At 37.5% G+C, this 257,957-nt stretch overlaps 5 protein-coding genes and 1 pseudogene across 7 annotated transcripts; 2 read left to right on the top strand and 4 right to left on the bottom strand.

Moving 5' to 3' along the window:
* Window positions 1-47,223: 47,223 nt before the first annotated feature.
* LOC126979970 (sodium-dependent proline transporter-like) lies at window positions 47,224-77,109 on the bottom strand. Its single transcript, XM_050829576.1, has 12 exons — window positions 76,947-77,109; window positions 76,451-76,582; window positions 72,900-73,054; window positions 72,767-72,831; window positions 72,461-72,593; window positions 62,234-62,368; window positions 60,298-60,401; window positions 59,649-59,886; window positions 55,258-55,386; window positions 50,745-50,945; window positions 50,158-50,286; window positions 47,224-47,399 (listed from the first exon to the last, which is right to left on the bottom strand). Exons 1-12 carry the CDS (start codon window positions 77,068-77,070, stop codon window positions 47,256-47,258), a joined length of 1,689 nt encoding a protein of 562 aa, XP_050685533.1. The 5' UTR covers window positions 77,071-77,109; the 3' UTR covers window positions 47,224-47,255.
* A 9,847-nt stretch (window positions 77,110-86,956) lies between these two features.
* On the bottom strand, window positions 86,957-107,588 carry LOC126979986 (uncharacterized). Its single transcript, XM_050829600.1, has 5 exons — window positions 107,545-107,588; window positions 93,851-94,016; window positions 89,198-89,415; window positions 88,023-88,220; window positions 86,957-87,158 (listed from the first exon to the last, which is right to left on the bottom strand). The coding sequence occupies exons 2-5, from the start codon at window positions 93,945-93,947 to the stop codon at window positions 87,024-87,026; spliced, it is 648 nt and encodes a 215-aa protein (XP_050685557.1). The 5' UTR covers window positions 93,948-94,016; window positions 107,545-107,588; the 3' UTR covers window positions 86,957-87,023.
* Window positions 96,949-140,380, bottom strand: LOC126979975 (uncharacterized). 3 transcript variants are annotated; one of them, XM_050829584.1, is made up of 6 exons: window positions 140,202-140,380; window positions 138,901-139,289; window positions 137,699-137,915; window positions 137,129-137,277; window positions 135,103-135,294; window positions 96,949-97,157 (listed from the first exon to the last, which is right to left on the bottom strand). In XM_050829584.1, the coding sequence occupies exons 1-6, from the start codon at window positions 140,299-140,301 to the stop codon at window positions 97,017-97,019; spliced, it is 1,188 nt and encodes a 395-aa protein (XP_050685541.1). In that variant the 5' UTR covers window positions 140,302-140,380; the 3' UTR covers window positions 96,949-97,016. The 3 variants fall into 3 exon arrangements, with proteins under 3 accessions (XP_050685541.1, XP_050685543.1, XP_050685542.1); XM_050829586.1 differs by lacking the exon at window positions 96,949-97,157 and adding an exon at window positions 115,570-115,660; XM_050829585.1 differs by lacking the exon at window positions 96,949-97,157 and adding an exon at window positions 120,982-121,072.
* LOC126979974 (uncharacterized) lies at window positions 130,558-131,898 on the top strand. Its single transcript, XM_050829583.1, has 2 exons — window positions 130,558-130,813; window positions 130,994-131,898. The coding sequence occupies exons 1-2, from the start codon at window positions 130,610-130,612 to the stop codon at window positions 131,861-131,863; spliced, it is 1,074 nt and encodes a 357-aa protein (XP_050685540.1). The 5' UTR covers window positions 130,558-130,609; the 3' UTR covers window positions 131,864-131,898.
* A 2,367-nt stretch (window positions 140,381-142,747) lies between the features above and the next one.
* LOC126979972 (sodium-coupled monocarboxylate transporter 1-like) lies at window positions 142,748-217,435 on the top strand. Its single transcript, XM_050829579.1, has 11 exons — window positions 142,748-143,307; window positions 155,859-156,063; window positions 158,661-158,820; window positions 183,565-183,630; window positions 188,423-188,474; window positions 198,307-198,374; window positions 204,516-204,670; window positions 205,818-205,958; window positions 206,400-206,624; window positions 209,795-209,976; window positions 217,374-217,435. The coding sequence occupies exons 2-11, from the start codon at window positions 155,864-155,866 to the stop codon at window positions 217,418-217,420; spliced, it is 1,296 nt and encodes a 431-aa protein (XP_050685536.1). The 5' UTR covers window positions 142,748-143,307; window positions 155,859-155,863; the 3' UTR covers window positions 217,421-217,435.
* Window positions 217,436-230,976: 13,541 nt separating this feature from the next.
* Window positions 230,977-249,185, bottom strand: LOC126980072 (uncharacterized; annotated as a pseudogene).
* Window positions 249,186-257,957: the final 8,772 nt, after the last annotated feature.

Below are 257,957 nucleotides of genomic sequence, written 5' to 3'. Positions count from 1 at the left end.
AGAAGATGGTCATGACAAGAATACGACATCACATAATACTCCACATGAGTACCCGCCAGTACGGCTTCATGCCCCAGAGGAGCATCGAGGATTCCCTCTATGACCTAATGAAATATATAAGAAAGCACTTGGAACTAAAGAAAATTATAAACATCGTATCATTGGACATAGAGGGAGCCTTCGACAGCGCATGGTGGCCGAAGATCAGAATTCGGCTGGCGGAAGAAATGTGCCCCATCAATATGAGACGTGTCATAGACAGCTATCTGAAGGACAGATACATCACAGTCAGATATGCAGACAAAGAGCACCGAAAGGCCACCCACAAGGGATGTGTTCAAGGTTCTATTGGAGGGCCACTGCTCTGGAATTTGTTGCTTGACCCGCTTCTTAAAGGCTTGGAGAGTAGAGGGGATTATGGACAAGCGTTTGCGGACGACATAGTCCTAGCTTTTCACGGGGATACAGCTGCTGAAATACAAAAACAAGCCAACGACACTTTGGAATACGTCCGGACATGGGGTATCGCAAATAAGCTGAAATTTGCACCTCAAAAAACAAATTCGATGCTCATTACGAGAAAGCTAAAATACGATACCCCATGCCTGAGCATGGGAGGGAAACCTATAAATACTGTGAGGGAAATAAAAATTCTTGGGGTGATTATTGACGAGAATTTAACTTTCAATGAACATATAAATAAAGCATGTACAAAAGCAGTGGCTACTTACAAGCAATTAAATAGAGCGGCCAAAATATCTTGGGGGCTCCACACAGATGTTTTGAAAACAATATATAAAGCCACAGTAGAACCTATTTTATTATATGCCTCTAGTGTTTGGGCACCAGCAGTGAACAAGACGTTCATAAAAAAGAAATTAAATAGTGTGCAAAGAGGTTTCGTTCAGAAAATTTGCAAGTCTTACAGAACCGTTTCCTTAAACTCTGCACTTGCATTAACCGGAATCCTACCCTTAGACATTAGAATAAAGGAATCAACCACTCTTTATGAGGCAAAAAGAGGTCTACCAGTGGAGGAAATCGGTGACAGAGAGGTGGAAACCAGAGCTGCTGCAACCAGTCACCCGCACCCAGCCACACAGACAAGCCTGGAGTTCCGCACCCTTGAAGATCATATCCAAGTAGATGAGAACAGCGATTTTGATGTAAGGATCTTCACAGACGGTAGTAAGATTGGCGGCAGGGTTGGAGCTGCCCTATCCTTATGGAATAGGGAATCTGAAATCAAAGCCGTCAAACTTAGTCTCGCACCGTACTGTACTGTGTACCAGGCGGAACTCCTTGCATTATGTGAGGCGACGAAACTAGCACTGCGAAGGACTGAAGGCAGCATTGCAATCTACAGCGACTCAATGGCAGCACTGCAAACCTTGACAAACCTAGATTCCACGCACCAACTCGCAGTCCAAGCCAGGAAGAACATGCAAACGTTATCTCAGGATAATAAAACTGTTGATTTATACTGGATAAAAGCGCATGCTGGCTTGGACGGCAATGAAAGGGCTGATCAACTCGCTAAGGAAGCAGCCCAATCAAAACGCGTCCTAACTACGATAAGTGCCCCACTTCCTACATAAAAAGGTGCATAAGAGGCAGGTCCCTAATAGAGTGGGACAATAGGTATAAACTAGAACACACTGCTCAAACAACAAAAATATTTTTTCCAGATACCTATAAAGCTCATAAAATTGCGAGAAAAATCCAACCTACTGGAGTTCTGACACAAGTCCTTACTGAGCATGGTGGATTCTCAGCCTATCTGCACCGTTTTGGGTGCAAGGAGAGTCCATCGTGCATCTGCCAACCCGATAGTGACGAGACCCTGCTGCACGTGCTCATCGACTGTCCTGTTCACGACTTAGATCGATATAATATCGAACAAGAAATAGACAGCAAAATCACTCTAGAAAATATAAGTAATATAATGTTAGGAAATCATAGAGAAAAATTTATAAAATATTGTATTAATATAGTTATGAAAGTAATAAAACGCAATAAGACAGATTAAGTAATAGTATGTTAATAAAATATTATGTATATATTTTAAGATAACATATGAACAATATTAGAATAAGTAAAAATAAATGTAATATAGTTATAATCTAATAACGTAAGATAAAGAAAACTAGAAAGTATCCCTATTGAATTTCGATGGTTTACGAATGAACAACAAATGTAAAATAGTAATGTAAATAAAGAAAGTGTACCAATTATTATCCTAAAATAAATTAAGTATATATAGGAGCATAGGCGGCAATCCCAGCCGTTACAGTAAAAGTGATTGATGTATGAAAGAGTACGTATGAAGAATGAAAGTACGAGAGGTATAAAAGCGAGAACTTGTCTGAATGAGTCAAATAGATATAAAAAGACTGGGGCCTTAATTGCCGGAGGTATAAGATAAAAAAAAAACCTAACCTAACCTAACCTAACCTAACCTAACCTAACCTAACCACTTGTGACTAAACCATTGAGTCGTCTACATATAGCTCCCAGTAAAAAAAATCTTTAAAGTGGTAAATAGTGCTTTGATTGTGATAAAAATTGGTACAGTGAATTGTTATTACATAAATCACCGGGATTATTGTTGGCAAAAGTTTTGCACAGCGCATTCCTAAATTACAGGACTAGACTTTCTGTCAGTTTCCCTGAGTTGTCGCTGTAGTGATCAAGGAACTGATTACTAATCCCGCTAGTGCTTATCAAGACCAATCCAGCAAAGGAAGAACCATCAAAATCGGACGGAGGATTACGAAGATATTGAAGGATAAAGGTGCGGCCCATAACCTCGAAGGCTTTGTATAGGAGCAGAAAGCACGCGGCGCCACGAGGTTGTTGGAAAAAATTAGACAAGCCAAGTGACAAGTGTCATCCGTCACCCTTCAACTGTCTTCGTACCACAGACCACTGATACGTCTTCAATAATAATATAATAATAATAATAATATAATAATTTATTTCTCTTAAAATCATAGTTTACAGCAGCTAGTGGCCGGAGTCACCTTTTAAGCAAATAATGCCTGTACCAGGTGTCTCCGCTCTTCCAATTCAGCAATGTGTTATATTTAACAAAAGTTTTATTGACATGGTGGTGAAATAATAATAAAGTTATGAAATGAATATAAATTTAAAAAGGTTATGAAATGAATATAAATTAACAATTTAAATATTTGGAAAGTTACTTTTGAACACCTTAACAATTACAGCGACAAAGATTTACAATTACGATTTTTAATTCTTATCGAACATGTAAGTCACTTTTTATTATTATAAACCTAAATGATAAATATGTGTAACTATGTGTGAGTGTGTGTGTGCGTGCGATACTGTGTGTTTTTGTGAGTGTTGTGTGCGTGTATATATGTTAAGTGCGTGTGGAATATTTTCTGTCTGATCTATGTAAACATTGGATAAGTTATTATACTCTGTACATTATTTAAGTTGTTTAAGTAAAATCTCCGTTGCCTCATAGTCGAGAGACTTTAACCACTTCTCTACGATTTTTTTACAATCGTTATATTGTTTTGAGTGGATATGTAGTTTTTTATTTATTTTATTGTAAATTTGAGCTGAGAGACTATTGTATTGTGCGCTAGCAAACTTTGTTTTTGTTCGAGGGACTTTAGTTACGTTAGGTTGCCTCCTACTTTGTTTATTATTTACGAGATATGGTACTTCTTTATGTTTTTTGATTAAAACATGTTTCAGAAACAGTTTCCTCACAGAGAGTAAACCGCACTCAAGGTAAAGTTGTTCTGTAGAATATCTGTAACGTTTGAAATACATGGCCTTAATCAATGCTCGTTGCGAGCGCTCAATGTCTAAAAACTTTATTTTTGCAGCACCTCCCCACACTGGAATGCAGTAGGTTAGGATGGATTCAACTAGTGCAGTATATATTCTCTTTAGCAGAGTGTTAGAGGAATCACTATCGTTCTCAGATTTGTCATTCTTTGGGACCACGTACCTCAGCGAGCGAAAAACCCATATTAATTTTCTGACTCTTTCAGCCAGTTGCTCAAGGTGAGGGTACCAGGAGAGCCTCTGATCAAGTATGACTCCTAGATATTTGAAATTATCTACTTTATTGATTTGGGGACAGTTACAGTTATTATGTTTGCTAAGTTTACAGTTATGAACTTTCAGATTAAAGTTGCCATCGGGCTGATTATTATTATAAATACTGAAGCATATATAATTTGTTTTAGAAGTATTTAATGATAGTAAATTAGACTTCAGCCAAGCAGATATTTGAGCCATTCCTTTTTCAGCGCTATTTTTTACATCTGCCCAGGTACTTCCAGAAAAGACAACGGCTGTATCATCAGCGTACGAAAAAATTTTAGCATTATCGATTGTAAGATTGCACAGTTCGTTTATATATATTAGGAATAAAGTAGGGCCTAATATGCTGCCCTGAGGTACACCATATGTTACCTCTGTAGCTTCGCTGGAATACTGTTCTAATTTTACTTTTTGTTTTCTTTGAGAAAGATAATCTTTAAAAAGAGTTAAAGGCATACCTCTGATTCCAATATTTTCCAGCTTGTTCACAAGAATAGGGACAGAAACCGTGTCAAAGGCTTTTTTTAAGTCTAGAAATACTGTTATACACTTTGAATTTTGATCAAGATGTTCGGTTACTAATGAAGATAGCGCAGTTACAGCGTCTTCTGTGCATATACCTTTTCTGAATCCAAATTGCGAGGGAGATATTATATTAAATCTGTTAAGAAAGTTAAGAAGGCGAGAATTTATTAGCTTTTCTAAAATTTTAGAAATGCAAGGCAAGATAGATATAGGTCTGTAATTATTAACGTCATTTCTGTCCCCATTCTTGTATACTGGGGTAATAATTGACTGTTTTAAGGAGGAAGGGAAGATTCCCTTACTAAAGCAAAGATTTGCAAGATGGGTTATAATTGGTACAATATCATTCTTTACATACTTTAAATACTTAGTTGGGATCCCATCCCACCCAGGAGCACTGTTCGTTTTAAGACTCTTTAACACAATATCTACTTCGTTAAGGTCTGTTTCAAGAAGTACGAAAGAGTTTAATTGAGTGACTGTATTATTAATTAGATTATTGAAAATGTGCAATGGCGTAGGATCTATATGTTCTGCAAGTTGCTTACCAATGTCTGCAAAGAACTTGTTTACGAAATTTGCTGATTCATAAGGTGAAGATTTGGTGTTTAGTAACTCTGTGCTCTTAGACTTAGTTTTACTTGAGTATGTGATGTTTTTTATATTTCTCCAGAGTAATTTATTGTTAGCGACAGATTTTGCAATGAGATCTCTTTCGTATTGCCTTTTTAGTTTTTTTATTAAGTTATTTACATAGTTTCTGTATCTACTATATGTTATTTTTAATATTTCGTTATGAGGATCATGTTTTGACTGCCTTTGTAATTTATTTCTGTTATTTATACATCTAAGAATACCGGGAGTAATCCACGGCTTAATAATTCGTTTGCTCTTTGGTATTTTTACTGTTACAATATTATTTTTTATAGAATCTGATAATTTTTGCAGTAGCTGCTCACTCAACACATTCGGATCAGTGCAGTTAAATAATTCAAGTAATCCTAAGTCTTGTAAATAATTTCGAGCCTTTTCATAGTCTATTGTACTTTTTATCTTATTGGCTCTCATAAAATGTTTAATTTTAGACAGGCATAAAAATGTAGTGTAGTGGTCCGTTGTAGTTGTATGTAATATGGCGATAAAAGCCGAGATTTTTTGTTTATTTATTTTTAACATAATATGATCCAAGCATGAATTTTCCCTAGTTCCCAGCGTGTGACCTGGAAGTATCCCATAATCTGAGAGTGTGTTGAGATAATTTACTCTATTCCTGTATTCTTGAGAGAGATCGTTTTTTGGTATAAGATTTATATTCAAGTCTCCGGTAATAACTATGTTGTTTTTTGTTTTAATTTTACTAAGCTGACAGCATAACGAATTTAAAAACGGTTCAATGTTCGATATTGATGGGGAACGATAGATACATAGTAATGAGTTATTTAAAATATCAATTTGTATACAAGACGCATGTGTCAATCTAATCTCCTTTACTTTAGCTTTTATGGATGACTTTATAAAGACGGTAACCCCATCATTTTGATTCAGTTGTTGAGTAGTGAAGTAAGAGTCGTAATTAGGAAGTTGAGGTATGGGCTTGTTAGTACTCAGTCTGCATTCTGTTAAAACAAGTATATCTGGATCAAAATTGAAGTGAGACACAGTTAATAAGAAGTCGTCAAAGTTAGAGTAGATACTTCGTATATTTTGAGAAACAATAGTCAGATCACTCTGCTTCACATTTATGTAGTTACTAAGTTTAATGGGATCACACTCAACAGACCGCGCTAGTTCTAAAGTGTCTATTTCTTTTATAGTTTTTAAGGACTCAACCATTATTAAAGGTCATATAAATAATACGTCCTAGAAGCGCGTCTCTATTTTCAAGGGTTACATGCATATAAAATGTACATGTATATAGAAAAATAATATTCATTTTAGAACCTTCCATAAATTCCATAGCAAAGTTGCAGTAGTGCGAGAAAGCTATGTGAGTGCCTCCAGACAGTACCGATTTACATTGTTGAGTAAAAATAATAAGGCATTTAACTATACAATATGCTAAATAAAAAGCCCGTGTATAAAGACTATCAGTATTTAGTGTAATATAGTATTGAGTGTTAGTTAAGTTGTGTGTAAGTATTAAGGGTGTGTATGTAATGTGGATTGAAAGTAACAAAAGTAACGTATTATAATTTAAGTAAAGTCGAAATAGGTAGCTTAAAAATATTTTAGTAAACTCTATATATAGTCATGTATTACGTAATTGTTGTACTTGAGACTCACTGTTCACTGTAATAATCTGCGAATTATCATCCCGGCGAAGGAATACTTTTCCGAAGTTTGTCCAGCAATATTTATATTTATGTGACAATTTTAAATCTCTAGCTAGAAAATACAGCCTGGCTCCTTTCGGTGTGAGGTTTTCCGATATGAAAATCGGTATATCTGTGTTTGTTTGAAGACCTAGATGTTTTGCACATAGTTTATTGCTTTTGTTTCTGTTGTTATATAATTTAGCCGATTTAATGAGTTCAGTTTTTGTGAAAGTATTAGTAAATTCAACAATCATAGTACTGTTATTTGCCTTTTTATTTTTAATATTTATAATATCCTTTATTTCGGCTTGTGTAATACTCATATCTAAATTATTAGCCAAATTTTTTACCATCTTTATGAGATGCTGTTTATTTTCAGCCCCTTTGAGAGGCACGTTTTTTATTTCAATATTATTCTTCCTTTCAGTTCTTTGACTCTCTTCAAGCTTGTTTTCTAGAAGAGTGATGTATTCCATGTCCCTTTTGACTTGAGTTTCGAGAGACGCTATCTTTTTTTGGAAGTCTGAATTTTGGTCGCTTAGGAATGTAATACTTTTTTGAATACCTTCGTTTACTTGTTGTATATCCTTCAATGCAGTTAAAATGGATTTTATTTGTTCATTATTATTTTTTTGTGAGTCGAGAAACAGCTCTTTCATTTCTTTCATCTCATTTTTAATATCCTTCCTTAGATCTAATAGCTCGACATTTAACTCTTCATTTTGATAGTTTTCTCGCTTTCTCTTACTCCAGTTACCCCTGGCACTGACATATGAGAGTGAGGTGGTATCGCTAGCTGCGGAAGCTTGATTCAATTCCGGCACAGAGCTAGACCTTTCAGGCGATCTATGTAGTGGCATGTTTAACTTTTTGTTATAATATAATTATAAGTAATTAAGCAATGAAATATGATTTTTCGAATAAGTAACATATAAATTATTATTATTTTCTTCTTAAAATTATTTAAGCACTATTTTACTCAAATTGGATACGGAATAACTAAGTGATTATTGATAATACAAATTATAATAATATAAACTAACAGAATATCTTCCCAGGAAATGAATCTTTTATCAATATTTTACGATTACGTCTATTTGCCACAGAATATTTATTAATAAGGTCGAAGTACCTGTATAGATTATGAATAATCCTAACGATGGCACATCGGTACAAAGTTATTTATAGTTTACACTTTTAAAAGTACCCTCCACTGAATACGGCTCACTTGAGTTTTTGTACACAAAACTGAGAAAGTATTTTACAGTAACGTATTATGCACTGTGACTATTGTAACAAAATAACTTCCAAGTGTGTATTTGAATGTATCTCTTTACAAAGTTCAAGTCTTCTTTAATCACACAACATACCTGTAGGCTTAATAGTGAGGTATTATTTTGATTGTGCTTTGTGCTAGATCCACTGGAAAATCTGGGTCAACATCAATGAATGTTGAAACAAGGACACCAATCAACGTTTTGAGAACTGAGGTAACATTAATTTAACAATAGTTATAATTTTAAATTTAAATTTTAGCGGAGGCTCACTTTCACATCAATAATGGCGGTAGGGAAGAGGGTGATGTTTTTTTTTCTATGAAAATCTTCATCTTCTCAATCATATCTTCAATGAAAATATAGATCCGACATATCATCGACGACGGAACAAGGAAGTCATCCAAATACATCGGCAAGACATCAGGCAAAACACCAGAGGTACATTCCACCCCTTCCCCCTCACTAACCATTAATCCTGTTCATCTCCACCCACATACCGATTACTTGACCCCCCCCCCCCTCCCCCTCTAACAAAAATAACAACCTATCCCAATAGTCTTACCGTGAAACCCCCCTCCCCCCCTCCCCCAACCATACCTCACCCCCCTTGGTCATAAATCGTGAACCGAGGCAGCTAGGGTAGCCGAGTTTGGGCTCGCCTGAACCGTAACTTTGAGTTCTTTTAATTGGCTCCAACAGAATTCCATTTTTTTTTATTTTTAACTTGATTTAATTGTATTTCCTTATTTTGTACCTTAAGATACCCGTGTTTGGGCTCAATTGAATTGTAAGAAGTAGCTCTATCTATTGGTGCTACCAAATACCGGTTATTAACCTATTGTAAATTTTCTATTTTTCTTATTTCTAAAATCTTTTATTTTTAATTTTGAATTGTTTATTAAGATGTCAACATCATCGGCTAAATCCTCACGCACATTAAAAACAGGCGATAAGGGGATGGTGGCCTCAACGATGACCACCAAACGGCCATCATCGGACCCCGGAAGAATTCGGGCAGCTGCTAGCCAAAGGGTCGACGCGGGGGAGGGCTCCTTCACCGGTAGCGAATTCGGTGCCGGCTCGGGAAGCAAACCCGGCAGTGGCACCCTGGCGCAAGCGCTCCAATGGGAGGCGGGTGCGGATTTCCACACTCCGCCATCTGGAGGACGTTCAGCAAGCGCTGGGGAGCCCGAGAGCCCAACGGCAACACTTTTAAAAGAAGCTAACCGAGTCTACCAGCGGGCTAAAGAAGAGCTAGAGAAGTCCGGAAACTTAAAAGGGTCAATAAAATCGACCGTGATAGAGGGCCTCAATTTCCTGTACGAGGCTACTCTACAGGTCATACTACTACTACTATATCATGAGCTGATGGCAGAAGCTGTCAGCCAGAAGGTAAGCCTGGCACTGCTGCAGGAACCTTATACAGGTAGTCAAGGCGCCTTGAAGCGATATCCAGGGGTGCGCGTCTATCAAATGGACCAGGGGATAAATAGGACCAACCCCGCAAAGGCCGCAATAGCGGTCTTTGACAAAGACCTCCAGGTAAAGTGTGACCCAAGCCTCCAGTCGGAGAACATTGTGGCAATCACCATTGAGTTCTCTGACTGGACACTTGGAATAGTGTCCGCTTACCTGGAAGGGGATAAACCCCTGGATCCATACCTGGAACGTCTATCCAGCGTCCGATCCAAGTTGGGAACCCTGAGTGTTGTGATCGGAGGTGACTTCAACGCGTGGAGCCCATGGTGGGGTAGCACGGACGAGGATCATCGGGGAGCTGAATTGGCTGGATCTTTGATGATCATCAGCTGCACATCCTTAATACCGGAACCGAACCTACTTTCCAAGTGGTTCGGGGAGGTCGGCTCTGCACAAGCAGAGTCGACATTACGGTGTGCAGCCAAAGTATCCTGCCAAGGATGGAATCCTGGTGGGTGGACCCCGCCATGGTAAGCTCCGATCACAACGCTCTAAGGATAGGACTTCGTGCTGGTCGTGCGAAAGCACCCGGCCCAGCACCAACCACTCGGATATATAACACAAGAAAGGCAAACTGGGTTAAGTTCCGAAAGGAACTTATCCTACAGTTCCAAAGCCGCCAAATCCGAGTGGAAAGAGTGTCGCCCATAACCGCCCCAGAGGACATCGAAAACGTTGTCCTCGAGTATCAGGAGGCGGTTCGACAAGCTTGCGAGTCCGCGATCCCAAAGCTGAAACGGACACTTAAGTATGAACCTCCATGGATGACCTCCGAACTTCGGGTCCTGCAGCGAGATGCGGTCACTAAAAAGAGACGCATACGCTGCGCGGCCCCAACAAGGAGGGAATTCGTCATTCGCCAGTACCTAGAAGCCAGGGAGAAATATGAGTCTGCCGCGCAAGCGGCTCAGACCCATAGCTGGAAGGAGTACTGTACTGCGCAAACAGGCGAAAGCCTGTGGGACGGAATCTACAGAGTCCTCCGTCAAAGCTCGAAAAAGCAAGAAGACAAACTTCTTGTGAGAGACGGAGTGACTCTTGATCCCAAGCAAAGTGCAGAACTCCTTGCAGCTACGTTCTTCCCGGACGACAGGCTGGAGGATGACACTCCCGTACATTCCGCAATAAGGAGGGGAGCGGACCGTCCACTGTGCGAGTTAGCCTGTGCAGCGGATGATCCGCCCTTCACCATTGCGGAACTCAGGGAGGCGGTTCATGACTTCAGTGCTCGTAAAGCTCCTGGATCGGACGCGTTTACGGCAGATATCAGTGCTAGAAGCATTGAGGCAGACGAGCGGCTCTTCCTAGAGATAGCCAACAGGTGCCTCGCTGTGGGGTATTTCCCGAGGCCCTGGAAGCGGGCGGCAGTGGTGACACTTCCCAAACCGGGAAAATCCGACTACCATCATCCAAAGTCTTACCGTCCGATTGGACTTCTGTCAGTCCACGGTAAGACTTTGGAAAAGATTATGGTACGCCGGATAAAGTGGCACGTACTGCCGACGATTAACCCGGGCCAATTCGGCTTTATGCCACAGCGAAGCACTGAAGATGCCCTCTTTGCCTTGATCGAGCACATCAGAGCTGAGGTCAGGGCAAAGAGGGTAGTTTTGATGGTGTCTCTAGACATAGAGGGGGCATTCGATAGCGCCTGGTGGCCAGCTATTAAACACCAGCTGGCCGCCAGGAAGTGCCCCGGGAATCTGTACTCCACCGTGTGCAGCTACCTCAATGACCGTGAGGTCGTTATTCGTTACGCGGGCGCCGAGTGCGTGAGGCCCACGACCAAGGGGTGCGTTCAGGGATCAATTGGGGGGCCCATATTCTGGAACCTCCTGATAGATCCGTTGCTGGGCGCCCTCGAGGAAGAGGGCTTACGCGTGCAAGCCTTCGCCGACGACGTAGTGCTCGTCTTCTCGGGCTCCTCTCCGGAGACTATCGCGCGGACCGCTAACTCCGTCCTTCGGCGGGTCTACGACTGGGGCTTGGACAACAAGTTGCGATTTGCTCCACACAAGACCAACGCCATGGTGATTAGCAAGAAACTGAAAGTAACACCTATTCAGATCACCATGGGCGGCGAAAGTATAAAGATGGTCACAGAAACCAAGATCCTGGGTCTGATTATTGACCACAGGTTGTCTTTTAAGCCGCACGTCACTGAAGTTTGCCGAAAGGCAACGGCCATTTATGGCCAATTGTCAAGGGCGGCTAAGACAACCTGGGGTCTGAACCCAGAGGTGGTGAGGACCATCTACATCGCCGCTGTGGAGCCAATCGTACTTTACGCTTGAAGCGTCTGGGTCCCAGCCGTAGATCAAGTCGGTGTGCGGAAGTTTCTGGATGCAGTTCAGCGAGGGTTCGCGCGGAAGATCAGCCGGGCCTACAAAACTGCCAGTTTGAGTGCGGCGCCGATCCTGTCACGTATCTTGCCACTCGACCTGAGGATCCGAGAGGCGGCAGAATTGTACCGATATAAAAGGGGTGAGGACATTGATGGTATGGCAGACAGGAAGGCTGAACAGCGGGTTAGCTTCCTGGATGCTCCCCATCCAGCCCTCGCTCCTGAGGTAGAGTTCTGTTGTCTCGAGGAGACACAGGCCGAAACCGACGCGGTAGAGGTGCAGGATGATCTAGGAGAGGGAGAGGGTTACCTGCAGGTCTACACCGACGGAAGCAAGATACAGGGCAGGGTTGGAGCCGGAATATCAAACAGGCGGCGAGGCATGGAGGTCAGAGCAAGGAAACTCAAATTAGAGGATTTTTGCTCTGTCTTCCAAGCTGAAATGTGCGCAATTTCGAAGGCTATCGAGGACATCTTGAGGATGCCCGACATGAGGGTCGAGATCCTTAGTGACTCCAGGTCGTCGCTGGAGCTGCTAAGGGATCGATCTTCATTTAACCCGATAGCCTTCGAAATTAAAAACCTGATCCGGCGGGCGCGAAACATGGGTAAAACCATTCGGTTCCGCTGGGTCAGAGCGCACGTAGGTATTGAGGGAAACGAGAGGGCTGACCACTTGGCGAAGGATGCGGCGCTCCGTTCGAAATTGAGGGCTGCATACGATGGAGTGCCGATTTCAACTCTCCGCCGCAAAATTAGAGCCAGGACCCTCGACGTCTGGCAGGAGCGATACACCGCGGGTCAAACCGCAAGTGTCACAAAAGCGTTCCTGCCGGACGTCGCGGCGGCCTACAAGCTGGTTAGGGAGGAGCCTTTCTCCGCGTTGATGGCCCAGATCATCACGGGCCATGGCGGGTTCTCGGCATATCTCCACCGGTTCGGACTAAAGGATAGCCCAGCGTGCATTTGCGACGGTCTAACTGACGAAAGCGCAATGCACCTGGTGCTCGAATGCCCTAGGTTCGGCCGGTGGAGATGCGACCTTGAGATTGAAAGTGGGGTGGCCGTCGTGGAGGCCAACCTACCAGCCTTGGTTTCAAAGCCGTTACGGATGAAGTTTGAAATTTTTTGTCATAGGATTTTAGCCGATGTGCTGCCGAGGAACGGCAGCAACATAAAAGTAAAAATTAAATAATCTAGGAATTGTAAATAATACGTGTCTTTTGTTTTCTTTTTAATCTTAAGTATTAATAAGTAAATTTGTAAATAATGTATAGAAAGGTTCCCTATAATATTAAGTATAGGGACCTTATACAACACAGTGACTCCCTTTAAAAATGTATAGAGACATAATTAAGATATTATTTAAAAAAAAAAAAAAAGAATTCAATTGTATGTTCACTAAAATCGTGTATTTAGTCATAAGTGTAAGAAAATGTAAATATAAAATATTATTAATAAATGATTACCCACCCCCAATCCCTGCAGCTCAATGGCAGGGAGGAAGTAGCGTAACTAGCTCCCTGGGACGCAAGTTGCCAGGGATGGTAGGCCACTAGTTAGTATTAAAAAAAAAAAAAAAAAAACCTAACCTAACCTAACCTAACCCAGTCTCTGTCGCACCTCTAAAGAGTAAGCAGCGAAATCGTATTGCTCCGCAGAAGGAAAATCCAATAAATAGTTTTTTTGTTACAAATTCATAAGTGTTACATATCAAACGAAGCGTTTTGCGCCGGCCAATCCAATAGTGTAAATTACGTTTGGATCCGTCTTAAAAAAGTGTGTAAAAAAGTGTAAAAACCGTGTTTTTCATAGAAAGTGAATATAAAAGTGCGAACGCTGCCTAAACGAGATCTATTCCACATTGTTTTCTGGATTGCGCTGGGTGCGCCTTAGCAAGGTGCACACTTAAAGCCTACTTCTGGATTTTTCCGACTACGGGTTCGTGAGAAAACCGGAAAATACTGAAATAGGGCGTTGCCCTCGCTACCATTAAACGAAGCCGCCCCACAACGTGCTATACACCAATAGATGCGGCGTTAAAAGATCCATTAAACGACACATTGCACCTTAAAATCTTATGTGGGGAAAAAAAGTTATTTAGGGGAAACCACCTAAACCTTAAAAAGGCAGCGTTCAAACGAATTTTACCGCAAAAGTAAAGCGGTGACACACACTTTTAAGTGCTTCAAACGTTAGGTCTCACCGAGATCTATCTAGTGATACCCTAACTGGATTTTTCCCATCACCTGCGGCGAAGTTATTCCCGAAAAACACCAAACCGTGTGGCACGAGGTCGGGTATCCAGCTGGAATAGCGTGCGATACGTCGGTGGATAGGCCTCAAGACGCCAAACAAGCTGCCGTTTCGAGCATTCAAATCGGACGCCGCCACGTGAAGCTAGGCCGTCGGGAATATCTGCTGCGGCCAGTCTTGTAAAAGACTATCTTGGTAAAGACCGGTATTCCAGGGCCCCTGCAGCTGCACAAGTGAGAAGGCGGAAAAAGGAACATACCATATCACCCTACATAGAGAAATTTTTTGAAAATTTTCTTATAGCTATTATAAACTTTGTATCAGTTACCAAGTTAACCTTTACCGTTAGTAACAGCAAAATTAAGTTGGTAACTTCTTCCAACCCCTAATTCTGCCTGTTTTTAAAAAAATTAAAATAAGTCTGGACAATACTCTTATTATATATAATCGCTTTTTAAAATTTCAAAATCCTTAGTCAATTGCTCAAAATTTAACTTCTCAATTCAAAATTTTATAAATTAGGAAGGGTTAACTTGGTACACCCTCGGGCCCGAACCCCAATAAATTATTAAACTATTATTACAAAAAAACAATATTTAAGCTTTAACCTTTTATAAGACACTAATTTCATAATTTTAAGTTAACCGCAAGTAGTATAAATAAGGCTCCAAACATAAGTAAAATGTTTTCGGAATGTTACCAATAATTTGTGAAACTTTGTGAATTTAGAAGATTCCCCTCAAAAGCGGCTAAGGGTGACACGATTAAGTAAATAAAATAATATTAAATTTTAAATAATTTTAGACATTACCTTCACACATACAGACTGACAAAAAATAGAAAAATCAGGATAACTTTGGAGTCCCTACAGTTAGACCCCCCGAGCTTGGGCTTGAACTGTTTCACTCCTCAAGGGGAACAGATCGGCATCGGCAGAATCAACCTCCAACCCCCCCCCCCCCTCCCCTATAATCCCAATAAACCCTTAAAACACTTCCATAGGCCGACTCCCGAAACCTACCCCCCCCACAAATTTTCGACCTCACCCCCTCAGGGCCTAACTTTTGTCCCCTTCGTCCTATACCCCCCGAGTTTGGGCTTAAACTGTCTGTCCTTTCAAAAGGAACAGTTTGGCCCCGACAAATTTCTCCTCAGACCTCCCCCTCCCCTAAAATCCCAAAACAATCCTTAACTTTCGTCCCCCTTATCCTAGACCCCCCGAGTTTGGGCTCAAACTGTCTGTACTCTCACGAGAAACAGTTTGGTCGCAACAGACTTCCCCTCCCACCTCCCCTCCCCCAAAAACTTCAAAAATCCCTAAAACCACCTCCAAAGGTTACCTGATTAATTAGGAATAGATACATACTAAATAATTTAATATATATTCTCATATTTTTATTGCAAATCAACTCTAATTTTGCTGCCGTTTCACCAGCACAACTATGTCGTCTATGAGCAGACCAACACGAATGCTCCGAAACACTGATCGGGAAGCTATCTCCGCGGCGACAGCGAGGCGGCCATCTTCGGAGCCCGGAAGGGTCAAAGTAGTACCTTGTCGCCGAATTGAGGCGGAGGAGGGTTCTTCCATCTCCGGGAGCGAGTCTGGGGCGGGATCGGGTTCTCGGCTAACAGAAAGTAGCACCCTGGCGCAGGCGCTCCAAAGAGAAGCAGATGCGGCTTTCCGTACTCCGCCATCCGAGGGGCGTTGTGGTAGAATCGGGGGACCTGAGAGCCCGACCGCGACCCTGTTGAAGACTGCTAACGGAGTGTACCAGCGAGCGAAGGGGGAACTGGAGAAATCTGGTAATTTGAAAGGCTCCATAAGGGCGACAGTGTTGGATGGCCTCAATTATCTGTACGAGGCCACCCTCCAAGTAAATAGCGCGCGACGTGACGTCCTACTGCAGGTCGAGCACTTACAGCGACAACACGCAGAGGACGTCGCAAGAAGGGAGTCCAAACATGCGGAGCAAATTGTGCTTCTAACGCAGCGGCTGGAGAAAGCCGATGTTGGGGGACAGACGGCGGAGTTGCGTAAGGAGTTGGAGGCACTCCGCCGGGTAGTCGAATTTGATGTTATCGCGGAAATGGGTAAGATCAAGCTCCCCCCTCCACCCGCTGCAAAAATGGGCCCCCTTCTTGAAGAACTAAAAGGCATGCACAAGGAAGCTGTCAAGATGCTAGATGAGGTGCGCAACCTAGGAGCGAAAACGTCCAAGCTCCTAGAGGAGCCCGCACGGACTCAAGCGCTGCCTTCCTACGCAGCGATGGCTGCTAAGGCACCGGTCAAGTCCGGCCATTCGATTGTGGTGACCAGTGAGTCACCAGAAGACACGAGCGATAATGTGGTCACCAAAATCAGAAAGGCCGTTGACGCAACAAAGACCGGCGCCAAAGTAGACAGCGTACGCATGGTACGGAATAGGAAGGTGGTGCTGACATGCGGCACAAAAGGTGAGGTGGAGGCCGTGAAAACGCGGCTCGGGGCTGCTTCGAGCCTCAAGTTCCAAGAGGCGAGAGGGAAAAACCCGATGATTATCATCAGGGACGTCCTCTCTTGCCTCAAGGATGAGGAGGTCATAGCGGCCCTAAGAGCTCAGAACAAGGAGCTCTTCACTGGCCTCCATAAAGACCACCAAACGGCGGAGGCATGCTTCCGTAGAAGGTGCCGCAACCCGCACCTCATGCATCTCGTCTTGCGGGTGGCCCCTCCGCTGTGACGCCGCATGGTCGACGGGGGGTCCGTCCACCTCGATCTAAAACGGTCAAGGGTGGAGGATTTTTCGCCGCTCATCCAGTGTTCGAAGTGTTTAGCCTTCGGACACGGGCGGCGCCACTGCAAAGAGTCTTCGGACCTTTGCAGCCACTGCGGGGGGCCACACGTGAGAGCAGAATGCCCCGATTATGTCACGGGAGAGCCGCCCAGCTGTGTCAACTGTCGACACGCTAAGCTGGACAAGACGGATCACGGTGCATTCAGCGACGACTGTCCGGTGAGGCGGAAATGGGATGCCATTGCCCGCCTCGGCGTGTGCTACTGCTAAGGGCACCGCGGTTGTAAATCCAGGAGGTCGCGGGCCCAGGGATACTGCTTCAAGGCACATGATACAGGTAAACCTGCAGCGGAAGCGATTGGCGACCGATGAGCTGATGGCAGAAGCTGTCAGCCAGAAGGTGAGCCTGGCACTGCTGCAGGAACCCTATACAGGTAATCAAGGTGCCTTGAAGCGATACCCAGGGGTTCGCGTCTATCAAATGGACCAGGGGATAAATAGGACCAATCCAGCAAAGGCCGCAATAGTGGTCTTTGATAAAGACCTCCAGGTAACGTGTGATCCGAGCCTTCAGTCGGAGAACATAGTGGCAATTACCATTGAGTTCTCCGACTGGACACTTGGATTAGTATCCGTTTACCTGAAAGGAGACAAACCCCTGGATCCATACCTGGAACGTCTCTCCAGCGTCCGATCAAAATTGGGAACCTTGAGTGTTGTGATCGGAGGTGACTTCAATGCGTGGAGCCCATGGTGGGGAAGCGCAGACGAGGACCACCGGGGAGCCGAATTGGCAGGATACTTCGACGACAACCAGCTGCACATCCTCAACACCGGTACCGAGCCAACATTCCAAGTGGTTCGGGGAGGTCGGCTCTGTACAAGCAGAGTCGACATCACGGTGTGCAGCCGAAGTATCTTGTCAAGGATGGAGTACTGGAGGGTAGACCCCGACATGGTCAGTTCCGATCACAACGCTCTAAGAATAGGACTCCGCGCTGGCCGTGCAAAAGCACCCAGCCCAGCACCAACCACTCGGATATATAATACACGCAAGGCAGACTGGGATAAGTTCCGAAAGGAACTAATCTTACAGCTCCAAAAGCGCCAGATCCGAGTGGAAAGAGTGTCGGCCGTTACCGCCCCCGAGGACATCGAAAACGTTGTCCTCGAGTATCAGGAGGCGGTTCGCCAAGCGTGTGAGACCGCAATCCCAAAGCTGAAGCGAGTACTGAAAAATGAACCTCCGTTGATGACCTCCGAACTTCGGGCCCTGAAGCGCGATGCGGTTACTAAGAAGAATCGCATCCGCTGCGCGGCCCCAATTAGGAGGGAATTCGTCGTCCGCCAGTATCTCGACGCCCGGGAAAAGTATGAGTCTGCCCCAGAAGCGGCACAGACCCATAGCTGGAAGGAGTAATGCACCGCGCAAACAGGCGAAAGCCTGTGGGACGGCATCTACAGAGTCCTCCGTCAAACCTCGAAAAAGCAAGAAGATAAACTTCTTGTGAGGGACGGAGTGACTCTTGATCCCAAGCAAAGTGCCGAACTCTTTGCAGCTACGTTCTTCCCGGACGATAGAGTGGAGGACGACTCTCCCGTACATTCCGCAATAAGGAGAGAGGTGGACCGCCCTCTGTGCGAGTTATCCTGTACAGAGGACGATCCGCCCTTCACCCTTGCGGAACTCAGGGAGGCGGTTCACGATTTCAGCGCTCGTAAAGCGCCTGGATCGGACGCGTTCACAGCTGACATCAGTGCCAAGAGCATTGAGGCAGATGAGCGGCTCTTCCTAGAGATAGCCAACAGGTGCCTCGCTGTGGGATACTTCCCGAAGCCGTGGAAGCGTGCGGCAGTCGTGACACTTCCCAAACCGGGAAAATCCGACTACCATCATCCAAAGTCTTACCGTCCGATTGGACTTTTGTCAGTCTACGGTAAGACTTTGGAAAAGATGATGGTACGTCGGATTAAGTGGCACGTACTGCCGACGCTAAATCCGGCCCAATTCGGATTTATGCCACAGCGAAGCACTGAAGATGCCCTCTTTGCCTTGGTCGAGCACATTAGAGCTGAAGTCAGGGCAAAGAGAGTAGTTTTGATGGTGTCTCTAGACATAGAGGGGGCATTCGACAGCGCCTGGTGGCCAGCTATTAAACACCAGCTGGCCGCCAGGAAGTGCCCGGGGAACCTATACTCCACCGTGTGCAGCTACCTCAACGACCGGGAGGTCATTATTCGATACGCGGGCGCCGAATGCGTAAGGCCCACGACCAAAGGGTGCGTTCAGGGATCGATCAGGGCCTGCGCGTGCAAGCCTTCGCCGACGACGTAGTGCTCTTCTTCTCGGGCTCCTCTCCGGAGACTATCGCGCGGACCGCTAACTCCGTCCTCCGGCGGGTCTACGACTGTGGCTTGGACAACAAGCTGCGATTTGCTCCACACAAAACCAACGCCATGGTGATCACCAAGAAACTGAAACTAACACCAATTCAGATCACCATGGGCGGCGAAAGCATAAAGATGGTCACTGAAACCAAGATCCTGGGTCTTATAATTGACCACAGGTTGTCTTTTAAGCCGTACGTCATTGACGTTTGCCGAAAGGCAACGGCCATCTATGGCCAATTGTCAAGGGCGGCTAAGACAACCTGGGGTCTGAACCCAGAGGTGGTCAGGACCATCTACATCGCCGCTGTGGAGCCAATCGTACTATACGCTTCAAGCGTCTGGGTCCCAGCCGTAGATCAAGTCGGAGTGCGGAAGTTGCTGGACGCAGTTCAGCGCGGGTTCGCGCGGAAGATCAGCCGGGCCTACAAAACCGCCAGTTTGAGTGCGACGCTGATCCTGTCAGGTATCTTGCCACTCGACCTGAGAATCCGAGAGGCAGCAGAACTGTACCGCTATAAAAGGGGCGAGGACATTGATGGTATGGCAGACAGGAAGGCTGAACAGCGGGTTAGCTTCCTGGATGCTCCCCATCCAGCCCTCGCTCCTGAGGTAGAATTCTGTTGCCTCGAGGAGACACAGGCCGAAACCGGCGTGGTAGAAGTGCAGGATGACCAAGGAGAAGGAGAGGGTTATCTGCAGGTCTACACCGACGGCAGCAAGATACAGGGCAGGGTTGGAGCCGGAATTTCATACAGGCGGCAAGGCTTGGAAGTCAGAGCAAGGAAACTCAAATTAGAGAATTATTGCTCTGTCTTCCAAGCCGAAATGTGCGCAATTTCGAAGGCTATCGAGGACGTCTTGAAGATGCCCGATAAGAGGGTCGAGATCCTTAGTGACTCCAGGTCGTCGCTGGAGCTGCTAAGGGATCGATCTTCATTCCACCCGATAGCCTACGAAATTAAAAACCTTATCCAGCGGGCTCGAAATATGGGTAAAACCATTCGATTCCGCTGGGTTCGGGCGCATGTAGGTATCGAGGGGAACGAGAGGGCTGACCACTTGGCGAAGGACGCGGCGCTCCGTTCGAAGTTGAGGTCTGCATACGATGGAGTGCCGGTTTCCACTCTTCGCCGCAACATCCGGGGCAGGACCCTTGAGGTCTGGCAGGAGCGCTACACCGCGGGTCAAACTGCAAGTGTTACAAAAGCGTTCCTGCCAGACGTCAAGGTGTCTTATAAGCTGGTACGGGAGGAGCCCTTTTCCGCTTTTATGGCCCAGGTCATCACGGGCCACGGCCGTTTCGCAGCGTATCTCCACCGGTTTGGCCTGAAGGATAGCCCAGTGTGTATATGCGACGGTCAAACGGACGAAAGCGCATTGCACCTGGTGCTCGACTGCCCTAGGTTTGGCCGGTGGAGGTTCGACTTGGAACTGCAGAGCGGAGTGGCTGTACTAGAGGCAAACATACCCCACCTTATAACGCGACCCACTAGGCAGCTGTTCGAGTCGTTCTGCTATAAAATCCTAGCGGATGTGCTGCCTAGGAACGGCAGCAATATTAATATTATGCAGCTTAAATTATAATTATATTAGTTTCGTGTTTTCCCTTATATTTATAATTAGTATGGAATTGGCTGTAAGCGATAAAATAAATAAAAACTTAATAAATTAGTAACCCACCCACAACCCCTACCGATCAATGGGAGGGAGAAAGTAGAGTCTTAGTAGTTCCTCGGCCCTGGAGCGAAAGCTGCCAGGGAGGTAGGCCTACTAGGAATAAAAAAAAAAAAAAAAAACCTAACCTAACCTAATTGTTGTTCGTTGTATATTAAAGGCAATTCCTTAAAGAAATGAAACGTTTATATAGATCACAGTTCCTGGAAGTAAAGGCAAAGTAAACCAATTTGTTAAATATACATTTAAATTTGTAATAGTAGTAAATATAGACATAAGTGATTGAATATTTAAAAGTACTGTATAAATAAATAATCAAAAATTTAAATATATTAAAACAGCGAATCGTCGTAAATAGTCTTGTAAGATACGTGGGTAAGCTCTTTTGTGTTAGATATAAGTGAACTATGCTTTCACCATATGTATATATATATATATGCATATTAGTATAGAATATTTAAATATTATTACATATAGAATGTATTATATTTGAATGCGCCGTTTGATGTGGTATATAAATAATACTATAATTACTGTTTAAATGTATCGTTTACTTTGCTTGACTCTTTGACAAAAAATATAATTATTGGTATAAGTAAACGTAGTGCCACGTTGGGGCTGGGCGACGCAATGGCTCTAATCCTTCACATCGCTCGCGTCGTAGGCACCGCGCTGTGACGTCAGATCGCTCGTTAACATCCTCCCCCCTCCTCGAACATCCAGGGTTTCGAGGAACAGCTTCTAATTAGGAACAGGTAAAGGGCAGAGGTTATGCACCGCTCTGCGAATGACGCCTCTGTTGGTATATATCTCAGCGACCCTTGCAATGCCATCCGGTCCAGGAAACAATTTAGATATACGTGCCATGCGCCATTTTAAAGGTGGGACGTTGGCCTCTTTTACAACAACTAAATCACCCTCTTTGAGTCCCTCTTGTTGAATACGCCATTGAGATTTCTGCTGCAGTTCACAGAGATACTCTTTTCTCCAACGCTGCCAAAAATGTTGGCGCATGTTTTCCAGAAGTTGGTATCTATCAAGTTTTTGAGGGTTCGCATCTAATAAATTTTCTGAAGGCAGCAAGGTAAGTGGCCTCCCAATCAGGAAGTGCCCTGGAGTTAAGGGATTAAGGTCTGAAGGATCTGAAGTGAGAGGTGTAAGTGGACGAGAGTTAAGGATAGCTTCAATTTGCGCAAATAATGTTGTTAACTCCTCAAATGTGAGATGTTTATCGCCTAATATCCTAGTTGTATGGTATTTCGCGGATTTAATCCCCCCTTCCCAAATACCACCAAAGTGGGGGGAATAAGCTGGTGAGAACTTAAACTGAATGCCTTCCTCAGCCGCAAATCCGGAAATTTCCTCATTGTTTGTTTTTAGAAACTTTGTGATCTCGTTGTTTGCACCGACAAAATTTGTGCCATTATCACAATACAATTCTAAGGGTTTGCCCCTGCGCGATATAAACCGTCTCAAACATAAAATAAATACGTCGGAAGTCAGATCACTAGCTACCTCTAAATGTAATGCCTTTGTAGCGAAACATACAAACAGACACATGTAACACTTTGTTATTTTGCAACCGCGACCTTTACGATCAGTTATATAAAATGGCCCGCCAAAATCAACACCACTGACCTGGAACGGAAGACTTGGAACAACTCTGGAAGTGGGTAAGTTGCCCATTATTGGAGTTATAGCTTTAGCTTTCATAATTCTACATAGCTTGCAATTATTGACAGTGCTTCTTGCTAGAATCCTACCTCTTAAAGGCCAAAACTTATTTCTTATATCATTAAGCAAGAGCTGAGGTCCGCAATGTAGAAGTTTTATGTGATAATAATTAAATAAGAGTTTTGTAAAATTATGATTTGTGTCTAATAAAACCGGATGTATTTTATCATAGGTAGCGTCAGAGTTTTGGATCCGTCCTCCTACACGAAGGATGCCCCTTTCATCAAGGAATGGACTGAGCGACAACATGCGAGATTTTGCTGATAAATTTTTATTTGACTTTAATAAATTGATTTCATTTATGAAACATTCCCTTTGGTGTAGGTTTATTAAGATATTTAGTGCAGAGTCTAATTCATCAGTGGATAGCGTGCTTATACATTTATTATTTTTATTCCGCAAATTAAAAATAAAGCGAATAACATATGCCATAGCTCTGTGTAGTGTTGTAAATTTTGAATATTTGTCAAACATTATTATTGAAGGTTCAATGCATGTTGTGGAAAGTAATGTAGTTGTATGTAGGTTTTTAGAGCGTGATTTCATTTCAGGTATATCGTGAATATTTTTTGTGTTTATATTTAGAGGCCAGTAACATGGGTCCTTAGTTAAAAATGACGGTCCTTCCCACCACTGCGTAACTGTTTGTAATGCCTTAGGGTTTATTCCCCGAGACGCTAGATCTGCGGGATTTTTGTCCCCTGGAACATGCCTCCAACAACCAGAAGCAGTCAGCTCTTTTATCTCACCGACACGATTGGATACGAATGTTTTTAAATCACAAGCATTAGATGACAGCCACGACAAAACCACCGTTGAATCAGTCCAGTGAAAAGAAGAAACAATTTTAAATTTAAGAGCATTCATTACCTTGGCACTTAGGCGAGCTGAAAGTAATGCTCCACATAGCTCAAGACGTGGTATTGTTATGGGTTTTAAGGGAGCGACCTTCGTTTTGCCGCAGAGTAATTTGACCTGAATATCACCTGAGCTATTAATAGATCGGAGATAAATAGCAGCAGCATATGCTACCTGCGAAGAGTCTGAGAATGAGTGTAATTCAATTACAATGGGGTGACTTATCAAAGCAAACCTAGGAATTTCAATTTTTGATAATGTATATAAATTATTAACAAAGTTTTGCCATTCTGATTTAAGATTAGAATCTACAGGATCATCCCACTCTAGCTTAGACAACCATAATCTTTGTAATATTATTTTTGGCATTATAGTACATGGGCTAAGCAAACCCAAAGGGTCAAATAACTTAGCAGAGTTAGACAAGATTGTTCGTTTTGTGATATTATCATTAAATACAATATTTTCAACTGGAAATTGACGAACATCGTTTGCGGGATTCCACCTTAATCCCAAAATATTAGACGCAGACGAAAAATTTAGGACTTCTGGTAATGAGGTGTTTGCCTCGTGCTGAAATATAGCTGGATTATTTGTGCGCCATTTCCTTAACGAAAGACATGCTGAACGTAAAATTTCATTGACAGAATGAGCTATATGGCGTAAATCTTCAGTATTATCAGCGCCTGATAAAAAATCGTCGACGAAGAAGCTTTCCCTAATCAAGTTTGACATTCTGTCATCCTTACAGTCTAATGCAAGCTGTAAAATACATCTAGTACTCAAAAACGGTGCCGATGCCGTGCCGTAAGTAACCGTATTTAACCGAAATACCTTAATCGGTTGCGATGGATCATGGCGCCATAATATTAATTGCAGCATTCGTTGTTCGGGCTTAACTAAAATCCCGCGATACATTTTCTCAACGTCTGCTGAAACTACATATTTGTGCTGTCTGTACCTTAATAAAATTGAAAACAAGTCATCCTGCACTACCGGTCCGACATGTTGGATATCATTAAATGATATTCCACTAGACGTTTTTGCCGAGGCATCAAAAACAAAACGCAATTTGGTTGTTTCACTTGTCTCTTTTAAAATAGCATGATGTGGAAGATAACAGCCAAATGCAGGTTTAGATATTTCAGTCATATGTCCCAAACGCTCATACTCATGAATAAAAGTATGATAATCTTTCTTAAGAATAGGGTTGCGATTTAATTTTCTTTCAAGTTGTATTAATCTTTTTTCAGCAATGCTATATGACTCACCCAGAACGTCTAAACTCTCTTTAAGGGGAATTTGGACGCAAAACCTACCATCATCTTCGCGATGAGTAGTCTCATTAAATAATTTCTCGCAATAGTTGTCGTTGAAGGTTTCTGTCCTAGACGGAATTTCCTCTAATTCCCAGAACTTAGCCAATTGCTTGCTCATTTCCTTTGAGAAGTGGCAATGTATTTTAGAATTAAAATTATTATAATAACCTCCCCTCATTCGGCCAGCTATCACCCACCCTAAGTGTGTTTCCTGTAAGATAGGCCCTTGAGGTCCTATGTTAAATTTATTTGGCTTAAGAAGGTCCCAAAAGATATCAGCACCTAATAATAAATCGATTTCAGAAGATTCATAAAACTTAGGGTCAGCAAGTTGGACATAGTTAGGAATGCCTAAATCCTGAATACGCACCGTAGCATGAGGCAAGTTATCCGTAATATTTGGTATGATAAGGCAATTTATACGCGTATTAAATTTGTTATATAATGAATGTATATGTATGTCACAATGTTCTTTTATATTTAGTACCATGTTGCCTAAGCCAGACACATACTGATGGCAATTTTTTGATTTGTAGATTCCAATTCTGTTTTGAGCTTTATTACTTATAAAGGACGATTGGCTGCCACAGTCTAGCAAAGCCCTCAGAATAAATGTTTGATCATTGTTTGTCACCTTGACCAATGCCGTGGAAAGAAGGGCTTGATTGGTGGAGACAGCAGACATAGCAACTGAAGTGGAGGGGCCAGATACCGTGTTGTCGACTAAAGGATTATTTGAGTTTGATTGTTTACCCATATTTAAATTATTGTTAATACTTGTTTCTATTTTTTCATTTGTATTTTGGTGTTATGTCGCTTGTGACATACCTTGCAACCACTCAGTCTGCACTGATAGGGCTGATGACCGCCGCGAAGGCAATTGCTACATAATTTGAAAGAAGAAACCTTTGCTATTCGGTCTTCTATAGGTAACGATTTAAACTTAGAACACTCATATAGTTTATGTTCTTGTTTGCAGATTAAACACCGTTTAATTGGTGAAACATCATGTGAGGACGCAACGAATGACTTATAATTAATTTTTGGAACACTATGGCGTTTATCAGTGGTTTTAAAAGATCTACCAGTGTTCATTGTTTCTAAAATTGTAGCGCGCTGGCGAAGAAAGGAATAAAACTCTTCCAATGTAGGCGAGTCTTTATTGCTCCTAAATTCTTCCCATTTCCTTGAGGTCACGGTATCTAATTTTGACGATGCCATGTAGATAATAAGAGTGTCCCACTTGTCGGTGGATTCACCCAGAGAATTCAAAGCACTTAAATTTTTTGTTAATGTATCAATAATATACCGGATACCTGTGTCTGTGTCCCTTTGTTGTGATTCAATAGAAAATAGGCATTTTAAATGTTCATTTACTAGCAATCGTTTATTATCATATCGTTCACACAATAAATTCCAAGCAATTGGGTAATTGTTTGCTGAGGGGGTCACAGAATTAAGTACACAAGAAGCTGTGCCCTCTAAGAACGACTTAAGGTAGTGAAACTTGCTAACATCATCAATGGTATCGTTGTTATGAATTAAAGATAAATATGTGTCTCTAAACGAGAGCCACTTGCTTTGTTCACCATTAAAGGGTGAAATTATTAATGGTGGCAACTTAAAATTGTTTTTGTTGCTTGATTTGCACAATGAATCAGTCTTTAATGAATTCTGAAAATATTCCAATATTGATTCAGCATGAGCAATTAATTTAAAATAATCATTTTCAGTTGACTCGCGTTCCTGCATTTGTTTATCAAGATCTTCGTCTAGTAATTCTATTTGGGACTGAATCACTTCGAAACTACAAGACCAATCACGCATTTTATTTAACCTAATGCTTAGCTCATTTATAATTAAACTGCTTGTATTCTTGCAGTCCATTAGAGGTATTAGATATTTTTCAAACAGAGTTAATCGAGCTCTCAGATTCCCCCTTTGTCTGATTAGTTCCTTTACATCAGTCATTTTGTCGACGCAACAACGAATCACTCAAAGTTAAGTTTTAAGTTACAAAATAAAGGCAAACAATGAACAAATAACTTACAGTTATTCCAGTGAGCACAATACTGGTGATTCCCGATAACGAACCGGTTTGGCGGCGACTCGACAACACGTGCTCGTATGCAAATCGGTTGATGGTGCTTCAGTTATTATTATTCTCACCAGCTTACTTCCACCGTTATACCCTGGAATTGGTCGACACTTGTGCTTAAATACTTGTATTATTAGTGTTTAATAAATAGGGAACACTAAAGACACCTGATTGAAGTTGATCTTTATATACCTAAAATTTGTAACTTAATTATTATGAACTTTTATATGAGTACTAGATACGCTATATAATTAATGATCTTTGATTGATTTATATGAAATAACACTAAGTTTATATTTGATAAGAATTTAAACACGTTAATCAATTTGAGTAATATTAAGTACGATTTAAGTTATAAGTAATGGGTAAAGTTAATTTTTTTCTAATGGAGGTTACAACAATATCGATGCAAATTAAACGCCTGTGAAGGAAAGATAAATAATAGATAGGATAAGGCACTTCCCTCGGATAAATGGCTGCAGCTGCTGGCTGGCGAAACCCTGGGCTCACGGAGGTATCTATTTTATTTGCCGGTCGATATTGTCATCAGTTCCTCATCACGTCGGGGTCACCAAATGAATGCGCCGTTTGATGTGGTATATAAATAATACTATAATTACTGTTTAAATGTATCGTTTACTTTGCTTGACTCTTTGACAAAAAATATAATTATTGGTATAAGTAAACGTAGTGCCACGTTGGGGCTGGGCGACGCAATGGCTCTAATCCTTCACATCGCTCGCGTCGTAGGCACCGCGCTGTGACGTCAGATCGCTCGTTAACATATTATAATCGTACGTATAGAATTAACGGAAATGCTATCACATTTATGTTCATAGATGGACCAAGCATACCCATGCCGATGATATTAAGTGTTATGTACATAATAGTTTTTTTAGACCTACGTAAAAAATTAAATTGTGTATTTATACGTAATCTTATGTTTTGTATTTCATTAGGGTAGCCGCAACGTATAAAAAAAAAAAAAAGTTGAAATGGCACCCTTATTTTCCATTAATCATTTAGAAATTATTGTCATTGTCAATGTTCGTTACTAGTAAATGTATTATATCTTTTGTCTAAATATTTATATAGTGACAACGTTACGTATATGTAAATATATTGTTAATATTAATCATTGTCAAATTTCAGTTTGAATGTATAAGTATCATGTAAGAAACAAAGTTTGCAAGTTAGCGACTCTATTGTATAAAATTAATTGATCAGCAAGATCTTAACAAATAAGGTATCATAAACATTAGCTATATTCTTAACGTGATCAGCACAAAAATCTAGGTAATTTCAAAAACAGGATCACAATTCCTTCCGCGTGATGGGAGGAAAGCACTGGGAGACATCATCCCTTGGTGGGTGCTTGTCTATTTAAAAAAAAAAAAAAAAAAAAAACTAACCTAACCTAACCTAACCTAACCTAACCTAACCTAAGCTAACCTAACCTAACCTAACCTAACCTAACCAGTCTCGCACAAATAGCCGCGCAGTAAACAGCAGAATCGCTTCGCTCCGCGTTCGAAAAATATTAGTTGTGGTATTTTTATCTTCAAGTTAGCAGTGTGACATATCCACGGATTCGTCTCGCGACAGAGATTCCAACGATACGGTTCTTGTGAAAATCTGATTTAAAAAAGTGACTAATAGTGACAAAAAACTGCTCCTTAAAAGTGAAAAGTGAATGCGACGCCGAAATAAGATCGACAACCCCCCTTTTTACTAGTGCTAAAACTTGCGCCCCGTTGGGCGGCACATTTTGACCCCACGCTTGGAAATTTCCAGCAAAGGGGAAAGGTACCATCCGCAAGATAGTGCAGCACGGCGTGACCTGAGGTGCTAGAAGACTCAACTGCCTCCATCTGATAGTGCTCGACAAGTTGAACCTAGACACGTATCACAAGTTTAGCTCCGAAAAACCAGGAGACCCCTGCGGCCAGTTTTGCAAAAGCGTAACTTTGCAAAGACCAGGACTCCAGGACCCCTGCAGCTGTACCAGCGACAACCCGGGAAATCGAAGCCACCAGCAAACCCTACACATAGTAATTTTTTGGAAATTTTTATACTTTAATTTAAAATTTTGTACGTGTTACCAAGTTAACCTCCCGCGTTAACAACCGCACAATTAAGTTGGTAATTTCCTCTTTCCTTAATTTCCGCTTGTTTTTCCATAAAATTTAATAAGTCCCGTCTGGACAACCATCTCCTGATCTATAATCACTTTTTAAATTTTCAAAATACCTATCTAATTTCTCCAAATCTTACTTACTAAATCCAAATTTCACAAATCACGAAGGATTAACTTGGTACACCCTCGGGCCTGAACCCCAATATACTGGTTTATTATTATAATTAAAATAGTTAGTTTAAGCTCTCACCTTTCAAGAGACACATAATTTAAATTTTTTGGACAACTTTAAGGGGTCCATATAAGTCTCCAAAGTTAACGGAAATTGTTCTAAAAATAGAACATTCCACAAAGAAGCGGCTAAGGGTGACACGTTTTAGTGAACATAATAATATTAAAATTTAATTATTTTTAAGCATAACCTACACACAGACGGACTGACAAAATTGTAAAAAATTGTATTATATAGAATAACTCAGGAGTCCCTGGACTTAGACCACCCGAGTTTGAGCTTAAGCTGCTCCTCTCTTCAAGAGGTACATATTGCAATCTGCAGATTCACCCTTTGATCCCCCCCCCTTCCCCTTAGGGTCTAACTTAAGAACCTTTGGTCTTACACCCCCCGAGTTTGGGCTCAAACTGCCTGTCTCATTGAGAGGAACAGTTTGGTTCCGACGGATTTCCCCCACGACCCCCCCCCCTGAAATACCAACAAATTATTTTTAACACTTCCATAGGCCGTCCCCCGAAACCTCCCCCCCTCCCCTCATTTTCGACCTCACCCCCCCTCTAGGGATAACTTAGGCCCCTGTGCTCCCAGACCCACCAAGTTTGGGCTCAAACGAACCCTCTCATTGAGAGGAACAGTTTGGCCCCGACGGATTTTCCCTCAGACCTCTCCCTCCCCCAAAATCCCAAAAAACCCTAAACACACTTCCATAGGCCGACTCCCGAAACCTTCCCCCCCTCCCCCCAAATTTTCGACCTCACCCCCTCAGTGGCTAACTTTGGCCCTTGTGCTCCCAGACCCCCCAAGTTTGGGCTCAAACGAACCCTCTCATCGAGAGGAACAGTTTGGCCCCGACGGATTTCCCTCAGACCTCCCCCTCCCCCAAAATCCCAAAAAACCCTAAATACACTTCCATAGGCCGACTCCCGAAACCCCCTCCCCCCAAATTTTCGACCTCACCCCCTCAGTGGCTAACTTTTGTTCCCTTTACCCCCCGAGTTTGGGCTCAAACTGTCAGTCTTCTCGAGAGGAACAGTTTGGCCCCCACAGATTTTCCTTCCGACCACCCTCCTCCCTAGAATCTCAAAATTTCCAAAAAACACCTCCAAACCGACTTCTGACTAAAAATCTTATACAATCCGAAATGGCACTTTGTAGAACCCCTACAAAAACTCCAAACTCGTTTGAGAGCGAAGAGCAAAAGTCACCGCCCAAAATGGGAACAACATATAAAAACAGACTTACCGAAGCTGCGGCGCTACAGCAGAGCGCCATTCTCCAACTAGACTCAGCGAGAAATTTGAAAGGAGAGATTAAAACTGCAGTTTTGTCTGCAGTGAAACGACTCTATACACTAGTTAAAGAGGCAGACGGGAAACAAATAAGCTGGAGGAAGTCAGAAGAGAGCTAGAGAGACAAACCATGAACAACATAGAGGCACTTGATCACAAGGGCAAGGAAATAGTGTCCAGGATAGAACAGGAGACGGGTAAGATGATAGCAACGTACGCGAGTGTTACAGCAGGCCAAAAACCAACAACACCACAAAACGTCGCGTACCGTAAGGAGCCACAAATACAAGAGCAGATGCACTCGATCATAATTAAATCTTCTAACCCAGAAACCAGCGGGGAGATAATCGAGCGCATCCGAACCACCGTAGACGCCAAAAATACAGGTATAAATATTGATCACATCCGGAAAATCAAAGACCAAAAAGTCGTGGTAGGGTGTAACACAACGGCGCAGCTAGATAGGGTAAAGGACCGATTAAAGGCTGATTCTGTGCTCACCGTCGAAACGGCAGAAGCTAAGGACCCCTTGGTCGTCCTTCGAGGTGTACTGCAGATCAACACTGATGACTAGTTGCCTCTGTAAAGAATCAGATCAAGGGCTTATTTAAAGATCTACGCCCAGAAGACATCAGAGTCTCGGTCCGATACAGAAGGAAGACACGAAACCCACATACAAATAACATTGTGCTTCAGGTCTCCCCCCAGGTGTGGAAGATACTATCTCAGATAGGAAGGGTCCACATAGATCTACAGAACTAACCAACAGGTCCTAATAAAGTGGCTATTGCAGTATTTGACGATGACATCCAAGTCGTGCAATACCCTACTCTCACTTCCGCAAATATCCTACCTGTAGGTCTGCGCACAGCAAAAGGTGTGGTGAACCTGGTTTCGGTCTATTTTGAACCCAGCCCAAGCCCGATAATACAATACATTGGAAGACTTGAACACGTCCTGAAACATCTCTCTAATAAAATCATCGTTGGAGGAGACGTCAACGCAAAGAGCCCCTGGTGGGGATGCGACGCGCCCGATGAAAGAGGTGAAGAAATTGAAGCCACACTTGATGGCATGAGCCTGGAAGTCATAAACCACGGTAGGGAGCCAACCTTCGACACAATCAGAGGTAACATCAGGTACACAAGCTATGTTGATATCACGGCCGCCACTCACGATCTCCTTGGTCTTATTGAAGACTGGAGTGTGGATTGTGATGTGACTGGTTCTGATCACAACGCCATCACCTTTACTCTTAATTCGGAACTCACAATAAATAATGGCATACACAGCACAACTAGGGTTTATAATACCCGAAACGCGGACGGATCCATCTTCGCTCGAAGATTTGCCAGTCGCTTTCCGAGCGCAACATCTCCTTAGAACAAGTAAACAACATGCACTCCACAAATGAATTGGAAAACACACTCACACACTACACACACACAGTAACAGAAATATGTAACACAATCCTACCTAAAATAAACAAACGCAAAATACTCACCTCCCCACCGTGGTGGACTGAAACGCTCAGCAAGCTTAAGAGCGACGTCGCAAGAATGAAGCGAAGGATTCGCTGCGCAGCTCCGATTCGCCGCCCAAAGGTTGTCCAGGAATACCTGCAAGTAAAATACAAAACGGAAGTTGAAAATGCAAGACGGAAGTTGAAAAAAGCAGGATCGGGAGAGCCTTTGGGATGGCATCTACAGGGTAATTAGGAGAACCTGCCAAACGAGGATTGAAGACCCGCTTATTAGGGACGGTAAAGCGTTAACAAGCGCTGAATCTGCCGAATTTCTGGCGGAGACACTCTTCCCTGAAGACACGTATACAGGTGAAAATGAAGTACACGCCGATATCAGAAGAAAAGCCCAAAATGTTAACTTAATGGACCAAGATGAACTTCATGACCCGCCTTTTACGCATACGGAGTTATTTGAATGCGTAGCAAGCTTTAACCCAAAGAAAGCTCCGGGAGGAGACGCGCTCACTGCTGACATTTGCGGAAATGCTATCGCTGCCAACCCCGATGTCTTTTTGGCCATTGTGAATCAATGTCTTGCACTGAGTTACTTCCCCGTGCAGTGGAAGAAGGCAGCCGTAATCATTCTGCGGAAACCGGGTAGGGATAATTATACGCAGCCAAAATCGTTCCGACCTATCGGACTGCTGCCTATCTTTGGTAAAATCTTAGAAAAAATGCTCGTAAGACGTCTTAACTTTTACCTCGTCCCCAGGCTCTCGGTGAATCAATATGGATTTATACCACAGCGTGGAACTGAGGACGCACTGTACAAACTCACAAACCACATAAGGGAAGGTGTTAAAAACAAAAAGATTGTCACCCTCATATCCTTGGACATAGAAGGCGCTTTTGATAACGCATGGTGGCCCGCCATCAGGATAAGGTTGGCAGAAGGCTGTCCCGTCAACTTAAGACGCCTAATCGATAGCTATCTACACCAGAGAGAAATAAGGTTGCTCTATGGAGGTGCCGCTATTACCAGGACAACGAGTAAGGGCTGCGTCCAAGGTTCTATCGGAGGACCTATACTCTGGGACCTCCTACTAGACTCACTCCTAAAGCAGTTGGACGCCATGAACATTTATTCCCAGGCCTTCGCCGACGATATAGCCCTCGTTTTTACAACCAACAGCTCTCTTGAAACGGAACTTAAAGCTAATAAAGCTCTGGAACATGTCCGAAGCTGGGGGATGCAAAACAAACTAAATTTCGCTCCAAACAAAACAAAAGCAATGATAATCACAAATCGGATAAAATATGAAACACCTAGACTAGTAATGGGAGGCTCACTCATCGAAATCACAGATAGCATGAAGATATTAGGATTAATAATTGATAACAAATTAACGTTTAATAAACACACTATCTCAGTAAGTAAAAAAGCCATAGAAATTTATAAACGCGTTGCAAAAACAGCCAGGGTGAGTTGGGGACTGGACTCAAAAATTATTAGAAGCATTTATACTGCTGTAATTGAGCCAATTATGCTATACGCTGCAAGTTCATGGTTTCCAAATGCGAATAAAATATACATTAAGCAGAGACTCGATACTGTACAGAGAGGATTCGCAGCTAAGATCAGCAGATCGTACCGCACCACCTCCCTCAACTCATTGAGAATTATCGCGGGTTTACTCCCGCTCGATCTGCGCGTTCAGGAGGAAGCACTATTATACCAGCTGAGAAAGGGTCACATAGAATGGGATGATCTGAAAGGCGCGGATGTTGAACGCTAGACTGCATTCGAAGATTATCCGCACCCAGCAAACGCACTAAAAATTTCATATCGAGTCCTGGGCAACGAAGAGCTGGAAGCAGACAGCGAAACTCCCGAAACTGTCCATATATATACAGACGGCAGTAAGACACTGGACGGTGTGGGGGCGGCGGTGACGCTCTGGAGAAATCAATGCGAGTTAGGAGCTCATAAATTACCACTTGCCCATTTCTGCAGTTTTTATCAAGCAGAGCTGGTCGCTCTAAACAAGGCAGTGCAGTTGGCAACAAAGCGAAATGGGACCGGCTTTAACATTTACAGTGACTCTAGGTCTGCGCTTGACGCGGTAGCGGGAACCCGCTCCCTCAATCCCCTCGCCACAGAGATCCGTGACATGTTGAGGTCCAATCCTCACAAGGAGATTAAGCTTTTCTGGGTCAAAGCACATGCGGGAAGGGAGGGAAATGAGCGAGCGGACGAGTTGGCAAAGAAAGCTGCCAGCAATGTTAAGTTAAGGCCGGTCTATGATCGCTGCCCACTGTCGCACCTCAAACGCATCATAAGAGCAGGAACACTGCATAAGTGGCACACCAGATACAATAACACATCTACAGGTAAAATCACAAAAATATTCCTTCCGGATGCAATTGCAGCATATAGAATCCTAAGTACCGTTGAACCTAACTACGTTCTGACGCAGGTCCTCACTGGTCATGGGGGCTTCTCAGAATATTTGTATAGGTTTAAATGCAAAAGCACTCCTACATGCTCCGACGTACCCGACCCGACCCGACCCGACCCGACCCGACCCGACCCGACTCGACCCGAACCGACCCGACCCGACCCGACCCGACCTGACCTGACCTGACGGCTTTATATTAGTTGATAGATTGACATTTTTGTAAATAGAGATAGACTTATTATTTTATAATTAAGTACGTACATACGGCTTTTGCCAGTAGTACACCCACTCTACTCTCTGAATTAACAATCTTTGGACCTATATAGCGACTTGTCTATATACGAATTTACTTTATTTTTATTTACACTTTATTTATACATTATTTACACTTAACATTTTAATTGCTTTTGATTTTAATAAATTGACACTCACCTCCGACATGTTCGGTATACGAACCCCCCCAAAAAAGACGGATAGCGTCAAGTCACCCCCCAGCGCAGGACAATCAACCTCGACCGTTAGAAGAAGCATTGGGAAGTGGGAGGCTTCTACATCGGTAGCGAGTGTAGAGAACACAACAAAACATGCCGACACCGTCAAAAAACAGCCGCTACAACAGACGGCAGCCCAAAAGGACGTACAGGGAGGCGCAGACAATCCAGGAGTATCCCCAAGTCTGCCCAAACAGGGAGACAGGATGGCACAGGCGCGGATCTGGGTCCAAAGGGCAAAAACGTGTGTAAGTCAATCGCGAAACCTTAAGTCAGACCTCAAGCAGGGTATTATAATGGCAATTGACAATCTCTACCAGTTATTAAAAGAGACGGCAGCTGTGAAAACAGGAACGGCAGAAATATCACCACAGCTGGTACCAGCGCTCGGGAACAAGAAGAACACTTCCCTCTCTCCTTTGCGCTCACAGCAAAATGATCACTGAAAGCATGGCTCAGATAGAGGACCTAAAGGGAAGACTGGCAGATCACCAAGCCGCACTCGGGAAAACAACATACGCGAGTGTAGTAACAGGAGACAGAAGAGTTTAGTAACAGGAGACAGAAGAGTTCCCAATCCCCATCGAATACCAGTGAGCATGCACTCTGTGATAGTTACATCAAAAGATGAACAAGATACAGGAGAGAGAGTAATTGAAAAAATTAGGCAAGCAGTAAAGGCAAAAACAAAGGGGATAAAATAGATAAAATAAGGAAGGCCAAAGATAGGAAAATAGTAATCGGGTGTGAGGATAAGGAAGAGTTAAAAAAGGTAAGGGAAAGTATAGGAGAGGAAGGGGGGGGGGGTTATCAGTAGAGGATATAAAAATAAGGACCCACTTCTGATACTTAAGGGTGTCCTTACTGTGAATACTAACGACGATATAATCAGGGCCCTTAGAAACCAAAATAAGGGTATATTTCATAGCCTAGGTAAAGAGGATGATCGGGTGGAGTTTAGGTACAGGAAAAGAGCGAGGAATCCACACATCAATAATGTAGTAATCAGCGTGTCACCTGTGATCTGGAGAAGGGCCACTGATATTGGTTATTTGCACATAGACCTGCAAAGGGTTAGGGTCGAAGACCAATCTCCGCTAGTGCAATGCACGCGCTGCTTGGGCTTCGGCCACGGAAAGCGCTTCTGTAGGGAGCAAGTGGACTTGTGCAGCCACTGCGGGGGCCCCCATCTCCGCACTGAATGCGCTGATCGCCTTGCGGGGCTTTCGCCTAGATGCCAAAACTGCACCAAAGACAAGCTAGAACATGCCGAGCATAACGCATTTAGTTTGGATTGCCCCCTGCGTCGCAAATGGGATAAGCTCGCCAGATCGGCCGTGGCGTACTGCTGAGGGCGCCCCAGGTGGTAAAAATTCGTACAAGGTGATACAAGTGAACCTCCAGAAAAAGAAGCTTGCGACGAATGAACTCCTAATGGAGGCTGCAAAGCGCGGTGTTGCGGTGGCACTTCTCCAAGAGCCATACGTCGGCGCTGAAAAGGCAATGAGAAGCCACAGGGGCGTGCGTGTTTACCAATGCAACGAAACGAGTGAAAACTCTGTCAAATCAGCGATAGCCGTATTTGACGATGACCTAAAGGTTACACAGTACCCTAAGTTCACCACGCACAATATAGCAGTAGTAGGTATCGAAACCAATGCCTGGAAAATCTCAATGATATCTTATTACTTCGAGCCAAATGAGCCGATACAACCATACCTGGAACAATTAAAAGCAATCATTAGAGAAGTGGGATCATCATATTAGATAGTTGGTTGAAAAGAATCATGCACCCAGTCGATGCCTTTGAGAAAGAAAAGCGAGATCCTGAGAGTGCCATGGTGGTTGGAGGAACTTGAGAACCTAAAGAAAGAGGTAACCACTATGAAGAGGAGAATCCGTTGCGCTGCACCAGTGCGCAGGCCCAAGGTTGTGCAGGAATACCTTGAACAGAAGGAAGAGTACGAACGCGAGGCAGCTAAAGCCCAAATCGAGAGTTGGAAGGAATTCTGTGGCAAACAGGACAATGAAGGGGTCTGGGAGGGCATCTACCGAGTCATAGCACGAACAACAGCTAGAAAAGAAGATCTGCCGCTAGTAAAAAACGGTGAGGTGCTGGACGCAAAAGGCTCCGCAAAACTACTAGCTGAGACGTTTTATCCGGAGTATGACCCAAACAGTGATAATACAGATCATCGGGAAACGAGGAGGCAGGCTGACCTTGTGAACCTTGGAGGACAAAATGAGTTCTGTGATCCACTGTTCACAATGCACGAGCTCATGATAGCTTGCAGGTCCTTCAATCACAAGAAGGCACCGGGAATTGACGGCTTAACAGCAGATATATGCTCAAACGCCATTACCAATGTTCCCGATATTACCCTGTCTATCCTGAACAAATGCCTGCAACTATGCTACTTCCCAGAGGCTTGGAAGGAGGCGGTTGTCATTATATTAAGGAAACCCGGGAAAAGCGACTACACGTCACCAAGAGCTTATAGACCTATAGGTCTTCTACCAATTTTTAGTAAAATATTGGAAAAGATGCTGGTCGCGCGCCTCAGATTTTACCTAATTCCCAAGATGAGTACTCGCCAGTACGGATTCATGCCACAGAGCAGCACCGAGGACTCCCTGTATACACTGATACAACATATCAAAGAAAAGTTGAAAAACAAGAAAATCGTTACGCTTGTATCACTGGATATAGAGGGAGCCTTCGATAGCGCATGGTGGCCAGCCATAAGAGTCCGACTGGCTGAGGAAAACTGTCCGTTGAATCTGAGGAAAATTTTTGACAGCTACCTACACAATAGAAGGGTCAAAGTCAGGTATGCGGGAGAAGAATACGCTAGAGCCACCAGCAAGGGCTGCGTTCAGGGATCCATAGGTGGACCAATATTATGGAACCTTTTACTAGACCCTCTCTTAAAGGACTTGGAATACCGGGGGGAATACTGTCAGGCTTTTGCGGATGACGTCGTGCTTTTCTTCGACGGTGACACAGCGTTGCAAATTGAACAAGCCGCCAATGCCGTGCTTGACCGTGTCCAGAGGTGGGGCATCAAAAACAAACTCCGATTTGCTCCGACGAAGAAAAGTGCGATGGTACTAACCCGCAAATTAAAGTATGACACTCCGCGTTTGATCATGGGTGGGATTGATATCGCGATTTTTAAAGAGATCAAAATTTTGGGCGTTATTATTGACGATAAGCTCACTTTTAATTCGCACGTATCGAGCGTATCCAGAAAGGCCTTGGGAATATATAAACACTTAACCAGGTCAGCCAAGGCTAGTTGGGGCCTCCACCCAGATGTGATTAAAACCATATATGTGGCAACAATAGAACCAATAATTCTATACGCCTCCAGTGTGTGGGTGTCAGCATCCAAAAACTTGGGATTCGGAAACAATTGGCAACAGTGCAACGCGGCATAGCCCAAAAAATGTGTAAGGCCTATCGTACCGAGTCCCTAAATTCCGCGCTCCTTTTAACCGGGATACTTCCGCTTGACCTAAGAGTGAAAGAGGCTGCCTCATTGTACGAGGCCAGAAAGGGACTGCCATACCACAAGCTCTGCGGCAGAGAAGTCGAACGATTGGTCTCAGCAAATAGAAGCCCGCATCCCGCTCTGCATATCGACCTGGAGATTAAAATTCTAGCAAATCAGGTACAAGTTGATGCCGAGAGCGAACATGACGTTCGTATCTATACAGACGGAAGCAAGATTGAGGGCAAAGTCGGGGCCTCCCTATCCTTTTGGAGCGGGAGCTCAAAAGCTAAAGCTCTCAAACTTGCTCTCCCGAACTATTCTACCGTATATCAGGCAGAGCTCCTGGCGATATGCAGGGCAACGAAAGAGATTTTAACATATGCGGGGCAATCGTTTGCAATACTGAGCGACTCGATGGCAGCCCTTCAAACTATCAAGAGTTACAGCTCTCTGCAACCCCTAGCAGTACAAGCCAGGGAAAATTTAAGATCAGCCTCCCTCCAGGGCAAAACTGATGTTTTGTGTTGGATAAAGGCCCACGCAGGCTTGATGGGGAATAAGAGAGCTGACGAACTCGCAAAAGATGCGGCTCTTAACTCGAAGCGAAGGCCTGAGTATGATCTGTGCCCAATTTCATTCGTCAGGCGTAGCCTCCGGGAGGCTACGCTTCAGGAATGGAATAGTAGATACAAAGTGGAAGAAACAGCTTCAACAACCAAGCTGTTTTTCCCGGATGCAGTGGAGGCGTATAGAATAATTAGGAAGAACACACCGACAAACATCACTACACAAATTATGACAGGACACGGCGGGTTTGCTCAGTACCTGAACCGGTTTAAGTGTAGGGAGAGCCCGTCGTGCTTATGCGATCCTGAGGAAGTGGAATCGGTGTCCCACATACTATTGGAATGTCCAATCTTTTTAAGGGAGAGGTATGACAAAGAGCAACAATTGGGTGTAAGACTGAGTAGTGATGCCATAAGCGTAATCATAAAAAGAGAGAAAAGACAAATTTTTATACAGTTTTGCGAGAAAGTATGTAGAAAAGTAATCATAAGAAATAAGTGTAATTAAATAATGCTTGTCTAATATTATGTGTAATATTATGGTCAAGCATTAAGCATATGGAATAACTATAGATATAAGTGATTAATGTAAAAGATTAAGAAAAATTATGTAAATAATACACCTCGTTGTTATGTTCATTCCCCTATGATAATAAATTTAAAAATGTAAATAGAGTAGCTTAGTTATACAGAAATGGGTGCTCCCCCCATATGTAGCATGCTTGGTGATGGATACAAGAAAGACACAGTATGTAGCATGAAAGTGCGAGAGGAATAAATGCGAGAACTAGTATGAATGACTGAGATGATAAGAATAGGCTCCGATTATGTTGGAGGTAGAACGATAAAAAATAAAAAATAAAAAAAAAAAAACTAACCTAACCTAACCTAACTAATTCTGGAACATCCTACTAGACCCACTATTAGTCAAATTAGAAGAAGAAGGTGTTTATGTACAGGCTTTCGCGGATGATATTGTGTTGGTGTTCACGGGAAGAGACACACACACAATCGAAAACCGAGCGAACGTAGCCTTCGAAAAAGTAAGGCTATGGGGTGTCATGAATAAGTTCAACTTCGCTCCACAAAAAACCAACGCAATGGTTCTGACGCGAAGGAGGAACTATGACACCCCAAGGATCAGTATGGGAGGCACTAACATCAGCCGGGTAAAAGAAATCAAATTACTCGAGTTAATTATTGACGAGGGACTCACGTTCAATAAGCATGTACATCACATTACAAAAAAGGCGGCAGAAATATACAAAAAAGTGGCAAAAATGGCGAAACTAGATTGGGGGATGAACGGTGATACAATAAACGAAATATACCGAGCAGTTATCGAGCCGATCATAACTTACGCCTCAGCAGCCTGGGCTCCGGCAGCCAAAAAGTTATGTGTCAGAAAAAAGCTCGAAGGTATACAAAGGCCGTTCGCGCAGAAAATAGCTAAGACTTATCGCACAGCATCACTAAATTCTGCGACGTTATTGGCAGGGATACTGCCCCTCGACCTAAGAATCAAAGAGACTGCAGCTCTTTACGAAGCAAGGAGGAGGGGGTCATCCCCGTTTATACGCGAAGAAGACCAGATCGAGCGAGCTGTGCCTGCTATTAAACTGCCACACCCCACGGAAAGACCGCTGATAACATACACTGTCGTCGAGGAGCCAGAAAAATTAGAAAATTCAAACTCGGTGAACATATATACCGACGGTAGTAAAACCGAACTAGGTGTAGGAGCCGCATGGTCCAAATGGCATAAAGGAAGGGAAATTAAAAACAAGAAAATAAAGTTGGCGCCTTACTGCATTGTGTATCAGGCGGAGCTTGCAGCTTTGTGCAGTGCGGTAAGAGAGGCAAAGAGTCATGGAGAGGATGTAAATATATATAGCGACTCACAATCATCCCTAGCTGCGATCGCAGTGGGGAACGAGAGAGCGGACGAATTAGCGAGGAACGCTGCGGAAGTTTCAAAGGTTAAAGCGGCCTACACAGACTTTCCCCTGTCTTATATAAAAAAGAATATAAGAGAGGAGACAGTCAGGAAATGGGGGGAAAGGTATGACGAGGGTGATACGGGGAAGGTTACGAAATTATTCATTAAAAACGTTACGGACGCACGCACTTTACTAAAACAAGGAAGGTTTAGTCCCGAGATGGCACAGATCCGCACAGGCCACGGCCCTTTCGCAGAGTACCTGTGCCGTTTCGGGCTGAAAGAAAGTCCGGCTTGCGAATGCGATCCCATCGAAATACAGGATAAAGACGAGAAAAGTAATTTTCCTGTAGCTTCAGAAATTGCAAAAAATGACTGCTACATTGATGATCTTATGACTGGATGTGAAACGATTCAAGAAGCTAAAATTATCTATGAAGAGATGAATGTACTTATGAAGTCTAGTGGATTTGAATTACAAAAGTGGACCAGTAATAGTCAAGAGCTGTTGCAGTAAATCAGAGACGACAATCATAAGAACGATAAATGCAGTACATTACCTATTAAAACAGATAATATGGTGAAGGTTTTGGGTATTCAATGGAATCGAGAATTCGACAATTTTGAGTACGTTTTCAACATTCCAGAAGTAAAATATCCTATCACAAAAAGACAAGTTTTATCAAACATTGCACGACTATATGATCCTATCAGGGTTGGAAGGCACCTGTAGTGCTCACGCGATAGCAAAATTGAACTTCATGCGTTTCAGACGCATCGAGGGCAGCTTATGCAGCAGCAGTATTTATTCGGGTCATTGATCAGGATAAATCTGTGCATGTGAATTTAGTGTCGGCTAAGACTAAGGTTGCGCCGATAGAGAAGGAAGTTTCAATTCCGCGTATGGAATTGTGTGGCGCATTTCTTGCAGCCAAATTATTAAATGAAATATCTCAAGTGATCCCTACATCAAAGGAAAATCTATATGGTTGGACTGATTCGACAATAGTATTAGCTTGGCTGAAGGGGGGATCAAGTAAATGGTCAACGTTTGTTAGTAATCGTGTGTCGGAAATTCTATCTACACTGGCCTGCAAAAGTAAGTATCACACTTTTCAAATTTTTTTTTCTTAACTATAGAAGGTAGAGATTTAAGAACATCCCAAAGGAACTCGACATTAAAGAGATCCACGCTGACCTCAAAGAGCAGGGCTACCCTGTGAATGAAGTCCATCGCATGCACAAACGAATTGATAGGTCGCCGCTGAACCTGGTGCTGGCGTTCTCGACCTCACTAAGGAGGGCAAGGCGATATTCGATCTGAAGGCCGTGTGCTCTCTACACGGCATCAAAGTGGAGGCTCCGCACAAAACTCCAGGGCAATGCCATCGCTGCCAGTTATACGGCCACTCTGCCCGCAACTGCGAGGAGAAACCTCGCTGCGTCTTTTTTTTTGAGAGGAGGAAATAAGGTTACGTATTTACGCCCCGGAACGGGGCGTAATATGTCGGACTCGAGTGTCCGCGTATGCGGACACCCCATACCGACTAAAACCTCCTCTGTGCTGTTAGCAGCCCTGGCTTTCACAGCGAAGTAGGACGTGGGCCGTGGAGGCCGCAAAGACTACGCAACAACAGTCACGGGGCGTCTCCTAAGGAGACTCGAACCTCAGACCGGCTGTGTGCTTGTGGGAAGGAGAGAGAATGAAAATGAAGATGAAATGAAGATGAAAGATGAAAAGGTGATAAGAACACACTCGCCGGCGAGTGTGGTGATGTTTTGTGTAATGTATGTAAGTGTGTATGTATGTGTTTATGATTGTATGTATGTGTGTTTGTATGTATGTACGTAGTGTAAATGTTTGTGTGCATGTATGTTTGTGTTTGTGTCTGTTTGTGGAGTGTGTTTGTGATTGTGTAAGTGGTGTATGTCAGTCCGTCAGTCAGTCCGTGTGTGAGCGAGTGTAGTGAAGCGATTACAGGACGAGGACTAACGTCTCGTCGGGTATCAAAACAATGTGTGGTGTATCTAGGGTGCGGGCCGCTGGCCATCGTCAGAGTGACGAGTGCCAGTGGTTTGCGGTGGTTGACCGCGCCTACGCCTGCGAAGGCGGTGTGTGCGTGTCTGTGTCGGTGTTTGTGTGGGTGTCGCGTTCGCGATGGTGATGTCGTCATCCGGGTCTACCGTTACGTGTCTGGGACGTCTTATTGGGTTCAGACTATGGTGAAGGGGGTGATCACTCACACACGGACTGACATACACCACTTACACAATCACAAACACACTCCACAAACAGACACAAACATACATGCACACTAACATTTACACTACTTACATACATACAATCATAAACACATACATACACACTTACATACATTACCAGAACATCACCACACTCGCCGGCGAGTGTGTTCTTCTCACCTTTTCATCTTCATTTCATCTTCATTTTCATTCTCTCTCCTTCCCACAAGCACACAGCCGGTCTGAGGTTCTAGTCTCCTTAGGAGACACCCAGCGACTGTTGTTGCGTAGTCTTTGAGGCCTCCACGGCCCACGTCCTACTTCGCTGTGAAAGCCAGAGCTGCTAACAGCACAGAGGAGGTTTTAGTCGGTATGGGGCGTACGCGGACACTCGAGTCCGACATATTACGCCTCGGAACGGGGCGTAAATACGTAACAGTATTTCCTCCTCTAAAAAAAAAAATGTGTTGTTGGTCTTTATCAAAGTGAATAATATAGTGTTTTAATGTGAGTGTCAGTGTTTTAATGAGTGAGTGATTTGTACACTATATGATTGAGTATAATAACCATAACCATTAACCACTGTATGCTCCCTGTATATCTGCATCAACAATAATTTTATTTATTGAATTTTTTACGTATGCTAATGTAATTTTATCATATTTTGGCCATACACATTATAGGGATAATTTTTCGATATATTATCGCTTGCACACTGTTGTAAAAGTGTTAATGCTTCAGATATGGCGTTATCAGTAAGATCATCACTTTCGTTCATTTTGGATCTCTTTTTAGGTCTAGTTGACTTTTGTTTAGGTCCTTCCGCTATCGTCGAGTTTGAAGTTTCATTTCTTTCTTCGTTATGACCGTCATCATTTCGAGTATTATCCAGAATTGCATTCTGTAAAGATAGAAATTATTAATTAATTTTATTTACAGATACCATCATCCGAAGAAGAGTGGCTTACCATAGCGAAAGAGTTTGAGAGCAAATGGAATTTCAATTACAGGCTGTCCAGAGCAAGAAGAGTTGTGGAGAATGCCTTTGGCATTTTAAGCTCCGTTTTTAGAGTACCGAGGAAACCGCTACTATTAGAACCAGAAAAAGCTACGAAAGTCGTATTGACTACCAAATGCTTATATAACTACTTGCGTAGAGATCAACCTTCCTCACAAAGGTTCACTCCCCCAGGATCATTCGATGCCGAAGTTGAAGGGACAGTAATACCCGGCCGACGGCGACAGGATACAGAAATGTCATCAATGCTATCTATTCAAGAAAATCTCCCAGAAAACTGAAGGCTTCATAGGCATACCAATTCGAAACAAATATTTAACCACGACCTGCAGTATAAAATAAAAAATAATAATATTACAAATTATATAAAAACCGGTGTAACTTTGGATATAATAAAATGAATGTTGCTTATCATAAACATTAAAATATAATAAAATATACCTGATCCTGTGATTCGGCTTTTTTTTCTCTCGACTTTTCCCTCCTGTAAGACCCTAGTAAAGAGTCCATTTTTTTCTTTAATTCAGCTATTGGAAGGTTCATTTCCTGGCTTATTTTTCTCCATGCATCTTCCCTTAGTCTTCTATTTGTGTAATCAGGACATTGCGCATCCCAAAGTCGTCTATATTCACCATAGTTGTATTAATTAAAGACACTGTTCTTTATCCATGACGCACAACTAACACGCAACGAATAAGCGAGGCAAACCACTACCGTCTTGAGTGAGGGCGTCAAGCGTACTGAGGCGCCTTTGAGCATCGACAAAAACGACAACGCTCGGCTCGGGCCGCGGCACGCTCGGTCGAGGCAGCGCGTGCGTTTGCCTCGGGCGTGGCACGTCTTGACCGACCGAGGATTAGGCTGCTCACTCATTAGCCGGGTCTCCACCGGGCGCACACGCTCGCGCGGCTGTCTCGACCTGCGGCTCGCGAGCTTGGCCTCGCGAGGCAGCCTCGGAAGTTTGCCTAGAAACACTTACACCCATATTAGGCTAACCTCGCGAGCCAGGCCGAGCCACAATTCCTCGAGCATCAAAAGTGGATATTTGTGTAATTTCTGCTGCGACTTTCATAGTAGCTTTTTATAAATTTTTAAATCCCTCAACATCTTGTATGCACTATATAATTGAATCAGATGAATTGATTGCTCTTGAGTGTTCATGATGATAAAACTTTTCCGTAACAAACACCAACAAGTCTGTAGAATAGCCTCGCGAGCCGAAACGACCGTCTACATCGAACGCACAGCGCACACTGAGGCACCTTTGAGCGCGACCCGTTTACCGACAACAATCGGCTCAACCCCGAGGCACGCTCGGCCGAGGAAACGTGCGCTCGAACGACCCCGAGGCACGTCCTCACAGACCGAGCATTTGGCTCGCGAGGCTGCCGCCACAGACTGATGCCGCGCGAGCGCGTGCGCCCGGTGGGGACCCGGCTAATCAGTACGCGGCTAATAACCTGTTTGTGTGTAACACCGGAAACATACAAATCATAGTAGTAAATTTACTAATACGTGAAGCCAATGCTATTACCTTAAGACATATCATAACTTATGAATTTACCGAAAGTGACGAGTAATAAGTCATGATGTTCAGAGTTGACATGATACTGAGCACAAGAGAAATTTTAATTATGATGTTTATGTACAGGAACGAGAGTGCTGCGATCCGTAGTGCAGAACAGCGTGTGATGTTATGTGATGCATTGCATAGTATTCGCATGATACAGCCAGGCTCAAGCGATGGAAGACCACTGGCGAATGTCCCTTGGCTATGCATCTTGATGATCCTTGAATATGAATGTTTATCAGTGACATAGTTGGTGAGATCTTTACATATACTAGACAGGGATGGGATGATGACATTTGGTCAGGTTCGACCGAAAGAGAACATATCGGAACATGACACGATGTTAAGCTACATAGTATTTACGGTTTGATTGTATTTGTATATTTTCAGGTTCAATGGATCCAACGGTGTACCACTGGCTCCGAGTGCTTCAAACTGGAAACTGCATTTGCTGCGTAGCGTCTATGGAAGAGGCGTGGAGTTCCAATTTACATACGTTACACTGTTGTTCCAACACTTATATCTGGAGAACCGCTGGACTGTCTCCGTTCCGAACAGCATAGTAATATAAAAACATTGAAATGTTGACGAATAAATAAAATTCTTTCTAATAATGATAATCTCTGGATCTACTGAAACGATTTTAAAAATTTTCTTACCTATTAGTAAAGCCGGATTTTTTGTGATTGTGTCTTATCTATATTATAGTAACCCGAAAAATGAAATGACTTTTTCGTGGCCGTGGCTGTCGGCTTTATAAAGTCTGAGAAAAAACGTTCGAACACTAAAAATAATTTATATGGCAAAACAACGTTTGCCGGGTCAGCTAGCATTAAATAAAAATACGGTAACCAAGTAAAGAGCATAAGTTATTTAGTTAATTTAAATAAATGCGGCGTGGTAAAAACAACACATTTGATTATGTTCTATGCAATACCACCGATAAATGTTACGAGTAAACATACATAAAATGATGCGATTTAATGGAATAAATAGGTAAAATGCGATGCGGTATGTACTATGTACAGTTAAAAATATTTAAGTGACGGTCGCGCGGCTCTCTCCCACGCGAAAGTATCGAATTCAAACCGGTCGGTCCGCGCGACCGTCTTAATTCGGCCGCTTAACACAGTAACTGTGTCGCTAACAAGTCTTCTTAATGAGGTTTTAATGAAGAACAACTTAATTATTTAAAAAATCTTTATTTAACAATCGACATTAATTCATTGCGATGTGGTCTGTTGTAGAAGAAATATCATGTAGTTCTAGAGAAGTACACCTTATCATGGTCTTCCAAAGTTCTTTGATTTCGGGATCAGCTGGACCCCACCGTTCATTCGGCTGACAATTCTTTACGAGACGCTGTGAACGAAACAAAACATTTAGTATTATTAAAGTTGTTTTCCATGCAAGCTATATTTTTCGAGAATTGAGAAATATGAAAATGTAATACCTTACAGTCATTACAAGGATCAAACTGGAATTTTTAAGGATAACAAAAACTGAAAAAACTAGCAAGTTTTATTATATCTTTTCAAAAAAAGTGTCACATAGCTGCATCCGATGAAATCACTGAGAAAAGCACTTTTTCCACTCATTCTTAGGAATTAGGAGTCTGCTCGGCCTCTTGAAACGCAACTATAACTGCCCCGGCGCCCATTAAATATTTACCTCGAAGTTTTTCTTATATTTTCAGGATTAAACAAAAACCACAAGGTGTGAGTTTGGGGCTATACAATGGGTGTCGATCGTCCACCTGGTGATGTGTGACGAGGCATTACGTGTTATTGTGATCAGGATTGATCCTACTTTGAAGTCGTTAACTTTTTCAAAGACAAGCTAACGATAACAAACTATTGTTAGTGTACCACTCTGTAGTAACAGTTTTTCGATCCTCTACCCAATACGCTTCAACATCTTTTTACTTTAGTTAGCAACTCGGGCATTTCAGTCACCTCCATTCATTATTTCGACCATTTCGCGGCACCAATAAACACAACCAATAACAACAACGAGTTTTTGGTAAATTTTAAGGTATCCGGATACAAACCTTCCTGACCTTTAAATGTTCCTGGAGGATTTTGTACAGTTGACTAACAAACGACGCTGAGTTCGTTGCGCCCATTCTTCTCAGGTCTGAGGCATTGGTTTTAGAATGGTAGTTTTCGACTTTCAATAAGTGATGTCACATCCTATTTTGAATACAAATATTTGAATTTGAAATTCGGCTGCTGCTTCGAAGACGGCAAGCGTCACAAATATATTGTTCTCAGTTAGTCATACATCTTTGTGCCGTTTGGTGTCGAGACACTTGGCCCGTGGGGCCCAGAGGCGCGGAGAATGTTCAAAATACTATCTTCGCGCCTCAATAAGGCTACTGGAAACCCAAGCGCTGCCAGCTTTCTCGGTCGATGGATCAGTCCAGCTATCCAACGCGGAAATTCGGCCAGTATTCTTGGTACGCTTCCACGTAATGATAGTTTTAATTTTATGTAGTCATAGTAAATAATAATGGCATAGTAAATATAGTTATAAGATTTGTTTTTTTCGAATAAAATAATTAAATATTTGAAATTTGACTCAAACTTGTGCCTAAATGCCTAAGCTTGTCGAATCTGCTGATAGGTCCTTTATCAGTCTCTATTATACGCCGCACAATACTGATGTATCTTCAGTCGTCGCCGTAGAAGGCCGTTCCTCACGTAGTTCATTGGTGAGATTAATGCGACCACATTTAAACTCATAAAAAACAGTTGTAAACAGTGACCGGAAGACGTCCACTGATGGGCAAAAGTCTCCCCCAAAGATCACCATGACAATAGGTACTGCGCTGCCCTCATCCAACCTATTCTGGCGATCTTGAACAGATCGTCGGTCCATCTTGGGGAGGGAGGGGGGGCAGTTTTTCATTGAAGTCTACCATCACAACGTAGAAATGGGTCTTAGGAGTGTGAATGGCTGTTGAGAAATATATTGCCTCCACCTCCTCGTCTGAGTGTGTTGAAGTCGGAGTGTAACCCTGAATGACCTTCAGCGAATACCGTTCAGTAATTATGAGTAATACCCTGGGAGAGTTGGTCACCCTCCCGGAAGTAAAGCAGGTGTCGGGATTTTTGTATAATCGAGTCTTCATCCTGTCTTTGAGCCTCAGATGACCCCACGACATCCCAAAACGCTAAAAACTTCCTTTTGGTTGTAGAAATGACGAACTCGGGGTTGCGCGGTGTCATGATCGCCACGCTTGCCAGGAAGGCTGGCAATCGCAGATGTTGGTGCTTGTTGAAAGGATGCTGCTACCCATCTTCGATTCTATGTATTCCTTAGTAGCTTCTTACGACACCCACAGTAGGAGATGGGGTGGTGCGACGCCAAACGCCTAAACTTTCATGAAAATTAAAAAAGTGGTACAATAGGTGGTTTCTCCTTTAAGGGTACTAGTCTATTATAACTTTCTTTTTTGTTGTCTTAAATGACAGCGAAAGTGAAGCGAAATAATAATGTTGCACAATAACTCATTCGGACGTGACAGACATCTTTCAATTTCATCAGACCAACGGTGATGCTGCTACGCTGTCCAGCGTAGCTATAACAATAAAAACTACATGATTCACTAATATAATCACGTACAGTCCAGCGTTGATGAATTGCTACGCATGTACAGCTACGTTTTGCTGACGAGAATCGTCGGTCGAGCTCGTCGGTACGGTCGTACGGTACGTTAGCTGACGCTCTATGGCTATATATAAGTACGGTCAGTGCAACGCCTACCGTACGCGCGTGTATCATCATACATCATAAATCAAAAATTCGTGTCCGCATCTCGTTTTAAATATATTGTACAAAGTTCTCCTTCAATTAGGCACTGTATAGTAATTTGTTAAGCATGATATCTTCTCCGTCTTTTATTCCTTAATCGTTTACGTAAGTTGTACGCACATATTAAAGAATTAATTAATTAGATTATTTTTTCTTCGCAACGTGCACGCACGTCACGGGAACGCGCTACACTCGATCAATGTCAGCGCTGACCGTTGCACTAAATCCAGCCTAAGCATCTTTTCACTTTTCATCAGGAGAGGCACATGCATTTTGGTATAATATAATAGAAAGAATTAAATACCTCTTTAAATGAGCCTTTTGATTGTAGAAGTACTCTAGCAGCGTGGATGGGAATGAAGATTGCCGAGGCAAAAGCGACAAGGCATCCTAGCGGGCCAGCTGCCTCACGTAATGAATAAACTGTAATAACCTAAAACAATCATAACAACATTCAATATAGGCTCATTTATACGTCTAGATAGACTATGACACCTCTGAAAAAGTCGAAAAAAATTGAGTTTAGAATTAACCTCTCCTTTATTAAGTATACCCTTTCCAATAAAAAAAGAATTACCAAAATCGGTTCGTGCAATATTGAGTTATTCGTGAATTTGTCGCGTACATACTTATAGCAAATTTAAGACTTTTATGGTTGTAATTGCAATGGGACCACACAGGAAGCACCAGCTTCCAAATAAAAAGAGTTATCAAAATTGGTTCACGCAGTCGAAAGTTCTGAGGTAACGAACATAAAAAAACGACGAATTGAGAACCTCCTCCTTTTTTGGAGTCTGTTAATAATATCTTTTGATGAATTGAAGATTAAGAATGATAAAGATCCTTTATCGTTAAATGATTATAAAATCAACGTTTACCGCACATACTTACCAAGAGCAAGACCGGAACTATATATCTCCATAAAATAAACCAGATATTCCACAGCGGTTCCCCGGTCATGAAGGCCACGTCTGCGGACAGCTTCTTAGGACCATACGTGTAGACAGCAGCTATTATCTCCAATGCACAGACCAGAGGAACAGTCGCAATAGCCACGTGAGCGTCCAGCAGGCTAATTACATGGAGTCCTCCCTGAATATTATAATATATGCAATCATTCGTGTACATTTCAAATTCAAATAAAACATAATATATTATGTCGTAGGCAAGAACGTCGAGCCAAGAAGCCACTACGATGATGATTCGGTATTCGTCTTAGCTCGGGTGTAATCGGCATGCGGTGCGAGTGTGGGCGAAGGCGGGTGCCCGGCGAGCGCCAATGATAAGTATAGATTTATCGCACGAGATGGACACCACGTTATAATAAGGCACATAACATAATGACAAGGGATTGAGAAGTGTAGCTGCCATTACGATTGTACCGTTTGTTTCTAATAATGATACGTGTGACGATGTGATTGAAAGACTGTGCGTGTCTAGCTGTCGTGATGAACCCCACAATAATGGACAACCACGAAGATCCTGAAATTTCTTAAAATCCGTTCTTACCTAATCTCTATTCGTCGAAAGGAATATTCCTACCAAAATTCTCTAAAGTCAAAGTCAAATCTGTAATATACAAAAGAAATTATTTTGTAAGGTCTACGGAAGTCTCTTCGCCCTATGGTTCCAGAGCTACCGTGATGAGTTATAAATATGCTTAAATATTATTATAGGTGAAGTAAAAAGAGTCGCTGGGCTTAAATCGATCCAAATAGCGAAAGACAGAAAGGCGTGGATGTGTTATGTCGAAAGACAAGCAGTTTAACTGAATTTTATTATTGAACGTTTTTAACTACCACCCACTCTTAAAATTTACCACAGGCCTGATAAGTAAGCTGCAGAAAGGCAAGCGGTGCCCTTTTTTAATAAAAAAGTTAATTAATATTTTTTTCAATAGCTTGGGGGCGATCGTTTTGTTCCCAAGGCTATTCAATTATAAACCATCAAAAGTCTTATTAACCCGACTAACCCTATTATTATGCATAATATGTAGCAGGTAAATAAATATTGGAAGAGTTTATTACTACAAATCATTTTATTAACGTATTAAAATAGTAATACTTTTCATTTATTGCGCTGTTTTACATTAATAAATGTGACAGATGTGAACACGTCGATAAAAATAGCATCGAACTGCTAGCCTCTTTTTTCAGCAAACGCATGAACACTAAAACAAAGTGACTGATGTATCGCAAGTGTGAGACGTAGCCATCGTTCACACTATAGTAATAAAACTGGCCTGTTCTCATGTGTTGCCGCAACAGCAAGAAGCTGTATCTAAACGTATAAATTATATAGCTCAGTCATGAACTTTGCAATAAATGTTAATGTATCAATCATGTCTTTGGAACTTCAACCTGCACTGATAGTAAGAGTGCATTACAGCATATAGCTCTATGCGCCTCTGGCCGCAGAGGTGTCTCGATAGCTTATGTTATACTCTCAAAGATTTTGGATTTTACTAGAAATAAAAAAGAATTTAGATTGCAATGGGTTCCATCACATATTGGTTTAAGGGACAATGAGGCTGACAGATTGGCCAAAGAAGCAACACTGGAGGGTAAGATGTATATTAAAGCGGATTTTACTGAATTCTTACAAAAATAAAAAAGGAAATATCAGGATTTATGGGGGAGTACTTTGATCTTAAATCTTTAGAAAAAGGAATTTGGTATAGAACAATGCAGTCTCAGCCTCCTCATATACTGTGGTTTTTGAATTTAAAGATTAAAATGAGGTTGATTAATAGTGCTCACAGACTGATATCTGGCCACATGCCTTTGAATAAGTTGGAATTTTTGATGAATATTACGGAGTCACCTCTATGTGATTCATGTGGAATAATTCAGAATGTTGAACACGTATTAAATAAATGTGTCCGATTTCAGTCTAGTAGAGACGAAATTGTAGGACTTATTGGTGTGAACAGATTTGATACGGACATGTTTGTAAATATTATACTTGCCCGTGCTGCATCTAACGATGCCATAAGTCTGTTTGAATCCATAAGTCTTATTTGTTGAAGACTGTACCTATAACTTGCTTTTCTTTTTATTTATTTTTTTAGTTTGTTAAGTTTAGAATTGAGTTTTTTCTTTTGTTTGGTTGTAAATGTACTTAGGCCCGTATTAATAGATCAAACTCAAACTAGAACTTGAGTGCGCCTCAGATGAGACTGACATGAGGCGTGAGCGACGCCTGTAGGCCCGTATTAATAAACGAATCTAAGCTTCGAGCGTGAGCTCAAGATCGTGCTCAAGTCTCTGTTCTTATTAATAAATTGGACTTGAGTCACTAAACTCAAACTCAATCTCAGCTGAGAGTTGTCATAAAACGTTCATATTAATAAATCAAACTCGGCGCTTAAGACGCATCTCAAGTGCGTATTTGGAGTTGCCAAAGTCAAGTGCGGTTCGACCACGACTTGAGTAGCTTCCATAGCCATCTTCAAAAATTATAATATTTATTGATGTCTTTTCATTGTTATAGAATACTTAATGATTTATATAATTAATGATTGCATTCATTTACTAATTAAAGGTTATGGTAAGACCTCTCCATAGAGTTCATCATGTTCATGGCATTAAAAAAAATTGTGAACTTACGTGTTGCAAAGTAAGGGGGCTTGCATTAAACTCCCGGGTTATGGCATCCCTTTCGACCACGCTTCATTTTTTTTCCTAAGCGTAGCCCCGCCCGTGTGTATGTTTTCCACCACTGAGTTATACTTTTTTAAAAGTTCCGTAAGTAACTTTTTCGCCGTAAGGGAAAAGACAAACTTTTACCGTTTATCCATTGCATTAAACAATATCGTTTTTATACTCTTTATATTAGCTTCACTTGTATGTTTGTATGTATGTTTGTAACTGACTCCTTAAGACGCGATTTTGACCCACTTTAAACAGCCAGATTTCATTCAAACTTTGCAAATTTATCGAGGCCAATGACTAGATTATTCCATTATTCAATTTGCAAACTAAGATTTTTGTCAATTTATATAATTTTTATCTATAGTCGATAAGGCAGGAATTGATGTTAAAGTACTTAATACTTTTTAAATTACGGTTTTATAGAAAATTTAACTAAAAAATTAAAAATAAATAATAGTTTAAAAAAACAAGAAAACACGCTATAGGTATAAAATTCAACTAAAAATAGAAGATAAATTTAAATTGAAAATAGTGTAAAAAATATATTTTATTGTACTAAAAGCGTGTTTTTACAAGAAAATATATTTTTTACACTATTTTCCATTTAAATTTATTTTCTATTTTTTACTTGAATTTTATATAGCGTGTTTTTTTGTTTTTTTAAACTAATATTTTGTATTCTCGCAACAACCACAATGACTTATTTTTTGTGGCTTTTTGAACAAACCGATGTTGTAGGACTTGACTGTCGTCCGTCTGTCCTGTCATTTACGTAAAGCGTCTGGTAGCTATTTGTTCGTTGTTGTTTGATTAATGCCTGATAACTTACCAAACGAATTAAAATAAGATACATTCTTGTATCACAAAATAGTCATCAAAATAATCAAAAAGATGAAAATAATATTAATTATTTAAAATTGAATAAAGTAAAAACATTGTCTTAAATTTATAAATATCGAAACATTGCCAACCATTCACTCTCAACTCATTAAATTTGACTCAATTTTGGTAACTAGGTCGAGAAAAAAAAAAGAACATGAGTTCGTCTCCAGCTGCTACTTGAGATTAATCTCAGCTGAGTTGAACTCAAGTAGCGTCTATTAATTAGCGACTGACTGACTTGAGGCGTCGCTCACGCCTCAAGTCAGTCTCATCTGAGATGCACTCAAGTTCTAGTTTGAGATTGATCTATTAATACGGGCCTTAAGCGCCGAGTTTGGTTTATTAATATGAACGTTTTTTGACAACTCTCAGCTGAGATTGAGTTTGAGTTTAGTGACTCAAGTCCAATTTATTAATAAGAACAGAGACTTGAGCACGATCTTGAGCTCACGCTCGAAGCTGAGATTCGTTTATTAATACGGGCCGGGACTATAATGGGGCTGACATGTACATACATAATTATGAGTCATGACACGATCATTTTGCATAAGAATGTATTTAATTTATTTATTAAAACAAAAAGAGAGAAATCGCAGGATAAATATTAAATATATTTAACATTTTGTGCCACTGGATTCCACCTTCACATATTAGAATATCATCTCCACCATCTGGATGTGTGGCGTTCTCCATAGTGTAGTTTCAAAGGAACTTTCTTCCACGTACAACAAAAATTGAGGGCGCCGGTGATCACTTAGCACCACCCGGGTAACCCGTACGCTCGTTTGTCCTTCTCTTCCATAAAAAAATAAGTAGGTTGTTATTTTTCTTAAACATATTATTTAAAAAAATATGCAATATTTACATACCTCAGTGTTGCAAGTTATGGACAAGAGAAACAACACACCGCATGTGATAACAGTTATGAGCCTTTTACTGTGTCGCAGGCCGGGGAATTCATCGATCACTCCTGATATCACGGCCTCTATGGTAACAAACTGAAAAACATCTCTAATAATAATAAATCTTAGATCATTGATACGTCTAGATATATTGTGACAGCTGTGAAAACGTCGAACAATATTGAGGTTGACTGTTAACCTATATTTTGATCAATGCACGCACACTAACACAAAGTGACAGTCAAATCACGAGTGTAAGACGTAGCTTGTCACGCACACTAAAGTAATAAAGCTAGCCTGTTTTCATGTCATGTCTAGCAGCAAGAGGCTCTATCTAGACGTATAACTTATCTAAGACTTAATCTTAACGTGGAAATATTTGATTGACCAATGACGTCAATTGACGGGTTGGCCACGCACATTCTGAGCAAACCATAGAATGGAATCCGCACAAACAAACCCAGCGACGATCGCTCGCTGAAACAAATGCTATTTATTTATTACTTATGTGATATATATATTTATTTAATAACGACAACCACATCACACATATTATAATCCATAGAAATGAGTCTTATAGTATGTATAACTATTAGTACACAACTTTGCTAAATGACTATGAAATAATAACAATAATACTAAACGATTTGAAATTTTCAAATAACTAATAACATTAAATTAAAGTTTACTTTAAAAACATAACAAATTGTTTAGGTTTGAAAGAGCGACATCTCTAGTCCCTTCCTAATATGGAAATATTGGGGTTGAGCAAGTTATCAACTGTAAAGTAGATCCTGTAGATGGAGCCACAACCTGAGAGTTAAACAAAGCATACAAAATTTATCGACGATACGTCACTCCAACGGTTTGCTCAGTTGGAAAGGGCTCTCGCACGGAACGCGAGAGGTCGCGAGTTCGAGTCCCGTATCGTCGATAAAATTTGTTTTCAAATTTTATTTGTGTAATTAATCTCAGAAGTGAGGGTTATCACCTTAAAAACATAACAATTTGTAATAACATTAATATAAAATAAACTTTGAAATGCTCCCAAATCCTTTCTTCAAACTACATAATATAATATATAATAATTATAAAGAGTCACGTTCAACTCGATCCGACCATTTATTAAATCATACTCAACAAGAATGCGCTTAGCGGGAGTTTTTAAGCCTAGATTTGATCTACAGGGTGGGGTGTAAAAATTTTGGATAATTTAGCTCTTGGACTTGTAAAGGACCGAGCAACATGACTGAGCAGGTACGTCTGTACTAACTAACAATTAAAGACTCTAAAGTCTCCCATTTCTAGAAATAAGAATCATTCGAGAATTCGAGGTATGATGAGGTTCAATGAATATATGTATGTATGTATGCATTTGTGTTTGTAATGAATAAATTAAAAAATTAACTAACCCATTATAAAATTATTTTCACCAGCATTACATTTTATACGATCAAAGTCATCCGAAAGAAATTGAGGCGATCGCGAATTGTATAAATTGTCATGGAGCAATATACCAACAACAATTATCCATTTTACTAATGAAACTCAAAGGCATAGGTATAGCAAACCCATTGCTGAACTGGTTTAAATAGGTGTAGGTGGCAATGGTATCTTGCCAATCGGTCATCAACTGTTGTTGTTAATGGTTATGCTTCTGAGCCATTTTTTGCCTATTCTGGTGTACCTCAAGGGCTCATCTAGGGCCTTTGTTGTTTAACATATTATTCATTAACAACATCAGCAATTGCCTTAGGAATTCTAAGTTTTACTTATTCGCTGACAATCTTAAGATCTTTAGACCTGTCTCTTCAAATGCAGATGCAGAGTTTTTACAGGAAGACTTAAACAATTTATTATTGTGGTGTCGTAACAATGGCATGATTTTAAATGCTAACAAGTGTCATGTTATGAAATTTTCTAGAATGAAAACATCTCTTGCAACAACATATCACATTGATGGTAGTCTTTTGTCTGAAGTTCCTCACATACGCGATTTAGGAGTTACGCTAGATAAGAAGCTCCGCTATAATATCCACATAGATAATATTGTTAGCAAGGGTTTTAGGACTCTTGGCTTCCTCTTTCGTAACTGTAAGCAATTTATTTTAATTTATTTAAGGATGCTCGCATTAAAATAGTTATTTACTCAGCTTTGGTACGTAGTATCTTGGAATACTGCAGCATTGTATGGAATCCACACTTTAATATTTACTCACAAAGAATCGAAAGGATACAAAAGAGATTTCTTTTGCATCTATCTTACGATCATAATCTAGTTAAAACTCTTAGGAGTTACGAGGATAAATTAAAGTACTTCAAGCTTCAGTCACTCTCGAATCGAAGACAGCTCCTCGATCTTACTTTCTTATATAAGTTGGTGAATCGAGTCATTGATAGCACCTATTTATTAGCTCAAATAAATATTCGTGCCCCACTAAAGACAATAAGGCCGTCGTCTTATATGCCATTCGTAGAAAAAAGCACACGCACACGTCAAAGACGCTATTCTCCAATTAATAGATTGATGTTGAGTTATAATGTTATATGTAAATTATCACATAAGAAATGTATTGGTGACATAACAACTACTGTTATTAAAGAAAAGGATAAAGAAAAAGATAAAAAAGTTGATATTGATTTTTTTTTCAGACAATATTTCGTCATTTAAACTGAATTTATTTCATTTATATTCATATTTTTTTTTGTAAATTATAGACAACAAGTACATTTTATTCAAATAATTTATAAATACTGATAAGCTTATTTCTGTTTTATATACTTGTGAAATGATGCATGTTTTAATTATTATAAAATATTATTGATTTCTTATTAATTTACGTTTAATTCAATTTGTAAATATTCCGATAATGTTTGCATTCATTTTAATTCAATATGTTTGTGTCTTTGTTTTTGAAATGTGTGTAACATCTTTAATTAAGCCAACACTTAGTATTTATTATTTATTGTAATAATATTATTATACTTTTGATAGTGTTTGTCTTGTTGATGTTAAATAAATAAATAATATAAGAAAAAACAAGGTCTGACCCCTTCAGCAATCTATAAGTATCGTATCATTTATTTATTATTATCAGCAATAATTACTTAATATACAAGCTACTGTTCACCTTGCTACTGTTGTGTTCGGCTGATGTTAGGTGACACGTCCTGCCAATGGGCAGAAAAAATCTAGTTAAAACTCTTAGGAGTAATGTTTTAATGAACATTACAGTGGCGCTCAGGATTCTTGAAAAAACTATAATTCTAAGTGGCAACAGTGCAGTTAGCTCTGCTCAACTTGAGAGGAAAGATATGAAGTTTTTATATATGAATTTTCATTTATAAACTTTAATAAGAGGGAGGCAAAAGGGCAAGTGATGGGGAGTGGTGAGGCAACCGCCCATGGACATCCACAACACCAGGGGACAAGATATGCGTTGCCGGCCTTAAGGGTGGAAGTATGCTCTGTTCTTGAAGGTCACTAAGTCATATCGGTTCGAGTAAACAGCAGCCGGTAATTGATTCCTCAAAGTGGATGTACGAGGCAAGAAATTTCGTTCACAACGCGCGATTGGAAAACCAGACGTCAACGAGATGCGGGTGGTATGAAGTAATTTGACGTAATGTTCGGTGGTGGAATTCGGCCGCTGGTATCAAGTATATATTGTAACAAATAAAATGACCGTATTTATGCTCAAAGCTCTAACGAAGCTTCTCAATTAGTCGACAGAGTGCAACGTGGGCACTATACGACTTCAGTGACGGTTTGGTGGGGTTAGCTATCAAGGAGTGACTGAGCCATACTTTTATGAAAAATATATCAAAACATCGGGCAAGTATATCAAGATGAGTATACCATTCTTGAGAAGGTAGTGAAGCCCCTTAACAACACCATGTTCAATAACCAAAAATGGTCCTTCCAGCAAGACTCGGCGCCGGGTAATAAAGCTGGGTCTACACCGTTTTATTTGGAAACGAACGTTTCGGACTTCATCAGAGGTGAAGACTGGCCGTCGTCTAGTCCTGATCTTAATCCGCTGGATTATGATTTATGGTCAGTTTTAGAGAGTACGGCTTGTTCTAAACTCCATTATTTGGAGGGCCTTAAAACATATCCGTACGATTAGCAGAGAAGAATTTTCCCATAGAAGTAGTGCGTGCTTCTATTTATAACTGGCCTCAACGTTTAAAGGACTGCATTGCAGCCAATGGAGACCACTTCGAATAAGCTTTTTATATTTTAAATTGTTTTATATTTTTGTATTAATCCACATTGTATAAGTAATAAATATTATTTGCAAAAGAAATTTTTATTTCTTTGTTTCATTATTTATGTTAAGACTGGGTATACTTACCATAGTATCAACCCCTAAGAAAAATAACATGACAAAGAAAGTGATTGCCCAGAAGTTTGGTGCCGGCATCATAGTAACTGCGGCCGGGTACGTGACGAAGGCTAACCCTGGCCCAGCCGTCGCGACCTGACCAATCGGTACTGACGCTCTCTCAGCAGCAAAGCCCAGAACAGAAAACACCACAAATCCAGCCAGGATACTTGTGCCGCTATTAACCAATGGTATTATCACTGATGGCCTGAAATTAAAAATTATAATGAGGTTCTTCCGTGTGGTAACCGCAACAGTTTGATAATAAACTTAATTAGATTTTTTGTAGATATATATAATATACAAACTTATCGAGGAATTCGCTGAGTATCAGAAATGGAAACTATCTTTCTTTTTATCCAATAAATGAATGGATACGAATCAAAAAACCTTGGGTGGATCTTCTGCTTTTTATTATTTTCATACTTAGTATTTCTTTTGAGACATTAACGTTATACGAATACACGTGTACACTGGAGATAGTTTCCGATAGACTATAGAAATCACTAAAGTTTCTATGAATAGATTTTGTTCCTTTATGGAGGTGCCCATGTTTTATCTATCTAAAAGTATTATTACAACCATATATAACGTTTCTTACCTTATATTGCTTACTAACCTTATATTATTATAATGAAAGTCATTGAAACTGGCCATGCTTATCAATCCTCCCCAGCCTGGTCCTAACGAGAAGAATATTTGAGTAGCAGCATCAGCCCATACCTGGATACCATCAGAATTATTTCATTTAAATAATATATTATGATAAAATGTAAACAATAACTTCTTATGTAAACTTTGTATTGTAAACATTTCGTCAAAGGACATAAATTGTGGATTGCTTATTTCAAATGCAGATTCTAAATCTTTTCATTGGTAGTAGTAAAAAATAATTAAAAAAGCGTGTAAACCTTCCATAAAGACCGGCAACGCTGTTGTGATTCCTCTGGTGTTGCAAGAGAATGTGAGCGGCGGTGATCACTTAACACCAGGTACGCTCGTTTGTCCTCCTTTTCCATACAAAAGAAAAGAAAGTAAAAATAACTTGATCCGTGACTCATAATTATCGGAATCATTAGCTGGGGTGACTTATTTTATTTACTAAAAGTGAGACCTATTCTCTCGTCCCTTCGTAACAATTATAATCCATTAGGTACAGCAATAAAGTTAGCAAGCTTTAACATTGTGAATGAGGGAACAAGAAAATTTTGCTTTATATTGTTTTTCCATTACCAACCACTTCCCATCCAGCTTGAAGGACGGCTTATAATTTCAGAAGAAATAAGTAGTCTTAAAACGTCGTGACGTCTTTGGACAGGAAAAGATAGGGATCGCTTCACTAGAAGCAGTACCGACGAAAAAATCGGTGTCCTTCCGCCGCGACTCGCTCTCGCCTCTCGCCTCCTCACGACTCAAGCACATCTCACCTATAACTATGTATGTAGTTACCTATCATGGATGACACCGACTCGAAAAATTACAATAATCGTAGCTAGAATTACATTAAGTAATTAGATTGTATAAAAATACGCAATTATTTCTATACTTTTTAGTGCATATTATATCTTTTGTTTTGGAATAGTGTACTTGAAGTTGGTTGTTTATTTGGTTAATTTTATGATTTTCAGTGAATTTGAAGTACACTGACTTACAATTTGTCTTAATATGTGTAGATATACAAAATTTTTAAATACAGCAACGAACGTAAGCGCTTTGCAATTAGATTACAGATAGTTAGAAATTCTGGCACAGATTATACCCTTATTGTGTCGTTAAGGAGTTCCATTGATCATTCATTCATTTCATCATGATCATCATTGATATTCGACTACAACAATTACTTGACCATAAATATGTTATGGTAGATGACTTACATATCCTAATAGCATAAAAAAGATTAGGCTGAGTATCGTTAATTTGCTCCTAAGATTTAAAGATTTCCGTTAATTTTTCATGGATTCCGTTATCATAAATTAACCAAACTCTCACCAAACTACCTTTGAACTATAATATCCTTTCCAAAAAAGAATCATCGATATTGGTTGGCGCGAAATTGAGTTATTCGTAAATTTATCATCCACAGACGTATAGCAAATTTAAGACATTTATGGTTTCCTCATGGATGCCATTGTCAGATCTGGACCAAATTATAATGTACAAACACGGGAAGCACCAGCTTTCAGATAAAAAAATCATCAAAATCGGTTCACCCAGTCGAAAGTTTTGAGGTAACAAACATAAAAAACATACCGACGTATTGAGAACCTCCTTCTTTTTTGAAGTCGGTTAAAAATTGAAACATACGAGCTTATGAAGTAATAACCATCACTAATTGTTTGAAACACTTGAGCATTAAGAAGTCTTGGTAACCTTTTAGTTAGGCTTATTTATTGATTTGAAGAGGGTCGCTATTTGACTAGTGCTGGTGAGTCCTAGTAACACCGCGACCGGAATTTAACTATTATGTTCACCACTCATACTTATAGCTTGTCGTCAAGCCCTGCCGCATTTACGAACTGCAGTTAGTTCTTGACGCAAGGGTGTAGATACCTCACCTTAGGTTTTTTGAGTTGACTCCAATCCGGCAGCAGGTAGTACATAATACCCTGCCAAGCGCCTGGTAGAGTGGTTCCTCGAATTAGCAAAGCAAATAGAACCACATACGGAAATAGTACCGTGAAGTAGACTATCTGTGGACAACAAAGTTCGTAACACATATAATACTAACACATATAACATAATATCTATGAATGGTATCCAAGACAAGGGAAAAGAAATCGTGGAGGACTATTCATGGGAAGACGACCTTCAAAAGTGACTGCACCCAACCTGGCAAAGAACAGCTTTGGATAGATCACAATGGAAAAATCTGGGGAAGACCTATTTTGGAAGAAAAATAAACGATGATAAAGATTTAAAATAATTACTCGTAGAATATAATATATAAATAAATAAATGTTGACACACTTTTACATAAATTATTAATTTATCAAAATTATAAACAATTAATACCTAGTATTTTCTTTGATTAACGCGAGTGTTACACATTTAAATAAAACACTTTTAAAGGATTAAAACGCGTGTAATTGTAACGGTTTTACATTAGATGTTTGCGTAAAAGTTACATTTTTATTTTAGTTGACCCGACGTTTCAAGACCTTTCCAGATCTCGTTTTCAGGGGGACTGCAGATGAAGTGAGTCAAAGATAGTATATGTCATAGTTGTCATTATGAAGTTTAGCGCCATTTATTTCCTTGGAGGTGGTATTTGCTGTACAAAGATGGCTTTTGGCAAAATTTACTGACAGTGTCCTCTTCTTTTTTGGTATGTGTAGTTATGGGTTTTAATTTAGGAATTATTGGATCCCAGGTGTAAGATAATTTTAGACCATCTTCTCTATTGAAATTTGGGCGTTTTTTAATTTCGATAGCTTCACGTACCAGTCTTGGGAGAAATCTATTCTGTTTTACCAACACTTTTGGTTGGTCGAACCGAATCCTTTAAAAGTGTTTTATTTAAATGAATACCTAGTCTTACCTAATTATTTGCGGTGCATTTTAGTATGATACTAGCTGACTGATTTTATTAATTTAATTTTTTTATTAGTATTATTATTATTAAGTATATAAAAAACAAGTATTTGAATGATTAATTATTGGCCATGTATTATGGTGCATGGGTTGCACTCTTCAGTGAAGCACCTTGTGATAGACGACCCTTCCGACCCGTGAACATATGGGCAAAATATGGATTTTCTATATTCAGACCACAAACTTACAAGGTTATTTGTAAATGGTCATTACGAGTGTAAAACGGATCGGAAATCGAAGTCATTTAAACTCAAACGTCATATCGGTTGTGATCATCGGGATCATCGAACATAATATGTCATTGCATCTTGCTCATATTCATGCGTATGTCGCGCACTATCTATGTACATCGCCGGCAGAATAGTTAATCGACCAATAACTGTATTTCCTTCATTACTAATTGCATCACGTAAGTGGATATACTCCTCAGAACGCAGTTAAGCTTGGTTCAACCGAATGAAAGTTAAACGCTCCGTTTCTATTTTGACGTACATGTCGACGCAATGCTACTGAAGCAATCGACGAAACCGCAGCTAATAGTTGTAAGCATTTTGACGAATCATCAATTAACGATTTGCGTAGTAATTCATCCAGCTAACATTCTTGGCATTTTCTTCACCTGATTTCTTCAGGTGAAACATTAGATTTTGTATTTTGAATACAAAACTTGGTTGAAAATAAATAATTTTAAATTGGTTGCAGTCATTTGTCCAATTTTCTCTAAACAAACAGCCCTTAATTTTTAAGTCTGTTCTATTCCTGACCATAACCAGTGTAATTGGAAACCAAAACCAAACACTGTAAAATGTATGTCATGTTGAAATCAAAACTATGATAGGTAACGACTTATCATTCAATGGATTTTTCATTTTGATATCGAAATAATATCCATGTTTCCTTGCCAAAACATTAACGGGTATTGCCACGTGTCATACGAACAATGTGTTACAGATATTTGTTTCAGTTTCCCAGTATCGCGACGTGTAAGTACAATATCGCTTGTTTCCAAGTTTTCACCAAGCATCAGGATGGCAACTTTATCTATTGTTAAAGCGTTAAATGTTCGTTCGTGAATTCCAGATGGTCGTTTTTCCGCTCTCATCACGAATTTGTAGTCATTATTAGGCATGCGCTCCAATTCACTCTTGAAAAGCCTGACGAACGCGTCATGTTCATGAAGTAGTTGTTGCAGATCTTGAAGATTTGCTATTTTCATTGCTTCATTGATCTCTTGACGTCGATCAAGTTGTTCTTCCATTTTCCCCATGAAGTCTATTTGTAAAAAATTATGCTGTGCATCTTCAAGAGGTTGCGATGATCCAATTCTATGGTGAATCTGTCCTTATACCTACCATATAAAAAGCGAAGTCAGTATTACTGATTTATAAACACTTTTTTTTAGAATTAGCACACATAATACATAAGAATAAGTATAGTATGTTATTCTTCTACTGTATTGTTTGTAAGTATAAAAATAAATAAATCAATACCTTGAATGTTCGATTATGTCGTTATGTTAAATCATCGTTAATGATAATATCGGCACAATAAGCGAAGAAACTCGAAACAAAAACATCGACCGGTCAACTTGAATAACATCACATGCGCTGTCAGTTGTGTTTCGTTACTGCTGTAGCATGAAACTAATAAACAAGTTCATTGAAATATTTCTATTCTAGAGATGTCAATCCATACAAAATGTATCAGAAAAATAATAATGTTTTTAAAAATATTTTTTCGTGATTTTTTCGATATTTTAATACCCATAATCCTATTCCGGACTAAGAGAATTCCACGAAAAAACTAATACGACTTTGTTTTATATATGTAGATTAATCTCAAAAACTTGGCGGACTGTCCAGGAGCTGTTTGATCTGATGCACGATCCACCCAGATACTATCCACCAATGTTGACATTTCTGTACATTGAGGTTTAAAGGAACTCTGATGAACGTACAAGGAGCCATGCTCGTGGTTAGAAAGGGGATGCATTTTTTTTGCATGTAGGGTATCATTAGATTAGGTGGGATATTGTTAGACAGGCCTTTTATAATAAAAATTAAGTTTATGAATGAATTCTAATTTTGACGCTGTAAATGACACCCATGAAGAAAAATTTGTAGATTTCATAGGCACCATCATGGATTTTGATTTTGACCCGATATTCGTTATTGTTGACCCCGAAAACCATGAAAATGACACCAATGAAGAGAAGTTGGTAAATTTCATAGGCGCCATCTTGGATTTCGATTTTGACCCGATATTCGTTATTGTTGACCCCGAAACCCATGAAAATGACACCCATGAAGAAAAGTTGGTAAATTTTATAGGCGCCATCTCGCCAATGACACCAATGAAGAGAAGTTAGTAAATTTCATAGGCGCCATCTTGGATTTCGATTTTGACCCGATATTCGTTATTGTTGACCCCGAAAACCATGAAAATGACACCCATGAAGAGAAGTTGGTAAATTTTATAGGCGCCATCTTGGATTTCGATTTTGACACGATATTCGTTATTGTTGACCCAAAAACTATGAAAATGACACCCATTAAGAGAAGTTGGTAAATTTTATAGGCGCCAACTTGGATTTTGATTTTGACCCGATATTTGTTATTGTTGACCCCGAAAACCATGAAAATGACACCCATGAAGAGAAGTTGGTAAATTTCATAGGCGCCATCTTGTATTTCGGTTTTGACCCAATATTCGTTATTGTTGACCCCGAAAACCATGAAAATAACACCGATGAAGAGAAGTTGTTAAAATTCATAGGCGCCATCTTGGATTTCGATTTTGACCCGATATTCGTTATTGTTGACCCCGAATTCCATGACACCCATGAAGAAAAGCTGCTAATTTTATAAGCGCCATCTTGGATTTCGATTTAATATAGACCTTATACGAGTATTTAAAGATGAGCTTATAAATTACTAATTCTTCAAAAAAATACAGAAACATAATTCTTAGAAAATCTGACTGCGTACAAAATATGTACAGTATCAAAGACAGTATTGTAGAGCTTATAAAAAATATTCTTGTTCGTACAGCGATCTTTCCGAGCACGAGCTGCTGCTAACAACCGACACAGTGTCTACCCACGACGGCCGAGCGCGGACTGACGAGTGACGTTGTTTCGATAGATCTTTCTGTGCAATGCGTACGGAGTGACAAATAAAATGACCCTTAATACCACACATTAAACCTCATGCTTATCAGAAAAATATATGAATTTTAGACGATTCATTTTTATTTTTTCTGAGATTACGTTTAAAATATTCATCAATTTATTTCCCGTGTTTTTGAAAATATTATATCTGTTTTCCTTAAGTATTTTTTAAGGGACAAAATTGTGTATGTAGTAGCAGAAAAATGATCCTGAATAAAGCCCAATTTCGTCAATTTTGTGTGAAGAGGTAACGTATAATCGTTTTTATGACATAAAATATCAAAATTTCAAAGCAAAAATTGCCCGCTAATTGGAGATAAAGAAGTAATCTATTTGCAACAATTTTTAGTTTTATTAGATTTAGTTTCATTTCATTACAAACTCTACCGAAAAATATCTTATTTTTGTCGGATTCGCAAACGCGTCCTTTATCCCAGCTTCACCGCAGCCAATTTCGCTTTCCCCTCCTTAGGCCACGGAATTGGCAATTGCTCGTGATTTTGAGAGCCAGTATTAGTAGTAGAGGCATTAACTTTCCCAAATCGGCAGTCCCTCAGGGCACTAGATCAGGGAGTTGAGATAGTTGCATGGCCCTATAGCTTGTTTCAATATCCTCATGTTACATTCACTCAAATTATCCTAATTATAAGAAACCTATTAATACACGTAAAATAATACTCATTGACAGAACACTGCACGAGCGCCAAAATCTTGCCGATCTATACCGTTCTGCGCGCCGCGCGGGGATCATAAGGACTTTCTAAAGTTGTTTTTAATGAGAAAAAGTGTCGAGATGAGCAAGTTCACCAGGTGATAAGTGATACTACCCTTCACATTGTTTTTGATTGAACTCAAAAATATGACCGAAAAAGCAAAGCGAAACCCAGGAAACAGCTAGGGTTTTCGGTTTTACCATACATAAGTTTTTCGCCCTAACAAAAGTTATATAGTCACGAATTATAGTTGAATTTATCAGTTCTCAAATAAGACAGAATATGCTCAACGGAGCAAGAAATTTTAACAAAATGAACAATAAAAACAAGCTGAACACGTCACATCACAAAATGGAAGGCTCCACTAATTCGATATTTCTGCCTGAGTACCTAACTGCAAAAGCCCAACATCTATTTTATCTTAGTAGAAAAGCTAATGAGAATAGTTACAAATTCTGTTGGATATCATACAGAAAAATGTTTTCTAAGAAAAGATCAAGGAGCTAAGCAGATATTGATTAAATATGAAGCAGATATTTTAGAGAATTTAAAGTTAAAAATGTGAGTATCTAAGTAGTCTTACACTTTTGTTATTTTTACTCATTATGTCATATACTTTTATAAAAAATAAATATTTCGCTTTTTTGCATAGTTTTATTTATTATTGTTTTAATTAAGTTAGTTGCGGACTGTTACTATCTTATTTTACACACTTTTATTTCACTCTCACTGTTCACAATCAATCACACTTATCAAACATCACAATTCTGTTAATCATGTGCCTTTAAACCCCAATTCGTTGAAACTTTTAATGTTCTGCTATTCTGTCACTGCCACATCAGCATTGCCACTAAATGTATTTCTCCGTCAAACTATAAAGAATATGGTTGATATACAGGATCTCTCAATAGACATTGACGAATATATCAATGTCGGCGATGCTATGGTAATCGACAAAGCTGAAGACTGCAAAGTTGCACTCAACCCTAGCCCAAATAGTTTTTCAGTTGTGAGTCAAAATATTAGATGTTGAAATCGTAATTATGAAGAATTTTCAGTCCTTCTCACTAGACTAGATATAACCTTTGACCTCATTATTCTTACTGAGGACTTACCGTTATCTGAAAACTCAACTAAACTACTAAAACTGTCATCCCAGAAATTAAAGATTACACATCTTAACATACAAAAACCCAATTAAATCAAAACGATGGCATCGTCTTGTATTCAAAACATGGTGTACATGCAAATGTCTATGAACCAAGTTATTGTAGAGAAGCAAACTTCCTAATTACGTCAATAAGTAATAATTTAGCAGTTATATCGATTTACAGGCCACCATCGTTTGGAAGTCTAGATCCCTTACACAATCTCTTGAAAAAATCTTGTCCAGTCTTAAACAATTTAAAAACATTATCGTAATCGGCGACATGAATATTAACATAGTATTGGAAAAACTCAACATGAAATCATCAGAATATATGGATCTATTGGCATCTTATGGCCTTCTTAATACACATACCTTTCCAACGAGAGAATCAAATTGCCTTGATCACTGTTTTGTTAAATTTTACCTTTAATACTAATAAAATGCTATTATTTATATATATTTTTTATGTGCTACCTATTGATAGGTTTTAAGTCGGTGCGAAGCCCTAAACAAAATAAAACTTAATATTATAAACAGCTTACTAACTGTAATTATTAAGGTTGTCTGGCCAGGCGTGTCTTTCCGCTTGGGTTGTTTTGTTCTAGACGAAGCTATCCCGCTCAAAGTCACGCGTGGCGAGTCTAAGTAATAACTATTACATTTGGCTTGGCACCGACTTCAAAGCTATCAATATGTAGCACATAGAAATAATAGTATTTTATTAATATTAAAGGTAAAGGTGTATTAAATTAAAACTTTAGTTATTTGATACTTTTAAGTTTTGAAGTCGGTTTTTTTTTTTACTTTTCATTGTTAGTTTATAATTATAATATAATAAGGAAATAAGATCAAAAAGGGTTTTTAAGCTTCTTCTTTTTTTCTTCTGCTTCTTAGAAAGAATAAATTTCAAACAACACAAAGACTAATATTCGAATAGAAATCGAGCAGAGTAACGTCCTAACTAGTCAACGGTTGCAGCGAAAATGTGTCGACGCTAGGGAGACGTCGCCTTTTATAGACGTGTTCACCCTGTTCACCTGTGACTGTCAACACAATTTAAATAATTAGTCACTACAAACAATCAATACGAAAACGGACAGAGTTTCGGTGAGATGTTAACAGTCCGACGACGAACGAAGTGATCGTCATCAACTGTTCTGCTACCGATTATATAGCGGTTTGTCGGCTGCAAGTGGGGAGAGGTGACGTCACGTCTTGATAATTTTCTTGTGTTCTTAAGAATATATAATCAACCTGAATGAAAAATCCTAAACAAGCCCTACACAAAAAACGATTATATCATAGAGGTAAACAAAAATTTTCATAAAAAATGTTCATAAAGGTGAAACTACTGGGCCAAACTATGTAAAACTTTTATGGGATCTATTCTGCATCAAAAATTACATAAATCGGATCATAAATCTCAGAGTAATTGGTGTATATTCATAAAAGAAATACCGATCAAATTGATAACCTCCACCTTTTTGAAGTCGGTTAAAAACTCAAAACTTGTTTGTTGTTTGTCATACAACTCTAACTGACCACTTTAGTGTTATGCTATCGTTACCTCTGAATATAACCAGTAGAACGGGAATAAACTCTAGTTTCTCAAAGACTGACGATGAGGCTGCGATCAGCGACCTTAAGTAGATTAATTGGGAAGAAATCTTCATTATAGAGGAACCAAATGCCTTGACAAACATGTTGTTGCTAAATACTATTCGAGAAATCTTATTGATCGACACACATGAATAAAAGCGACCTAGGCGACAGGTAGCTATCAAGCCTTGGATTACACCGGGACTTTGTAGATGTATGAAGAATCGGTTTGAATTATACAAAAAACTCCGAAAGGATCCTGAAAACTTAAATCTCAGTATAACATATACACGTTACCGCAATACATGTAATAATTTATTAAAAATATTTAAAAGCATTATTTTCAATCAGAATTAGCAAAAGCCAAATACAATGTCAAAAATCAGTGGGGATTAGTTAAATAAATTTGTTATTTCAATACTCATACTGAAGTTCCTTCCGAGTTATTATGCTCTAATTCAAACTCCCAAGCAGCATTGGATAACATTAATAAGTATTTTGTTAATGTTGGTAGTAATTTGGCTAACTCTATCCTGCTGAGGAAACACACAAATGAGTTGGAATTATGTAAGAAAAGCAGACAAAACACAACTAGCGGACCATTAAATTCCTTTATGATGTTGCTAACAGATAAGGTAGTAAAAAAAATATTAGTGTATTAAAATCAAAAAACTCCTTGGGATGGGATGGGATCTCAACATTTTTTATCTAAAAAGATGCTGATGCCATTGTGAACCCCTTGACACATATATTTAATGCATTTAAGAAGGCAATTACTGTCCCTATATACAAATCAGGAGATAGAAATGAAGTGTCAAATTATAGACCTATATCTCTTTTGCCAACATTCTCAAAATTACTAGTAATTAATAGTTAAAAAACACACGCTTCCAACACTATCTAGAGGTAAATGAATTTCTTTAAGGCAACCAATATGGGTTTCGACAAAATACTTCTACCAGTAACGCACTAGATAAATTGACTTCGTATGTTGTCCAAAACTTCGATAACAATATAAAATTTATTGGCATATTCCTAGACTTAGCAAATGCCTCTGATTGTGTTTCTATTCCTATCCTCCTTAACTTACCTTAACTTGAGAGATTAGGCATTCATTTTCAATTTCATTGCAACTCTTTCAGGATTACTTGACAAATCGAAAACAGCTTGTTATAATTGATAACAGTCTGAGTCAAGAAGGAAATATAACTTATGGTGTGCTTCAAGGTAGTGTTATGGGTCCCACATTATTCTTAATTTATATAAATGACCTATGTAACTTGTAATTAATAAAAGGCCAAATAATAACATTTGCTGATGATACCGTTTTACTGTTCAGTTCAAATACCTGGAAAGAATTTAGTGATGCAGCGAATGAAGGTTTTGCAGTAACTTCATGGCTAGATAATCACCTACTGACACTGAATATCGAAATACTAAGTTTCTCGCATTTTCCATAAACGTCAATACTCAACCATCTTCAAATTCCGTAATTATTAATGCACACACATGTAGTGTAATACATGTAACACTCGGTGTAATAGTAGAATAAAACCTTAACTGGAAAGAACATATCTTCAACCAAAGTAATCGCGTAAAAAATTTATTGACATATATATTTAAGACAATTAGAGATGCAAGTGATATAAAATGTCTACTAAATGACACTTCGCACTATGCCAGTCTATATTACAATACGGTCTCAATGCCTGGGGAAGTACCTCAAAGGGCACCGTGTTAATAGTTGAAAGAGCTCAGCGTATTCTAAAAGTTATGACACATAAAAAATATACATATCCAACAAGCTTGCTATACTCGGAATTGGGAGTTAAGCACTCCCACGGTACGAAAATTATTTATTAAATGGGAGATCCTGGCACAGCACAGAGTTAAACCTTACTTCACTACGAGATGTAGAACAGATGCAGTCTTATAATACTTAAATTTAGGACATCCTTTGCTCAATATCTTTGAGCAAAGGATGTCCTAAATTTATGGTTATCTTGGTCCCAACCTTTACAACAAACTTAATAAAATTTTAAAAATTAAAAATCTGAATCATTGATCATGCAAAACAACAATTGATAAATATTTAAAATCAATAGACTACAATGAGACCGAAAATCTACTGTAAATTCTTATCAGACCGGTAGGCACAAAAGCACTACTTCCCTTCGGGTACATAAAAACAGTACACACATCACCCTTCACACATACATCCCTACACATTCACCATACCCATACACACATAACAGTCATAACGTAAATATTTGAACACGTATTAGTACCTAGTTTGTATAAGTTTGTTAATGTCAAGTACGCGCACCTAAAGTATCGCTGATCTAAGGACGATGAATACTATCCTTTCGAGATACAGTATTTACTAGTACGAATCGATAGCGTTAATCAGTTTAATGACAGCCACTAAGTTACCTATAATAATGTAAGTTAATTTTCAATAATAATTAGTTATATTGTGTTTAGTTCATTTTATAGATTAAGAAGCTGTATAATGGTTGTTTTCTTATTTTAATAAAGATTATTATAGAGTAGGTCTTACCTTCCCAACGCTCTTAACTCCGTTACTAATACACAGGTAAACCAGAATCCAAGATATGACATTACAAATAAGAACAGGCCATACGATCCCACCGATTTCTTCGATGCCGGGAGACATGTGCAAGAGACGGATGCTGAAAATAAATAAAAATCTAAAGTTCTTAAACATTGAACGAGACATATTCTGACATGAGGGCTGTGTCATGCACAGACAGTATTTTTCAATGCACGATCTATATACAAACTGAAAGTAAGAGCAGATGTACTATATAAGAATACAATATTACTAACTAAACAATATTCTTACTGAAAAAACTCATCTTCTGGCGTAGTGACGGATACATTAGTAGTTAAACTTGAATTACTCGAAATCTGTAAACGAAATGATAGTTTTTAAATTAACGATAGGTCACGGTCGTATCATGAACTTGAATCATTACCTCGGAGCATCTGTCAGTATTCCACGAATTGCCGCAGAACTGCCAAGGCAGTGGGGAGCTGAACGAATGGTATATGTACAGTATTGGGTATGACATGATCGCCGAGAAGTATATCACTGCGATCACGTTTAAAATGATCACTGCATAGCCAGCCCCTGTGGAGAAATACAGAATTAGTGATCCGCGCTAAGTTGAAGCGAGATAATATAATATTATATAACGTAAATATAATTCAAAATAGTAGTTAATGTCATTGTTTTTTGCATACGATATTGAGTTTTACATGTATCTAAATTCTTGAATAATTAATTCGTAATTCATTATTAATTAATTAAATCTGATCAAATAACTATATTTGATAGATTTGCCCAAAACTCTTCCATGCGAAGTTATTCGCTTCCCCACTGACGCTTTTTGGTTTCCTGCACAGTATCCTGTGCGAAGAAGTCACTCAGTAATAAAAATTTTAACAAAAAAAAAATTTTTATTTTTTATTTTTTACGTTTTAGTGTTAGTTAATAATAATATATTATCAACCTGAATGAAAACTCAAAAAAAGTCGTACGCAGAAAACAATTATGTCATCCAGGTAGACGGAAGTTTTCATATAAATGTTCATAAAATGAAAACTACTGGGCCAAACTATGTAAAAATTTTATGGGGCTAAATGTCATCTATTTCGCATCAAACAAAAGAATTACGTAAATCATAAATCTCAGAGTTATCGGTGTACATACATAAAAAAAATACTTATCGAAATTATAACCTCCTCCTTTTTGAAGTCGGTTAAAAAAACAACCGACTGCAAAAACACTATTCCAAAACAATAGATATAATATGCACTAAACAGTATAAAAAGAATTGCGTATTCTTAGACAATCTAATTAATAAATCTAATTCTAGTTACGATTATTGTTATTTTTGGAGTCGGCGAACATACATAGTTATAGGTGAGATAATAAAAAAAAACAAATAAAATAAATAATAGTTATAAAAGCCTAAAAAAATACGCTTTTTTAGAAAATCCCACTAAAAAATAGAAAATAAATCTTAATAAATTTGAATTAAAAATAGTGTTTTGCCCTGTGCTGCCCCGGGGCGTAAAAAGAATAGGGTAGTCCCAGGTCCAAGGGTGTCGAAAGAGGCAACTACGGGCTTTTTGAAAGTGGGAGAGTCACGCTACCGTCTTATGACGTCAGCACAATCGGGCCAGACTCGTCCGGGTTACTTACCACACTCGCACAGAATACCGGCGTGAAGTAGCGGCCTAGTGCCGCTATGCTTCGCATAGGTTAGTGTCGTGGACCGGAGGCCATCCCTTCCCCTCTCCCCCTCCCCCTCCCCATCACCCCTCAACAAAAATATGAGAGCGGTCCTTAAAAATATATTACCCCAGGAGGGTACCGGCTCTACCAGAGTCGGAGAATCCCTCCCCGAGCATTCTCGCTCGGGCTGCCCCTCGTATTCTGAGGAGGGCACAGTACCGCGCATATCTAAGGACAAACAGGACAGCAACACCACGGCACCCCGCTCCACGCTTAATGTGGACTTCTGTAATAGCAGGGGAATTCACTCCAATTTAAACGCCGTCCACCACCACCACTTACGGAGACGCAGATATCTCGACCTAGCGATACGATATATTTAACGTACCCCGGGTACAAAATTGAGCATAATTTCATGCCTCATGCCGGGGTATGTGTGTACGTTAGGGAGGATATCTGCCGTCGCCGTCTCGGCAATTTTGAGGGTAGGGACCTCTCTACTCTCTGGCTCCGCGTAGATTCAGAGGACCGCGTTCGCATCTATGCGTGTGTCTACAGGTCCCATAGTGGTAACGCAGAAACGGATCACCTCATGGGCTGCGTTCAAGCGGCATTTGATGACGTGCTTTCTCAGATCCCCTCCGCTGAAATCGCAGTCTGGGGTGATTTCAACGGGCACAATGCCGAATGGCTTGGATCACGTACTTCAGACTACGCAGGGCGATCTGTGCATAATTTTGCATTGGCGTATGGTCTGTCCCAATTAGTTGAGTCGTCAACGCGGCTCCCGGATGTGGATAGCCACATGCCGTCCTTATTGGATCTTCTGCTGACTACACATCCGGATGGTTACCATGTCTTTGTCGACGCCCCTCTCGGAACGTCCGACTATTGCCTGGTCAGGAGTGTAGTGCCTATCCGACGCCAACTTCGCAGACTACCAGCGACCCGCCGCGTTTGGCACTACATGTCAGCAGATTGGGATTGGATGCGTTCTTTTTTTGTATCCTACCCTTGGAGCAGGGTTTGTTTCCCTTCGGATGATCCTAGTGCCTGCGCCGTAGCAGTAGCCGATGTGATACTGCAGGGATATTTTTATACCAAGCTCTGTAGTACCGATCGGTGGCAGATCACAGCCCTGGTTTGATGCGTCAGTTAAAGCAGCATCTGACTGCAAAAAACAGGCATATCGAACTTGAGGAAGAAGAGGAAATATAACCGTGCCTCCAGATTTTTTAAGCGGCAAATCGCCCGTGCGAAATCGAAGCACGTCGTCAAAATTGGCGAGCAGCTTTCCAGTTACCCGACCGGAACACGCAAGTTCTGGTCGTTGTCGAAAGCTGCTCTTGGTAACTTCAACCAGCCGTCTTTATCAATATTTTTTTTGATAAAACTTCAAAGAATAATCAATACTTAGTAAATAGTACATTGTTCACCAAGGGCAGAAAATTAGAGGTCCCTAACGAGTGTGTGATTACGAGACGAAACCGAAGGCTATCGAATTATACACCCGTCAACAGGAATCGTACTTTCCGACGAGTATATATTATATATGGCATGTTATGTATTGCTTGGATGCTTATTGGATATTTTATATTGCTTTAAAGGATGTAACGTTAAGTGTGATCAAGCCATTATTCCGTAACTATTACTGTTATCGATAATACGTTACATAATCAGTAAAATGATATCAATAACTATTTAAAGATCAAAAATTGCACTTACGAGCAGATCCGAAACCTTTTTGACAGCCAACTGTCATTTGCCAGTACCTATCGCAGTGTGTCAAAATACTCAACATCAAAAAATTATGAATAGAATACGCTAGAAATAGATAAATTTCATTAAAATTTTCTTCTCTCACATTTGTACATAAGATGGCCAGTTGTCACATCAACTATAACAAATCAATAAGGAGTTAAACAATTTGATATTTGTAAGTGATATCCCTCACTTCAGGGATTAAATAGAATTTACACCAAAATTTATGAACGATGCTGGACTCTCGGGTTCCGTCTCTTACCAACTTAGCCGACCGTTCGAGTGACGTATGGATCGTAAATCTTGGTATGTATTGTTCAACTATCAAGTTGTGTTTCCATCTACAGGATCTACTTGCCCTCTACAGGCCCGCATCGTTCGTAAATTTTGGTATAAAATAAATTACTATTAATAAGTATTATTCTGTAATATAAGTACGTAGAGAAGTGGATCCTAGTGATAACAGCGCATATTATTAATAATGTTTAACAAACATTTATACCTTGTTTTACATTACTCACTCACCTTTGAAAAGTGGATTCACATTGAAAACAGAAATACATCCTGCGCTTGAAAACTGACCGAGTGTTGTCTCGAGGTACACGAGCGGTATGCCACAGATAACTAGAGTTAGTAGATACGGGATCAAAAATGCTCCTGCAAACATTTTTCGATAATTTTAAATAAAATCAGGTCTTGAAGTCGTTTATATTATATTTCTTATGTATGTTAGAAAAGAGTTAGTTAAGTAATATTTATTCCGGACCATTCTACATGTGTTAAGTACTTAAATGTACTTATGACTTGTTGCTATGCCGTACTTTGGCCAACAAAGCACAAATCTTTAGGGTGAGAGAGAAAAAACAAGCACCTGAACTTTTAGAAAGGTATACACGCTTTATTTTAATGTACCCATGTCGTATCATGCCGGAAACAACGGAAACACCATTACTAAGTACCAATAGTCTCATCAGAAATAACTTGAATCAAAGGTACAATATTTAAAAAAAATACTACTTACCCCCTCCATTCCTATAGCACAAAAATGGAAACCTCCATATATTTCCAATACCGACGGCATAGCCCAGACATGACAAAAGAAACTCAGTCTGGCTGGCCCATCGTTCACGAGGAGCGCCCTCCATTTACGACTCTCTAATAAAAACACTTTAGGCCGTGACCCTATCGCCTTTTGAACCGAACATTGAATTGAGGATGTCGTTTATAGATGGAGTACCAATTTATACGCATGTGGCCCTGCTTGACTACAGTCATTCAATCTAGACTCCAAATATATATTTAGCGTTGTAGATATGAATACGATTAGCGTATTGCTAGTATTACGTACGGTTTGTATAAGTGAGCCCATGACCATCATAATTTAATTTATAATACAACTTGTCAAAAAGTTAATTCGTATTAATTTTAATATTAATTTGTTGTTCGTAAATCTGTGACCGAAAGTTGTATGCAAAATCCATTTCTAACGTGTTCTTGTTTTTTTTGTTCGTTAGGATATTTAAAATGCTGATCAAATACGATATTCGCCAGCAAAACAAAATCCCACTAAGATTTGCTAGTCAACATGCAGAATGCACCTTATATAATACTAGCTGACCCAGCAAACGTTGTTTTGCCGATATTAAAATCGCGATACAAAAATAACTGTTGATCGTAGATGGTTGAAAATTTGAAGTTGTATGTATTTTTTAATGCTGACTCATAATCAAATAAATTTAAAAGAAATGTCAGAAATAATTAAAAAAAAATCGTGTGGACTACCCTTAACATTTAGGGGTATAAAAAATAGATGTTGGCCGATTCTCAGACCATAGCATATTGATGCTCAAAAAATTTCATGAGAATCGGTCAAGCCGTTTCGGAGGAGTACGGGAACGAACATTGTGACACGAAAATTTTATACATAAGATGAAGCCCAAACGCACGTCTTAGAGTTGTTAGGGGCTATACACGTCCTCCAGCGAAGAATCGGCCCACGCTTATACCCCGACACAACGTACCACTCTGCTTCAACCATTTCCACACGTATTTTTGCCTTTACACGAGGCAGGGAAGTTGATCTCCGAACATTGGAACGAGAGTCTACTCTCTCCAGTCCAGTCCGGGGGCCTACTCCTAAAATCGATATTCGATATATCGTGTCATAAGTCGTGTCAAATCCTACTCTTAGTTACATCGTCGAAACGATGATTGAACGAACGAAAATTTTTTCGATATTATCGGTCCTATCGGTCTTGGTTGAAAATGTCAGAGACGAATATTCGAATTCGACAAACAATCAAACGTCACGTTTACGATAACCCCAACGACACCAATAAATATTATTAAAATAATTATATGTGATTTACTATTCAACAGGTATATTTACTACCAAGTAATTTAAGTCATTTTGTTGATCGTTTATGCGGAGAAACTAATGCAAATGGCCGCCTGAGAAATAGTAAGTCGACAAGAAGGGTTGAGTTACTTTTTTTACATTTTATTATCCGCAAGTTTTGTATCATTTATTCAATTTTAAATGGTCATATTATATTCATTACACAATTATTGAATATTTAAATTTTGTGTAAATGATGCAAATTGGTGGTGCAGATGCTGGCATGGTCCTAAGCGCCTTAGCTCTGTTTCTGTCTCTCTGTCTTTTGATATTTTGCAGCGACATAGCACAGATTATACATAGTTTGCGCATAATTCATTCACTCTAACATCATAAAAAAATCAAAATATTATTCTATGGTTACGATAAACGATATGGAATACAAACATTTGTTAGAGTAGGGTAGGTGCGATATATTCGGGTTATTATCGTATCGTTCGGATATATCGTTGTCTATTTTGCGAGTAGACCTTCTGGACAGTCGCTATAGCGAATATTTGCGGAGTGCGTCGAATGGCGAAGCTTCTTGCAACTAGAATAAATGTATCGAAATGTGAAAAATGAAAGCCACGAGCTGCGGCGAATGGCGAAGCGACTGGCGCAATTTACCGAGCGAACAGCGCGGGCTGCCTAGGCCATCTATTTGTTAGTCTGGCCACCCACAACACAAATAAACACGTTGTGAAAAGGTTGTGGGAAGAAATGAAAACAAAATTTCCAGATAACGAAGGAAAGTAACATTTTTTTTTATTCACAGGTACAGATAATTAGTCTTTTCGTATTATCTATATATTGTACTAGATGGAAAAGGTCGCATAAGATACGTTTTCAGTGGATAGGCTTCATCGCCAACTTAGGACCTATGGCAGTAAAATATTTAACCCAGATAACGTTCTTTGCGGTGGAATATTAAATCGATTGGTAATATGCAATTCATTAAATTTTGCAAAATGAGACGTGCCTTCGTCACATTGTCTTTCTTTGACACCAACCTCAATTACAGCTGCATCAGAAACTGCTTGTATATTGTAATGAAAATATTTTTGTGGCCTTTGTATGTGGAAATGTTTACCGTCTATGGCTCCTATGCAATTGTGAAATTGCCATCTAGACAAAAACATGTCTGAAATTTTACTTAAACCGTCACTTGTTAGTTTTGGTGGCATATATAGTGGTGATAAGCCAAAAAAATTGGTTTTAAGTTTGGCTTTTAAATGAAAATGCAAATTGGCTTTTAGTTTGGCTTTTAAATGAAAATGCAAATTGGCTTTTAAGTTTGATATATCGTTTTAGCGACTGTGATTCAGCCTAGAGTAATCTCTTAAGCCATCATAATTGACGGAAAAGATTTAAAAGTCATCCCAACGGAGAGAAATCTGAAACATAAACATTTTCTATTTATGGACCTACACTAAATGTGTACTCCAGTACTTTTATATTTATTATTTTTAAGTAACTTATATATTACTAGCGGACCCGGCAAACGTTGTTTTGTCATTTATTTATTTATTTATACTTTAATAAAACGGTGTAAGCCAATTACAATATTAAAGTAAGAGTTAATTACAAACTAGACATATTACACAAATAATAGTTAATAAATACAAAGTTTACTGTAAATAACTAACAATTAATTAACATCCAAATACCGTTCATCCATTCCTCTCACAAAAACTCAAGCACTCTGTTAAAATCGTCTGCCATCCATCCGCAAATAAATCACAAGCAGGGTTGGCTTCGAGAAGAGCGTTGAGAGCAGAGAGAGACCTCGGTATAGGTGAGTTCGTACGAGCCACAGTACGATGTGTCGGACTTGAGAACAATCTATGCTTGCGCCTCGAACAGTAATTGTCCGGTACAAAGATTCTACATAGCTCAACATGCAAACTCGGCGTATCTATATCACCTCTGAGAACTCTGCACATAACTGTGAGCTGCTGTCGTTTTCGCCTAACCTCGAGGGAGTTGTAGCCTAATGTACCCAGAAGAAATTTTGTGGGATACATATAGGGGTAGTATCCATGCGTACGTTTGTAAAGGTACCTAAGAAAAGCTTTTTGCACCTTTTCGAGAAGGAGTACATAAGTACTTTCATGCGGATTCCACACACACATAGCTGTGTCTAGCTTGCTGCGCACTAAAGCACCGAATAAAAGCTTTATGACTGGTTCAGATGTGAAATCCCCAGAATTCCTCAAAACAAAGCCTAAAATTCTATAGGATTCCTTGGCCAGAGTGGTAATATGATCATGGAAGGTTAACTTTCGATCGAATGTGACACCCAGGTCTTTGATAGTTTCTGGTCGAGATATCGAATCACCACCAATTTTATAAGCAAACTCTATTGGGCACCACTTTCGACCGAAAGTCATGGCAAAGCATTTGGACGTATTAAATGCCATACGGTTCCTCAAGCTCCACTGGAACACAGCAGTCATATAATTTATTTTTATTGTTCGACGGTTTTTTCTTCGACGTATTTTACAATGAAAAAGTATTTTAGAGGGTTAATATATAGTATATATATGACACTCACAAAAATATGAATTTCTATTGGTAACAGATTTTTCAAAATCGGCTTAGTAGATCCCGAGATAAAGGCCGGCAATGCTCTTGTGATTCCTCTGGTGTTGCAAGAGAATATGGGCGGCGGTGATCACTTAATACCAGGTGGCCCGTATTCTCTTTAGTCCTCCTTTTCCATAAAAAAGGATTACCCTGTATAATTCTATGTTACGTATAATGAATTGTGATGATTTTAAAAGTAAAGTCTTTTTTACTAAATTTTTCAATGATTTATTATTATATTGTTATTATTAATTAATTAAATAATCAATTAATTATTATATTATTCTGCAATTCGGCACGGAGGCAAATCCAACAAATTAAAAATTCAGGAAAATCAGTCCAGTCGTTCTCGAGATATAAGTGTTCGAACAACTATATTATGTAATGTAGATATGTTACTTTTTACTAAGAATTTTTATGATGATTTCACCAATAGGTATTATAAACGCTATAGTTTGTAAGCATAAATAGGTCGGATGCATGTATATGATGATTGATAGTAATGCAAAAGTTACTGGAATATATTCCTTTGTCCTCCTAAATTATGTTAAACGATTTATTTCAGTCAGCATAAACATGCAGATTTTGCGATTTAAATACGTATGAGCAAGCTACGTAGAGTTGGCCATAGGAAAAACATGGGATGACCATATGTATGCCTGATTTTTTTAGCGTTTGACCCTGCAATTTGTTGATAGTCATTGAAAATGCAACTTAACAGGAACTGCAGGCGTTTAAAATTAATAAACCCTCCACCGGCAGGCATACGGTCGCCCACAAGCCCGTCCCACCGCCTGCCACCGGACCGCACTACAATATCGCGCATTCGGTTGTTTACCGTCATCTTCATAACTATTCACATATTTGTTCAAATAATATAGTATATACAGAGCTTACCTACTTTAAATATCTGTTATGTAAGTATGAGTCCAATATGTTAGCTATATTATTGTAAAGTTTCAATAAAATCCATTTAGTAGATTTCGTGTGAAATAGCAACAAACATACATCCAGACGTCCATACATTCTCACAAACTTTCGTATTATAAATACTTCTATATATTTATTAGAAGTATCTTACTTGTTTACAAAGCCAGAAGGTAGGGCTGAGATTTTTACAGGTCCATTCATCCAAACATCCATACATTCTCACAAACATTCGTATTTGTATTCTTTATTATTCGTAATTGTCGGGTGCTCTGTGAACAGCTGGATCACATGGCGTTGCGTAGAGATATCGCTTCATTGTGTGTCTTCTACCGCATCTATCACGGGGAGTGTTCCGAAGAGCCGTTTAACCTGATTCCTACCGCCGAATTCCACCTTCGCACGACACGCCACAAGTTAAAATATCATCTCTACCATCTGGATGTGTGGCGGTTCTCCACAGTGCGGTTTTCAAGGAGCTTTCTTCCACGTACTACAAAGCTGTGGAATGAGCTTCTTTGTGCGATGTTTCCGGGAGTATACGACATGGGTACCGTCAAAATAAGCGCGTACACCTTCCTTACAGGCCGTCAACGCTCCTGTGATTTCTCTGGTGTTGCAAGAGATTGTGGGCGGCGGTGATTACTTAACACCAGGTGACCCGTACACTGCTTTTCCATAAAAAAATTATAATATTAGCAGATACTTTTTTGGAAAGCCAGAAGGTAGGGCTGAGATTTTCACAGGTTCATACATCCAGACATTCGTATCTATGAGTAGATACTTCTATGGAAAGCCACAAGGTAGGGCTGAGATTTACACAGGGTTGTAAGATTGAGTTAAGTATGTATCGATTTACCTATATATTATGTCTGACCTACATGACCTGTTATTCTCACTTTTTGCCTCAGGTGGAAATTATGTCCGTCACACACAATTGATTTAATATGAATGATGCTATGCTGGACTATGTTTTTGTAATCTTTTACTTTCTCGCGGGAACCCGTAACTTTTATGGGATTTTTAAAATTTATAATACTTACACATTGCTTTACCGGCAATATAAGGTAAGGTATCCACTTAACAAATTTTACTAAATTAGGTGCATAAGTTGTTCTGTACTAAGCTATAGTATAATAGACTACAGTATTTTATTTTTCCCACGGGAACTCGTTAGTTTTCTAGGAAGAATTCAAAATTCAAATTCAAATTCAAAAACACTTTATTCATGTAGGTCACAGAAATGACACTTATGAATGTCAAAAAAAAATATAAAAATATTGTTTCTTATTGAATTTACCGCTACTTCGTAAAGGGTTGAGCTATTGAGAAGAAGTAGCAAGAAACTCATTGCCACTCTTTGAAGTCAAGATTTACATTTTAGTTGTTTTACAAATTATTTCAATTACAATATATGCAAAGTGACGCAACAAAAATACTCAAATGTCAAAAACTTAAAGGCTTACATGAGTAAGTCAAAAAAAGAAAAAAAAAGTAAATTAATACTTATAAACACAAGAGTTATTGAGTATAGTAGATGCATCAATCCACACATACCGTAAATAAATACAGGCATTATGTGAGCATTTCATAAAATAAAATATATAATAACTTTAACTTTAAAGGAAATAATAATAATAAAAAAACATATCAAGCAGACCTCCCGGTAACAAGATCATCCAGCCCCCACTGGTATACAAGATGTTGACCGGCAATATAGCTTTCAAAATGTCAAATTTTATTAAATTATGTGCATAAGTTATTGTTTAGACATATATAGTAAAGAATTAAAGAATGTACCTAAATCCTAGGAGATTCATCTTCAAATTATGAACCAGCTGGGAAATACTTCACGCTATTAGGATTTTTGAAAGCTAAATACATGCCATTAAATGGTGAATCAAACATAGATGAAGGATACAGTAAAATAATCGACTACGGAGACGATGAAGACAACGGACATGAATCTGATGAAGTTTTAAATTAAGTAAGATAAACCACCTTCTCCTAAGATGTACATCTTCACCGATTGAACCCTCAACATCTAGGTCTCAAAATTAAAAAACAGCGAAAAAATATTCAAGATATTCGAGAAGAATATTTATAGATTGAAAGAAAAGAAATAAAATTTTAGAAAACGATATAGGTAATAATGTCTAAAAATATACCAGTTGACAATGAAAAATATTTTTTTTATTTCAATTTTTAATGAGTTCTTGCCTGAAATGAATAAGTGCCTGCTATACAAAAAATCAGCTTAATAAATAAAATTAACCAAGCTCTTTCAGACGAAATAACTGTCACGATGTATGGCGAACCATATGGACGATACGGTTACTCTTCTCAACAAAAGCAACTAAATAATTTTTATAACGAATATGGTACCGACGTAATTGACATTGACTGACTGACAAAGACTGTTTGATTATTCATATTTTAATGACTGAAGTGAACATAAAAGGCTGATTAAAAAGTTATAAATTATTTTATTTGTAAGTTGTAAATACCGTGAAACCGTTACCATCAGTTAGCTAACCTTAACACCAGTCAGTTGACTTTACTACCAGTCAGTTAACTTTATCACCAGTGTCTTTTCTCATTTCTATCATTCTCGTAGGAATGACTATCTTTCGCAGATTTCTTCATAAACAGAAATAATAATAATAATAATAATAATAATAATAATAATAATAATAATAATAATAATAATAATAATAATAATAATAATAATAATAATAATAATAATAATAATAATAATAATAATAATAATAATAATAATAATAATAATAATAATAATAATAATAATAATAATAATAATAATAATAATAATAATAATAATAATAATAATAATAATAATAATAATAATAATAATAATAATAATAATAATAATAATAATAATAATAATAATAATAATAATAATAATAATAATAATAATAATAATAATAATAATAATAATAATAATAATAATAATAATAATAATAATAATAATAATAATAATAATAATAATAATAATAATAATAATAATAATAATAATAATAATAATAATAATAATAATAATAATAATAATAATAATAATAATAATAATAATAATAATAATAATAATAATAATAATAATAATAATAATAATAATAATAATAATAATAATAATAATAATAATAATAATAATAATAATAATAATAATAATAATAATAATAATAATAATAATAATAATAATAATAATAATAATAATAATAATAATAATAATAATAATAATAATAATAATAATAATAATAATAATAATAATAATAATAATAATAATAATAATAATAATAATAATAATAATAATAATAATAATAATAATAATAATAATAATAATAATAATAATAATAATAATAATAATAATAATAATAATAATAATAATAATAATAATAATAATAATAATAATAATAATAATAATAATAATAATAATAATAATAATAATAATAATAATAATAATAATAATAATAATAATAATAATAATAATAATAATAATAATAATAATAATAATAATAATAATAATAATAATAATAATAATAATAATAATAATAATAATAATAATAATAATAATAATAATAATAATAATAATAATAATAATAATAATAATAATAATAATAATAATAATAATAATAATAATAATAATAATAATAATAATAATAATAATAATAATAATAATAATAATAATAATAATAATAATAATAATAATAATAATAATAATAATAATAATAATAATAATAATAATAATAATAATAATAATAATAATAATAATAATAATAATAATAATAATAATAATAATAATAATAATAATAATAATAATAATAATAATAATAATAATAATAATAATAATAATAATAATAATAATAATAATAATAATAATAATAATAATAATAATAATAATAATAATAATAATAATAATAATAATAATAATAATAATAATAATAATAATAATAATAATAATAATAATAATAATAATAATAATAATAATAATAATAATAATAATAATAATAATATTGACACACTCTTACACAAATTATCTTGTCCCAAACTAGGCATAGCCTGTACTATGGGTACAAAGACAACGATATATTTAATACAATATACTTACTTAAACATACATAAATACATATAAACATCCATGACTCGGAAACAAACATCCATAACAATCATGCGCAAGATGTACATTCAAATTAATAACAAAAATACCCTGTATTTTTTTATATTGCATCCTATTAGTGAACAACGTAGAAACTATTTTTTGTGTAGAACTTTTGCGCAAAACTATAAATACTATAAATTTACAACAAAACTACTATTTTCACTGAATTGCATAAATCCTAATATGATACATTTCAGTACAACTAAGATGCTACTACCAATTAGCAATCGAGTTGCAATAAGAAGTACTTACACTATCAAAAATGTACAGACAAACTGTTGTACCTGTTGTGTTGTATACAAAACGTAATATTATATATACAAAAAATAATAACAAGCAACCCGATATATAAATAGAATGTTCTTAAGACGGATTATTACGAATACATATATCGATACCTAGTCGCTCAGGCTCACCTGACTTCGCTCAGGCGTTTGATAACGCAAGAATAAAAATGTACCGCCTTGCTCATTTCTTATAGCAAAGTATTTCCAACCACTATTGGCTACGATGTGTACGTACCCTACTTATTATTTATTCATTGAAATTTTCCAATATCTCTCTCTCTCTGTGTAATCAAATCGTTTTTGAGTTAATTCATTACAAAAATACAAATGTTTTCTTTTGTTATATACGAGGAGGCAATCAGGCAAGAGGATCAAATGATGGAATGTGACACAGCTGATGGACATAGGCAACATCAGGGGTCAAGAGATGTGGTGCCGGCCTTTAAGGGACTATGCTCTAAGGCCTAAGCTTCAATGTAACTAAATCGTATCGGTTCGGAAATACTGCAGCCGGTTATTAATTCCACAAAGTGTCTGTGCGAAATTACTCAAAACACGCGCTGTTGTAGAATGACATTCAACATGGTGTGATGTGGGACGTAATGTCCGGTGGTGGAGTGGTTGCTGGCCACCTGATCAAATCTATTTATAATATTACTACAGGAGTATAGAAAAAGGCATTATATGAATAGTTTATATTGCATATGTTTAATTACATAATTTTTATTATGACGAAAACAAATAAAATTAACCACGAACAGTATCGATACCGAATCCAAAATGGCATGTCAGGTTTTCTGGAGGCGTTTGTTTTGACGAGCTAAGATCCGCATCATTCTTGCCTTTTGTAGTTTTAACTGGACCAACACTATATTGAAGAACCTGGAAGCCACTTTATTTTAAACTAAATAATTGAATTGAGTTTTGACGTCGCTACATATACGACACAGTAAAGCAAATACTACGGAATAATTACCAGTTGATGATCGATTTTGGATTCATATTGACAGCCAACGAGTTGGGCAAACATGCGAGACAAAATGAAAGAAATTCTAGAGTATAAGGAGACAAATATTTTGTTTCACGCTTATACGTGGACGTGGACTTTTACAACATTGGGAATGTTTTATCATGACCGACTCCATAGCACATTTAACATACCCCGAGAACATAATTGACTATATTTTTTAGTCTGAGACCGGGGTCTGTGTGTTCGTTAGTTCTGATGTCGTCTCGCTTTGAGGGTAGAGACCAGACTACTCTATGGTTGCGCGCGCATGTCTACAAGTGGCATAGTGGTAAAGCAGAAACGGATCGCTTCAAGCGATCTGTTCATCATTAGTGTATGGTCTCTCCCAATGGGTTCTGCGCCAACGAGGCATATGAGCTTCACGCCACGATGTTTCTAGGACGATACGAGATCGATACCTTCAAAAAATGAACATTCATCGTTCTAAAAGGCCGACTACGCTCATGATTGTTTGGATTCCTCTGATATTTGAAGAGAATGAGAGAGCGCTGATTATTTAACATCAGGTGATCTGTACGCTCGTTTGTCCTCCTCTTCCATAAACAGGGAATCGCGTGCCAGAAGTCAACCTGATGAATTTGAGTGACGTTACTATTGCATGAAGGATGAAAATATAAAGATATTTATTACAAAATGGAGGCCTTTGTCTAGCAGTGGACGTCTAGCGGCGGATTATGATGATATAATACCTATATAAGTGATTCTTATTAACTTACAGATAAGTCTCCATCTCCCCAGTGAACAGCATCATCGGTCGCCAGATTGTCATCCCAGTGGAAGTGCTGCGAGGGTTGACTCCAATCAGGGTGTTTTAGTGCACAGCGTATGGTAGCCAGGACCACCCTTTGTTCACTCGGAGGTTTGAGCATCTGGCTGCTTTTCTTATCCGATTTGGCTGGCTTAGCGGTGAATGACTGCAGAAATAAAACAGTTACTTAATATATCTCAACAAACATATCAGTTACTTACAAGCAGTGTCTAATAGTCTGTCAAATTTAAGTTCGTTGATGATAAACAACACTTATATAACTGCTCAAACGTATGAAGTTTTGTATTTTTATAGTCATACAGATAATATTAATTGTATGTCATGTCCTTCATTGATGGGTACCGCCCAATTGGTGATGTGTCACGCACAACCTCAGCCTATCAAAAGTTGATTTTGAAATAATAAAGAAATTATAAATAGAACATAAAATCAAGATCGAAAAGAGTTATATATATATGTTTAAAAAAGGACAGCTCGTATCACAGCGATAATAAGTTTACGCGTGGGAAGCTACTGTAACACAGGATGCCGGCTAGATTATGGGTACCACAACGGCGCCTATTTCTGCCGTGAAGCAGTAGTGTGTAAAAATTATTGTGTTTCGGTCTTAAGGGCGCCGTAGCTACTGATCATACAAATGAGACTTAACATCTTATGTCTCAAGGTGACGAGCGCAATTGTAGTGCCGCTCAGAGTTTTAAGTGGACACGGGGACAGGTGCTGGTGAGGGACACGACTTGCGTGGACACTCTTCCGCTGTTCATGTCAGAGTTACTTCAGTTTGTGCTGGGGCTGCTGCTCCGACAGCCGAAGATGGAACACTTTGCAAATATGTCGGTCTCAGTGAGTCATTTTTCTACATCTTTGTGCCGTTCGGTGTCGAGACACTACGAGAATGTACAAAGTACGCGCCTAAATAGGGCTACTGACACCCAAGCGCTGGCAGATATTTCGGACAATAGATCAGCCTGGCTATTCATCGCGGAAATGCTGCCAGTATTCTTGATACACTTCCTTAATGATAGTTTTAATGTAATCATAGTATTGTAAATATTGTTGTTCGCATTGTTTTGTTTGAATAAATCTCAAACAAAACATTAATAAAATAAAAACAAACAGTACCAAGGAGTAGACGAGCCTCAGTGTAATGACACTTCTGAACGTATCCCTCAGAGCGGTCAGATTTGGACAGAACATTCTAAGAGTTGGTTCTTGGAAGTTCATGATCTTATTCCATTGGATTCTGTTGCTCTCGAAGGTTGTGTAATTCTGTATGAGGCGAGAGTTCTTTGCAGTTAGACGGGTATAAATATCGGAGTCGTGCGAGGATGCCTCGGGATCTGAAAAACAACTTTGTACAAATACCTACATAACAATTTAAGTAGAGTGGTCTGTTCGTACAATAAATACTAAAAGCGTTGTTGAAATTATGCAATTGTTGGAACAATAGGAAGAACACTGAGCCTGATATTTATAGAGCTTGCTTAAACTTTACTTACGTAAAGATCCGCTGAGTTCGCATTTGACTTGATATTTATAGTCAGTTGAAAGGTGAGATTATGCTGAGCTCGAGCTAAGGCAAATATTTATATGCACGTTTCATTACAGTGACACAATAGATTCTCGATTATTCATAAACATTAAATGATAAAAGAAAGGATTCTTTATTTAAAATCTAGCCACATACATATACTTACTGACATTATTCCAAATACCTCATTTAATATATAGTAGCTATTTTCAGCATTAAAATTAAAGTACCATTAACATTGCTGAGTATTTTAGTAAGATCTTGGAAAAAATAGTTAATATCAGACTAACCAAGTTTCTTGAAAAATACAAGCTACTTGCGCGAAACCAATTTGGTTATCGGTCAAATCGATCTACTCTGGATACAGTACTTGAGGTTACTAAATATATTACTAGTACCCTAGATAGTGGCAATAAATGCATAGGCGTTTTCCTAGATCTGCAAAAAGCATTCGATACAGTCTCAATTCCTATCTTACTCAACAGACTTTCCAATTTGGGAATTAGAGGAATAGCTTTGGACTGGTTCAAAAATTATCTTAATGGAAGCAGCAGCAGTGTATTAAGATAGGCGATCTTACTAGTAATCTTATCATCATTGACTATTGAGTTCCCCAGGGAAGTGTTTTGGGCCCTACACTATTCCTAGCTTACATCAATCCTCTTTGTAAGATTTCTCCCACGTCAGGACGTATCGTTTGCTTTGCCGATGATATTGTGGTTTTATTTCACGGAAATCAGTGGGATGACGTGAAATCGTTAGCTGAAGAAGGATTGAGCCAAATCACGTCTTGGCTGGAAAATAGTTTACTAACTGTCAATATCGCTAAGACTATAAGATATGTGCTTCAATATCTCCAACAGAAATAATCCTGACGGAAAATTTACTCTCCCAATACACACGTATCCTTGTAACCGGAAAAACAATCGATCTTATTGTAAATTTTATATCCTAGCCAAAGAGGAAACCATAAAATACCTTGGTGTTACGCTAGACGAACACGTTAATTGGACGGCCCACATTTATAATACAAAAAATAAAATAAAACGTCACATTCCATTATTTAGAAACCTAAGAGACGTGGTACCAGTCCAGACAACTATGATGGTGTATCAATCTCTCTGTGTTCCAATCATGACCTATTGCATTTGTGCGTGGGGTGGAGCTGGCAAAACGTTTATGCTTCAGTTAGAACGAGCGTACAGAACTCTACTAAAACAATTTTCAATAAGCCGTTTAGGTACCCAACCAACCAATTACATGAAGAGAGTAAACTTCTTAGTGTCCGTCAGCAATATATTTATGGAATAATTTCAAGATTTCATGTAAAAAGTAATATAAATTCTAATGATAATAACAGAATAAGCACATTTCGTACCCCAATCACTCAAACAGGCGTTGCTCAGTCACAATATAAATTTAATTCGGCAAACGCTTACAACTACTTCAGTAAATATAATAAAAATATAAGTAAAATAAATAAATTCTCGTTAACAAAATCTTTAAAATCATGGCTAGTAGTATTAAAATACGAAGATACAGAAAATGTTGATACAGAAAATTTAATATTCAATTACTAACATTTATTTAATCTTGTGCACAGTTTGACATACTAACAAAGACTTAAAAAAAACACACACACACACGCACACACTTACACACACACGAACACATACACATACACGCACACACACATACCTCTTTTTAGTGAGTTTGCTAATTAGGCTTAATAATGTATAGCCTTTCGGAAGGACCTAGCCTCTGCAACTCAGGGTAGGGCACAAAAACATTTTGTACCACATATTATTAGTTGAATAAATGATTATTATTATTATTATTTATTCCAATCCCCTAGAAATTGAATCCCCAGATACAATTGGCATCACTGATTCTCAGGTATTTTAAAACTTCGAACAACAGTAATGATGACGCAAGGAATAGTTGATCTCTTTTTTGTTCATCCTCAGTGTAGGTAAGCCTAGACTGAGTTATTAGGAAGTCGTTGTTATGGTGTACTTAAGTGCGAGCTAAGCTCAAGCTTGGCGTTTTAGAACTCTGGTAACCTAATATAGTATATTGTATTCATTTGTCATTTGTTGTTATAAATCTAAAACTCTTGTTACACGTGAAAATGAACCTAACGCGAGAAAATTTTCGGTCAATGATGACTTTTGCTGTGGGCTTACTCATCAACAAAGCTATGATAGGCTACGATTAGCATTTCTTAATGAAACCCCATCTCGGGCCACTGCGTGGACGTAGCAATCTCAATGATGATCCGCGTGAGGGACGTCCTTTAACAGCGACTACTGAAGATAACATCAGTGCTGTGCGACGCATGATAGAGGAAGATAAGAGAGTGAACTATCAGCTGATACGGGGAAGACTAGGCTTAGTCAAGTTAAAAAAATATTACACGAAGGCGTCAGGAAGCTTTGTACCAGATGGATGTCGCCAAATGTTAGATAAGTTCAACGGCGGTGACTCAAATGTTGTATTTGACATCGTCACAGGTGATGAAAGCTGGATATATTGTTACGAACCCGAAACCGAAAGACAATCAGCTCAGTGGGTGTTTCCTTTCGAGGATCGGACAACTAAGGTAAAGAAAGGAAGAAGTCAAGGAAAAAAGATGATTGCCTCATTCATTAGTCGGAAAGGTCATTTCGCAACAGTTGTGCCAGAAGATGGAAGGACAGTTACTACAGACTGCTATGTCCATCGCTGTTTGCCTGTTGTCTTGGAAAAAATTCGACAGCAGCGCCCTCGAAGCAGGATCCTCCTTCACCATGACAATGCTTCAGCGCACCCCGCAAAACGGACTGTTGAATTTTCGACTATGGCAGGTGTCGAGATAATGAGTCATCATGACCTAGCGCCCTGCGACTTTTATTTATTCCAAGAATGCCAAGAACTAAAGATAAAATTCGTGGTATTCGTTTTACGAGCCCTGAAGAAGCGGTAAAAGCGTACGGAAATGCCATAGAAGAGACCCCTAATTATAATAATAATAATAATAATAATAATCATTTATTTCAGGCATAACCCATAGAAAATACAAATTAAAATCAAAATTACAATTAAATTACAACTAAATCGAATTAACTAACCATGCAAAAAAATTAAATTAAATAAATTACAAATTACTTACTTATATTAAATATCTTATTTTCTATTTTTATTAAGATGGATGTCCATCCATCTTTTGAAAATATCGTTATTATATACATTGTTAGAGACAGTCATCAGAATTCCGTTGGTGAAGCGTCTCATTCGATCCCAAAAAGAAGCAATTCTTGTGCGAATTATTGCGAAGAAGTCGGGCACTCTCGCTCTCGCAAACATACTTGCAGCACTGCAATACCTTGGAAGTTTCATAAGAGCTCGATAGGAATCATTATATTGCACTCTTAGTGAACTTATGGTCTTGTTTGAATAATTACACCACAGTTGGCAGGTGTACATATACAGGCAATAAGTTTTAAATAGTGTTGTTTTCACCTCATTGCTGCACTTTGCAAACCTTCGTGCTATCATGTTGCTAGGTACCGAGAGCGCCCTTCGTCCCTCTCAATATCGCAGTCGTCTTTAAGATCTTCCGTTAAGATATGACCTAAATATTTGAATTGATTTACAATTTTTACACTATTCTCATTCAGATATACCACAGGAATATTTTCTGGACCCTTTCCAGAATTAAATACCATCAAAACGGTTTTATTAACATTATACTTCAATCCATGACTGTTAGCATAATTTTCGCATATTGATAATAATTTACGTAACCCTTTGATCGACGGACTCAGCAGGACCATATCATCAGCCTAAGGAAGAATGGGCCCACTGCTTTTCTCAGTGGTTCCATCGAATGCGACGATGTGTACAGAGGAACGGAGATTACTTCGAAAAACATTGGCAACTTTCTACATTAAGCCGTTTTTCATTTTCTAAACATTTAAGTGTTCAAAGATGTAGTTTTATCGTCAGCGTTTCCGAGAAAAAAATCTAACAATGCTCCGAGCTCTTTAGTAATACGTGAGTGCTTAGTTGGTAACACGGCTTCATCAAATGTATATATAATTTAATACATTTATATTTCTGTTAATTATTTCTAAAGTTAATTATTATTAAGTTTTACTTCAATCGCGCGTAAAGGTTACACACACATACTTTTTTTTTGGCGGCACGTCGAGCAAATTGCATGATGTTCTTTACGACTATTTACAAAATTACTTATTTCTTACCGACATTTGTTTCTGCAGTAGACGCCAGCTTAAAACTCCATTCATCGTCTTCAGGCAGGGGCATCATCTCTGTCAAGGACTTATTCGATCGAAACATTAGAAACTGCCGTCTCTTGGAATCCAACAACGGTAACTCACATTCTACGAAGAATGCTGTAACCGTTCCCTGGTACAATAAGAAATGCTGAGCCGGTTCTAACTGAGTATTAAAATAAGAAGCTACATAATGTTTAAAAGATATTAAAGTATTATTTTCAATTTATTTTTAAAACTTGTTTCCAATTAAAGTATATTTATCAATTAAACAAAAAATCTATTTCAACAAGGCGCAGTGTACAGGGACACATTGAACTTTTCACTGAACCATTCAATTCCATATAGTATAACATATACACAGCACTAATATTACTAACATCTTTGTGCTTCAGAAGAGGGCTCTATTCGCGCTATTTATAACCTAGGTCTTAAAGAATCATTAAGAGAAAAATTTAAGGAAGTGAACATTTTGACTGTTGCTTCTCAATATATTCTTGATAATGTGTTGTATGTCCAAAAGCACATTGAGTAATTTGCTAGAAAGTGTGACAATCATAATGTGAACACGAGGAACAAACATAAACTTATTATGCCCTCTACTCGGTTAAGTCGAGTTAGTAAGTCTTTTATTGGGCGATGTATATGCTTCTACAATATGATACCAGAAAATGTACAAAACAAATGTGTTACGAAATTTAAAAGAATTGTTAAAAAACGTTTGTGTGGGAAAGGTTACTATTGCATAAACGATTTTCTTAATGATACCACAGACTAGGAATGAAGCAAACACCCTCAGGCTCTTTAATTATAAATTTTATTGTGCGATATTACATTGTAATCCATATTTTTATAAAAAAAAGCCCGCTGAGTTTCTTGCGCCCGTTCTTCTCAGGTCTGAGGCAGTCTCTTTTGAATTGGTGGTAGTTTTTGACGTTCAATAAGTGATTTTGAATCCTATTGTGAATAAAAATTTGAATTCGAATTCTAATGTTCTACAATACGTCAGCTGTATAGCTACAGAAATACTGTTATAAGCACGTTATGTTATAACAGAAAAAACTAGTGGAAGTGGCATTTGAGCGTTACCCTGTCGCCACTCTTGTGTACAAGTGGACCTCGAGTCTCAAGTGAGACCAGTCATTTGATGTCAAGTGGAGCATAATTATCTTGTAAAAAAATACAAATATGCCTTATTGTGCTATTTTTGACTGTAGAAATTAACTATCATCGGTAATCATAATTTTCCGATTTAAATAAAATTAATATTTTTTATGTATTGTGCAAAATATACAATTAAAAATGAACCATTACATTACGACGTATGGTTCTTTTACGTTTACGTTTAATCGATGTAACTTATCGAGGGTATTCTGGCAGAACCGAATAAGTGTAAAATTTTATAAAAATAAGTTACATAGGCATACTTCCTTTTCTCTGCTTTTTTATCTAGCAAAACCGTATAACCGTAGAAGCTTGTATCACGGTTTTTTTTCTGTGCAAAGCTATTATCTACGATATTTTCTTTGAAATCTAAAAGCAAAAAGTGATAGAATCACTTATTACACAACATGAATATTTAAATACAGTGATAAAAAAATAAAGGTTTTTATTCTCTTCACTCACAAAGACGACAATGAACATTTACTTTTTAACTACCGACAAATCAGTATATCGGATTTTATATCGTTCTCACTATATGTAATAACTAAATCACTCCTTTGTTTTATCAACAGGTAGAAGGGAATAAGTGACTTTACTGTGTTTTTCGTGTTAAGAGTAATGAATTTTGTTGCTTTACTTTAATATCAAAAGCATATAAGTCTCATTTAAACGGTTTTGCTTGCTAAGGTTTTTAGTCTCATTTCAACATAGTCGCGTGCGTACGTGCTTCATTTAATATAATTTTTTATTAAATATCCTATTATAGACTGTGTGCGAGTGTACCTACAACAAGATCGTATACTTATGTGATAATGTCGTCCAGAACAAAAAAGATTTTAGCTATGGTAACAACAAAATTGCGTAACACAAGTATTTATATACTTTACTACAGAGTTTCGAGTTTATAATTTTGCTTAATTCAAAACAAAAGTCATAAGTAAGTATATTAATATTTCATTTTAGTTTCCAGGACATCGCTATTCTTCTGAAAGTGATACTGAACCAATTCAGCATCGTATTGTCATCGTAGCAGATGTGCACGAAACTAAGAAAACTTCTCAAAACGTCGAACGACTGGTACGTGTTCCGCCCTTTGCCAAATATAGGTCTCTCCAATCAACCGTCATTTAAAAACCTCTTCTCTGTGATGTTGTACCTATATAATCAAGAAAAATCTAGGCATCGTGAGTGATATTTGTTACAGATCGACAACCAGTACCAAGAGCCTCGCTGTATGAATGTGTTAGTGATGAAATCGAGGCAGATGGAGAGCTTGTTTGGCGACATATCCGATTAGGAAGATCCCCTACACTACAATATTTACTTGAAGAAGATCTCTCACATCTTCTTTGATAATTCTTCTCTAGAGGCTTGAAACTAAACAGTCGTATTATTTTCAAGCCTCTGTATTAGAGGAAATTTATCAAAAATGTGGAATAAATTCAAGCCGATGCTGCTTTGGGCTATTCACAATATTGAAAAACTGCAGATAATTGAGCAAAAGTGTTTGGAATCTGGACATACATACATGGAGGTAGATTCTATGCACAGTGCTATAAATCACAAAAGTAAGAAACTTCAGCATTTTCTGCAAGGCGTCGAAAAGTACCTATTATTCAAAAAAAAAGTTGGTTGTCTGTAAAGTCGGTTTACTGACGATAGTTGAACGTGACAACGTCTTAAGAAAATACTGATGGAATGGTAGCATTTTTCAAAAGAAAATTTTTAATTTCATTTGTTTAATAGATTTGTATGTATATAGAGAAGGAGGTAATTGGAAATCCCAATGAAATTGATCAAGTTAGATTTATTTGTACGCATAAATACAATTATGTCAATTTTTTTTACAATTTAATAGTTTTTACAAGTATAAATGTGCGTTGAGCAATTGTTTTACAACTTTTAAACATGTGTAATATTTAATTTCTTACAATCTGTGTTATTCTGTTGAGAATAGGACGAGGGTAGTTCAACGCTGCCGAACGCAAAGGCCGATTGTGCTTCTTTGTCGCTCGTTCCGCGCTCTCGCTTGCACTTCAAGCCTTACATGGAACGCCTCAGAGCGAGGTAACGCCGCATGAGTCATGTTTTTTCGTGCGTGCAGCCGGCTCTATCGAATTATAAGACGTTGTCACGTCAAAAAATAAGACAGTTGAGGAGCCATATACAACACAAGAATTGAAATATCATGAATTTTACGACTTAAAAGATCTGGCTTCTAAAATAATTCATAACAAAGATAAGGACAATGTAGGAAATAGAGTGCAGTGGCTTAAAATTAATAGATTTTTTTATTTTTTTAGGGTGCAGAGAACGATTTTGGGATCATTTTTGAAATCCAAGATGGCCGCCGCACAAAATTATGATTTCAGCAATATGGATACCGTATCCGAGGTTCTCAAAGGTGTCGAGGACGAATTTTGAGCGGTGGCCATCTTGGATTCCAAAAATGATCCCAAAATCGTTCTCTGCACCCTCGAGAACCTTGGACACGATATCCAAATTGCTGAAATCATAATTATGAGCGGCGGCGATCTTTGAATTCAAAAATGATCACACAATCGTTCTCTGCACCCTCGAGAACCTCGGACACGATATCCACATTGCTGAAATCATAATTAAGTGCGGCGGCCATCTTGGATTTCCAAAATGATCACACAATCGTTCTCTGCACCCTCGAGAACCTCGGACACGATATCCATATTGCTGAAATCATAATTTTGTGCGGCGGCCATCTTGGATTTCAAAAATGATTCCAAATTCGTTCTAGGCACCCTCGAGAACCTTGGATACGATACCCATATTGATGAAATCATATTTTTACGCAGCGGCCAACTTGGATTTCAAAAATGACCCCAAATTCGTTATCTGCACCCTCGAGAACCTCGGATACGATACCCATATTGTTGAAATCTTAATTTTGCGCGACGGCCATCTTGGATTTCATAAATGATCCCAAATTCGTTCTCTGCACCTTCGAGAATCTCGGATACGATGTCCATAATGTTGAAATCATAATTTTGCGCGTAATATAACATTTCTCTCATACGTCGATAAAAAAGATTTACTTCAAAAATGCATAAAAATATTATCACAGTAATTCCGTACTCTAGCACAACTGTAAGTTTTAAAAAATATTACGCGGTCCTTCTGGGGCGCCGGTCGTTGACCCGCATCGCTCGGTTCGTTCTCAGCCATGCCCGACGCGCGTGTCCATGCGTACCTATCGAATCTAACGTTCGCGCAATTTTTACCTAGCAAGTGTTGGGAAAACCTCGCCTTAATGTTTTAAATAAATTAATGTTTTTGACAACTTTGTTCAAAGTTAAACCGCAATTCAATGTCACCTAAAATGACGTTATTCAAATTGATTTAAAATGATAAAATTTGGCTTCAAACACTTATAAGCATAAGTAAACAGGTTCTTTCCAGAAGTAACACAAAAATTGCGCACGCAGCACATATACCTAGTCTACCTTCAACTAGAAGTTCGCAATGTAACTTAACTACCGCTTTGAAAATTAAATCCAGGTTGTATGCCAAAGGTTGAACTATTCTAAATCTGCCTTTCTAATATGTAAATCATAATTTATTTTTATATTCAAACCCATATGCTCATCTTTCACATTCCAATATACAAATATCAATATGTCCTTCCGTAGAAGGATTGAAAACGAGATCACAAATACGTTCTATTGATCGGTTATAGAAATGTCCAAAGTAAATAGATTTAAATACCAATCTCACATCGCCACTTAATGATTACAATTGAATATATAAATGGGTCGTATTATCTCGCTACACGTAATAAAAATACTATTCCAATATCAGATTTAAACTTTCTATCAACGAATTTCCCCACATAAATTCGATTTGTTTTCAACTTGAATACAATATTTTCAAGACCTCGCATCGTAACAAACTTTAACCATCGAATACTGAAGTGATTGGGATTGTGAAGTTTCAACCAACAGAAGTTTTACTTCGCAATATTTTTTTTTTATTTATTTATGATTCCTTACAGCTAACAAAATGAAAAGAGCATATTAAAAATTATACAGAATAGATACGCCAATTAAAAGGAATACTATTAACAGTACAATAAGTATGTGACAAAGTAGTTTAAGACAAAAACGAAAAATACTAGAAAAACTTAAAAGAAAAAATTAAATAGAAAGAAAAGAAGAAATCGTATCCATATTGAGTAACTGAAACGGTGAGTAGGTTGTGTGGTGTGAGTAGTGTGAGTGAATGTGAGTAGTGTGAGTGAATGTGAGTGGTGAGAGTGAATGTGAGTGTTCGAATATAATGTTTAAATTACGATGTGAGACTAATAATTTATCCTGAATATACTGATGATTAACTCCTGCAATTTAAACAGTTTAATATCAGTTTTTTGAACCTCAGACGTGATAAGTTGAAAATGTCGACGGAAGAAAATTTCTTATTATATATGTCAGGAATTCGAAATAGAGGTGAATATTTAAGATACTTAGTAGAAGCAAAGGGAATGTTAAATAAATTAGTATGCCTAGTACGTAATGTTGGTACCTGGAATGATATTTTATTTAAGATATCTGGACAGTCAAATTTATTATGTAATATATCATAAAGGAGTAACATATCAATTACATCTCTTCTATCTTCCAAGGTATCGATTTTATGATAATTACAGGCTTCTTTGTAGTCTATAGGAATGAATTGAGATTTAAAATTCAATTTTTTTATAAATATCTTTTGTATTTTTTCAAGGCGGTCAATATAACATTGATATGTAGGCCTCCAGATAGGACTTGCGAATTCAAGGATACTTCGCACGTAAGCATAGTATAGCACTTTTAGGCACAAGATGTCATTGAAAGGTTCGCAAGTGCGAAGAATAAACCCTAGATTTTTATAAGACTTCTGTGTTATTATTTCGATGTGGTTATTATGCGTTAGTTTGCTATCATGGATCACACCTAAATCCCTTATTTGAGTAATTTTTGGAATAATTTCGTTATTTAAAGTATAATCAAATTTTATGTTATTATGCTTTCGTGAAAATGTAATAATTTGACATTTAGCAATATTAACTGTTATTTTATTTATTTTATAATATTGTGACAGTCTATTTAAGTCATCTTGTAACATAAAGCAATCGTCTATTTGTGAAATCTTTTTATAAATCTTTTTGTCGTCAGCATACAGCAAGAAGTTTAAACTAGCAAAACAATTACTGATGTCATATAAATATATATTGTATAACAAAGGACCTAGGTGCGATCCCTGAGGTACACCAGAAGTCACCTCAACAAAGTCTGATCTAAAACCACCGAGGACGACGGCCTGACAGCGATTTCTTATATGCGATTCTGTCCATCTAAGAAGGTTCCCTCTGATTCCAACTGCGTAAAGCTTCTTTAATAGTATACTGTGGTTGACTCTATCAAAAGCCTTTTCAAAATCTGTGTATATTACATCTATTTGTGATCTATCATTCATGTCGCACTTAACGGTATGAGTGAACTCAAGCAGGTTAGTAAGGACACTACGAGATTTAATAAAACCGTGTTGGTTGATAGGGATGCATTGTAGGCAATTTCTATAAATATGATCATATACAATTTTTTCTAACATTTTACCAAATATATTCAAAATGGAGATACCTCTATAGTTACTAATATTTGTTTTTGATTCCTTTTTATGTATTGGTACTATTCGGGCTTCCTTCCAACATCTAGGGAAGATCCCTTCATTAATGGAGCGCTTTAAGAGTGTTAGTAGTGGAGGTAATAGGCCCGATTCACATTTCTTTATAAAAATAGCTGGTATACCGTCAGTACCGGCGCCCCTCCGGATATCCAATTTACTAAACAACCTCCTAAGTATTCTTTCATCGATCTCAATTGTGTAAAGATTTTCGGAAATATTTGATTCCTCGTTCAGGGTCTCATCATTTAGGTCACAAGGCTGGAATACACTTTGAAAGTATTCATTAAATGCATTGCAGATATAATGTCCATTCGTAAGTAAACTACTTCCGTAGTACATGTTGTGAGGAATACCAGAATCAGTGCGTTTATTTTTAATAAATTTCCAGAATTCTTTAGGCGAAGTTTTGATATTACTCTGACAACGATTCATATATTTTGTATATGATTCGATTTGCAACCTCTTTACTCGGGCTCTCCGCAAGGAGAACATGGCATAGTCTGCTGGATTTTTAAACTTTTTCCACCTAGTGTGAACTTTGTACTTCTCTTTTATTGAATTAATTAGAGCTGGAGTATACCATTTCGGGTATTGATGACGTGAGGAGATTTATAACAGGTATATGAGATTCTATGAGCGAATGAATAATTCTGTAAAAATTATCCACGGCATCTTCAACGGAGCCATTTAGGATGTCGGACCAGTTTGTATTTTTTAATTTTAAATTTATCGTCTCATAGTCACCCTTAAAAAATTTCTTTATCACGCAAAAATGTGGTTGTAGGGCTTTCATAAAAAGGTCTTTAACGACGATAACCAGGGGACTATGAAAGTGGTCAATATTTACAAGTGAATCGCTACATATGTTACACTGTAAGTAAATATTTGATAAGACAAGATCAAGAATGTTACCACAGCTATTTTTGTTGAAATTATATTGTTTTAATCCCATCAGATTGTAAGTATTTAGTAAACTCAATGCCGATTCTAATAATTCTGAGTAACAGTATTTTGTAATGCTGTAACTATTATCATTACCATACCATGAAATGAAAGAAAAATTGTATTGAAATGGGGCCAACAATAAAGTAGGTTTGAGTCCACGGACCTAATTCACAAAAGGAATTTTATGTCATCTTAAGCGATAAGATTGAGATTTAACCGAAGACAAAGAATATCTAATAGTACAAGTACAGAAGTCTCACTCCGCCAAATCAGTTAAAGAAATAGAGTCTTTTGCGGTCATACAATAAGGTGTAATTTAGATCGCAAAACGCTATTAACTTACATTTTAATTTACCTAGAAGTTGCATCCCTTTCTATCGCAGGACTCTTACCTCTTCTGACGACATTAGGGTTGTCTTCTTTATCTAAAACTGTATCTACCTAGTACAAGATCTTCTTTTATAAATAGCTCAGTTTTTTCTATTCATTATCCATTAAATTCCTGCATCCCTTAGCTGGGGCAGAGGGCATCCACAGTGCATCTCCATCGCGATCGGTCCTTAGCATCTCTCTTAATTTCACTCCAGGTCTTTCCGATGTCCTTTGCTTCGTCAATGACAGTCTGCCACCAGGTTTGCATTTGATTTCAGCAATATGGATATCGTGTTCGAGGTTCTCGAGGGTGCAGAGAACGATTGTGTGATCATTTTTGAAATCCAAGATGGCCGCCGCACACAATAATGATTTCAGCAATATGGATATCGTGTCCGAGTTTCTCGAGGGTGCAGAGAACGATTGTGTGATCATATTTGAAATCCAAGATAGCAGCCATACAAAATTATGATTTCAGCAATATGGATATCGTGTCCGAGGTTTTCGAGGGTGCAGATAACGATTTTGTGATCATTTTTGAAATCCAAGATGGCCGCCGCACACAATAATGATTTCAGCAATATGGATATCGTGTCCGAGTTTCTCGAGGGTGCAGAGAACGATTGTGTGATCATATTTGAAATCCAAGATAGCAGCCACACAAAATTATGATTTCAGCAATATGGATATCGTGTCCGAGGTTCTCGAGGGTGCAGATAATGATTTGTGATCATTTTTGAAATCCAAGATGGCCGCCGCACAAAATTATGATTTCAGCATTATGGATATCGTGTCCGAGGTTCTCGAGGGTGCAGAGAACGATTGTGTGATCATATTTGAAATCCAAGATGGCCGCCGCACAAAATTATGATTTCAGCAATATGAATATCGTGTCCGAGGTTCTCGAGGGTGCAGAGAACGATTGGGTGATCATATTTGAAATCCAAGATGGCCGCTGCGTAAAAATATGATTTCAACAATATGGGTATCGTATCCAAGGTTCTCGAGGGTGCATAGAACGAATTTGGAATCATTTTTGAAATCCAAGATGGCCGCCGCACAAAATTATGATTTCAGCAATATGGATATCGTGTCCGAGGTTCTCGAGGGTGCAGAGAACGATTGTGTGATCATTTTGGAAATCCAAGATCGCCGCCGCACAAAATTATGATTTCAGCAATATGGATACCGTATCCGAGGTTCTCGAGGGTGTCGAGGACGAATTTTGAGCGGTGGCCATCTTGGATTCCAAAAATGATCCCAAAATCGTTCTCTGCACCCTCGAGAACCTTGGACACGATATCCAAATTGCTGAAATCATAATTATGAGCGGCGGCGATCTTTGAATTCAAAAATGATCACACAATCGTTCTCTGCACCCTCGAGAACCTCGGACACGATATCCACATTGCTGAAATCATAATTAAGTGCGGCGGCCATCTTGGATTTCAAAAATGATTCCAAATTCGTTCTCTGCACCCTCGAGAACCTTGGATACGATACCCATATTGTTGAAATCATATTTTTACGCAGCGGCCAAATTGGATTTCAAAAATGATCCCAAATTCGTTATCTGCACCCTCGAGAGCCTAGGATATGATACCCATATTGTTGAAATCTTAATTTTGCGCGGCGGCCATCTTGGATTTCATAAATGATCCCAAATGTTCTCTGCACCTTCGAGAATCTCGGATACAATATCCATAATGTTGAAATCATAATTTTGCGCGTAATATAACATTTCTCTCATACGTCGATAAAAAAGATTTACTTCAAAAATGCATAAAATATTATCACAGTAATTCCATACTCTAGCACAACTGTATGTTTTAAAAAATATTACGCGGTCCTTCTGGGGCGCCGGTCGTTGACCCGCATCGCTCGGTTCGTTCTCAGCCATGCCCGACGCGCGTGTCCATGCGTACCTATCGAATCTAACGTTCGCGCAATTTTTACCTAAAGTGTTGGGAAAACCTCGCCTTAATGTGCACTTATTCCGTTCTGCCAGAATACCCTCGTTATGTTAGAATAATTAATGTAAACAATAAAAACTCAACAAGTGCATGCATGAACATATCGATATAATTTTATCGAAATAAATTTTATCTTTATATTTTATATTCACGTATTGCTCTTTTCCATGCATCATGCGATAAGGGTGGAAGTAAGCAAAATGTTGTTGTTGTGTTTTGGTAATTGTGTACAAGAGAGACTACGATGAATTCAAATTAATAGTTTTAAGTGTCTCTTGGGTACAGCTAATTATTATTCAACAAGTATGTGTATGATTCCAGTTAAAATAAATAAGCGTTAATTTTTAAATATACACAAACAATTTTTTTATTAAATTTTAATAATTACGAGGTGTGGCTGATATAAAATCTACTTTGTTAAAGAAAGTTTTGAAAATCGAACTGGCCACTGTAAAATCATATTCTATATTTATTCCTTTTTCAAAATTATGACGCTTATTTTTTTCGCTTGCTTTTGTTTTTTTGGCGCGGCTTTGATTTCACCATGTCGAAAGAAAATTGTAAAATGATGAAATTTGAGCATCGAGCAGTGATTAAATTCCTAAGTAAAGAAGGAAATACGCCTACGCAGATCAGAGAGCGCATGTTAAAGGTGTTTGGTGATTCAAGTCCTTCTGAATTCGTCATAAACTTTTGGTCGAAGCAATTTAAACATGGCCGTGAGAGCCTGGAAGACGACCCACGTAGTGGAAGGCCAATTTCTGCTGTTACCGCAGATAATGTTGAAAAGGTGAAGAACCTGATTCTTGCAGATCGGCGAATCAAGCAGTGGGAGATAGCCAGAGATGTGGGCATTAGCAAGGAACGAGTTCATGAAATTATTCACGAACATTTGGGCATGTCCAAGGTGAGCGCGCGTTGGGTCCCTAGAATGTTGACCCCCTTTGACAAACAAAGGCGAGTAGAATGTTGTCAGGCATTTCTAGACCTGGTCAAAGGTAAAGAAGAAGAGACTATCTCTCGAATTGTGACCTGTGATGAAACTTGGATTCGCCAGTGGGATCCGGAAAGCAAACAAGAGTCAATGCAATGGAAATTTAAAGGAGAAAAGCCGCCAAGGAAGTTCAAGGTTCGGCCGTCGACTGGAAAACTAATGGCCACCGTATTTTGGGATGTCGAAGGGATTTTGATGATAGATTATTTGCCTAAAAATACAACAATGAATGCTGAATATTATGCAAACTTGCTTGACCAGCTTCGTGAACAAATCAAAGAAAAGCGGAGAGGCCAACTCAGCAAAGGTGTTCTGATTTTACAAGACAATGCTCCTGTACACACAGCCTTAACGGCGAGGTCAGCCCTGAGCAAAAACGGCTTCACAGAAATTAACCATCCACCTTATAGTCCAGATCTGGCTCCCTGTGACTATTTCTTATTCAAAGATTTAAAGAAAAAATTGAGGGGTCGCAGATTTTCGACGGACGAAGAAATGAAGGAGGCTGTGACTGACCATTTTGACGAGCAAAATAAAAATTACTATTATAACGGCATGATGTCACTTATTTGCAAATGTCATAAGTGTATTTCACTTGCAGGAGACTATATAGAAAAATAAAAAAAAAACTAGCCATCAAAGTCTTTTCTTTCATAGTTAGGTAGATTACTTATCAGCCTCCCCTCGTAGTATAAATTGAGGTTCCACCGATAAGGTTGAGTCGAGGTGGAGTAGAAGAAAAACCTCATCACATCATGGAGTAGAGGAATTACGAATTACGTAAATAATTCATAATAGCTTTAAGGGTAAATGTATACACTTTTATGATAAAGTCCTAGCCACTGTTCAGGCATTATCTTTATATATATCATTCTTGTGTGCGTGTGTATGTCACTGAACTCCTCCTAGACGGCTGGACCGATTTTGATGAAATTTTTTATGTGAGTTCAAGGGGAATCGAGGATGGTTTAGATTCACAATTGAACTACCTCCTAAACGGCTGGACCGATTTTGATGATATTTTTGTGTGTTCCAGTGAATTTGAGATTGGTGTGTGTCTTCAGGTGGATTCGAAAATGGTTTAGATTCACAATTAAACTACCTCCTAAACGGCTGGACTGATTTTGATGACTTTTTTGTTTGTTTCAGTGAATTTGAGATTGGTTTAGATTCTCAATTCCGTCCATATAATATAATTCTCCTGCTCATGAGTATGTTAGTGAACTCCTCCTAACGGCTGGACCGATTTTTCAAATTTAAGACGTGTGTACAGGACAACGTCTGTTGGGTCCACTAGTCTATATATATAAAAATGAATTGCTATTCGTTAGTCTCGCTAAAACTCGAGAAAGGCTGGTCCGATTTGGCTAATTTTGGTCTTGAATTATTTGTGGAAGCCCAGGGAAGGTTTAAAGGGTGAACAAATATGAACAAATGCTCGGAATTAAATAAAAACAACAATTTTGTTTTTCCTTTTAAGTATCCCTGTCGTTCAGAAATCAAATTGAAAGAATAGTTTAAAATGAATAATTAATAGATTTTTTTATCTTTCTTATTTTCTCAGGAGTTAAAAAAGAAACTTAATTTTAGCTAACTATAGTTGGCAAATTAACTACAGTTCTTAACTATCTATCAGATTATTTTTATGGAGATTGATAAATCTAAGTTTTATCATAAATTAAATTTCTGAACGCAAACATAATATTTGACATTTGACAACCAACTATATATATATGTACATTGATAAATCATAATTTCTGTCATAAATTAAATTTTTGAACCTAACCATAGTATTTGACTTTTTACAACCAATATGTCGATCCATTCGATCGATAACTTGATCTTTACTGCTAAGTACGCGAAAACTTTTCTCATAATTTTTAATTAATTAAAACACCTGACATAGGTCGTCGCAGTCAATCCAATGTGCGAAGAGCTACCTCACGTACTAACCGCAATGATGACCAGCGAGAGACAGCTCATGAAAATAGTCGTATTGCTATGTCAGAATTGCGTTATTTAGTAAGTGACAATGAACTAGATAGGGTTAGAATGCAACGAGTTCGTGCACATCAAACACAACAACAGCGAGCACGACATAATGAAATTGAGCGATTCCGCAGACGCAGTGCTCCTGTGATTCTGGAACGAGCTGCATTCCACTATGATCCGGCAATAGATTATTGTGCTCAAAAATCTAACAACAACAACAATTAACAATTGGGGAAATGGCATTAATTTGTAAATATTGTAAGGCGTTAAACTACCTTAGTTTCTGGAATTGGCAATGATTCTAAGCACTTCTTGTTCTTGGCCAACATTCAGAAATATAACAGCAGTTTCCAGATGACATCGTTTGGCGCTACTCATATTATACAGGACAATTTCATGTCCTTTTTCAAGGTATTATACCATAATATTATTTTGAAATATTCAAGTTTGTATTAAAATATATATCGGAAATAATTATTGGACACATCTTTAAAAATTAAAGATACAAGGACAAATTTATCACTTACTGGGGGTGCTATTGCCGCTACTAGATACAGATCATCAATTTTTACAAATTTATTTTATGGGCAAGTTGATAAGCGTTGTGCTCACAATCCAACAGTGAAGAGAACCATTGTCCGAGAATTACAAATATTTGTTCATCACAACAACAATTTACTAAACATGTTCAAAATAGCATTTGGATTAGATGCCATCTGACAGCCATAATATTGTCATTCCAGCTGACAAAACACCTGCTGGTGAACACACAAGGAGGTTTAATTCCCCGATCAACTGTAGCTGATGAACTAAACATATGCCTAAAATCGTCATATTTGTGGCGGTACGTAAAGGTTTCCTTCAAATCAGTCGACACCGTTATTTTTTTATGGAATAGGAGGATAAACGAGCGTACGGGTCACCTGGTGTTAAGTAATCACCGTCGTCCACATTCTCTTGCAACACCAGAGGAATCACAAGAGCGTTGTCGGCCTGTAAGGAAGGTGTACGCGCTTTTTTTGAAGGTACCCATGTCGTATCGTCCCCGAAACACCGCAAAAGGTAGCTCATTCCACAGGTTAGTAGTACGAGGAAGAAAGCTCCTTGAAAACCGCACTGTGGAGGACGGCCACACATACAGATGGTGGGGATGATATCCTGATTTGTGGCGTGTCGTGCGAAGGTGGAAATCGGCGGCAGGAATCAGGTTAAACAGCTCTTCGGAACACTTGATAAATGCGGTAGAAGACACACAATGAAGTGACGTCTCTACGCAACGCCAAGTGAACCAGCCGTTCACAGAGCACTGGGTCCCCGACAATTCCAGCTGCTCTGCGTTTCACGTGGTCAAATGGATCTGGGGTACTGGGGTGCGCCAGACCAGAGATGACAGCAATGCTAGAATGTGGGCCGGCTTGAAGTATTGCCGTGCTCTTTTAATGACGCCCAGCTTCTTCGAAGCCAATTCAACGATTTCCCGAGAGAGACCTGCATGACCCGTGTATACGGCATCACCAGTGCTGTCGTCTGCATAGCAATCTATCTTGGAGGTGTACAACATATCATTGATATGCAGAAGAAACAGCGTGGGAGATAGCACACAGCCTTGGGGCACTCCAGTTTTCACGGGCTTTGGAATCGAGCAATAACCATAGACAACGACCTGTATGCGGCGCCCAGTGAGGAAGCTGGAGGTCCACTTGCATAAGCTCTCGGGAAGCCCAAATGATGGAAGTTTTGAGGGGAGCGGCTTGAGCCATACAAAAGGCCTTCGCTATATCCAGGCTTACTGCCAGGCCTTCCCCCTTGCTTGCAATAGCCGCCGCCCATCTATGTGTTAAGTAAACCAGAAAATCGCCAGTCGACCGACCATGGCTCTCCAAGATTTTGGAAAGCAGGGAGGTAATCGCTATAGGCCTGTAGTTTTCCGGATCCGAACTGTCTCCTTTTTTTTTGGATCAGATGGACAAGGGCTGACTTCCATGAGTCAGGGACTATGCCTTTTGAATAAGAGTGCCGGAATAAATGCGTTAGCACCGGCGTCAACTCAAGGGCACACGTTCTAAGCACGATTGGAGAAATGCCATCCAGCCCGCTCGACTTTCTGACCTTCCTTCCAATGAAAACAGAGCTCGCCGAACAGTTTTGTGTCTGAACTGTACTTCAGGCATGGAGCTCTGACACCGCGGGATGGTCGGCGGTGTTTTTCCGTTGTCGTCAAGAGTCGAGTTGGAGGCAAAAAGAGTGCACAGGAGATCGGCTTTCTCTATGGGCCAGGGTGTCATTCCTCATATGCAACGGCGGCATGGACGGCTGATTGAAGTTACCAAGAGCAGCTTTCGACAACGACCAGAACTTGCGTGTTCCGGTCGGGAAACTGGAAAGCTGCTCGCCAATTTTGACGACGTGCTTCGATTATGCCGCTTAAAAAATCTGGAGGCACGGTTATATTTCTTCTTCAGAACTTTTACTTTTATGTTATGAAGCAGGATGACGTAGTCAACTATCCCACGGAGTTTTAAATTCACTGGAATTTCCTGGGTTACCACACAGTAGGATCAGTTGTTACAACTACGAAATAAGTTTAATGCTGTACATTAGGTTTAATAATAGTTTTAGGTTCATACTGTAAATTTAGTTTTATTGTAAGTAGTATAGTTAGAATTATAGTTATTATTGTTAGTATTATCTTTCCACGAGAGCTGCTGCCGACAAACTACTTTTGTAGTTGGGCAGACTGTACTCATGAAATTTGTAAAGGCTACTGGAATAAATTAATTAAAGAAAATATATATCAAATTGAAACCTTATAAATAGCCAGTAATTCAAGGAAAACTCTGTTTTGTAAGTAAAGTTTCATGTGTAATCAATTAAAAATAATAATAAAATTTCATTCATACCGAGCATTTTTTTTATTTGCTTCATTAAAAAAAGGATTCCTTTTGTTTGTTTTATGTTTATTTTATACAAAAGTTTAGGTCTTATTTATCGATTGAGACAGTACGAAGTCAAAGTCAAAGTTTTATATTTTTATTTTTTATATTTTTTTTATTTTTTGTTTTTATATTTTTATTGAAAAGAGCACAAAAAAAGAATGCTGGGAGAGTTTCTTGCGCCGCTTCTTCTCTATCAGAGCGCCATTCGTTTCCGAAGCGATAGTAATATCTAGTATATTAGAAATGACATCAAAAAGAATTCTAAAGGAATCAATTTTGAGAAAATTAATGCCTTTTATGCCTTTTATCTACACCCATGCTTTAAATCCTCTATTAAAGATTCTGAAACAGTTAGCTCATTGCCAACATTAAAACACCTAATGTTCTAATAACCATTACATCATCCAAACGAGTGTTGTAATGTTGAACTGAATTTCATAACAACACTCCTATGTTTTTTTTCCGATCCCTTCATGCGCAAAGAGTTTCAACAGGCAGCCACATTCTTATTGCTCGATGCGTGGTATCTGTATGAATAAAAAAAAATAACATTTTCGTTTACGCGCGTTCCACACTGCCAGAACGTCGCGCGCCTTAAAAAAAATAGGTTATTCGAATCCCCGCCATTTTCTTCGATATTTTTATTGTTTTGTTTACAAAAAATGAGCGATTCATTTGAAACGCTGCAAAAGAACATTATATTCGAGTGAATTTTAATTATTGCACTATACAAAATGTAAATTACTACTAAAATAAAATATAAATGTTTCATTAATACTTAGTTTATTTTATATAATCAGTAATGAATGATATTAGGTTACTACTAGGACTGGTGTTTTAATGTTAGCAGTAAGCTAACTGTTTCAGAATCTTTTAAAGGATTCATATTCTGGGTGTAGATAAAGTCTTGTATGCAACTGTTGATAATTAGGTATTAAAACACTCATGTGATACAATTATCACACTCGGCTTCGCCTCGTGTGATAAACCCACATTCGTGTTTTAATACCCCTTATTACACAACAGTTGGATAAATAACTATTACGTCATAGAATTGTAAAAAAAAATTAAAAAAAAACAACCGACTTTAAAAACACTATTTCAAAACAATAGATATAATATGCACTAAAAAGAATAAAAATACGCAATTATTTTTATACAATCTAATTAATTAATCTTATTCTAGTTACGATTATTGTCATTTTTGGAATTGGGTCCTTCCGCCGCGACTCGCTCTCGCCTATCGCTTCCTCACAACTCAAGCACATCTCACCTATATCTATGCCCTTTGTCCACTAAGATCCATTGATTGATCTTTTTCCACTTTTGTATGTATTTACAAACCTATCTTGGATGACACGGACACCACAAATTATTATAATCGTAACTTGAATTAGATTAATTAATTAGATTGTATAAAAATACGCAATTATTTTGAAACTTTTGAGTGCAAATTATATGTTATGAAATAGTGTTTTTGAAGTCATTTTTTTTGTTAATTTTTTATTTTATGATTTTTAGTGAATTTGAAGTACACTTACTAACAATTTGGCTAAATATGTGTAGATATACTAAATTTTTTAATGCAGCAATGAACGTAAGTGCTTCAAAATTTGATTACATACAGTAAGAAATTCTGCCACTGATGCGCACCCTTTCTATAAGTCGTTAGGGAGTCCCATTGATCATCATATTCGATTAAGACAATTACTTGGCCTTAACTATGTTATGGTAGATGACTTAAATATCCGGATACCATAAAAAAGATTCGGCCGAGTACCGTTAATTTGGTCCTAAGAATTGAAGAGTTCCGTTACTTTCTCATGAATTCCGTAATCAGACCCTAAACAAACTCTTACCAAACTATTTTTGAAGTATATCCTTTCCAATAAAAAAAGAATCATTGAAATCAGTTGGCGGGATATTGAGTTATTCGTAAATTAATCATCCACTTTGCTTTACGTATGTATAGCAAATTTAAGACTTTTATAGCTTTCTCATGGATGCCATTGTCAGATCTAGACCAATTATTAGACTACAATTAGACCCCACAGGAAGCACCAGCTTTCAAATTAAAAAAGAATTGTCAAATTCAGTTCACCCAGTCGAAAGTTTTGAGGTAACAAACATAAAAAAAACATACCGACGAAATGAGAACCTCCTCCTTTATTGAAGTCGGTTAAAAATAGATCGAAAACCATAACGAGGACACTCGAGTCCGACATATTACCGACATAACCCCATACCGACTAAAACCTCCTCAATGCTGTTAGCCAGGCTTTTACAGCGACACAGGACAAGGGCCGTGGAGGCCGCATAGACTACGCAACAACAGTCGCGGGGCGTCTCCTAAGGAGACTCGAACCTCGGACCGGCTGTGTGCTTGTGGGAAGGAGAGATAATGAAATGAAGAAGAAGAACACACTCGCCGGCGAGTGTGGTGATGTTTTGTGTAATGTATGTAAGTGTGTATGTATGTGTTTATGAGTGTATGTATGTATGTAGGTAGTGTAAATGTTTGTGTGCATGTATGTTTGTGTTTGTGTCTGTTTGTGGGGTGTGTTTGTGATTGTGTAAGTGGTGTATGTCAGTCTGTCAGTCAGTCCGTGAGTGAGTGTTAGTGGAGTGAAACGCTTACAGGACGAGGACTAACGTCTCGTCGGGTATCAAAAGAATGTGTGGTGTATCTAGGTTGCGGGCCGCTGGCCATCGTCAGAGTGACGAGTGCCAGTGGTTTGCGGCGGTTGACCGCGCCTATGTTTGCGAAGGCGGTGTGTGCGTGTCTGTGTCGGTGTTTGTGTGGGTGCCGCGTTCGCGATGGTTATTTCGTCATCAGGGTCTACCGTGACGTGCCTGGGACGTCTTATTGGGTTGAGACTATGGTGAAGCGGGGTGTACCCACATGCCTTCCTAACCAAGATGTTGGGATGGTTAGGCGCCTTGTCAAAGAAGCGTCGCGAGATCTCTTTAAAGTGTTGAGCTATCGTCGGAAGCTCTAGATCGCGGTGAAGATCTACGTTTCGGATGAACCACGGGGCTCCGGTTGCCATGCGCGTGAATTTATTTTGAACCACTTGCAAACGACGTAAGTAGCTCGGTCGGATGTGCGCGAACACGACGCTTGTGTATGACAGTATGGGCCGTACGATGGTTTTGTACAGTGTCACTTTCTGTTTGAGCGGAAGTTTGCTTCGCCCACACACAAGTGGATAAAGCCGACTGAGGACGAATCGGGCTCTATTGCATACCGTATCGATATGTTTCTTGAAGTTCATATTGCTGTTGAACGTGACTCCTAAGTATTGTTTATTCAGCGTACTGAGCGAGCTGGACACTCGGAAACTTGGGAATGTCACTCGTGAAGAGCGAGAAAAGAGTGGGAGAGAGGACTGAACCCTGTGGCACGCCAGACCTGATGGGTCTGGGTGAGGATAGGGTGACCTCTACTCGATATCGGAAGGAGCGATCAGTAAGGTAGGCTCGTATGATGCGCACGAGCCTGTCTGGCACTCCCAGTTGATACAACTTGAATACTAAGCCGTTGTACCATACCTTGTCGAAGGCTTTCGCGACATCGAAAAACACGGCTGCCGTGGTAGCGTGAAGTTGACGCCGTACGAGAATGTACTCGGTGAGTCGGTGAGCCTGCTGGGGACACGAGTGAGCGGTTCTGAATCCGAACTATATGTCGGGTATCAGGTTGAGCTCCGCGATGTAATGATTAAGACGCGCCAGAATTGATCTTTCGTAAAGTTTCCCGATCGAGTTAATTAAGCTAATAGGCTACTCGGATTAGCTTTAGGTTTATTGGGTTTTGGGATTCGAACGTTCCGCGTAAAGCGTTCCACGAACAATGGAAACCTTCCATTGTTCGGGGAACGCGCTATTAGACAAAAGGATATTAAAAATGGTAACCAATAAAGTAATAAGAGTCGAGGGTAGAATTTTAAGGACCCTATTGTTTATAGTGTCATGCCCCGGGGACTTCTTGGAGAGAAGCTCCTTAATAATTAGCTTCACCTCTTCGTGAGAGGTGGGTTTTATTTCATCGCCTGAAGGGCTTAGAGCGGAGCGACGTTCAACTTCACGATCAACTTCGTCAACGTGTGTCGGGTCGGCAGAGCACTGACTCTCGAGACTGTCGGCAAGGCATTTAGCCTTCTCATCGTCATCGAGCGCCGGCTGCAGTCCCGGTCTATCCAAAGGAGGCATGATAGTGGGCGGCTCCTGTTTGAACGCGCGAGGTAGCTTAGAGAAAGCCACATGTGATGGCTTAAGGTTGCCGAGCAAGCGGTCCCAACGTTCGCCGCGGAGTTCCGCGATACGTTACCGTACCACCCGCTGTAGGTAGCGTAGGTGGCGCCTATTCTCGACCGACGGATACCTATCGTAAGCTCTAGTGGCTCTGACCTCTGGTGGCAGGTTTAGGCGATGCGGTTGCATCGTCGGGACCTGCCTGGAGCAGGCCTTGATCCTGTTCTGGATGTGTGACGTCACATGAGAGATAGCACTGTGAGCCGTGTCAACCGAGTCGATGACGTCCGGTATAAGGTCGTCGGACTTGATAGTCTCGAGATCCTTTCCCAGCCGTTGCCAGTCGATCACTGTTTTCGTCGGTGGTTGAAAGTTAACCGGTGGGTCTACATTAAGGACGAAAAAACGTGAAAAACTTCGATTGAATTTACATTGAGCGTTACGTTTTTAAGTAACGCAACGTCTTGTATGTCGGGTCGGTGCGCGACGATATCCGGATATCGTGTTGGTTCGTCAGGTGCTACTACTGAAAGGTTCAGCGTGTCTGTAAGAGAATCTAATAAAATTCCATTTCTACTTGTGGCTCTACTGTTCCAGCTGGAGTGTTTGGCGTTAAGATCGCCGCCCACTATGACTGCGGCCCCGTGGCCGAGTAATGCTTCGATATCTGTGTGTAATATTTGTTTGTTAGGCGGTAGATAAGCTGAAATAACAGTGATCGGCTGGTGATTCGCCATACTGATTCGGATGGCAGAGGTCTCGATGTTAGTGAGGACCGGAGGATCGAAAGGTATACAGTGTAGAGACCGTTTAAAATAAATGAGGGTACCACCCATACGGGTGGTGCAATAATTGCTGACTAAGTTATAATTAGCGATACGCGGATCGCGTATGCGTGGCTTTAGAAAAGTTATACAAGATTATTAATACTTCATCATTACTATAATTATTATATAATTATTGTAATGATTATTATTTATATTATATAATTAAAAAAACTAAAAAAACACGCTTTATATAAAATTCAACTAAAAAATAGAAAATAAATTTAAATTCAAAATAGTGTAAAAAAATATATTAAATCATTATAAAAAAATCGTGGGGTGCTTTTTAAGATATTATTATAAAAAAACTACGATTAAAAAACTGAGTTCAAAAACTGAAAAGTATCAAATAACTAAAAATTTAGTTTAATACACCTTACCTTTAATATTAATAGAATGCTATTATTTATATGTGCTACCTATTGATAGGATTTAAGTCGGTGCCAAGCCCTAAACAAAATAAAACTTAATATTTTAAACAGTTTACTTACTGCAATTATTAAGGTTGTCTGGCCACACGTGTCTGTCCGCTTGGGTTGTTTTGTTCTAGACGAAGCTATCCCGCTCAAAGTCAAGCGTGGCGAGTGTAGGTACTTCGTATTACATTTGGCTTGGCACCGACTTCAAAACTATCAATATGTAGCACATACAAATAATAGAATTTTATTAATATTAAAGGTAAAGGTGTATTAAATTAAATTTTTAGTTATTTGAAATTTGGCAGTCGGGTAAAAGTAATAATTCTTCTACACCCCACGCTTATTTTATAATGATACTAGCTGACCCGACAGACGTTGTTCTGTATATAATAAATAAAATAATGTTTTTATTTGAATTTGTGAATAATATACCATAACATCAAAAATTACTTCGTAAAATATGCACCCTGCTGTCGTAATGAAATTGTTTCACAGCAGAACTGTCAAACCGTGCGTCGTATTACATAGACGAAATCACAGCCCTGGCCAGCAGGCTCGATGCTGTCCGGGACGACCCGCCGTCGCTCCTGCAAGTTATGGCAGACAACGCCAAAATATTCCGAGCCCTCTCCGATATAGGGGGAAAACATTCGCGATGCCTAATTACGTAAGCGGACGGGTTAAACCACATACGCTCCGTATAGCGTATTTTAACGCCCAAGGCTTTAAGCCTCAACTAGACTTGGTGAAGGAGTTCGCTCACGAACATCAATTAGACCTATTCTTAGTGCAAGAGACATTTCTAAAACCACGTATACGTGATCCGCGTATCGCTAATTATAACTTAGTCAGGAATGATCGCACCACCCGTATGGGCGGCACCCTCATTTATTTTAAAAGGTCTCTACACTGCATACCTATAGATCCTCCAGTCCTCACTAACATCGAGGCCTCTGCCATCCGAGTCAGTATGGCGAATCACCTACCGATCACTGTTATTTCAGCTTATCTTCCGCCTAACAAACAAGTATTAGACACAGATATAGAAGCATTACTCGGCCACGGGGCCGCAGTCATAGTGGGCGGCGATCTTAACGCCAAACACTCCAGCTGGAACAGTAGAGCCACAAATTGAAACGGAATCTTATTAGATTCGCTGACAGACACGCTGAACTTTTCAGTAAAAGCACCCGACGAACCAACACGTTATCCGGATAACGCCGCGCACCGACCCGACATTCTAGACGTTGCGTTACTTAAAATAGTAACGCTCAATGTAAATTCAATCGAGGTTTTTCACGAATTAGAGTCAGCCCACCGGCCCGTCGTCCTAAATGTAGGCCCACCGGTTAACTTTCAACCACCGACGAAAACAGTGATCGACTGGCAACGGCTGGAAAAGGATCTCGAGTCTATCAAGTCCGACGATCAAAGCATTAGTATACAAGACAGGCAAAGTAATGCTTAAGTAAGTAACAGGATAGATATAATAACTCTACTGGTCAAAAGACATAAGTCGAAGCCAAAATCGATAAATTATGACATTTCAATTACAGTCAAATAGCTGCTTCTTAACAAAAAGACATTTGAGATCCTTTTTTTAAGTGAATTATTTTCCTGACTTAATCAGGATTAAATAGAAGTCTGAAAAATCTTATGAATTTATAATATGTAGATTCGTAATAGTGACGTTTTAATACGCTAAATAGTTAACTCAACAATTATTTCGCCATTGTCCTTTGGTTTTTCTTTGATGTGTCCATAAATAATTTCTATGAGAGAATTTATTGACGCACGGTTTTTTTTTTTTTTTGAGAGGAGGAAATACGGTTACGTATTTACGCCCCGGAACGGGGCGTAATATGTCGGTCTCGAGTGTCCGCGTAAGCGGACACCCCATACCGACTAAAACCTCCTCTGTGCTGTTAGCAGCCCTGGCTTTCACAGCGAAGTAGGACGTGGGCCGTGGAGGCCGCAAAGACTACGCAACAACAGTCGCGGGGCATCTCCTAAGGAGACTCGAACCTCAGACCGGCTGTGTGCTTGTGGGAAGGAGAGAGAATGAAAATGAAGATGAAATGAAGATGAAAGATGAAAAGGTGATAAGAACACACTCGCCGGCGAGTGTGGTGATGTTTTGTGTAATGTATGTAAGAGTGTACGTATGTGTGTTTGTGTGTATGTACGTAGTGTAAATGTTTGTGTGCATGTATGTTTGTGTTTGTGTCTGTTTGTGGAGTGTGTTTGTGATTGTGTAAGTGGTGTATGTCAGTCCGTCAGTCAGTCCGTGTGTGAGCGAGTGTAGTGAAGCGATTACAGGACGAGGACTAACGTCTCGTCGGGTATCAAAAGAATGTGTGGTGTATCTAGGGTGCGGGCCGCTGGCCATCGTCAGAGCGACGAGTGCCAGTGGTTTGCGGTGGTTGACCGCGCCTACGCCTGCGAAGGCGGTGTGTGCGTGTCTGTGTCGGTGTTTGTGTGGGTGTCGCGTTCGCGATGGTGATGTCGTCATCCGGGTCTACCGTTACGTGTCTGGGACGTCTTATTGGGTTGAGACTATGGTGAAGGGGGGTGTACCCGCATGCCTTCCTAACCAAGATATTGGGATGGTTAGGCGCCTTGTCAAAGAAGCGTCGCGAGATCTCTTTAAAGTGTTGAGCTATCGTCGGAAGCTCTAGGTCGCGGTGAAGGTCAACGATTCGGATGAACCACGGGGCTCCGGTTGCCATGCGCGTGAATTTATTTTGAACTACTTGCAAACGACGTAAGTAACTCGGTCGGGTGTGCGCGAAAACCACGCTTGCGTATGACAGTATGGGCCGTACGATGGTTTTGTACAGTGTCACTTTGTGTTTGAGCGGGAGTTTGCTTCGCCCACACACAAGTGGATAAAGACGACTGAGGACAAATCGGGCTCTATTGCATACCGTATCAATATGTTTCTTGATGTTCATATTGCTGTTGAACGTGACTCTTAAGTATTTGTAATCCTTCACCCACGGTATGGGTGTTTCATACAATTTAATGACGTCGGTCGGTCGTTTTTTAGCGCGGATGCTATACGCGTTACCGAAGAGTACCGCTGCACTCTTGGTGGGGTTCACTTCAATCCGCCATTTTCTGAACCAGTTGCCTAGTTCATCGACGGCGGCTTGAAGCACTTTAATGTTCCTGCTCAAGGTTGAGCGGTTCAATAGAGCGGAGCCAAAGTAGAGTGCCGTATCGTCAGCGTACTTAGCGAGCTGGACACTCGGAAACTTGGGAATGTCGCTCGTGAAGAGCGAGAAAAGAGTGGGAGAGAGGACTGAACCCTGTGGCACGCCAGACCTGATGGGTCTGGGTGAGGATAGGGTGCCCTCTACTCGATATCGGAAGGAGCGATCAGTAAAGTAGGCTCGTATGATGCGCACGAGCCTGTCTGGCACTCCCAGTTGATACAACTTGAATACTAAGCCGTTGTACCATACCTTGTCGAAGGCTTTCGCGACATCGAAAAACACGGCTGCCGTGGTAGCGTGAAGTTGACGCCGTACGAGAATGTACTCGGTGAGTCGGTGGGCGTGCTGGGGACACGAGTGAGCGGTTCTGAATCCGAACTATATGTCGGGTATCAGGTTGAGCTCCGCGATGTAATGATTAAGACGCGCCAGAATTGATCTTTCGTAAAGTTTCCCGATCGAGTTAATTAAGCTAATAGGCTACTCGGATTAGCTTTAGGTTTATTGGGTTTTGGGATTCGAACGTTCCGCGTAAAGCGTTCCACGAACAATGGAAACCTTCCATTGTTCGGGGAACGCGCTATTAGACAAAAGGATATTAAAAATGGTAACCAATAAAGTAATAAGTGTCGAGGGTAGAATTTTAAGGACCCTATTGTTTATAGTGTCATGCCCCGGGGACTTCTTGGAGAGAAGCTCCTTAATAATTAGCTTCACCTCTTCGTGAGAGGTGGGTTTTATTTCATCGCCTGAAGGGCTTAGAGCGGAGCGACGTTCAACTTCACGATCAACTTCGTCAACGTGTGTCGGGTCGGCAGAGCACTGACTCTCGAGACTGTCGGCAAGGCATTTAGCCTTCTCATCGTCATCGAGCGCCGGCTGCAGTCCCGGTCTATCCAAAGGAGGCATGATAGTGGGCGGCTCCTGTTTGAACGCGCGAGGTAGCTTAGAGAAAGCCACATGTGATGGCTTAAGGTTGCCGAGCAAGCGGTCCCAACGTTCGCCGCGGAGTTCCGCGATACGTTACCGTACCACCCGCTGTAGGTAGCGTAGGTGGCGCCTATTCTCGACCGACGGATACCTATCGTAAGCTCTAGTGGCTCTGACCTCTGGTGGCAGGTTTAGGCGATGCGGTTGCATCGTCGGGACCTGCCTGGAGCAGGCCTTGATCCTGTTCTGGATGTGTGACGTCACATGAGAGATAGCACTGTGAGCCGTGTCAACCGAGTCGATGACGTCCGGTATAAGGTCGTCGGACTTGATAGTCTCGAGATCCTTTCCCAGCCGTTGCCAGTCGATCACTGTTTTCGTCGGTGATTGAAAGTTAACCGGTGGGTCTACATTAAGGACGAAAAAACGTGAAAAACTTCGATTGAATTTACATTGAGCGTTACGTTTTTAAGTAACGCAACGTCTTGTATGTCGGGTCGGTGCGCGACGATATCCGGATATCGTGTTGGTTCGTCAGGTGCTACTACTGAAAGGTTCAGCGTGTCTGTAAGAGAATCTAATAAAATTCCATTTCTACTTGTGGCTCTACTGTTCCAGCTGGAGTGTTTGGCGTTAAGATCGCCGCCCACTATGACTGCGGCCCCGTGGCCGAGTAATGCTTCGATATCTGTGTGTAATATTTGTTTGTTAGGCGGTAGATAAGCTGAAATAACAGTGATCGGCTGGTGATTCGCCATACTGATTCGGATGGCAGAGGTCTCGATGTTAGTGAGGACCGGAGGATCGAAAGGTATACAGTGTAGAGACCGTTTAAAATAAATGAGGGTACCACCCATACGGGTGGTGCAATAATTGCTGACTAAGTTATAATTAGCGATACGCGGATCGCGTATGCGTGGCTTTAGAAAAGTTATACAAGATTATTAATACTTCATCATTACTATAATTATTATATAATTATTGTAATGATTATTATTTATATTATATAATTAAAAAAACTAAAAAAACACGCTTTATATAAAATTCAACTAAAAAATAGAAAATAAATTTAAATTCAAAATAGTGTAAAAAAATATATTAAATCATTATAAAAAAATCGTGGGGTGCTTTTTAAGATATTATTATAAAAAAACTACGATTAAAAAACTGAGTTCAAAAACTGAAAAGTATCAAATAACTAAAAATTTAGTTTAATACACCTTACCTTTAATATTAATAGAATGCTATTATTTATATGTGCTACCTATTGATAGGATTTAAGTCGGTGCCAAGCCCTAAACAAAATAAAACTTAATATTTTAAACAGTTTACTTACTGCAATTATTAAGGTTGTCTGGCCACACGTGTCTGTCCGCTTGGGTTGTTTTGTTCTAGACGAAGCTATCCCGCTCAAAGTCAAGCGTGGCGAGTGTAGGTACTTCGTATTACATTTGGCTTGGCACCGACTTCAAAACTATCAATATGTAGCACATACAAATAATAGAATTTTATTAATATTAAAGGTAAAGGTGTATTAAATTAAATTTTTAGTTATTTGAAATTTGGCAGTCGGGTAAAAGTAATAATTCTTCTACACCCCACGCTTATTTTATAATGATACTAGCTGACCCGACAGACGTTGTTCTGTATATAATAAATAAAATAATGTTTTTATTTGAATTTGTGAATAATATACCATAACATCAAAAATTACTTCGTAAAATATGCACCCTGCTGTCGTAATGAAATTGTTTCACAGCAGAACTGTCAAACCGTGCGTCGTATTACATAGACGAAATCACAGCCCTGGCCAGCAGGCTCGATGCTGTCCGGGACGACCCGCCGTCGCTCCTGCAAGTTATGGCAGACAACGCCAAAATATTCCGAGCCCTCTCCGATATAGGGGGAAAACATTCGCGATGCCTAATTACGTAAGCGGACGGGTTAAACCACATACGCTCCGTATAGCGTATTTTAACGCCCAAGGCTTTAAGCCTCAACTAGACTTGGTGAAGGAGTTCGCTCACGAACATCAATTAGACCTATTCTTAGTGCAAGAGACATTTCTAAAACCACGTATACGTGATCCGCGTATCGCTAATTATAACTTAGTCAGGAATGATCGCACCACCCGTATGGGCGGCACCCTCATTTATTTTAAAAGGTCTCTACACTGCATACCTATAGATCCTCCAGTCCTCACTAACATCGAGGCCTCTGCCATCCGAGTCAGTATGGCGAATCACCTACCGATCACTGTTATTTCAGCTTATCTTCCGCCTAACAAACAAGTATTAGACACAGATATAGAAGCATTACTCGGCCACGGGGCCGCAGTCATAGTGGGCGGCGATCTTAACGCCAAACACTCCAGCTGGAACAGTAGAGCCACAAATTGAAACGGAATCTTATTAGATTCGCTGACAGACACGCTGAACTTTTCAGTAAAAGCACCCGACGAACCAACACGTTATCCGGATAACGCCGCGCACCGACCCGACATTCTAGACGTTGCGTTACTTAAAATAGTAACGCTCAATGTAAATTCAATCGAGGTTTTTCACGAATTAGAGTCAGCCCACCGGCCCGTCGTCCTAAATGTAGGCCCACCGGTTAACTTTCAACCACCGACGAAAACAGTGATCGACTGGCAACGGCTGGAAAAGGATCTCGAGTCTATCAAGTCCGACGACCTTGACCTTATACCGGACGTCATCGACTCGGTCGACACGGCTCACAGTGCTATCTCTCATGTGACGTCACATATACAGAATAGGATCAAGACCTGCTCCAGGCAGGTTCCGACGATGCAACCGCATCGCCTGAACCTGCCTCCAGAGGTCAGGAACTTACTCACACAGAAGCACAGAGCCACTAGACTTTACGATAGGTATCCGTCGGTCGGGAATAGGCGCCACCTCCGCTACCTACAGCGGGTGGTACAGGAACGTATCGCGGAACTTCGCGGCGAACGTTGGGACCGCTTGCTCGGCAACCTTAAGCCATCACATGTGGCTTTCTGGAAGCTGCCTCGCGCGTTCAAACAGGAGCCGCCCACTGTCATGCCTCCTTTGGACAGACCGGGACTGCAGCCGGCGCTCGATGACGATGAGAAGGCTGAATGCCTCGCCGATAGTCTCGAGAGTCAGTGCTCTCCAAATGCAGCAGCCGACCCGACACACGTTGACGAAATTGATCGTGAAGTTGAACGTCGCTCCGCTCTGAGCCCTTCAGGCGATGTAATAAAACCCACCTATTACGAAGAGGTGAAGCTAATCATTAAGGAGCTTCACTCCAAGAAGGCCCTGGGGCCCGACACTATTTATTTATTTAATTTAGGTACAAAAACGATTACAAAGTAAAACATGTGTAATATAAAATAAAAATAAAGATCTTATCACTATAAAATTGTTAATCTAACTATTATACACAGCGTTATATTATTTACAATCGCATTGAAAATATGTAAGTACAGCTAATATTTGAGTTCTATGGTACAGTGCTTCTTAATTGTTAATTTAAAATTATATAAACTTATATTAAATATGTCAATTTCACAATTTTTAATACTATTTAACTCGTTAAATAATTGGCACATACGATGAAGTGGATTATTATATGCGACATTGTTGTAACAGTGCGGTATTGCAAAAATTGTAGGCATACGAGTGGCTTGCTTGCGAGTAATAAAGTGAACATCTGTTAATAAATCATTGCTAAAAGTCCCATGCACAATCCTGTGTAGGATAGCCATGTCAGCAATTTCTCGCCTGCATTTAAGAGTTTGAAATTTAAAATATACCAAGCGGTCCTCATACTCAGGTATGGCTCGTCTCAATCCCATTCTTATACATAATTTTCTAATGAATCGCTTTTGAACTGTTTCTATACTATCTTTGTCAGCTTTGTAAATGGGTGCCCAGACTGAGGAACAGTACTCAAGTTGCTGTCCTACTAGTGAGGTGTAAAGTATCTTTAGCGAATCTATGTGCTTGAATGGTTTTGATGTGCGCATCATAAATCCTAGTAGCAAAAAGCAAGTAGGATGACTTGCTTTTTTCACTATGGTTTCATAATGATGTTTAAAACTTAATGATGAATCGAACCACACACCTAAATCACGTAGAACACCAACCCTGACTAAATTGGTACCATCTATGGAATTGTTAAAATTTATTGTATTCCTTTTTTTTGTGAAGCTAATAAATTGACATTTTTTTATATTTAATGACATGTCGTTAGTTTTACACCATTCATTTAAAGTATTAACGTTATCCTGAAGTAAATAGCAATCTTCAATTCTTGATATCTGGGTGTATAATTTAATATCATCAGCATAAGCTAAACATTTACATGTCATTTTATCAAGAAGGTCATTGATGAAGATCAAAAATAGCAGGGGTCCTAAATTTGAGCCCTGAGGGACCCCGGAAGTGGATTCAAAAGGAATAGATTCAAAGCCATACAATGCAACTATCTGGGAACGATTCATGAGATAACTATGTAACCAACGATGAAGATTACCATTAAAACCTAAGTGTTCCAGCTTGTTTAAGAGAATAAAATGATTGACCCGATCAAAAGCTTTAGAAAAATCAATATACACTGAATCCGCTTGGGATTTACTATTAAAAGATTGACATAAGTAATTTGAATATGTTAACAGATTGGATGCAGTAGACTTACCACTGACAAAGCCATGTTGAACCGGATTGAGTCTATGCTTGAAATGATTATAAAGTGAATTATAAACTATACTCTCAAATATTTTGGCAAAACAGTTTAATATACTAATAGGCCGGTAGTTTGTTGCGTCAGTTTTGTCACCTGCTTTATGTATGGGAGTGATTTTAGCAATTTTCCATAGCTCAGGAAAAACCCCTTCACTTAGTGATTTGTTTATAATAATTGTCAAAGGTACTTTCAGAGACGACGCACACATCTTAATAAATATTGGTGGTATCATATCTGGTCCACTACCTTTGTTAATGTCGATTTTGTTGATGTGCTTATATACTTCATATTCAGAAAATTTAATTGAACATATTGAGTAACTGGAACTTGGAAAATCTGGATTATACGCTGTAGTTGAGTTATTAGATTTGTAAACAGATGAGAAGTATTCAGCAAAAAGATTCGATATATCATTTCCAGAGCTAGCAGTTTTATTCAAATATCTAATTGACTTAGGCAGATCATTGGTAATACGCTTAGATTTGGTATATCGCCAAAATGCTTTCACATTATTTTTAAGACTGCACTCTATATTACATATATAAAACCGGAAACATTGGTTCATCAATAATTTTGAGCGAGTCCTTAGCAGAGCATACTGATCATAGTCGCGAGGGTTGTTGTAGGCTTTAAATCGATGATGATATTTACTTTGCTCTTTTAATGTCTTAATTAATGGTTTGGAAAACCATGTAGGATGTCGAGTACTTTTACGTGATCCAGAAGGCGTATTCTTACTAATTATATCCCAGAGATTGTTATAGAAAAAATCTACGAAATCATTGCATTGTAATGAATCAGCACTGAACCAATCAATGTCACCTATTTCTGTGATACATTTCGCGTAGTCAGTTTTTCTAAAATTTTACATAGGAAATAGTGTGTTCTCTCTTAAGTGCTTGGATAAATCTATAGTAAAATTGGTGGATGAAATTTATCTTCTGGTCTGCTTATAGGAACAGTGCGAGACACATTAATTACATTCAGATCTGTAAGTATTAATTCAAGAACATTATTACAGCAATTTGTAATTTTATTATATTGCATTAAGTTAGTTTTGTTCATAAAATCATTGAGGAAATGTAACCTATCGTTGTTCTTGAGAGCAATGTTCGTATGATAGCTTTGCCATATAGTATCGGGTATATTGAAATCACCCATGATGATAGGTAGTTTATATGTTTTGATAAAGCAATTAGCACTCCACCTCCATGATCTTTGTTATTCTTTTTCAAGAAATTGGAATCCCTATCACGCCTTATTACTCGATATCTAGCATCAAAAATTTCTGAAGAAAATACAGCATCAGTTAGCCATGTCTCACATAAACATATTACATCAAAGTCAGTACATAATATAGTGTTAAAAATATCTACACATTTAGTATTCATACCTCTAATATTTTGCAAATAGACTTTCAGACCCATAGTTGGTCGTAATATGAACTAAAAGAACCTTGACATAAAAAATAAACTAATATTCTTAAACTATTTTATCTAAAGATTGGGAAGATTTAATGAGGATATAGCGGGAATTTTCGTCCTTTCTTACATAGATGTGACCATCGCGAATCCACACAAACTTATATTTACTCTCCTTTGCCTTCAGCCGAGCAGCAGCGTGGAGAGACTTGTTCGCAGGTGACAGATGTTCAGCAACATATATAGGCGATCTATCTCCACCAATGCCCACGACGTTCGTGTTGAATTAATTAGAGGGATTCGATTTATTATACCGAGACACGGCAGAGAGAAATTCATCACGGCGCCTAGGGCTCGTCAATTTAGGAACGATTGTTCGCGGTTTCTTGTTGTCTTTATTAATTTTGGCAACTCTGGTAACTTTCATAACATCGTAATCTTCAAGCTTTAATGATACAGTGGTTGCAATCTGCTTTATTATGCTTACCAAATTCTCAGATTTGGACTCATTAACACCGTGTATCTCAATATTACATTCCCTCAACTGCTGTTCTAAAAATCTTACTGTCTCATTTAGTCTACTGATTTCCGCAATATTTTTATTAATAAGCTCATCATGACGTTGACTGTCAAGCACTAACTTTTCCACTTTGATGCTGAAATCATCATACTTTTCACTCAGAAATGTAACAGAGCTTTGAAGTTCTTTCAGCCGCCCTTCCAAAGGCGATATTACTGTCGTCATTTGAGCTAAAATCATCTGTGGTAGTTCCTTCTTCATAGCTTGGACTATCTCATTTTTAAGTGTGGTCAATTGAGCATCGGAAATAAATTGTGATAATACGACGGCTTCATTATTAGTTTCACTAATAAACGACGGACTGCCACTATCTTGCGCTATCTTAATGGGTGTACTTGAATTATCACCACCGCGCTTGGCTTTAGCAGAGCAATCTGGGCATAACCATCCCTCTGCAATTCTCGACTGTGGCAAGGTTTTGTTACTATTATAGTTCAAGCAGGTTTGATGGGAGCAGTTTTTACACTTGCGGCATTTTACGCACGGTTTACTACGTCTTATTTCATCATTACACCCTGCACAGGACATTTTTTGCAAATAATGTAAATATTAAAAAACAATAAAAGAAGAGAAAAAAAAACAGTAATAACACTATATTAAATATTACTGTATATTTGAACCTGGAGTGCCGCAGTATTAGTCTGCTTAAAGACCACAGAGCTATGCGTTATCTAGGATTCTGTATGAAATATACAATGTAAATTGATCGGTGTCTTGATTAGAGCTCAAACGTCATAAACACGATTGTTAGTTTATCCAGTTTGAAAGTACCCTCCACTTATACAGATTCACTTTATATGTATTTGCGCACAAATCCACGACACTTGATAGTTAGTTAATTATTGAACATCGCAAATGATAGTCCCGCGAAGTTATAATAGTGAAACTCGTTTGATTATAGTCACTTCTTTTATTAAATGTGGCACTTGTTAATCCATACAACACTACGCTAAGTTAGACAAAAAGGTGTTCGGACTTAAGCAGTTTTAGTGCAAGTTTTATTTAAAATATTTGTGGGATAACACTATAAGTTGGAGATTGGTAAACGTTCTATCTTTAGAAACTAAGGTAACACATATTTAGCAACAATTATAATTTTAAACTTTATATCTTACTAAGATCAATGTTCAATGTATGAACGATACGTCACTATAAACAATAGGGTTCTTAAAATCCTACCCTCGACTCTTATTACTTTATTGGTTACCATTTTTAATATTATATTGTCTAATAGCGCGTTCCCCGAACAATGGAAGGATTCCATTGTTATCGGTATCCCAAAACCCAATAAACCTAAAAATAATCCGAGTAGCTATAGGCCTATTAGCTTAATTAACTCGATCGGGAAACTTTACGAAAGATTAATCCTCGCGCGTCTTAATCATTACATCGCGGAGCTCAACCTGATACCCGACATACACTTCGGATTCAGAACCGCTCACTCGTGTCCCCAGCAGGCTCACCGACTCACCGAGTACATTCTCGTACGGCGTCAACTTCACGCTACCACGGCAGCCATGTTTTTCGATGTCGCGAAGGCATTCGACAAGGTATGGCACAACGGATTAGTATTCAAGCTGTATCAACTGGGAGTGCCAGACAGGCTCGTGCGCATCATACGAGCCTACTTTACTGATCGCTCCTTCCGATATCGAGTAGAGGGCACCCTATCCTCACCCAGACCCATCAGGTCTGGCGTGCCACAGGGTTCAGTCCTCTCTCCCACTCTTTTCTCGCTCTTCACGAGCGACATTCCCAAGTTTCCGAGTGTCCAGCTCGCTAAGTACGCTGACGATACGGCACTCTACTTTGGCTCCGCTCTATTGAACCGCTCAACCTTGAGCAGGAACATTAAAGTGCTTCAAGCCGCCGTCGATGAACTAGGCAACTGGTTCAGAAAATGGCGGATTGAAGTGAACCCCACCAAGAGTGCAGCGGTACTCTTCGGTAACGCGTATAGCATCCGCGCTAAAAAACGACCGACCGACGTCATTAAATTGTATGAAACACCCATACCGTGGGTGAAGGATTACAAATACTTAAGAGTCACGTTCAACAGCAATATGAACATCAAGAAACATATTGATACGGTATGCAATAGAGCCCGATTTGTCCTCAGTCGTCTTTATCCACTTGTGTGTGGGCGAAGCAAACTCCCGCTCAAACACAAAGTGACACTGTACAAAACCATCGTACGGCCCATACTGTCATACGCAAGCGTGGTTTTCGCGCACACCCGACCGAGTTACTTACGTCGTTTGCAAGTAGTTCAAAATAAATTCACGCGCATGGCAACCGGAGCCCCGTGGTTCATCCGAATCGTTGACCTTCACCGCGACCTAGAGCTTCCGACGATAGCTCAACACTTTAAAGAGATCTCGCGACGCTTCTTTGACAAGGCGCCTAACCATCCCAATATCTTGGTTAGGAAGGCATGCGGGTACACCCCCCTTCACCATAGTCTCAACCCAATAAGACGTCCCAGACACGTAACGGTAGACCCGGATGACGACATCACCATCGCGAACGCGACACCCACACAAACACCGACACAGACACGCACACACCGCCTTCGCAGGCGTAGGCGCGGTCAACCACCGCAAACCACTGGCACTCGTCGCTCTGACGATGGCCAGCGGCCCGCACCCTAGATACACCACACATTCTTTTGATACCCGACGAGACGTTAGTCCTCGTCCTGTAATCGCTTCACTACACTCGCTCACACACGGACTGACTGACGGACTGACATACACCACTTACACAATCACAAACACACTCCACAAACAGACACAAACACAAACATACATGCACACAAACATTTACACTACGTACATACACACAAACACACATACGTACACTCTTACATACATTACACAAAACATCACCACACTCGCCGGCGAGTGTGTTCTTATCACCTTTTCATCTTTCATCTTCATTTCATCTTCATTTTCATTCTCTCTCCTTCCCACAAGCACACAGCCGGTCTGAGGTTCGAGTCTCCTTAGGAGATGCCCCGCGACTGTTGTTGCGTAGTCTTTGCGGCCTCCACGGCCCACGTCCTACTTCGCTGTGAAAGCCAGGGCTGCTAACAGCACAGAGGAGGTTTTAGTCGGTATGGGGTGTCCGCTTACGCGGACACTCGAGACCGACATATTACGCCCCGTTCCGGGGCGTAAATACGTAACCGTATTTCCTCCTCTCAAAAAAAAAAAAAACCGTGCGTCAATAAATTCTCTCATAGAAATTATTTATGGACACATCAAAGAAAAACCAAAGGACAATGGCGAAATAATTGTTGAGTTAACTATTTAGCGTATTAAAACGTCACTATTACGAATCTACATATTATAAATTCATAAGATTTTTCAGACTTCTATTTAATCCTGATTAAGTCAGGAAAATAATTCACTTAAAAAAAGGATCTCAAATGTCTTTTTGTTAAGAAGCAGCTATTTGACTGTAATTGAAATGTCATAATTTATCGATTTTGGCTTCGACTTATGTCTTTTGACCAGTAGAGTTATTATATCTATCCTGTTACTTACTTAAGCATTACTTTGCCTGTCTTGTATACTAATGCTTTGATTTACATTATGATAAGCCTTCCAAAATACAATAAAAATGGCACAAACCCATATAAACTAGTACCACTCACTATGCTGCATACCACCAAGAAAATAAATATTATCTCTTAATGTCTTGTCACTGTCATGTCATTCGTGTTTGTTAGTTCATAGTTGGCGCGCGTTCTTTTATGAATTTTCTGGTTACTTTCCGTGTTAATTTTCTGATTCCTCCGGACTAGAGCTAATATCTTTTACTCAGTAGAGCATCCTCTCGGCTGTCGTGATTGTTGAATTTTGCTTGCCAAATTATTCCGATATTATTTTATTAACGACATATTGCTGTGGACTAGGACTACGTTTTTTGCCGTACACTTTGGATTTCGTTGTGTATTTTTGATAACAAACGATGGGAAGTCGTGTAAAACCCACACGTATCATGTGTGTGAACTGCAACATATGCGTTAATAAATTACGTCGATACTCCGCATTGGCTTTAGACTCAAGAGTCACTGCAATAATCTGCAGCTGGGTGTACCCTCAAATTGTAAGTATTAGTAGTATCTATTCGGTTAGATTTTTGTTTTGTAAAACCAATAATTAGTGTACTCTTCCAAGCTTTAATATAAATATTAATTATAGTGTTTAATTAATGTATTTTTTAGGTTTTGGAAGATGACTATGTCTGTGAGGCATGCATAGATCTTGCCATGGCTACAGTTAATCATAATTTACCGAGTGAAGTTTCTGGCGGTGTTGAAGCTGGAACAAGTACAAGAGGACATACAAATGTCTGTCTTTTATGTGGCTGTTCAATATTGCAACAACAAAGTGATATTGTGCTAAGAGAAAACCCTACTGAAATGCAACAATCTATATATAACATTATAGAAAGCAGAGTAGCACCAAGACAGGTTTGTATACTTTAAAAGAAAATAAAAAGCATTTATTGAATTGAACTTCTAATAATTAAATTATGGTGTTTCAGTTCAGTGATGTAAGTAAATAATAATTATGTGACAAAACATACATCAATGAGCCTTTATCAATCTTAATTTATGAAAATAATTTCAAATGAAAATATTTTTTTTCAGATCTCGTCAGTAGATCATATATGTCATGCTTGTTGGATGCGAACTAAAAGAGAGGTTATTCGTATGAATCGTCAAGATGAAAATAGGCCTCTACGAGACCTAACAGATGTTGATGTACAACAAGATGAAAGTCAGCCAAATGAAGCCGCACCTGCTGAGCCCACACAGCTGGAACCATCAGTTAGAACCCATCAAATAGTTTTACCACACTACAGACGAGCTGCCAATTCTACACACAATTGTGTTTTTCCAAATTGTAGCAGTACTACATTCCATAACATATCAGATAAATTACGAGCCACTGTATTACATAATCACCATTACTATTTGCCAAAACTGGCTCGAATATGTAGTGAACATTTAACAAATAATTCCTGGGATACATTGTTAACATCAGACAACAGTATAGAAACATTTAATGTAGAACAAATTCAACATGTGTTTTCATTTGTTAACACATTCAGTCCGACCCTTGACTTTGATGATATCCAGAATATGGATAACAGAGTATTTCAGTACTGGATTGGTCTTACAAAGGAGAAATTCAATATGTTAATTGAAGAAGTACCACGAATCTCCCAACTGCACAGAGGAGTCTTAGGCACAGCTGCACTTTTACTCAAAATGAGAACTGGAGACTCAGATGAGAGGATTGCCACATTATTACAAGTACCAAGGCGAACATTGGAAGGTTTGATGGACAAGGTGAGGGAGATTTTGTGCCAAGATTTTGTAACAAGACACCTTGGCATTAACCACATAACTCATGAAGAATTATTGGAACATAACCTAACCATTCCTAATGGACTTTTTGGAGGTGAAATTATTGCAATTGTCATATGTGATGGAACATATATATATATATATTAATAAAAGCTCTAACTATATGTTCCAAAAGGATTCATATTCATTGCACAAATACAGAAATCTGGTAAAACCATTTTTAATTGTTGCTTGTGATGGATATATTGTTGATTGTTTTGGCCCATACAAAGCAACTACATCAGATGCTGTAATTATGAATAATTTATTTTATGATGAAAATTCTGCTCTAAGGTTGTATTTTAGAAGTGGTGACGCTTTTATCTTAGATAGAGGATTCAGAGATAGCATCAGTTTATTAGAAAACTGTGGCTATAGAGCATTTATGCCAGAATCACTGTTAGAAGGTGAACACCAGTTGACAACAGCTCAAGCCAATCAAAGTCGTTGTGTTACCGTTTGCAGTTGGGTGGTGGAAGTGGTCAATGGATATTTCAAAAGAGACTATAAAATACTAAGACAAGAATATTTCAATAGATCACTTCCTCACATGATGCAAAACTTTGAAATAGCTGCTGCTTTATTAAATAGGTTTGGTGTTCGCCTTCAAGATAATATAAATGCCAGACAAATATTGGAAATAGTGAGAGAGAAAATTAATTTAGAAAATAATCTGGCAAACATGGTTGAGGCTCACAACATGAATAGAAGAACAGTCAATTTTCAAAATATAACGGCTCACAGAAACAATGTTTACTTTCCCATGTTAGAATATAATGATTTAATTTTATTTGCTCTGGGAACATATCAAATAAGACAAGCTCGCTCTAATTATGGGGAGCATGTACGTTTCCATGGTGGATACAGAATTGAGGTGTGCAGTGAGCGTCTAGATTCCTCTGGACACAACCTTAGAGGCAGTGGTGATACAATATTAATAAGAGGTAAAATAAAGTCACGCCATGTTTCCAGAAAACAATATTATGTCTATATTTTAATTGAAACAAATCTGGCTGGACGAGCAGGAATAGTAGAATATTGCTGTAGTTGCTTAGTTGGTAGACGGACCGTGGGCTGTTGTGCGCATACTATGACACTTGTTTGGTATCTTGGTTGGGCCAGACATCAACAAAATATTACAGCACCTGCAGAATTTCTTGATGATATTGTGATAAGAGAAGATGAAGACTAAAAAAATATTATTATATTTTTAACAAGTTTTGTAACAAATTGTTTTTTTTTACCCCACTATAGGTAGTAAACTTTTATACATAAGAGAGAATTAAACTAAGAGAAACTGGTTTTTTGCCGATTATTGTTATAACATCTTCCGCTTAGGGTTTGTGAACCGACGTTTCATTGGCAAGAAATAATCTTCGAACCTTCATTGACTATCACAAGTGCTTGTACCATTCTTGTTTTTTTTAAAGACTTAAAATCCGGTGCCCGTATGTGCCTTTCACAACACTTATTTATACAAATACACACACTCATCTCTTCAACTAGTATATAAAATGGCTTAATAATCGCAGTCAACTGTCCACCTTCTCGTTCAATATCCGAGCCCCCATTTAATTATAATACTTACCCTCATGATTCCCTAAAAGTAAGATTTAATGGAAATGGCAAGTATTAACTCAGTTCAAGTACAAATCGAAAAAGTCGCCTGGTTGCTTCTATAAACTCTATACATTATTATATATCTAAAAATACTGTGTATATATTGTTTTATTTTATATGATGCTATTTGGTCAGGTATAACCTCAAAAACTTCAAACTGGAATATATTTATTTCTAGACTTGCTACAGTCTTATTCTTAGCGTCAATCAACTCAGCAATACAAGCTCTATATTATTACATATTTTTCATACCAATACGCTTAAAAAGAAGTTAACAAAAATTTGTATGGAGGTTCGCCATTGTTCTTTGTTGTTTTTATTTAATTTAGCAGCATTTTCCTATTTATTCACCTTTTAAACTTTCTCTGGACTTCCACAGATAATTCAAGAACAAAATTTAGCCAAATCGGTCCAGCCGTTCTCGAGTTTTAGCGAGACTAACGAACAGCAATTCATTGATTGGCCAATATTTTTTCTTAGGTATAGTTTTATTTAAAAGAATGGACAATATTTAGCTCAATTCAAATAAAATCAATACAGCGGACACGAATAGTCTTGGAAAGTTACAATACCAACATTATATTTACCTGGGAAGCAATATACGCATAAAACATAGTTTTTACACGCTTTATATTAGCTTCACTTGTGTGTTTGTATGTATGTTTGTAACTTTACTTACTTTTCTTTTAATTTTAACACACTTTAAACGGCCAGATTTCATTCAAACTTTGAAGATTTATCGTGGACCGATGACAATACACTACTTTGATAAGATTATTCCATTATTCAATTTGCAAAATAAGATTTTTGCCAATTTCAGAACAACGTCTGTCGGGTCAGCTAGTCGGTAATAATATACTTTATCAACCCTGATTACATAATTTCTAGTTGTCACTAACTTATCGATATGTTTATTCATTTACATATAACACTAAGTATTTTGACAGAATTCAAATGTATGGTTATAGAGTTCCTATTACTTCAAGTTTTTATACTTTTGTTATTTTTCGTAATTTAAGAAAAGTTCTGAGGTTGTCATAATCACTATAAGAATATGAGATTAGCATAATTGTATTAAGTTCGAAATTGCTGAAACTAAATTTGTAGTTATGTCTTATCGTGATTGTGAATTAAACATAAAGCCGAAATTAGTGAGTTTGGCGACATTGGTTTTCATAGTAAAATGAGATGATGCCACTTCTACATTTTTTTCTGTTCAGTGGTTATAAGTATTTGGGTGACGCGAACTCACGAGTTTTCGCCATTCAGTGTCTAACTATATATTTTTTTTCTATGTAATTATTTATCGTGTGCGCCAGTTATCAGCATGTCGGTGACGTGAACCCATAAGTTTTTGCCCTACCAAAAAGTGCCCAACGTGGCTAAAGAAGTTTTCACTTGTATAATAATTGGTGTTGTGTTTCAATGAAAATGGAGCTTACTCAGAACCTACCTAATACTGGCGTGGAAGGAGATCGGCTTTCTCTTTTGCCGTATGGGGCCAGTCATTCCTCATGTGCAACGGTGGCAGGGACGGCTGGTTGAAGTTACCAAGAGAGCTGCTCTTCGACAAAGATTTTGACAACGTGTTTCGATTTCGCACGGGCGATTTGCAGCAGATTCTTTAATCTGGAGGCACGGTTATATTTCCTCTTTAGAACTACCTACCTATTAAATAGTTTTAGTTAGTTAAATAAAATATAAAACTTAGGTAGGTAAATAAATACCTTCTCAGGCTTGGGCGGCTGAGGTACCGACATGATCCGGAATACAGAGAAGTTGAAATAACCAGAACGCAAGTCGTCTGGGTGGGGTTCGAAGCCATCTTGAGGTCTGTCAGATGGCAGGACTTCTCTGCAATCCAGCCACTGGAGACGGGGCAGCCGCAGAAGAGTGGTACGAGCATACGCTGCGCACACCTCAAGGAGAAAACAATAAATTTAATTTATTATTCATTAGAACACACCAAATAGTGCAGGGTTTTGTTCTATATTGTTCTGTAATAAACAAAAGGTTTTTTAATTGCCGTTTTGTTTGTTAAGATCACAGGCCCAATTCCATGAAGGCGTAGGTATGGACACTTATCAACTTATGGAGCATATCCCTTTCATTTCATCTCTGGTGCACCCCAGTATCAAATTGCTTTGAAAAGCTATTCGCTCTAACTCCTGACGCCGAACTCACAGCTTGCCACATGTCACAAACTTAAATAAGTATCGGCTCTAACCGAAGGAGCTAATGAAGCTGATTCCTGACGTACATTCCAAGTTCTAGATTTTTCGTGCATTTTTCGTTGAATTGTAGACGAAATGTTTTAAAACTCATTAATTTTTAATGAAGACTGGTTAAACTTCCTAGGTATTCCGTAAAACAAAGTTTGGACTCATTCACAGTGCGCTTTATTATATTATATTCACGTCTTGTTGATACTGATAGTACCTAGTCCAGCCATAAGTTCTATACAAATGAAAATGCATTTTTTTTAAATGAAGTAATGTAATATTATTAATATTTATACCTACATATTTATTAACGCCTCAGCAAAAAATAAAAACATATTCTATTCAAAATGGCCACCTTTAGCTTTTATACAGGCCTTTAATCTGTTTGGCCACGAATCTATGGATTCACGCACTGTTTCCAAGGGAAATTCGCCACTGCTTGCACCAAAGATTTTTTAAGAGACTCAATGTCGCCGTGTTGTTTAGAACAGGCCATGTTCTCTAAAACTGACCATAAATTGAAGTCTAAAGGGTTGAGGTCTGGGCTCGATGAGAGCCAGTCTTCAAATCTTATAAAGTCCGGAACGTTGGTTTCAAGCCAGGCTTGGGTAGTTCGTGCCTTGTGACCAGGTGTAGAGTCCTGCTGGAAAGTACACCGTATATTTTTATAAAGTGTATTGCTGAGAGGTTTCACAACATGATCCAAGACTGTATCTTGATACACTTTGGCTGAAGTTTTCACAAAAATCTAGTTTTGCGACTCCTTGGTAAGACACGCCCCACCTAACCATCACTGACGCAGGATGAAGACCACGTTGTATCTTTCCGACAACTTGAGCAGCTTCTTTAGGACTGTGAGCGTAAACTTTATCATTTTGCTTTTCTTTCACCTGCGTATAACGACGAAGAAGAAGGCGTTTTGATCGATCCATTCTCTTTAATTGTAAAGATTGATTTAGGGCATGTCCTGTATATCGGCGATAAGCACCGAGCTTCAGGTCCTGTTTTATAATACGCGACAGAGTCCTAGCGGGAATCTTCATTTCTCGCGATGAGATTTTTTGCTTCCTAATGGGGTTTCGACGACTGGCTTTAACAGCATTAACAGCATTTGTAGTTCTAACAACACGCGGCCGCCCCGATCTTTTCTAGTCTTCGACAGACGAAGTGTTGCTGTATCTGTTGATAGTACGATATACGAATATACGGCTGATACCAAGCTTTTGGAGTGTCTGGAATATGATCGACGGCTCCATACCCACTTTGTGCAAGGCGATTACTGCAATCCTATTTTCTTTAACACCCCAGTCCATATAGCAATTTAATAATGAACACGAAAAAATATGTGAAAAGGCGCAAAATCGAAATAAGTTATTAAAATAATAGACGTGTTAAAATAATTAATAAATTGAAAAAAAGAAAAGTTTTTATGCAACAGTATTTATGGCCAGACTAGTTATGTAATTAATAATAAGCCACACTTTCTTTTCATAATAGCGGCATCTATTGTAAGATACTTAAACCTATTTACCGAACAAGGGTTTCCAATAAGTTGTAGAGATGTGAGACCATGCAAGTGCACTAAGCCATCTAGTGCACTATTAAGATCATAGATGTCGTTAGCTGAGAGATCGACGACAGTTAAATGACGTGGAAGGTCCAACAAACTTTTGCAGCTTTCTGAGAATCAAATATACAATGTCAATTTTATGATCCATACACTTTTTCATTCTTATACGTTAATGTGTTGCAATAAATAAAGCAAAATACTACAAAACAGAAATATATTCTAATTTACATTCTTTCTGGCGTAGGTACTCTGTTTAATATAATTTTACAGTATGGTTGGCAAACTTATAAGAACTCAAGTTATTGTTAATTATATTGAAAACATCTCAATGCATAAATCATCTAAATGTTATTGCACAGCCACACCAGTGACCAGACATTCTAATATTGTAGTCTCGAGGTGTCGGGTACAGTCTGACTTGATAGAGCTAGTATCACTGAACCTACGGCACACTTCAGTTACCAACTTAAATCTTACAGTCGCTGTATCTATCTACTGCTACTGCTATCACTGGTACCCAATCAATCTTACCATTGCTAAGCATATTCCTGCTTAAACCTATATATACCAGCTCGGTTGATAAACCCTTGCTAAAGGATGATAAGCTTTTGATTCTATTCGCCTGCAGTTCCAACAATCGTAACGAATCCGGTAACAACCTGGTGTCGATATCCTCTAAAAAATTACAACTCAGATTGAGGGTTACCAATCGCTTGAAATCTTTTAACCCGACATCTAGCTCTGTCATCTAAAACATAGAGAGATAATATTTAAAAAGATAATTATTACAATTTTGTACAAAAAAAAAATATTTTTCAAAACTTTACCATTTATCTAAATCAGTATCGGTAGGAAATTATCAATCCAGAATCTGGTGCATCTGGTGCTGGTACACACACAAACACATCGACTTATAATATAGTAGTAATATAGACGAACTGACAGCGCGATAATGCGTGACTCGTTTTGTCAATGTGATGTGCTTTTGGAGCTCATGCCTCTCTTACGGATGAACAGCAAGTTAGAAAAGGAAAGCGATATTATTGTTACTGTAATTGATTTTAATTGACAAGTCGTTAACAGTCAACCACTATTTTGAAAATTTTAAAATCCAACGACACACAACGAACATTATCGGGCTGCCAGGTCGTCTATACGCCAAATACTAAGTCTATCTAATATGAAAGAACAGAAACATTACAAAAACTACGAAAATCCGGCTCGTGCAAACACTTGTTTTTCCCATATCTGTGTGTCGCAGTGACGTAGACTTTGCGACAAGTCGAAAAAAAGAAAATTGATGCTCTGGAGATGTGGTGCTGGAGGAGAATGCTGGGAGTTTCATGGACCGAGTTTCGCATAAACGTCTCCATTCTCCAAGAACTTGACATAAAACAATGCCATTCAGTATTAGTACAGAGTGTGACAGCTTAAGTTCTTGAGTGACTCCATCGAGCGCCTTGTCGTGCAGGGCAAGGTGGAGGGCACCAGAGGGAGAGGAAGTTCGCGTATGTCTGCTGTGGGCGGTCCATGGAACGAGTGTACCAATCTGTCGTCCAAAAGGGAAAAGTGGTGAATGCTCGTGGGGCGAATCATATATGCCCCAAAAGATGTCACTTCTTGATGACCACGACCGTTCTGCCGAGAGTGTAACGAAGAAGCAGAAGATTGTAAGTGTATGCTAACAACAGACTTTTGTGAACATTAACCAAAGATAAATACAAAAACCAAACCTCAGAATCAGTAACTCTCAAAACGTTAACCAATTTCAGGTCATTCTTTAAAGCAGCTCGCTCGTCTAAATACACCGCTCTCCTGATCAGAGGCACCATGTTGTCAGTAATACAGTTGACATTATCAAAGCATATTTTGCCTTCTTCGTTGGTGAACTTCTCGTTGTCCCACATCACTGTCGGCAGTAACACTTCCCATTGCTGTTGTAAGCTTAATGTTGACGATTCATCCAGAAAGTTATGGAGTATGCTTTTACTTATTTTACACTTTAGTGCCTCCGAAAATGATTTATTTTGTATCTTCTTCTGTTGGCATTTTTGTCTATGGTATCTCCCAGCTTCAGCAAGTAGAGTCCAGTTAACTCCGTGCTCTATTCTCTCTTGGAAACCTTTAAGAAAAAGTATTCTGAAGTTCTTAATTAATATTGAAACTCACTATTAGATGCTCTGTATACCAATAGACCCTCGTCCGTATGAGTGGCCGGTAGCTTTTTTGTGATTCATCAACTGTTTGCATGTGTCTATAGTCTACAAAATAATAATCACTGTAATTAAGATAGCAAAAAAGACCGCTTCTCCTTCAGTCTGTGAGCATCATGATAGGTATTTATAAAACCTATTGTCTATTCTCATCTTTACGCAAAGCTAAGGCGACGCTCCTGGAACGCACGCAGTAAGTAGAACACCTTCCACACTAGCAATGATTAACGCAGGTATAGCGCGAGACGCTTTAGGGTTGTCGATATCGCATCTACGAACAAATCTGCAATCGATATTTTTTATTCGTAAACTCAAACACGTCAATATTTGTGACTTTTAATAGCTTTTTATAAAATTGTCCCAAAGCCCATAAAATTTTAATATAATAAATAAGCACCTCCTACCTACTCAATAGAAAACATTTACAAACAAGCTATAACCCTGAATGCTTTGCAACCCTCCCCACACACCGCAGGACCTCTTCCCACTTATATCGCCTATTCATGGCGAAGATGTTCCTTTATAGACTTTTACTTCGGGCAAGGTGACTTGCCACATTTAATAAAGCTACACAAAAACTAAAATAAATCAGAAAGTAAACATCAAACAGTGAGCTAAGCAAGACAATGAAAAGAATATTAATAAACATCTGGATGTATGGCGCTAGACCACTGTGTGCGGTTTTTAAAGATCGTTCGCGTTGTATTTCCATCGATACGACATGATTACCCAAATAAAGCGCGTAGCACAATCTAAAAGGCCGACAATTAAATCTAATAAAAAATATTAATACATAGTTTGCTACTTGGTCTTTACTGTACCTTTTATAGCTTCTTCTGGGACAAAGTTGAGACTGGATTCACTTATGTTTGGTCGATGTATTTGTGGCGTTGGCTTTTTAGCGGTTTCTTTGGGTGGCATGATGTATGGTGTCCTACGAGATTATAAAAAATAAAACCCATAAGACGCTCCGGTTTTAGTTAGTTGATATAATGTTCATTGTTTCTTAATAATATTGCAATAATAAAGTTGTTTGACGTAAGTTCATTGACAACTGACAGCTTTAGTTGTTTGTTGTTTAAAACTTCTTTAGACTATCACTTTATTTCAGAGCCGTACAATATACTAGCGTTATAACGGAGATACCGTTAGATAGAAAAGGAAAGCGAATCTACTGTTATTGCAACTGATTGTGAATGAAAAGTCGTACACGCTCAGCCAATACTTATTAGGAATATTTACTTTAAACTTTAGACAGTTCACTATATAACATTAACGATAGCTTTTCCCGGCGATAATTGGAACGTTACAGCTAACAGTTACAGTTATGACTCTTCAAAAAATTGTCAAATGATGCGCCTCATTTTTGCTTAACCGGTACTTTAACATGTTTGTTATTGTTTAAGTTAGTTGGTGCAACCCAGCTTTAGCAGTTATCGCAAACATTATGATCATTATCATCTTCATCATCAGCCAGAAGACGTCCATAGCTGGACAAGGGCCTCCCGCAAAGATCGCCATTACGATCGGTCCTGCGCTGCCCTCATCCAACCTATTCCGGCGATCTTGACCTGATCGTCGGTCCATCTTGTGGGGGACCTACCAACACTGCGACTTCCCGTAAGTGTTCACTATTTGAGGACTTTACTGCCCCAACGGCAATCTGTCCGTCGAACTATATGCCCTGCCCACTGCCACTTCAGTTTCGCAATCCTATGCAATGGGCTATGTCGGTGACTTTGGTTCTCCTACGGATATCCTCACTTCTGATTCGATCTGACAGGGGAACTAAAAAACATAGCCCCCACCATTGCCCTCTGAGCGACCATGAGCTTTCTCATCAGGCCCATAGTTAGTAACTACGTCTGCGTACCGTAAGTCATCACTGGCAACATGCATTGGTTGAAAAACCTTCGTCTTCAGACACTGTGGTATTTGGGATGAGAGGATTTTACGGAGCTTCCCGAACGCTGCCCATCCGAGTTGGATTCGACGAGTGACGTCCTCCGCGAAATTGGACCTAATTTCGAGAGTACAGTTCCCAAATGTTATGGGAGTAGGAGCGACATGGACATATGAGATGAGCTTCGCCTTGTCTTTGTTCATTTTGAGACCTACTCCTTGGGAAACTGTATTGAGGCCATCGGTCATATGGCTTAAGTTTTCCATGATTGCGATATCGTCTGCGAATCGAAGGTGAGTGATGTATTCGATGTTGATATTGATGCCCAGTCCGTTCCAGTCCAGAAGTTTTAATACATCTTTCGTTTCTAGCGTTTCCATATAAACACTTCAATGCTCGATATACCGGTAGTGAATGCGGGACTTCTCGAGAGACTGAAGCACCGCCCAGGTCTCGATCAAATCAAAGGCTTTCTCATAGTCCACGATCGCCAAGCATAGTGGCTGGTTATACTCCTTTGTCTTCTGTGTAACCTGCCGCAGCGTATGCATGTGATCTATGGTGCAAAAGTCTTTTCGGAATCCGGCTTGTTCCGGAGGCTGGAGGTCGTCAAGCCTACGCACGAGACGATTCTTGTTGACCCTAGAAAACAGCTTATACATATTTATCGCCCTTTTGAAGAACAGCACCACTTTACTTCATTACAATACATTACATTACATACGCTAACATAATAATAAATCAAAATTGGTCATGTGTTGTCGGGCTGGCAGATCGTCTTTACGATAGTATACACTAAGTCGATGGAAGTAGGTCGTAATATCAGGTACCTTACTATAACTCTACTACCTATATTATGTGCACTGAATACTGTCTGTCTGTCAGCGCGATGTGTCTCATAAGACGAGTGTGTGTAAAAATTACAAAGCCTAAACTCTAGGGAATTTTCGAATTTGAAGAAACAAACAACAGATATTTAAATCTATATGTATAGATATTATTGAAGATTTATTGTATCGATTTCCTTAGGGCTCAGAAAATAGTAAATTATAATATTATATTCTTTGCTCAGAACATAGATTATGAGATTATAAGATAGAGACATAGTACCTTAAATGTTCACGGTTGAAAGAGGTCGCTTGTGGCATTCTGACTTGTAAAATAAAATATTACCTATAAATTATTAATATTTTCCTTTACTATAGCACAGTAAGATAAAGAATTTTACAAGGAGCCTAATTAAATAAAATACATATTTAAAAAGCATTGTTAATTCTAATAATTAATTATTAGTTGGCTTTTTCTTATACGTCATAACTTGACAGCGCATTTATATCTAAGTGATACATACAGTCTTCAATAGATGGCGCTGCTAAGCAAGAAACCCCAAAATAACGTGGCGTCCGCTAAAGACGTGTAAAGTGTAAACAGCTGGTACGTTGCAGTTGGCAGTTGCCAGTTCGCATTTGGCATTTGCTGTTCTGTTTGCACTGGTGTCAGTGGTGTCTGGTAGTAAAGAAGAGCGTCAATGTGTCAATGTTTGTGTCAAGCTAAACGTGAAAGAAACATTGTCTAAATTTATTGGCCAAATGAGAATTCAAATAGTCTGAGTAGTCTTATTCGCATATTATTTCGCGGTTGTGTTGTAAAAAACTAGTGGTCAATTTTGTTAAAATAATAATGAATTCTACTAATCGCAAAGTTGTTATTAGGAAATGTTTTTGACATTTCGTTTGTTGTCGGCGGGAATTTCGAGTGTTATGAAATGGCGATTTGCTTGTGTTATTTGTGTAAATCTGGAAATGTAGATTTCTACGCAGTGATATTCCATTGAAGTGAATACAAGCGGGTGTTTAACCTCTACACGCTTATAGTTATGTAAAAGCAACAGTTCACTTGTTGACATTGTTGGACGCAAGCAGTACTGTCCTTGCTTTATTGGCAAATAACCATTTATGAGAAGAATTCAATAGGTACTTCCGTGTATGTTGATGATTGAAAGTCGGTGAATAAAAAATTTACAGGTATGTACTACTACTACTATGTATTTGTAATAATAATAATTATTATTGAAATAGGAAGGTTTTATTATTACTTACAATCATAATATTAACGATACATTTTGAGTTTGTGTTTAAAAGTAAAAGTAAAACAATGCCTTGTTTTACATTTTTGTTGCCTAAGTTTGTTAAATATAAATATATGTAACTCGATAGATATAGTTACCAATTAATAAGTATATAATAATAATAACCAACACGCAGTCAGCAAAACTAATTTTGTTGGTTTCATACCAGGTTCGTTACCTACATGAAACATTAAAATCATTCATGCTTTTATATTATTCTAAACTAAATTGTGTATGTGTACGGGAGAACTGAAATAATCCAAAAAAAATGACGAATTTTCAATAATATTATTAAATTTAAATCCATAGGTGCAACTGGATTGGCCTATAAAATCGTTCATCGTTCGAATCAATATTAAATAAAATACAACCAGAACAATCCTTAATTAAATTGAAAGCTATGGCGTCCCACAGGGTTCAATTGTTGGCCCGTTATTGTTTTAAGTTTATACAAATATAAGATTGGTTTACTAGGAGCCCAATCAATTCTATATTATTAAAGCACAACATGACCTCGACCTTCTACATATTTGCTTGCAATTAAATCTATTAATAAAAGTATGTATGTAAAACAAATTAAATACTTAATAATTGCTGCATGCTTCACGGCAGAAAAAAGCGCCGTTGTGGTACCCATCATCTAGCCGGCATCCTGTGCAAAGAAATCTCCCACGGGTAGATGATTTTTGACATTTCGGCTTTCGCATAATCCGCACAGTGCTAATCTGTCCGGTAGTCTAAAAATTGACCCTCGATTAGTTAGGGTCGGAGATTTATTGTTTATTTATATTTTTAGTTTGATGAAATAAAATATTAATGGTAAAAAGTCGATTCTTCGATCAATGTCAGACCGCCATCTCTACTAGCTCGCAACATGGCATGACTGACATAACAGGTCTACTATCGCTGCCGCCCGGCCACCAGAGCCATTACAGTTTCTTATTGTTGTTATTATTGTGTCCATCAGGAATTTACTCTCCCCTTAAACTACATTATTGTAATAATTACATTATTTTAAAGAGTGATCACGTAACTTGTTTTGTGATGAACTGCTTACAGTTTAACGTGTTTACTTACAAAATTACATATTTGCTTAATTAATTAATAATTATAACTAGGATGCCGCAGTCGTACCGCTTCGCTGCTAAGTCTGTGTACAAAAACAAAACAATATTAATCTATTTATTTATTTATTTGGAAACAAATACAGATACCTACATCCTTAAACATAAAGTAGATAAAGTAAAAATAGAAATATGGACACAAGGATATCTCCTTAAACAGTTTCACTAAGTACACTTAATATTTAAATTTACACTAACATTACACTTAGTTGCAGACAACCAGTTAATAAATAAATCTAACATAATGCAGTTGTAGACATTGTTACAATTTAGATGAAATTACGTGATTTCTAACTTACTCTGTTTGTGCCAGGATTTGTTTTATTCTGAGTTTGTAACTTTTAGAGGAACACGAAAACATATCTACATCATTAAATCTAGAGTTATGGAGAGCAAACATTCTGTGCAGTGGCGTACGTATACCAGTATTTGTCCTGGTGTTTGAGAGATGAAATAAATTATTAGAGCGTGTAGCACGGGCTGGTATATGAAAATTGATTAACTGAAGCAATTATGGATATGATTTCACTCGTACATATTTTTCTCAGAGTGACTAATTCAATTAAATTCCGTCGCTGGCTTAATGAAAGAATATTAAATTGTTTTAAGAGATTCTTGTAGTGGTTTCGACGTCCACCCAAGCGAAAGTTTAGGATACGCAAGAATTTCTTTTGTATCATCTCAACCTGATGGTCATATACCTTATACAGCGGATTCCATATCGGGGTGACATATTCAAGCTGCGACAGCACAAGTGTTCGATAAAGACACATATATGTATCTTTATCTTTAAATGCCTTAGAGACGCGTGTAATAAAGCCTAACTTCGCTATGTGATCAATGTGGTCATTAAGTGTCAACTTGGCATCAATGTATTGCCCAAGATCACGAATACAGGTAATTAACTGTTTCAAGTTCTTGATCGCCTAGTGTAAATCTCGTTTCAATTTTGTTTTTGTTTTTCGTAAAAGAGATATGCTTACATTTAGTGTAACTTAAAAATAGTTTGTTACTTTTGCAATAGACATCTAACCTATTCAAGTCTTCCTGCATAAGCAGGACATCATTGAAGTCAACAATGTGGGAATACAATTTTAAATCATCTGCATATAATAAAAACTTACAAGACTTAAAGCAATCAGAGATGTCATTAATAAAATGTGTGAAAAGCAATGGACCGAGTATAGAGCCTTGAGGTACGCCTGACGTTACGATAACTGTAGGGGAGATGAAACCATTAATAACTACCGATTGTACTCGGGCACTTAGGTAAGCAGCAAACCAACGCAAGAGGTTACCTTTTATACCGTTGTATGATAATTTTTTTAATAACAGTAGGTGGTCCACCTTGTCAAATGCCTTTTGGAAATCTGTGTAGACTGTTTCAATTTGGTTTTTATTATCAAGGCCTTTAAATAAATAATCAGTAAAAACAAGAAGATTTGACAAAGTAGATCTGCCAGCCACGAAACCGTGTTGCTGTTCTATGATTGTGTGTTTTAGCTTTGTGTATACGACTTGATGTACCAATTTCTCAAAAATTTTTGAAATAGATGACAGTATAGAGATCGGACGATAATTTGCGACTTGATTTTTTGCTCATCCTTTAAATATAGGCGTAATATAAGCAATCTTCCAGATACTAGGAAAGTAACCAGAGGATAAACATTTATTAAAAATAATTTCCAAAGGAATAGATAGCGTTTTGCAAGTACGCTTTAGAAAAACCGGATGAATGTTATCAGGACCGGCGCCTTTATTGGGGTCGATGTTTTGGAGTGCTGCTAAAATATTGGGTCTGTGGAGACGTACATTGTCAATTAGCGGAGTATGGTCGTTGTCGCAACTTATAATTTTAAAATGGGTCAATACTATATGCTCCATCGAAACCGGGTTCAAAGACCGAGTGAAAATATTTAGAGAACATATCAGCTATGAATTTAGGATCATCAGATTCGACACCGTCATACCACATTACGCGAGGATAACCTGAGTTAGACTCTTTTAAAGAAGATGCATATTTCCAGAAAAATTTAATATTATTCTTCAAGGAGTTTTCAACGTTTTTAATGTACTTATTATGACATGTAGTAAGAAGTAATTTAACCCGTTTACGTAATAGTGAAAATTCCTGATAATCACGCAGGTTTTTGTAAGATTTCCCACGAGCTCATAATTTGAGTTTGCGTTTTAAACATTTTATTAAAGGTTTAGAGAACCAGGTGGGGAATTTAGATGAACTAATTTTGGCAAAAGGAACATGAGAGTTGATGATTATTTGAATTTGCGTGTAAAAGACATTCACGGCGTCTTCGGCTGAAAGAGAAGATAGGAAAGAAAACCAGTCCACTTCTTCTATTGCGCTGTTAATTAGATAATAGTCTGCTTTATAATAAATTCTTTTAATGTTAGCAATACAGGGCCTAATATTATTATTTGAAGTATTTATACTACACGATATGTCCAAAGGTAGGTGATGAGGTACTGTATTAAGCAAAGGATCATCCGAACGGTTTATTAAAGTAGATAATACTAAATCAAGGAGTCTTCCATTTTCATTTTGAATATTATTGGTTTGTCTTAAATTCATAAAGGACATAGTGTATATTAGTAGTTTAGATGGCTCGCACTCGGTGGAGAATAATAGTGTCTTGACAAATGGAAGACCAGTTCAGATGAGGTAAGTTAAAGTCTCCAATTATAAGAAAATTTTGGTAACGTGCACTAGAATATACAATAGAATATACAAATAAAGTGAAGTTTATTAAAATATTGGTTATATAAATTGTTGCTAGCGGCCGGTGGAACATATAACACATTTAATAACAGTCCGGAGAGTAAAGGAAAGTATATATATATATCTTTTCTAAGTTCTCAGCTTCAATATCAGGTATTCGGATAGCCTTTAGATATTTCCTAACCATTACTAATACGGCCCCTCCCCCTTTTTTACCAGACAGTGCCAGATTTCTACATAATTATTATCATTATGAATTTCCTCATCTCGAATTGCGCCAGTTAACCAGGTTTCTACCAGTATAATTATGTCATAGTCGCAAGATAGCATATTGAGTCTTAATTCGGAACGTTTGGTTTTAAGCCCTCCACAGTTTTGGTAAAATATAGTAAGGTTATTTGAGTTCATTTTTTAAGATGTATATCATTTTCATAAATATTTTTAATTAATAATAATACGTTAACAATTCTTTTCAGTAGATAGTGTGCGTGTTCCTCCATGTGGTGAATAATTATTATAATATATGAAATTATGATAATATATGAAATGTTTCTAATACAGTACATCATGTGTAGATGATTTTAAAATATTGTGACATATAATAATAAAATTAAAACATAAATTAAAACCGTAAAAAAGGAAGTATACTTGTAAAAGCGTACATAAATTAGTGTCCCGCCACATAAAGTGAATTCTAATAAATAAAATTTGTACATATTTCTTTCAGCTGATGTAGATAAGCAATACATTATATCATATTTAAGCTTAAGTAACCGTGTATCGTCATCACCTGAGTCTTTCCATAGTACTCATATAATTTTAAGTAATATAAAGAACAAAATGTTATAGTGTGCAGTGACGACAAAAAACAAGGGATATAAAAGGTCTACCAATAAATATGTGATAATAATTTGTAGGAGTCATGATATTTTGGCTAAATCATCAACGCACCGCACATGAATTATCCTTGAATCATCTTTCTTACGTAGTAATATATTACTATTTCTTACCCATACATATTTATAACCCTTTTCCTTAGCTAATGTGCGAGTCTTACTAAAAAAAAATTTGTTTTTAAGAGTTAGGTGTTCGTTTATAAAGAAGCGGGAATTGGTGGTGGAAACGGCCGCGGCGGCACTTGCTGGCGTACCAAACAGTTGAGCGGTCGTAAGTGAACTTCGCGATCGCGCGGCACCGATTAGGTCGTCACGTTGCCGTCGAGTTGTCAGTTGCAATATAATGTTCTTGGGGCGGTTAGGTAAGCCTGGAGCCACGCGGTGCACGTTCCTAATATCACTATGATTCAACTCGACGCCTAGGAGCTTACTAATTTCTAACGACAATTGTATTAGATTTTCGCCTTTCCGCTCTGGTATGTTTTGTATCTCGACGTTACAGCTACGAGAAGCCTGGTCGAGCTCATCAAACTTTGTCGTCAGTAAATGTAGGTCTGTGCGAAGCGCATTATTTTCTTGCTTCATACCACTACCCAATGCTTCATTTGAATGAAATGAGTGATCCCTCTCCAGTTGCGATAACCGTTCATCCCAAGAGTCCATACGCTGCTCGAGCTTGTTAATATCATCTCGAAGTGCTTTAGAAACTTCCAAGACAGCCGAGCTGATGTCTTCATGCAGTTGCCGCCTGAAGCTCGCCAATTTATGTATCGAGTGAGGGTCTCGACATCATGACGATATTATACCTCCTTTAGGTGAGATGGATGTAGGAGCACTAGTATTCTTTTAACCCTTGCATGTAGGACACTTCCATTTAATTTTGTTCATGGGTAATATCTTTTTGAAGTCCGTTTCAGTAAGTTCCACACAGTAGTAATGTCTACTCATATTACATAAAGAGCATTTAATAGTATCCTTGTCGTTAAGATTTTTTAAACATTTAAAGCAACCCATGTTCAAATATTTATGGTAATTGTTTATTTGTAGAAAAGCCACGAAATACTTAGTAGTTTAAAATAAAAACGCCACGCAAGTTTTGTCATCGCTTATACGTTTTGTTTGTGTTGTCACTTTATACGAATTATAAAGTAAAATAGTTGATTAAAAACACTTACAGAGACTGTTTATATATAGATATTTCACAGAATAATTGTAGGTGAATTATTGCACTTGTGTTTTTATCACTAAAAACTCGTAGTTATCACTTTAACTGAATTATTTTTAATTTACTGGTTGATCGCAATGTTTCGTGTGTATATATAATCCAAACAAAAACAATTATTATTATTATTAAGTTCTTCTAGACGAAGCTATCCCGCTCAAAGTCACGCGTGGCGAGTGTACCTTTATTACATTTGGCTTGGCACCGACTTCAAAGCTATTAATATGTAGCACATACAAATAATAGTATTTTATTAATATTAAAGGTAAAGGTTTGCATAAGAGGTGTATTAAATTAAATTTTTAGTTATTTGATACTTTTCAGTTTTTAAAGTCGATTTTTTTAAACGTAGTTTATTTTTTCGTTTTAGTGCCAGTTTATAATAATATATAATCAACCTGAATGTAAACTCCAAAAAAAGACGTACACAGAAAACAATTATGTCATCCAGGTAGACGAAAATATTCATATAAATGTTCATGAAACGGAAACTACTGGGCCAAAGTATCTAAAACTTTTAAGGGACCAAATGGCATCTATTTCGCATCAAACAAAAGAATAATTACGTAATTCGGATCATAAATCTCAGAGAAATCGGTGTACACACGTAAAAAAAATACCGATCGAATTGATAACCTCCTCCTTTTTGAAGTCGGTTAAAAAGATATTTTGTAATTTGGCGCCATATTTAAACATGTGGAATTAGCGCCTTATTTGGTCACATGAGAAACTTGTGCTGATTTTCAAATTCAATAACTAAGAGCCTGGCAGTTGAATCACTCTGGATTTTTGCCTGAACATACATCTGGCCATACTTATTGTGATTTGATCAATCGGCTCAATTTTTAAATAAGTATAAATAGCACGTGCTTATTTAGAATAATTTGTAAATCATGTTTGTTTTTAATTATAATAATTGAATCAACACGAAATTCAAAATTCTGTCTTGACAATAACCTAGAAAATTTCGAAAGCTTTCTATGAGTTCAAAACTTTTTTAAATCGGTCCAGAAATGGCCGTGAAACAATTTGACACCGAAATCAACTGGAGTCACCCGGTGGGAGCTCCGCTCAGCTTCGCTCAATAAATAATTAAGTACAATTAATTAAATAGATAGGGAAAAAATTAACGAATTTCAATATTGTATATTATTCTATATAAAAAATTACCTTGAGATTTACATACACAAACATCATTTACAAAAAGATGAACATCAAAGATTGTAACAAGATAAGGCCAGCGTTTAATGATAACTTAGAACTAGAAGCAAATATGGAAAAATAAATATTATAAGGTATAAAGGGGCGCAATAAAATTGTATAACAACATACCAAATAACATCAAAGAATTACAATCATTAAATATTTATAAGAAGATTCCTAAACACCTAATTTTGTAAAGGATGTCTCATGAATACTAATAAATCGCTTCCAACTATCACCATCAACAAGATAAACAAATCCAATCAGTGCTTGCAATCGGAACTCGGAACGAATATAAAATGGTTTATGCATTTTGTTCAATATCTTATACTATTAACACACGGTATATTTTAATATATTTTTCGTATTTCAGTCACTTTAAATTATTACGATAATAATACTTAGTCTGGCAATAAATACTGTTACAATTAAAAATAAACAAAATATTATACCGAATCGCTGTGATTGCATTACACAAAGTAGGTATGGAGCCAAATACAATTTTTAAAACTCTACGCTTGGTATTAGTAAAATGTTTGTGCACCGGGTTATTAATAGGTACAATGAGACCTCTTCTGTTTGTGATGGAAAAACATCTGGTCGTCCACGTAGTGTTCGTACGAAAAAGGGTGGTCAAAGCAGTAAGGGATAGAATTCCAAGAAATCCTGTCCGAAAGCAAATAAAGGTTTTATCTCGGGAGATGAAGACAGCACCTAGATTAGGATTTAAGAGATCCAACTCGCCTTTTGATGCCATACTGTAGAACAGCGATTCATGAAAATAAAGTTTATGTTATGTGTACCTTCCAAAAAATATTAGAGAGATGCCTAAAACAATAATTCATAAAATATTAAAATTATGACAAATAGCTAAATGCTTCTATAGTTTAAAAGAATTATTTAGCCAAAAATAATAGTATTTAAAAGTTATTAATTGAGAGTGGTACGAGTACCTACCAACGAATGTTTATTTTATATTATACTAGCTGACCCAGCAAAAGTAATAAAAAAATTTCAATAATTACAATTTTTCGGGTATAAAAAATGTATGACGACCGATTCCCAGACCTACCAAATATATCGTGCATACAATATATCGTACTACAATAATCATTATATTATTCGTTTGCCATCTTGAAACTCTATTGCGTATTTGCCGATTCTCAGACCTTCCCGTTTTTTTACACTTTCAAACAAATTGGTTTACAGGTTTTGGAGGAGTTTGGTAACAAACACCGGGACACGAGAATTTTATATATTAGCTGATTATTGAATTACAGCTATGTAATGTGTATTAAATGACGTATTTATATAAAAAATCCAATATTGACAATCAAATATTTGTATGCTGACATATTAGCGAATTGTGCTGTGCATCTACCAATTGTTGAGAAGTATGTTTCTACAACTCATACAAATAAATATATTTCATTTCATTTCAGTAGAACCATGTCACGTATTTTAAAAGATGACTTAGAACTTGCATCCTCTAAGAGACGTGCTGGTCATTTCTTAACTGATAATTTGAAAAAGAATAGGGTGGTATAATCGAAACAACTACTGAAGCAGTACGCAAAGGGAGGTCACAGAACAACTTTGTATACGGATGAGATTTTTTTTTTCAATTGAGCATCATTTTAACAAACGAAATGACCGTATTTATGCTCAAAGCTCTAAGGGAGCTTCCCAATTAGTCGACAGAGTGCAACGTGTGCACTATCCGACTTCAGTGATGGTTTGGTGGGGTATTAGCTATGAAGGAGTGACAGAGCCATACTTTTGTGAAAAAGGTAGGAAAACATCAGCACATACTTGTGGCTAATCGTCCGGATGACGCCGTAAAACTAATACAACCCGAGAGTTGAGTCCTCCTCTTCCATAAAATAAACATTAGAAAATGTAATTTGATATAACTAACAGTTGTAACTGTCATATTAGTAGGTAGGTACATAATAAGATATAAGTACGGACGTGTCGCCCCCTATATATAAAATAATATTTTAAAACGGATCCAAAAGTGTCAAAAACCTTATGATCATAATTTAAAATCACAAAACCTTTGTGACTTGTGTCAATAAATTACAAAAATACAAAATGATATTTTTAATGATTAAAATTTTAATTTTCGTAATAAGCGATATGTGTTACCTGCTTAGTTATCGATTCATTACATATTGCTTTATTTTTTATAATTCATTATATTTTATAATTAATTGTCGTGTCAGAATTCGGTGAGTCAACAGCTTTTGCGAATGCACACGAGTACCTAGAACACGAACTCGTGCTAAATACGTGTCGAACTCACAACATCTGGAAAATATATATATGTATGACCTCTTTATTTGTATGATTTATTAATTAGATGTTTGATTTTTTCTTTATTGTTCAAAACTTAAGTTTGAGGGGCTGTTTCACAATGTCTAAATAAGTTCCTGATAGGATACTCGTTACTAACCTATCGAATAAAGACATCATTTGTGTTTCACAATGTTACTTTTGAGTTTTTGATGTCGGTTTTTTTAAACGTAGTTTTTTTTATTTTTGTTTTTAGAGTCATAAATTAGATAATCTTTAAGATTTTGTTGCTTTTTATAGTCATATATTAAATATTATTTTTTCAAGGAGGTATGGGTAGGCATCCGAAAGGTTCCAAGATCCCCTATTCCACGTTCTTGTGAGACACTGAAATATCGTGAAGAACGTTTATTAGCTATGAATGACAGGTAGACTAAAGCCCACTTATCGGCAAAAGGGTTAATATTAACTATATATAAACAAACTAAATAATGACATCAAAAAGAATTCTAAAGGAATCAATTTTGAGAAAATACATGCCTTTTATGCCTTTAATAAAAACTCCTAAAAAAACAAACCATAATAACATCATCCACGTAAACGATGTAATTGGCCAAACTATGTCAAATTTTTATAGGTCCAAATGGCAAATATCCCGCATTAAACTAAAGGAGAATTACGAAAAACTCCTCAATCGCTTCAAAAAAACTATTTTTTATTATAAAAATAAAGTTCATTATTGTTATGACGATCCAATTCAGAACTGCTTCGCTCAGTACACTTCACTACACTTCGTTGCATGACTCATAATCTGATCCATTGTTAAGTGCGCACTTTGGACCCATCGTTGAGCGCCAGTTCAAGTTCATATCTTTTAAAACACACGTATGTAGTATCGATGATTTTAATCAGGTTTGTTGTCACCGGCCTAGTGAGAATGAGATAATACAGCGTAGTTAGATTCCCACTTGAGTAGAACTCCCTGCTTGGTGCACAAATGTGTGACATGTTGGCCTTGTGCATGTAGGTACTAACTGAGAAATGGAAATTATTTTGTGTACGTATGAGTTAGTTGGGGAAAAAGTTTTTTCCTATTTAATATGAAAACAAAAGATACGCTGTTTTTTCAAAGTTTACTTACATTTAATTACAGTTACTTTTTGTTGAGTGGTACTAACACAGTGTTTTTAAATCTTAATTATTTCGCGACCCGGTGACAGGTTAATATATTCTGGCGACATTCTCTCATACAGTCTCGGTCTCATTAGCCCCGTAATTTCACTATCCGAAGGGCCTCCAAACCAAAATACTATAGCCTTACACACTACACCTTCATGCCAGAAAATGGCTTCGCTATAGTACCTACTAATTTCGATTTTAAATATTATGTTTCATTATTATTATTTTACAATTTAAATAATATACATAGTAGAATTCAGTTAATTCGTAAACAAACCATAATTCGCTAGGAAAAGTTGACCTCACGTACCTTGCCACCGCGACCGGTGTGACTCCTACATCGGTACGCTTTCATTATTGAACAGTACGTATCAAAATTCATGGACGATGTGGAACCCAAACCCGCGCCTCTTGGTTTCCGTCCGAGCGCTCTTACCAACTGAGCCAACCGTCCAAGTGACACATTGACGGAATGTCTTATTCAACTCTCAACTCCATCTACAGACCTACACGATCTATATTACAGTTGTTAACCTACTCACGAGATGTCGCTCTGTCAAATGTAAACCGTTTGTTATTTGAAGGTGATGTCCCTCACTTCTGGGATTAAATTATACTAGTATCGTAGTATTGTATGTCTTTACTACTGCCGACCGGTCTTCGCTCGAGCAGGAGACTGCCCGTGAATGCACGCCTGGTGAACAAACCTCATTTTCAATGAAACAGTTCCTCCAACTAGTTCTCGGTCCGCAGTGTCTTCACATTGTTGCCAGGGCCAGTGGTCTTCGTTCATGGTAGCCCTGCCGAGCCCGGGGATTCTTAGCACCCCCTACACCGTCGCTTGCACACCATGAGCGGGGCGGCCGGAGACTGGAGGCCGGGGCCTTATATCGCTTGGCAGGCGGTTGGCGAACGCAGTTTATGGTGCTCTCTTGGAAAGATGCTGCTGCCCATCCTCCGTTCTATGTCTCCATTAGTCACCTCTTACCACATTCACGGGAGGAGATGGGGTGGCGCTATTCTGGTGCGACACCACACGCATGTTATATGTATAGTTATATATAATTTGGCATAATTTGTGAAAAGTTTATTCCAGTGCAAACAATTTAAACGTCAGGTGCATCTACAGATATTTGACAATTTCAGTGTAAAACTTGAAATCAATCGTAGTTTAGTAGCAAACATTAAGTTTTAACTGAAGGTAGCAATCTAATCAGTTCCAGCATTACTTTCAATTAATCGTAATCACTAAATGAGTAGATTTAATTAAAACAACCAGTAAATATGTTTCTTAATCTTTTATATTCTGTAAATTGAAAATAAAAAAGAACTGCCCGATAGATAATAAATACTATTCCTGCCCCACGAAAGCTTTAAGTACAAGATTCACAAATAATACTTCTTTTCGAGATTTTTTCTTAAATACTACACTTAAGGCACATACACGACAGTCACCAAGTGAGCTTTGATCCACATACAAATGTTGATCCTTCATACCTAAAGATTTGCAATTCAAACAACTGAGGTGAGCGGGTGCTTTTGAATGTTACTGGCTGCTGTGGGTGATAATAAGATCTGGGATCTGTGGCTGGGAGGTGGCACGGGCGGAGGTCGGTGATGATCACTCTAATTATAAATAACTCTAATTAACCTCAAATTTATATATTCCATGAAAATATTCCATTCATATTGTCGACGTAAAGAAACTTGGAAATACGTAAAAGTAGCAACAATTAAGGAAACAAGGTTCATATTAGAATGACGTAGAATACAGCAGCTTCCTCGTTTCAGACAAGATGACGTTCACTATGACGGAAGGAGGATTCGGAGTCGGTGATTACGTGGCGTTCGGCTTGCTCTGCGCTGGCTCGTGTGCCGGTGGCATCTGGTACAGTGCACTGGGGTCCAAGACAAAGGCGGTGAAGGATCTCAAGGATTACTTGCTTGGAGGGAAGTCGATGTCAACGTTTCCTGTCGCGATGTCTCTAATTGCCAGGTAAAATAATAATCACATTTGTCTTAGGCGCTATTTCCACAAGCGAGCGTATCGCAACGGGTACGCCGATCTACTGTCGGGGCACATCTATGGTACTATTCCGTAAGCATACAGACGTGACTCAATACCGAAACGACTCACTACTTGCTGAGATATGTCGAAACTTGATTTTATTGAACAGCTCTCTCAGCTATGATGTCGTCTCGCTGCAATAACATAGCAGTTTGAATACATATACTATGACAATGTATAGAAATAGGTGGTAAAATAATAATATCACCCGCTTGTGGAGGTGGCGCATTTGGGGCTTTATTTTTGCAGAAATAAGTAGCCGATCAGTTAACCGTGCCCATAACAGTCACTTTATTAGGATTTTCGTAACGGGTTTCAAAACGACCTATCAGTTTTTTTTACAGTGCCAAAATCTCACTATTCTTGTCTCACTTTCACTCAATTTTTGTACTAGTCCGCTCAAAATGTTGAAAAACGTAAAAGACTCTTTAGATCTTTTAATAACCTAACAAAAATCCTAAAAATATGAGCGATATCTCATTAGATTCGGAATGACCTCTAGAAAATAATGTTTTAGGATATACCGTGCGTAAAAATACGATTATTACTAACTAAAAAGAAGTACTGATAACTCAGAAACAATTTACTATTTAAGAAAGATTGATGGAAAAAAATCCTATAGTGAAGGAAAATTCTAATGTATATCTCCCGACTACCCGAACTCTATACGCAGAAAATAGTTCAAAAATTTTATCTTTCTATTATATTGAATGTTAATTTAAAAAATAACACCACCGACTTCAAAGCTGTGTATCACATACAAATAATAGTATTTTATTAATATTAAAGGTTTGCAGAGGTATATTAATTTTTTTTTTGTTATTTCATACTTTTCAGTTTTTGTTGTCGGTTTTTTTAAACGCAGTTTTTGTTTTATATTTTTTACTTTTTAGTGTCAGTAAGTAATAATAATATACAGTATAATCAACCGGAATGAAAACTCCTAAAAAAGCAGTACACAAAAAACAACGTAAATCATCCACATAAACAAAAATTTTCATAAAAAATTTTAATAAAATGAAAACTACTGGGCCAAACTACGTAAAAATGTAGACCAAATGGCATTTATTCGCATCGAACTAAAGAAGAATTACGTAAATCGGATCATAAATCTCAGAGTAATCGGTGTACATACATAAAAAAATACCGATCGAATTGAGAGCCTCCTCCTTTTCGAAGTCGAAAAAATAAGAGATCTCTGAAAAAAAAATATTAAGTCAATTAAGTAAAAAAGGTATACTACTGATAATTAACAAAGTTTAAAGTAAAAAAAAAGGGTTAAAGTATTAAATTGCCGATTTGTGCTATAAGATTGGAATTTGTTTTTTTTTATTTTTATTTAACATATTTATTTAATCAAAATAATCACCATTAATATCTATACATTGCTGCTATCTAATAGGAAGTTCATTTCGTTCATTAGGAGTAGGCACAGTAGACATCTATCTATTCTCCGTTATTGCTTGACCAGATCGGAGAAAGCTATAGTGAATAACACCATGCTGAGACCACCAAACAGTTACCATTACCTTTTTATTGGTAAACTTTGCTTTAGGACACTGTTACGGCGTTTGGCCTGAGGTCAGCCACTGCATTTTTCAGTACTTACAGTTATTCACCACTCTTCATCGCATGTCACAATTCGATCCAATATTCCTTAATTTCTGTATCGATTCAACGAGGACACACAAGTTTCAACACGCGTTTTTATCTGCAGAGATCAGTCAAACTATGAGGCATTCATTTTTCATATTTTTTTATTTTATTGATTTGACGCAAATGAGTCAATATTGTAGGTAATGTAACGTTAAACCATGCCGCTAATTCTTGGGTAGTTTGGCTCGGATCGGCTTTCACCATCTCTTTCAATTCATTGTTCGTCACCTGTGTTAGCGCTCTCCCACGTTTTTCGTTCTTCAAATAAAAGTTTACATCACGAAGGCGATTAAACCAAAATCGCACGGTGCGTTCATTAGCAGTCCCCTCTACAAACGGAACATTGATATTGCGAGCTGTTTCTGCCGCGTTGGAACTCGTATTCAAAAATCATACGAATTTTCGAAGTATCCATCTTTATTGTCTGAATTGAATAAAAAAAAAAAACAAGTGAAAGTCGATATGTTGCACATTTTTTAAAAGAAGAACTACATAGGTATGGTACCTGGTAGTAAAAAATTTGCACTCAAAAATCTCAAACCATGAAGGTTCTATATCAATTCGAAGTACCTATTACAATAAAACGGCAATCACATACTTAAACCCTTATTGCTTTTCTAGTCTCCATATTCCTATATACAATAACCGACTCATAATTTTCTGCATTATTTCTTCTTTCATAGTTTTTGAATTTTTAGCAAACACCTAAATTAATTGCGGTAATAACTTTAAAATTGCTTCGTCTTTGTCGAGGTCATTCCGAATCTAAAGAGCCATCGCTCAAAATTTTAACGGCATTTTCCCCATTCGTCTCATTCATCTTGTTGACCAAACTATCCGCGCAATTCTTCATTTGTAAAATCTTCCAGTTACGTATCAGGAGTGACAATCCTGGGTACTCCCGCAGAGATATACAACTACGGAGCCCAGTACTGGCTGGTGATAGTGGGCGTGACCCTGAGCTGCATCATCGTCGCTGCCGTGTACCTTCCCGTCTTCTGCACGCTGAGGCTGTCCTCATCTTATGAGGTAAGTCAATATTGAAAGAAAGAAAGAAAGAAAGAAAAAATGTTTATTGACGTCATTATACATTCTGATTATAGTTCTTAAAGTTATACTATTCTAATTATGATCTAATGACGCCAGTGGGCCCCCAACTCAGCATAGTTGTGGTTTCGAAAGAATCCACAACCCTGGTCTTCCATGGAAACCCAATAATAACCCAATATTCAATTCAGTACGCGTTATATACGAGTATGTATGTACACCTGACTTTATCGCACACTTATAACCACGCAGAGTTAATCGGTGGGGAGGTATACTGGAGGGTAGGACAAATATTATTAGTATTCCTTAAAAATCAGAGACGATATTATTTCTAATGTTATCCCCTGCTGCAAGAGAAATCTCATTTTTTTTGTCTTCTATTTTATAATACTCGTATGTTTGGGGCTTATGCTCTTAATCCTTACGTATATAGAGGCGAGGAAATCAAGGCGACTATAATCCCCACTCGTTGTTAATGGGAAAGACCGCCATCTTTTATGATGTCATAGTGAAGTCCAGTCACCAGTGTGACACTGAGTCCCTATTCCAACGCACGGAGGTTATACTTAGACGTGAGTATAATATCCCTTGTGGAACTCATACAGTTGTTTTATAACTTATAACAATAAATATTCCATAAATAATTATTAAACTTAACATTTTTAGTTTTTATTTTTTTATTCAAATTTGTAACGCATTTATTATAATTTTTTGATAATTTCCCACAATTTCAGATATTTTTATTTTTTTTTTTTTTCGATCTAATTATAAAATCACAATAAAGGAAAGGGCTGTTAAAAAGTTGTTTTAAAGCTAACTAACTACTAACTATCAGTGGTAATATTATATTCGTTATATTAGTTATGGTATACAGGGCGTCCCACGGCTAAGACATACATCTACTTCTCGTACCTTTAATATTGCAGATGTAACATTTTACTGAAAGAAAACTTGAAAAATTGCCTAAGCACTGTCTGTTAATGATAGAAAATTAAAAAAAAAAATTAACTTCTCATATTACTTTTTCTATTAATATTTTTTTCACAAAATATGTCCTTGATATAATTTATACTGTCAAGTAACAATTTCAATAATTGAATTACTTAGTCTAGCCATAAATACTGTTACAATTAAAAATAAACAAAATATTACATTTGAATTTGGAATCTGTCATAAATTTTTTTCTTTGTTTTAGTATGTATTGCAAGATGAGGTATATGGCACATTAATTTTTCTGTTTATTATTTGTTCGAAATTTTTATTTAAATTAACTTCGTATTTTGTACAAAACCGTAAGTATAAATATCTTATAGCAAAAAGACTATTTAAATTCAAAAAATAACCAATTTGTTATCCTCGCGATCCTCGGAGATAAAAAGTTATTGTTTTTTGACAATAATATTACGTCATTAAAAATTTTGTTGAAATTTGTTTTAGATACATAAATATACATGTCTATGTACAAATATAGCTATTAAAATTGTGAAAAACAGAAAAAACAAGAAATAAGAATTTATTAATTGATGTAGTATAGATAGATTGTTGTCACCGATCTGGTTAAAATAACCTTTGAATCTAACCTGCAAAACTTGTTCTCCAGGTCTCTCGAAATCAGTTAAGTAGGTCATTTATGAAGTAACAAGTTACTTATATCTTATGATAGATAAATGTTAACAAATCAGCTGTTAATGTACGTTATTCGAATAGTGTCGTACATGTTTTCATGCTAATAATACTTGACGTTGATGTTTCAAATAGAATATTCGTCGTTTGATGACAATTTAAGGCTTGTACGGGTCCTCTAACAGTGATCCCCGCAACCTGCTTTCTCTTGCAACACAACGAGAGAAATCATGAGGGCTATTCCGAGCTGGGAGTAACCACATGTTTCTTCGATGGTGCCTATTTACCACTACAATAATCTCTTGGCCTATTATCATATGCCCTGCCCATTGCCATTTGATTATTCTCATTTTGGATGTTACCACTTACCACTAGAAAACATTATAGAATAAGGTTTGTTTCAAAATTTGGAACTAGATGTAAGAGAGCTTCCCGAGAACCGCACTATCGATGAACTTCACACATCCAGATGGTGATGAAGACCCTATTAGCTTCGAGGAGGCGGTGCTGGAATTGAACAGCTTAAACCAACACTCAGACGCAAAATGACGCGACGTCGCTGCGGAACTCCCAAACATTCACAGAGTACTCGATCATAACAGACCCGGTACCTAGAATACTCTATATATTGTATATTCACCGTGGCCCATACTCGAAAACACATTCGGATACTTAGAGAATCAGAGATATTCTGCGAAACGTCCGCGTCGTGCTTTAATATATAAACAAGATATACCTAACTCAAATATTTGTCATTACGTGCAAATTTTTATCATAAATTATACAACACTAAACATTTTCCTTATCAGCTTACGTGAAGGGAAATGTATACGTAATATAGACACGGTCATTAAAACAACTGTTATGATAACAGAACAAATATTTTGTAGGCAAGACAAGGTTATGTTAATTATAGCCGTTTTATAATTAGAATCGATCACAGAGGCGACAAGGATCATAATTATTATATTATTTATTGCCAATTAATTTTGCCCGTTTATTTTACCTTGTGAATGACTCTCATTATCATTTATTTATTTTTGGAAGCCGAATGGATGGTAGGTGACCCTACTTAGTTATAGCAGTGACGTCTTTGATTGTCACTAAGCTAAAGTGTGCAAGCGCTATTTGTTCGGGAGAGTGTTTGCTCCAGCTAATGATTTTGAATTGAACGTCTTTATACCTTGATCGTCTTCACACACTTCATTTAAAATTCAAATTCAGAAACACTTTATTCACGTAGGTCACGGAAAATACACTTATGAATGTCAAAAAAAAACAAAAATGTTGTTTCTTATTGAATTTACCGCTACTTCGTAAAGGGTTGATCTAATGAGAAGAAGTAGCAAGAAACTCATTGCCACTCTTTTACGTCAAGATTTACATTTTAATTGTTTTACAAATCATTTCAATTAAATAAAATCCTCGTCTGTTAAAGTATACGTATCCTTTACGAGTATGTTCTGATACATGGACTTCTTTCCTCCTGGTTCTTAACATTAGATCCAAATTATTTTCAAATAAGACGATTACCCTCATTATTTGTGTCATGTTTTACTTTAAACTTAACTTCAAAAAGTGCTTAAAGCGGCTTCATGATAATTCCGCAAACACGGTATTTATATCGGACACGGTGTTAGTATTCCAAGCTGACAACAATAAGCGAAAAATGAAAACAATCCGACACAGAATAACTCCTTTCCATTCATTTTCTAAAACTTCGTTCAGATTGGTCAATTTTTGGAGGAGGAAATGACCGAGGACGAAACACTGATTTTTTAGTTTTATCCTCACTGCTGCTGCTGCAGCTGTTGATTGACTCGCCCGCGTCATCGCGATGGAATTTATTTTAGAATTATTAAATCTGAAAAAGGCCTCAGCCTTAGATTAAGGATTGGCCTCCGTTGCGCTCCAACTAGATACCACGGGCGTAGTCTCAAAGTGCGGGAACTAATACTACGCCCGAGCGGGCGCACTCGAGCCATTCTGGAACAATGTGTGACGTCGACGTGCCACATGTTCTGTAAACTTTATTTATTTATTCATTAAATTCCGCCAACAAGGTATACACTAATATAAACACAGTATAATACAAAAACAATAACATTCATATGGTAAGTGATGCCTCAATTAAAGGCGAAAATGACACGCTATTCAATTAAATTAAGCCACAAAATAAAATAAGGACTATAATATATTATATATCTACGAATGCAATCTTAATATAAATTAAAACAAAATAGATAGAGGACATCCCTCCCTTGAAAGAACCGTTTTAATATATTTTTAAAATTGTGTAAGTTGTGATCAAATATCTCAACTTCATTGTGATGACTGTTATATTCCCTGGTAATTCTATTCAAGGGAGAGAAATAGCCTAAATTAGATCCTGCATAATTACAGAGAAATGGATTATATTTCTTACACGCTCTCGGTTGAGTTTTTGTAACAGCAAGGTTTAGTTTCGATATAAGATGAGGAGAATCAATAACATTATGTAGTAATTTAAAGAGAAACATACTGTCGAGCAATGTTCTACGGGACTTAAGTGAGTTAAAGTGGAAATACTGCAGTCTACCTGTATAAGGAATTTTTTCGCTAGAGTACAGCTCTAGATTAAACCTCTTCTGAACTGATTCTAAGCGTTTGTTATATACATCGTAATCCGGGTTCCAAACGACCGTACAATATTCTAAAGTGCTCCTCACTAGAGCATTATAAATGGTGATTTTCGTTATGGGCCTTTAATGGGCCTAGAATCTGAAAGATTTTTTTAGTAATTGCATCAATATGGGGGTTGAACCGTACCCTGTTGTCGATGATGACCCCTAAAAAAAATGAGGCAATCATCTTTTTTCTTTAGGCTTGCCCGTATCTGCTGATAGGCCACTCTCTTATCTTCCTATATCATGCGTCGCACAGAACTGATGTTATCTTCAGTAGTCGCTATTAAAAGACGTCCCACACGCGGATCATCATTGAGATTGCTACGTCCACGCTTAAACTCGTTAAACCAATTGTAAATAGTGGCACGAGATGGGGCTTCATTAAGAAATGCTAATCGCAGCCTATTATAGCTTTGTTGTTGAGTAAGCCTACAACGAAAGTCATAATAAATCATTAACTGATAATTTTCTCGCGTTATGTTCATTTTCACATGTAACAAGAGTTTTACACTTGCTGTCAATCCACAAAAACAAATGACAAATGAATGCAATATACTACATTAGGTTACCAAAGACTTCTAAAATTGAAATTCAAAAAAGTTTTCATTTGCAATGTTTCTAACTGGCCAGTTCTTAACATTTTCAGTGTTACCTACCCACGTATACCAAATACTACTTATACCTAATCATTAATCAAAATACGTCATACGATGTCAAGCAAGCCGCAAGCGGCAACCAAATACAACATATATGTTCTTTGGTAATAACCGTATTGATATATTCGAACAAAAAATAATCTAACGCGTTGAATAGCCCAACAAAATTATATTTCCTATTACAACTTGTAATTTTAATTTAGTTCTTATGCAGTACTCTTAGAGCTAGTTTGGAATGTGACTAAAATGCGTTTCGAATAAATATTAAATGACTTTCATTTGAATTTAGTTCTTATGCAGTCCTCTGAGAGCATGTATCAGTTTTAATAAATAATAGGTTATATGATTATAAATATATAACGAACTCCTCTATACTATAGTAAGCCTTCTTTGTCAATGAAGCTTTGATTTGTTTCCCTAAAGTCCATCCCTGCAACTTCCCGCTAATTCCATACGGGGGCGGCACTGAAAATTTGGGAATCAATGAAGTGACACAACATTACTATTTAAAAATGTATTTATTGCTTTTCGAAGTATTCTCCGCGAAATTTGACATATTTTTCCATACGGTGGAACCAATCATTGAAGCAACCATTCCATTCGGAAGTTGGGGTCTCCTAAATGGCCGTTTTGTAGGCGTCCACAGCTTCTTCAGGTGATGAAAATCTCTGACCACGCAATTTATTCTTTATTTTAGGGAAAGTATGGAAATCATTAGGGCTTAGGTCGGGGCTGTACGGCGGATGGTCTAATAATTCTATGTTTTCTTGCTCTAAAAACTCTTTTGTTCTGTGCGCGGTATGAGAACTCGCATTGTCGTGATGGAGGATGATGCGGCGGTTGCAGTTCTCTTTACGGAGCTCAGACCTGTGGCAAACAAATGCTAGCATACCATTCTGCATTAACCGTTCTTTGTCCCTCAAGAGGAATAGTCGTAACATGGCCAGTTTTGGAGACAAACGTTTTTTTTGCAACACTCCGTGTACGATTAATTTTTGTTGCCTTTAACTCATTATCGTGACTGGTTTTTTGTTTCGGGTTCGTATGCGTATATCCAGGATTCGTCACCTGATACGATGTTGTATACAGCATTTGAGGATCCTGCGTGGAATCTTTCGAGAGTTCTGACGCACCAAGTAACGCGAGCCGCTTTTTGCTCTTCACAGATCAAATGCGGTATCCATCGGGAAAACAACTTTTTTACACCTAATTGTTCATGCAAGATTATTTGTATTTGACTCATGCCAATGTCTAAAGTTGCCTGAATTTCGCGGTATGTCACATGTCGATCATCCTCAATCAGCTTACGCACAGCATCAACGTTTTCTTTGGTGACTGCAGTTTTTGGACGACCTTGACGGGGATCATCACTGAGCTTGGCACAACCACGTTAAAATTCAGCAAACCAGCGATAAATTGTGGTTTTGGATAGGGCTTCATCACCAAATGCAGAAATCATCCGGTCAAGACACTGTTTTTGTGTTAAACCACTTCGAAAGTCATAATAAATCATCGCTCTAGAATTTTCTCGAGTCAGTTTCATTTTCTCAACGACTAAACAAATTTGACAAGACCGAGAATATTTTTTTAAATAATAATGGTATTCGATTTTTAAAACCAAGGAGTTTACAATTAAAAAGATTTTAATATGACAGGAACAGTGGAAATATTTCATTCCCGATACTTTTAGTGCAGCCTGTGTACCTAAATTCAAATTGTACTCATAAGATCAAAATCGATCTCTTCGTGCTCAAAAATATAATTTGAATTATTTTGATCACTTCGAGCTCAAAGAGTTAGTTGTTTTGTGTTTTGAGCTCTTTGCGTACAAAAGTCAGACTTTTGTAAAAGTTAAATAATAAAACCTTATTTTATAAATTTTAAACCGCAATTACTTTTGAATGAATAAACTGAATTTCACACAATTTTCAGTCGGTCGGTAAAGCCGTTAGAAACTATTAAAAAAAAACACATTTAGAAATGTTTATTTTTGTAGTTGCTTTGGAAAAGTTACTGCCAGTCCATATTCCTGGACAATCAGTCGCAAAACTTTCGCAATGCTGAACCCGGATTTGAGAACCTAAAGTCGGACATACTTAAATCTGAAGTTAGAGCCGCCATAAAGCATCTCAAAAATGGGAAGGCTACCGGAAGAGATGCTATCCCGATCGAGACAATCAGGGCTCTAGATGATGTTTGTTTCAATATATTTCACATCATTTGCTCTGTTAAGTCATCATCTGCAACATTTATATATAAATGGGAATATGGCCAACAGAATGGACTCATACGGTTTTCATTCCACTACATAAAAAGGGTTTTATCAAGAAGCGTAGCAACCACTGCCTTATTGTACTAATATATCACAAAAGCAAAATCATGTTACACATTCTAAATGAACGACTGAAGGCGTTCTTGTCCAAGGAGATAGCACTAGAAGAGGCCGGGTTTGTTAAAGGGAAGGGTACACGTGAGCAGATCCTAATTGTTCGCCAGATTATAGACAGAGGGCACGAGAGTTCAACAAGCCAGCTTACATATGCGTTTACTTCTCGAAGGCGTTTGACTCTGTAAAATGACCTAAGCTAGGGAATGTTTTGCTAGACATGGGTACACCAAAACACTTAGTTCTTCTTCTCAGACGCCTTTATGAAGATGCATCGGTGCGGACGGATGATGTTCTGTCAAAAAACTTTCATCCCAGCGTAGGCGTTCGAGAAGGATGCATAATATCACCGCTTCTGTTGAATGCTTACACAGAACTCATAGTGTGTATTATTCTCGAAGACTGGACATCAACTTTACTGGACAATATCAAATTTGCGCCACGCCGATGATACTCGCAAACTCGGTCGCAAACAAAGTATTGTTTGCGACCAGTTTTATTCATATGGAAGAGCTTCTTCTCAAAATGGAGCGCGTGAGTCTAGAGTTTGGATTAAAGATTAACCGCAGTAAAACCAAGGTAATGATTGTAGATCGAACCAACAATAACTCGCCCGACCTCATGCAGATTGGGAACTGCGAGGTCGTCTTATCTTATCAATCAATCAATCAAATTCTTTATTTGCGTGTAAACATGGTATGTTACGATGGTATAATCTTACAGTTTCACATGTTGCGCCAGGTTTAACTAGGCATGCAAATTAATTTAATACAGTAAATAGTATAAGGTAAATAACACATAACAAGATTAGATGATATATGTCTACATGTCAGAAAGAATAAATATTTATTATCATAATACTATAAAATAATACAGAATTACAGACTCACATAATAATAAAATAATAACAGACTAACATGATAATAATAAATATTGTCTAATTAATTATTAACAAAAAGTTTCACATTTTATGTTATCACATTACTCGCGTTCAGAAATTCATTTATCGTATAAAATCGCTCACTTAACCAGTATTTAAGTTTTTTCTTAAAAAGTCTTTTATTTAATCATTTTAAATTAATGGGCAGTTTATTGTATATTCTGACAGTAGCAAGACAACTTTTGTCATACTGCAAGGAAAATTAGTCTATTTGGATCCCGGTGGTTTCTTTGAGGGTTAGTGTCACAAACATTCTTGAATAAATCACTATTGAATTTCACAAATATACACAGTTCATAGATTTAAAGACAAGCAAGTGGTAATAGTCCAAGTTTTCCAAACAGAGGTCTGCAACACTCATCAGGTGGCCCGTTGTAAATAGCTCTCACACATTTTTTCTAACATAGGTCTGAAGAAAATTGTTCGCAGAAAGCTTTGATTGGTAGGTGCTTGTAGATGTCCATTTGTAGTCAAAACGTCATCAGTCAATTCGATAAAGTAATCATTAAATTCATTTGCTATTCTGTAGGGGTTGGTTACGGAATTATTTTTAATATTAATGTTCTCTATAATCTTATATTTGTTCGCAGTACTTATTTCATTGTCAATTACAACCCATGAAGCTTTACACTTATTTTTACTATTCATTATATATTTGTTTATGTTCACATTTCTTTTTGAATTATATATACAGTTTTTTTTAATTTTTGAATATGTTAGGTATTTATTTTTGTCTCTCTTGGTTTTCAGTTTGTAGTAAATATAACGCAGCCTTCTTTTTGTTTTACAGCTTTGCTTAAGACCTTTACTAATCCAGTTTTGATTTGAAGATTTATCACCGGAAATTTTAATTTTAATTTTGGGAAAGCATATTTTATATATGAGGCAGAACAACTCGTGAAATTCGGTAAACCCAAAATTAACATCAGTTGCTTTGTAGACTTTAGACCATGATAAGGAACCTAAATAGCTTATAAATCTCGAGAGATTTTCGGTACTATAATCTCTTTTATAAATGTATTAAAATTTATATTTTGTGTTATTTTTTTTGGGAAATTTTAACATTTGTGCTGTATTGTGGTCAGACAGGTAGAGGGGCAATACTTCACACGATGAAATTCAGTATGTGGTCAATACAAGATTCTTTCCTCGTAGGTTCTTGGATGTGAATTGTTAGATTATGACTTTCCGCTAAATCCCGTAAATGATGGGTAAATCTCCAGTGATGATAATACTTCTTTTAACTTTGTATTTTGTGGATATATCGTGTAGTAGACAATCAAGCTTAATCAGGATGTCGGTTGGGTTTGACTTGGGAGTTCTATACACACATATAATTAGGAGTTTATTTGAAGGGATTTATACTATTCTATACCACAGCATTCAAAGGCTTGTTTCATCGCATGATTATTTATTTATTTATTGAGGAAACAAACAGATACATAATTATAGTACAAAATTTAGTTAAATAAATACACAAATTACAATATTGGATATATCCTAGAATAGTTTCACTGAGAACACAAAAGAATACAATTTAACAGACATGACAACAGAACGATAAAGTAAGTAAACAATAGAATATTTAGGCGGATACACAGTATTATATAAATCAAGACACAGATAGGGATATAATAATGAATAAAGATACAAGGTTTAAGGTAAGGATAGTAATTGTTATTTTAACTTAGTCTTAAATGCAGCAGTAGAGGAGTGCGAAAACAGGTCGACATTAATGTGAGAATCCAATGATGAACACATTCTGTAAAGAGGCGCGCGAAACCCAATATTGGTTCTAGGAGTCGGTAGGTTGAAAGTTGTGTGCTTGCGTAAAGACCTGGCAGGAGCATTGAATGACAAAAGCTCGAGAAGTTCAGGACAAGCTAGTTCATTCACACATATTTTTCTTAAGGTGACACAGTCTATTCAAATTTAAATATTTTTATTCAAAATAGGATTTAAAATCACTTATTGAACGTCAAAATCTACCACCCATTCAAAAGAGACTGCCTCAGACCTGAGAAGAATGGGCGCAAGAAACTCAGCGGGCTTTTTTTAAATATAAAATATGGATTACAATGTAATATCGTACAATAAACATTTATAATTAAAGAGCCTGAGGGTGTTCGCTTTATTCCCAGTCCGTGGTGTCATTAAGAAAATCGTTTGTGCTATAATAACCTTTCCCACACAAACGTTTTTAACAATTCTTTTAAATTTCGTAACACATTTGTTTTGTACATTTTCTGGGATCATATTGTAGAAGCATATATATCGCCCAACAAAAGACTTACTAACTCGACCCAACCGAGTAGTAGGCATAACAAGTTTATGTTTGTTCCTCGTGTTAACATTATGAATGTCGCAGTTTCTAGAAAATTCCTCAATGTGCTTATGAAGATACAAAACATTAATAGCCCTCTTCTGCAGCACAAATATAGTATTAATATCGGCCGCACTGCCCCATAACAATATACCATAGGACATAATACTATGAAAATAACTAAGTATACTAATCTCGCCGTATCTATGTCAGTTAACCGTCTAATTTTCTTAACCGAATATGCTGCCGAACTAAGCCTATTCGCCAATCCTTCAATATGGGGGCCCCACTGCAATTTGGAATCAAGAGTAATGCCAAGAAATATAGCAGATTCCACTGGTATTACCACCTCTCCATTTAATAAAATAGTCGCATCTACATTTTTGACATTTGGCGCGGTGAATTTAATATATTTGGTTTTATGATTATTTAACAATAATTTATTGGCGCTAAGCCAGTACACGATGTCAGATAGAGCATTGTTTACTTCGTCATACAAAACATGACTTCGTTTCACTTTGAATATAAGTGAAGTGTCATCCGCAAACAGTACCACCTTGTGTTTTTTTTCTATAAGGTTAGGTTGATCATTTATATAAATTAGGAAGACGAAGAATCCAAGAATAGACCCTTGTAGTACCCCCATACCGAGAGGAGTCCCAGGAGATCTCCTGCCATTCACCTCGACCCTCTGAATCCTATTATTAGATCAGAAGATCGAGTGCAGATCCTCTTATACCATAGTGGCATAGCTTCCTGACCAGCGTTGAATGTTGAACACAATCAAAAGCCTTGGATAAATCACAGAAGATACCAAGTGCATTCTGTGATTCCTCCCAGGCCTCAAAAATATTCCTGATGAGTTCAACACCTGCATCCGTAGTCGAGCGTCCCCTAGTAAAGCCAAATTGTTTTATATGAAGTAACTTATAAGTGTTAAAGTGAGTAAGCATTTGGCTTAAAATATTTTTATCAAAAATTTTACTAAGGGTCGGCAACACCGAAACAGGGCGATAGTTATTCGGGTCAGAAGTGAGTCCCGATTTAAATATTGGTGTAATTTTACTATACTTCAGAAGGTCAGGAAACACGCCATGTTCAATACAGCTATTAAAAACTAGTGCTAGATATGGTGCTATGACGTCAATAACAGAACTTATTATTTTTACAGATATGCCCCATATATCAGCAGTTTTTTTCATTTCTAAGGATCTGAAAGTTTTAATTATTTCTGCTGGGCTAACAACACTGAATTTGAAATTTTGTTTACACTCCTTAACATTTTCCAAAAGAAGTGACTCGGCATCACTGGTGGAGGAGACAAGGGTGCTTGAGATGGAAACTGGAATGTCAGAAAAAAAATTCTCAAAAGCAGAAGCTACTTCCTGCTCAGAGTGGATTTTTGTATTGTTTATTATTAGATTATATTCAGAGTCGCAGTCTTTCGCACTTCCAGATTCCCAGTTAATAACTTTCCCAGTCATTTTTATTTTATTTGAAGCATTTTTGATTATTTCTCTAATATGCATTGACTTAGCAATAGTACATACTTTCTTAAATAATTTTGAATATTTTTTCACATATACAAGGAAAGATACATCATGATTACATGATGATCTCTCACTATATAGTTCATATAACCGTTGTCTGACCTGTGAATACCAGCTGTTGCCCAGTTGTTAAATGACAAGAGACCACCCGAGTTGACTGTCTTTGAAGTAAATATAGAAGCAAACTCTGTTTTAATTATTTTAAATAACTTACCATACATCTCATTTGGAGTACTTTTATAATTCAAATACAAGTTTGAGAGTTTTTCTGAAACATTGCCTCTATATTTCTCCATTCGCCTATTGTTTACCGGAACAAACATAAACTTTTTAGTTGAAGTACATTTGTTTCCTTCAATATTAAAAGAGGCTAATTGACCAAAGTGGTCTGAGCTCAGTTTACTAATTATTGATTGAGAAATAGGTTTATAATTAGTAAAAATATTATCAATACAGCTTTTAGAGGTGCTGGTTACTCTAGTAAGTTCTAAGAAAATATTTGATAAATTATATGATTTAAACAAAGATTTGAATCTAATACTTGTGGTGGATTTTTCTAATAAGTTAATATTAAAGTCACCACAAATCATAATATATTTCTTAGATTCTGATAATTTTGATAGAACCTCCTCCAATACACTCTCAAATAAGTCATATAATGCATCGGGGGGTCTGTATATGCTTGCGTCTTTGAATTTAAGTGATTTACTTATAAGTATAGGAGAGCCGCCACGTGTTGCCTTTTCTCTGCTAAACACACTTGCCACCCGATGACCACTGGAGTTAAAATACATATTAAGTTTACTATCCAAAAATGTTAGTCTGTGGCATGCTAATCCTATTTTGACGAGTATACAAGACCCACCTCTTTGTTTTTTTTTACTATTTTTTGACCTACAGTAGTTTGCAGCCGTTTCATAACTATGAAGTTTAATAAAGTCTGCACTTCCTTTTTCCAAGAAGGGCTCTTTATCTTTTGATTTTAACTCTTGGATAGTTAGATCTAATAACTCTTTTTTGGATAAAAGGCTGGCTATGTTTTGGTGCAATATTCGAAAAATCAAATTGTCATTAGACTCGAAAAAACTTATCCTTTTGTTGTATTGAAAAATAGAAGGGTATAGCCTCCTTTTTAGCATTCCTCTGCCTGCTTTGCCTCTTCATTAACGTTTTTCTTTATAACATTTTTAGCAAAATAATAAGGAACTGTCCCTTTTTTATGACGTATGTAACCATTGGTATTTGGCTTATCACACAGAATAAGTTTTTAAGCTGTTTAGGGTCAAGGTACATACGCTCGTAGTCGTTACAATCGATAACAAAGTTAATGGGTTTACATATATCATTTATATCATAGTATGGTACATAAGATTTTATAAAGTGACAGTTTTTATATTCCCTACAAATAATTTCAATGCTTTTGTTCAAACGGATGGTATTCAAGTGTTTATTATTGGGGACATTTAGAACAATAACAGTTATATGTTTCAGTCAAAGAGGGCGCCAGCGAGCCACTGTAAACATTGACTCCGTATTTATTGTATATTAAAAATCAAATAACATAAATTTCTCAATTAAAAACAAGTGCAGTGAAATAATACATACGCGACTAACAACATATACTGTGGACAAAGCTTTAAAATCAGTGAATAAACATATAAACACTCCTATCGTGTTGGTGTCTCCGATCTCCGAGTAAAGAAAAGTTTGTAAAAATTTTAATGAAATAAATCTGTGTTACCTTGATTTTTAAAAGTACTCCGTGCTTCAACAATAAACGTTATCACAAATACATTACGAGTGATTCTAACACTAAATATTGAATAAATGCAACAACACACGATTTCGACGTTCACATACATTATTTTGGATTGGCTGTGTGACAATAGTGAGAGTATTATATTTTGATTATTTATACGTGTATTTGAACGAATTATCACCGATATGTATTTTGCATAAACCACTTTAGCACGAAACTAACACTCACGAGGTTTAATACTTAACTAAATTTAGCTTTGGTTTTGTGATAATAAATAAAGTGAATTCATGAAGGTAGTTCTAAATTGGATAAACAGTAATTATGGAAAAAGAATACATCACTTTACGCAAACGGAAACAGAATCAGAGTATGGATGACCTTTACTTAGAAACATCACCTAGCACTAGTGAAGACATTAAAAGCTTACCGGACCTGTCTACAATATATTGCGAATTAGATGATTTCAAACAAAAAAATTCTTACGTTGCAATGTTTATTAGACAAGGCAAATAGAGAAATAGAAGAATTAATTTTAGAAAACAATTTCTTAAAGAAGACAATTAGTGAACTGGAAAGAAAAATAACTACTTTGAATATATACACCGACCAAAATAGCACTAATAAGAAATTCAAAAAGTTCTCATCAGTTAGAACTTTAAAAGCTAAACGTAGGATTGATTTTGATATTGTAAATCCCTATGATAATCATCTCAAGCCTAAAAAAAGTGTGTCGACATCCATGCATGCATGAGGAAAATAAACCCAAAAAGAAAAAACGTTTATTTATCTTTGGAGGTAAACAATGTGTGGGTATGGCTTCTCGACTCTCCACGTTTAATTTGACTTCAAAATATGAAATCTCAGCAGAAACAAAACCTTCAGCCAGTACAGAAAATATAATCGAATCGTGTTTCAAAATAAAAACTTGCCAAACGGACCAATTCATTCTTAGTTTAGGCGAACACGATAGAAATCCGTTCGTATTTATGTCTGAGACTGCTGCCCTCCTACGCTACCTAAAAGGTACTGATATTATAATATTGAATATTGTGAAAAATCCTCATCTTAACGAAATTCTTATTAATAACTATTTAAAACAAATATGTCAACAATATCCAAATTGTAAATATTTGAATTCAAATGTAAATTATACTGGATACTATAATGCTAAAAATAATTATATTAATAAAGTTTGCAACAACATCAACAACGAATTAGAAAGTCAGCATTATAAACAGGAATTTTTGGTATGCAAGGATTGGTTAAATAAACTAAAATACAAAAATAGAAGCGTTAGAAACCAAAAAGAAATGTCTACACAAGATGATAAAACGATATTGTCAGTTAAAAACTATTGTAATAAAGCGACTCAAACAATTAATCTAGAAAATAATACACAAGCTAATTTTTTTCGACCATAAACCATGTAAGGAAATGTATCTCTTGCACCAAAACATTGCTGGTGTTTTAAATAAGCTAGAATGGATTGAGCTAGCGTTGTCTGAAATAGAAGTAGATATAAGTATCATTTGTCTTACTGAAACTTTTATAAAAAGGGGAGAAGAATCTAATCTCATACTGCAAAATTATGATGTCGTTTCAACGTTTTGTAGATTGAATGAAAGACGAGGAGGTCGTTGTATTTTATTGGAGAAATCTCTAGATTATAAGTTTCTCGATCAGTGTACTGAATACTCAACCGAAAAAATATTTGAATGTTGTGCTGTTGACGTAAGAGCGATAAATTGCTACATTGTTTGTATATACAGGACACCAAACTCAAATATTACTTTATTTTTTGAAAAATTAGAACTACTCCATAAATTAACCATCAATAATAATAAAAAGATTATATTAGCCGGAGACTTTAACATTGATATATTAAAAGAAAATCAGATATCAAAATTATTTCAAAATCTATTAAGTAATTTCAATATTAATATAAATATAACGGAACCAACTCGACAACAAGCATGCCTAGATATAATAGCGACAAATATTCCTACAGCGGAAGGCAAAGTAATTAAAATTTTTCTATCGGATCATGAATCATGCCAACTAGTAAGTTTACCGAAAATATTTATAAATAAACCGAAAAATTGGTCTATAAAAATTAGGGATTATTGTCAAGAGAATATACATAAATTTAATATGTACTTACAATCTCTAAATTGGATCGATGTATTAAATGAGTCAAATGCCAATACAGCCTTCAAAAATTTTCATGATTTTTTCTGCCTGTTATACGATCTTTGCTTTCCCATATATAATAAGAAAATGTCCAATTATGTTGGCAATAATAAATGGATATCAAAAGGTATTAAGGTAGCTTGTATTAAGAAAAGACAGTTGAGATTTAATCACTACAAATCAAAGTCTCATGAGAGTAAGATAAAGTTAAAAAAATATAGCAAAATATTACGGTCTTGTATTGACTGCTCTAAGAGACACCTAAATAATCAATATATACAAAACTCAAAAAATAAAACTAAAGCTACATGGGATATAATAAAGAAAAAAGGTAGTCATAATAATATGATAGCTAAAAATTGTATTGACCTAATTCATTATAACGACGTTGATATAACAAATCCATCAGACATTGCAAAAACATTTTATAATTCCTTTATTGATTTGACTAAAAATTGTAATCATAATTGGAATAATCAATATAAATACAAAATAAATGCAATCAATAATAGTATATTTCTCTCTCCATGTTCCGAAAACGAAGTAATAAAGATAATAAATTCTCTTAAAAATACAAAGGCAACAGGTTATGATTCCATATCTACACATATACTCAAACACTGCAAGCACAATATCTCTCATATTTTGACTTACTTAATTAATATATCCTTTTCACAGGGTGTCTTTCCAGAAAGCTTAAAGTTATCTGTTATTAAGCCTTTACTCAAAAAGGGTAAAACCGATATCAATAATTATCGGCCAATTACTCTTATATCTATTTTCTCAAAGATAATGGAAAAAGCAATGTATGTAAGAATAATGCATTTTCTAAATAAACATAATATTATAAAAAAAGAACAAACTGGATTTCAAGCTAACAAATCAACTACTTTGGCTGCTTATTACTTAATAGAAGAAATAACTACATGTATTAACAAGAAAGTACCTGTAATATCAACCTTTTTTGATATGTCAAAAGCATTCGATTTTGTTGATCATCATATCTTAATATATAAATGTGAAAAATATGGTATAAGAGGCCCTGCTCTAAAATGGATTGAAAGTTATTTAGCCGATAGACAACAAATTGTAGAAATAAATAACATAAATGAGAAACTGGAGATGACTACATACAAGTCACCCTATTTAATTAGTAAATTTGGAGTTCCTCAAGGAAGTCTTATGGGACCCTTACTGTTTTTAATTTATTTGAATGATTTACCCGATGTGGTTGACTATAACTGTGTATTATTTGCAGATGACATATCCATAATTATTCCTGACGAGCATAAAGCGATAAATAATTATAATATGACTATTAATAAAAATTTAGAAACTATATTGACATGGTTTAATGAGAATAATTTATTCGCTAATATGACAAAAACTAAATATATACAATTTTCTAATTATAAAACAATACATAAATCTCTAAATATAACACACAGTGACCTAACGATTAAAGAAACAAACACAATAAAATTTTCAGATTGCAATTGTAACTGGAAAGCTCAATGTGATACAGTGGCAGGCAAAATAAATAAGTTCGTTTTCGCTTTAAGAAGGCTCAGACAAACTGTATCCTTTAATGCTGCACTTACTGCATGCCACGGTTATATTGCGTCAGTTTTACGGTACGGGTTAATACTATGGGGAAACTCCACTAATATTTCAAATGTTTTTCTGGCACAAAAAAAATGTATAAGAGCTTTATGCAATGTCAGTCCTCTAGAATCGTGTAGACCATTATTCAAAAAGCACCGTCTGTTAACGCTTACTGGTCTATATATATTAGAAATTTGTATGTTCATTAAAAAACATGGTGAACTTTTTAAACCAGCAAAGGACTATTCCATATTAGGATTAAGAGATCCAACTCGCCTTCTGACTACTGTAGAACAGCGCTTCATCAAAATAACGCAAATGTTATGTGTATTAGGGTATTTAACCACCTTCCAAAGAATATTAGAGAGATGCCTAAAACATTAATGCATAAAAAATTAAAATTATGGCTAATAGATAAATGCTTTTATAGTTTAAAAGAATTCTTTAGCCAAAAATAATAGTATTCAAATGTAATTTTTGAGAGGTACCTACAAACTAATGTTTATTTTATATTATCTCATTGAATTAAAGCTATGTAATGTGTATTAAGAACGTATAAGTATAAATTAAATATGATATTCCAATATTAACAATCAAATATTTGTATGCCGATATATTGGCGAATTGTGCTGTACACCAATTAATTGTTAACGACTATGTTACCACGATTCATACAAATAAATTATTTCATTTCATTTCATTTCATTTCATTTCAGTCTGTCTAACAAAAGTAGCAGCTGTTTTAAGATTATTGTCGGATTATTGTCATTTTCACCAAGGCATACAACAAGTTTGTCAGTTGTTGCTAAATTTGATTTTTCGCAATCTTTGACTATTTCTTCCGCAGATGCGTAAGGTTTTATAAGAGATGTCACTTGATAACTTGTGCACTTTGTTGTGCTCCTTGAGTACAATAATGCTGAAGAAAGTCCAGAGCATTTCTGCGTTCCATGTATGACAATTTTTGGAATGTGGATTCTAGGATTTGTGGTTTCTTTTTGTATTCTAGTTCACTAATGGAACAACACAGTTTTGATAATGGGGCTGTCGGGTGACCTGATTATCTAGTATACTCAGCTGTTTATTCTGACGAGCGTGGCTGGGTGGGGTAAATGTAACATAATGTCTATGATAATTTTTTGATGCGCGCTTATTATTTAACGATGGACTACTCACTGTATTGTTTTTTAACAGATAAGGCTGACTTAAGCTTTTGAGGAAGTAAACTTCCATGGTTTATTCTTTTGCAAGTCGTTGTTTTCTAAAATCGAGTTTTCTAATTCAACCTGTGTACTTTGTAGTTTATCTTGTAGTTGTTGAATTCTTTGGTTTGTCTCTAGCATATTTAATGATAAACTCGAGATCTGATAGTCATCAAGTGTATCGTCATCTGTTAGGACTTGTGAGTCATCTAGACTACATCGATAGTTTGTGTTTTTTTTTTCAGATAAAAGGATTTCAATATCCCGAGAATCGCTAATTTCCGATAAGGTGACTTCATTTTTGGTTCGGATTCTATTTTCATTATCCAGTGGTTGCTTTTTTCTTAGGGTTATATTCAGATTGTCAGAATCGGAGGTAGCTGCTAGATTATTGACGAGTGGTTTATTCATACAGTGTTTACACATCCAGGGCCTTTTTTTATCATTAGATATTAACCGATGTAGTTTTTCAGAGGATCCTGCACAATCAAAGTCATATCTATTGTTACATAAGTCACAGAGAAGAGTGTCTTGTGACTCCACACTAGATTTACATTTAAAACATGTTAAAAGAGATTTTCATTTTTACCTGTAGTAAACGCACTTAGTACACTCTAAAATAATTATAGTAGTTATTCACTGCATATATGAACAGCAATGTAAATTAGTAGAATACAGAATTAATATCGTCACGTCACCTAAAGGAGTATTGGACATAAATTATAATTAAGTATGTACGTGTACAGTTAACTTTTTTTTTATGGAATAGGAGGATAAACGAGCGTACGGGTCACCTGTTGTTAAGTGATCACCGCCGCCCACAATCTCTTGTAACACCAGAGGAATCACAGGAGCGTTGCCGGCCTTTAACTTGTTTGATGAGTGCGCGCGCATAGACCGCTTCGCGTAGTTATATTGCTTGCCTATACTTTTGAAGTCAGAAGAAGAATTAATTGTAACAATAACACAAATAAAAATCAAAATATTATAAATACAGTTGCGGATGGGAATCGATTTCGGTTCCACAAGCGGCTCTGATAAACGCTCCAGTTGTGTACAACGCCACGTGGATCGTGACATATAAATTTGAAAACGGCGTTCGATATTGCATAAAATGTATCATCTAGCTGGGTCAAATGAAGGACACATGAATTATTGCTACCAACAGTAGGTACTCGTGTTTAGTTAAAAATACTACATATTTGATCTCTTATTTTAGGTACTTAATATTTGAACATATTCACGTCCACAGCGTCGGATATTAATCTTCACTCCACTTTTAAATATATTTATTGTAGTAAACGGAATAACTGTTGCACCGAACCATGGACAATTTACTGCGAACCGCACTCACAAAATTGTTTTCATAAAACTAACCAAAATATTTACTATTTGTTAAAATAACTTCTAGCACACAGTTAATTGAATTGTTATGATCATATATATTGAGTTTTTTGGTTCTGATATTGGATTAAAACTATTTTAAATTTGAAAGAAACGCGGAGCTTCACTTAGCACTGTTTACAACGCAACTTATGTATATCTTGGTGCTCTAATCTCAAACAATGGAGGATGCGTAGATGAAGTAAAGCGCCGTATAGCGATAGCAAGAAATGCGATGGATAAATTGAAAAAAAATATGGAAGAACAGAAACATTACAAAAGCTACGAAAATCCGGCCCGTCCAAACACTTGTTTTTAGCATATTTTTGTATGTTGCAGAGACCTTGACTTTGCGACAAGTCGAGAAAAAGAAAATTGATGATCTGCCAATGTGGTGCTGGAGGAAAATGCTGGGAGTTGAAACTCCCTGACTGAGTTTCACACCAACGTCTCCACTCTCCAAGAACTTGGCATAAAACAATGCCTTTCGGTGTTAGTAGCGCATTATTAAGTTCTTCGTCTCCCGGCGCGAGAGTGAGTCTATTGAGCGCCTTGTCGTGCAGGGCAAGGTGAAGGACACCAGAGGTCGAGGAAGGTCGCCCATGCGCTGGACCGACCAAATAAAGTCTGCCGTGGGCGGTCCATTGAACGAGTGTACCAGACTGTCGGCCAGCAGGGAAAAGGAGCGAATGCTCGTCACATCTGCCCCAAAAGATGTCACTTCGTGATGACTATGATCGTTCTGCCAATAGTGTAACGAAGAAGAAGAAAGTTGTTTTGAGATTTCTTAAAATATACCGTCCGAATTGTATTCAAAATTTAAGTTTGGTCAAGCACATTCGAATTGCGCCAATTTAGGGTTGCCAACTCTTTGGCGGTCAAAAATAGTAGTTAAAAAATTGTTACTCACAAAAAATAGTAGATAACGAACGAAAAGGTGAAGAAAAATATTTAAAAAAAATGGTTCCAAAAATAGGTAAGTACATATTTTATTTCTTAAAAGAATATTTGCTACTTCAAGGCTTAAACAATAAATATACGCTCTGCTTAGGCGGATGTTGCCTGATTTGAGAGAAATGATATTATTTTTAAAATATTTGTGAAATCTGCATCACTGAGAATTTGCCATTTTCCATCTGTAGTAGTGTCTACTGTAGTACCACTATTATTATTATTTACACTGTTATTTACACACACACACAAACATATTTACAGACGTAAGAACACCATCGCAGAAATAGTCAGGGAAGCTTCCTAGGACCTTAAAACGTCCAGATCTGGAAGTCAAAAATTAAAATTATTAAACAGTCACAAATTTTGTTATGACATGTTGACGCGCTGCCATTTACAGTACAAGTGGCAAGCATATTTCAAGAAAGTCATTTCATAAAAATTTTCACTGAGTAGCAAAATCGAGTTGTAAACATAAGAAAACTAAACGCGTCCGATTGTGTGCACGTGACACGTGTAAATATGAGTACCAACTGCCAACTGTAAGTGTGTGGGGCGCGGGGCGAAGGTCGCGGGGGGACGCCGCTCCCCTTCTTCCACTGGCGCACCCCACCCCCGCTTGGGTCCGCTTGGCTGCCGAGTTGAGTCTTCACAAGTTGACAAGTATTAAACAGCCCCGAGGCAGCTAGTCCACAGAACGTCTTGTCGTCCAGGGTGACGCGGAAGAGTTTAGATAACGCAGAAGGTCATCTATGCGATACCAAATCAAATCTGTTGTGGGTGATCTCATACATGACTGTATTCGAATGACATCTAAGAGATGGCGATACATTGTGAGGCCATGACAGCCAAGACCGCTCTGTCAAGAGCGTATCGAGCCAGAAGCAGATATAGTAACTACCATAGACTTAGAAATAATAGACGACCTGGCAACCCGATGACCACTTTTGATTCAAAATAGTATGGAGCTCTTGCCAAGCGTGTCTAACAGAGACAAAAGATTCGCTTCTCTTTTCTATCTTGCTGTATCTCCTTTGGAGATGTTCTTCTGTCTCGTACACTTTGTTTGTCTATACTGTGGTATATTGTAAGATGGTTGTCAGTATGTATAATGAACTATTTTGTATTACTATAAATATAGGATTACGCGCATATTTCACAAAACGCCTTATATTTCTAGTTTTATTAGATTACTTCCGTTCACTGCGTACGAGCACACGAAGTAATCGCAAGGTCGACGTCGTATGTCAATATTAATATTAATATTTACTTCTTAATGTGTTTAAAAGTCAATATTAATAGTGACAATATACTTACGTAAGTTTAATAGTTGACCCCAGACACGGCTCGCTGTCATTTGCATTAACAAGCGCTTACATAATTCTGTTCCTACTGTAACATGTATAAAGACTCTATAGCTGATGTCTTGTTTTTCATTCGAATATTTTTTTTTCAAATTGAATATTTTAGTATTTTTAGATGAGGACACAATGTCAAGCAAATGTCGAATGCTGCCAGTCTTTTAGCAATAATGGGGGTTTGAATCATTCTGAAATCCAATGGCTCGATGTTTGATGTTGTATAACACTAAAAATCCGCAATCAGCAAAAAGTGACGGAAAGCGAAGACCCTTGAAATGAATACCTTTATGAAATGATCAACACAGCCCTACGCAGCTCAGTGGTACAGAGATCAATCCTCAATCTGTGAGGCTCTTAACCTGACCACCACACCACATACGACGTTAAGATAAACTTGACAACGAAAATAAAGTGTTGAAGTGGCGCTGGTATCTTGTCCCATAAGTTAAACGTACACGTACCTACTAGCAAGGTAGCCGTCACCACCACCGCTGTATTTAAAAGTAAGAACATAAACACTGTCTGGATTTACTCCGATATGGTGTTACCTGGCGCAGAAGTAGTTTGGTTGGAGAAAAACGAATAAAACGGCCACTCATGTAATCCTGGAATGTACTTGATAATACGAGATCGCTCCGAGGAAATTGCGACCAGGAACGTTCTAAATTTATGGCAGAAATCGGCCAACCCTACCGTTAAAGTCTGAATGAAGGAGACTTGAGTCCCATACTATATATCATATTGGACCTGACAGACGTTTGCTCTCGTGATTTTTGGTAAAAGTATGCTTACATTCAGACACGCACACAAACAGATAAAAAAAAAGTGTACGAGAAAAAAAATACATCTCGAACGGAGCTACAGCAAGACAGAAAAGGAATGCGAATCTATTGTTCCTGTAACCGATTTTGACTGACAAGTCGTAAGCCGTCAGCCCCGTTTGGCATTGACAGCTCCTTAGTATTTTGAATATTCAACTAGCACACATTGACAAATCAAAATTGATCAGTCGGGCTGTCAGGTAGTCTACATCATATTGTACGTCGTCGAGTATATAATAAGTGTATAGTGTATTCGCTAGTATATTATAATTTTATGTTTAAAAAGGAGCCCAGTTTAAAACATACATACTGAAGCATTATAATACAAAAAATATTTAGTTTTAATACATATTTTACTGTTTAAACTCAGACAGAATCCATTAAACTTTATCGGCTCCGCATTCTCACACTTGTTTGTACTTAAGGACAAATTCTACATTAAAATCTCGTATCACAAACTGACTTATAACTGGTTTACTATAAATATATCAGATTGCAGCTTCTTGACAAATATGGGAATAAAAATGTTGTACTCGTTTTGGTACCTAGTACAATTGACTACAAAACGAACAGCCAAGTCGGTTACCTTGTAGTATCTTATATCCTGAAGATACTCCCTCTCAATATAAAAGGAACTACGTGAGCATGTATGTAGGTACGTAGCTCCGAGTAACACTTATACCCCGAACATTGGGCGGTCCTAATATAAGAGCAAAAATCTAGCGATGTTCACGCGCAAAACGTCGTATGTTCTAAAGTTCTTGACATATTATTATATGCCATCCTTGTTCATTTCCCTTTACATGTGCAAGTTGAATGTGAAAGAAACATTGTACTAGAAACCACAATTAAAAATGAACATCGATAACATGATAGAGCACTCTTCCATCTAGGCACGCCTTACACGACCCACAGTAAAGTGAATAAATGAACAATCCTTTACGGACCTGTATGTACAGTGGACTGTATACACAACCACCATTCCTTGTACTCAACCACCAACACCGAGCTACATGAGCTATATTACTTAGACTCTGTTGTTCATCTGCCCGTTCAACCGTCCGTCCGAGGAAGTTATAATTATAGTTATAAGCCTAAGCATGTGTACCTTCACTATAATGTAGTAATAACCATGAGTTTAAAATAAGCTATGTGCTAATACTCACTTTCGATTTATTTTTGTAGACGTCATTCCGAATCGTCTAAGCCATCTCACATATTTTAGGAGCTTTATCAATAATTAGCACGTTTTTGAACTATTTGACTAGTCTAAGATTAATGTTTCATTATTGTATGTTTTGTTGTTTCAGTATTTGGAGCTGCGGTTCAACCGGCACGTGCGGGCGGTGGCATCTATATTGTTTCTTTTGGATGAAGTAAGTTAACACAATGTTATATAATTAAATCTCGGTTGGGCACATTTTAGAAAGCCATAAATGAGTGCATACTTTTAGAAGACTTGCTCACATGCAACGAACGAAAGCCAGCGAATGGTCTCTCTTCTCTTCCTCAGCACACTTAGTCTTTCTCTTTCGATCGGCATATCCGGAACATTACGTGTTTGTGGATGACTGTCCTAGTCTTAAATCCTGGATTGTTTATATAAATATATATATTTTTTATCTTACAATGAACTACCTAGCATCATAAATACTGCAGTAATCTTCTACTGATAAAGAAAAATCTAAAATGTTTCATATTTGCTTAGATATTGTACTTTGTTAGATGTATATGATAACACGCGCTGTACAAAGAGGAAGTAAGTAATGATTATTATGAATAAAATAGGCCGGCCCTCAACAATTTCCTCCTTCAAAAATTAACTATTCGAAAGTAACGAAATTTTGAAAACTGAATGGAAAGACAAAATTGTGACGGACTGTTCTTAAAGTTTTATTTGTTTAATTAACGTATTTAAGCACTTTCTGAAGTACTCTAGCACTTACTTATTTAATTAAAAGAATGCAAAACAGAAAGAGACGAGTAATAATGATGAGGTAGATCTTATTTGAAAATAATTTTGATGTAGGTTAGGTTAGTAGGTAGCGTTTGTGTGGATATAAAGCCACTAATGTCTGATATTAGCTATTTTAAAATAACTATATTTAAATTCTTAGATAATTTATACGTCTAGAGCGTCTTGCTGCTAAAAAACCGATGAAAACAGGCCAGGCTTATTATGTTAGTGTGCGTGACAAGCTACGTGTTTGGGTTATATTTGACCGGGATACCACGGTGGTACAACCAGTCGCCACTCTATACAGAGTTACTCGCATGGTGTCAACCAATTTGGTTGCGTAACCAGCTCGGACGCGTCATGACTGTGGTGTCTGTATGGTGTCGGTGAAATATAGCAATTGCGAATTGTGTGTTACTTTGTGTAAGTGTGCGTGCATTACTAAAAGTTTTCAATATTTTTCGACGTTTTCACAGCTGTTTCTATCTAGACGAATAAATGATCTAAAATGATAAATTATTACATGTATGATATACGACATATATTAAATATAAAGATCGAATATTTAATATCCATACAGTGAGTAATATTTGATATCCGTGCTCTGTCTCGGGAATCCCGCCTCCCAATAATATAATGAATAGGTGTAACGTAAGAATTGTGAGTATTATAATATAATCAGAGATGTGTGTGGGAAGTTATCATATCAAAGTGATTTGATCGTATCTGTCATGTATTTATCTTGAAGGGTTACAATATGATCTTGTTTTACATCCGTGTACAACAAGGGGGTAAGAACATCAATATTGTTAAACATATTGAGAAAATTTTAAAACGCACCGTGCTTTATCTGTATAGAATTTTTAATTTAATATTGAACATCGAAAACTAACACTCATTCGATAATTTACGCCTCAGACGTGATAAGAACGGGTGGAAGAAACTGAGGGGGGTTTTTCTTTTTAATATAAAATCAAATTACAATAAATTTTATTATTTAAAAAGCCTAAGGGCAGTCGCTCCATGCCTAATATGTAGTATTGAAAAAAATATGAATGTTAAAGTAATCGTACTGTAAAAGAATATACGAGTACAATCGCTCAGAACCGACTTACTAACAGGGACCGAGAAGTAGGCATAACAAGCTTATGTTTGTTCCTAGTGATAACATTATGATTATGAAAGTTTCTAGCAAATTCTCTTACGTGTCTATGTAGATACATAACATTATCAAGAATTTAAAACGTAGGCCTATTACAACACACAAAAGTAGGCAATCTTGCCCTGCCAATGAAGTAGCAGCTGTGGTAGATATGAACAGATGTGATGTGTCTCCAGTGAGTGAGCAAGCAGATACTTCCGAGGTGGATCATGTGTGACAACTGACAACAAATCTGATCATTTTCCGTGACCTTACTTTGACATATCTCTGCATCAGAATAATTCCACCAATGGTATTTACAAGATATCTCGTCAAAATATGATATTTCTGGCAGTTGATGACTCGGATTCCGCAACTGCCCGTTCCGCAAGAATCCTTTTGGCTGGCACACAACTAGCTAGTGGAATCAACCGCTGTTCCTGTAGTGTCGCACGACATAGACAACTTCTGAGTATACTTTCAGTTCAAAGGTCTGCAAATCATCACATGTTATGGGAGGCTCGTTTCAATTTCCATCTGTCTGTTTGTCTCTCTAAAACTGGGGTGGCCGACTTGATTAGAGCTAAGTCCTACTTTTTAGTAACGAAACCCTGTGTGATCTACTAACAACATAGTCCTTGTAATTTAATTGAAACAGAACAGTTACCCATTTAGTATTTTGCTGTCCTTCAGAGCGAAGCGCGAAGATTTGTCGCAATAAATCGTATATAACAATTATAATGTCCATGTTAATGATATAAAAAGCACATCTTCAGAAAGATAAATGATTGTTGAACTTATTTTTTTTAATCGACTAAGGTTAGTTAAAGAATGAAAAGACCGTTTCGTGCTGAAGACTCAAACACATTTTAGTAATGAAAAGTAATTTTATATTATCCAAGCATTGATCCTCGTTACCTCTTACGTGAATGTCATTTACATTGAGCGACGGACTCAGATTGAATTTGACAGACACCCACCCCCACCCTCGCGTCCCATACACTAGCCTCTCATACCTTTTTTTTGAGAGGAGTATAATACATTTGTCGGGCTCGGACACCCCCTACCAACTATAAAACCTCTTCTATGCTGGTAGCCCTAAAAGCTTTAACAGCGAAGCCGGGCGGAGGCCTTGGAGGCTGAATTGTGACTCACAGTATCGGTATCATCGGCATATGTATATATTTAACAATTTTGAATACAATAATTACAGAGATTGTTCACATAAATTAGGAATACGGTACTTCCTAAAACACTACCTTGTGGAACTCCATAAGATAAACTTGAGGGTTGACTAACATGTTCACCCAATTTTAATAGTTGCTGACGATCGGTAATGTAATCTACTAGCCTACTACTGCGGACTGTAAAGAGCGTAGATTTTTTCAGTTTTATCCTTACTAATATAACATATAGATTTGATGGCTCTCCATAGTGTTTTCGAATTTTGTGCCCTATCAAGTTTATGCTTCGCATGGCTAAAATTATAATATATTATTGGCTTGACTTAACAGGTGCGATCAATCTTTGCTCTAATAGTAATAAAAAAATAATAAAAGGCTCATTGCAAATGCGCCAAACCAAAAATGGTTTGACATAATCTGAATTGATAAAGATGAAACTTGAGAGGCTAAATAAGATTTATGTCTGTAGCCGTTCTGATAACTAGACCCTCGACAATTACATGGTATAAGCTGATACTGGGGTACCATAGCAGGGCACATATGAAAGAAAACTCCATGTTTTAGCCAGATCTGCGCCTAATATACACTCAATTGACGTAAATGTAGCTACATTGTATCCAAATATTTGAACGTAACATATTACAATTTATATTTAGTCCAATAATTGGTGAAGCGTCGCAATACTTTGCTCTGAGTCGTTCAATAATATAATGAACTATAATAATTATTATTATCGGCATCAATGGCCAACGGTCTATCAGTCGACCAGCGTGGCACTTTTGTTTACTTGTACATGGATGACGTCAATCGTATTAGTTCGGTGTGTGTGAATAATGTGGTGTGGCCAGTGAACGTATATTATGGTGTGGCTCATAGAAATATAAATCAGATGGAAATTCATGGCCGGAGAGCTGTCAGATAAAATAAAATATATACAATACTAATAAGACATGCTCAAATTCAAATTAAAATTCAAAAACACTTTATTCATGTAGGTCACGGAAATGACACTTATGAATGTCAAAAAAAAATAAAATTATTGTTTCTTATTGAATTTACCGCTACTTCGTAAAGGGTTGAGCTAATGAGAAGAAGTAGCAAGAAACTCATTGCCACTCTTTTAAGTCAAGATTTACATTTGAATTGTTTTACAAATCATTTCAATTACAATATATGCAAAGTGACGCAACAAAAATACTCAAATGACAAAAACTGAAATGCTTACACGAGTAAATCAAAAAAGTAAATTAATACTTATTTAAAACACAAGAGTTATTGAGTATAAGTAGATGCATCAATCCACACATACCGTAAATAAATAGAGGCATTATGTGAGCATTTCATAAAATAAAATATATAATAACGTTAACTTTAAAATAATAATAATAAAAAACACATCAAACAAACCTCCCGGTAACAAGATCATCCAGCCACCACGAGTAGCACCTCTTCACGAGCATGACGCATGGACCAGACTCGTTTATAATATAAAGTATTAAAACACAGGCCCGGGCTTGTTTAATGCTGGTGACAACTTAAATAATATAAAATGTTTTAATTAATTATTAGAACCACTACTTATGTAAAACTATAATTACTTTCGTCTTACGCTTATTTCTTGTGATAACATTCATATAACGTCTTCACAGCTATAATTGTATGCTATATTATGTTTTATTTTTATTTTATATTTTTCAGCTGTTCGTATTAAATTTGCAAACATTTTATTGTTAAAATTTATAATAATTAATTAATTATTAGTGTAAGATCAATAGTGTATCTAGTGTTACTTACTTACATGAATAAATGAATGAATAAAATGAATTGTTGTGTTAAAATTACAAAACGGTAAAGAAGATAACTGTACTTGTTTATTTTCATTACAGGTACTGTTTTTGCCGATGGTCGTCTATGTTCCAGCTTTGGCCTTTAATCAATGTGAGAGAAAGCTTAAATCAACATGCGCCTAACTTAAGTTCAACGGGCAGTTTTTTTATATGATAACACGCTGAACAGGCAAACGTTGGATTGCCCTATAAAGTAATATATAATAAAAGTGCAACTGACTCTCAGACCTACCAAATAATATATCGTAGGTACTACAATATTATTGTATTCGATTGCCATCTTGCAAGCCTATAGCGAATTTGTGGATGGAACAGAATAATATAAAAATCATGATACAAAAATAGTTGTAGATCGTAGAAGGGCGACAATTTGAAGATGTATGTATTTCTCAAAACTGAATCATAATACTTAAAATAAATAAAAAAATTGTCAAAAAAATTTAAAATAAATATTTAGGGGTGGGTCGCCCTTATCATTTAGCAGTATAAAAATAAATGTTGGCCGATTCTCAACCCTACTCGATAAGCGCACAAAATTTCATACAAATCGGTTAAGCCGTTTCGGAGGAGTTTGGTAACAAACACCGGGACACGAGAATTTTATATATAAGAAGATAATGTTTTTGGCGCCATTCTCTTTGATTGTGAAGAAGTAACATGACTTGTCTCAGTGGTCAAGCATTCGGAGTCACACATTTGTATATAACGTATGACGACCGATATATCCCAGTGATTAGCGACACTGGCTTGTGAAATAAAGGTCCCGGGTTCGAACCCCGCGAATTGCAAAAATTTGTTTGACCATCTGTCCGTGGAGCTATGTGGCCGTGCCAACATCTCGCGCTAAATCCTTCACGAGAACCGGAACATGTTGTTTGTGAAATCGAGACTATGGTATATTGTATGTACCTATGTAAGACAGATTGTGCGATCACCGATAAATAGTTTCCCTTTGTCGTAACTAACGAAACCCCTCGACTCGAGCCGGAGCCAGGAGGTCTACTCGCAAAATCGACAACGATATATTCGGAACGATATATTGCTCCAAATATATCGCACCTACCCTATTCTAACAAATATTCGTATTTCATATTGTTTATCGAACAACATCGTAACCATAGAATAATATTTTGATTTTTTACGATGTTAGTGTGAATGAATTATGCGCAAACATTGAAAAACTAAATATTATCTGTGCTATGTCGCTGTTAAGTGTCAAAAGTCAAAACGGCGCTGAGGACCATGCCAGACTCTGCACCACCAATTTGCACAAAATGTAAATGTTCAAAAATTATGTAATGAATATAATATGATCATTTAAAATTGAATAAATAATACAAAACTTGCGGATACCAAAATGTAAGAAAAAGTAACTCAACCCTTCTCGTCGACTTCCTATTTCTCAGGCGGCCATTTGCATTACTTTCTACGCATAAACAATCAACAAAATGACTTAAATTACTTGATAGTAAAAAATCCTGTTGAATAGTAAATCACATATAATTATTTTAATAATATTTATTAAATATGCATATTGTATGGCAAATATATCTATACAACTTGAAACGACAGCCTAGAAGGTGTCGTTGAGATTATCATAAAAGTGACGTTTGATTATTTCTCAAATTCGAATATTCGTTTCTGACTTCGATTCGTTAGGACCGATAATATCGAATAATGTTTTGTTCGTTCAATCATCGTTTTGACATTGAATACGATGTAACTAAGAGTAGGATTCGACACGACTAATGCCACGATATATCGAATATCGATTTTAGTAGTCCCCCTGTATAGGCACACTCAACGTCGATATATCAGTGCCGTGGTGACGTACAGTCAGACGAGACCGTACTTCACTTTAAGCCACTGTTCTACACCATTACTGTTGTCATCTATGGGCGGGTCGCTCCCCACTACCAGCTTCTTCCATTTGACCGCATATACCGAAGATTGGCTTGATTCTTTGGCTTTGCGTAGAGACGAGGGGTCTCCGCGTCTACTGTATAATTACACTAAGTATTAGATGAGTTGTCAGATTGATACCAGCATCCGAATCTTACCAACATAACGTCAAAATGAGAAGAGTACCACCGCGCATTTTGCGAGAAATCTCTTACTCGAGAAACATAAAATGACATACAAATCAGAGTAGCTTGTCACGCACACTAAAGTCTAGCAGCAAGAGGCTCTATCTAGACGTATAAATTATGTAAGGTATTTATACGTCACCAGCTGTACCCTGCCACGCTTCGCTGTGGCACATTGTGATTGAATGGTTGCGAATTGAGATACAAAACAAAGAATACATGTCATATAAGTTGAAATTTGCAATACTTGTGGATATACAATATTTTTTGTTTTTCCACTGTCTGCGTAGATACAAAGACTATCTGGTTTGCCGACTCAGGAACACGCAACATACAATTGTCCATGTGAAAAGCAATCCGCATCTAAATCTAAACCACACAATTCTAAAGATTGACCTTGAGCTTGATTGATTGTGATTGCAAATGCCAATCGAATTGGGAATTGCAATCTTTTAAATTGAAATGGTATATCGGTCGGGATCATGTGTATTCGAGGAATGAGGACATCTTTACCTTTGAAAGGCCCCGTTATAATTGTTGCTTCCAATACGTTATTCATCTATTTCTTAATTGCAAGTCGCGTGCCGTTGCAGAGTTTTGGTTGTTTAATATTCCGCAAGAGGATAATTGGCACATCTATTTTCAATTTAAGTATGTGTGGTGGTATCCCTGGCAGATCAAGTGAGTTTAAAAATTCCGTTGGATAATCAACTACTTCATCTGCTTCCACAACGGTGTCTATGGACTTGTAAGTAATTTCATCACTTTGAATACTGGATTGAATAACATTATTAAGTTTATATATGCAAGGATAGCTCTCTCACTGAGCCAATCGTGATTTCTATGATTTATTTGAATGTCAGGAAATACTTTTTCGATCAGTTCTTGTTTCGATGTTACTTAATTACAAAAATGATCGGGAAATGATATTCGTCTAGACGTTTCATTGACTGGCAGCTGTCCGTTTCCAATTTCCAGTAACTGTCGTGAGAATACCTCAGCTGATCGATCATTCTGCAACTGGACACGCATATTCGTAGTCAACTGTAATATACGTACGTGCCGCCATAGTGTTGAATATTTCAAGCAAGCATTTATTTTGTCTGCTGGTGTCGATCGAGAAATTACAGGCAATGTTTGCCTAAAATCTCCTGCGAGCATTATCAATACATTCTCGAATGGTTGAACGTTTCCACGCAAATCTCGTAACGATCGATCAAGAGCTTCAAGCGATTTTTTATGTGTCATCGTGCATTCATCCCAAACAATTAGTTTACATTTTTGTAATACTTTTGCCATACCAGATGCTTTGGAAATATTGCACGTAGGAGTCTCGATGATTTGCATGTTTAATGGCAACTTTAGAGCTGAATGCGCAGTTCTTCCACCTGATAACAATGTCGCAGCTATTCCAGATGAAGCAAAAGCTAAGGCTATGTCATTTTTTGATCTAACCGTTGCTAGAATCAATCTAATGAGGAATGTTTTCCCAGACGCATCCAAGAAGAAAATCCCCCCAACCCCGTTATTTATTATTTGCATTATGCGATTATAAATGCCTTTCTGTTCACGCGTTAATTTGGGAATGTTCGATTGGACATATGCCTGAAGATCATCAATGTTGTAACTCTGTTCACGGCGTAAATCTACATCAAATCCAGCAGTCGCAGTTCATGTTGGTGCTGGCATTCCTAATTGAATAACAACTTTATTTGCAATAGCTAAGCACTTGTCTTCAATATTTATCAATGCTTCGTTGTAAATGCCTTCTGTAAATTCTAAGGTCATATTGGCATTTTCAAGGCGTACTCTATGCAAAATATCCTCAGCCATATGCGATCGATATATTTCCCAAAACTCTGTGGGAGATGAAGGAAAGCAAGTGGTCAATATAATTGCGAATAATGCGCAAATTTGGTTTGGATGTGCAGTGTTGCACGCCTCGTTAATGTATATATTCCACTGATAGTCATTTTCTATCGAATTCAGTGCTGAAAAGATCTAGGACCAGGCACATTTACCAATAGCATGCGAGGGAAAAAACATTCATCTTGACTGGGATGCACTGTATAAAGTCTACCAATTGTATTTTCTTTGAGAATGCCAGGTTGACCGCCGACTGGCTCCCCTCGTCTACGTCGTTCGAATATTTTTTTAGTTACAATCCACGTGTAATAAGAGGGAACTTTTGAATACATCAGTGTTCTGGCGGAAGCGTCGTCCTGGCATAAGGTGAAAAAAGCAGTCAGAGTTGTACCAGGTGGATTAAGGGCTCTTTCTTGCACATTTGCATCTGTGAAATAAACACGCTGTCCATTTTCTAAATGTACTGCCAAGCGAACCACAGCTCAATTGCGTTCATGCATGGGAAATGAAATAATTCGCCATGCAGCCTCATTTTTTCATATGTATCTTCAAGCCTGATATTGAGCAATTTTATCGATATCTCGTATTGCAAATACTTCATGTTTCACGACGAAATCCATCAGCGATTTAAGCTTTTGTCGGAAAACACGTGCTATAATGTCATGCCTATCCACGTGTAATTGCCCAGGAAGTAACAGCTGCCGTATCTCGTCCCAGGCTGGATTGCATGTGAAAGTGATAAATAAATCTTGACGCCCGTAATGACGAACATATAACATTGCATCTTGAGCATATTCTTGCATGTGACGCGGACTGCTAATGTATGAAGATGGCAAAATAGTTAGCTTTCCAACGTTGGTTGTAGTACCGTCATTCACAACTGCATCTCGCAAATGAACATAATATTCTTCAGAGCGTAGTTTAGCCTGATTCAAACGTAGAAATAGCAAACGTTTCGTTTCAATTTTAGCATACATATCCACAATATATTGGTGAAACAACTGACGGCATTTTAAAATATAATTGTCCTCGTTCCTTCGAATCATTAAGCGGTATGCGTAAAAGTTCATTGAGCTGCACTTTTTATTGATTTCTGCACCATTTACTGGATTTATCATTTTCACAATGAAATGATATCCATCGGCACCATCCCAAAAGATCACTGGATATTGTAAAGCATCGTAACAACGGTAAGTTTCTGCTACGTTTATCAATTGATTATTTCTCCGATAGAGAACAATATCTCTAGGTTGGAACTGATCTCCGACTATGACAATTGCCTCTTCGTCTATAGTTGGAGCATTATATCTCCGGACATGTTCTCCAGCGGGTGTTTTGTCTGCGTGAATAATAATTTTGTGGGTATCTGATGGCATCATATCAATTGCTCTTTTGAACGCACCAAATTGTTCCTTTTGTGAAGAAGCTCCTGCAGCTGCGAAATAATGGATCTTCTCAGCGAAGTATGTATTGCAAAACGTGCATCTACTTCATCTCTATCATCACCAATGAAGTACATTTGCAGGAATTTATCCCTCCCCGAGCACTCTAGCCCGGGCTGCCCTTCGTATTCTCAGGAGGGCACAGAACCGCGCATGACCAAGGACAAACGAGGCAGTAACACCACGACAACCCGCTCCACACTCAACGTGGACTTTTGCAATATCAGGGGAATTCACTCCAATTTAAACACCGTCCACCACCACCTTGAGACGGCGCAGCCGGCCTTGTGTTTCCTTACGGAGACGCAGATATCTCGATCTAGCGATACGTCATATTTAACCTACCGCGGGTACAAAATTGAGCACAATTTTTTGCCTCATGCAGGGGTATGTGTGTACGTTATGGAGGATATCTGTTGTCGCCGTCTCGGCAATTTTGAGGATAGGGACCTGTCTACTCTCTAGCTCCGCGTAGATTTAGAGGACCGCGTCCGCATCTATGCGTGTGTTTACAGGTCCCATAGTGGTAACGCAGAAACCGATCATCTCATGGGCTGCGTTTAAGCGGCAATTGATGACGTGCTTGCACAGATCCCCTCCGCTGAAATCGTAGTCTTGGGTGATTTCAACGGGCACAATGCTGAATGGCTTGGATCACGTACCACAGACTACGCAGGGCGATCTGTGTACAATTTTGCATTGGCGTATGGTCTGTCCCAATTGGTTGAGTCGCCTACGCGGCTCCCGGGTGTGGATAGCCACATGCCGTCCTTATTAGATCTTCTGCTGCCTACACATCCCGATAGTTACCAGTTCTCTGTGGACGCCCCTTTCGGAACGTCTGACCATTGCCTGGTCAGGAGTGTAGTGCCCATCCGACGCCAACGTCGCAGACCACCAGTGACCCGCCGCGTTTGGCACTACAAGTCAGCAGGTTGGGATAGGATGCGTTCCTTTTTTGCATCCTACCCTTGGGGTAAGGTTTGTTTCCCTTCGGATGATCCTAGTGCCTGCGCCGTTGCAGTAGCCGATGTGATACTGCAGGGCATGGATATTTTTATACCAAGCTCTGTAGTACCGATCGGTGGCAGATCACAGCCCTGGTTCGATGCGTCAGTTAAAGCAGCATCTGACTGCAAAAAACAGGCGTATCGAGCTTGGGTTGCGGCGCTGGGCACAAAGGATCCGAACTGCATAGTTCTTAAGAGGAAATACAACCGTGTCTCCAGATTTTTTAAGCGGCAAATCGCTCGTGCAAAGTCAAAACACGTCGTCAAAATCGGCGAGCAGCTTTCCAGTTAGCCGACCGGAACACGCAAGTTCTGGTCGTTGTCGAAAGCTGCTCTTGGTCAGCCAGCCGTCCATGCCGCCGTTGCACATGAGGATTGACACCCTGGCCCATACGGCAAAAGAGAAAGCCGATCTCTTGTGCACTCTTTTCGCCTCCAACTCGACTCTTGACGATAACGGAAAAACACCGCCGACCATCCCGCGGTGTCAGAGCTCTATGCCTGAAGTACAGTTCAGACAGAAAACTGTTAGGCGAGCTCTGTTTTCGTTGGATGTCAAAAAGTCAAGCGGGCCGGATGGCATTTCTCCAATCGTGCTGAGAACGTGTGCCTCTGAGTTGACGCCGGTGCTAACGCGTTTATTCCGGCACTCTTATTCTAAAGGCGTAGTCCCTGACTCATGGAAGTCAGCCCTTGTCCATCCGATCCAAAAAAAAGGAGACAGTTTGGATCCGGCTAACTACAGGCCTATTGCTGTTACCTCCCTGCTCTCCAAAATCATGGAGAGCATAATTAGCCGGCAGCTCTTGGTATACCTAGAGGGTCACCAGTTGATCAACGACCGACAATACGGGTTTCGCCATGGTCGGTCGGCAGGTGATCTTCTGGTATACCTGACACATAGATGGGCTGCGGCTATTGAAAGCAAGGGGGAAGGCCTGGCAGTTAGCCTGGATATAGCGAAGGCCTTTGATCGTGTATGGCACAAGGCGCTCCTCTCCAAACTTCCATCATTTGGGCTTCCCGAGAGCTTGTGCAAGTGGACCTCCAGCTTCCTCACTGGGCGCAGCATACAGGCCGTTGTCGACGGATATTTCTTGAACCCGAAGCCCGTGAATGCTGGAGTGCCCCAAGGCTGTGTGCTATCTCCCACGCTGTTTCTTCTTCATATCAATGATATGTTGGACACCTCTAACATTCATTGCTATGCAGACGACAGCACTGGTGATGACGTATACACGGGCCATGCAGGTCTCTCTCGGGAAATCGTCGACCAGTGCCGGGAGAAACTTGTGTCTTCTATCGAGTCCTCTCTTGAGAAGGTCGCGGAATGGGGAAAATTGAACCTTGTCCAATTTTACCCCCGGAAGACTCAAGTTTGCGCGTTTACCACTAAAAAAACCCCATTTGTCGTATCACCGCTCTTCGACAACACTTCCCTCAAAGCCTCGCCTAGTATCGGAATACTGGGTCTCGAAATCTCGAGCGATTGCCAATTTCGTGGTCATCTGGAAGGCAAAGCCAAATTGGCTTCAAAGAAACTGGGGGTCATTAATAGAGCACGGCAATACTTCAAGCCGGCCCACATACTAGCGCTCTACAAAGCGCAGGTCCGGCCACACATGGAGTATTGCTGTCATCTCTGGTGTGGCGCACCCCAGTATCAGCTCGATCCATTTGACCGCGTGCAACGCAGAGCAGCTCGAATTGTCGGGGTCCCAGTGCTCTGTGAACGGCTGGATCACTTGGTGTTGCCTAGAGACGTCGCTTCATTGTGCGTCTTCTACCGCATTTATCACGGGGAGTGTTCCGAAGAGCTGTTTAACCTTATTCCTGCCGCCGAATTCCACCTTCGCACGACACGCCACAAGTTAGGATATCATCCTCACCATCTGGATGTGTGGCGGTCCTCCACAGTGCGGTTTTCAAATAGCTTTCTTCCACGTACTACAAAGCTGTGGAATGAGCTTCCTTGTGCGGTGTTTCCGGGACGATACGACATGGGTACCTTCAAAAAAAGCGCATACACCTTCCTTAAAGGCCGGCAACGCTCTTGTGATTCCTCTGGTGATAACTTAACAACAGGTGACCCGTACGCTCGTTTGTCCTCCTATTCCATAAAAAAAAAGTTGGCATGAATTGAGCAGTCACAATTTCCGCACCAAATGACGTCATTTGGAAGCAAGAGTTATATTTCCTGATGTTCGATAGGAAATGCTTCAATTCAGCGGTAGATCCAGCAAGTTAAGTTTTAGTTTAAACTATAATCAACAGCTGGATTGTATCGGAACCCAAGACGATTGTATTCAAGATGCAGATCAACTGTTCTTTCTGTTCGTGTTTCAGCTATCCTCACCCTTTCGCGTTCATTCCGTTCAGAATGAACCAAATTTGTTGCTGCAGAACGCGACTGACGTGCTCGCAATCGTGCATCCTCAAGCCTGGCTGCTCGTATTTCTGTTGGGTCCTCGTTACGTGTCTGAAAGGTGCTTAGTCTGTTCCTCTCTCGTACGGATGCTCGCTCTTTTCCTCAGTCATATTCGAAAGCCGTCTTCTTGATCCTTCTGTGTGGCGAGTGCGACGGCCCAAATTGGACTTTCTGCGAGGTATTATTTCAGTTGTCACTGGAACAGAAGAAAGGAATGAGGTTATAACTACTTATGGCTCTCACAGCTCTTCTCTATCTCTCGTGATTCTCATAGCTGCAGCCCGAAAACTGTCCATCTTTCATATAAAATATAACCTCCACTTACGATTTGGTGAAAGGCGCAGTTCGATCACGACACGATCACACAAAAGTTTGATTTAAGGGAATATTAAATTCAGATTGTATAATAATCAGAATCAGATGCTTTTTTTTTTTGTAAATGAACAATGTAATTGGGAGCGAATATTGTTTCTCATGTGACTGCGCCATTATTATTGCGGTTTTCAGCGAGTGTTTTCCTCGCTTCCGGCAGATGGCGCGGTCATTGGTACACAGCTGATCGTTAAAAACACTGTATTTTCACGGTCGCGGATATGTGACTGATGCAAAAATTAATAAAATTTCAGCTCGATCGGTGCAGAACTTTTTGAGTTTTTGAAGCGTACACAAACCAACATAACATTTTTATATATATAGATAGATTATGTATGTTTAAATATTTTATTAATATTTCTCTGTCTTGCATCCTTAGAGAAGGCCATAGACTTACAATATACTAGCGTTAAGACAAACAAAGTGTGGGAGAGAAAAGAACATCTCTATCGAAGCTATACTTACTTAACGGACTTTTGATTGAGAGGTTGTAAACATTCAGCCACGCATGGCATTCGCTCCTTAGTATATTAAGTAAACAGTAGCTAACGTACACATTGACAAATCAACATTGGTCACGTGTTATCGGGCTGTCAGGTAGTCTACAATACGTTAGTATATTCTAAGTCTAATGGTTCAGGCTAATGCCTAGTTTGGGGCAAAGTAATATTTGTAAAAGAGTTTTAATATAAAAAATGTATTGTTTTGTAACTTTCAGTGACTGGCGTTAACGTGTTCATCGTGGCTGGTATAATGGTTTTGATTTGCGGCATCTATACAGTATTGGTAAGTTTATAAATCTACATTACATACTACAACTAAATCTATATTTTTTTTTAATAATTTATTTCTGATACAATATTACAAAGCGATATATACATATCATTCTGCCAAACTGCGTAGCAGTTTGTCGGCAGTAATTCTCGTGTTTCGCAAATTATCAAACCAATATTATGTTTTTGTGTGTGACAATTTAATAGTCCCTACCAGTATTTCTTTAGTCTATTTATTATCGACATTGTGCTAAGTAGAACTTTCGCAATAAGTTTTTCACCTGATTTTTTGTTTTGCAATTTACAAATTACATACCAAATTGTGACGCTATAGTTAGTTCATTAATTAATCTAGGTATTACCCATTGCATGCTACGCATACCGTAAAACAACAACCGTACAATGACAGTGTACAAATAAATTAAAATCTTTCGCCTCGTTCGGTGCGTCATGCCGGTATTGATGATAGAATATTATTAAAAAAATTAGTTGATTTATTTCTGTAAAGAATTTTTGTTAATCACTTATAATAATATTATTTTTTTATCTAAAATATATTGGTTACAAATCAACATAATTATAGCGTTTTCATGGAATTTGAATTAGTATTTATAGGTTTTTTGATGTCTAATAATTGAAACCCAAAATGGCCTAAATTATTATTTATGTCGATTGGAGAGGTGTCCAATAACTGTGTTACGAGTAACTAAATGACATTGTGTATAAAATATATTGTTTTTTATTATTTGTGTTGGTTGCTTTAATTTCATTGCAAATATTAATAGTTATTGAAACTGATTTATTTTTCTATGTTCATTTTATCTTCTAATTAATTTGACAGAAATCAGGTAGTTTATGTTTCTTAAAGAAAAAATTTTGTTGATAAAGTAAACAAATAACATTAAAAATAAATTATGAACGATGCGGGACTCGAACCCGCATCGTTCCGTTCAAGTGACGTATCGTCATAAAATTTTATATGCTTTGTTCAAATTTATCTCATTGCCATTGTCTTCCATCAACAACAATTTATCTCCAATAATTAATACGGGACCTTATTAGGTCAAATGTTTGTGGATTTCTTGGCGCTTAATAATCTCGTACAGTTTAACAATGTTACTAACAACAGACAGAAGGTATTAGATTTGGTTCTGAGCAATACATCTGGCACAGTTATCAGAGCTTGTGATGACGCCCTAATGACACTGATAATAATTGACACACACCACCCTCCTTTAGAAATAACAATACATTTTTTCAATGGTACTTGTCTAAAAACCAATAATATTTTGCGCTACAACTTTTACAGAGCTGACTATGATAATATTACAAGTAATATAGAACTAAATAAAAAAGAATGGACTAAGAAATTTTCTCCGTGTGAAAGTGTAAATGAAATGTCATTGCATATTTACAATTCATTACACAGTCTAATAGAAAAATTTGTACCTAAAACTAGAGTCGCTAAAGACAAGTATCCACCGTGGTACAGTAAGCAATTAATTAAGCTAACTAACTAACTAAGAGAAAAATAAACTTTTACATAAATACAGGGTCTATCAAAACCCGTTAGACAAAATTTCGCTTCAAATCTTAAACAAGAGATGTAAGCAGTTAGCTACATCATGCTATAATAATTATATACAAAGGGCTGAAGATAGTATTTCAATGAATCCCAAATATTTTTATTCGTATCTAAAAAATTAACGCAGTAATTTAGTTCACATATCTCAAAATATGACTTTCAATGATACAACTGCATCCGATGGGCAGAGCATATGTAACTTGTTTGCCAACTACTTTTCTTCAACGCTTGATATAATACTTCAGCTCATCCAACCACACAAATTAGTACAACTGTTCATAAAACTAACTTTATTGGCAAAATTAATATTGCTCGAAAAAGCATCCTAAAACAGTTAAATGAACTTGATGTTCATACGGGGCTGGACCAGATGGCATTCCATCGTATTTCGTGTCTGGTACAACTTAGCTTTGATTTTTCCACTTTTTCTTATAATAAACAGGCCTCTTTCCATATTCCCTGATATATGGAAAATTGCCAAAGTAGCGTATTCAGAAAAACGGAGATAAAGACATTATTTCATAAACCATGATGAATTAGTAAATTCAGTTGATGCTGGTGTACAAGCGCTATTTACATGACTTTGCAAAAGCCTTCGATAGAGTTAGCAATATTATTTTATTGAGAAAATTAAAGTTATATGGAATAGGCGGTTCGCTTTTGCAATGGCTTAATTCCCACTTATCGAACAAAATTCAATACGTAGCGGTGAAGGGCTTCAAATCAGACAATTACGCAGTAATCTCAGGAGTACCTCAGGGTTCTCGTTTGGGGCCATGGCTGTTCAACATATTCATTAATGATATTGTATCTCACATCCAACACAGTAGCACTTATCTCTTTGCAGATTTGCCCTGTGCTTCCCCGGGGCGTAAAAAGAATAGGGTAGTCCCAGGCCCAAGGGTGTCATAATAGGCGACTACGGGCTTATTGAAAGATGGAGAGTCACGCTACCGTCTTTTGACGTCAGCACAATCGGGCCAGACTCGTCCGGGTTACTTACCCCACTCGTACAGAATACCGGCGTGAAGTAACGGCTAAATGCCGCTATGTCTCGCATAGGTTAGTGTCGAGGACCGGAGGCCATTCCCCCCTTCCCCCCAACAAAATATGAGAGCGGTATTAAAGCAGAAATTACCCCAAGAGGGTACCGGCTCTAGTACAGCCGGAGAATCCCTCTCCGAGCATTCGCGCTCGGGCTGCACCTCGTATTCTGGGGAGTGCACAGTACCGCGTATGTCACAAGACAAACAGGGCAGCAACACTACGGCACCCCGCTCCACGCTTAATGAGGACTTTTGTAACATCCGGGGAATTCACTCCAACTATAACGCCGTCCACCACCACCTTGAGACGGCGCAGCCGGCCTTGTGTTTCCTTACGGAGACGCAGATATCTCGACCTAGCGATACGTCATATTTAACGTACCCCGGGTACAATATTGAGCACAATTTTTTGCCTCATACCGGGGTATGTGTGTACGTTATGGAGGATATCTGTTGTCGCCGTCTCGGCAATTTTGAGGATAGGGACCTGTCTACTCTCTGGCTCCGCGTAGATTTAGAGGACCGCGTCCGCATCTATGCGTGTGTTTACAGGTCCCATAGTGGTAACGCAGAAACCGATCATCTCATGGGCTGCGTTCATGCGGCAATTGATGACGTGCTTGCACAGATCCCCTCCGCTGAAATCGTAGTCTTGGGTGATTTCAACGGGCACAATGCTGAATGGCTTGGATCACGTACCACAGACTACGCAGGGCGATCTGTGTACAATTTTGCATTGGCGTATGGTCTGTCCCAATTGGTTGAGTCGCCTACGCGGTTCCCGGATGTGGATAGCCACATGCCGTCCTTATTAGATCTTCTGCTGCCTACACATCCCGATAGTTACCAGGTCTCTGTCGACGCCCCTCTCGGAACGTCTGACCATTGCCTGGTCAGGAGTGTAGTGCCCATCCGACGCCAACGTCGCAGACCACCAGTGACCCGCCGCGTTTGGCACTACAAGTCAGCAGGTTGGGATAGGATGCGTTCCTTTTTTGCATCCTACCCTTGGGGTAAGGTTTGTTTCCCTTCGGATGATCCTAGTGCCTGCGCCGTTGCAGTAGCCGATGTGATACTGCAGGGCATGGATATTTTTATACCAAACTCTGTAGTACCGATCGGTGGCAGATCACAGCCCTGGTTCGATGCGTTAGTTAAAGCAGCATCTGATTGCAAAAAACACGCGTATCGAACTTGGGTTGCGGCGCTGGGCACAAAGGATCCGAACTGCAAAGTTCTTAAGAGGAAATACAACCGTGCCTCCAGATTTTTTAAGCGGCGAATTGCCCGTGCGAAGTCAAAGCACGTCGTCAAAATCGGCGAGCAGCTTTCCAGTTAGCCGACCGGAACACGCAAGTTCTGGTCGTTGTCGAAAGCTGCTCTTGGTAACTTCAGCCAGCCGTCCATGCCGCCGTTGCACATGAGGATTGACACCCTGGCCCATACGGCAAAAGAGAAAGCCGATCTCTTGTGCACTCTTTTCGCCTCCAACTCGACTCTTGACGATAACGGAAAAACACCGCCGACCATCCCGCGGTGTCAGAGCTCTATGCCTGAAGTACAGTTCAGACAGAAAACTGTTAGGCGAGCTCTGTTTTCGTTGGACGTCAAAAAGTCAAGCGGGCCGGATGGCATTTCTCCAATCGTGCTGAGAACGTGTGCCTCTGAGTTGACGCCGGTGCTAACGCGTTTATTCCGGCACTCTTATTCTAAAGGCGTAGTCCCTGACTCATGGAAGTCAGCCCTTGTCCATCCGATCCAAAAAAAAGGAGACAGTTTGGATCCGGCTAACTACAGGCCTATTGCTGTTACCTCCCTGCTCTCCAAAATCATGGAGAGCATAATTAGCCGGCAGCTCTTGGTATACCCAGAGGGTCACCAGTTGATCAACGACCGACAATACGGCTTTCGCCATGGTCGGTCGACAGGTGATCTTCTGGTATACCTATCACATAGATGGGCGGCGGCTATTGAAAGCAAGGGGGAAGGCCTGGCAGTTAGCCTGGATATAGCGAAGGCCTTTGATCGTGTATGGCACAAGGCGCTCCTCTCAAAACTTCCATCAATTGGGCTACCCGAGAGCTTATGCAAGTGGACTTCCAGCTACCTCACTGGGCGTAGCATACAAGTCGTTGTCGACGGTTTTTGCTCGAATCCCAAGCCCGTGAACGCTGGAGTGCCCCAAGGCTGTGTGCTATCTCCCACGCTGTTTCTTCTGCATATCAATGATATGTTGGTTACCTCCAACATACATTGCGTTGCAGACGACAGCACTGGTGATGCCGTATACATGGGCCATGCAAGTCACTCTCGGGAAAACGTCGACCAGTGCCGGGAGAAACTTGTGTCTTCTATCGAGTCCTCTCTCGAGAAGGTCGCGGAATGGGGTAAATTGAACCTTGTCCAATTCAACCCCCAGAAGACTCAAGTTTGCGCGTTTACCACAAAAAATCCCCATTTGCCGTATCACCGCTCTTCGACAACACTTCCCTAAAAGCCTCGCCTAGTATCGGAATACTGGGTCTCGAAATCTCGAGCGATTGCCAATTCCGTGGCCATCTGGAGGGCAAAGCCAAATTGGCTTCGAAGAAGCTGGGCGTCATCAATAGAGCACGGCAATACTTCAAGCCGGCCCACATTCTAGCGCTCTACAAAGCGCAGGTCCGGCCACACATGGAGTATTGCTGTCATCTCTGGTCTGGCGCACTCCAGTATCAGCTCGATCCATTTGACCGCGTGCAACGCAGAGCAGCTGGAATTGTCGGGGACCCAGTGCTCTGTGAACGGCTAGATCACTAGGCGTTGCGTAGAGACGTCGCTTCATTGTGCCTTCTACCGCATTTATCACGGGGAGTGTTCCGAAGAGCTGTTCAACCTGATTCCCGCCGCCGAATTCCACCTTCGCACGACACGCCACAATTTAGGATATCATCCCCACCTTCTGGATGTGTGGCGGTCGTCCACAGTGCGGTTTTATAGGAGCTTTCTTCCACGTACTACAAAGCTGTGGAATGAGCTTCCTTGTGCGGTGTTTCCGGGACGATACGACATGGGTACCTTCAAAAAAAGCGCGTACACCTTCCTTAAAGGCCGGCAACGCTCTTGTGATTCCTCTGGTGTTGCAAGAGAATCTGGGCGGCGGTGATCACTTAACACCAGGTGACCCGTACGGTCGTTTGTCCTCCTATTCCATAAAAAAAAAGATGACCTGAAGTTATGCAGAACTATATCAAGCCCTTTGGATTGCGATTTACTACAAGAAGATCTTAATGCAATATACATATGGTGTGCTAGTAATAAAATTACATTGAACACAAGTAAATGTTACTCTATCACATTCACTCGCAACCGCGATATACTCAGAACTCAATATAGTATTAATGGTTTAGTTCTAGAGGATAAAACTCCCCCTCTCGTGAACTCCATCAGCTGAACGTCCTGCACGTCTTGTCCCTCATTGTTATAAAAAAATAAACAAATAAAATATTGGTTATAAATTAAATTAGTATTATATAACTTGCAGGGTGGTCTCCGCGCAGTGGTGTGGACTGACTCGGTTCAGACTGGGGTGATGTTCATCGGGGTGGTCCTGGTGGCCACAGCGGGCACCCTGGCTGTGGGAGGCGTCACCAACGTGCTCTCCGTCGCTGAGGCGTCTGGCAGACTGGAGTTGTCCAAGTGAGATTGCCTCTGGTGTTTACTGAACATGGGTTGATAGCGATACGTGGCTGACATATTTAGTAGTATTATAAAGAGAAAAAAATATATATAATTATTGTATGTTAAATATTCAAAAAATAATATCTTATAAATAAGACGACGGCGGCGACGTGGGGCGGGTCGTTCCCTTCCCTAAAATATGGTCGAGGGAGGCGATGGCTGGTCCATGCGTCATGCTCGTGAACGGGTGCTACTCGTGGTGGCTGGATGGTCTTGTTACCGGGAGGTCTGCTTGATGTGTTTTTTATTATTATTATTTTCTTTAAAGTTAAAGTTATTATATATTTTATTTTATGAAATGCTCACATAATGCCTCTATTTATTTACGGTATGTGTGGATTGATGCATCTACTATACTCAATAACTATTGTGTTTAATTAATTTACTTTTTTTTTCTTTTTTGACTTACTCGTGTAAGCCTTTAAGTTTTTGACATTTGAGTATTTTTGTTGCGTCACTTTGCATATATTGAAATGATTTGTAAAACAATTAAAATGTAAATCTTGACTTAAAAGAGTGGCAATGAGTTTCTTGCTACTTCTTCTCATTAGCCCAACCTTTTACGAAGTAGCGGTAAATTCAATAAGAAACAATATTTTTATTTATTTTTTGACATTCATAAGTGTCATTGCCGTGACCTACATGAATAAAGTATTTTTGAATTTGAATTTGAAAGAACTATTTTATTATTAGTTAGGTATTGTTCGAAGTTGTACTTCGTATGGCACGTTGTAGTTAGTACATAAATCTCTATCTAGTATAGAGTGAACTGATACCCATGTAAATCACACCGATAAAATAATATCAACAGGTAACTGAGGTAACCAATACATCAAGTACTAAAGATTTTTGTATTCAAAAATATAGTTTTAACTTCTTACGCTGCAGCCACATTTTCGCGATAAGGCGAAGATTTGCGTTGTTGCAAGTGTAGACAAGCAATTTGTCATATCATATATCGGTATATAAAAGTTTTATAGGTAGGTTAAGGTACTTTTGTTTTGCCATGCAAAAGAAGTTCTTAAAAAAATGTGAGTATGTAAGACCATGCACACGATTCTCTTTATTTAAATGTTGTGAGTATTTATATTATTGTTCTATGTAGTTGGAGTTTTTCGCCGTACGAACGACAGACCGGCTGGGGCGCTATTGTAGGAGGCTTCTTGTATTGGACTTGCTTCAACTCCGTCAATCAGACAATGGTCCAGAGATACATTTCCCTACCAACTAAGCGGAAAGCAATTACGTAAGTATTCTATATAGAATTTTATTAGACAGGAGCATCCTGTGTTTATGTGGACACATCAAGCCGCCGTTGATGAGCTGAGAGGCTTGTTCAGAAAATGGCATATAGAACCCTACTCGATTTATTTTACTTGTACAGCATTTATTTCGTAGTGATGCTGTACGATACTATGACCTTCGCTGACAAAGCCGGGTTAGTAGTAAGAGGCCTCGCACGAATCGTGGGAGGTCGCGGGTTCGAGTCCCGCATCTTTCATAAATATTGCTTTCAATTTTAATTTGTGTAACGTATAGTAAGTGAAAGAAACACTTCAAGATTTCGCATTTATTTCCAACAATATGACAAAGCTGTGAGAAAAGATATAAAGACTAAAACTAATATTTTTTTCTCATTTCGCCATTTTCAAAAGACGTCAAATACTAAATTTTGTTTTATTTTTAGTGCTCTGGCAATATTCTGTATTGGAGCGATATGTGCCATCTCGCTGTGTGTTTGGTGTGGACTCACGGCGTGGGCTGCCTGGGTCCAGGGAGGCTGCGACCCGCGAGGGGTGCCTCTAGTTGATGATCGTCTTCTACCAGCATTCGTCACTTACGTGTCTAAAGTTCAACGATTACCAGGTCTCTCTGGAGTCTTCTTGGCTGGCGTCTTCGGAGCTGGATTAAGGTACGTAACCTCTTCGTACTATACTTTCACTACAGCGAGCAAGATGAAAGTATTAAAAATATAAAGCATTGTTTAAGAAATATTATTAAAAGCTATAAATCAAATTACCGAGCGCTCAAATACTGTTACCAATTGAGCTGTCTCAATTCAGTTGGTAAGAGGACGGTACCTGCTATTGCAATAATATCCGTTAATCCAATAATTTGCGTTACAGCTTATTTGTTTACCGTAATGTATTTTTTAATAATATATGGAAATAGTACCTAGACGTATGTAAGTTGCAACGTCATAGAAGATGAATCCATAATCTGTCATCATAATCTTTCGTGGCGTATCATAAGCTTGTCATCAAGTCAATTTGGTTGACTTCATAACAAGTGCGTTTTCTTTACGGAATACAACAATTAGGTCCTTCTGGTTTTTGCAAAAGACTAAAGAGCATGCCTGGCGTCGGTAAACTCTAGTACATTGATTACTGATCTTTCTTCATAACTAGATATATTTATTTTTGAGTACGTCGCACACGCTTCCAATACCTGTTATAGTAACCTTTACCACACAAACGTTTTTTTACAATTATTTTGAATAACGTAATACTCTTCTGCAGCACAAATATTGTAAAAATATCGTCAGCGTTGCCCCACAGCAATATACCATAGGACATAATACTATGGAAGTAACTAAAGTATACTAGTCGCGCCGAATCTATGTTAGTTAATTGTCTAATCTTTTTAACCGCGTATGCTGCAGAACTAAGTCTGTCCGCCAATCCTTCAATATTGGGTCCCCATTGTATATCTAGAGTTATGCCAAGAAATATAGCAAATTCCACCGGTTGTATCACCTCTCCGGTTAACAAATCACTTGCATCATCATTTTTGACATTTGGTACGGTAAATTTTATATATTTAGTTTTCTTGCTATTTAATAATAGGTTAATATCGCTGAACCAGTACACGATGTCAGATAGAAGTTCACTTCGTCATACATTGCTTGGTTTCTTTTCACTTTGAAAATCAGTGAAGTGTCGTCCGCAAACAATACTACCTTATGTTTTTCCTCTATAAGATCAGAAAGAACATTTATATAGATAAGGAAGAGAAACGGTCCAAGAATAGACCCTGGTACCCCCATACTGAGAGGAGTCCCAGGAGATCTCCTGCCATTCACGTCGACCTTCTGAATTCTATTGATTAGATATGAAGTCAGAAGATCGAGCGCAGTTCCTTTTATGCTTATGTTAGTCTGTCTTCATTCGGGACGCCAATTAAACCTTCAATAACGATCAGGAATCTGTTGTACAACTGCGTCCTAATAACTACATTTGCTCACACAGCCAAGAGAAAGAATAATATGAATAATTAAAGAAGAGATTAGATAGATTTAAACAAAATCTCTGATTTTCACTGATTGTGTTTCTATATTATTGATTGAACTAGTAATTATTTATAAGTTGTGGTTCAGAAAATCTTATTTCTTTTATAGTTCAGATTAAGAGGAACCATTAGCAGCTATTTTTGCAAACAAAAGTTCTTAACAGTTCCGTCTCCTTGGAGTTTATCATTATACTTATATCATTATATTTTTTCAAATAAGATTAGTATGATCAATATCTGTCTCTGTTTTACATTCTTGATATTTTTTCTGTAAGTGGCTGAATCATTAAGCTGTACACAGAAGCCTATAATTTAAAATGGACATCAATACCCGAAAAGATTAAAACATTATGATAGGTATAGTCCTTCCCATTCTTTTTCAAAAATTCTACGATTGGTCATCTTTTGCGCTAGAAAATAGTCGAAAATATACGGGTCACCTGTTGTTAAGTGATCACCACCGCCCACAATCTCTTGCAACACCAGAGGAATCACAGGAGCGTTGCCGGCCTTTAAAGAAGGTGTACGCGCTTTTTTTGAAGGTACCCATGTCGTATAGTCCCGGAAACACCGCACAAGGAAGTTCATTCAGCTTTGTAGTACGTGGAAGAAAGCTCCTTGAAAAACGCACTGTGTAGAACCGCCACACATCCAGATGGTGGGGATGATATCCTAACTTGTGGCGTGTCGTGCGAAGGTGGAATTCGGCGGCAGAAATCAGGTTAAACAGCTCTTCGAAACACTCCCCGTGATAAATGCGGAAGAAGAGACACAATGAAGCGACGTCACTACGCAACGCCAAGTGATCCAGCCGTTCACAGAGCACTGGGTCCCCGACAATGCCACGGAATTAGCAATCGCTCGAGATTTCGAGACCCAGTATTCCGATACTAGGCGAGGTAGGTTATATAATTAGTCTCAAAATGTATGTATGTATGATGTTATTTTTTATGTTAATAAGGGCCGAGACGAGCAGGACGTTCAGCTGATGGTAATTGATATGCCCTGCCCATTACATACATGGCTTCGGATTCCTGGAAAACCCAAAAAATCCGAGCGGCACTACAAATGCGCTCGTCACCTTGAGACGTAAGACGTTATGTCTCATTTGCCCAGTAATGTCACTAGCTACGGCGCCCTTCAGACCGACACACAGTGATGCTTACACATTACTACTTAACGGCAAAAATAGGCGAGGTTGCGATACCCATAATCTGGCCGGCATCCTGTGCAAAGGAGCCTCCCATTGGTGCTCAGTGCGTAAGTAATTCGGTAGCAAAGCAGTTCTTTTACCTGCGACTTACTTCACAATATTGAAAACTCGTTTTTTTTTATAAAAAAATTAACGAGACACCCTGACCATTACAATGCTGTTCCGCTAAGGATTGTTGCAAAATACAAATTTGTGAGCGGGAACACAATAGCGCTAGTCGCTTTGAGACATATTAAGATGTTCATTAGCCCAGTGATACGTCAGTAGGTACGGCGCCCTCCGGACCTAAACGCAATATTGATTGATGGCCACTCAGCACAATGAATCTCACTGTTAAGATGAGCGGTGTAGGCTAGTGCTAGAAGATCCTTTAAATATTATGTATTAAATATTAATAAACAGTTTGGTAGATTCAAAGACAAAAAAAAACTGAATATTATGTATGTATGCGCGAATAAAGAATTGTATGTAGAATTGAATGTAGTTAGGGCCTTGGATAAAAATCGGCAGCATTTCCCCCCCATGCTGTACTCACGTGAAATTAGACCAACCAATATAGAGAAAGTGTTTGCTACTTGCAGCTCGTTGTCGGCCGTGTTAAATGCGTGCGCGCTGGTGGCTGTAGAGGACATCCTACATGGCTGGTTGAAGATGAGCTTCAGGCCCGTGGTGGAGGGGCTCCTGGCCCGGGCCGTGACCGGCGCGCTGGCCATCATCTCCATCCTGATGCTCATTGTGGTGGAGAAGCTGGGCGGGGTGCTGGGTGAGTACTGGCAGGGCATATGGCTGTACCGAGGAGGTTTCATTGTAAATATATCAGTGGCGGTAGGGACATAGCAAAGTAAGTCTCTCTGGCAATTTGTAATGTAATGTACCTTAAACAGGTGCAAACGTTAACTGGGACCAAGTGATTATTCCGGAACTATTACAGATATAAAAAAAATTAAACTGATATTCTTAAAAGTGGGAGAGTCACGCTGCTGTCTTGTGACGTCTGCACAATCTGGCCAGACTCGTCCGGGTTACTTATCAAACTCGCACAGAGTACCGGCGTGAAGTAGCGGCCTAGAGCAGCTATGTTTCGCATAGGTTAGTGTCGAGGACCGGAGGCCACCCCCCAGCAAGATTATGTCCTACAAGAGATATTACCCCAGGAGGGTACCGGCTCCTAGCTCCGAATACCAGAGCCGGAGAATCCCTCCCCGAGCATTCACGCTCGGGCTGCCCCTCGTATTCTGGGGAGGGCACAGTACCGCGTATGTCACAGGACAAACAGGGCAGTAGCACCACGGCACCCCGCTCCACGCTTAATGTGGACTTTTGTAACATTAGGGAAATTCACTCCAACTTAAACGCCGTCCACCACCACTTTGAGACGGCGCAGCCGGCCGTGTGTTTCCTTACGGAGAGGCATATCTCAAATTTAACGTACCCCAGGTACAAAATTGAGCAAAATTTTTTGCCTCAGGCGTGTCGTCCGAAGGTGGAATTCGGCGACAGGAATCAGGTTAAACAGCTTTTTGGAACACTCCACGTGATAAATGCGGTAGTAGACACACCACTTTTTTTACCAAATGAGTTCTAATTGAATTAATACTGGAGCTAAAAAGATCGATTTTATCCGTGTCACAAAAATGATTGTATGATTGCATATGTCTTAAAATAAATGTGTTTCTTCTATATTTCGTGCAACAGAATGGTACAGCAAAGATATGCTGTTGTCTTAACATTCTACTAGGGACTGGCAGACAGACTTTGGTCAGTATAGAACAGTCAATCATACTTCTTAGCGGCGGCTCGTTTGAACGAGTGTAAACATTGACTTAGTGTTTAAAAATTGAAATAAAAAGAAATAGTGTACATGCATAACTGAATTATGTTTTAAAATATAATTTCCACTCCAATAAACAATATGTATTGTTAGCAAAACCTAATAATCTTTAAATAACGTAAAAAGTGCAGTTCAAATTTAGTGATGTTGTGCTCGGAACTATTGCATCCTACATCCTCAACGCTAAGCTAAGTGACTTGTTGGAACATACCTAACGTTACATTACCGCCAGCTGATTAAAAGAGAAGTATTTTTTGTAGTGAAAACAATAGATATTAATTACTGACTTAATTAAATTAAGTATCTATATAGGATCCGACGCAAGTTCCGAAACTTACGCGAGAGCTGATCGCCGATATAGTTAAATCAAATAAAATAATTATTTTCGTATTTTCTTAAATTTATGTGCAATATGTTTATCTGACTATAAATCATCAGGTATTATTGTTATAATAACTATAGTGTAAAAACTTGAACTTACTGGCTGAATTTCGCATTTTGTGTATATAAACTAGTTTCGAGCCTTGCTAAAAGTTAGACAATCTTGCAATTTTTTTTTTAAACTCATAATATAATATAAAACATATGCTTGAGGTTGATCACATTTAGAAGCACATTTGTAAATTATAAAAATTTCAATTTAACTCATAATAAATAATAAAACAAAACACAAGCATCAGAATATTGCAAGTACCTTCATATTAGTCTATCAATCGATCTGTGGAGACTACTTGTTATGATTTTTCCACTTATGACTAGAGGGCACTAAAACGAAACTACAATTAACAAATTAAATAAAAATTCGAGTCAAACATTTCTGTATTATAATAATAATATTCTAGATTACTATTAAATAATGGAATATTATTCTATGATGTCTTCCATCTCCGCTAGAAAGCTTACATCTCGACAACTGGAGAGCAAATTAGGGCAAACGCTAGACGAACTAAAAAAATACAAAAGTCAATGTGAACAACTTTCATTAGAAAGAGAAGATAGCGAAAGAGAATTTTTAAAAATTCTGGATCAAAATAAAACTTTGTAAATAGAAATGGCAGACATACATGCAAAATCGACTGAAATTGAAGAACAAAGAGATAATTTACAGAAGCTGTTAAATAAGATGGACCAAGAAAGCAATTTATTTGACAACACTTTACAACGCTGTAACTTTCTACAGTCAGAGCTGGGGAATGCCCGTAGGCACATATTGGCCCTTGAGGCTCAAAACGAGGATTACCAATCCTCACGAAGACAATCATTATTTGATGAGCTAGTTAATGCCTCTAGCTCAGACTTTTTGTTAAATAATTATTCTTTTAAACATTCAAATGTTAAACAAAATACAAAAAATGTTAAATTTATAAACTTAGTTCACCAAAATATACAGGGTATGCTAGGTAAAGATTTAGAAATAGAGTTTTTCATGAACTGTGACAACATAGATATACTGTGCATTACAGAACATTGGCTAAAATGTCATCAGTTAATTTTTTATTTAAATAGTCACCAGATTGGTAGTTCATTCAGTAGAGAACAAGCCATACATGGTGGCTCTTTAATACTGATCAGTAATGAACTGAAATATAAGGAGCGGAAAGACATTGTCAGACTCTCAATAGAACGGATTATTGAAATAGCCTGTGTTGAATTGGAGCAATTAATTATTATGAGCATATACAGACCACCCTCGGCACCATATGACAGTTTTGAAATTGTAATGGAGAAAGCTCTGTCAATGATTTGTAATAAAAACAAAAAATATTCATATGTGGAGACTTCAATGTAGATTTATTATTGGAAAATTCCTCTTTGTGCATCAAATTAAAAAGTTTGTTTCAATCATTTAACTGTAAAAATATATTTTTAGAACCTACTAGACTTACATCTTTTTCAGCAACATGCATAGACAATATTCTTACAGATTGTAATACAATAACTAATAAGTATATTATAAGTAAGCTTACTTCTGACCACTGTGGTCAGCAAGTACAATTTAAATTGCCTAGTATTACAAATAAATCTAAAGAAGAATGTACTGTAATAACAAAAACCACAAAACGCTTTGAAATGTTTAAACATAACTTGATGTTAAAACTACCATCACTTAAAGTATGTGAAAACCCTAATACACATTATAATGCATTTTTTAAAATTGTTAGTGAGGAATATAACTCAGTATTTACACCCAAGACAATTTTTATAAATAAAAGGCCATGCTTTAGTGACTGGGCTACTGTAGGCATCCATAAAAGTAGAAAACGACTGTATGAATTATATAGTGAGAAAAAGTTTAACACAAGTGTTAAATTCATTACTTATGTTAAAAAATATTCCAAAATATTTAAAATAGTATGTAGAACAGCTAAATCTCGTTTTTTAAGTGAAAAGATTAAGAATAGCAATGATAAAATAAAAACCACATGGAGCATTATTAATGCTGAGACAGGAAAGTCTAAATCACATAAGACTGATTATTGCCTAAAATATAACGGGAAAATGGTTAAATCAGAAACTGAAATAGCTTCATTATTTGACAATTTCTTTTTGAATATCTCAATGTCAACAACTGAGTACCTAAATTCTTCACCTCTACTAGCTGAAACTATGTTGAAAGAAAATGTCGAAGAATGTTCTAAATATTTTAAATTTCAATATGTGCACTAGGTATGCTGAGGTCGTTAAAGTATTTAACTCTTTAAAATTAAAAAATACAATTGACCTCTGGGGTCATTCTGTCCGTTTAATTAAAACTATAATATCTGTCATAGCTCCACAATTAGCAATAATATTTAATAAATGTATTGACTGTGGTACCTTTCCTGATCTGATGAAATACAGTAAGACAATACCTGTTTTTAAATCAGGTAATACTAGTGATCTCTCAAATTTTAGACCTATATCTGTTTTGCCTGTTTTCAGTAAAATTTTTGAAAAACTTATTTTAAATCAAATGCAGACACACTTTAGTACTTTGCTGACGTGTAAACAGTTTGGATTTACGAAAGGTCGCTCAACAACTGATGCGGGTGTTGAGCTTATTCATCATATCTATGATGCCTGGGAGGATTCAATGGATGCTCTCGGTGTTTTTTGTGATCTATCTAAGGCATTCGATTGCGTCCAACACGAGACTCTTATCAAGAAATTACAACTCTATGGCATCAGGAACAATGCGCTGACACTTATTAGTTCTTATTTAGAAAATAGAATTCAGACTGTTGATATCAATGGAAAGCGCGCCCCTGGAGCAACCATAAAAATGGGTGTCCCACAGGGTTCAATTCTTGGTCCATTTCTATTCTTGATCTATATAAATGATTTGCCATATGTTGTTAAGGATAATCATGAAATTGTTCTATTCGCCGATGACACATCCCTTTTATTTAAGATTAAAAGACGTGAATCAGTCTTGGATGATGTAAACAATGCTTTGTCCAAAATTGTTCATTGGTTCAATGCTAATAATTTGCTTTTGAATAGTAAGAAAACTAAATGTATTAAATTCATAACCCCAAATGTCAGTCAGGTGAATTCAAATGTACTTGTGAATGGGGAGTACTTGGAACTTGTAGACACCACAGTTTTTTTGGGTATTACTTTATACGCAAAACTCCAATGACGTCCACATATAGCTGGTTTGGCGAATAGACTTAGTTCTGCAGCATTTGCTGTAAGGAAAATTCGCCAGCTCACATACGAAGACACGGCACGTGTCGTATATTTTAGTTATTTCCATACTGTTATGTCTTACGGTATATTACTATGGGGACACGTTAGTGATATTCAAACGATTTTTGTGCTGCAGAAAAGAGCTGTTCGAGAAATCTACAATCTGTCCAGTAGACATTCGTTGAGAGATAAATTTAAGGAGATCAACATATTAGCAGTACCATGTCAATACATATTTGAAAACCTAATATTTGTGCATAAAAAATAGATCGTTTTAAAAAAAAACAGTGACATTCATAACTGCAACACTAGAAATAAACATAATCTTGCTCTGCTTCACACAAGGCTAACGAAAATAGACAAATCATTCAGAGGACAATGTGTCCGTTTTTATAATAAAATCCCTGAAGAAATTTGCAAACTACAATTAAAAAAGTTTAAAATATTTGTTAAACAGAAACTTTAAAAAAAAACTTATTATACAATTAAAGATTATATAACAGATAAAAGTGCATGGGATTAAAGCAATGTAAATAATTTTAAGGTCTGCATACTATTTTAATTTATAAGCAGTAGGACTGTATTATTCTATTATTTGTATATTTTCTTGACTTCAAAAAGTGATGCGGTTAACCTATTTTGAGAAATAAACTATTTGAATTTGAATTTAGTATTTTGATTAAGGTAATTATATCAGAAATATCTCTAAGAGCTTTAAGTGGTAAAAGGTGGAAGCGCTTGCAGCTTTCTTCATAGTTTACATTAGGTATTTTAAACTTAAAGCCTAGATATCGTGTAAACTTCCGCTGAACCCTTTCAATTCGATAAATGTGTTCAGCATACATGGGTTCCAAATTTGTGAACCATATTCAAGATGGCTGCGAACGAAAGAACAGTACAGAATATTTAATGTTTTCGTACTTTTGAAAGGTTTGGATGTACGTAATATAAAACCTAGTACTTTAGACGCTTTGTTGATAGCCTGATAAACATGTGGTAAGAAAGTAATTTTGCTATCGTGGAGAACACTTAGATCTTTTGTTTCTTTACCACAGATAGACGTTCCTGTTTTAAAATATACGTATAAGGGGAAGGTTGGCTTAGTAGTGTAATGCATGCAGAAACATTTGGATACATTCAGGTCTAATTTGCACACGGTACAATAGTCATCCAGTCTATATAAATCTTCTTGAATGCGTAATGCGTCTGTCTTATTATTTGCTGTACCAAAAATTTTCATATCATCTTCAAACAAAAGGTAATTAAAATTTTTAATGAATCGTCTGATGTCACTTATGAAAATTATAAAAAGCAGAGGTCGTAGTAATGATCCTTGAGGGACCCCAGAGGGTATATTTTTCCAAAAAAAGCAGTAGCCATTGAGAACAACATCCTGTTTTCTATCAGAGAGATAAGATTTAAACCAATTGTATAAATCATCACGGATACCAAGCTTTTTAAGAAAAATGCAATGGTCAATTTGGTCGAATGCTTTCGTATAGTCCATGTTAATAACATCAAGTTGATTACCCTGTACTATTTCTTCAGATATGTAGTTATTTAGCACTGCTAAGTTTGTGACGGTAAAGCGTGCTTTTATAAATCCATGTTGGCATTGATCAAGCTGAACTAAATGTTTTGTTAACTTGCGTGAACACAAGTCTCTCAAGAATAAAGTTCTTAGCAAGCAAGCTAGCAAATAAGCTAAGTTTGGATATTGGCCTGTAATTTTCTACATTTTCCCTAGAACCTTTTTTATGTATTGGAGAGATATAAGCTGTTTTCCATTTGATAGGAACCAGACCTTCATTGAAGGATCTCTTAAACAGCAATAATATCGGTAATGACAGCTCGAAGGCACATGCCACCATAAATTCAGCTGGCAAATGGTCAGGTCCTGAAGATTTTTTCAGATCTACTGACTTAAGGAGTTCATATACTTGTTTGCAATTGACTTCTAGGTGACTCAAAGGCTGGATTTGATGATGATGGAGGCATTTGAGACCTAGGAGATGAGCTCGATAAGAAAGCAGTATAAAAATAGTTTGAGAACAGCTCACTAATATCATCCATCTCCTTTACTACAACTTTTGTCTTTAAATGTCATTATAAATGGAATGGTACCGAGTTTACGCCTGTCTAGGACATATGACAAAATTCAAAGAAATTAATATCTTGACTGTTTCTTCTCAATATATTCTTGATAATGTAATGTATGTTCATATTCACTTAAGTGAATATGCTAGAAACTCTCATAACCATAATGTTAACACCAGGAACAGACATAAGCTTATAATTCGTACTACTCGGCTAAGTTGATTTAGTAAGTCTTTTTTGGGGCGATGTATTTGCTTTTACAACAAGATCCCAGAAAATGTTCAAAACAAAAGTATTCAAAAGTATTGTTAAAAAACGTTTGTGTGGTAAAAATCACATACACAAAGAAGCACCCAGAAATCAAATTTAGAATTGTTTGTATAATAAAGTGTCGTTCATTAGTGATTGAATAAAATTTCGATAGGAATGCGAGTAGTCGTGAAGAAAAGAGTTACAATGTTGCTTATTGGTTATTATACCCAGAATTAAATAATATACTAGTTGATTTTTGATAAGTCTTAATGTGATACTGGTGTGTATTAAATGATTTTTACAAGTAGTGTCGTGTGTCCACCACCAGGCGTGGCGACGGCGCTGTCCGCCATAGCAGCCAGCGCCACGTGCGGCGTGTTCACCCTGGGCATGGCCTGTTGGTGGGTCGGGCCGCGGGGCGCCGTCGCCGGGGCTGCGGCCGGGGCTCTGGTAGCGGGTCAGTATATATTATAATGTTGACGTACTGAGAGTGCGGACACAGCGGAACAAACTGTCCGCATCCTTTTTATTATATTGGTACAAATAATGACGTTTGCAAAAAAATTGAAGTTGACAGTTAACTTCATTTTGAACATCCACGCACACTAACACAAAGTGACATGCAAATCTCGAGTGTAAGACGTAGCTTGTCCTGCACTACAGTACAGTAATAAGCCCGGCTTGTTTTCATCAGTTTCTCGCAGCAAGAGGCTCTATCTAGACGTATAAATTATCCAAGATTTAAGAATTTAATCTTGAACACCCAATATGGTACCAGAATCCTGATTGCGAAATAACTGCTCTTCCATTTGAATGCAATCGTCGATTGAGTCAACTGCATTTTGATTTTCAACCACTGAACAACCTACAGTTTAACTTACTAAAAAATAAAAATTATAAGGTCCTCGATCTAGTTCTAAGTAATGCGCCGTTTCTTATATGAGAACAAATTCCTTCCCTCACGAAAATCGATTCTCACCACCCTCCTTTACTCATATCGTCTATATATTTGCCGGTAAAATTTCTTAGAAAATCTACAGTTAGCAGAACCAACTTATATGTAGCAAAGTATGATGACATCAATCACGAATTGAGTAAAAATGATTGGGACGCTATTTTTCAAAAAGAGCTTGAAATAAATACTATGATATATAAGTTTTACATAATTATTAGAGAGATTATTAATAAACATGCACCAAAAAGCAAATCACACAATCAGAATTATCCAATTATGCATTTAAATACGGCAAAATTGTCTACACCACAGGATATTAATTGTAACGCATTCGCTACTCATTTCTCTTCTGTGTATTCGGATAGCACTCAGGTGTCTGTGTCGGATCTGGTTACCTTGACGGGAGAAACTAATAATACGTGAAACCATATATGGTTTACTATTATAAACCATGTATGGTAAACCATATATGGTTTATAATACTACTATAGTAGTAATTGAAAAACACATTTCGGTTGCAATTAAAAAATTAAACAAAAGCCATTGCACAGGCCCTGATCTGATACCTGGAATTTTTATTATTAACTGTGCAAAGAATCTATCTTATCGTCTTAGTATTATATTCAACGCATCACTAAATCTTGGGGTATTCCCTGCAGCTTGGAAATCATCCAATGTTGTACCAATTCTTAAAAGTACTAGTAATAGTAGTGATATACGTTCATATAGACCAATTTCTATTCTCTCCCTGTTTGGAAAGTTATTTGAATGCATTGTCTGTTCTGTTCTAACGGCTCATGTAAAACCAATTTTGATTAATCAGCAGCACGGGTTTAGATCTAAAATGTCTACCGTTACCAATATTGTTTGTCATATAACATATATATCTGAGGAAATCGACACGGGGCTACTAAGTTGACACCATATATACACATAATATAAGTAAAGCCTTTGATAGAGTCGACCACGGATTAATTATATCAAAACTCATAAAATATGGCCTGTACGACAAACTTTTGTCGTAGTTTTCCTGTTACTTGTCTGCCAGATCCCAAACAGTGGTAGTATGTGGGCACCAGTCGGATGCTTTTCAAGTGACATCAGGAGTTCCTCAAGGCTCACACCTAGGTCCTAAACTTTTTTTTTTAATTTTTATAAATTATTTATTTATTTTTATTTATTTATTTATGTATTTATTTAAGGAAAACCAACAGCTAATACAATTTCTATAGAAACTCAAATAGTAACAGATAGCCAATTACAGGTTTTCACTAATAGAAGTAATATAAAACGTACATAACGTGAACACTATTTTTCGGCTCAAATTCATGACAATAAAGATTCTTTTAAACAGATAACAAAAAACAATACTTAATTAAAAAAGTTGAGGGTTATGCACTGCTTTGCCATGGAAATGCTTGTAGCAAATATGTCAATATCTAATAATCTACTAACATCATTCACTGTTTTACACGCTCGCACCATATATGAGTTTTGCCTATAGTTACTACTAACAGCAGGAACACAAAGTGGAGGGCTATATCTAAGAGTTTTTTGAGGTACATTCAAATTAACTTTATGCAGCAGATCTGGGCAATCGACATGATTGCTTATAATTTTTAACATAAATAAAAAGTCAGTTATATTTCGCCGTTCTTTCAGTGGTAAGAAGTGAAACTTTTTACACAAATCAACATAGCTATTAGAATCGTAAGGTACCTTAAATCTAAAACAAAGATATCTTAAAAATCGCCTCTGAACACTTTCTAGACGGTCAACATACGTACTATATGTAGGATTCCAAATTTGTGAAGCATATTCCAGATTACTTCTAACAAAAGTACAATATAGTATCTTAATAGTCTTAATATTATTAAAATTCTTTGAAATTCGCTTAATAAAACCTAATTCCTTTGAAGCCTTGTTAACTATCTTATCAATGTGATCATTGAATAGCAACTTAGAGTCATGGTAAACGCCGAGATCCCTCGTACCATTGCATCTAGAGAGCACCTGACCTCTTAATGTGTAATTTGTTTGTAGGATGTTAATCTTACGGGTATATGTGACTACTGAACATTTTAATGTATTAAGTTCTAGTTTATTAGTAAGACAATACTCCTCTAGGCGGTTGAGATCCTCTTGAAGGGCAATCATGTCAAGGATTGATGTTATTGAAGAGAATATTTTCATATCATCAGCGAAGGAAAGTAAATTTGAAGAATTAAAACAGGAATCTATATCACCTACATAGATAATAAAAAGAAGTGGACCAAGTAGTGATCCCTGGGGAACACCACTAGGAACTGGAACCCAACTAGAAATGTAGTTATTTAGTACAACAGCTTGTGAACGATTATCTATGTATGACGAGAACCACCGTAACAAGTCACCCCGTATTCCCGACTGTGATAGCTTACATATTAATGTATTGTGGTCGATTTTATCAAACGCCTTACTATAGTCGGTGTAGATTACATCGACTTGCATACCATTCCGCATCCATAGCGTCAGTAATAAAATTGTTGAGAAGTAAAAGATTAGAAACAGTAGATCTAACTTTCAGAAATCCATGTTGATAGGGACTAAAGGTGTTTTTTAAGTTAGCATACAATTGCTTATATATGACCCTCTCAAAGACTTTAGCAATGATGCAAAGTTTTGAAATTGGTCTATAATTCGTAATTTCAGATCGAGACCCTTTCTTATGTACTGGTGTAATAAATGCCGATTTCCATAACTTAGGGACAAAGCCAGTAGAAAGTGATTTACTGAAAAGCATGGAGATAGGAAGAACAATAGTGGAAGAGCATTTTCTAAGAAAAAATGACGAAATGTTATCAGGGCCTGGAGATTTTGTTATATCTAGCCTATCAAGTAATAATTTTATTTCATGCACATTAATATCAATATTTTGAATATCAGAATTAATATTTAAATCAGAACTAAGAGTTAAGTCACCGTTATCTGAAGAATAAGAGGATATGCTTCTATTATTATGTGTCGTGGGGTTAAGAAATGTTGTTTGAAAGTATGTTGAGAACGCATTACAGATAGTTTCTCCACTGGTTAAGCTATTATTATTGTATGTCATTAGACTAGGCATACAATGAGATTGTGACCTACTTTTCACAAACTTCCAAAAATGTTTTGGATTTTTTATAATTGAATCCTCAGTTAATTTCATATACTGTTCATAGCAAATAGATTCTAATTGGTTAACTTTATTACATAATAAATTATATGTAAAATAATCCGATTTGTTACCGTAGTTCTTAAATTTTTTATGGTATTTACTTTTCTCCTTAATCACTTTTATCAGAGCTGAGTTATACCAAACTGGATACGAATAGTTCCGTGCACGTTTTATTGGTATATACTGATTTTGAAGGGCATATACCGTTTCATTTAAGAAGCTAACACACTCGTCAATAGGGCGAGATAAAAACTCGCCTTCCCAGTCAATACCTCTGATTCTATTGTTAATATTTTGAAAATCACCTTTATCATAAATATAGCGGAGCCGCGGCGCGTGATCTAATAACGTGGTTTCAAATGATTTTGCATCTATCAACAAAGCAGGGTGGTAAGTATCAATGGGTGTAAGAGGATCGGTGCACTCGGATACATAGATTAATTGGTTCGAAAAAACTAGATCTAATAGTCTGTTCTGTTTGTTAAGTATGCCGTTAAACTGATGCAGGCATAATGCGCTCATTTCGTCCGTTAGCGAATACTCATCCGAAGAACTCATGCAAGTACTATTAAAACTACTAGTATCTGTAGGTTGCCAAACAATACCGCTTAAATTAAAATCACCAATAACCAAAAAAGCATCGGAAGGGTTGACTGATGACGCATAATTTAATTTTGTGAGGAAGTTTGCCAATTGATTACTAAATGTCAAGCCGTTATTCTACTCGCACAAATAAATAACACAGAGATACAAATCAATCCACTTACGTGTATTTGCTTGTTTGATGCGTACACTTATCCAAAGGTCTTCTGCTGTTGAGTTAAATTGCGGCAGCAACTTAACTTGCAAATGTTTACGTGTAGCTATTAAAACACCACCGCCCTTTGTTTGACCCGTTAAACTATAATCACGGTCACGTCGCCAAACTAGGTACCGATCATCCAGGAACTCGGAGTCAGATATGCTGTCTTCTAACCACGTCTCAGTAAATATAATTACGTCATAAGAATTCATACACACTTTACGATAAACTTCATTAGTTTTTGTTCTTAGACCACGGACGTTCTGATAATAAATACTTAAATTATAGATATTATAAGACATTATCAATACTATTACTTAAAAACAAAATACGAATCATTTTAATAATAATTTTAAAGGTGTTGTTTTACTCGTGCATTTATTAGATAAATACCTAATTTTAAGAAATTGCGGGTAGATTCTAAATACTGTGTCTAAGTAAGAACAGTGAGGCATACGATGAAGATGGCAATTATAGGCAAAACTCATAAGGGTAAGCGAGAAACATATTGTACGTTTTAGTTATCGAAATGAACAAAGTAACAAAGTTGTAAAAGTGACCGGTTATAAGCAAGTCAGGGGTGCAAAACAATTTATAACTTATCAATCCTGAAATATTATACACAAACGATAAATTATTAATGATAAAGGTTACACTTAGGTAATGGGGATGCCCACATTTTAAACAATCTTGTTTAAATCATTTTCTTGGCGTATAACAAACACTCTCGATGTCTCAGCACGACATGAATTTTACTATGTTTAACCCACACAAATTTATAATTCTTCTCATGAGCAACGTTTTTGGCAGATGTTAAAAGCTTCTTAAGGTCCATACTGAGGTGGTCATTAATATATATTTTCTTTATTGATCCTGTGAAGCCAATATCCGTGGTCGTCACCTTTTCCGCCCTAGCCGCTGCGATGAAGTCTTCTTTTACATATCTGTTTAAAAAGCTGACGATTATCAGCTTTTCCTTTGAATTGTGCATAGGAACCCTAGATATATAGTTGATTTGAGCCCTTGGCACAACATGATTGATCTTCGTGCTGACTTTGTCTAGGATTGTGAATAAATTTTCATCTTTTTTGATAGGGATACCCTTGATTTCCACATTTTTAAGACGCGATCTTTGTTCCATCGAAGATAGTGCGAGCTTCGTCTTAGACAACTCACTCTGAAGGCATATTACCGTATCCTGTAATTTTTCAACACTACTGACTCTGGATTCAACGCTCGTTATTCTACCACTCAGGTCGTCTACTTTTTGGCTCGTGTACACACACGTGTCATTAAGATCGGCCAGTTCCTTTTTGATGGTTCGTATATCTTCTCTCAACGCAAGCACGCTGGACAGCTGGCGCTTCATATCACGGAGCTCCTTCATGATAGTTTCAAGAGAAGCAGGTTCGGTGGGCACCGGCGTGGTGGATGAAAGCCCGCGACACGTTGCACATTTCCATTGCGATCTTTTTTCTGATCCATAGCGCCTCCATGTGGTTTCCGATATGTTAGCACACCCAAAGCATAGTAGGTTATGGCAAAGAGAACACTGTACCCCATCATTAAACTTTTCATTGCAAATTGCACACTCAGACATATTGCAGTTGCAAAATTTTGAACCAAAGGTTGAAAATATATGTTATTCCGCCGGTATGTTGGAAGGACGGTAACAGGCGGTATGTGTAAGCTTAGCGAGTGTTCACGCGAGACTGACTTATTTAGTTAAGGTAATCAAAAATTCTAAGTTTTATTTTTTCGCCGATAATTTAAAAATTTCGAGAGTAATTAAGGGCGCAAATGATTTTTGCAACATTTGCAAGAGGACTTAACAAGAATTTCTCAGTGGTCATCTGCAAATAAGTTACCATTAAACATCGATAAATGTAAGCATATTAATTAATATGGTACGTAGCCATTTAGAATATTGTTCAACTGTATGGAGTCCTTACTAGAAGTGTGATATGCAAAGATTTGAGAAACTTCAAAAAAGGTTCATGTTGGAACTCAGATCAGGTTTTTCTTTTTAAAATAGTTAATAATTTGATTGATTGTCCTCAAATACTGGGAAAAATTAACTTCAAGGTTCCTCGTGCTTATACAAGAGTGAATAGCTTTCAGCCTTTTGCAAAAGATACTTACCGAACAAATGTAGGGTTCCACAGTCCGTTTCCTCGGATATGCCGTCAACATAACGCATGGTTCAACGACATAGATGTTATATAGATATCTACATAATATATGTTTAATTAAGTTTAAAAGAGCGTGTTTGGAATATGAGATGGAACACTAATATTTAAATACTTGTTGTATCTGTAAATTTTAATAGAATATATTTATAGACATTCCTTTTTTTTGTAATAACCTTAAGCAATAGTGAAGTAGATATTATATATGTATATCATTATATATTATCCATAACATGTTCTTCTCTACCTCTGTTTACAACTAAGGTAACTAATTTGCTGTGTTTATCCATAATTGGATGTTCACTATAGTTTTTAAGCTGTGTATATGTATTCTAAATAAGTTTATGTGTACTATCTCTCGGTAAAACTTAATAAATAAATAAATAAGAATTATATAGTTTAACATATTCAAATTTAAATATTTTAATTCAAGTTTGAATTTTTGAAAATAAGAATCTATGGCCTATTGAAACTAATAAACCATGTGTATAGTTTGAAACATTAACACTTGTTTGAGTCGTGAGACACACGCAATAAGTCTGACTCGTATCATATTGCCTTTCTGGGACTTATTGTAAATAATAATTAAATGATGTGAGGTCGGCCGTAGTCTCTTTATATGACCTTACCACTAGGGGACTTACTTGATATTGCGGTGCTCAGCTCTTAGTGCTTCAAATTGTATCACTTATTCACTCAACAAATCCCGGGGTATAAAGAAGTCGTAACACAACACTTAAGTTACTAATTATGTTGAGACGGTTCTGCCAGTGCCATTCATATCGTGCGAGTCAAGGAATAACTGAATGGTTACTTTATAAAAAAATAACTTTATTCAATAAACCCGATTTACAATGTTTACGGAGCTAAGACTAAACACATAATACTTAATTTTACGGAAACTTACATTATATAGCTTATTCTAACAAAGAGAGTCATATTTCTGTGGGAAAGTAATTTGGTACATCAGCAATAATTTCTGTGGGAAAGTAATTTGGTACATCAGCAATATTGTTTCCAGAAGGTTCTACACGTGTAAAGTAAATGTACCTACGACTTGTTGCTATGCTCTACTTTGGCTGACAAAGCATAAATCTATAGGGTTAGCACCCTTAACTCCTCCCCCCTTAAGAGAGAAATCAGCTGGAGACGAATCTTTTGGTTCCAGATGATTTCGACGTATCTGAAGGATTTTCTTAAACAACTTTAATTTAACAATTACAAAGGCTATTAAAAACACAAACATTATTACTATGATACTTATTGTCCATACACTTATATCCTGGGTCACTGAAATTTTATTTTTATCACCACTTTCACTATTGTATTTTGCACTATTGAGAATATCTTTGATATCGTTAAGGTCTACACCGCGAAGGTCGACCTGGCTGTCTTCTATTCTGATTTCTTTTTGCAGCTCTGGCATCGTTACATGTTTTAGCAGCAATTTCACCTCGGGTGTCCTTGTTTCAGCTACTTTACTGATAATCTTGTCGCCGATTTGTGTTTCACAGCTTTCATTGGGAATTACCAAAAATGTTCCTTTTAGGTTGTATTTCCTGGCTTCCTCTTTGCAGGTCTCAGTAAGAATTACGTTTTTCTTCTTTACAACATTCTTATGACATGAAGAATAGTTTTTAAGAAGCATTATTTGTTGTATGCACGTAGTGTCAGCGTATTGCACGATGTTATCTTCCTAACAAAGTACTCGATCATTCTCTATTTGCTGGCATGGAGTTGACACGGGTCTGTATTTCAATCCATTCACTATGAGGTAAGGATACTCGGGAATTATAACAGATGTTTTTAAAGAAATAGGATTATATATAGGTATCGGGATAATTTTGTAATAATTATATGTGATCGTGTCTAACAGGGGAACTTCCAACACAAAAACTAACTTATTACCAGAATACTATTAACTAACTAACTATTATCAGAATACGATTTAAGAACTATGGTACTTTCTAATTTCATTAGGTTGTCTTTACCTACAGTATACACTAATCTATGATATTTTTCTATTTCTAATAATATATTAAATAATTCTGTAGAATTGATTATAGATTGGTGAAGTATATGTATTTTACTAAAGGCTATTGCTGTTTCTATCTCTTGTATTATATTATAGATAGTTCGAAAGTTATTTGAGATTTGATAAAGAGTATTCATTTGACTGACAATATTATGTATTGTTGACTGATTATACTGCAATGTTCGTAGCTGCGAAGTTTTAATATTCAGTCGAAGTAAGTTATGTTTTAAATCATCTGAAACATTAACAAGCTTATCGAAAGCCTTTTGCATAAGTGACAGTTTTCTTTCTACCGAATGTTCTCTGTCCTTGAGATAAGTAATCTCGCAATTATATCTAATAGCATCATCATTGTCTAAATTGCCTGAAATTAATTTAATAATAGAAACTAACGGGTTTATTAAGCCTCTTTTTAGCCTTTTACTGGGCATAATTTGTTTAAATCTATCTTTTGTAAGTTGCATAAAAGATTCAATCTGTGAAGCTAATCCTACAAGTTCATTATGATACTCATTTTGCGAGTAAATCATATCTTTTAATCTAAAATACTGGTTTATATTAGTTTCTAAGTATTTAGCTAAAGTTTCTAAATCTAACGTCTTAAAAATAGTCCACTGGCTATTCTGAATCACTGCTGTACTTATCCGTAACGGCGCTATTCCCGGATTCTGATTCATATCTTGCAGGTTTACGCTGCTTGCTGATTCCACTAGGACCAGGAGCGTCAAGACTGCTTGCCACCACCTGTGGAGGGCGTTTTACGTTTTTTATTGCTACTTTTGTATTCCTTTTCCCTAATTTTACCGGTACAATATTCCTATCAATTTTCCCTATAACTTTGGCTTTTTCGTACCGTGGCATTTCCTTGCCTTTTCGATTCCTAGTTGTTTTCATGAAAACTTCGTTTCCTTCCTGTATCTCTGGAGGCTTTTCACCGCCTTTTTTCTCTACCACTTTACTTTTATTCTCTATAATCTTTTCGCTTACATATTCATATAATACATTGAGTCTTTTCCTATGATCCTGAACTAATTTCTGTAATAAATTTTTATCTCTATCTATATCAAACGCATTTCCTGATTCTGTATGTCCAAATACTATTTCAAAAGGTGTGAAATTCGTTACGCTATGAATAGTGTTGTTATATGCCATAAAAGCATATGTAATTACTGATGCTGCATCTTGGTCGCTTTTATCATATTTTGCTAACCTATAAATTTCAAGAATTGTCGAATGAAAACGTTCAACAATACCCATTGAATTGGGGTTGTTTGGTGTCCCTACATGCATTTCAATTTTGTACAAGTTCAGTAATTCTTTAATTAGATTATTATTGAATTCAGTGCCGGGGTCGCTATTTATCTTTTTTGGGACTCTATAGATACTAAAGTACTTAATTAATGCTTTAACAATTTCCGGCGTACTTCTATTGGGTACATTAAATGCTTGCGCTATCTTACTAAACGCGTCCACTATAGTTAAATAATTATTATTTTCTATATACAAAAGATCCATAAAAACTTCTTCAAATGGCATACACTGTGTTTGAGTGAGTTGTATTGGGGGCTTAATGGGTTTTCTATCATATTTCATTTTCCTACACTGCTCGCATGCATTTATTATGGCAGAAATCATAACTTTCATGTTAGACCACCAATAGTGTCTTCTAAGCTTTGTGAATTTTTCTCGTATATCCCGATGAACAGTTTTGCCCTCATGATATTTAATAACAATCTCTCTTTGCTCTTCTTCATTTGTTACATTAACTACTCTCTCTGTACATTCTATTAAATTTTGAGAGCCTTTTTTATATAAAGCTGTTACTACTTTATTAAAGATTTTCCTAAATATTTCCTCTTCGAAATAAATGAAATACTTTTGTTTAAAGTCTATATACTCTTTTAAAAACTTTTTAACTAAATGTTCATTATTAATAGTAGGCATGTGAACCTCAGTTATTTTTTGGCTATTATTAGAAATGTCTTTTACACTGATGTCATTTTATACCAAATGTAGATAAGTATTTGTCTAGGTTTGGTATCAATGGCTTCATTTAAAATTGGTATGCCTTCATGTTCCCTATTCGTTATTGAGTGAGCAGTAGCTCCGTCATCTGATTCCGATATGTCTATGACAGGAATCTCTTTTCTATCTATACTCATCCTATCTGAATCCGATTCTGATAAGCAAATTGTTACTTCACTTTCATTTTTATCTTCTAAAGTTCTAGTAGTTTCTTTATCATCTATATTAACTTGCATTGATTCGCTGTCATTATCTAACATATTAACCTTTATTTCCCTAATTTGTCTACCATTTAAACTAACTACGATATTATTACTATCCGCTCTTAAGCTGTTTATTTTTACACGAGATAAAGCATCTGCATTTGAGTTCTGTGACCCTTTTTTATAATTAATTTCAAAATCATATTCCTCAAGTCTAAGGCGCCATCTAGTGAGTTTACTATTTGGTTCGTTAAGTGAATAAAGCCAGGCTAAGGGCGTATGGTCTGTATAAATGTGGAACTTTTTACCCCACAAATGCGGTCTGAAATGCTTTACTGCCCAGATGACTGCTAAAAGTTCCTTCTCTATGGTGCTATACCTAGACTCTGTATCACTCAAAGTTCGGCTAGCATATGCCACAGGTTTGTCTGAGCCTATAGTGCCTTGTGAAAGTACTGCCCCGATTGCATAGTTTGATGCATCGGTGGTCAAAATAAAAGGCTTATTGAAATCTGGGAATTGTAATAATGGGGCATTTGTGAGAAGTTTTTTACAAGTTTCAAAGCTTTTTATATAATCAGCATTAAAAAACAATACTTTTACCTTTTTTCAAACAGACTGTTAGCGGCCTTGTAATTTTCGCAAAGTCTTTAATAAATTTCCTATAATATCCTATAAGGCCAAGAAAACTTTTGATTTCCGTTGTGGTTTTCGGTATAGGATATTTTAGTACGGCTTCTATTTTATCATTATTAGGTTTTAAGCCCTCGCTAGTTATCGTGTGCCCTAAATATAACACTTCCTTACGTAAAAAATTAGATTTATCTAGTTGCACTTTTAAGTTAGTTTCGCGAAATCTTTCAAATACAGCCCTAAGTTTTTCGTTATGCTCTTGAATACTTTTAGCAAAGATTATTACGTCATCAAGGTATACGAGGCAATGGATACCTTGTAATCCCCTTAGAACGTTGTCCATTGCTCGCTGGAATGTAGCCGGTGCGGTTTTTAGGCCAAATGGCATTCTATTAAATTCGTAGTGACCAAAAGGGGTGCTTAATCCTGTCTTGGCTTTATCCTCATTTTCCACCTCTATTTGATGGTATCCACTCGCTAAATCTAAAGTTGTGAAATATGTACTCTTGCCTAACATATCAAAAAGATCATTGATGTTCGGAAGAGGGTATTTATCGTCAATAGTTATTTCATTAAGGCGTCTGTAGTCTATGACCATCCTCCATTTCTTAATGCCTGAATTATCTACTTTCTTGGGTACCAGATAAACCGGTGCACTCCAAGGTGAAAAAGACTTTTGAATCACGTTATCTTTGAGCATTTTCTCTACTTGGTTCCTAATTTCTGCTGTTTGTGTAGGCGGTAACCTATGAGCTTTAATATGTATTGGATCTTCATTTTTAGTCCTAATTTTGTGCTTTACCTCATTAGTAAAAGAAAGAGGTACGTCCTCACAATAAAAAATATCTTTAAATTCTTTGCAAATATTAATTACTGATTGCTTTTCCTCCTCATTCATATGATCTACTCTTAACTTTGAGAGATTATCTGTTAACAGTTGATCTATGTTATAATTAAACTTATCAGTAAAATTTAAATTTACCCTATCAAATTCTAAATTCGTTCCTGAGTACTGTTCGACTTTAAAAGAAGAAGTCACTGTTAATTCCATTTGCTCGGATCTGGAATTTTGAATAACAGTTGTCGCGTAACCATGTATACAGTTTACTAAAGCTGTTGGCATTCTAACACCTTCAGTAAATTCTGTGAAGTTTAATATGCCCTCACCATGTAACAAATTTACTGGAAGTTTGACCCTTAATTCGCTACGTGGAGGTAATACATAAATTTCACGTATTGGCGGACTATAAATAATTGGTATGCAAGTGCCCTTTGTAAATAATTTTTTATTTTTCATATCGATATTTGCGTGAAGTTGAGTCAATAAATCACTACCTAAGTAAATATAAAATTTGTGCCATTCATCACTTTTAAATAATCTAGGTAAAGGTATAAACACTACTTCATTATGCTTACTACTAGCATGAGTACTAACTACTTCAAAATTTTTGTTTCGCTTGAAGTCGCAAAAATATTGATTCGCTAACTTTGGGCTTATAAACGAGCGTTGACTACCGGTATCAATCATAAAGATAGCATTAATTTCTGGTATACGTATATGCGGGAGATTTAATATATTACAATTAAATTTTATCCGTTCTCGTGTGTAGGGGCCCTTATGTAAAAATTTCCTACTTGTTCATTATCATTAAAAGTACTTGGTAACACATTATTTTCATTATCATTATAATCGGTATAGTTTACACGTCTCGAACTAGCTGTTCTCATGGTTACATCGGTATTGCAACCTGATCCCGTCGCCGGCGTTGGCTGTACATGTTGCGAGCCGCGACGAGCATTGTCAGCATTTTGCGGCCTCGCTTGTTCCAATGTATTATAATTATTATAGGATGGATTATTTTGATTCCAAGGATTATTCTGGTTCCTATTATTGTTTCTTAATTGTAATGAATTATGCGGAGAAAAGTTAATTTGAGTGGACCTTGTTTGTTTTTGATCATAAACTTCTTGAAAATATTGTTCCTCTAGAACAGCTTTTAATGCCTCTTCTAATGTTGAGACATTTTTCAATCGCACTAACCTTACTAAATATTTCGGCAAATTAAACAAGAAAATTTTCATAGAAAGATCCGTGTATATATTTTGTTTAGATAACCAGCTGCATCATCGACAGTTTCATTAATTTTGGCTATTGAAATACTCCTTATTTGTTGTATTCGGTTACAAAAATCTAAATAACTTTCGCCTCTATTTATTTTCAAACTTTCTAACTCAAGGACAAGGCAATCCTCCGTCCTTGGATCCCCAAAATGATCCTGTAATACTTGTTTTAATTCAACCCAGGTCTGTATTGATTCTCTTTCACCATTTAAGTTAGCTGCTTCCCCGCCTAATCTACTAGTAATTGCATTAAAAATATATTCATTTTGTACTTCAGTTCCTCTATATAAACTAATAATGTATTCCGTTTGCGGATGAACAACGATAAGAGTCTTGTCTCTCCACTGAATACTGGAATTATTTTCAAAATTTCCGAAGGTACAACTATGATTCCTTCCATTTTTAATTATTAAATAAAATTCAAATACAAAATAAGTAACTAACGTGAGATTTTAATCACTTTACTAACTAAATTATATATGCAACGTGCTGGACGGGCTTTTTCTAATCCCTATTATTACACGAAACACATATAAAGATCACCAGGAAAATATAAAAGGAAATTTGACAGGATAGTGAAAAGATTTACACACATAACCCGCTTCTCCGCTCTCCTTCTGTGATCAGTGATTCTGGTCAGCTTGCTCCGCGCCGTGTCTTCTCTTGACAAATTTATTTTTGGTTCGTTGACCTGATTAATCGTTAAAACGAACGTTAGGAGTCTGCTTTGTTGCCCGAAAATTTTTATTCGCGATGGCACAGAGGACCCAAACGACAAGGTCATTTACCGGCTGCGCCAGTCAAGGAATAACTGAATGGTTACTTTATAAAAAAATAACTTTATTCAATAAACCCGATTTACAATGTTTACGGAGCTAAGACTAAACACAGAATACTTAATTTTACGGAAACTTACATTATATAGCTTATTCTAACAAAGAGAGTCATATTTCTGTGGGAAAGTAATTTGGTACATCAGCAATAATTTCTGTGGGAAAGTAATTTGGTACATCAGCAATATTGTTTCCAGAAGGTTCTACACGTGTAAAGTAAATGTACCTACGACTTGTTGCTATGCTCTACTTTGGCTGACAAAGCATAAATCTATAGGGTTAGCACCCTTAACTTGCGCGTCGGCAGGAGTTTCAAACGAAGACTGATGAATCATTATTCAATATGGCCGACGCGAGGTGTTCTCATCTTAACTCCAGATGGAGCGCCGTCACGTTTAGAATTAGGCATGTACAGTAAATGTCGTGAACAATATATAAATGATATGTTCGGCACAGGGACAGTGTCGATGGGGATCCAGGGTGCGGCCGCAGCGGGTCTCCGGGCGCCGCCACTCAACATGACGATGGAGTGTGCCGCTAACTCCACGTTTGTACGTGACCTCAGCACCGTGGTAAGTTGTTGATGACCTTTATTAATATAGAAATCTACGCGGTCTACGCAGTCTTGGTTGGAAACAAACGTTTCGGACTTTATCAGAGCTGGAGACTGGCCGTCGTCTAGTCCCAATCTTAATCCGCTGGATTATGATTTATGGTCAGTTTTACGGCCGAAATTAATAATATATCTGTAATCCAAGATATAAATTGATCGCAGATATTTGCCTATCGGTGGATCGATCTATAATCCGCGACCCAATAACGAAGAGAGTCAAACCATCGTTGGGATATCCGTTGATATCCTTTCCCTCTTTAACCGTTCCGTTGTATGCAATATCGATTCTCGGGTACATCGTTTATTCTTGACATGTTTTTTTCAAAAATTTGTCCTACCCGAGTGTATTTTTTTACTCCTTTTTTTCGATGCATTTATTGGGCTCTCGAAATTTTATATAGATTATATTATTACCAATACATAGGTGATAAATTCGAAATTATTTGCATAAAATATAACGTCACGACTCGCTCCGCGCGCGTATTTGATTTTGCCAATTGACATATGCCAAAACGCCTACTGAACTGACGCTTCAGGTTTGTTTGTAGATCTGAGAAAGTAACAAAATGTATATGAGTGCAATCAATAGCTCCAAGAACTCTGGGAAACTCTGCAATTTCATAAACCTTTTCTGCACTTCTTTGATGCATAAAGATGTATTTATAATAGAAGTGGGTTATTGCATATGAAATGTCCCGGACTATTCTATCCGCTGTTGATTTTGACACTCCCACAAAGTCTGCAACGGAAATCAGCATAGTACCTAATGCATAAAATCTTAAAGTCAGCAGTAGTTGATGCAGTGGAGAAACTCCATGATTTCTGGAATAGAAATTATACAATTATATAAGTGCGTTTGCCAAAATAGTTTGTTTTATAATCATTTTTAACTTATCTTGAAGAGGTAACACGTACAACAGGCATAATTTCAGTCAACAGAGAATTTACTGCTGTTTTTGCTAACTTAAATCTAAAGGTAAACTCTGCATCATCCAAACTCTGCTTGTAGTTCACTCTTTTAATTCTTCTCGCACAAGCACGGCGCCGCCTGGATCACTCTCGGTATTCGTATCCCAGTCTGATAATTGAGCTAGGATTTCCATATCACTGTCACTATCACTAGAACTGGAGAATTGACACGCTCAAACTGTCATTTTCGAACAGAGGTAATCTGTAATCTATGATCTTTCCTCCCAAAGATATATTGATTTTAATGATTACAATTTTGATCCATGGTTTGTTTATTGGCACATTTAACTAAAGACTTGGATTATATTTTTGATCGAAAATCCGAAGATCAAAGATTACATTGCCGTTAGAGAGTACGGCTTGCTCTAAACGCATTGATAATTTGGAGTCCCTAAAACAATCAACGTTTAAAGGACTGTTTTGCAGCCAATGGAGACCAATTCAAATAAGCTTTTTCCATCTTAAATTGTTTTATATATATATTAAACTAACACACTGTAAAAATAACAAATGTTATTTGCAATAGAAATTCTTTTTTTCTTTGTTTTTGTATTTATGGCAAGATATGTAAATAATATTTACACTCTCATGCTAATACCAAAAGATCTACATGAGCGATACATACCAGAGGACGTACATGGTTCTTTGGTGCTGATGTGTTTTTTTTTATTTATGACCAGGACCCAGAAGCAATATTCCCTCTATTCCGAATATCCTACCACTGGATAGCGCCCCTTGGACTGCTCGCAACACTGCTAGTGGGCAGCATAGTGGGGTGGTTGTTTGACAACAAGAACTACTCAAAGATGGACGCCGAGCTTTTCACGCCAGTCATCTGGAGATGGCTGCCGTCAGAGGCTCACGAGCGAGCGGGAGAAGTGCGGCGTATGCTGGCCAGCAAGAGTGCTGGTCTCCCTGCGCCGAGTGCGCCGCTGATACTGGACACGATAGCTGATAAGGTGAGACTAGTTATTGTGAATTGTTGATTGTAGTAGAGGTGCAGTTGTATCATTAATTTGAAATACTGCTAACATGTCAGTTTCTCCACGTGGTCTAAGACCTGACACCTCACACCTTAGAAAAGTTATCATTTATTACATTATGCATATTTTCTTATTTTATCCTTATCTTTATTGTATTATTATGTGAAGAATATTATTATATAAATTGTTTTTCTTTCTATGATGATATTGACGTTATATTGTGAAAATAAGTTTCACTTGCATCGTGGTTTCATAAAATCACACAATTGTTTTTTTTATCGTAGTGAACAGACAATGCACTGCTGCCGATTCATACCAGCTATCAGCCTCAGCCAAAAGAAGTCCACTGCTGGACAAAGCCCTCTCCCAAGGGCAGAACCCCACGCTTAGCAGGTGGGCTGGCGATGGAATTACATCAGCTCTACTACTTTACTAGACTACCACGAAAAAGTCTCATATTTTTTATAATTAGTTAAGTACATGTTGGTCGTCGAAGTCGCTACTGATTAAAGTAGTCTTTAAACTGTTCGGTTGAGCTAGCCCTCACAAGCTCACAAACTTTAACCTCTTTATAATTTTGGTAATAAATATAAAGATATAAAATTTTATGTTTTGAAGTGAAAACTTCGTTAGCGGCGTTGAGCACTTTTCTTGGGATGGGTACAAAATGTTAAACTCGCGTCAGGACACGTGACCTGATTAAAATTCGTAAGACTGTCGTTGAAATTATGGGTGAAAGTTGATTTTTCAGAGAGATAAACTTTTAAATGTAAAATAACTGTAATAGTTCTGAAGTAATAATTTTTTATGTAAAATTAATTGTTATTTTTGTGTACGATAGCGCGATAAATGAATATTGTATTTACTCACATAAATGCTAGTACTTTTATACTGATAAATAAAGTAATTCGTGCGAAATTATTCCCTAACCATTTAAAAATGCACAAAGTTAATGTTCAAGTTTTCACTTCTGCCGTATTATGTTAGTTTAAATATATCAGTGCTCGCATAATACTTTTACTTATTAACAATGTATGAGTTGAACTATCGCTCTAAAACTAAAACTGTAAATGCATATTATAGATAAGTTTCTTGCCAATTCTCATTAAAACTTAACTTTACCGAAGCGGTGGTAAAATCTTTGAAATTCATAAGTGTCATTTTGACTTATATAAATAAATTATTTTCCTTTCTTTTTTGTTTTTTTTTAGAGAGTATGGAGTCAAGCTCGATGGTCGTCCCCTATACCATATAAAATACAAAAATTTTATTGGTGTTAATTTAACATGAATTAATGAATGATTTACAATATCATAGCGTATCGTATACTATATTGTAGCGTATAGCCGACCTGACAGCCCTTATTTGTCAATGTGTACGTTACGTACGTTAGTGTGAACATGTTATAACGTCGTCACAATAGATTCACTTTCCTTTTCTATCTCGCTATGTCTCTGATCATATGTTCTTCTCTCTTGAACATTTTGTTTGTCTATAGGCTAATATATTGTTAATCTATGGTGCTACGTACAACTCCTTACCGAATTTCATTAGCAAACAAGACAGATACAAGTATTGTCATAACTTTAATAGCATTAAATTTCATTTTATTTTCAGGTTGATAATTCCACCGAAACAAGCAGATGAATATACATAAGTGGGAGTTGTTTGAGTGTCATGTAAGTTTTGAAACAAACAGATGTGGTAGGGTACGTGAGAAGTGCTTGAGTATGTATGTGACGTGTATGTTTCGATAAGTCAATAAATGAGTTTTCGTACACAATGACGTTCTATACTTATGTAAAAATCATGTCGGATAAAAACAAAGTCAAAATATGGAACATGTCACAAATTACACCATAATAAGCTTCAACTGCCATATCTCTATACATTGCCGAATTTACTCGAGTTGTTTAAAATATTCTCGGTCAATAAGCAGCAATGTAAACAAACCATTCAATTCAGGTTACGTATGTTGAATTTAAAACCCGATTCGGACAGTTCAGTGGACACACGACTAACGAGAAAAGTGTGCTTATATTGTCTATAAAGCACACTTTTGCCGTTCCGCTATCAGAGTGCGAATAGCCGGGTACTGACTGAGAGAGAAGCGTCGCGAGCCTCGGACGTTTGTCGCGCGAGGCAAGGTCGAGTCACGACAGGCTGTGAGCCAGCATCGAGCCTAACGTGTCATAGCCAGTTTTGAAAGAGACCGTACGTTCGGAAAGCTATAGCCACCACTGTCTTTATATTGATTCTTCTACTTGTACCTATAAAAACGAAAACGAATACAAATTACAGACTGTCCTGTAAAAGAGTTGTGGAGATGGTCTTTGGCACTTTAAGTTGTGTGTTCAGAATATTGAGGAAACCCTTACTATTAGAACTAGAAAAAGATTCCGTCGATGGACGAACAACGAAACGAGGCAAAACACAACGTCTTGAGAGCGCGCGGCAAACTTACCGAGGCCGAAAAATATATACCTAATAGTACACCGACTACCAAGGTGCTTTTGAGTGTTGAGCAAATACAACCACCGATAAAGTTCACGTCTTGACCGACCGACTCGCGCGGGAGTCTCGCGCGGCTGTCCGCTCAGTCAGTACGCGGCTAATGATATTATGTCCTTACAAGTATATGTATCTTAGAACGTCATTGATCGTTGGTACTGATTATATTTTCGATAAACCATTTTCCTGTGTGTCTAATATTATGTTATATATTATACGAAGTGCGATATATTCTGTTTTTGTCTACAGTATTGGCATCGTAAGTAGGTACATTTCTGTATTTTTAAATATTTTTCTAATAAAAATTAGTACCTAGTTACAATGATAGTATTCAAATGTTATTGCAATTATAACTTTATACGCTATAATTAATTAATATTTATTAATATTAGACCATGCTCATAGACTTTAGATATAAAAATGACTGAAAAATTAAAATAAGCACTGTTGCCAAAACAAAAACAAAGTAAAACTGGGCAATTCTACCGCCACCTGCCTCTCTCTCTTTATAAAAAATTAATATTTTAAAAATATTTTCTTGCTTTTTGCTCGGCTTGTTATTGAAGAGTTTTTTTTTAGTTATTATTATTTTCTCGTTTACCTCCAAAAATAAAAAGAAATCCATATATTGATTTTGATATGATATTTTGATATTTTAATGAGTAAAAGCCTTATCTACATGCAAAGAATAACACAGTAATAAGATTTTCCTTCTCCGTTACTCGCGTGGTTACACATACCATCGCCATTCTCTTTCGTTTCACAGCTTTCTTTCCGTGGTTCATTATGTTATTACCCGGTCTAATGCGTTCTTTGTTTGTTGGTATTAAATACCTCAATTTGGTGATATCTTTTGAAGGCGTAACACGTACATTATTTCAATTTGTCCAACATTTAATGTTGGAACATATTCATCTTTTTATTATTAATTATCTAATAGTATATTTGTGACTGGTGCGTTTTACTTAAAACAATATTAATTAATTGGTGATATTGAAGGTTACTATTATAAATTTGTTAATGTAGATATCTTGCATCTTGTAAAGTGTATACTAATATACCTAATAGTTGTTCCTGCAATATTAAAATAATCATTTTAATTCGATTCTCGTCTATTATCCGCATTAGCTACTGCGTATTTGAGTATTACAATGTTTCATACATTGTATTAATATTTCATACATAGCCTGAATTCATTAGGTACTTACTCTCTTTTAAACTACCGATAACATGTAGGTACATTGATTCAGCGTACCTATTATATGTTATGTATATTGTTTAGACCTGTATTATTTCTTTTAAAATGACATCTTTGTATATGATAATAACGACGAACCTCAAAGGGCCTTGGCGAAATAGTACCTAAATTTCCTGTTGGCTTAATGAAGATTGTCGAAAATTTATTGAATTAACTATCTTATTTTATGACAATTAGGTCCGAGTCGAGAAGGGCGTTTAGCTGATGGCAATTGATACGCCCTGTCCAGTAAAATGCAGTGCCGCTCAGGATTCTTGAAAAACCCAGAAATTCTGAGCGGCACTACAATTGCGCCAAACGCAATACAAAGTGACGACTTTGAGACTTAAGATGTTAAGTCTCATTTGCCCAGTAATTTCACACATTTCGACTCGTGTTTCGCCTCTACATGTCTCTCATGTCATCTCAGGTGATGGTGACTCACCGAACTCTGGAACGATACTGACTTTTTTTTTCGCCCACGCAAAGGAGATAGGGCAACCTTTCGAGAAAACAATGGGAGAGAGGTGATGAATGCTCATGCCTACCAACGCAGCCGGCTGCGCTGGGTATGTGGGACTCACAAGAAGATAAGAGCCTACACCTGAGGTTGGCTTTGGGCAGGTGCCCTCTAACCTTCATCGGAGGCGACCTTCTCTTGGGGAGAGATAAGCGCAAGCGGCACTCCGTTGAGAGTATCTGCTGGTATATAGCACAGAACTGGTGACATCAGAAGGATGATCGGATATGACTTGATTTAATAAATATTAGTCCAGAGTAAAATGCGTGATAGGTTTATTGTTGCAAGGAAATATAATTAATAGAAATGACTCGTGTAGAGACATCGCTTCATTGTGCGTTTAAAAAGCAAATATAAGGCCGGTAACGCTTCTGTCAATACTTCGATGTTTATAGAGAGTGTAGTACAGGCCCCGGTGATCACTTACCGTCAGGTGGTCACCATATTTGTCTTTGTCATATTTTTATTCCTCAACAAGCTGATACCCGCGACTTCGTCCGTGTACACACGTGAGTGAGCACGTAGAGCTTTTAAAAATCCTTGTTTCTTAAAACTTTATATTAACTTAATATAAAGTATATTATTAAATGGAGTGCAGTTTCTAAGAAGTACAACTTAGAAGACTTAATTGAAATCTAGCCAGTAGAACTTCCGTAATATAGAACATCTATCATTTTTTTTATGGAAAAGGAGGGCATACTATCGTACGGGTCACCTGGTATTAAGTGATCACCGCCGACCAACAATCTCTTGCAACACCAGAGGAATCACAGGAGCGTTGCCGGCCTAAGGAAGGAGTATGCGCTTTTTTTGAAGGTACCCATGTCGTATCGTCGCGGAAACACCGCATAAGGAAGCTCATTCCACAGCTTTGTAGTACGTGGAAGAAAGCTCCTTGAAAACCTTTAACTTATATTTATTTATATAGATAAAAACTTTTATTTATGTATGTACCTACTTAAATCACCCCATTCAAATTGAGTACCGCTTTGAATGCGGGCTTACTGGTTGAAGTTAACTGTAATAGATGTTATTAAAATAATAATATACTCACTTATTAGTCAACAGTGTAAACAATGGTGCCTTATAATGTGAATTATTCGTATATTCATGTTAATTAGTTTATATTATGATATAATGTTTTTATAAATTAACTTAACAATATGTTTATTATGTATAACTTTATTAAAATAAACAGTATTTGTGGTACTTAAATGTGTATTACAGCAATTCCGTAAAATTTACCTTTAAATGTTATCTGTAAGAGATCACTGAGTTCGACAAGGTTGTTGCACAATTACATTATTTTGATTGCAATAAACAATTTTCAGTCATTTAATAATAGTATAGAATATTATCCCTTGTTTTTCTATTTTTTTAATATTTATTGGATTTTATGTGCCATGGTATCATCTGCCCATTAGTTTGATCACAAAACGACGCGCCGCAATCCAAGACACGACCCCTATCACATGGCACTGCACCCGTCTTAGTAATTATATAAATAATTTACAAAAACTGAAGAGCAAAATTGTTTTTCTTTTGCGATTTAAAATAGTATTAGGAAGTTTGTTGCTTATTCTTCTCATTAGTTTTAGTTTAGTTTAAACTTATTTAAAATGGTTGTTGGTAGGTGAAGAAATGTATACAAGTGTCATTGTTTGACGTAACTCAATCTGAATGAATGATTTTTGAATTAACTATATTGTTAGTTATATCAAATATTGTTTATTAATGTATATTTTATGATAATGTATACAATAATCATTTTTGTTCTGTTATAATAAAGATATTCACAAAACGTATAATTGTTTCAATTTCTATTCTAGAGCACGCGCGGTATTCCGAGAGAAGTATTCTAAAAGCATGCGACATTTGGGCGTTACGTTTGGTAAAGTTATGAAATTACACAGTACGTGACACAGTGGGTCGCGATTTATATTGACGAGAACGTGCACTCATGTTCTAACAGGTTATTTTGTAGAACACATACACTTTGAAATCGCTGTTAATGTAGCCCTTTCAAGGTTTATAGAGCTTTTGGCGATAGACGACATTATTAATAAAAACAGTAAAAGACCAATAGCAGCAGTGATCACCACCGCCGGTACTCTCATCTTGGTTCATCATGAGAAGTATCCACAGGATCACTTACGACCCTGATGACTAGAATATTAATTAATCTAAATCTTTTGTTCGGCCATGTATCAGCTTTTACAATCTGATCCAAGGTAATTTATTGAATTAGGCATTATTCTGCGGAAATCCATAATTATTTAAATGTTGTGGGCCTTCTGGATTGTGAATTACGATAAAATTTATCTTCAATCAATTTGACACATGTTGGGCCTCTACACACACTACACGAGGCATCCTCAGGAGATGTTGACTCACCAAATTCTGGCACAAGACTTCAGTCAGTTCCTGTACTTCTCGGATACAGGTGACTGGTGAGGCACATATTATACACGGTGTCACTTAATGGGTATACTAATCCTTGAACCAGACATTCCTTAGGTCATCTCTAATGACTGTGTGAAGTCATAAACGAATTAGCATTATATTTTAATACAATGTTTGAAGTGCTCAGTTTTTGCAAAAACTATGCATCCCGAAACCCTTATCAGCTGTTTTTCTGAACTCTCTTTGACCCAAAACAGATAAGTAACCCAAAACGTAGATGTGAATTAATATCAGAAATAGTAAAATGCCTACTATTTATTGCAGCATTGTGAGCCAAATTATGTTCTCATTTGGCCATGAAGACGAAGTTATTTTGTACGTGTATTTTCTTTAGCTAACATTGAAAATCATTCCAATTTTGTATTTACACTGCACCATTTTTTATTCAAGATATTTTTGTTATGTTGGAAATGAAATGAGTTCATATTTTTGATAAGTTTTTACCTAAATACTTCAATGTAGGATAATTTGTAATTTCTCTTTAATTAAATCTTCAGCTGACATCGAAAATAATTCCAAATTTGTAACTGTAGAATATGGGTACCGCAACGGTAACTTTTTCTGCCGTGAAGCAGAAATGTGTAAGCATTATTGTGGTTTGGTCTGAAGGGCGCTGTAGCTGGTGTAACTACTAGGCAAATGAGACTTAACATCTTATATCTAGATAATTCTAATAAGAAATTGTTCTTCACGGATAAATTTAGTCAAAAGGGTATATCTTTGACCATCCTCGTATTAATAATATGTAGGTAGGTATTCCATTCCCGTAAATGGGGGGGAGGGGTAGTTATTAGGTTTTACGTAAGAAATTTCTCACTATCAGCCCGGAGTTTAGAAATGTAGAGGCTCGCCCCCTATTATGTGGGAATTAAATGCACGCAAACAATTAACGTGGGTGGAAAAATACACCTCTGCTTAACCCTTCAGGAATACAGGCTTGCACCTGTGTAATGTTATGTAATTTGTTATTTTGTGATGCAATAACAGGAAGTACAGCAACGGGATCATGTTACTACAACAGGCAAAGTCATCGAACAAAATGGTACACATGTAATGTAATAAAATAAAGAAAATCTTGAGTTTTCATTTAAAATACTTAAAAACTTTAACGCCAACCCATAATCATGAGAATTGCTACGATATTAACTACACCATGGCAGAATAATTAAAGAAAATTTTTAATAAAACAAAACAACTAAAGAAGAAGCTGGAAATGGAATAATGGAGAATTTAATTTTTTAATTAAAAAGCTTAAGTTTTTCGCTCGCGTATTTCTTATGTAGGTACTTATTCTATACGTAATCAAAAAAAAGACATTGAGTATGTGGAAGAATATACATATCTTGGCCAAATAATATCCCCAAAACAATTAATAAACGAAGAAACACATAATGCAAAAGCCAACACTTGGAAAAGATATTGGTCACCTAAACAAATTATGAAAAACAATAATATTAACCAATCCCTGAAAAGCAATGTGTTCAAGATCTGTATTCAACCTTGTAGGACATATGGCTGCCAAACTTGGAGCTTATCTAAGAATAATCTATATACATTAAAAGTTTGCGAACAAGGTATAGAACGTAGTATCTATGCTTAATATTAAATTAAGAGATAAGATAAATCTAAGTCTAATCTAATCTAATCTAACTAAAATAACGAAGAAGAAGAAGGATCTGGAGGTGGCATATGTCGGAAGACAAGCGGACAGTGAAGAAACTAGCGAGTAAAACAACCGACGTGTTAATGTAATGTATTGTTTGCAAATAAAGGATTTTATTCATTCATTATTCTATACGTATGGAACTACCATAATGGTTGGTTGTCCAAATATAACTGAAAACCTATTTTTGATAGCCCAATTAAACAATAAATTTGAGGCTCTCTTGAGTCAAAAGCTAGCACCAAACAAGGCTGTAAAGTTGTCAATAAAACAAGGAATAACTGTGTAAAGGAGTAATAAAACTGGTTCATAAGTCGACGGAACAATGACGTATAAACTGAATTAGCCTAACGACAATTTAATTGTTTTTGAACAAATATTAAAGTTTGTGTGGGTGTTTGGGTGGAGTGTTTTTGGCATAGTGTTTGTATTTAACTGAACATAATATTTACACTCTAGGTTCGGACATGTTTCGATATTTGTGGAATCAGTGCAATGTTTTCGGTGATATAACTACTGTTCTATCTTGCGTTAAATACTGCTAAAATAGTATATTACGTAGTAATAACAAAAGACATTAGGTACCTACCCATTGTAGGTAATAGCAGTCAAACACTCATTTTACTCAATTTTGAAAGGTGGGTAACACTGAGAATGTTTAGAGCTGGCCAGTTAAAAAACATTGCTAATGAAAACTTTTTTTGAATTTCAATTTTAGAACTCTTTGGTAACCTAATGTAGTATATTGCATTCATTTGTTTTTGAGAATTGGCGGCAAATCTAAAACTATTTACACGTGAAAATGAACCTAAAGCGAGAAAATTTTCGGTCAATGATTTATTATTACTTTCGTTGTGGGCTTACTCAACAACAAAGCTATGATAGGCTGCGATTAGCATTTTTTAATGAAGCCCCATTTCGTGCCACTATTAACAATTGGTTTAACGAGTTTAAGCTTGGACGTAGCAATCTCAAAAATGTGTAAAACGTGAGAGACATCTCTTAACAGCTACTATTGAAGATAACATCAGTGCTGTACGACGCATGATAGAGGAAGATAAGAGATAGGCTTTCTTAGACTTATCAGCAGATACGGGCAAACCTAGGCATTGGTATGAGTCAAGTTCAAAAAATATTACACGAACATTTAGGCGTCAGGAAGCTTTGTACCAGACGGATTCCCCAAACTTTAACCGACGACCAGAAACACCTTCGCATGGACTGGTATCGCCAAATGTTAGAAAAAGTTAAACGGCGGTGACTCTAATGCTGTATTTGACATCGTCACAGGTGATGAAAGCTGCATATATTGTTACGCACCCGAAACCGAAAGACAATCAGCTCAGTGAGTGTTTCCTTTCGAGGATCGGCCAACTAAGGTAAAGAAAGGATGTAGTCAAGGAAAAAAGATGATTGCCTCATTTTTTGGTCGGAAAGGTCATTTCGCGACAGTTGAGCTAGAAGATGGAAGGGCAGTTACTGCAGACTGGTATGTCAATCGCTGTTTGCCTCTTGTCTTGGAAAAAAATCGACAGCAGCGCCCTCGAAGCAGGATCCTCCTTCACCACGACAATGCTTCAGCGCACTCGCAAAACAGACTGTTGAATATTTGACTATGGCAGGTGTCGAGATAATGAGTCTTCCGCCATACAGTCCAGAACTGGGGCCCTGTGACTTTCATTTATTCCCAAGAACTAAAGATAAATCTGAAGATGCGGTGAAAGCGTACGAAAATGTAATAGAAGAGACCCTAGACCTAAGGAAGAATGGGCCCACTGCTTTTCTCAGTGGTTCCATCGAATGCGACGATGTGTAGAGAGGTACGGAGATTACTTCGAAAAACAATAAAAGTATTGGCAACTTTCTACATTTAGCCGTTTTTCATTTTCTAAAGATTGCAGTAATTTCAGTGTTACAAGTAGGTATTTAATTAAATTAAATAACTAGTTGTTGTTTACTGATGGCCAATTATATACTTGTATCTTTGTGTTTGTCAAATTAAAATTTAAATTTAAAAACACTTTATTCATGTAGGTCACGCAAATGACACTTATGAATGTCAAAAAAAAATAAAAATATTGTTTCTTATTGAATTTACTATTATTAATTAATTTACTATTATTTAGTTTAATATAGTTATTACTTGGAAAAGTTTTTAACTATCATAAAACACTTAAGTAATTTAACTTTCATGATAAATTAAGCTGAAACCAAAAAAAACACATAAATTCATTCCTTTATCATGTGTCTATAGATACTGTCAGAAAATTTTGAGTGAATGTATTAAACACTCTCTGTTTACCTAGTCTTGCCATATATACTTGCCATAAATAAAAAAAAAAACAGAATTTTCTATTGCAAATAATATTTATTAATTATTACTTTTACAGTGTGTTACTTTAATACATAAATATAAAACAATTTAAAATATAAAAAGAAATTCGATGAGGTCTCTATTGGCTGCAATACAGTCCTTTTAAACGTTCAGGCCAGTTATCAATAGAAGCACGCACTCCTTTCATGGGAAAATTCTTCACTGCCAATTGTACGGATTGTTTTAGGGTCTACAAGTCATACTCTCTTCAACTGACCATAAGTCATAATCCAGCGGATTAAGATCGGGACTAGACGACGCGGACGGCCATTCTTTAGCTCTGATGAAATCCGAAACGTTCGTTTCCAACCAAGACTGCGTAGACCGAGCTTTATCAGCCGGCGCCGAGTTTTGCTGGAAGGATCATTCTTATTTATAGAACATGGTGTTCAATACTACTTTCTCAAGAGCGGTATCTAAATACACTTGAGCCGATGTTTTTATACGTTTTCCACAAAAGTATGGCTCATTTACTCCTTTAGAGCTTTGAGCATAAATGTGGTCATTTTGATTTTTAAAATGTTGCTCAATTGTATAAAAAATTCATCCGTAAACAAAATTTTTCTATGACATCCCTTTGCGTACTGCTTCAGTAGTTGTTTCGATTATAGGTACTACCCTATTTTATTTAAAATCGTCTGTTAAGAAAAGACCAGTATGTCTCTTATAGGCAGCAAATCCTAAGTCATCTTTTAAAATACGCGACATGGTTCTAGGTGCTATCTTCATCTCCCGCGATAAAATCTTTTGCTTTCGGACACGATTTCTTCGAATTCATTTCCTTACTGCTTTGACCATTATTTTCGTACGAACACTACGTGGACGGTCAGATCTTTTTCTGTCATTAACAGAGGAGGTCTCATTGTACATATTAATAGCCCGGTACAAAAACATTTTACTTATACCAAGCGTATGGAGACTTTTAAAAATTGCATTTGGCTCCATACCTACTTTGTGTAATGCAATCACAGCGATTCGGTTTTCGCATATCGCAAAACATTGTACAATGTATTGGCTCCAAAATGAGAAAACTCAATGAACAATCATATAAAAATGACAGATTCCAAATTCACATGTATTATTGTTTATTTAAATTGTAACAGTAATTATTGCCAGACTAAGTATAATGTTTGACAAACAATAAAAATTTTATACAAATAATATAAACTAATAAAACTATCCCAAAGTGGCAGAATAATCTTTCATCTAATTGAAGGTCAAGCCAGCTCAGTGATCTCTCTGTGACTGACTGGAAAAAACCAAGTCGTCGCGTCGCAGTGGACTTCGGAAACGCATACGTACAAATCATACGCTGAACGGTACCCAGTTTGGTGGTATACTTAGTCATTAAAATTACATTTAAGGTACTCATTAAAACTATAATTATTGTAAGCGGTTTAGGTGTGTATAAAAATGATATGTTTCATCTTTTGTTTTTATTTTATTGGTGTGATATAAAATATGTCTGTGTCTATATCTAAGTAATCTCTGTGTACTGCTCCGGCTAACAAGAACTTTCTTGCATAATAGTGGTGATTGAACTTGATTGCACGGTCTTTCTAGGACAGTGGTCCCTAACCAGTGGTCCGCAGGAGTCACAATAAAGTCCGCGCATCGAGAACCGATTTCAAATTTCGCGGGCGATACCATCGTGCTGCACGTTGTGAATGGCGAGAGTACGGGTGGCGGAGGAAGGGAATATACGAATATGATGACACTCATTTTTTGTATTGCCACTTGAGCCGGTCGGACGTTGTTGTATGACTCTGTTATTTGATATGCTCGACTTTATATTGACCTAGAATCTAGGACGTTTCGATATAATATGTATTATCAATATAATCAGTCAAGTGAGATTTTAGTTTGACGGTGACGTTCTGATATAGTCAGTGATAACGAAACTGACTTGGTTGAAGTTTATTATGAGATTTACATGAGTAGAGTAGTTTTAGCCGAACGGCTTATATCAACCGTCTCAATGTAAATTCAGCTTAGCCGTTAACTACAGTCACACGCCCCAAAATCCAAGCGCGGTACAATCAACTAAACTAAGTAAATAAATCAAATGTGTATGATGAGTCGCTTGAAGTCTTCTGAATAATTGATTAATTTACTTTTTGGATTGCGTTATATATAACAACAACTGTTGTGCAAAATTAATTTGAAGAGACCTAGGTAGTGGTTTGCGATTTCCGTCGGTTGTGTAAACGGAATAACGACACGAAGCGATATTTTGAAGCCATTCTCCAGAAATCGACCCGTGTTAATAACTTTCAACAAAATGTTAACTTTATCATTAAACGTGTGTGTATAAAACAACAACTGTTCTAATCAATGTTGGTCGTTTGCAATTTATCGCATGTCCTCGTTAAAGGCAATTTTTTAAAGCCATTATCCTGAATATGTGATAATCAGGCGATCCCCGGGCTGTGCTAAACACCTCTTTGTATCTCATCCATGGAAACTTGGAAAGAGTCCAACGATATCGATACTCGGGAACCATGATTGACGAAACCGGAGACCACAGTCTGGAAATTCGGTGCCGTATTGAACAAGCAAGAAACGCCTTTACGAAGATGAAAAGAGTTCTCTGTGACCATAATTTAAAAATATCCGTTCGGACGCGGGTAACACGGTCCTATATTGTTTTCTCAGTTATATTGTATAGGGTTGAAGCCTGGCCATTAACGGAAGCGATGACCAACAATCTGGAAGCATTTGAAATGTGGTTGTACAGACGAATGTTGAGTATCTCATGGAGAAATCGCGTTCGCAATACCACCGTGTTGAAGAGAATGGAAAAGTCCACAGAGTTACTCAATTGCGTATAAAGTAGAAAGCTTGAATATCTGGGACATATATTGCGAAATTCAAAATATGACCTGCTACAGATCATAATACAAGGAAAGATATAAGGCAAACAAAGACCTCGACGCAGACGAACATCCTGACTTAATAACCTTCACCAGCGGTTCAATCTGAGTACAAAATCACTGTTTAGGTCAGTGGTGAACAAAATCCAGTTAGCCTTAATGATTACCAACCTGAGATAGAAGATGGCACTAGAAGAAGAAGAATTATCCAGAAATAAAAACCAGATGTAAACGGGTACAGCCCGTGTACATCGCTTTTAATTTCAATGAAAACACGGCAACATAATTGAACGCACAAAAATATTAAATATTATTTCATAATTTTTAATCTTGTAGCGTTATTTTTCAAATTTTTGCATCTTATACAACATTAACACAAATACTTTAACAAAAGCAATCTAATAAAATTTGATACTTAATTCCGCGGGAGTGTATAATTCTGATTACTTTAATGGCCCCACAAATAAAGACCGCAGTACCACCCGCAGTGATACTTACGCACATATTTTATTGGCCATAAGGAGCACTCGGCCATCTTAGTGGAAGTCCAATTAATTAATGAGCGAACTCGGAAATTAATGACAGCACGGGGACTGAAAAGGTGTTTCAAATAACGACATTTTAATGTTTGTTAATGTCATAAAAATTTTCATTTTGAGTTTTTACTTGTTATTTCATTAACTATTTTGTGATCATTTACTGTCATCAATTAGGATCATTATAATATCACAACAATTGGTACCTACTATAAAATTCACAAAGGCCAAAACCTAATCTTCACTAATATTATAGAGCTGTACAGTTTTCTATTTCTTCTTTTTAACGCGCTAAACTGTGGATCTATCAGTCCGATTTGAAATAGTATATAATAAAGTACGCACTAGGGATGGATAGGCCCACTAGGCCGTTTCACTTACGGCATTTTGCAAGCTGATCGAGATGGCCTTTTACATTTTTTTTTCAATTCATTTATTCCAGTAGCCTTTCAAGTCAAATCAAAATAACTTTATTCATGCAGGTCACGGAAATGACACTTATGAATGTCAAAAAATATTTTTTTATTGAATCTACCGCTACTTCGTAAAGGGTTGAGCTAATGAGAAGAAGTAGCAAGAAACTCATTGCCACTCTTTTATATCAAGATTTACATTTCCATCAATTTACAAATCATTTTAATTTCAATATAATATGTAAAATGATGCATCAAACATTCTCAATCGTCAAATAGTCAATGCCTTACATGAGTAAGTCAAAAAAGTAAATATAAATTAATTCAAAAGTTATTGAGTACAGTAGCTGCATCATCCACACACACCGTAAATAAATAAAGGTATTCTGTGAGCATTTTATAAGCGATTATAAGTAACATATAATAACTTTTAAGAATCTGAAACCGAGTCTCCAGCAACAGGATCATCCTGCCACCACAAGCAGCGCCCGTTCACGAGCATGACGCATGGGCCAGCCATCGCCTCCCTCGACCATATTTTAGGGAAGGAACGACCCGTCCCACTTCGCCGCCACAAGCAGTGACATTTAAGCGAGCATGATGAAAACTGTCACAAGAACTCCACCACATAACAAAAAACAAGAATGTTCATCTACAATATATTCAACAACACTCACTAAACACCTCTACTTACAATTTGACCATTTTGCTTATATTATAATTATAACTACTAAAAAAACTAAATATTATATTTAATTAAGGGTAATTAAAGCTCAAATATTTTAGAGCAATTCATACCCAAGCTTTCTTATCATCTAAATAATACTTTAAATTCTAATACGATTTTTCCATAAGTTTATGTTTAATATAGGCTTTGAACTTGTTGAGGGACATTTCCATTATGTTCTGAGGAAGCTTATTATAAAATCTAACACAATTACCGATAAATGACTTGTCGAGTTTACTAAGCCCTGAAGTGGGCATTAACAGTTTATTTTTGTTTCTAGTATTAATATTATGTTTTTCATATACCTTTTGAAATTTATTGTCATTTTTATGAACATATACTAAATTTTCATATATATATTGGTTACAAACAGTCATAATTTTAAAATCTTTAAATTTAGATCTAAGCGACTCACTTGGATACCATATATTGCCCGAACAGCGCTTTTTTCTGCAGCACAAAAAAATAAGCAGCATTACCCCATAATAATATACCATATGACATAATGCTGTGAAAGTAACTAAAATAAACCAATCTTGCACTTTCAATGTCTGTTAAGGAACGAAACTTTTTTACTGCGTATGCAGCAGAACTTAGTCTACTCGATAAGTTTTCTATATGAGTTTGGAGTTTGGCATCTAGTGTTATTCCAAGAAAAACAGCGGTATCAACTATATCTAATTTCTCGTTTATAAGCTGTATATCGATTGACACTTGTTTAACATTAGGTAAAGTAAATTTAATGCACTTCGTTTTATTACCATTAAGTAACAAGTTATTACCTTCAAATCAATGTACAAGTTTAGTTAAAGCATTGTTAACAACATCAAAATTAGGTATGCAACGGTGTATTTTAAACTTGAGTGATGTATCATCAGCAAACAACACAATTTGATATTTATCCTTTGCAATATAAGGGAGATCATTTATATAAATAAGGAATAGAAAAGGTCCTGTGGAACCCCCATTTTAACTATTGATTCAGAGGACCGCTTTCCATTGACATCCACATTTTGTAGCCTACAATTTAAATAGGGTGTCATTAAGTCTAATGCTTTATTTTTAATACCGTAATGGTGAAGTTTTCTGACTAATGTTTCGTGTTCAACACAATCGAACGCCTTGGATAAGTCACAAAAGACGCCAAGCGCATCACGAGACTCTTCCCAGTCTTCAATTATATTATGTATCACGTCAACACCGGCATCGGTAGTTGAACGACCCTGGGTGAAACCAAACTGTTTGGAGTGCAATAAATTATTGTAAAAAAATGACGAAGCAATTAATTTAAAATTAACTTTACGAATTTCATAAGTACAGCCTACCAAACTACGTAAGTAGTTTGTCGGCATAAATAAATTAGGTATCTATTAAATATTAAATAAACTTATATTAAATCCTTTTCATGGGCACAGTGAAAGATAATGTTTTGTGAGAATGTGTTTAAGGTAATTTTTAGAGTAAACATCTTTTAGCAAATTCTGTGGCAGTTCATTTATGACATTGGGCGCTATATAGCGTTTTTCTCTTTTCCCATAGTTATTTTTAATTTTGGGGATAACTAATTTGTCTTTCTTTGACAAACGAGTTGGATATGTATGCTTAATATCTATTATATAATCATTGTCTTGATAGTGTTCAGTCATTATTACTAATTTAACTTTTTTTTTCACTAGGTAGGCTATTTCACTATTTTGCATATTTGTAATAACTTTTCATAATTTTTTTGACACAAATTTTTCGTTTTGGTCGCAACAAGAACTTTTAGAATTCTAGTTTGTAATATTTTAATTTTGTTTAGATGTAAGGGGAAAGTTAGACCATACATACCCAGCCCATATGTAATTATAGCATCCGCCAATGCAAAGTACAACATATAGAATACCTTTCTAGTGACTATATACTTCAAATTATGCTACTTTCCCAATATGGAGCGTAATCTACGACATGCCATATGTACATGCAAATTCCACGTAAAATGATTGTCAACATATAATCCCAAGTATCTGTAGGATGTATTACCTGTTCTATAGCTTTACAATTACAGTTGCATCAATGTTGTTGTGTAGGCATTCATACGTGTGTCAAAGTCAAAGTCAAAATATCTTTATTCATTGAAATCATATTTGATCATTTTGAATCGTCAATTTAAGGTTTCTTATAATAATAAGAGCTACATAATGTAGTTTGTAAAAATAATACATATACTTATACTCTAGAAAATTATAAAACATATTTTGTTTTATTAAGACAGAGTTAGAGCATGTTCATTCCCAAGCATTTTTATCATCAAAGTAATCCGTTATTTTATAGTAAGCTTTTTTATAAAGTTTCCCTTTAATTGAATTTTTAAACTTGTGTATTGTCAGATTAAGCATATCACTTGGGAGTTTGTTATAAAAGCGTAAACATTGCCCTTTAAATGATTTATCAACTTTATGGAGCCTGGTAGTGGTAACAGCAAGCTTATCTTTATTCCTAGTATTAAACTTATGACTATCGCTATTTTTCTTAAACAAGTTAATATTCCTGTGCACATACATCAGATTTTCATAAATATATTGACAAGTGACGGTCATTATACTTATCTCTTTAAATTTTTCACGAAGTGATTCTTTGGGACCCATATTGTAAATTGCACGTACAGCCCTCTTCTGCAGCACAAAGATGATGTTAATATCTGCAGCACTTCCCCACAGCAGTATACCATAAGACATAATGCTGTGAAAGTAGCTGAAATAGACTAGTCTAGCTGTGGCTACATCTGTATAGAGTCGGATCTTTTTGACTGCGTATGCTGCAGAACTGAGCTTCTTCGACAATGTATTAATATGAGGGCCCCACTGAAGCTTATTATCGAGGGTTATACCTAGAAATACAGTGGTGTCCACGAGAGCTAATTCTTCGTTTTTAATAATAATATCGTGTCATCTGCAAACAACACAACCTCATGATCTTCCCTCACAAAATGGGGCTGATCATTTATGTATACTAAGAATAAAAATGGTCCAAGTATTGAGCCTTGTGGCACACCTAAATTAGCTGCTGATCCTGGGGAACGCTTTCCATTCACGTCGACTCTTTGGACTCTATCACTCAAATAGGAAGAGAGAAAATCTAAAGCAACATCCCTAATACCATAGTGGTGTAGTTTTCTGATCAATGTGTCATGGTGTACACAGTCAAATGCCCTGGACAAATCACAGAAAATGCCCAGAGCATCGTGCGATTCTTCCCAAGCATCAAAAATGTGTGATATCAACTCGACACCAGCGTCAATGGTTGAACTACCCCTAGTAAAACCGAACTGCTTACAATGCAATAAATTATGCGAATTAAAGTGCCTTAACAATTGATTTAAAATTATTTTTTCGAAAATTTTACTAAATGTTGGTAAGACAGAGATAGGTCTAAAATTACCAGGGTCAGAACAACTACCTGATTTGAAAACTGGAGTTATTTTACTGTGTTTCATTAAACCAGGGAACACACCACAGTCGATACATTCATTGAAAATTAATGCAAGTTCGGGTGCAATCATATCAATTATTGGTTTTACAACGGTAATAGAAATGCCCCAGAGGTCTGTTGATTTCTTAACATTAATAAGTTTAAAAGCACTAATGATATCATCACTATTAATATAGTTATATTTGAATTGAGATTTGCACTCCGACACGTTTTGTTTTAATAGAGATTCTGCTATTAGGGGAGAGGAGTTTAAATATTTTGTAGTAGAGATTGGAATGTCTATAAAAAAATGTTCAAACGCTATAGCTACTTCCTCATCCAGATGAATGGATGCATTGTTAATTTTCAAATTAAATTTCTTATTACTAATTTTGACTCTTCCAGTCTCATTATTAATAATTTTCCTAGTGGATTTTATTTTATTTTGACTATTTTTAATTTTTGAGCTTAGGTAACGCGATTTTGCTTCGTGACAAACATTTTTAAATTTTTTTGAATAATTTCTAACTTTTTCTTTAAGCTCCTCACTAAAATTATACTGCTTTTCACCATAAAGTTCATACAATTTTAGTCTACTTTTATATATGCCTGCTGTAGCCCAGTCACAAAACTTTATGGTGTCGGAGACCATAATAGACCTGGCTGTAAAAATGGAATTGAATGCATTACTAAATTGATTAAAAAGTATTTCGTACATCTGATTTGGATTATTGGTGTCATATTAAAATGGTAGTATAGATGACAAATTCAATTTAGGTTTTTCAAATCTATCCATGGTCATAGGTACATATGTAATTTTTCGCTTAACAGGGATTTTTGTTTTAATTTTTAGTTTTATAAATTGGCCGAGATGGTCAGACGGAAGGTTACAAATTAATTTCTTATTTATAATATTAGCATAATCATAATAAAGTGTCCTTTAATAGATACTTTTACAGCCCTTGTGTGGCTGTGGGGTGAAAAAATAGCCATACGTTTGGTTTTTTCTACATTAATGATAATTCCATTATCATGGGACCTCTTAATTATATTATTGGAGTCGCTCTGCAATCCCTTTTGAATTACGTTTTGATCCTTACCGCTGTACATAATACAAGTGTCATCAGCGTACATATATGACTAACATTTTTCAAGCACATTTGTCATACTGTTGACATGCATTATGTAAACAGAGCCAGTCGGAACTCCATATCTGATATTACCCTTTTCACTTTGTGCCCCAATAACCGATACTTTGAGTGACCTCGAATTCCACATTCTTTCATAGCCTGGAGAAGGCACGTATGGTCTAGAGTGTCGAAAGCTTTTTTAAAATCTAGGAACAGAGTCACAACAATATTCTGACCATTCAGACAACCACTAACGTCATTCGCAAATTTAGCTAGTACGGTAGATGTACTTCTGTTTTTTCGGAACCCATGCTGAGTATAACTTAGTAATTGGTTATTTTCTAGAAATTCATTAATTTGGCTTACAATTACTTTTTCCACTATTTTATTTATTACATTTAAGATAGTTATAGGTCTAAAGTTTGAGTACTCCACATGCGATCCGTGCTTATAAATAGTTCAGACAATACCCACTTTTAGCTCATCAGGATACATACTTTTTTACACACATGTTTGCAAAATATCTTAAGATAGGACTTATTTTGTCCCTAATAATTTTTAAATCGCTTTCCCGAATACCGTCCGACCCCGAAGCTTTGTTTCCAAATTTTGCGCAAATAACCGTTACAGTTCAATATAGATTCCCTTCTATGCTTGTTTTTAGCCGAGCTTATAAGTTTATTTGTTAAATTTCTATGCTTTGTATATTCTAATCTACGACTATTATTCTCAGGTTGATGTTTCCATAATCGGAACAGTATGTCCCTTTTTTTATCATATTCTGTAAATGTCTAGTCAACCATATCTGAGATTCACGTTTATTTGACACTGTACCTTCACTACTACACTCTTTATAGATGTTTTCAAAAATATATGATAAGCTTTCATACAGGATAATTGGATTATCTATGCGTAATAAGTCAGCCCAATTTACGGAATGTAACTTACTAGAAACTAAGGTATTATTTATTACCGTTCGCTTGCGCGTTACCACTATGTTCTGATTATTTATGTCAGCTGTTAGACCGATGACGTAATGGTCAGCGATCTTAGTCGTCACTGTATAAGCACATAGGGCAGTGGGCACTCACCGACGCAGTTCGCACGAATACGTGGTATATGCAGGATGTCGGCGTTCGCTCTGCAGTCACACTCTCACGTGTCACGTCTCGTATAGCGCACTGCAGCCCGTACTCACTCATTAGGTCCAAGTATTTTGTGCTAAGCGCATCCGTTTGTTATGCCAAAATTTTTATATTTAAGTCCCCAATAATAATAATATCACTATATAAATTACTTAATATCTTTTTTATTTCATTTAAAAATCGTGTCCTATTACTAGAAGGTGGTCTGTAAATAAGTATAATTGTTGTTTTGTAATGTTGTGTTGTTAATGTTCCGATTATTATTTCACAGTTTTTCACAACTACTTTTTGTTGTGAAAAACATAACAGATCTTTTTACGTATATCAGTATTCCCCCACCGCGCCTTCTTTCTCTGGGCAATGCATACATATTATAGCCCTCTATTTCGTACATATAAAGCTCTTCATTTTGTATATTTATTTCTGTTAGGCATATGATATCCAGGTTGTTACAGCAATCCTTTATCGTAACAAGTAGCTCGTTGAAATTTTTTCTTAATGAACATATGTTTACATGAAAGATATTTAGCGCCGTTTGTTTTCTATTTATGTAATCCTGCCGTGTATCTATGTCTGTAAATTTTTGGTAGTCTATATCTTGTAGTTCTGAATCAAAATTAAACGCCATTTTTAGTACTTACTTACATTATTATATGTAAATGTCATACATTTACACTTATAAAATTATTTTTTATAAGCATTTCTATATCAGTCTCAAAATTTATTTGGTGTATTTTATTTTCATCTTCACTCTTTTTAACAAGTATTCTCGAATTTTGTATTCAAATAAATTTGAAGTTATCTCTCAACTTAATTTTTGCGGTCCAAAATAACTGACGCATTTGGCATGTGATGTTTTCATTGATATATATTATACGTGGTATTAATATTATCTGCGAATATAGAATGATTTGTTATTAATGTTTTTTTGCATATTAGCCAGTCCTGGCGGGTTTTAACTGAATTGAAACTCACTATAATAGGACGAGGTAACTTGCTGTTGTGTCCAGGCATTCTCCAGGCTTTTTGTATACCTTCCAATCCAAGATTTTATTATATTAATTTAGTCCCTTTGCTATTTTACCTACTGTTTCTAGTACGTTTTCTTTTCCAAAAGTTTGCACATTCATAAGTTCAATATTTAATTCCAATTCTTTTTGTTCCAGTTTCATTAGTCTTTCCTCTAAAGCTTTATTGTGTTTTTCCACGTATACACATCCTCCTTATTTTCCTGTCTTGACTTTTCTAGTTCTTCGTATTTCGCACCAAGAAACTCAATTGACTTCTCAAATTCTGTATTCGTTTTTTTATATCGGTTATCTGGGCTTTTATGTCCGACATATCCGATTGAATACTTTTAAAGCGACTGTCTTGTTCTTCCTTCATAGTAGTCAGCATGTTCGTCATAGCTACCATTTGCTCCTGTAGTACTATCAGATTTTTATTTATTGTGCACATGCTACTTGACTCCAGAGGTCGCGAAGAATCATTGTGTCTTCTTCAATACGTTATTTTTACGTCGCGATTGTACCCACTTGTCAACAGTCACCTGCTTATCCTTCATGCTATTTAAGGCGAGGTTTTCCCAACACTAGGTAAAAATTGCGCGAACGTTAGATTCGATAGGTACGCATGGACACGGGCGTCGGGCATGGCTGAGAACGAACCGAGCGATGCTTGTCAACGACCGCCGACCCAGAAGGACCGCGTAATATTTTTTAAAACTTACAACTGTAAGTTTTAAAAAATATTACGCGTAATCTAGCACAACTGTGCTAGATTACGAATTACAGTGAATTTGGGATCATTTTTGAAATCCAATATGGCCGCCGCGCATAATTATGATTTCAACAATATGGGTATCGTATCCGAGGTTCTCGAGGGTGCAGAGAACGATTGTGTGATTATTTTTGAAATCCAAGATGGCCGCCGCACTTAATTATGATTTCAGCAATTTGGATATCGTGTCCGAGGTTCTCGTAGGTGCAGAGAACGATTTTGGGATCATTTTTGGAATCCAAGATGGCCACCGCTCAAAATTCGTCCTCGACACCCTCAAGAACCTCGGATACGGTATCCATATTGCTGAAATCATAATTTTGTGCGGCGGCCATCTTGGATTTCAAAATGATCCCAAAATCGTTCTCTGCACCCTCGAGAATCTCGGACACGATATCCAGATTGCTGAAATCAAAATTTTGTGCGGCGGCCATCTTGGATTTCAAAAATGATCACAAAATCATTATTTGCACCCTCGAGAACCTCGGACCCGATATCCATATTGCTGAAATCA

The sequence above is a fragment of the Leptidea sinapis genome, chromosome 4 (assembly GCF_905404315.1).
Source record: "Leptidea sinapis chromosome 4, ilLepSina1.1, whole genome shotgun sequence".
NCBI classification, from domain to species: Eukaryota; Metazoa; Arthropoda; class Insecta; order Lepidoptera; family Pieridae; genus Leptidea; species Leptidea sinapis.
The sequence above is the reverse complement of the archived record's forward strand: the minus strand, read 5'-3'. Positions and strand labels throughout refer to the sequence as shown.

Excerpts from the sequence above, each read along its gene's own strand:
- LOC126979970 (XM_050829576.1), bottom strand. The coding sequence starts at position 77,070 with ATGGAGGGCGCTCCTCGTGAACGATGGGCCAGCCAGACTGAGTTTCTT. Across the intron at positions 73,055-76,450 it reads TGTGAATCCACTTTTCAAAG|GGGCTGGCTATGCAGTGATC; the intron begins GTGAGTGAGTAA and ends ATTTCTCCACAG. Across the intron at positions 72,832-72,899 it reads ATACTGACAGATGCTCCGAG|ATTTCGAGTAATTCAAGTTT; the intron begins GTAATGATTCAA and ends TTTCGTTTACAG.
- LOC126979986 (XM_050829600.1), bottom strand. The coding sequence starts at position 93,947 with ATGTTTCGATCGAATAAGTCCTTGACAGAGATGATGCCCCTGCCTGAA. Across the intron at positions 89,416-93,850 it reads TACTGCAGAAACAAATGTCG|ATCCCGAGGCATCCTCGCAC; the intron begins GTAAGAAATAAG and ends GTTGTTTTTCAG. Across the intron at positions 87,159-88,022 it reads GGGGAGATGGAGACTTATCT|GTTCTTCAATATAGTGTTGG; the intron begins GTAAGTTAATAA and ends AGTGGCTTCCAG.
- LOC126979974 (XM_050829583.1), top strand. The coding sequence starts at position 130,610 with ATGGCTACAGTTAATCATAATTTACCGAGTGAAGTTTCTGGCGGTGTT. Across the intron at positions 130,814-130,993 it reads GCAGAGTAGCACCAAGACAG|ATCTCGTCAGTAGATCATAT; the intron begins GTTTGTATACTT and ends ATTTTTTTTCAG.
- LOC126979975 (XM_050829584.1), bottom strand. The coding sequence starts at position 140,301 with ATGCCACCCAAAGAAACCGCTAAAAAGCCAACGCCACAAATACATCGA. Across the intron at positions 137,278-137,698 it reads CAGGAATATGCTTAGCAATG|AAAGCTGCAAAAGTTTGTTG; the intron begins GTAAGATTGATT and ends TTTGATTCTCAG. Across the intron at positions 97,158-135,102 it reads AGCCGCCCAAGCCTGAGAAG|AGCCGGCTGCACGCACGAAA; the intron begins GTATTTATTTAC and ends ATAATTCGATAG.
- LOC126979972 (XM_050829579.1), top strand. The coding sequence starts at position 155,864 with ATGACGTTCACTATGACGGAAGGAGGATTCGGAGTCGGTGATTACGTG. Across the intron at positions 198,375-204,515 it reads GCGGCATCTATACAGTATTG|GGTGGTCTCCGCGCAGTGGT; the intron begins GTAAGTTTATAA and ends TATAACTTGCAG. Across the intron at positions 204,671-205,817 it reads GGCAGACTGGAGTTGTCCAA|TTGGAGTTTTTCGCCGTACG; the intron begins GTGAGATTGCCT and ends TGTTCTATGTAG.